At 45.9% G+C, this 240,466-nt stretch overlaps 4 protein-coding genes and 1 pseudogene across 8 annotated transcripts; 1 reads left to right on the top strand and 4 right to left on the bottom strand.

The window, feature by feature from the left end:
* Window positions 1-20,465: 20,465 nt before the first annotated feature.
* On the bottom strand, window positions 20,466-35,300 carry LOC122449557 (2-acylglycerol O-acyltransferase 2-like). The gene is made up of 6 exons (XM_043481271.1): window positions 35,138-35,300; window positions 27,155-27,333; window positions 24,109-24,313; window positions 23,625-23,799; window positions 22,799-22,998; window positions 20,466-21,425 (listed from the first exon to the last, which is right to left on the bottom strand). The coding sequence occupies exons 1-6, from the start codon at window positions 35,226-35,228 to the stop codon at window positions 21,271-21,273; spliced, it is 1,005 nt and encodes a 334-aa protein (XP_043337206.1). The 5' UTR covers window positions 35,229-35,300; the 3' UTR covers window positions 20,466-21,270.
* A 31,194-nt stretch (window positions 35,301-66,494) lies between these two features.
* On the bottom strand, window positions 66,495-80,576 carry MOGAT2 (monoacylglycerol O-acyltransferase 2). Of its 2 annotated transcripts, XM_043481270.1 has the most exons (6): window positions 80,442-80,559; window positions 75,325-75,503; window positions 70,374-70,578; window positions 69,883-70,057; window positions 69,046-69,245; window positions 66,495-67,626 (listed from the first exon to the last, which is right to left on the bottom strand). In XM_043481270.1, the coding sequence occupies exons 1-6, from the start codon at window positions 80,530-80,532 to the stop codon at window positions 67,472-67,474; spliced, it is 1,005 nt and encodes a 334-aa protein (XP_043337205.1). In that variant the 5' UTR covers window positions 80,533-80,559; the 3' UTR covers window positions 66,495-67,471. The 2 variants fall into 2 exon arrangements, with proteins under 2 accessions (XP_043337205.1, XP_043337204.1); XM_043481269.1 differs by lacking the exon at window positions 66,495-67,626 and having other exon boundaries at window positions 68,518-69,245; window positions 80,442-80,576.
* Window positions 80,577-112,609: 32,033 nt separating this feature from the next.
* MAP6 (microtubule associated protein 6) lies at window positions 112,610-192,676 on the top strand. 2 transcript variants are annotated; one of them, XM_043482475.1, is made up of 5 exons: window positions 112,610-114,111; window positions 170,411-170,624; window positions 173,308-173,507; window positions 191,050-191,645; window positions 191,858-192,676. In XM_043482475.1, exons 1-5 carry the CDS (start codon window positions 112,727-112,729, stop codon window positions 192,538-192,540), a joined length of 3,078 nt encoding a protein of 1,025 aa, XP_043338410.1. In that variant the 5' UTR covers window positions 112,610-112,726; the 3' UTR covers window positions 192,541-192,676. The 2 variants fall into 2 exon arrangements, with proteins under 2 accessions (XP_043338410.1, XP_043338409.1); XM_043482474.1 differs by lacking the exons at window positions 191,050-191,645; window positions 191,858-192,676 and having other exon boundaries at window positions 173,308-176,426.
* LOC122450244 lies at window positions 124,174-135,669 on the bottom strand (annotated as a pseudogene). Its single transcript, XR_006272087.1, has 3 exons — window positions 135,666-135,669; window positions 127,511-127,521; window positions 124,174-125,100 (listed from the first exon to the last, which is right to left on the bottom strand). The product of XR_006272087.1 is annotated as a 60S ribosomal protein L6-like (transcript).
* Window positions 192,677-207,297: 14,621 nt separating the features above from the next.
* SERPINH1 (serpin family H member 1) lies at window positions 207,298-217,618 on the bottom strand. 2 transcript variants are annotated; one of them, XM_043481455.1, is made up of 6 exons: window positions 217,463-217,571; window positions 215,903-215,946; window positions 212,862-213,517; window positions 211,328-211,426; window positions 210,973-211,205; window positions 207,298-208,316 (listed from the first exon to the last, which is right to left on the bottom strand). In XM_043481455.1, exons 3-6 carry the CDS (start codon window positions 213,481-213,483, stop codon window positions 208,014-208,016), a joined length of 1,257 nt encoding a protein of 418 aa, XP_043337390.1. In that variant the 5' UTR covers window positions 213,484-213,517; window positions 215,903-215,946; window positions 217,463-217,571; the 3' UTR covers window positions 207,298-208,013. The 2 variants fall into 2 exon arrangements, with proteins under 2 accessions (XP_043337390.1, XP_043337389.1); XM_043481454.1 differs by lacking the exon at window positions 215,903-215,946 and having other exon boundaries at window positions 217,463-217,618.
* Between the last annotated feature and the right edge of the window lie 22,848 nt (window positions 217,619-240,466).

Genomic DNA, 240,466 nt, shown 5'->3' with positions numbered 1-240,466 from the left:
TAGAGAAGAGCTAACACCTATCTTACTCAAACTCTTCCAGAAAATTGCAGAAGAAGGTAAACTTCCAAACTCATTCTATGAGGCCACCATCACCCTAATGACAAAACCAGACAAAAATGTCACAAAAAAAGAAAACTACAGGCCAATATCACTGATGAACATAAACACAAAAATCCTTAACAAAATTCTAGCAACAAAATCCAACAACATATTAAGATGATCATACATCATGACCAAGTGGGCTTTATCCCAGGAATGCAAGGATTCTTTAATATCCACAGATCAATCAATGTAATAAACCACATTAACAAATTAAAGATAAAAACTATATGATTACCTCAATAGATGCAGAGAAAGCCTTGACAAAATTCAACATCCATTTATGACAAAAACACTTCAGAAAGCAGGAATAGAAGGAACATACCTCAACATAATAAAAGGTATATATGACAAACCCACAGCAAATATTATCCTCAACAGTGAAAAATTGAAAGCATTTCCCCTAAAATCAGGAACAAGACAAGGGTGCCCACTCTCACCACTACTATTCAACATAGTTTTGGAAGTTTTGGCTGCAGCAATCAGAGCAGAAAAAGAAGTAAAAGGAATCCAGATAGGAAAAGAAGAAGTGAAACTCTCCCTGTTTGCAGATGACATGATCCTCTACATAGAAAACCCTAACGAATCTACCAGAAAATTACTAGAGCTAATCAATGAATATAGTAAAGTTGCAGGATATAAAATTAACACACAGAAATCCCTTGCATTCCTATACACTAACAATGAAAAAACAGAAAGAGAAATTAAGGGAACAATACCATTCACCATTGCAACGAAAAGAATAAGATACTTAGGAGTATATCTACCTAAAGAAACAAAAGACCTATACATAGAAAACTATAAAACACTGATGAAAGAAATCAAAGAGGACACAAACAGATGGAGAAACATACCGTGTTCATGGATTGGAAGAATCAATATTGTCAAAATGGCTATCCTACCCAAAGCAATCTATAGATTCAATGCAATCCCTATCAAGCTACCAAAGGTATTTTTCACAGAACTAAAACAAATAATTTCACAATTTGTATGGAAATACAAAAAACCTCAAATAGCCAAAGCAATCTTGAGAAAGAAGAACGGAACTGGAGGAATCACCTACCTGACTTCAGACTATACTACAAAGCCACAGTCATCAAGACAGTATGGTACTGGCACAAAGACAGAAATATAGATCAATGGAACAGAATAGAAAGCCCAGAGATAAATCCACGTACCTATGGACACCTTATCTTCAACAAAGGAGGCAAGAATATACAATGGAAAAAAGACAACCTCTTTAACAAGTGATGCTGGGAAAACTGGTCAACCACTTGTAAAAGAATGAAACTAGAACACTTTCTAACACCATACACAAAAATAAACTCAAAATGGATTAAAGATCTCAATGTAAGACCAGAAACTATAAAACTCCTAGAGGAAAATATAGGCAAAACACTCTCCGACATATATCACAGCAAGATCCTCTATGACCCACCTCCCAGAATATTGGAAATAAAAGCAAAAATAAACAAATGGGACCTAATGAAACTTAAAAACTTTTGCACAACAAAGGAAACTATTAGCAAGGTGAAAAGACAGCCCTCAGATTGGGAGAAAATAATAGCAAACAAAGCAACAGACAAAGGATTAATCTCAAAAATATCCAAGCAACGCCTTCAGCTCAATTCCATAAAGATAAATGACCCAACAAAAAATAAGCCAAAGATCTAAACAGACATTTCTCCAAAGAAGACATACAGATGGCTAACAAACACATGAAAAGACGCTCAACATCACTCATTATCAGAGAAATGCAAATCAAAACCACAATGAGGTACCATTACACGCCAGTCAGGATGGCTGCTATCCAAAAGTCTACAAGCAATAAATGCTGGAGGGGGTGTGGAGAAAAGGGAACTCTCTTACACTATTGGTGGGAATGCAAATTAGTACAGCCGCTATGGAGAACAGTGTGGAGATTCCTTAAAAAACTGGAAAAAGAACTGCCAGCAATCCCTCTCCTGGGCATACACACAGAGGAAACCAGATCTGAAAGAGACACGTGCACCCCAATGTTCATCACAGCACTGTTTATAATAGCCAGGACATGGAAGCAACCTAGATGCCCATCAGCAGACGAATGGATAAGAAAGCTGTGGTACATATACACAACAGAATATTACTCAGCCATTAAAAAGAATGCATTTGAATCAGTTCTAATGAGATGGATGAAACTGGAGCCCATTATACAGAGTGAAGTAAGCCAGAAAGATAAACACTAATACAGTATATTAACACATATATGTGGAATTTAGAAAGATGGTAACGATAACCCTATATACAAGACAGAAAAAGAGACACAGATGTATAGAACAGACTTTTGGACTCTATGAGAGAAGGCGAGGGTGGGATGATCTGAGAGAATAGCATGGAAACATGTATATTATCAAGTGTGAAACAGATCACCAGTTCAGGGTGGATGCACGAGACAAGTGTTTGGGGCTGGTGCACTTGGATGACCCAGAGGGATGGGATGGGGAGGGAAGTGGGAGGGGGGTTCAGGATGCGGAACACGTGTAAATCCATGGCTGATTCATGTCAATGTATGGCAAAAACCACTACAATGTTGTAAAGTAATTAGCCTCCAACTAATAAAAACAAAGGGAAAAAAAAGAAAAAGACCATTATAAAATAAAGATTTTAAGAAATCTAAATTTAGCTTAAAAAAAAAAAGAAAGTGAAAGAGAGTGAAAGAGTTGGCATAAAGCTCAACATTCAGAAAACTAAGATCATGGCATCTGATCCCATCACTTCTTGGCAAATAGATGGGGAAACAGCGGAAAAGGTGACAGGCTTTATTTTGGGGGCTCCAAAATTACTGCCCCTGTGCAGGCAACTCTGCAGCTAGGACCACCCCTCCTTCTTGAAGGTGCATCTAGCAGTCATTTTTCAGGGTCCTCCCTCAAGACAGGTTGGAAGAGCCATGGATGAGAGCTGAGACCAGTCTTTTATTGGCCACCTCCCAGCTATGTGAATTCAGACAACTACTTCCCTTCACAGAGCTCCTCATCCTACTGAGTATCAGGGGCTAAGGTGGGGGCCCCTACTGACCCATGTACAGCGCTCAGCAGTCCACCAGGGGTTCTGTGCCCTTCACCTCACAACCCCCTAACAAGTAAAGAACCAGGGAGCACCTTATGTCCCACACACCTGGGACAGTGTGGCTCCTGTGTGGTCTGAGGACCTGCCTTGTCCATGACCTGCCTGTTACTGGTTCCTGACAAGGTAAGTACAGAGTTGGAGAGTAACGCCTCAGAAGCCTTAAAGCAATGTGGCCGAGTAGTTCTATGTGTATGAAACTAATAATTAAAAACTGGATTTGAACTGTTTGTTTTCTTCATTTCTTTGGTAATTTATCTTGTATTTTACTAATGATGGCCTCTTTGGTAGCTCAGTGGTAAAGAATCTGCCTGCCAATGCAGGAGATGCAGGATCAACAATTGGGTCAGGAAGATTCCCTGGAGAAGGAAATGGCAAGTGAGTTCAGTATTTTTCTTGTGAAATCCCATAGACAGAGGAGCCTAGTGGGCTATGCTTCATGGGATCGCAAAGAGTTGGACAAGACTTACCACCAAAACAACAACAAAAGCAATTAAAAATAGATTAGTTCTTGGAAGGTTAGAAAAAAGATATAATACAAAAATCTCAACCTTTAACATAACATATTGAGGTAATATTTGCCACTAATCAAGTGACATGAAAGTAGCTCAGTAGTATCGACTCTTTGTGACCCCATGGACTATACAAGTCCATGGACTTCTCCAGGCAGGAATATGGGAGTGGGTAGCCTTTCCCTTCTCCAGGGGATCTTCCCAGCCCAGGGATTGAACCCAGGTCTCCCACATTGCAGGTGGATTCTTTACCAGCTGAGCCACAAGGGAGGCCCACTAATTGAGGGTAGCTACAATAAGAAAAAGTGGAGGCAATAAGTGTTGTGAGGGGACATGCAGCCATCAGGGGGGTCAGGTGGGTGGGGGCGTGTACCTAGCTGATGCCACTGGTGTTTTCAGTGTACAGTTCTGCCAAGATTGAGGACACAGTAGCCAAGGTGAGAGCAGGACACCTGGGCAGACAGGTTTCATAATGGGACCAGGATTCTCGAAAGGTCCTTGCCTCTGTTATGAACCTAATCTCTATGAGGAGGTCATTGTTAGTTACATTGAGATACTACATGAGTAGCATCCACCCAGAGCCAGCACGTAGTAGGTGCTCACTAGCAAGTTGCAGAGGCAGCTTACTCTGCCCTGCTGTGGGGTCACTAAGACAGATGCTCAGTCCATCCTGAGGCACCCACTGCCCTTCTATCTGGTCCATGACTCACTTCAACTCAAGCACCTCCAAGGCCTCCTCCCTACCTGGTGATGAATTCCTAACTCTTGGACCAGACAATAGTCTCCCCGACAGCAGGCAGGTAATTCTCAGGGACCCTGTCTGCACTGCCCACTCCCATCTCCATAGAAGTTTGCTGCACAAAGGCCTAAACCTTAGCCTCCTGTTTCCTAAACCTCACTTTGACCCTGACTCTTACCATGAAATCTCACCCATGTGTGCTCTGACCGCTCCCTCCTCTCTGCCTTTGCTCTCTCACAGCTCCCACCTCTCCCATCTCCTGACCCTAACAAAATCCATTCCACCTGAGAGGGTGAGGTTTGGCCAGCCCACGTGGTTGCTGACAGATCTGTGCTGACTGACCCCTTGTCAACTGTCACATCATTACCATCCAGGAGTGTCACCAGGTTAGACCCCAGCAGGCCTTTTTCCCCTGTGGGTAGTGAAGTCTGAGAACTTGTTCCAGGTCAACAGCAGCCTGCTTTTAGGAGGAGACTCCAGCTGTCCCCAACCTTGAGGGCCTCTGAGTCTCTCTACTATACCTGACAGCTCTTGTGCTCCTCAGGCTGTCTGAGTCAGCCTGTGTGTTGGTGGGAGATCTCACAAGGGCAAGTCCCTTCGGGCAGGCTGGGGACTCAGAGGGCTGTCAGGTAGCAGGCGCTGTGTAGTGTTGGACCCTTGCAGTGCAGCTCCTGGCTCTCTGTATCCATGGGGATGCCAACTGCTTAACAAACACTCCAGAGTCAGTGCTTAACACATCAAAGCATTTTTGTTCACATAAACTCCAGTCCAGATATGACTATTCAGGTTCTTCACTAGGCAGCCCTCCTCTGAATCAGGCCCTCTGCTTCCTCCTTGTGTGACTCCAAGGTTGCAGTGAATGAAGGGATCCCCCTCACCCTGGCACAGCCAGTCTCTCCACATCTCCCCCCCTTCCAGGGGCCCTAAGTCTGATGGTACCCTTGTTCTGCATCCAAGCCAGGCCTGGGCTCACAACCATGATTCCCACCTCTGAACTGTGCTCACCCTTTTGCCCCACCTGGGGCTCTGCTATGTGGGCTTCTCAGCCTTTGTCCTCCAGGCAGACTGCCTACTGCAGTACACACAACATTGGAGCTGCCTAGTCCAGTCTCTGAATTCTCTTGGGCTGTCACTGTTGTATCACCTGCAAGATGCCCCCAGTGTTTTCACTTCCAAGTCACACCCTCCTATTGAGTGTGACTTGGACTTAGGTCCTCACATCCAACTGACAGAATAATGCAGAATTGATGGTGAGTGACTGAGAAGTTTGGTGGTAGAAGATGTGTGACTCTCTCTCTCTCCTTCTCTCTCTCTGTCTCAGTCTCTCTCTCTTCTTTGTGACTGGCTTGCTCTGGAGAAGTCTGGTGAGTGGCAACTGCCAGGTTAATGGAAAAGCCCATAAGCAGGGCTCCAAAGCCTTCTGCCACAAGCTTGACCAAATTGAGGAGATAGAGCATCCTGGGAAAGAGATCAGCAGGTCCCAAGACACAGTCGGTGGGAGGCCAGGAACTTCTAGAAGAACTTCCCAACCATCCACAAAAGTGTCAACATAATAACTTCTTCCTGCCTTCACACACTCAGGCCTGCAGTGGTTCCTTACCCAACAGGGGAAATTGCAGTGGGCGGGAACTTCTCTTCTTGGCAAATCTGACCTTCCTTCATGGCCCAGCCCACCTGCCACCTCCTCCCTCTTCCCTGGTGGAAGCCATCATTCCCCCTCTCAACCCTCTTGCTCTTGAATCCCGCTTCTCTTGGGAAACTGTAGCACCCACCTGATCAGGTCAGAACAGGCCATCATGAGATGCCGGGCGTATATACAGCCTGACTTATAATTATATCTGCTGCCCAACATTCCTCATGGGACGTAGAGTGATGAATTATCTCATTATATCTTTTCCACTGAGAAGATGCTAGGTGCATATTGTGAGGCTTGCTTCTCTGGTAACAAAACTGAGGTTTGGAGGGAATGTGGCTTGCCCATAGTCACTAAAAAGGGTTGGGCCAGGCTTGGATGCATATTTACATTCTTGAGATGGCCTGCTTTTATATTTATTTGTGTGATTAGCTTCTGTTGAAAGAAAAGTTATTTTCCCACACTAGGTGTTGAGGTTCGCAGTACTTTGTCCTACCCTACCACCCTGTCTTCTCACTTATGATGTGTGTCACAGACCAGTAACCCAGAATTCTTCTCATCAGAGGCTTGTCCCCAACTGTCCTGCTTGCAGACACGTAGGGTATTTACTATTCATGCTCCTTCTCTGGCTGGTCTACCCTATGTCTATACATAGGTTCCCCCTTGTCTCCCACAGAACAGACCAGAGGTGATGAATTGGAGTTGACTGGTCAGGGAGGAAAAGGTAACATGCCATTCTCTGGCCCATCCGATCCACCATCTGGGAAGAGGACACAGAGCAGCAGGGCTGCAGGGTCAGGCTGGGATTAAATGGGAGGCTCCCCATTGGGGAGTAGGGTAAGGGAAGGGAAGAAGGCTGAATCAGAATACTTTCATTGATATATTGACATTTAGGGAGCTCCCTTTTGTGTAAAGCTCAGGGCTGAAGCTACAAAGAGGAGGAGGGACTGTTTCATGACGCTCTCGCCCATGTGACATCAAAGCTGGGGTCTGTCTACTGCCTGTTCAACAGACACCTCCAGGAAGTCATCTGGGCTCACAGTGTTGCAGAAACCAGTACTCAAGAAACCAAGCACAACACTCCAAGAGATGGAGAACTCAGGTTTATTATGCCGGCGGGCCCCGAGGAGTTAACACTCCAAGCTCTGAGTCCCAAACAAAGGGGTTACAGTTGTTAGGTAGTTAGAATAGGGAAAAGGAGTCCAGAATGGCGGTGGCTAAAAGACCTGGGAGGGAAAAGCCCACAAAAATAGAACAAAGGAAGATCCGAGGACCGGAGTGAGAACTTCAGGTAAAACAAACACCACTCCTGGCTGGCCCAATTTACATAGGACAAGCCTAGGGAGAGAGAAACATATAAAAAGAGAAGCCAAAGCTCTCTTCTCTCTCCTCTCTTCCATGCGATGGGGCGCTCTTCTCTTCGCATCTCTAGATCGACATGCCCTCACGCCTCGAAGATGGATTTTCCTGCTATTATCTAAATAAAATGGAGCTGTAACACTGACTTATTTAAGAGCTAAACACAGTCCATTCAAGACCTGAGAGTTATAACACGGTCTGTCCAAGACCCGAGAGCTGTGACCCGCCGAGGGGGACTTTAATGTCCATCACTCCAAATCTTTGTTGTGACGAGACAAAACCCGAGGAGCATACACTCGCCTGACACATTGTTTTATATGGAGACAGGCATGATTAAGTGGGTTTGTGGGTTTACAGGAACTGGGCGATTGCAAAGAGCAGGACAAGGGTGAGTGAGATTGAAAGGTTGTTGCTGCACCAGTAAACACGCCGGGATTCTTGGCCTCTGGAGGAGAATTCATTCATTGTGCAATAAAGTTTTATTAAAGTATAAAGGAGATAGAGAAAGCTTCTGACATAGACATCAGAAGGGGGCAGAAAGAATACCCACCTGGTAGTTTTTAGCTGGATGTTATATAGTTACTAGCAGTCTGTTAATGAAAGAAAGGAATGTCTTAAAACTCAGAGAATGGCATCAGGCCCCTCATCCATAAGATGTATTTTGGGATAATCTTGGCACCAGATGAGTCAGCCCAGGCCATAAAACGATTGACTTGAATCTTGTATAGAGGCAGATTATGATACAAATAATTTCATTTACATAGATTAGGGGGCCAATGTCTTAGTATAATATACTGGTTTGTCAAGTCAGTTCTGAGCCATTGCAGAACCAACTTGAAGACAGAGTTTGGGGTAAATGCATAGGACATTAACAGAGCTTAAGACAAACATTTCCATAGGAAAAATGCACTGGTTAGCTCAAGATTTGTAAAAAGTTAAGTTCAGGTGGAACCAGGTGTCATTATGGCAACACAGTATTTTAAAAGAAACCTTTTTAAACTTGTATAGAGAAGGGGAAAAAATACATCACTAGTTTGTTTCCTCCTGCCACTGACGAGAGAGAGAAAAAAATGTCTGACACTTGCAGCCTATTTCCTTCCTATGGAGACCCTTGGCCTTCCCGCCTGTTACCCTCTCAAGATAAGCTCCAGTTCCTAGTATTGTGAGTCCCCACTTTCTGAGACCTATGTGACCCAGACTTTGCAAGGAGCAAGCTGAGTTACAGAGGCAGACGGAGCAGGAGGTTATGTAAAATTTTAACTTTTCCTCTTCATTCCCTTGTCTTGATGCTTCTACCACTCATTGTAGAAAGCATCGTTTCATGTTTTGGTAGGACATTCAGAGTTCCCCATCATTTAGGGGCTATATGGAGCTATTACCATTTGTAACTTTATGGATTCAATCCAAGAGGTTATGAACTGGGTAATTGCATTGAGAATACAAGGGCCAAACAATGGTGTTGCAAAGAGTATGAAGAGAGGACCTGTTACAGGGAGAAGCCACAATGCCCAGCTCCAGATATTGTTCCAGTTACCCCAGGAATTAGCTAGTTTCTCTCTCCTTTTTATGATTTGTTCCCTTAGCTGTTGGGTCATGTCCCTGACTATTTCTGGTTGGTTTACATAAAAGCAGCATTCTTCATTCAAGAAGAGGCAGAGTCCTCCCTTTTCAGCTGTCAGTAGGTCTAGCCCTCTTCTATTCTGTAAAACCACCTCAGCCAGGGAGTCTAGTTGGTCCTGTAAGGCCACTAAAGATTTGGCCACTCTCTCAATGTCATCTATGAAGTCTTTGGGTAGTGTATGGTAAAAGGTGGCTGATGAAGCAATTCTTCCTATTTCCATACTTATCCCAGCCATGATTCCTAGGCCGACTAATAGGGGTATAACCTGGATGACTGTTTTTGGCTGCGTATGTGCTGCCAGAGGTACAGTGAGGGTCTAGTTGTTAGGGACAATATTCATCTGGGGAATGAGGAAAGCTAAGGTGCAGATACCCATCCAATTGACTGGTAGACATAAGTTAAGCTTCTGTCCCACAAACAAAGTAAAAGCCTCGATGAGGGCAGCACATGTTCTGTTTGTGGGAGGATGAGTGGGCCACTCACCTTTTAAAGTTTGATTACATTGGTCCCTGGGTAAATTGCCTACAGGTTCAGTTCCTCCATCATTTGTAAAGCATTCTGGAGTCTTTTGAGTTAATTCAATTGCTCTTAAGACTGGCCCTTGTAAGGATGGATTTATAGGAGTTCTCATGGCTGTTGAATTATTTAATGGTACTCGTGTAGCTAAATACTGTGGAGCTCCAAAGGATAAGCAAAGCCAGCAATCCCTGGCCAGCTGGGGGTTGGTGTCATTAAAAAGGTGATGAGTTGCTCTGAGAACCTAGTACAGATGAGGGCCTAAGAGGGGGTTAACTCTGTAACCTGGGTCATACTGCCAATAGGCAGAGCCTGATTTTTTAGGGCAAAGTTGGTCTGTGATTTTGTTTGTCTGCATTATTGTCCCTGTCCAGTACATTTTTCCATTTATTTGGCAGACAGACACCTGTTCTGGGTTGTAACATCTGCATGGCACTTAGGGGTAGATGGAGGCACAGGGGCATGTTGGCAATGCCATGGTGGCAGAATTCCGCCCAGGGTTTGGATCCTATGGTGGGGGAAAGGTAGCGGTAGTGGGAGGTGTAAATGGAAAACATTTTTGGCACCCAGGCCCCTGGATATACATCACATGGTTATGATGGCATTAGGTGATCAGCCTATAGGATTGGCTATCTATACATTGTTCTAGTTAATGGTTGCTACTGCTGCCTCTGCTGCTAAGTCACTTCAGTCGTGCCTGACTCTGTGCAACCCCATAGACGGCAGCCCACCAGGCTATTCAGTCCATGGGATTCTCCAGGCAATAATACTGAAGTAGGTTGCCATTTCCTTCTCCAATCCATGCATGCATGATAAGTCGCTTCAGTCATGTCCAACTCTGTACGACCCTATGGACAGCAGCCCACCAGGCCCCTCTGTTCATGGGATTCTCTAGACAAGAATATTGGAGGGGGTTGCCGTTTCCTCTCCTAGTTGATGGTTAAGTAAGCGATTTTTCCAAGGGTTGACGGTAATGTTGATAGGTGCATGGTGGATAAGGGACGGCACCACCTGTTACAACAAGGGACACCAAAAGGCTGCAAAGCAGCCTGCACATATCAGATATCTGAGCACTAGCAAAAAGTTTTCTCCTCATCTTTGGTTGTCATGGCTATAGCAACTGAGCCTATCATGAAGGAGGGTCCACTATACTGTGGAGCAATTTAGTTAGTAGGGAGAATTGATCATAGAGACATCTAATAAGAATAAGGCTTCCCACTACAGTGAGATAACAGACAGCTAACTGCAGCTTCTGACCCAAATCCCAGCCCTGGGGTGTGACAGAAGCTAGTCCTATAGCAAAGAGCACAGTAATAATACCAATCAGGGATAGAGTCCAGGGTTGACAGTGAAAATCCATTGATATTTTGATAGCCAGATCCTCAAGTTTCTGCTGTGCATTGATCAGCCAGCTACCAGAGTGTGGCTGGAACAAGACTGAAGAATCCTCAAGCATTCTGCTGTGTGATGACTAGTCAGCTTCCAGATCAACTAGAGCAGGGCTCAGTGTCCTTCATGGATGAGGGTTGTTGTTTCTGGAACCAGACCTTGAGTGGGTTTTGGGGGTCCCAAACTGTTTTCAAGTGTCCTCACAGGAAGCTGCTGCCTTCTTAACTCTGGTGTGGTGGATCCAAGGGATGACACCTATAACTTAAACAGCAGTAGGGGTTGCCAGGCCAACCGTGTGAGGGCCTGTCGAAACTGGCTGAAATGATTCCTTCTTTTAATCTTTAACCCATATCTCATCTCCTGGCTGATAGGAATGAACCCAATTGCCCAAAGGAATGGGTGTCCTTTTTAAAGTTTCCTGGTCGATATGGTGTAAGACTTCTCCAGGGCCTGGAGGTGTCGGGACATCTCCAGATCATCTAGTTTTGGTGGTCTCCCTTGAGATTTTCTACTACTGGGGGTGGTCTCCCATATAAGATCTCAAAGAGAGAATAGCCAGAAGACCTCGGGGTGCATTTACAGAGGGAGATGAGAGTCCACAGAATGATAAGGCGGCTTGTTCTAGCATTGTCTGGGTGGTGGCAGGGGGATATTCTTGGGTACTACTACTTGGAGAAACAAACTTCACAAGAAAATTAAAAGATATATGGCACAAAGATTAAGAGAAATAGGAAAATTGCTGGGGGGCTAGCCAGAACATTGGTTTGTGACATTAGTGTTTCTCTGGGTATGAGAAGAGGCAAGAATGTGGACTCATAAAAATCTTTACCTGAAAACATCTGACTATCTGAAGGCCTGTTTTTCTGGGGTTTTCCCAGAGCACAGAGTGCCTTATTTTTTGTCTCCATCCTGAACTCTTTTCAAGGGGGTGTTGAAGGTCAACATCTTGTAGTGGTCATGATTTAATCTTTGTAGAAGCAGCTGGCAATGGCCAACTTCCGGTCAGCACGGCCCCTTCATGGCCACATATTTGACCATGTTTGGGGGGTATTTCATGGTCATTGTGTCCCATGGTGTTGGGAAGACTCATTCCCAGGTCTAACAAAGATTCCATTGACAGGTTACTCAATGTGTTGTCACTAGACCAGACCTTGTAAGTAGAAAAATTCTCTGGACCATACCTGTCTTATTGGCCTCTTCATCCAAGAAAATATTTCCTCTTGTTGCTTCTTCCCATATCTAGAGTTACATTATTACAATGATTGATCTCATGTGGAACTCAGTTCAGTTCAGTTCAGTTCAGTCGCTCAGTCGTGTGTGACTCTTTGCGACCCCATGAACCACAGCACGCCAGGCCTCCCTGTCCACCACCAACTCCCGGAGTTTATTCAAACTCATGTGCATTGAGTCGGTGATGCCATCTAACCATCATATCCCCTGTTGTCCCCTTCTCCTCCTGCCTTCAATCTTTCCCAACATCAGGGTCTTTTCAAATGAGTCAGCTCTTCGCATCAGGTGGCCAAAGTATTGGAGTTTCAGCTCTAACATCAGTTCTTCCAATAAACACCCAGGACCGATTTCCCTTAGGATGGACTGGTTGGATCTCCTTGCAGTCCAAGGGACTCTCGAGAGTCTTCTCCAACACCACAGTTCAAAAGCATCAATTCTTCTGCACTCCCCCTCTTTATAGTCCAACTCTCACATCCATGCATGACCACTGTACAAACCATAGCCTTGACTAGATGGACCTTTGTTGAAAAGTAATGTCTCTGCTTTTTCGTATGCTATCTAGGTTGGTCATAATTTTCCTTCCAAGGAGTAAGTGTCTTTTAGTTTCATGGCTGCAATCACCATCTGCAGTGATTTTGGAGCCCCAAAAGATAAAGTCTGACACTGTTTCCACTGTTTCCCCATCTATTTGCCATTAAGTGATGGGACTGGATACCAAGATCTTAGTTTTCTGAATATTGAGCTTTAAGCCAACTTTTTCACTCTCCTGTTTCACTTTCATCAATAAGCTCTTTAGTTCTTCTTCACTTTCTGCCATAAGGATGGTGTCATCTGCATATCAGGTTATTGACATTTCTCCTGGCAATCTTGATCCCTTTCATCCAGTCCAGTGTTTCTCATGATGTACTCTGAGTATAAGTTAAATAAGCAGGGTGACAATATACAGCCTTGATGTGCTCCTTTCCCTATTTGGAACCAGTCTGTTGTTCCATGTCCAGTTCTAGCTATTGCTTACTGACCTGCATACAGATTTATCAAGAGGCAGGTCAGGTGTTCTGGTATTCCCATCTCTTTCAGAATTTTCCACAGCTTATTGTGATCCACACAGTCGAAGGCTTTAGCATAGTCAATAAACCAGAAATAGATGTTTTTCTGGAACTCTTTTGCTTTTTCGATGATCCAGTGGATGTTGGCAATTTGATTTCTGGTTCCTCTGCTTTTTCTAAAACCATCTTGAACATCTGGAAGTTCACAGTTCACATATTGTTGAAAGCTTGGAGAATTTTGAGCATTACTTTACTAGGGTGTGAGATGAGTGCAATTGTGTGGTAGTTTGGACATTCTTTGGCATTGGAATGAAAACTGACTTTTCCAGTTCTGTGGCCACTGTTGAGTTTTTCCAAATTTGCTGGCATATTCAGTGCAAAACTTTCTTAGCGTCAACTTTTAGGATTTTAAATAGCTCAACTCGAATTCCATCACCTCCACTAGCGTTGTTCATAGTGATGCTTCCTAAGGCCTACTTGACTCCACATTCTATAATATCTGGCTCCAGGTGAGTGATCACACCATCGTAATTTTCTGGGTTGTGTAAATCTTTTTTGTACAGCTCTTCTGTGTATTCTTGCCACCTCTTCTTAATTTTTTCTGCTTCTGTTAGGTCCATATCATTTTCTGTCCTTTACTGTGCCCATCTTTTGCATGAAATATTCCCTTGGTATCTCTAATTTTCTTGAAGAAATCTCTCAGTTCAGTTCAGTTGCTCAGTCATGTCTGACTCCTTGCAGCCCTATGAAGGGCAGCATGCCAGGCCTCCCTGTCCATCACAAACTCCTGGAGTTTACTCAAACTCAGGTCCATCGAGTTGGTGATGCCATTCAGCCATCTCATCCTCTGTCATCCCCTTCTCCTCCTGCCTCCAATCCCTCCCAGCATCATGGTCTTTTCCAATGAGCCAACTCTTCCCATGAGGTGGCCAAAGTATTGGAGTTTCAGCTTCAGCATCAGTCCTTCCAATGGACACCCAGGACTGATCTCCTTTAGGATGGACTGGTTGGATCTCCTTGCAGTCCAAGGGACTCTCAAGAGTCTTCTCCAACACCACAGTTTGAAAGCATCAATTCTTTGGCGCTCAGCTTTCTTCACAGTCCAACTCTCACATCCATACATGACCACTGGAAAAACCATAACCTCAACTAGACAGACTGTTGTTGGCAAAGTAATGTCTCTGCTTTTGAATATGCTGTCTAGGTTGGTCATAACTTTCCTTCCAAGGAGTAACTGTCTTTTAATTTCAAGGCTGCAATCACCATCTGCAGTGATTTTGGAGCCCCCAAAAATAAAGTCAGCCACTGTTTCCAATGTTTCCCCATCTATTTCCCATGAGGTGATGGGACCAGATGCCATGATCTTAGTTTTCTGAATGTTGAGCTTTAAGCCAACTTTTTACTCCCCTCTTTCACTTTCATCAAGAGGCTTTTTAGTTCCTCTTCACTTTCTGCCATAAGGGTGGTGTCATCTGCCTATCTGAGGTTATTGATATTTCTCCAGGCAATCTTGATTCCAGCTTGTGCTTCTTCCAGCCCAGCGTTTCTCATGATGTACTCTGCATATAAGCTAAATGCTTCAGAACAGAAGAAAAAGGCCTAGGAGTAGAGAGGCTATGGATCAGTTCTCTCAGGAAGAACACCATTCTCCCAAATACGCTTCAGTCCGTGTCTGATGAAATTGCTGCCCTTCTCAGTGATAGCTGTTTCATTAGAATGGGAAATCATGTGTTGAGATGATTACACCTGCACAGGTGTAAAGTGGCGATGGAGGCTTCGTGTTATGGTTGTCCTTCACTTAGCTGGTCATGGGCAATTGTCGGGGTTGAGGGAGCACTGTAGTGAGCCACTCCAGAACCTACTAAGATTACAGGAAAAGCAATTCTGGCAAGAACAGACTTCTCTGAAAGGTAGAAACTTAATTTGGGAGGACCTGGATTAGAATTCTGCTCTACCTGAATCTATCTATAGTTAAAGTACTTCTAAATTTTAAAAGAAGATATTTGAATGTTTCAGTCTGTCAGTGAATTATGTTTTCTCTTGGACTTAATAAACATACTCTTCCCACACATCGTGCCAAGAGTTGAGCATTAAAAAGTTTCTGTGAAAAAAAAAAATTCACTGTTAATTTGAATATCATTTTATGATAAGTTTGTGTTCTAGTTTTTGTCAATTTAAGTATCTCTTGCATGGGAAAGCTGCTTCCCATCCCCATATCCAGCCTCTTTGATTATCGCTGACACCAGCGTTCTCACTGGTCTAGTCTCTGTGTCCTTTCTCCCTGCCACAGTCTCAACAGCCAGGGACGGCTGGGTCTAAGGTTACATGATTGCACAAGCTACAGAGTACTAGTGTCAGGCTTTCCCAAAACAGCAGCACCAATTAACATCTCACGCAGAATATATCAGTGTCCCATGGATGCAGATCATCTCTCTTCTTTGGTAAATTCAGACATCTTATTTGCTGGTATTAGAGAGATATCAAGTTGGGGGTCTTGATTTCCATTTCACATCACAAATGGTGACCATGACTTTATTCATTGCATTTCCATTGTGTGAAAAGTTTGTGAAGATGGAAGACAGTGGAATTGGGCAGAGGGCAAAGGCAAACCAAAATGGCCCATCAAAGTGGTCCTGAACTGGGCTAATGAGGCCAAGGTTGACATCCAGCCTGGATCTGTTTTAGGATTAGTTGCCCTTGTGCAGGCAGCTCTACAGCTGGGACCACCCCTCCTTCCTTGAAGGTGCATCTAGGAGGGGTTTTCCAGAGTCCTCCCTCAAAGCAGATTGGAAGAGCCCTGATGAGAGCTGAGACCAGTCCTGCATTGGCCACTTTCCAGCTGTGTGACTTCAGAAAAGTCCTTCCCTTCCCAGAGCCCCTCATCCTACCAGGTATGAGGGGCTGAGACAACAGCCCCTACTGACCCATGTACAGTGCTCAGAAGTCCACCAGGGGTTTCTATGCCCCTCACCTCACAACCCTCTTACAGGCCAACAACCAGGCAGCAGCGTACATCCTGGGGCGGTGCAGCTCCTGTGTGGTCTGAGGACCTGCCTGTGTCCACCAGCTGCCTGTTACTGGTTACTGACAAGGTAAGTACAGAGTTGGAGAGGAACTGCTCAGAAAACTTAGAGCAATGTGGCACAGCAGTCCTATGTGTAATTAAACTAATAATTTAAAATGGGATTGAACTCATTTTCTTTGTTTTCTTCATTTCTGGGTAATTTATATTGCATTTTACAAATAGATGTGCTTCCTGATGGCTCAGGGGTAAAGATTCCACTGGCCAATGCAGAAGGCACAGGATTGATCCCTTGGTCGAGAAGATCCCTTGTAGAAGGAAATGGCAACCAAGTTCAGTATTTTGGCCTGGGGAATCCCATGGACAAAGGAGCCTGGTGGGCTACACTTCATGGGATTGCAAAGAGTTGGACATGACTTAGTGACTAAAAAACAGCAAGGAAAAGTCCATGGTGGGTTAGAAAAAAGAAATAATACAAAAATCTGGACCTGTACCACAACATATTGAGGTGATACGCCTACTAATCTAGGGCAACTCCAACAAGATCATCAGATATTTTTAACACTATTTGAGGGAGGTGGCCCTTTTGATCCTTCATCACTGATTTTTACTGATAAGACCAGGGTTTGATGATGCTTTGTTCTATTCCGGGCCCCTTTTAAAATAGCTGAGAGAAGGAATTTTCCTGCCCATCTATTTCTATCCATTCTCTCACTGGGGATATAACATGACTTATGTGGCACCTGTTCAACTTGTTGAAGAAGGAAACACTCAGGTTAGCTCTCTGGCAGACAGTGAGGGGAAGACATAAATCTAAGAAAGGTCCAAACCAAGTTGGTGATTGACACAAACCTTCTCAGGTCTTTAAATCCATTCCCAGGCATTTACAAACAGAAGGGATAAGGAAGAGCCGGCATTGGTTGTACCCTCATTTATGGATGAAGCTGTTATAGGTGAAGACGGGAGGGAAAGAGAGTTTTGCGGGGACATAGTGCAGGCGGTGTTGGGAGTCCGTGGCTACAGCTGGTGCCATTGCTGTTTTCAGTGAACAGCTCTCCCGAGTTTGAGGCCACAGTAGGCAAGGTGAGAGCAGGACGCCTGGACAGGCAGCTTTCACACTGGGACCAGGATTCTATATATGAACCGCATCTGTATGAGGAGGTCACTGTCAGTTACATTGAGATACTGTGTGTGTAGCCTCCACCCAGAGCCCAGCAAGTAGCAGGTTCTTAGATAGCGGCTCAGGGAGCTGACTCTGCCCTGCTGTGGGGTCACTAAGACAGATGCTCAGTCCAGCCTGAGGCATCCACTGCCCCTCCATCTGGTCCATGACCCGCTCCAGCTCAAGCACCTCCAAGGCCTCCTCCCTACTTGGGGTGGGGGGTGGTCAATTCCTAACCCCTGAACTGGACAGTAGCCCACCAGACAGAAGGCCAGGCATCCTCAGGGACCCTGTCTGCCCTCCTCCCTCTCTATCCTCTATCTCAATAGAACTTTGCTGCACAAAGGCCTAAACCTCAGTCTCTTGTTTCTTAAACCTCACCTTGACCCTGACCCTCACCAGGGAGTCTCACCTACATATGCTCTGTCCTCTCCTTCCTCTCTGCCTTGGCTCCCTCAGCAGCTCCCATGTTCCCATCTCTGCCTCCTCTGATCCCTAGCAAAGCCCAGTCCCCCTGTGAGGGTGAGGCTTGGCTGGACCACGTGGCTGCTGGCAGAGCTGTGCTGGCTGACCTCTGTCCCACGTCTTGTCACCATCCAGCAGTGTCAAAAGGTTAGACCCCAGTAGGCTCTTTATCTTTTATGAGAAATGATGTCTGAGAACTTGTTCCAGGTCAAAGGGCAGCCTGATTTCAGGAGGAGACTCTAGCTCTGTCCAATCTTGAGAGCCTCTGAGTCTACCTACCACACCTGACAGCTCTGTGCTCCTCGGGCTGTGTGAGTCAGCCTGTGTGTTAGTGGGAGATCTTCTCACAAGGGCAAGTCACTTTGGGCAGGCTGGGGCCCTGAGAGGGTGTCACGTAGCAGGTACTGTGTAGTATTGGAATGTTGCCGTGCAGCTCCTGGCTCTCTGTATTCATGGGAAGGTCAACTGCCTAACAAACAGCCCAGTATCAGTCCTTAACACATAAAAGGGCACTTCTGTTCACACAAAGTCCAGAGCGAATATTCCTATTCAGGAACATATCTAGGCAGCCCTCCTCTAAGATCATGCCTTCTGCTCCCTCTTTGTGTGGCTCCAAGGTTGTGGTAAATGAAGGGGATCCCTTTCCCTCTGGCTCTACCAGTCTCTTCTCACCCCTATCCCCCATCCAGTTGCCCCCAGTCTGATGGCACCTTGTACTGCATCCCAGTAAGGCCTGGGCTCACAGTCATGATTCCCATCTCTGACCTGGGCTCACACCTTTGCCCCACCTGGGGCCCTACTGTGTGGGCATCTCAGCCTGTGTCCTCCAGGTAGACTGCCTCCTGCAGCATCCACAGCACTGGGGTTGCCAAGTTCAGTCTCTGAGGGCTCATAGACTGTCACTGTGGTAGCACCTGCAAGATGCCTCCAGTGATCACCTCCAGGTGTCACATCCTCCTATTGAATGTGACTCAGACTTAGGGCCTTGCATCCAACTGATAGAATAAGGTAGAATTGATGGTGAGTGACTCAGGGGTTAGGTAGCAGAAGACATATGGCTCTCTCTCTCCATCTCTCTGTCTGTCTCTCTCTGTCTCTATCTCAGTCTCTCTCTTTCTTTCGTGACTGGCTTGCTCTGGAGAAGTCTGGTAAGTGGCAAAGGTCAGGCTAATGGACAACCCCACAAGCAGGGCTCTAAAGCCTTCTGCCAGAAGTTTCATGGGTGAACTTGGGAGTGGGTTGTCCAGCCCTACTAAAGGTTCTGAGACTATCCCCCTGCAGTAGAACAGGTCGGCTACCTCCTCATGAGTGAACTGAGCAGGAACCCTCAGTCGCTCCCAGCCCCCTTGGGACATAGTTGACCACTCATCCATTAATGCTCATGGCCCTTTCACCCTAAGTTGACCCACAACATGAGTAGCTGACAGTGATCAGGACAATGAGTTGGAAGGGAGAGATTCAGGATGGAGGGAGGGACAGAGCTGATGTGACAAAGAAGGTGATTACCTTGATTGACTAAATTGAGGAGACAGAGCATCCTGAGAAAGAGATGAGCAGGTCCTAGGACAAAGCAAGTGGGAGGGCAGGAACTCCTAGAAGGACCACCCAGCCACCCACAAAAGTGTGAACCTAATAAATCCTTGCTGCCTTCAGACACTAAGGTCTGCAGTGGTTCATTACCAGCAAAGGAAACCTGCAGGGGATGGGAACTTCTCTCCTTGGCAAACCTGGCCTTCCTGCATTGCCCCACCCACCTGCCACTACCTCCCTTTTCCTGGGTGGAAGCTATCACTCCCCTTCTCAATCCCACTGTTCTTGATTCCCCCCTTTCTTGGGACCCTATAGCACCCATGTCATCAGTCAGAGCAGGCCATCGTGAGAGGCTGGGCACATTTATGACCAAATGCTATTTATACCTACCTTGTGCCATTCCTCACAAGATGCAGAAGGGCTAATTATCACATTATATCTATTTCACTCCAAGATGCAAGGTGAATGTTGTGATACTTGTTTTTTCGATAGCAAAACTGAGGTATGGAGGGGGTGTGACTTGCTCAGAGCCACTGAAAAGGGTTGAGCCAGATTTAGACTCAAACTTACATTCTTGAAATGCCCCGCATTTATAATTATTGGTTGATTAGCTTCTGGAGGAAGAAAAGCTATTTTCCCGCAACAAGTGTGAGGGCTTACAGTACAGCCCCTATGTTGCCATCCTGTCCCTCACTCATGATGGGTGTCACAGACCCAGTGACCCAGAATTCTTCTCATAAGAGGCTTGTCCCCATCTGCCCTGCTTGCAGACACTGACCATTCACTCCTCATGTTCTTTCTCTGGCTGGTCTGCCCTGTGTCTGTACATAGCCTCCCCCTTGTCTCCCACAGAACAAGCCAGAGGTGGTAAGTTGGAGTTGACTGGTCAGGGAGGAAGAAGTAACATGCCATTCCCTGGCCCATCCGATCCACCATCTGGGAAGAGGACACAGAGCAGCAGGGCTGCAGGGCCAGGTTGAGATTAAATGGGAGGCTCCCAGTTGGGGAGTTGGGTAAAGGAAGAGAAGGCTGAAACAGAATTCTTTCATTGATGAATTGACATTTATGGAGCGTCCTTCTGTGTCAAAGTCAGGGCTGAGGTTACAAAGGAGGAGTAAGGGCTACATCATAGAGCTCTCAGTTCATGTGACATCAGAGCTGAGGTCAGAGATCACCTTAGTCCCTCAGAGAGACTGAGACTCAGAGGGAGGGTGAAGAGATCTGCCCTTGGTCATTCAGCCAGTGACAGAGCTGAAGTCCCCTTCCCCACCTCGTGGGCCCATCTGGCTGCCAGCTCGGGGCTCAGACGACTCAGAAACTCAAAGGTGCCAGGATGAGTCGGGGGGTTGTGGCTTCGTCCTCCTCTCCAGCTAAGTAAGGGAGGAGCTGGGACAGGCAGGATGCAGGATGAGGGAGGTTGTAGGAGGAAGGGCTGCAGCTGGGGGCTGCTTCTCTGCTGTCACTCAAGGCAGAGGAAGAGAAACCTGCTCACTGGAGCTGCTCTTGTCCTACCCGTTGAGTGACAGGACCACAGAGGGCAGAGTCACAGACATCATTCTCTCCAAGCATTTCTTCCACTTCTCAGGTGGGCAGATCGAGGAGAGGGTTCCTTGCAGAAGAGTCATAGCAGGAGAACAAATCACCAATGCCAGAGTCTGGTCTTCTCTGTCAGAAGCCAGCTATGACCCAGGGACAGGAATGGGGTGGAGTTGCAGGAGTCAGTGAAGGCTGTAGAGATGTGTTCAACGTACACCTCCAGGAAGCCTTCTGGGATCATAGCACCTCCCTCCATCCTTCCTAAAGCCAGCCCTGACCTTTGGGACAGCCCCTTCTCTGGGGAGGCGCTCAGTAGAACTCCAAGTGTTGGTCTCTGGGGACGTTGTACTTGAGCTTGTGGGCTTCAAAGAGGTTTTCCAGCTCCTGCATGTAGCGCTGGTGCAGCCTGTCCACCTCCTCCTGGGAGGGATGTGGCGTCTTCTGCACCTCGATGGGCTGCCCCACTGCAAGACACAGAGGTGAGTGGTGGCTCAGAGCCAGAACCACTGAAGGCACAGGGACCCCAGGGGTTCCCAATAGTATGGTCATCTGAGCAGGTAAGCACTCTTTCTCTCTCCCTTTCAATTCTATTTTGGATCATAGGTTCAAAGATGTTAAGGCAACTTCAGGATTCTGATATGTTAACAATACCACCAGCTGGCATTTGTATGTCATATCTCCTATATCATCCTACCAATCCTACGGTGATAGAACCTGCTATTATTCCTTTCAGGCAATGAGGTTCAGGAAGGTTAAGTAACTTGTTCAAGGTCACATAGCCAGGAACAATCAATGTCAGGTTGTACATAGCTCTGGGAATGTGCTCTTAGTCTCAGGAACAGGTGGATCTGGGAGTCTCACATGCCGTGATTGGAAGTGCCTGTATGGCTGGGAGGAGGTGGCCCACAGCCCAATCATCCTTTTTCCCCCTCTCCCTCCATGCTGGCCTGCAGTGCCCCTGTTCTAAGGAGGACATGGGAGGACATATCAACCTCCTCACTCTGGCTCTGCTTGGCTCAGAAAGCAGCGGTCATGTCTTATTCTCTTGAGAATGGTCTGGAGGCAGTAACACTATAAACATTCATGAGAATATTATCACACAATGCAGAGAAAGTTTGGTAGAGGGGGTTACCTGTACTCAACTAAGAAATGACTGGATAAGTGGAGATGAACACACCTTTGCCATTGGAACCTAGTTGGAGCTCAATAAGAAAGCGAATGAGATGATCAAATAGCTGAAAAGATGGTGCTAAGTCCACGCCAAGTCTATTTACAGAGAAATTCCTCAGACTCTCCTTTATAGCCTGCTAATTGCTACTTTACACATAATTCTAACAGGCTTGGAATGCCCTTCCCTAGTATTCACTTTCTCCAATAAGCCTTATAAGACCCTCTGGTCAAAATTAAACTCTCCTTCTCTGGAGTAATAAGAAGTCAAACACCCTGATCAAACCTCAACTTTGTTACAAAGGCCAGGATGATCTTTTGGAAGTGAGTTATCTTCTCCATGTCTCAAGTTGCAATCAATAAAATGGAGATGGGTGTCCCACTTCAAAAGTTGTGTGAAAACTGAGCTGCTGCATGTAAGATGCCAGTGCAGTGCCTGACACAAGCAGGGACTCAGTAATCAGTAGTGGCTACTGGTCTTCGTGCCCCTGTTACTCTCATTCTAGATGGCCTTCATCAGGGTTACTTGCCTGTGTCTCTGTTTAACACTCTAGAAAGTGTGCTCCACAAAGTCAAGTGTGTACTGGTCTATGCCCATATTCCCTTGCAGCACAAGCCCACCTTTTGCTCTGTAGCCCTTTCCCCCCTCTAAGCCTGGGTCTAGGCTCACCCACGGTGGTGATGGGCCGGCGGTAGGGCATAAGACCAAAGCTGTACTGGAAGACTCCACGGCCATAAAAGAGTGGGATAGAGCCTCCCATGATCTTCTGAAGTCCATCCTGGAACCAGCGCAACCAGGTGCCAGGAGAATTCTCAACCTGGTCATGTATGTCATTCTCCCCAAAGGAGAAGATCGGCACCAGATCTGCCCTAGAGGGAGACAGGAGAGAGGGCATGTGGAGGGGCAAGAGGCACAAGCTCATCACTTAGCCTCCTGTAGGGACCTAGTGATCGGGAACTGGAGGAGAAGACAAAGTCCTGGGACAAAAGTAGGAGGCCTCGGGTGTCTCCTAGACCTGCCACGGCCTTGCTTTGTGACTGTAAGCAGGACTTGGCCTGTCTCAGAGCCACTGTCTGGCAGTTGTAACATGATAGTGAATCCAGAATGCCGCAGATATAAAACAATTCCAAACTCTCTGGAAAAATTTCTTCCAGCCCAGCTAGCTTTGTATTCTTCATAGATGTTTAAAGATAGGAGAATCGTTCTAAGCTATGTCCCAAGCTCCATTGTCCCAGATTCCCTAGGTCTCAGATGTAATGCAAACTTTCAGCAATATAACTTTTGAGACTTAATCCCTTCACAAGATCTTCCTTCTAGAACATTCTCTGGGTATTTGTACATGAGACAGTACATGGATCACCAACACAGAATCTTCATTGTCAATGGATTGAGACTCTCCCTGCCAAAATAGGATCTGCATTTGCCTATGCAGTCTTCTCTCCAAACTACAATCCTTGCCAATCTCCAGTTGAACCCAGAGCCCTCTCCCTGATACCCGTGCATCAGGGCGAGCCTGATGAAGCCCTTGCGGTTCTGCAGCACCAGCTTGTAGGCTCCAGGCCTGGCCTCCAGTGACTCCTGGACGCCCCCAACAAGGATGGCCAGCAGGTTGCCACCTCCTTCCCTGCTCAGAATGTGAGAAACACTCTCCTTGTCTGCAGCAACCATCCCTGAAGGGAAGAAAAAGATGAAGTATGGTTTTAAGGGGGCCAGGATGGTGGGTGAGGATGTAGGTTGGGCCCCACTCCAGTTCCCAGCTGGGAGTTCTCTGAGGACTGGGTGGGACGGCGTCTTTCAGGTCTTCCCAACCCCCCCAAGCAGATTGCTAAGCATAGTGCTGTGGGAAGTGCTTCCTTGAGTCTAGTTTCCTTCTCCACTACACATTCACTTGCAAGAACAGTTGGCAGCCCTCCTTAAAATCCCTCCTCCATGCCAGCAGACCTCATCTACCTGGGCTACCCAGGGTTGGGAAGACTCACCGCCTATTATGATATAATCCCTGAAGACAGGGGCACAGAACCACAAGTTCAGCAGCATCAGATGTGAGCGGATCCCAGGGAACAGTGAGGAAAAACCAGTGCCTTCCGTGCATAGGTTGGTAAAAGCTCCAACAGCTGTGATCCCGTGGGGGTGGTAGCCAGCAAGGTAGTTCCTGGAGGGGTCGAGGTCGGCAGTCTTGACCAGCTGCAGGGACAGCAGCCTGGTAAATCGGGGCTGCACCTCGTGACCACCCTGTCTCCCTGATGACTTTCTGTGCTGACCTATGTCTCCCCGTGCCCAAGTGCTATCACACTCCCATGTGAGTGTCCTGAAATTAGAGATGGCCTATCTGAGGATCCTTGTTCTTGGTGCAGGCCTGGAGCAGAGGAGATGCTCTGGGAGACCATGGAATGAAGAGGGAGAGAGCGGACCCATGAATGGATGAGGCCAATGCCCCCTGCCAGGGAAGGAAGACCCCTGCCCAAGGCAGAGGTAGGACTCCTGGCAGAGTGATGGGGACACAAGCCCCTGTCCTATGTGAAGGGAGACCTAATCCCAGGCAGAGCCCACCCAAAATGAAGGAGCCATCACAGGAGGGACTGAGCATCTCTCCAAGGACTGTGGCATCTGGAGTTCTGTCCCAGGTTGGGGCGGACCCCTGAGTCCCTGTACTCAGTGTAAGAGACCCCAGAGCACAGGGGTGTGGGTGCCAGGAGGAGGGGCATGAAGTCTCTGGTGATGCCCACAGGTGTGAGTGGAGAGGGGCCAGGGAAGTGTCCGGCCAAGTCTGCAGCACTTCCTGACACCAGGTCACAGCCTGCCCACAGCACTGTACCCCTTGCTCAGGCCTTGGCCTGTGTAGATACTGCTGCTCTAGGATAATGAAATCTTCATGCAGAAACCCAGGTCCTGGACTGATCTTCAGCATGAGGTGAAGGCAGCTTGTCCTGGGAGAAACACTGCCTGATTCTCCACCATCACCTCTTTAGGAAGCCCATAGGGTGCATTTAGAAAGCTCCAGTGCTCAGGAGTAGTCTCCTAATTTCACTAGAAACTGTACCATTAGGCCCTAGCTCATTGAATCACAGTGCAAAGGCTTGTGATGTGAAGTAGACCCAGCAGAGATGTAAGGACAAGGAATGTTGCTTGCCTGCCTTCAAGCCAGCAGCCACTGTAGCTGCCACTGACAATGGGCCTTGAAAGGAATTCCGGATGGAGGAAAACAGGATACTGGTCACAGTGAGTGAGGATGCACATCACAGGAATAATTGCAGTGAGCCCAAACTTTCCCATCTTCCCTTACATAGAAAAGGACAAAAATTACTAACTTGAGACATCTGCTTTTTGTGACTGGCAAGTAATCTTTTGAAATTTGGCTACATAGGTTTTTGGGATTTTGTTTTTTCCAGCAAAATTTGTAAGTTCTGACTCCTCCCTTACCTTTTAGAACAGCTCCCCAGAGATTACTGAGAGGCTATCTCCTGACTACAGTCCTCAGTAAGGTCCCAGAACAAAACCCCTCACAACTTTTGAGTTGTGCATTTGTTTTCAGTAGACAACAGAGACTCCCTGGCCCCTCTACTTCCTGACCTCCTAAGATCCCTGCAGGGCCTGCTCTGTAAAGCTGTGTGGATGACTTGAAAGTTCTCCTGGGAGGTGACAAGAGTCCAGAATCTGCGCTCCACAGCAACCCCTGCAGGCCTCAGTCCAGGACAGAGAGGTCAAAGGGCATGTCATCTCTCCCTCTGCTGGCCACTCGGTGGTACTGCCTGCCCTCTGCAGGTGTTGATCCCACAGGACTGCAAGTGGCCTACAATCCTGAACCCTGTGCATGTGGAATTTCTGCAGTTCAGTTTCAGTTTCCCACAATGTCAACAGGGCCCTATTTGACTAGAGGAGGGACAGAACAGACATAGATAAGACTGGCACAGAGCAACTCAGCACCATTTTTCTGCCAGATGTACAAATGACAGCAGCTCCAGGTGTGAAAGGAGAGCCAGATGCTGTCCTGCTGTCCTTAGAAGGTCCCAGGATGACCTGATGTCTTATGGAATCCATACTACCCAATGACGTATGTGACAGCATCTCTAATTTACAAAGGAGAAATCAAGGCTCAGAGAGCGTGTGTAACTCACCCCAGGTCCTACAGCTGGCATGTTGCAGACCTGGTAGTAGAATCTATGATGTCCACCCTCAGAGGAGACACCACATACGTTCTTCTCTCCTGTGTCCAGAAAGGGCCACCTGTCCCTGCCTGGCTCCTCTCCGTGTCCTCACTGCCTTCCTCTTCCTGTCCCCACTAGACAATTAACCATCACAGCTGCTTACATCCAAGGGTTTAGTCTCTCTGGGATTCAGGAATGGAGCAAAAGGTCAGTTCACTCAAATTCAGGGTCCTCCATTACTAATGTCTGATTTGGGGGTAGAGTCACGTGTCTAAACTGGGCATGAAATACCCTCAGTAAGAGACTAAGAGACATGCAAAATACAAGGGATCAATTTTGTGTGGAAACTAGGATTCAGAATGGACAAAGCTCTATCCTAGGACACACAGCACACTGGAGTTCGGGCAGGATTCATCCTGAGTGCTCTCTGCTCTGCTTCTATCCTCAGAGCTAACCACACATTTTAAAAGCAGTAAATGAACTTGCTGTGTGTCCTTGATCACACCTTCCTCCTTCTCTGAGTGTGAGTCTCATCATCTGATAAAGTGTGGGCTAGATGCTGTCTTGATGCCTTGTATTTATAATTGAATCCTTCACCCCAAAACTTACACTCTAAAGGCTTTACACCTGTGTGCTAAGATACATATGTGTGCCTCACCAATTGCCCCACAGAGCCCTTCAAATCTCATTCATACATCAATCCTCATATTGGCTCCAGATCTCTACACATAAGAAAACAGTCAGACAGAAACTGACTCTTCTTGGGCCACATAGTGGTAAAAGCCTGTCTCCTGTCTCCAAGCCCAGTATTCTGCTCACTGCACACAGGGTCACATGGGGACTGTTGTCCTGACCACTCCCTAGCCAGCCCCATACTTACTGAGATGGGGAAATAGTCCTTCATGTACTTCCATACAACACAGCGCCTTAGTACATCAAAGTGCCTGCTCCCCTGCCAAGGCTTGGCTCGATCTAGGTACCACCAGACTGCATACAGAATACTGATGATCCAGAATCTTGTGAACAGGAGGCCTATGAAGACCACACTGCAGAGAATGGCTGGGAAGGGAAGCAGAAGCTTTAGTGGTCAGCAGTGTGAAGGGAAGAGCTCTCCCCATTTGCCCAGCACTAGCAGCACTCTTCTGTCCAGTCCTCAGCCCGGGAGGAAGACATCAGCTTCTCAAGCCTTCAAGGAAGAGGGAATACAAGCAACACTTTTAGTGTCACCCTGAGCCTGGATTTGAAACCAAGTAAGACTGAGTCCAAACTCACTTTTTCCCACAGCACCAGACACTTTTCTCACTTGGGTCTTCCCCCTCCACCTCCCTCTCTGTCTTATTCACCAATAGATGCCTGGTGGAAATGTGACAGAACTCTCTAGTATCCACTCTGTGAGACCCCAGAGACAATAGAGATTCTTTCTACCCCGTCCACTTCCTGTTTACCCCCAGCACATCTGTCCATAATCTTGTATTGCATAGATAGACCCTCGCTTCAGCTAAAGTCCTCCCATGACTTATCATAACTCTGAGGCTCAGCTCAAGCAGCTCAGCCTGATTTCGAGCTCCCCACTGGTGGCCTGTCTTGCTCTCTCTTGCTCCAGCCTCACTGCACCCCACGTTCCAGCTGCACTAAGCTGTTCAGTGTTGATACAACTCCTCGTGCTCTTTGGCTTTTGCTCAGCTCTTTTCTCCACTGCTATACCTTGTCCTACTGAAGGAGAGAGAGAAGAAGAGGGCCACCCATGCCTGGCCTGTCCATCAGGAGTGCAACAGGACTAGGAGCAGCACAGTGAGGAATTCATCCCAGACTTAGGATTTTCTGAGTTCCTTTCACAGGCTAATCCCAGCTTTAACTCAGGGCCAGGTGGTCTGTGGGGCTGTCTTTAATCTGATGCCAATGGACCTCATTCTTAGAAAATATTGTCTCTCTCCATTCCATTCCCTCTACTTGACACCATGCTCTCAAACTCTTTAAGAAGATCAACTTCCACTTGTATTCCAGTTGAAAGTAAGGTAGACTGGGCCTGTCATTCATGGCCGACTTCCAGGAGGCAAGACTTTTGATCCAGTCTGAATAGTAGTAAATGCATAAGCTGAGTAGGTCGGGGCTCACAGAGGCTCACTTTATTTAGAGCACCTACAATGTGTCAGATGCTGGTGATCCACCTGTGAACAACACACAGATATTCTCGCCGTTGGGCTGGGGACTTCAGTGTTGTGTCTGGGGCAGTTTGTATTGTTTATTCAATTTTTTATGGTAGTAAAACATAGATTAAGCATAATACTTATCATCAAAATAATTTTTTGTATTTCAGTATTTTTTTTTAATTTTTATTAGAGTATAGTTAATTCACAATGTGTTCATTTCAGGTGTACAAGAAAGTAAATGAGTTATATGTACACACATATCCACACTTTTTTAAAATTATTTTCCCATATAAACAATGCACTATGTGCTCTATAGAGGTTCTTATTAATTATCTATTTAATAGATCAGTTCAGTTCAGTTCACTTCAGTTGCTCAGTCATGTCCGACTCTTTGCGACCCCATGGACCACAGCATGCCAGGCCTCCCTGTCCATCACCAACTCCCAGAGTTTAGCAAAACTCATGTCCATTGAGTCCATGATGCCATTCAATCATCTCATCCTCTGTTGTCCCCTTCTCCTCCTGCCCTCAATCTTTCCCAGCATCAGGGTCTTCTCAAATGAGTCAGCCAAAGTATTGGAGTTTCAGCTTCAGCATCAGTCCTTCCAATGAATACCCAGGACTGATCTCCTTTAGAATGGACTGGTTGGATCTCCTTGCTGTCCAAGGGACTCTCAAGAGTCTTCTCCAACACCACAGTTTGAAAGCATCAATTCTTCAGGGCTCAGCTTTCTTTAGACTCTAACTCTCACATCCATACATGACCACTGGAAAAACCATAGCCTTGACTAGACAGACCTTTGTTGGCAAAGTAATGTCTCTGCTTTTAATATGCTGTCTAGCTTGGTCATAACTTTCCTTCCAAGAAGTAAGCATCTTTTAATTTCAAGGCTGCAATCACCATCTGCAGTGATTTTGGAGCCCCAAGAAAATAAAGTCAGCCTCTGTTTCCACTGTTTCCCCATCTATTTCCCTTGAAGTAATGGGACCAGATGCCATGATCTTAGTTTTCTGTATGTTGAGCTTTAAGCAAACTTTTTTACTCTCCTCTTTCACTTTCATCAAGAGGCTTTTTAGTTCCTCTTCACTTTCTGCCATAAGGGTGGTGTCATCTGCATATCTGAGGTTATTGATATTTCTCCCAGCAATCTTGATTCCAGCTTGTGCTTCTTCCAGCCCAGCATTTCTCATGATGTACTCTGCATATAAGTTAAATAAGCAGGGTGACAATATACAGCCTTCGCATTCTCCTTTTCCTATTTGGAACCAGTCTGTTGTTCCATGTCCAGTTCTAACTGTTGCTTCCTGACCTGCATACAAATTTCTCAAGAGGCAGGTCAGGTGGTCTTGTATGCCCATCTCTTTCAGAATTTTCCACAGTTTATTGTGATCCACCCAGTCAAAGGTTTTGGCATAGTCAAGAAAGAAGAAATAGATGTTTTTCTGGAACTCTCTTGCTTTTTCCATGATCCAGCGGATGTTGGAAATTTGATCTCTGGTTCCTCGGCCTTTTCTAAAACCAGCTTGAACATCTGAAAGTTCCCAGTTCACGTATTGCTAAAGCCTGGCTTGGAGAATTTTGAGCACTACTTTACTAGCGTGTGAGATGAGTGCAATTGTGAGGTAGTTTGAGCATTCTTTGGCATTGCCTTTCTTTGGGATTGGAATGAAAACGGACCTTTTCCAGTTCTGTGGCCACTGCTGAGTTTTCCAAATTTGCTGGCATATTGAGTGCAGCACTTTCACAGCACCATCTTTTAGGATTTGAAACAGCTCAACTGGAATTCCATCCCCTCCACTAGCTTTGTTTGTAGTGATGCTTTCTAAGGCCCACTTGACTTCACTTTCCAGGATGTCTGGCTCTAGGTGAGTGATCACACCATCATGATTATCTGGGTCATGAAGATCTTTTTTGTTCAGTTCTTCTGTGTATTCTTGCCACCTCTTCTTAATATCTTCTGCTTCTGTTAGGTCCATACCATTTCTGTCCTTTATTGTGCCCATCTTGGCAGGAAATGTTCCCTTGGTATCTCTAATTTTCTTGAAGAGATATCTAGTCTTGCCCATTCTATTATTTTCCTCTATTTTTTGCACTGATCACTGAGGAAAGCTTTCTTATCTCTCCTTGCAATTCTTTGGAACTTTGCATTCAAATGGGTATATCTTTCCTTTTCTCCTTTGCTTTTCACTTCCCTTCTTTTCACAGCTATTTGTAAAGACTCCTCAGGCAGCCATTTTTCTTGTTTGCATTTCTTTTTCTTGGGGATGGTCTTGATCTCTGTCTCTTGTACAATGTCACGGACCTCTGTCCATAGTTCATCAGGCACTCTGTCTAATAGATCTAATCTATCTATTTTGTAGATGGTAGTGTGTATATGTCAATCCAAATCCCCCAATATTTCTTTCCCTACTTGGTTCCCCTGGTAACCATAAGCTTGTTTTCTACATCCATGACTCTATTGATGATATATAAATAAATAAAATTATTTGTACCCTTTTAATTGATTCTGCATATAAGTGACATCATACAATATTTGTCTTTTCATTTTTGTTTTTTTTTTTTTCTTTTCAGTCTTTATTTCACTTGACCTATGCAAACACTTAACATTACAGAAAAGAGACACAGATGAATAGAACAGAATTTTGGACTCTATGGGAGAAGGCGAGTGTGGGATAATCTGAGAGAATAGCATCAAAACATGTATATTATCAAGTGTGAAACAGATCGCCAGTCCAGGTTGGCTGCATGAGACAAGTGCTCAGGGCTGGTGCACTGGGATGACCCAGAGAGACGGGATGGGGAGGGAGGGGGGAGGGGGGTTCAGGATGGGGAACACATGTAAATCCATGGCTGATTCATGTCAATGTATGGCAAAAACCACTACAATATTGTAAAGTAATTCGCCTCCAACTAATATTTGTCTTTTAGTATCTGACTTACTTCACTCAGTATAACAATCTCTAGGCCCATCCATGTTGCTGCAAGTGGCATTGTTTTGTTCTGTTTAATAGCTGAGTAATATTCCATTATCTATATGTTCTACATCTTCTTGATCCATTCTTCTGTCAATGGACATTTAGATCATTTTCATGTCTTAGTTATTGTAAATAGTGCTGCAATGAACATTGTGGTGCTTGGATCTTTTCAAATTGTGGTTTTCTTGACAAAGACACTATGGAGAACTATATGGAGATACCTTATGAAACCAAAGATAGAGCTACCATTAGACCCAGCATTCCCATTCCTGGGCATATACCTGAAATGTTTTTAGTGTATTGTTGATGACATTAATTCACTCATATTGTTGTGTAACAATCACTATCCTTCGTCTCTGGAAGTCTTTTCATCTTCCCAAACTGAACCTCTGTACCCATGAAATAAGAACTCCCATGTCTGGTCTAGAGAATAGAACCCAACTTGTTCACAGTGGCTCCCTACGGGGTAGGATTCACTTTTAGTATACATATTCTGTTTGGATGAGTTACAATAACATAAATTCATTTTTCACTCAGAAAAAAAAGATTTTAAAAATGCTTGTATTTCCACTTGACCAAAAGAACTCTCCTCACCCCGCAATATACCTCACCCTGGGCTCATATTTTAACTCCTGTCAGCGGGCAATGTCAAACTTGGGAGTATTTCCAGTCCCTGAGAATGGAAGATCCCTTCTTTCCCCTCATAATACCCAGAAGGAAAAATGTAAAACCACACTTTACCAAGAGGATAGGCAGGTTGGCTAAGGTCACACAGCAAGCTAGTAGGATGGGACCTGACATTCAGTTCTACAGTTTTGCTCCATCATGCTCCCAACATTCATTCATTCAACAGCTATCAACATCAACTCTTCAAGGAGCTGGAGACACAGATGAGAAGACCACCTGTTTGAAAGGAGCCTATCTTTCTGTGTGAGTGTGTGTGCATTAAAGAAAAAAAGAAAAACAAGTAACCAAGTAAACAAGTAACCAATGGAAAGTATTTGTTTCTTGGACTTGAAACCTTGATGACAGGTCCCTGTTGACTTTTCAGGCCACTTATTTGCCCCTCCCCCAAATGCCTGCTCTATGTCCAGCATGAGTCAGCAGTTCACTACATGTGCAGCATTTACTGGCGCACTGGAAACCCTTACTTTCCTGCTAGTCTGTGCATTCTGTCTGTGGACAACCTCTTAAGTATCTTTGAAAAGGGGCCCCATCTCTCTGCCCACTGCTATCCTCCATAGACCAAGGTAAGTAATCTTTTCAGAATTCAGAGCTGTAATTCAGAATGTGAGGTTCAAGAGGCAATTTGGAGGATACTGCATAGGTACAAAATCATTTCTAATACAAGCATTTAAACTGTAAAAACCATTCTTGGCTCTTGGGCTCTACAAAAATACAAGCACAATCAGGAGGCTGGATTTGGCCCTATTGACTATACTGAAACCTTTGACTGTGTGGATCACAACAAACTGTGGAAAATTCTTAAAGAGATGGGGATACCAGATCGCCTTACCTGCCTCCTGAAAAACCTGTATGCAGGTCAAGATGCAACAGTTAGAACCAAACAAGGAACAACGAACTGGTTCAATTAGGAAAGGAATATGTCAAGGCTGTATATTGTCCCCCTGCTTATTTAAATTATATGCAGAGTACATCAAGCCAAATGCGAGGCTGGATGAAACTCAAGCTGGAATCAAGACTGCCAGGAGAAATATCAATAACTTCAGATACACAGTTAATACCACTCCATGGCAAAAAGAAGAAAGTGAAAATCACTCAGCTGTGTCCAACTCTTTGTGAGTCCATGGACTGTAGCCTGCCAGTCTCCTCTGTCCATGGAATTCTCCAGGCCAGAATACTGAAGTGGGTAGCTGTTCCCTTCTCCAGCAGATCTTCCTGACCAAAGACTCAAACTGGGGTCTCCTACATTGCAGGTAGATTCTTTACCAGTTAAGCTACCAAGGAAGTCCATGGCAGAAAGCAAAGAAGAACAAAAGAGCCTCTTGATGAAGGTGAAAGAGAAGCATGAAAAAGCTGGCTTAAAACTCAACATTCAGAAAACTAAGATCATGGGACTTCCCTGGTGGTCCAATGGCTAAAATTCTGAGCTCCCAATGCAGGAGGCCAGGGTTCCATCCCTGGTCAGGGAACCAGATCCCACATGTCATAACTAAGACTCAGCAAAGCCAAATAAATAATCATTTAAAAAAAAAAAACAAAAAAAACTGAGATCATGGCATCTAGTCCCATCACTTCATGGCAAGCAGATGGGAGAAAAATGGAAATAGTGACAGACTATATTTTCTTGGACTCCAAAATCATTGCAGATGGTGACTGCAGTCATGAAATTAAAAGACAGTTGCTTCTTGGGAAAAAAAGCTATGACAAATCTAGATAGCATATTAAAAAGCAGAGACATCACTTTGCCAACATAAGTCCATCTAGTCAAAACTATGGTTTTTCCAGTAGTCATGTATGGATGTGAGAGTTGGACCATAAAGAAGGCTGAGTGCTGTGGTGCTGTAGAAGACTCCTGAGAATCCCTTGGACAGAAAGAAGATCCAACCAGTCCATCCTAAAGGAAACCAATCCTGAATATTCATTGGAAGGACTGATGCTGAAGTTGAAGCTCCAATACTTCGTCCACCTGATGCAAAGAGCTAACTCATTGAAAAAGACCCTGATGCTAGAAATGATTGAAGGTAGGAGAAGGGAGCAACAGAGCATGAGATGACTGGATGGCATCATTGACTCAATGGGCATGAGTTTGAGCCAACTCCAGGAGAGACTGAAGGACAGGAAAGCCTGGCATACTGCAGTCCATGGGGTCACAAAGAGCTGGACGTGAATGAGCAACTGAACAAAAACAAAAACAAGTGCTATAGATACTATTCTGAGCCTTATCTTTGAGCTTCTTTGCAGAGCCACCACTGAGCCACCACCAGGTAGAGGAAGTTTCTCGCCATCCCGTAGACCTCAAACCAAGGGAAGCCAGAAGGTTGGTGATGTTGGCTCCCAGTTACCTCACCACCAAGCAATCAGACAACTGTCTAGGGGCTGATCATGTGCTCAAGCAACTCTACCTCACCCAATCTCTAGAAGCCATTCCCTGAAATTCATGAGAGGGAGGGGGAGGAGGTCAAGTGTCTTGACTAAAACTATCTGGACTCTTTGCTTGGTCCCTGCAATAAATACTGCAGTTTCTTTCACCACAACCCAGTGTCAGCATAGGAGCTTTCCTGTGCTCAGGCAAGCTGGTACAAATTTGATTTGGTAACAACCGCTCCCTGTGATCTGTCTTCCACAGACATCTCAACACAGAAGATCCCTGAATTGCAGCCTGTCACACACAGATTGGACCATGTTACTTCTATATCTAAAGCCCACCTGGGCCTCCCCTTTGTCCCCAGATAAGGGATAAGTACAACCTCCTGCTCCTGGCACCAGTGGGCCCAGATACCTTTTCTCAGCTGCCCTCCCTCTAGCTCCAGGCCCAAGGCTACCTCACCTCCCTGTGCTGTTCCTGACACTCCCAGGACCCAGGATGGGCTGGGGGTTGGCACAGCTAGTCAGACACAGCTCCCAGAGCTCCCTCTAGGCAAGCTGAGCAAGATCTTCCTAATTTCCGGTGATCCCCAGGCACTGAGCTGGGGATTATTCCCCCATCAGTGCACAGTGTGTACCAGATGTGACAGGTGCCCTAGGTTGCCCATTTCCAACCCAGCTTGCCTTACCCATGAACACCAAACAGCTGACCCACTGCAGGACCACCAGTGTCTGCAGCCTGCATTCCCATGGCACACACAAGGGCGCAAACTCCACCATAATGGTTATTCTGCTGGCTCTGGAGTCTTCTCTGAGCTCTGCAACACCTGCTGGATTTCATTGTTGTCAGCAGTTACCTAAGCATTTATGGGGACTGGGGGTGGATATCTAGCCAGTCCTAAGATCTCATTGCACCTGCCCCAGCAAGAACCTGTTTCCTAGGAGAAATCTTTAAAGACATCTGGCCTGAGCCTAGCTGAATATGGAGGAAGAAAAGTACAGTTTACTCTTCAAGCAGAATATTATCTGCCAGATCATCTTTTCTCTAATCTTACCCATTATTTGGCAAGTGAAGCAGCAAGTATAGGGCAATCCTGTCCTCTTTTCACTTACGCAACTACTTGGCCTCAGTCTCCTTTCACCTGCCAGGTCAAGGGTTCCTCTTCACATATCTTCCCTTCACAGTTGCCATATAAATATCTCTTGGCCCCACCATCTCCTCCATCTCCTGCCCTATTCCTCAGCTCACTGCACAGCACAACTCAAGAAAGAGCCATCTGCATTAAACACCCTCCCCTCTCATTCTGCTCTCCCTCCTCCAGACTTCAGACATCACTCTTCCACGAAACTGCCCCTGACAAGTTCACCATTGGCCTCCATGCTGATGAATCCAGTGGTCAATTCTCAGCTCTTGTCTTGACCTCTCAGCAGCCTCAGACACAGTTGGTCCCTCCCTCCTCCTTGAAACCACTTGGCCTATGGGCACTACCCTCTCCTGGTTTGCCTCCTGCCCCTCTGGCTGCCCCTGGGTCTCCACAGTGGCTCTTATCCTTCACCAGGTTAAGTGTTTGAGAATCCTCCTGTCCCCTCAGTCTCTGGACCTTCCCTCTTCTCTCCACCCTCTCTCCTGCAGGGACTTCATCCAGGCTCATGGCCTTGGAATCTGTCTACAGGATGAAGACTTCCAAACTGCATCTCCTGCCTGACCTCCCCCGGGCTCCAGACTTGACTTTGTAGGTGGTACTTGACATTCTCTTGGCTAGTCTCCTCGGCACTTCCATCACAGCCTATCTAGAACTGAACTTGACCTCCCCTCACACACCCTTTCTACAGTCTCCACAAAGCAATAGAGTTGCCCAAAGTCATTACACATTACACTGGTGGTCAACTGGTTAGGACTCTGCACTTTAACTGCTCAGATCTGGGATTCCTCGTGTACTTCATTGTGCTTAACAGTGTTTTCTCAATGCTTAACAGAGATTGAACTTAAACTGAAGAAAGTAGGGAAAACCACTAGACCTAAATTTAGGTATGACCTAAATCAAATCCCTTATGACTATACAGTGGAAGTGAGAAATAGATTTAAGGGACTAGATCTGATCGACAGCATGCCTGATGAACTATGGACGGAGGTTCGTGACATTGTACAAGAGACAGAGATCAAGACCATCCCCATGGAAAAGAACAGCAAAAAGGCAAAATGGTTGTCTGAGGAGGCCTTATAAATAGCTATGAAAAGAAGAGAAGCAAAAAACAAAGGAGAAGGGAAAGATATTCCCATTTGAATGCAGAGTTCCAAAGACTAGCAAGGAGAGATATGAAAGCCTTCCTCAGCGATCAGTGCAAAAAATAGAGGAAAACAACAGAATGGGAAAGACTAGAGATCTCTTCAAGAAAATTAGAGGTACCAAGGGAACATTTCCTGCAAAGATGGGCACAATAAAGGACAGAAATGGTATGGACCTAACAGAAGCAGAAGATATTAAGAAGAGGTGGCAAGAATACACAGAAGAACTGAACAAAAAAGATCTTCATGACCCAGATAATCATGATGGTGTGATCACTCACCTAGAGCCAGACATCCTGGAATGTGAAGTCAAGTGGGCCTTAGAAAGCATCACTACAAACAAAGCTAGTGGAGGGGATGGAATTCCAGTTGAGCTGTTTCAAATCCTAAAAGATGGTGCTGTGAAAGTGCTGCACTCAATATGCCAGCAAATTTGGAAAACTCAGCAGTGGCCACAGGACTGGAAAAGGTCCGTTTTCATTCCAATCCCAAAGAAAGGCAATGCCAAAGAATGCTCAAACTACCTCACAATTGTACTCATCTCACACGCTAGTAAAGTAGTGCTCAAAATTCTCCAAGCCAGGCTTTAGCAATACGTGAATCAAGAACTTCCAGATGTTCAAACTGGCTTTAGGAAAGGCCGAGGAACCAGAGATCAAATTTCCAACATCCGCTGGATCATGGAAAAAGCAAGAGAGTTCCAGAAAAACATCTATTTCTTCTTTCTTGACTATGCCAAAACCTTTGACTGGGTGGATCACAATAAACTGTGGAAAATTCTGAAAGAGATGGGCATACCAGACCATCTGACCTGCCTCTTGAGAAATTTGTATGCAGGTCAGGAAGCAACAGTTAGAACTGGACATGGAACAACAGTCTGGTTCCAAATAGGAAAAGGAGAATGTGAAGGCTGTATATTGTCACCCTGCTTATTTAACTTATATGCAGAGTACATCATGAGAAATGCTGGGCTGGAAGAAGCACAAGCTGGAATCAAGATTGCTGGGAGAAATATCAATAACCTCAGATATGCAGATGACACCACCCTTATGGCAGAGAATGAAGAGGAACTAAAAAGCCTCTTGATGAAAGTGAAAGAGGAGAGTGAAAAAGTTGGCATAAAGCTCAACATTCAGAAAACTAAGATCATGGCATCTGGTCTCATCACTTCATGACAAATAGATGGGGAAACAGTGTCAGACTTTATTTTCTTGGGGCTCCAAAATCACTGCAGATGGTGACTGCAGCCATGAAATTAAAAGACACTTACCCCTTGAAAGAAAAGTTATGACCAAGCTAGACAGCATATTAAAAGCAGAGACATTACTTTGCCAACAATGGTCTGTCTAGTCAAGGCTATGGTTTTTCCAGTGGTCATGTATGGATGTGAGAGTTGGACTGTGAAGAAAGCTGAGCACCGAAGAATTGATGCTTTCAAACTGTGGTGTTGGAGAAGACTCTTGAGAGTCCCTTGGACAGCAAGGAGATCCAACCAGTCCATCCTAAAGGAGATCAGTCCTGGGTGTCCATTGGAAGGACTGACGCTGAAGCTGAAATTTCAGTACTTTGGCCACCTCATGGGAGGAGTTGGCTCATTGGAAAAGACCCTGATGCTGGGAGGGATTGGGGGCAGGAGGAGAAGGGGATGACAGAGAATGAGGTGGCTGGATGGCATTACCGACCCGATGGACATGAGTTTGAGTAGACTCAGGGAGTTGCTGATGGACAGGAGGCCTGGCATGCTGCGATTCATGGGGTCGCCTAAGAGTCAGACACAACTGAGTGACTGAGCTGACTGACTGAATGGGGCGGGACAACATGGCAGCCTCCATCCTTGGCTCTGTTTTGTGGATTATCCGGTAAGTTGTTCTTTCATCAGCTTCAGGCCAAGTTTGAAGTTACTATATGGGCTGGAAAACGTGCATCTTCAGAAAAGAAGAAAAAGGCCTGTAAGTAAAGAGGCTATAGAGCAATTCTCAGAAAGAATACCATTTTCCCAAATAAGCTTCAGTCAGTGGCTGATGAAGAAATTGCTGCCCTTTTCAGTAATAGCTGTCTCATTAGAATCAGGAATCATGTGTTGAAAGATCCCCTGCACAGATGTAAAGCTGGAGGCTTTGTGGAATGTTCATCTTTCACTTAGCTGGTCATGGGCAATTGTTGGGGTTGAGCAAGCACTGTGGTAATCCACTCCTGAACCTACTAAGCTTACAGGAAAAACAATTCTGTCAAGAACAGACTTTTCTGAAAGATAGAAACTTAATTTGGGAGGATCTGGATTAGAATTCTGCTCTACCTGATACTGTCTATAGTTAAAGTACTTTTAAATTTTAAATGAAGATATTTGGATGTTTGGATGTTTCATTCTGTCAGTGAATTATCTTTTCTCTTGGACTTAATAAATTAAACATACTGTTCCCATACACAGTGCAAAGAGTAGTGTAATTTAAAATGTCTCTGTGAAAAATAATGTTCACTATTCATTTGAATATCATTTTATATGTTCATGTTCTAGTCTTTTGTTGATTCAATAAATATTGATTAAATATCTGTTGCATGTGAATGCTGCTTTTCACTCCCACAGCCAACCTCTGATCAACTCCGACACCACTGTCCTCACTGGTCTCTGTCTCTGTGTCCTTTCTCTCTCCCACACTCTCAACAGTCGGAGGGACAGCTGGGTCTAAGGCTCCATGATTGCACAAGGTACAGAGTAGTGGTGTCAGACTTTCCCAAAATAGCAGCACCAATTTACATCTCACCCAGATTATATCAGTGTCCCATAGATACAGAGCCTCTCTCCTTCTTGGTAAATTCAGACGTCTTATTTCCTGTTGTGTAGAGAGGTATCAAGTTGGGGTCCTGATTTCCAATTCCTCATCATGAATGGACATGACTTTATTCGCTGCATTTCCTCTCTGTGAAAAGTTTATGAAGAAGGAAGGTAGTGGAATTGGGCAGAGAGAGAAGCTGAACCAAATGACCCATCAGAGTGGTCCTGAATTGGGCTAAAGTCGCCAAGGCAGATTGGAAGAGCCTCGGATGAGGGCTGAGACCAGTCCTGCTTGGCCACTTTCCAGCTGTGAGACCTCAGACAAGTCCTTCCCTTCCCAGAGCCCCTCATCCTACCAGATATCAGGGACTAAGACAACAGCCCATACTGACCAACGTACAGTTCTCAGCTGTTCACCAGGGGTTCTGTGTCCCTCACCCCACAATCTCCTTTCAGGCCAACAACCAGGCAGCACCATACTTCCTGGGGCAGTGTTGCTCCTGTGAGGTATGAGGACCTGCCTTGTCCACGAGCTGCCTGTTACTGGTTCCTGACAAGGTAAATACAGAGTTTAAGAGTGACTGCTCAGAAACCTTAGAGCAATGTGGCACAGTAGTTCTATGTGTATTGAAACTAAAAATTAAAATTAGATTTGAACTGTTTATCTTTGTTTTCTTGGGTAATTTATATTTTATTTTACAAGTAGATAAGTCCAAGGTAGCTTAGAAAAAAGAAAAAATGCAAAAACCTGATGTTTTAACCACAATTAATTGAGAAGCATAATCTAGGGCAATTCCAACAGTAACTTCTGACATTTTTAACATTTTTTGAGGCAGGAAGACTCTTTTGACCCTTCATCATTGACATTTACAGATAAGACCAGGGTTTGATGCTGTGGTTTTCTGTTCAGAACCTTTTTTGAAGCAGTTGAGGGAAGGAATCTTCCAACACATCTATTCTATCCATTCTCCCACTAAGGGTATAACTTGACCATCAGTTCAACTTGCTGAAGAAGGAAACACTCAGGTCAGCTTTCTGGCAGGGAGTGAGAGGAAGACACAGAATCTAAGAAAAATCCAAACCTAGTTCATGATTGACACAAACTCTCCCAAGTCTTTAAAACCACTTCCAGGCATTTATAAATGGAAGGGACAAGGAAGAACTGGCATTAATTAACCCCTCATTTATGGCTGAACCATTTACAGGTGAAGATGGGAGAGGATGTGAGTTGTATGGGCACAGAGTGGTATTGGGAGTCCATAGGCATAGCTGGTGCCTTTGATCTTCTCAATGTACAACTTGGCTGAGTTTGAGGCCACAGTAGACAAGGTGAGAGCAGGACACTTGGGCAGGCAGTTTTCATATTGGTACCAGGATTCTAGAAAGGCTTTTAACCTCTCTGATGTGAACCTCATTTGTATGAGGAGGTCACTGTTAGTTACAGAGATTCCACATGTGAATCATCCTTCCAGACAGCCCAGCACATGGTAGGTTCTGAGAAAGTGGTTCTTAGTGTATGTGTAGCATCCACCCAGAGTCCAGCAGGTAGTAGGTGCTCACTAGCAAGTTGCTCAGGCAGCTGACTCTGCCCTGCTGTAGGGTCACTAAGACAGATGCTCAGTCCAGCCTGAGGCATTCACTGCCTCTCTTATCTGGTCCATGACCCACTCCAGCTCAAGCACCTTCCAGAGCTCCTCCCTACCTGGGGGATCAATTCTGACCTCTGGACTGGACAGTAGTTCCCCAGACAGCAGGCCAGGAATCCTCAGGGATCCTGTCTTCCCTGCTCCCTCTCAATCTCAATAGAACTTTGCTGCACAAAGGCCTAAACCTCAGCCTTAGGTTCCTGAAAACTCACCTTGACCCTGACCCTCACCCAGAAATCTCTCCCACATGTGCTCTGACTGCTCCCTCCTCTCTGCCTTTGCTCACTCAGTAGCTCCTATGTTGCCATCTCTGCCACCTTCTGATCCCTAGCAAAACCGACTCCTCCTGAGAGGGTGATGCTGGGTCAGGCCAGGTGGCTGCTGGCAGAGCTCTGCTGACTGCCTCCTGTCCCACTTGTCACCATCAAGCAGTGTCACCAGGCTGGGCCCCAGCAGGTCCTTTGTCCCCTATAAGGAATGATGTCCGAGAACTTCTTCCAAGTCACAGAGTAGCCTGATATCAGGAGGGGACTCCGGCTCTGCCCAACCCTGAAAGCCTCTGAGACTCTCTGCCCTACCTGACAACTCCTATGCTCCTTGCAAAACCTTGCTTTTAGGTCTTAAAGTCCTGCTTCCCGCTGCTACTCGTGTTTCCAAGTCCATTCTTTGGGTTTGGGCTGGTGGGTCTTATTTTCCACAATTTTGGAGGCTCCTCCAGGTTCACTGTGCCAGCGTGGAGGTGGGACTTTGGTAGTAGGGAAGATGTGTCCCGCCCCACTATGGGTAGCCCGCTACATTGGAGCCCAGCTCTCTACAGAAGCCATAGAAAGACCTGAGACCTGTTTGGAGGACAGCAGAGCTACATGGGAAAGAGAAAGCCAGCACTAAGGCAACCAGGCAACTTCATGCACAAGCCAAGGTAGGGAAAATTGGACTACAAGTACTTCCTTGGTGGTTGAGCATTTTCAGTGATCAAGTGCGTGTGAGAGAGTTGTGTCTTAGACTCCAAGCGAGAAGGGAAACACAATCTGCAGTTTCTCTTGTGAGGGAGGTGACCAGAAGCGGACGAAGAGATTCTCAGGATATAAAAGAAACCTCCAGTGGGAGTGGTTGAGTGTACAGGAAAACTCAGACGCAGGGACCAGTCAAAAATGTTCTAGGTCTAGGGAACCCTGAAAAGGGAGGTAAGGATTCTCCTGTGACATTCCCCTGGATCATCCATTGGGAGGATGTTGAGGGTTCAAAAAAGACCACAAAAAAAAAAATTCTGGGCCCAAGGGTTACTCAGTTATAAAAGCCTGGGTGGTCTTGCTGAGTGGTTAGGTAAGAGGTAGATCAGGGGAGGGAGTGAGGCAACGGTGGGGGTGGGGGTGGGGGGTAGTGAGCCAGAATGCAGTGCCCCTGGGGCTTTCTCCTCCTGGCGCTCCTGTCCTGCTCATCTCTGTGGTGGCCACGGAGAGACAAGAAAGACAAAGTCTTAGAAAAGAGAAAAGAAAAACAAAGTCTTAAAAACAGAATGAGGGATGTCAGAAAGCCAACCTCTAACACTCCAGCCAGATTCATGTACAATACATAGGAGGCTCATACTTGCAAGTGCCTAGTTAATGGGGTTCTTTTGATATTTCAAAATTTATATTTTTACATGCACAAAAAAAAAAGGAAGGAAGGAACAATGCCTTTTTAAAAGTTTCTTATTCCAACTCTAGTTTACAATTTGTGAGTTTTATACTGTGATATCTGATTTATAGCTAAGTTTGAAAAACAAAGCTACAAAATCCCTTGTTGTATCTATTTAGATATATGTATGTCTCAGTATATGTCTTTGTCTTTGGATAATATTACTAATTGCAGAAACTAGTTTGTAAATGAGCACTAATATAACTGGCCTAAAGAAAAGTAAGTGCTTATAAATCAAACAATTCTAAATACAAGAGAAATTAACCTAAATGATTTTCAGGTTCACATGAACTGGAAAATATTCAGTATTAAACACCTGGTATTCGTGTGTATTTGTTGATTTAACTAATGTAAACATAAAACCATTTACCACAGATTGAGACTCGAACCCATGTGTTGGGACTTGAAGCCAGCCAAAATCCTGCTTGGGACTTGAACCCACATGGCTGGGACTTGAACCCAGCCAAAAGCCACAGTACCTGGTTTCAGGACCTAATGAAACTTGGGTCCTTGATATCTCATCACAGAAAGAATTCAGTGAGAGACCAAGTGATAGGTAAGAAGTAGATTTATTCAGATACAGAGAGAAGAACACTCCACAGACAGTGTGGGCCATGGCAGAGGGCGATTGTAGTGGCCGTGAAATGTGGCATGGTTAGTTTTTATAGGCTGGGTAATTTCATACGCTAATGAACGGGAGGACTAATCCAACTATTTTGGGGAAGGGGCAGAGATTCCCTGGATTTGGGCCACCACCCACTCCTTGGTCTTTTAACAGTGCCTGGGAACTGTCTTGGCACCTCTGGCTGTGTCATTTCACTTGCTGATTCAGGATCAAGGTCTAGTCTTATTTGCCATCTTGGCCCCATTTGATTCTAGTCAGTTTATTGAAAGGTCGAGACATGCCCCGGAAAAGTGCCGCAAGGCAAATTCCGGAGGCTGGCTAAACTTCCGGGAACCGACCCCCTGCAGCCTGGTCCAATCAGGTACCGACCCGGAGCCCTCGGACGCTGACTGCCCGCTGTAGCCCGCGCTTTCTTCCTTATATGAAAAGACCTGGCTTGGACGCCAGCCCTGGCTATAAAACCCCTCCCCACCCCTCATACCTCGCAGACTCCCTTTGTCTCCTCACTCACCCACCCCTGGGAGTTCTGCCAGAGAGCGACCGCTCAATAAAGGCCTTCACCAACGGTCCTTAGAGGCGGCTTTTTTCCTCCGGAGGCGTTTTTCTAACATTTATATTGTGTCCTTGGGCTATGTCATTCTTTCAAAAGTTGTCCCCTGCCCCTTTCCCTCCTGTTACAGACATGTCTAAGAGTCATTAACATTAAGGGGTAATATTTTCATTGTGCCAAGGTTAAATATTATTATATCTGTTACAAGTTTGTCAACAAGGAATGCAACTCAAGTGAAAAATAATTTTTAATGAAATAGGAACTTTTAGATAAGTTCTATTAAAAATAATTATAATTTAGGTGTGTCTGTCTAAAATAGTCCCTCCAGATTTGGGTAACTTAAATTTCTAGAGTTGGGCTAAACTAAGTGATAAAATTTATTAAATGGCTAGGTCATTTCCAAATGAAATAAGATTCTGAAACACTGATTACTGAAAACTAATTTCCTCTTACAGAGAAACTAAAAAGATTTTTGACTATTAATAAATAATATTCAGTGCCATCCTGAAATGTTTTCTGTAAGAAAACAAAAGCTTTTAGAAATTATCACTGGTACCTATGTTCACCAATCTATAGGATACTAATATAAACATACATTCTTGGTTGCTTAAGGAAAATAGGAAGTGTGTTTTCAGTAAAGAAGGTATGAGGAAAGGAACTGCATTTTATGAAAGGAAAAGAAAGCAGGGCTGACTTACAGGTGGCCATTTCAGGATGGGAGAACAAAGTATTGGGCACAGAAAGTGGTAAGAACTTTTGTGGAAAATGGACCCTGAGAAAAGCGTTTTGTGCATGGTTCAGTTCAGTTCAGTTCAGTTGCTCAGTCGTGTCCAACTCTGAGATCCCATGGACTGCAGCATGCCAGGCTTCCCTGTCCATCACCAACTCCTGGAGCATGGTTAGGATTGACTAAGTTTAAAATAAACTGAGTTTACTTTTAAATAAATTCAAAAGCAAGCTGGTGCAAAAATTTGGCTTTTCTCTCTGTTAAGAGAGACACCCTTTCTTCAGATGTTGAACTGCTTTGATGAGAGATTTAAGTTTCTTTATCTCTTTAATGATCTGTTCTGAAATTCTTTATAGTTTGGCTAAATGGATAGCTATTGTTTCACAATGAGCTATCATCCTACCTGACTGAGTGTTCTAAACCTTTTTGGTATTCGTTGACAAAACTTCCTAAATCATTTTAATGAAACACTTTTGACTTCTAGCTAATTTGGGGATGCTTCAGAGGTCCCCTGAAACATCTCAGAGAGATATTATACTAATTAGGTTCAATTGTATGCAGAATTATGTGGGAAGTATTATCAAGTGAGTAATTGTTGGTCCTCTAATGGACCGGAACCTGGTGGTCCGGAGTCCACGATGAGAGAGTGAAAGAAGGAAAGAGGCTAACATTCCCTGGGTTACGCAGCCAGCTTCCACGCTCCAGGGAATCAGCCAGAAATGGAGAGGGAGAGAGAGAGAGAGAAAGACACAGGGACCAAAGCTCTGATGGAGCAAAGGTGTTTTAATCAACATGGCGTGGGCATATATACTGTCTTACAAGGTAGTTATTCTCAGCAAAGATAAAGATTAAAATTCCAGACTTACAAAACACAAGGCGATCCCTATTAACAAGAGAAGAGGATACTTATCACCATAATGAGAAATGCCTGGATTCCTCAGTCCCTCTCCTCTTAATTTCTGAATATTCAGGAATTAATAAGGGCCAGAGGGTTCCTGACAGATCCAAAACAGCACACAGGAAGCCTCTTGTTAAATGCTTCCTGACAAGTAATAACTTATATTGTATGGTAAATCTTACTAATATAGGTATCCTAGAAACTATATGGAGTTCCTAAGATTCTGATGTGTCCGAGTAAAATGTTATCAGTCATATTTCTAGTTACTTCTTAAAATATTGTCATAGCACTAACCAAATTTCACAAAAAATGTTTACTCCTCAATTATAGAAAGGCATGTGTGCTCAGTCATGTCTGACTCTGCAACTTCATGGACTGTAGTCAGCCAGGCTTCTCTGTCTATGAAATTTTCCAGGCAAGAATACTGGAGTGGGTTACCATTTCCTTCTCTAGGGAATCTCCCCAACCCAGGAATCGAACCCACATCTCTTCTGTTTCCTGTATCATTAGGCAGATTCTTTACCAGCTGAGTCACTGGGGAAGACTTTTGGATAAATACCAGTTTCTGAACTGAAGCTGAAGCTCCAATACTTTGGCCACCTGATGCGAAGAACTGATTCATTAGAAAAGACCTTGATGCTGGGAAAGATTGAAGGCAGGAGGAGAAGGGGACAACAGAGGATGAGACGGTTTTATGGTATCACTGACTTGATGGACATGATTTTTGAGCAAGCTCTAGGAGTTGCTGATGGACAGGGAAGCCTGGCGTGCTGCAGTCCATGGGGTTGCAAAGGGTCAGACACAACTGAGTGACTGAACTGAATGGGAAATCTATTGACTTCACAAAAGTTAACAAAAGGACTGAAAGAACTGGCAAATATGCTTATAACTTTTATGGTTTCTATCTGAAAAATTATAAGTTTGAATCTGTGTTTTCCAGGAGTAGGGGAAACCTTCCCCTAAAACTAATTATGATAGTAATTGAGTAAAATTATACTTTGTAAACAAATTGAAACATTTATCTTTTCTCTCTCTCTGACCCCTCCAGAGATTGGAAACTTTTAGGTTTAGGAATTCACTTACATCTGTTAGGCAAAATCTGTGATAAGCCTTTGACATGACTTTCTTATTCCTGAAAGGTTTTAGTTTAAAAGTTCAGTCTGAGACTCTATAAAAGTTTCAGTAAAGCAAAAAATGTTTAAGGTCAATTATGGTTATATAAACCATCAGGCCACTTTTATTGAGACCAGACCTATTTCTCAAGCAAGTCTTAATTTGGTTATTTTGGTAAAAATTGTTAGGGTTCACAAGGGGCTCATAGTATATAGTTAAAATAAGGCCCATTGTGGTGACCTGACAAACAATGGATGAAGTCACAGTGGCCACATTGCCCTAGGGGGCATCCTGTTTTTCCTCAAGGCAATATCCTGTTTTTCTTTTTTTTTTCATTTATTTTTATTTGTTGGAGGCTAATTACTTTACAATATTGTAGTAGTTTTTGTCATACATTGACATGAATCAGCCATGGATTTACATGTATTCCCCATCCCAATCCCCCCTCCCACCTTCCTCTCCACCCGATTCCTCTGGGTCTTCCCAGTGCACCAGCCCTGAACACTTGTCTCATGCATCCAGCCTGGGCTGGTGATCTGTTTCACCCTAGATAATATACATGTTTCGATGCTGTTCTCTCGAAACATCCCACCCTCGCCTTCTCCCACAGAGTCCAAAATTCTGTTCTGTACATCTGTGTCTCTTTTTCTGTTTTGCATATAGGGTTATCGTTACCATCTTTCTAAATTCCATATATATGCGTTAGTATACTGTATTGGTCTTTATCTTTCTGGCTTACTTCACCTCTGTATAATGGGCTCCAGTTTCATCCATCTCATTAGAACTGATTCAAATAATTCTTTTTAATGGCTGAGTAATATTCCATGGTAAATGAAGCAACAAAGGATTAATCTCAAAAATATACAAGCAACTCCTGCAGCTCAATTCCAGAAAAATAAATGACCCAATCAAAAAATGGGCCAAAGAACTAAACAGACATTTCTCCAAAGAAGACATACAGATGGCTAACAAACACATGAAAAGATGCTCAACATCACTCATTATCAGAGAAATGCAAATCAAAACCACAATGAGGTACCATTACACGCCAGTCAGGATGGCTGCTATCCAAAAGTCTACAAGCAATAAATGCTGGAGAGGGTGTGGAGAAAAGGGAACCCTCTTACACTGTTGGTGGGAATGCAAACTAGTACAGCCACTATGGAGAACAGTGTGGAGATTTCTTAAAAAACTGGAAATAGAACTGCCATATGACCCAGCAATCCCACTCCGGCATACACACTGAGGAAACCAGATCTGAAAGAGACACGTGCACCCCAATGTTCATCACAGCACTGTTTATAATAGCCAGGACATGGAAGCAACCTAGATGCCCATCAGCAGATGAATGGATAAGGAAGCTGTGGTACACTATACACAATGGAATATTACTCAGCCATTAAAAAGAATGCATTTGAATCAGTTCTAATGAAGATGAAACTGGAGCCCATTATACAGATGAAGTAAGCCAGAAAGATAAAGACCAATACAGTATACTAAACTATATTATGAATTTAAAAGATGCAAACAATAACCCTATATGCAAAACAGAAAAAGAGACACAGATGTACAGAACAGACTTTGGACTCTGTGGGAGAAGGCGAGGGTGGGATGTTCTGAAGAATAGCATTGAAACAGTATACTATCAAGGGTGAAACAGATCACCAGCCCAGGTCAGATGCATGAGACAAGTGCTCAGGGCTGGCTCACTGGGAAGACTCAGAGGGATGGGATGGGGAGGGAGGTGGGAGGGGGTACTGGGATGGGGAACACATAAATCCATGACTGATTCATGTCAATGTATGACAAAAACCACTACAATATTGTAAAGTAATTAGCCTCCAACTAATAAAAATAAATGAAAAAAAAAGGAAAAAAATTAAATGCATGAGATAAAAATGTAAAAAAAAAAAAAAAAAAAGAATCTGCCTGCCAATGCAGGAGATGCGGGTTTGATCCCTGGCTGGGGAAGATACCCTGAAGGAGGAAATGGCAACTCACTCCAGTATTCTTGCCGGGAAAATCCCACGGACAGAGGAACCTGGCGCGCTACAGTCCATGGGGCTGCAAAGAGTCAGAGATGACTGAGTGCTTGATCACCCAAAATATATTTAACATAATACTTATGATCAAAATAATTTTTTAAATTTCTTAATTTTTTAAAATTTTCATTAGAGTATAATTCATTTCAGTATTGTGTTAGTTTGGGGTGTTCAACAAAGTAAATCAATTATATATACACATACATACTCTCTTTTTTTAACTCTTTTCTCATGTAGACCATCACAGAGTCTTGAGTACATCCCTATCTTTGTAGCAGACTCTTATTAGTTATCTGTTTTATATATAGTAGCGTGCCTATGTCAATCTTAATCTCCCAGTTTATCTCTCCCCCTTTACCCACTTGTAGTCATGAATTTGTTTTCTACATCTGTGACTCTTAAGTTCTGTTTTAGATAAGCTAATTTGTACCCTTTTTTTCTATTCTGCATATAAGCAATATTATATAATTTTTGTCTTGATGTATCTGACTTACTTCACTCAAGTGTAACGATCTCTAGGTCCGTCCAGGTTGCTGCAAATGGCATTGTTTTTCATTTTTTAAGGTTGATTGCTATTCTGCTGTATATATGTACTGCATCTTCTTTATCCAGTCCTCTGTTTATGGACATTTAGGTTGCCTTCATGTCCTAGCCATTGTAAACAGTGCCGTAATAAGCATTGCGGTGCACATATATTTTCAAATTATTCTTTTCTTGACAGAGGCACTATGGAGAGCAGTATGGATGTACCTCATAAAACTAAAAATAGAGCTACCATGGGACGCAGCATACCCACTCCTGGGCATATACCCAAAGTGACTTTTTAAGTGTACTGTTCAGCAGCATTAAATTCATTCATGTTGTTGTCTAATAATCATCATTGTTCATCTCCAGAACTCTCTCATCTTCACAGACTGAACTTCTACACCCATGAAACAAAATTCCCATGTCCATGTCTAGAGAATAAAACCAAGTTGTTAATAGTGGCTCCCTGGAGAGTAAGATTTGGGGAAATTTTCTACTTCTAGAACAGAATTTGTTTGGAACTATTATAATAGCATATATTCATTTTTCAGTGAGAAAAAAAAAAGCTTAGGAAAATTGGGGCATTTCCACTTGACCAGAAAGAACACCCCCAACCTCAACCTCTTCCTCACTCTCAGGTCACCCATTAACTCCTGTCAGCTGGCCAGATCCTAACTTGGAAGTATTTTCAGTCTGTGAGAAAGGAAAACCCCTTCATTCCCCTCATAATACCAAAGAAAAAATGCAAAACCCCACTTTACCGAGATCCAGAAAGGGTGTGCAGTTTGGCTAAGCTCACAGAGCAAGCCAGTAGGATAGAACCTGGCATTCAATTCTACTAGTATGTCTCCCAATATTCATTCAATCAAAAAAAAGGTTAATGGACACCAACTCTTCTAGGAGTTGGAGATGCAGTTGACAACAAGACCAAGTATTTGAAAGAAGCTTTAAATCCTGTGTGAGTATTTGAGCTACAGGAGAGGGGGTTACAACAACAGAATAAACAAGTAACTCACTAGAAAGTATTTGTTTCTGGGCCCTGAGTCCTTGGTGACAGGTCCCTGTTGACCTTTCCGGCCACTTCTTTGCCATCCTCTCCAAATGCCTGCTCTATGTCTAACGTGAACCAGCTTTCACTACATGTGCAGCATTTACTGGTCCACTGGGAGCCCTTACTTTCAGGCCAGCTTGTACATTCTTGCCTGTGGACCATCTCCTAAGTATCCTTAGAAAGGGTCCCCTTCTCTCTACCCACTACCAGCCTCCCTAGACCTAGGAAAGTCTTATTTCCTTAAAAAGCCAAATTGTAAATAATCAGACTTGTGACTCTTTGGGGGCAAGTTGGAGAATATTATATAGGCAATAAATCATTTAAAATACAAGCTTTTAAAATGTAAAAACCATTTTTGGCTCATAAGGTATACAACTACAAAAAAATGAGGGGGTTGGGTTATGTGGTTTATGTGGTGATGGGTTTATGTGGTGATCCCATTTGTAGATTATGACCTTGTAATTGAGCAGGATCTCTGAGACCTTCCTGGGGAAAACCGTTCACATCCTCAGCCTGCCTCTTATTTCTAGAAACACTTCCACCTCGTAGTTGGGCTTCCCTGGTGGCTCAGATGGTAAAGTGTCTGCCTGCAATGCGGGAGACTGAGTGACTTCACTTCACTTCACCTCCTAACCTTCGTCAAAGAATAAATTATTCAGGGAAACAATAAATACAGAAACAAAGTAAAGTGAAGTTGCTCAGTCGTGTCTGACTCATTGCAACCCCATGGACTGTGGCCTACAAGACTCCTCTGTCCATGGAATTTTCCAGGCAAGAGTACTGGAGTGGGTTGCCATTTCCTTTCCAGAGGATCTTCCCAAACCAGGGATAGAATCTGGGTCTCCCACATTGCAGGCAGACGCTTTACCATCTAAGCCACCAGGGAAGCCCAACAGAGACAAAGGATAACAGTCAAGCAAGACAAAATAATAATCATTTAGCCATTCAACAGTGTTAAGAACCTTTAGTTCATCCCCAAGGGCTAGAGATAATATTCTGAGCCTTATCTTTGAGCTTTTTGCAGATACTGAGCCTCCACCAGGTAGAAGAATTTGCTTACCAGCCGGTAGATCTCAGAACAAGCGGAACCAGAGGTTGGTGATGTTGGCTCCCAGATATCACACCAAGATGACTGGTGTTGATCATGCACCCAGCAACTCTACCTCACCCAGTCTCTAACACCATACCCTGAAAATTATGGGGGACTCAATTATAGTTTGAGTCTTAGCTGCCTGGACTCCTTGCTTGGCCCCTGCAATAAATGCTACACTTTCTTTCACCATAACCCACTGTCAGTATATGGGCTTTACTGTGCTTCCACAAGCAGACCCAAATTTGATTTGGCAACAACTGCTTCCTGTCATCTATCTCCCCAGACAGCCCAACACTGTAGATTCCTGGATTGCAGCCTGTCGCATCCAGGTTGGACCATGTCACTCCGGTACCTAAGCCCTCCTGGGGCTCCCCTTTGCCCTCAGGATAAGGGAGAAGGTATAATTTCTTGCTCCTGACCCCAGTAGGCTCACATCCCATTTCTCAGCTGCCCTCGCTGTAGCTCCAGGCCCAGAAATACTCACCTCCCTGTGCTGTTTCTGACACTCCCAGGTCCTGGGCTGGGCTGGAAGTAGGCACAGCTAGTCTGACACATCTCTGCTGGTGAATCTCCCCCAAGGCCAAGTGAGAAAGATGTCCCCCATCCCAGGTGATCCCCAGGCAATGAGATCAGCAGCCCCTTTATATCTGTGCCTTTCTCCTAAAAATGCACCATGTACATCTGAAGTGGCTGCTGCCCATGGTTGTCCATTCCCATCCCAGCTCACCTTACCCAAGATCAAGAAAGAGAGAATCCACTGCAGGGCCCCCAAAGTCTGAAACCTGTGCTCCCATGACACCAACAAGGGTGCAAATTCTACTATCCTGGTTCCTCTTCTGACTCTGGAGGCTTCTCTGAGCTCTGAGACACCTTCTGGTTTTTGTTTCAGCCAGAGGTTGTCTAAGCATTTGTGAGGGGTGTAGGTAGGTGTCCAGACCAGCCCTAAGGTCTCACTATGCCTGATCCAGCAAGGACTGACTTCTTAGGAGAAACCTTTGAAACTACCTACCCTGAACTGAGTTGAATAGGAAGGAAGATAATTACAGCTCACTCCTCTGGCAATACTTTATTTGCTAGACCACCTTTGCTCAAATCTTGCCCCTTACTTGGCAAGTGAAGCACCAACTATAGGATAATCCTGTCCTTTTCCCACCCACCCAACTACTTGGCTGCAATAACTGTTTCCTTTCACCTGCCAGGTTCCTTTTCACAAATGTACAGTACCAGTTTCTACCTAAATACCTCTCAGCCCCACCATTTCTTTCGCCTCTTGACCTATTCTGCACCTCACCTGCAGAGCACAACTGCAAGAGCCGTCTGCTTTCCGCATCCTTCCCTCTCATCCTGTCCTCCCTCTTCTAGACTTCAAACACCACTGTTTCTGGGAACTGCCTTTGACAAGTTCACCAGTGGCCTCCACGCTGCTGAATCCAGTGGTCAATTCTCAGCTCTCATCTTGACCTCTCAGCAGCCTCAGACACAGTTGGTCTGTGGACACCACAATCTCCTTGTTTCCCTCTTGACCCTTTGGCCACCCTTGGGTCTCCATGGTAGCTCTTATCCTTCACCAGGCTAAGTGTTTGGGGTCCCTCCTGCCCCCTCAGTCCCTGGACCCTCTCTCTTCTCCCCACCCTCTCTCCAGCAGAGACCTTGTCCAGGCTCATGGCCTCGGAGTCTGTCTATAGGATGAACGCTTCCAAACTGCATCTCCAGCTTAACATCCCCCTGGGTGGAGACTTGACTGTGTAGGTGGGCACTTGACACCTCCCTGATAGTCTGCTCAGAACCTCCATCACAGCCTGTCTAAGACTGAATTTGACTTCCCCTCACCTGCTGCAGCCAGTGCAGCAGGTGGGGATCGAAAGTGGTCGACGCGCAGTTTGGGAAAAAGAAACTAGAGGAAGAACTAAAGTTTTAAAGATGGGACCAGGGGACTCAAGACCTCTTGGATCTATAGCCCTGTTCCTCGGAGCCACATCACTTTTATTTAGTGTCTTGACTAGCAGAAAGTATCTTGTACTGAGATGAAGTCAGAGCCTCCTGTAACCCCGGTCACATCTCCCATTTTACTGATTACTTTAAACTATCTTTGTTATTTTCTTGTACAAAGGCCATCACCTGGCTGGAGGTCATAGACCCACATATGCCTTGGGAAAACATCTTAGTGTGTGCACAAGCAGCGTTCTGAACTTGCGCTGACCCAGTGTTCCAAGGTCCACATTACGTTTTTCCTTAGCTTAGCAGGATATGCCGACCCCAACTAATCAATCTGATGTACTTTTATTTGGGTTATTCTTTATTGCTACATTTTGCTTTTATTCTTTTCCCATGGTGATTTTCTCATGGCATAGCCAGAGCAACGGGTAGCTGACTATTAATCCCTGCATATCTCCCTTTTTGTTTTTGTAGCAGAAGATATGTTGATCTCGCAACTGCTTTCTTCATTAGTTCTCAGAGGGCTTTTTGTGTGCATCTGAGGACTAAAGAGAAGATTATAGTGAAACAGCAAAACATAGCTAGTGTTTCAATGAGACTACCTCTGATACCTTGGATCCACTCGAGAGGACTCAGTGAGTTAAGGCCTTCTGCTATTCCTTGAAGTGTACCTGTATCTGGTGATAGTCTAAGAGAAGCATACTAGTTGCCAATGATTCTTGTTTGTAGCTTTTTAATATCTAGAGTAAGGTTGTCAGGCGTATGGCCCTGCAAGTGCCGTCTAACATTTTTCCAGGTGTGTTTAGATTGATTATATTTCTGGGGAGTTACACAGAAAGTAGTAATGTTCCAGTCACACTTTAAATGTATTTTAAATGTAATTTAAGATTTTGTGTTTCTTCTTCTAAGAGTATCATTGCATTTTCTAAATCCACCAACTGGTTGCTAATCTCATCTATATGAGTTTGGGCTCTCCAGTATACTCTGAGATTTTTGTGTATGTCTGGAAACAGTCTTTTTTACCTTGATGAGGCTGTTCAGAACTCAATATACCCAATTTCTGGAGGGATGAGGCGGGAGAAAAGAAAAATGTTTTAATTTTACCCACAGGTGTAAATCACTAAATTGTTTTAAGCCATCAGTGACTTGAGTTTCTTTTATATCTGAAAACAAAGATTAGAAGCCAGTAATATGTCAGACAAAAAGTCATGAAAATTGCATTATATTTAGCAGTCTGTTTAATCTCATGTACCAATTCCTTTGTTCTGTGGTCCTTGTCTGATGACAAAGGACATCAGTGAAAGTGATAGTCTCCAAGAAGCTCATGAAATTTTTGCCAGTGTCTGTATCTGTCCAGCAAAGTGGGTGGCCTGACCACTGGAGATCGCAGAAAATGCATTTTAACCATATTTTCCATTGTGAGATATTAACCCTGCAGCCTATCAAATAAAAGTGAGGTTTGTCAGGGAACCAGGAAAAGCCAAGCGGCCGTCTTGGACTTCCCATAGCCTTGACAGTTTAGTTTATAGCCGTTGTTTATCCATTTTAAATTTTCTGATGAGGGGTTAATTTTGTAGATGCAGAATGAGCTTTGTCTGTGTGTGCCATAGTTTCCATAGATCATTGTGAAATAACACAATGTTATCAACGTAACAGAAGATTTCAAAAGCAAGTACGAATCACTTAAAGACAAATTTACATAGTCTGTTATCAAAAGCCATATTTCAAGAAAACTTTGTTCTTTAACAGGAAGAGAAAACCAAATTCCAGATGGGTACCAGCTTATATTCACTGTGAAACAATAATTATTTACTTAGTCAAAGTAACAATAAGACTTTAAAGGCAGTTTAATGTCTTAAGAAATTTGTATCATGCACAAAACTCTTTTTTCACTTGTCATAAATTTTTTTAACCTTTTTTGTAGTCATCACCTCATTTATCTATTTAAAGGATATTTCAGGATGGCACCAAATATATTTATTAACAGTCCAAGATCTCTTTAGTTTCTCTGTTAGTGTTCAATAATTAATGTTTCAAAATCTTACTTTATTTGGAAATGACCTAGCTATTTAATAAATGTTATCATTTAGTCTAGTACAACTCTAGAAATTTAAGTTACCCCAATCCTCAGAGATAGATAGTTCTAAAATATAACTATTTTTAATAGAGTTTATCTGAAAGTTTTTATCTCATTTACATATATTTATATATATATATATATATATATATATATAAAGAGTTACTATCTTTGTTGACAAATTTAGTTTACCTTAAACCTAGGCACAATAAAAGTATTAAACAGTGTTGATGACTTAAGACATGTCTTAATTAGATTAGCAAACAAACATTAGTTAGATATTTAATATTAAATATTTCTCAGTTCATGTGAACCTGAATTTAAATAGAGCTCATTTATAAATTAACCTCATATTATCCAAAAACAGAGACACACACTGAGACGCAGAGAAGTTTAGACAGATAGACAGACAGAGATTTCATAGTTTTCCACTTGAAATTTAACATGTCTCTTTGTCTCTTCTTTTTTTTTCTATTGGTTTGAGTTCTACCGATTTGTTCATGGCTGGAGTCCCAGATAGAGTGGGCTGTGTATCCCAAGGACATGATAAGAGTTAACTTCAGGTTTTTTCCTGGCCTGTTTTTGTTTCTCAGGCAGAATTGAAGCTCCAAATAAGTATTTTAACAAGTCAACTTTTTCTTAATTGCACATATAAGAAGAAACTGTTTTCCAATTTCAAAACAGATTTTATTTTAACCTGTTTTCTCCAGAGTCTAAAGAATATCATGGCCATTCAGTGTCAAAAATGTCATCTCTTTTTTTTTGTAGTCATAGTTTTATAGCTAAAAATTAAAACCAGGGAAGGTTCAAATTGGCTCTGATGACAGGGGTAGCCTGACTGATAAGATGTTGCCCCAGCAGGGATTGTCTCTCTGGGGAGGTGAGAAGTAAAGAAAGCCTGTCCTTTAACCTCTATTTCCTCCCAAGCTCTTATGTAGTATTGCTTCACCTGTTCTATACCCTGATCTTCCATAAGCACTTGATCTTGAGTTCTCCTCCAATTTCCACTGCCTATCAATTGATCTAAAGAGATGGGGATCTGCCTGGCTTGGTCATGAGCCACCATAATGAAATGGGAGCCCTCAGTTGTCCTTGCACTATTCCCAAGGTAAAAGGAGAATTTACTCCATAATTCTGAACAGCATGCTTAAGTTCCTTTAGTATTTTGAAGAGAATCTGTTTGTGTACAGCCTCATACACCCCATTAGGATTATTAGGATCTGTCCCAGGAGCTATCCATTCATGTATTATCTCTGGAAATGCCATAGTCATAGAGTCCAAGTCACCCTCCTGTCGGATCCAATAAATACCTTTCTGGAGGGGTGACAGGGTGACAGGGTGAACTGCTGTCTGTTTCAAGGAAGGAAAAGCTTGAGCCTCTCCAGTGGTTAAGCCAGGAGAGGGAGGAAGAGGAGGCAAAGGAAATTCATCTTCCCCAAACAAAGGTGCAGAAGGAACTGCAGCTTTAAGAGCCTCCTGAGTTTTTTTGTTCTACCCACTTGGGCTCTGCATATTTAGGTCCTCCCTCTGATGGGGTTTCACACCCATCTTTACTCCCTTCTGAGCTTTCAGGGGTCTGAAGAGTTCCCCAAATGGATTTCATCAGTGTCCAAGTTGACCAGATAGATACAACCAAGGGCACTCCCTTACAAAGAGGTTTCTCTAATTCACTACCTATCTTCTCCCATGTTCCTAAATCTAAAGAGAAGCGAACCATGAACAATATTCCTCAATGGTTTATAAAAGCTCCAATAGCTGGCCCTCACTTGTTTTTGTTCCCCTTGCTTTCAAAAGCTGCCTTAAGAGGCATATGTACAGCCGGTATTCTTCCGAGCTTTTTTAATTTCGCATGCTTAACCCTGGTTTCAATGCCTGAGAGAGTATTACTTACCACAAGGGGGAATTTTTGGAGGCCTCACCTACTCTTCTTCAGACCGTGTGCCAATGTTTCAACTTTGGCTTCACTCTCAGTGATCCTTCACTTTCGAGCCCCATGTTGGGCACCACTTGCTGCAGCCAGCGAAGCAGGTAGGGATCAAAAGAGGTCGACACACAGTTTATGAAAAAGAAACTAGAGACAGAAATAAAGTTTTAAAGATGGGACCAGGGAACTCAAGACCTCTTGGATCAAGAGTACTGTTCCTCAAAGCCACATCACTTTTATTTAGTGTCTTGACTAGCAGAAAATAACTGTTGTGATACAATGAAGTCAGCCTCCTGGGTCCCCGGTCACGTCTCCCATTTTACTGATTACTTTAAACTGTCTTTGTTATTTTCTTGTACAAAGGCCATCACCTGGCTGGAGGTCATAGACCCACATATGCCTTGGGAAAACATCTTAGTGTGTGCACAAGCAGCGTTCTGAACTTGCGCTGACCCGGTGTTCCAAGGTCCACATTATGTTTTTCCTTAGCTTAGCAGGATATGCCGACCCCAACTAATCAACCTGATGTACTTTTATTTGGGTTATTCTTTATTGCTACATTTTGCTTTTATTCTTTTCCCATGTTGATTTTCTCATGGCTTAGCCAGATGAACAGGCAGCTGTTAACCCCTGCACTCACCTGCCCATGCTACAGTCTCAACATAGCCTCAGTTCACTTCAATTGCTCAGTCGTGTCTGACTCTTTGCAACCCCATGGACTGTAGCACACCAGGCCTCCCTGTCCATCACCAACTCCCAGAGTTTATTCAAACTCATGTCCATTGAGTCGGTGATACCATCCAACCATCTCATCCTCTGTCATCCCCTTCTCCTCCTGCCCCCAATCCTTCCCAGCATTAGGGTCTTTTCCAATGAGTCAACTCTTCACATGAGGTGGCCAAAGTATTGGAGTTTCAGCTTCAACATCAGTCCTAACAATGAACACCCAGGACTGATCTCCTTTAGGATGGACTGGTTGGATCTCCTTGCAGTCCAAGGGACTCTCAAGAGTCTTCTCTAACATCACAGTTCAAAAGCATCAATTTTTTGGCACTCAGCTTTCTTTAGAGTCCAACTCTCATGTCCATACATGACTACTGGAAAAACCAGAGCTTTGACTAGACAGACCTTTGTTGGCAAAGTAACATCTCTGCTTTTTAATATGCTATCTATGTTGGTCATAACTTTCCTTCCAAGGAGTAAGCGTCTTTTAATTTCATGGCTGCAATCACCATCTGCAGTGATTTTGGAGCCCTCCAAAATAAAGCCTGTCACTGTTTCAATTGTTTCCCCATCTATTTGCTATGAAGTGATGGGGCTGGATGCCATGATCTTAGTTTTCTGAATGTTGAGCTTTAAGCCAACTTTTTCACTATCCTCTTTCATGTTCATCAAGAAGTTCTTTAGTTCTTCTTCACTTTCAGCCATAACGGTGGTGTCATCTGCATATCTGAGGTTATTGATATTTCTCCCAGAAATCTTGATTCCAGCTTGTGCTTCATCCAGCCCAGCATTTCTCATGATGTACTCTGCATATAAGTTAAATAAGCAGGGTGACAATACACAGCCTTGACGTACTCCTTTCCCTATTTGGAACTAGTCTGTTGTTCCATGTCCATTTCTAACTGTTGCTTCCTGACCTGCATACAAATTTCTCAAGAGGCAGGTCAGGTGGTCTGGTATGCCCATCTCCTTCAGAATTTTCCACAGTTTATTGTGATCCACACAGTCAAGGGCTTTGGCATAGTCAAGAAAGAAGAAATAGATGTTTTTCTGGAACTCTTGCTTTTTCGATGATCCAGTGGATGTTAGCAATTTGATCTCTGGTTCCTCTGCTTTTTCTAAAACCAGATCGAACATTTGGAAGTTCCCAGTTCACGTATTGCTGAAGCCTGGCTTGGAGAATTTTGAGCATTACTTTACTACAGCGTTGAGATGAGTGCAACTGTGCAGTAGTTTGAGCATTCTTCAGCATTGCCTTTTTTTGGGACTGGGTTGAAAACTGACCTTTTCCAGTCCTCTAGCCTGTAGTCCTGCTGAGTTTTCCAAATTTTCTGGCATATTGAGTGCAGCACTCTCACAGCATCATCTTTTAGGATTTGAAATAGCTCAGCTGGAATTCCATCACCTCCACTAGCTTTGTTCGTAGTGATGCTTCCTAAGAAGCTTGACTTCACATTCCAGGATGTCTGGTTCTAGGTGAGTGATGACACCATCGTGATTATCTGGGTCATGAAGATCTTTTCTGTACAGTTCTTCTGTGTATTCTTCCCACCTCTTCTTAATATCTTCTGCTTCTGTTAGGTCCATACCATTTCTGTCCTTTATTGAGCCCATCTTTGCATAAAATGTTCTCTTGGTATCCTTAATTTTCTTGAAGAGATCTCTAGTCTTTCCCATTCTATTGTTTCCCTCTATTTCTTTGCACGGATCATTGAGGAAGGCTTTCTTATCTCTCCTTGCTATTCTTTGGGACTCTGCATTCAGATGGGTATATCTTTCCTTTTCTCCTTTGCTTTTCACTTCTCTTCTCTTCACAGCTATTTTTAAGGCCTCCTTAGACACCCATTTTGCTGGTTTGCATTTCTTTTTCTTGGGTGGTCTTGATCCCTGTCTCCTGTACAATGTCACGAACCTCTGTCCATAGTTCATCGGGCACTCTAACAGATCTAGTCCCTTAAATCTATTTCTCACTTCCACTGTATAGTCATAAGGGATTTGATTTAGGTCATACCTGAATGGTCTAGTGGTTTTCCCTACTTTCTTCAATTTAAGTCTGAATTTGGCAATAAGGAGTTCATGATCTGAGCCACAGTCAGCTCCTGGTCTTGTTTTTGCTGACTGTATAGAGCTTCTTCATCTTTGGCTGCAAAGAATATAATCAATCTGATTTCAGTGTTGACAATCTGATTATGTCCATGTGTAGAATCTTCTCTTGTGTTGTTGGAAGAGGGTGTGTGCTATGACCAGTACGTTCTCTTGACAAAACTCTATTAGCCTTTGCCCTGCTTCATTCCGTACTCAAAAGTCAAATTTGCCTGTTACTCCAGGTGTTTCTTGACTTCCTACTTTTGCATTCCAGTCCCCTATAATGAAAAGGACATCTTTTTCGGGTGTTCTAAAAGGTCTTGTAGGTCTTCATAGAACCATTCAACTTCAGCTTATTCAGCATTACTGGTCGGGGCATAGACTTGGATTACTGTGATATTGAATGGTTTGCCTTGAAAACGAACAGAGATCATTCTGTCATTTTTGAGATTGCATCCAAGTACTGCATTTTTGACTCTTTTGTTGACTATGATGGCTACTCCATTTCTTCTAAGGGATTCTTGCCACAGTAGTAGATATAATGATCATCTGAGTTTAATTCACCCATTCCAGTCCATTTTAGTTCACTGATTCCTAGAATGTCGACGTTCACTCTTGCCATCTCATTTGACCAATTCCAATTTGCCTTGATTCACGGACCTAACATTCCAGGTTCCTATGCAATATTGCTCTTTATAGCATCAGACCTTGCTTCTATCACCAGTTACAACCACAATTGTGTGGTGTTTTTGCTTTGGCTCCATCTCTTCTTTCTTTCTGGAGTTATTTCTCCACTGATCTCCAGTAGCATATTGGGCACCTACCAACCTGGGGAGTTCATCTTTTAGTGTCTTATCTTTTTGCCTTCTCATATTGTTCATGGGGTTCTCAAGACAAGAATACTGAAATGGTTTGCCATTCCTTTCTCCAGTGGACCACATTTTGTCAGAGCTTTCCAAAGTAGTTACACAGGGAATTCCTTGGGGTTCACAGGTTAGGACTTCCACTGTTGAGTGCCTGGGCTGCTCAGATACTTCATTGTGTTTACCATGGTTTCCTAATGCCTAAAGGTGGTGAAGCACATTTAAAAATGTTTACTGTGCGGACTTCCTTGGTGGTCCAGTGTTTAAGAACCCACCTTGTAATGCACTGGACATGATTTTGATCCCTGGTCAAGGAACTAAGATTCCAAATGTGCAGGGCAACTAAGCCCACATGCCATATCTACTGAGCCCTCATGATCTAGAGCCTGTGATCCACAAAAGAGAATTCCTCCTGCAACAAAGACTGGCATGCCAAAAAAAAAAAAAAAAGTTTGATGGCCATTTGAATATTATTTTATTACTGGTTATTTTGTAGATTTTAATGACTTGCATGTGAAAGCTTGTTTTCACCCCTACAGCCAGCCTCTTTCATCGACTCTGACGTCAGTCTTCTCACTGGCCTCTGTCTCTGTGCCCTTCCTCCCTCCCATAGACTCAACAGCCAGAGGGACTGCAGGGTCAAAGGGTATGTGACTGCACGAGCTGGGGAGGAATAGTGCCAGGTTTTTTCCAAAATAACAGCACCAGTTTACATCTCACCTAGATTATACCAGTGTCCCATGGATGCAGATCCTCTCTCCTTGTTGGTAAATTCAGACACCTTATTTCCTGGTGAGTAGAGAGATATCCAGTTGGGGTCTTGATTTCCATTTCCTTATCATGAATGGTGAACATGACTACTTGTTACATTTCCTCTGTGTGAAAACTTTATGAGGAAGGAAGACAGTGGAATTGGGCAGCGGGCAATGGTGAACCAAAATGGCCCATCAGAGTGATCCTGAATTGGGCTAAAGTGGCTGAGGCTGACATCCCATCTGGATCTGTCTTAGGATCAGTTGCCCTTGTGCAGGCAGCTCTGTAGCTCAGACCACCCCTCCTTCCTTGAAGGTGCATCTGGGAGACATTTTCCAGGGTCCACCCTCAAGGCAGATTGGAAGAGCCCTGGGTGAGAGCTGAGACCAGTCCTGCATTGGCCACTTTCCAGCTGTGTGACTTCAGGCAAGTCCTTCCCTTCCCGGAGCCCCTCATCCTACCAGGTATTAGGGGCTAAGATGATGGCCCCTAGTGACCTGTGTACAGTGCTCAGCAGTCCACCAGGGGTTCTGTGCCCCTCACCTCACAACAACCTTGCATGCATGTGTGCTAAGTAGCTTCAGTCATGTACAACTCTTTGCAACCTATAGTCCAACCTATGGACTATAGCCTGCCAGGCTCCTCTGTCCATGGGATTCTCCAGGCAAGAGTACTGGAATGGGTTGCCATGCTCTCCTCCAGGGGATCTTCCCAACCCGGAGATCAAACCCACATCTCTTACATCTCCTGCATTGGCAGGCGTGTTCTTTACCACTAGCGCCACTGGGAAGTCCCCCCCACTCCTTTACAGGCCAACAACCAGGCAGCACCATATGTCCTGGGGCAGTGTGGCTCTTGTGTGGTCTGAGGACCTGCCTTGTCCACAAACTGCCTGTTACTGGTTCCTGAAGTAACTGCTCAGAAACCTTAGAGCAATGTAACAGAGTAGTTCTATGTGTATTGAAACTAATAATTAATTATTGGATTTGTACTATTTGATTTCTTGCTTCATTTTAAAAATAATTTATATCACATTTACAAATAGAAAAGTCCATGACAGATTAGAAAAGAAGGAAAAACACAAAAACCTGGTCCTTTACCACAACATATTGAGAAACACTAATCTAGGGCAACTCCAATAACTTCAGACATATTTAACATTTTTTGAGGGAGGTGGCCCCTTTTGATCCTCAACCTTGACATTTACAGATAAGTCCAGAGTTCAATGCTGTTTCTATTCTATTCAAGGTCTCTTTTTTTTTTAAATTTATTTATTTTTAATTGAAGAATAATTGTTTTACAATATTGTATTGATTTCTACCAAACATCAACATAAATCAGCCATAGGTTTAAATCTGCTGGGGAAAGGAATCTTCCTGCTCATTTCTATCTGTTTTCAGTCACGTAACTTGACAGACATGGCACCTGCTCAACTCATTAAAAAGCAGACACTCAGGTCAGCTCTCTGGCAGAGAGTGAGAGGAAGACATGGATTCTAATAAAAGCCCAAACCTAGTTCATGATAGACACAAACCCTCTCAGGTCTTTAAAGCCACTTTCAGGCATTTATAAACAGAAGCGATGAGGAAGAGCTGGCATTGATTGGACCCTCTTTGGTTCTAAGTGAAGATGGGAGGGGATGTGGGCTGTGTGGGTCCACACAGCACCGGTGGTGTTGGGAGTCCGCGGCTACAACTGCTGCCACTGGTGTCTTCAATGTAAAATTTGGCCAAGTTTGAGGCCACAGTAGGCAAGGTGAGAGCAGGACACCTGTTGCAAGCAGGTTTCATATTGGGGCCAGGATTCTAGAAAGGTCTCAAACCTCTGATATGAACCTCATCTGTATGAGGAAGTCACTGTCAGTTACATTGAGATACTGCATGTATAGCATCCACTCAGAGCCCAGCACAAAGTAGGTAATCACTGAGCAGTTTGCTCAGGGAGCTGACTCTGTCCTGCTGTGGGGTCACCAAGACAGATGCCCAGTCCAACCCTGAGGCATCCACTGCCCTTCTATCTGGCCCATGACCTGCTCCAGCTCAAGCACCTTCCAGGGCTCCTCCCAACCTGAGATGAATTCCTGACCCCTGAACTGGACAGTAGTTCCTCCAGACAGCAGGCCAGGTATCCTATCTGCCCTGCTCCCTCTCTATTTCAATAGAACTTCACTGCACAAAGGCCTAAACCTCAGCCTCCTGTTCCCTAAACCTCACCTTGACCCTGACCCTCACCAGGAAGTCTTGCCCACATGTGCTCTGCCCTCTCCTCCTCTCTGCCTTGGCTCCCTCAGCAGCTCCCATGTTCCCACCTCTGCCTCCTCCTGATCTCTAGCAAAGCCCAGTCCTCCTGAGAGGGTGAGGTTGGGTCAGGCCAGGTGGTTACTGATAGATCTGTGCTGGCTGACCTTTGTCCCAATTGTTGTCACCATCCAGCAGTGTCACCAGGCAGGGCCCCAACAGGCCATTTGTTTCCTGTGAGTAATGATGTCTGAGAACAAAGGGCAGCCTGATTTCAGGAGGACACTCCTGCAGACCTCTGAGCCTCTTTACCACAGTTAGAGAGCCTATGCTCCTACCTCTACCTATGATCCTCGGGCTGTCTGAGTTGGCCTGTGTGTTGGTGGAAGATCTTCCCATAAGGGCAAGGACACTCAGGCAGGTTAGGATGATCATGGGGTGTCAGGGAGCAGGTGCTATATAGTATTGGACCCTTGCTGTGAAGCTCCTGGATCTCTGTATCCTTGGGGAGGCCGACTGCTTAACAAACACCTCAGTGTCAGTGTTGAACACATGAAAGGATACTTCTGTCCACACAAAGTCCAGTGTGGATGCTCCTAATAGGGTACCTCTGTAGGCAGCCTTCCTCTCAGATCAGGCTCTCCGCTCTTAACTTGTTTGATTGAGGTCTTCAATGTGTGGCCTCCAAGGCTGTAGTGAAAGAGGGGTATCTCCTTCCCTCTGGCCCAACCAGTCTGTCCCCATTCCCTATCCAGGTGCCCTGAGTCTGATGGCACCTTGTACTGCATCCCAGCCAGGCCTGAACTCACAGTCATGATTCCCACCTCTGACCTGGGCTCACACCTTTGCCCCACCTGGGGCCCTGCTGTGTGGGCATCTCAGCCTGTGTCCTCCAGGCAGACAGCCTCCTGCAACCCCACAGTGTTGAGGTTGCCCAGTCCATTCTCTGAGGGCTCGTTGGCTGTCACTGTGGTAGCACCTGCAAGATGCCTGCAATGACTTCACCTCCAGGTGTCACACCCTCCTATGGAGGAGAGTGGACTGGGCTTAGGGCCTCACGTCAAACAAATAGAATAAGGCAGGTTTGATGGTGAGTGACTCAGGGTCTAGGTACTAGAAGGCAGTACTGCTTCTCTCTCTCTGTCTTGGGCTCCCTCTCAGTCTCTCTCTCCTTGGTGACTGGCTTACTCTGGAGAATCCTGGTGTCAGTTAGCAGCGTGATGGAGAGGCCCACATGCAGGGCTCTGAAGCCTTCTGCCAGCAGCCACTTGGGAGAGCTTGGGAGTGATTCCCCACTCCAGGCTTTGAAACTGTACCTGCTGGAGCAGGTCGGCTGCCTCCTCCTGAGTGAACTGAGCGGGAACCCCTAGGTGCTTCCAGCTCTCTGGTGACAAACTTGACCTATCATCAGTCATGGATCTTTCACACCAAACTTCCCTACAAGAGGGATAACTAACTGAATCAGGCAGTGGATTGGGAGAGCAGGGTTTTAGTTTGAAGGTGGTGGGTGTGCAGGGCTTGACCAAGGAGGTGACCTTTGGATGATCAAATTGAGGAGACAGAGCATCCTGGTCCCAAGAGATCAGCAGGTACCAAGACACAGCAGGTGGGAGCTGAAAGAGGGAGAAGAACCACCCAGCCATCCACAGAGATGTGGACTTAATAAATCCTTACTGCCTTCAGCCACTAAGGTCTGAAGTGGTTCAATACCAGCAGTAGAAAACTGCAGTGGGCAGGTACTTCTCTCCTGGAAAATCTAGCCCTTCCTTAATGGCCCTGCTTACCTGCCACTTCCTCCCTCTTCCCTTGATGGAAACCATCACTTCCCCTCTCAACCCCACTGCACTTGATTCCCCCCTCTCTTGGGACCCTATAGCTCCCACCTCCTAGGGTCAGAACAGGCCATCAAGAGATGCTGAGTACATTTATGGCCTGCCTGCTAATTACTCCTACTCCCCAGCACTCCTCACAGGATGTGGAATGGTTAACCATCTCATATTATCTACTCCACTCACAAACCCAAGTTAGGTACTGTAATTCTTATTTCCCTGATAACAAACCTGAGGTTGAAAGGGGATGGGTCTTGCTCAGGGTCACTGAACCTAAATTTACATCCACAGAATTTCTCCCCACTCCCCCCACCCCCAACACCCCATTTGTACTTATTGCTGTGATTAGCTTCTGGAGGGAAAAGAACTTGCTTTCCCACTTCAGATGCGGGCGTTCATAGTACTGGTCCTACCCTACCATCCTGTCCAATCACTCATGACACATATCCCAGAGCCAGTGACTCAGAATTTTCCTTATCAGAGGCTTGTCCCCTACTGCCCTGCTTGCAGACACTGACCATTCACTCCTCATGTTACTTCTCTGGCTGGTCTGCCCTGTGTCTGTACATAGCCTTCCCCTTGTCTCCCACAGAACAGGCCAGAGGTGGTAAGTTGGAGCTGACTGGTCAGGGAGGAAGAAGTAACATGCCATTCTCTGGCCCTTCCGATCCACCATCTGGGAAGAGGACACAGAGCAGCAGGGCTGCAGGGCCAGGTTGGGACAAAAATGGGAGGCTTTGACCCGTGTTCCCAGTTGGGGAGTAGGGTAAGGGAAGAGAAGAAGGCTGAAACAGAATTCTGTCATTGATGAGTTGACATTTATGGAGCTCCCTTCTGTGTCAAAGTCAGGGCTGAAGTTACAAAGGAGGAGTCACAGCTGACTCATGGAGCTCTCAGTCAATGTGACATCACAGCTGGGGTCAGAGGTTATCTTAGTCCTTGGGGGAAACTGAAACTCAGAGGGAGGGTGAAGAGGTCTGCCATGGTCATTTAGCCAGTGATAAAGCCACAGTCTCCTTCCCCACTTCCCGGCCTCTCTGGCTGCTGCTCTGGGGCTCAGAGGATCCAGAAATTCAAAGGTGCCAGGATAAGTCAGGGGGTTGTGGCCTCGCCCTCCTCTTCATCTCAGGGCGGGAGGAGCTGGGACAGGCAGGATGCTGGATGAGGGAGCTTGTAGGAGAAAGGGCTGCAGCTGGGGGCTGCTTCTGTGCTGTCACTCAAGGCAGAGGAAGAGCAACCTGCTCACTGGAGCTGCTCTTGTCCTGCCCATTGAGTGATAGGACCACAGAGGACAGAGACACCACACATCATCCTCTCCCATTTCTCAGGTGGGCAGAATGAAGGAGAGGGCCCACTACAGAAGAGTCAGTGCAGGAGAGCAAATCACCTATGCCAGAGTCTGGTCTCCTCTGCCATGGAGCCAGCTGTGACCCAAGGCCTGGCACAGGGTGGAGATGCAGGAGTCAGTGAAGGCTCTGGAGATGTGTTCAACAGACACCTCCAGGAAGCCTTCTGGGATCACAGAATCTTCCTCCATCCTCCCTAATGCCAGCACTGCCCTTTGAAGGAGCCCCTCCTCTGGGGAGGCACTCAACAGATCTCCAAGTGTTGGTCTCTGGGGACGTTGTACTTGAGCTTGTGGGCTTCAAAGAGGTTTTCCAGCTCCTGCATGTAGCGCTGGTGCAGCCTGTCCACCTCCTCCTGGGAGGGATGTGGCGTCTTCTGCACCTCGATGGGCTTCCCCACTGCAAGACACAGAGGTGAGTGGTGGCCAAGAGCAGGAAACACTGAAGGCTCAGGGACCCTCAGGGTTCCCACCACAATGATCATCTGAGCAGGTAAGCACTCTTTCTCCTTCCCTTTCAATTCTATTTTGGGTCATAGAGTCTAAGATGTTAGGGCAACTCCAAGATTCTGATATATTACCAATATCACCAGCTGGTGTTTTAATGCATTATCTCTTAGGTCATCCTAACAATCCTAAGAAGATAGAACTTGCTAGCATTTCTATTTGACAGCTGAGGCATTGAGACTCCGGGAGGTTGAGTAAATTGGTCAGGGTCACCTATGAAGAACCAGTGACTGGTTATAAGCCCTGAGGATGTGCTCTTAGCCTCATGGACATGTGGATCTGGGAGTCTCAGATGCCATGAGTGGAAGTGTCTGTATGTCTGGGAAGAGGTGGCCCACAGCCCAAGTGCCTTCTACCTCCTCTCCCTCCATGATGTCCTACAGTGCCCCCCATTCTAGGGAGGACATGGGAGGATCTATCAACCTCCTTCCTCAAGTTCTGCCAGGCTCAGAAAGCAGCTGTCCTGTCTTCTTCTCTTGAAAAATGGTTCTGGAGGCATCAGTTGTGAATTATATTCATGAAAATATTACCAGACAACCCAGGGAAAGTCATGGTGTAGAGGGTTGGCCAAGTCTGTACTCAACTAAGAAATGACTGGGTGAGTGGAGATGAAAAGACCTCACTTTACAAGCTTTGCCATTGAAACCTAGTTGGAATCCAAGACGAAAGCAAATGAGACAATCAAATAGCTGAAAAGATGGTGCTAAGTCCATGCACTAAGGCCCATGCCCATTAATTACAGGGAAATCCCTCAGGCTCTCCTTCACAGCCTGCTGATTGCTACTTTACACACAATACTATCAGACCTGGAATACCCTTCCCTGGTATCCACTTTTCCAATAAGCCTTACAAGATCCTCCTGTCAGAATTAAACCCTCCTCTCTGGCATCATAAAAAATCAAATAGACCCTGATCAAACCTCAACTTTGTATCAAGGACAGGGTGATCTTTTGGAAGTGATTTACCTTCTCTGAGTCTCAGTTTGTCACTAGTAAAATGGTGATAATAATCACTGCCTACAAGGTTGTTGGGAAAACTAAGCTGCTGCATGTAAGTAGTCAGTGCAGTACCTGACACATAGCAGGTGCCCGGTAATCAGTAGTGGCGACTGTTTTTTTTTGTCTTGGTTAGATTTCCCACCCCAGACTTCCTTTCATCAGGGTTATCTGCCTGTGTGTCTGTTTCACGCTCTGGAACGTGAACTCCATGAAAGTCAATGATGTCTTCGGCTCATGTCTAGTCCCCTTTGCAACACCAGCCTGAGCCCCTTGCTGTGTAGCCCTGTCCTCTCCCAGCCCAAGTCTAGGCTCACCCACGGTGGTGATGGGTCGGCGGTAGGGCATAAGACCAAAGCTGTCCTGGAAGACTCCACAGCCATAGAAGAGTGGGATGGAGACTCTTATGATCTTCTGAAGTCGGTCCTGGAACCAGCGCACCCAGGAGCCAGGGGAGTTCTCAACCTGCTTGAATATGTCATTCTCCCCAAAGGAGAAGATAGGTACCAGAGCTGCCCTAGAGGAGACAGGAGAGAGAGAGTGTGGAGGGGCAAGAAGGCACAAGCTGGTCCACTAGCCTCCTGAAGGGAGCTAGTGAGCAGGAACTGGAGCAGAGCACAGAGCCCTGGGACAAAAGTAGGAGGCCTCGGTGTCCTCCAGACCTGCCACGGCCTTGCTTTGTGATTTTAGGCAGGTCATGGCTCCTCTCTGGACCATGGCTTCCCAGTTGCACCATGACAAGAGAACAGAATGCTTCAGAGAGCCCTTCCAGGTATAAAACAGGCAAACTTCCTGGAAAAATTTCTTCTTCCCCAGTTAACTTGTATTCTTCATAGATGCTTCAAGGTAAGAGAACAGCTCTAAGCTATGCCCCAAACACCATTCTCCTAAAAGCCCTAGACTCAGATGTAATGCAAGTTTTCAGTAAATATGACCCTTGACCTTATTCCCTTTAATCACCAAATCTCCCTTCTAGAATCTTCTCTGGCTATTTGGGAATGAAACATTACATCAATCACCAACACAGAATCTTCACTGTCGATGGATTGTAACTCTCCTTGCCAAAATAGGATGTGTATTCATCTGTGCTGTCTTCCCACCAAAGCACAATCCTTGCCAATCCCCAGTTGAACCCAGAGCCCTCTCCCCAATACCCATGTGTCAGGGCGAGCCTGATGAAGCCCTTGCGGTTCCGCAGCACCAGCTTGCAGCCTCCAGGTCTGGCATCCAGTGCCTCCTGGACGCCCCCAACAATGATGGCCATGAGGTTGCCACCTTCTTTCCTGCTCAGAATGTGAGCAGCGCTCTCCTTGTCTACTGGGACCAGCCCTGGGGAGAGAGAAAGGTGGTTAGGTATGGGGTGAAGGGGCAGGGACCGTGGGCAGAGATGTGGGCTGGGCTCCACTCCAGTTCCCAATCGTGAGTTCCCTGAGGACTGGGACTGAGCCCTTCAGGTCTTCCCAACCCCCAACTGAGTGTATCACTAAGCACAGAGCTGTGGGAAGTGCTTCCTTGAATCTAGCTTCCTTCTCCACCACACATTCACTTGGAAGAAGTATAGAACTGTTGACAGCCCTCTGTAAAATCCCTCCTCCATGCCTGCAGCCCTCACCCAGCTGGGTTACCCAGGGTTGGGAAAACTCACCCCCTGACATGATGTATTCCCTGAAGAAAGGAGTCCAGAACCACAAGTTCAGCATCATCAGATGTGGGCGGATGCCAGGGAACAGTGAGGAAAAACCGGTGCTCTCTGTGCACAGGTTGGTAAAAGCTCCAGTGGCCAGAACCCCATGGGGGTGGAAACCAGCGAGGTAGTTCCGGGAGGGGTCCAGATAGGCAGTCTTGACCAGCTGCAGGGACAGCAACCTGCTGAATCGGAGCTGCACCTCATACCCTCCCCCATTCTGCCAGCACCAGTGTGACCATGGGTAACTTGCTCCTCCTCTCTGAGCCTCCAGTTCTTAGGAAGATGGAGATATGCATGTGACTGCACCCAGGGAGATCCTGTTGCCATCTATGTCTCAGACTTGCTGTGAGCTTCAGACAAATTGTCTCCCTCTCCAGCTTTCAATGTGTTAAATGTGGACATTTGACCCTGTCCTGCCTACCTTCTGCTGAGAATCTCAGGCCCCTGAGTTCCCTGGAATTACCAAGACTACGGGACAGGATAATCATACTTTGGCATAGTTCATACACCATCAAGGGCCACACAGGGCTGCCACTCAAGCAGTCCTGTTCTAACAAAATTCCCTATGAGAAAACTCAGCACTTAGGACCTGGGAGTGAGAATTTGCTAGCTATATCAGGGTGGTTGAAAGAGTGTGCAGAGCTGGAGGCTGGCCTTAGTCCTGTTTACCCCTCTGTACAATTCAAGTGTCTCCCTGATGCCTCTCTGTTCCCCCTGTGTCAGACCTTCATTACCATCTATCCACCTCTTCCCCTGGCTGTTGGCAGCTCTTCCCAGGTCTGGTCGGTCCTGCAGCACAGAGGGTGCACCAGAAACCACCAGACATTGTAGAAGGAGAGGGAGAGCAGAGCTGTTCATCACTAGCAGCTTCCAGGCAAAGTGGGGTGAAGACAGAGGGGGCAGAACTGAGTTAGCAGATGTTGCTCCTGGACTTCACTGGTGGTCCAGTGGTTAAGAATCTGCCTGCCAATGCAGGGGACATGCGTTCGATTCCTGGTCCGGGAAGATTCCACATGCTGTGGTGCAACTAAGCCTATGTGCCACGACTACTGAGCCCACAAGCCACAACCACTGAAGCCCGTGTGCCTAGAGCTCATGCCGCACAAGAGAAGTCGCCGCAGTGAGAGACCCACGCACCGCGATGAAGAGTAATCCCTGCTATCCGCAGCAAGAGAAACCCCACACACAGCAACAAAGACTCAGCACAACCAAAAATAAAATAATTTTTTAAAAAATGCTGCTCCCACCAGTTACTGGACAGGCTTCAATGTGCAAAGATAACTGCCCGTGATTCTGTGTGTGACCAAGCCCTTTCCCACTCTGCCAGGAACTGTAGGGTCCACCCCTTACAGAGCCCTGTGCTCTGGGAGGCACAGCCTTTAGAGTCGGAGGCCCTGAGGCCCCTGACCCAAGCCCTAAGCCCCTGGCAGGAAGCTCCCTGACAAGACTACCCAGGCCTTGTAATTTGCACTTCCAGGCACGGGCAGTCTGTTCCACTTAGGCTCAGCTTTGGCACCGTGAAAGATCATCTAGTTAACAAGCTGAAATTTTTGAGCATTGGCTCTGAGGATTCTTGTTACCTTCAGGGCCCAGAGGCCTGGCTGCCCATCTCAGAGCAGCCTGGAGGGACCCAAGAGATAGCACTGGAGGCGGACCCAAGGGACAGCATTGGAAGTCTGAGCCTGTCTGCCCTACCCAGCGGAACAGTCCCAGCTTGTCCTGTCCTTGACCTGACTGGATCTCTGCAAACTCCCTCTGATCACTGTAGTGATCAACCTCTCCCTCTGGTTACCCTTGACGCTTTGCAGAAAGTCTGAGGGGACCTTAGGTAGAGTCACCATTCCTTCACAGAAAAAGGCAAACTTCTTTCACTCATACAGAAGGAATTTATTGAATGTGAAAATAAGGACAAGCAGAGATATTCTGGTTATTCTCATTGGGAAAGGTGTTTCCTTAGGAATCCATCTCAGTATGTTTCTTTAAAAACATACCTGACTCCCCACACTGAAGTACTTGTTTATGAATTCTCTTTCTCAGCTAGTAGGAAAATAATTTTGTTACAACCCCCTTAAAGGCAATGAGGCAATATCTATTGGTATTAAAGTGGAAAAATGTAACTGACCTTTTAAGCCAGCAATTCCACTGTCGAGGAATTTAGCTACAGAATTTCTCACACTTATGCAAAATGGCATCTGAACAAGATTATTAACCGAAGCTTTTTTTTTTTTCTTTTGGTAATACCAAAACTTGGCATCCAGTCAAATGTCCATCAACAGGGCCTGTTTAGACAAATTATGAAACACTTCCTTGTGGGCCACTGTGTAGCCATAGGGACATACAATGCAATTCTTCCTGTCCTGATAGGGGAAGGTGGCCACGATCACTCACCAGGTGGAAAAGCAAAGGGCAAGACCATATAAGCAGGATGTCACCAGCTGTGACGGGGGAACAGCAAATGGAGACAGGTCCTCCTGGGGGAATATGCCTGATTCTCCATTAGCTCTTCAAGAAGTCCAGATGTTGCACTTAGAAAGATCCAATGCTCAGAAATATAATAGTTTCCCAACTTTGCTTGACATTCCACCAACAGACCCTAGCTCATAAAATCAGTAAGAGCTGAAGGCAGCCCAGAAACACAAGCTCATTTGACACCGATACAGAGGCTTAGAAATGGGGGGGTGGGGGAGCTCCAGTCGAGTTCAGACTCCTTACCTGGGACCCCCTACCTCCTAGCCACCGTAAGATCCCTTTCGGCCCTGTGCTGTAGAAGTATGTGGAAGAGTTGGAGGGTCTCCTGGGAAGTGCGGGGATCCAGAATCTGGGCCATAGCCCCACCCCTTCAGGCTCCCAGGCCCGGACAAGCAAGTTAAAGCGCTCATCATCCAGCCCTCTGCTGGCCACTAGGTGGTATTGCTTGCCTTCTGTAGGTTGTGGTGCCAAAGGCTTGAAGTAGGCAAGAATCCTGAACACTGTGTAGGTAGAATTTCTCAAAGTGTCCAGTGTCCCACCATTGTCGGTAGTGTCATGGTTGAGAAATCTTCTCTGGGGGAGAAGCAGGAGGATGGTGAATAATACAGGCCCAGAATCATTTTCTGCAACTGGCAGAAACTCCAGGTGCAAAGAGAGTCAGATATGTCTTTGGAGGCCCCAGGAGAGCAGGAAGACAGCCCACTGGAGAGCTTTCAGTTGAAGACTTCATTCCTGTGGAATAGCCTGTACTGGTCTCCCTTACAGGTGTGTGCTAAGTCGCTTCCGTCATGTCCGACTCTTTGCAACCCCATGGACTGGAGCCCACCAGGCTCCTCTATACATGGGGTTCTTCAGGCAAAAATACTGAAGTGAGTTGCTATGCCCTCCTACAGGGATCTTTCTGACTCAAGGATCGAACCCCCCAAAAGAAAGGATCGAACCCACATCTTTTGCATCTCCTGCATTGGCAGGCAAGTTCTTTACCACTAGCGCCACCTGGGAAGCCCACTGGTCTCCCTTATCTTATTCCTAAAAACCTCTCCAACTTCATCCCCAGTGTACCTTCAGCTTTAGTCACACTACTGCTCAGAAACCATGCCCTGGCCGCTTCTGGGCCTGCACTTGCACTGTTCCCTTTGCAGGCCACCTTTCCTTCCCTGCTGGACTTGGGATTCAGCTCATAGTGTGGAGTGAGACCACAGGGACAGAATCCACAAAGAGAGCCAGAAAGCTCTACTTGAGGCCAGAAACTGCTTATGGCTTTTCCTTGGCTTGCTGGCTGATGTCACAACATTTCCCCATGGAAACTCTGACCTTCCTGGCACAGAAGAGCAAGCCCTGGTCTAGGAAGAAGAGAGGGAGAGATGGGAATTCAGAATCTCAAAGTTAAGAGATTCTGGGGTGAGGATGAGGGGCTCTGCCTGTGGCAGGCCCATGGCTCCTCTAGGGCCCCAGCAAACCCTACCAGCTTCTGCTGACAAGGTCCTGGGAAGGCACCCTGCAGAGGAAGCAGATATGGGGTCTGGGAAGACCACCCCCCAACCTGGTCCCTTCAGGTTGGCTCAGCACAGTCCACCTACTCTCCTGTTTCCAGAGGAGGGCCACCTGTCCCTGCTTGTACCTCTCTGTGTCCCTATCACCTTCCCCATTCTATCTGGTCAATAAATCATCCTCGCCCAGCTGCTTACATCCAAGACTTTAGTCTGTCTGGGATTCAGAAAAGGAGTCATAGGTCAGTTCATTCAAATCAAGGATCCTGTTCCACTCAAGTCTGAACTTTGGGTCCAGGGTCAAGTGTCCAAATGGCCATCAGGTGCCCTGAGTCAGAAAGTCAGAGATTCAAAAGCACTCAGGTGTCAGGAATTGGTGTGATCACTGGATACATTTGTAAATATATCCAGGATCCATTCAGAATGTGGCAAGTCCTTGTCCAAGGATGCATAATGTACCAGAGTGAGAGGCAGGTTAGAGAATCTAGAACAAGTTCCTTGTCCTCTCCCCTGTCCCTCTAAACTGACAATGGACAAACTTTAAACCAGTAGAAGAACTTTGTATGTGACCTTGATCACATCCTGTCCCTTTCTAGGGGTTAGTCTCTTCATCTTAGGAAGTGTGGGGCTAGATGATCTCTTAGAACCTTAGGTTTATTACCTGCACCCCTGAGCATGGCTGCTGAGGGCTTTACATCTGTAAGATACATAATGTGTGCCACAATATATGGCTCGCAGAGTTCCTTCAAATCCTGTTCATTCATCCATCTTCACAGTGGCCCTACATCCCGGCCAGACAGAAGCTGACTCCTCCCCAGGCCACAGAGTGGTGGAAGCCCAGCTCCTGCCTCCCAGCCTAGTATTTTGCTCACTGCACAGAGGATCACACTTCCCCATGGATACGTGAGGCACTATAGTCCTGGCCACACTCCAGCCTCCCCATTACTCACCGAGATGGGGAAATAGTCCTTCATGTACCTCCATATGACGCAGCGCCTTAAGGCCTCAATGCGCCTGCCCCCCTGCCACGGCTTGGATAGATCCAGGTACCACCAGACTGCATACAGGACACTGAAGATCCAGAATCTTGTGAACAGGAGGCCTATGAAGACAGCAATGCAGATCTGGGCTGGGAACAGAAGCAAGAAGATAAGTGGTCAAAGGAATGAAGGAACAAGCTCTCCTCCTACAACTAGCAGCACTGTCCTGTCCAGCCCTCATCCCAGGAGGAAGGGGTGAGACTCTCTTGACTTCAAGGAGGAAAGAATGCAGCCTGTCCAGTGTCACACTGGGAGCCTGGCTTTGAAGCCAGGTAGACCCAACTCCAAACTAAGTTTTCCCCACTGTACCAGGCTGCTTATTTGTTCCAGTTTTACCCCTCCACCCCCATCTCTGTCCAGTTAAGTAGTCTGTATTCACTGGGTGCTCAATAAATGCCTGGGAGAGAAGTGACTAGATTAACACTTTCTAGTGTACACCCTTCAGGACCCCAAAGAAAAAGGAGACACGCTTTCTGCCCAGCCTTCTCTCTGTCCCCTCTCTGCCCACCTGTCTATTTATAATCCTGCCAGATTCCCCCCTCTAATTAAAGTCCTTCCATGACTTTCTCATAACTTTAAAAACAGCCCATGTAGCTCAGCCTGGCCTTCAGATTCTGCATAGCTGGCTGATCCCCATCTTGCTCCAGCCGCATTCACCCATATGGACCCAATACTCTGGCCACTTGAAATGGTTCAGTATATCTCCATGGAGAGATGGAGTTCCGTCAACCTCTTAGCTTTTGATCATGCTGTTTCCTGTGACTACCACGCCCTTTGCTGCTGAAGGAGGGAGGAAGGAAGAGGCCAGCCTGTGGCTGGCCCATGGGTCAAGGATGCAGCATGGCTATGACCTGGTCAAGTGAGGAAATACCTTCTTACCTACAATTCCCAGTCCGTTGCTGCAGGCTAATCTTGGCTTCATCTCAGGGTCAGGATGTCTGAGGGGCTGACCCTAACCTAATGCCAATGGAGCATCATTCTCAGAGAATATTTCTCCCACCCCATCCCATTCCTTCTACTCAATACCATGCACTCACACTCTTAAAATTGTCAGCTTCCAGTTGTACTGAACGTGAAAGCAGAGTAGACTGGGTCTGTCGTTCCTGGCTGGCTTCCAGGAAGAGGGGACATTTGACCCAATCTGAACAGTAGTAAAATTCATAAACCAGAGAAAATAGGCTGGAGCTCACAGAACACTGAACACCTATAATATGCCAGGCATTGGTGGTTCAGTCATGAACAACAGACAGAAATTCCTGCCTTCATGGAGCTGACTTTCCACAGTGTTGTGTTTAGGGCACTTTGTTTTATTTATTAAATTTCTATGGTAAAAAATATATAACTTATACTTTGTCATCAGAACCATTTTTAAGTGTACAGCTCAGTGACACTACATTCATTCACATTGACCGTCATGATTATCCATTTTTAGAACTCCTCATTTTCCCAAACTGAACCTTTGTACCCATTAAACAAAAACTCCCATGTCTCCCTCCCTCAGCCCCTGCCAATCACCATTCTCTTTTCTATCTCTGTGAATTCGATTGGTCTACGAACCTCACAAAAGAGGAATCAGAAAGTATTTGCGTGTATGTGTGTGACTGTCTTTATCTCACTTAGCACAATGTCCTCAAGATTCATCCTTGTTGTTACATGTTCCAGAAATCCCTTCCTTTTAATGACTGAATAATATTCCATTGTGTTATTTGCAACATTTTCCATCCTTTCATCCATCAGTGGACCAATGGACATCTAGGTTGCTTCTACACTCCTTGTAGGTTGATCACTAGGGACTTCCAGTCTACATGGGTTGCTCCCACTTTCAGAAAACCACCTCTAGGGACTTCCAGTCTACATGGGTTGCTCCCTAGAGGTGGTTTTCTGATAGTGGGAGCAACCCATGTAGACTTTTGATTTTTCCCCAAGGTAGAGAGTCCTAACTGACATTCTTTATAATTTTTTTCACATTAAATATTTGCATTAAAAAAACCAAACTTAAAAATCTAAGTCAACCGCCAAACCATCCTTGTTTCCTGGCATCTGCCTCCTCCCTCCAGATCTGCAAGCATCCTTCCTTCCTCTATGCATGAACATCTACCAGCGTGGACATGTTCTTTTTTGTGAAAATGGTGGCATTTTATTCCCATTCTTCTACAACTTTCCCATTCAAGATTTTTATTAAAAAATATTTAAGGCAAACAAAAAAGTGATCGACCCACAAGGAGTGTAGAAGCAACCTACATGGCCATCGGTCCACTGATGGATGAAAGGATGGAAAATGTTGCAAATAACACAATGGAATATTATTCAGTCATTAAAAGGAAGGGATTTCTGGAACATGTAACAACAAGGATGAATCTTGAGGACATTGTGCTAAGTGAGATAAAGACAGTCACACACATACACGCAAATACTTTCTGATTCCTCTTTTGTGAGGTTTGTAGACCAATCAAATTCATAGAGATTGAAAAGAGAATGATGACTAGCAAGGGCTAGGGGAGGGAGACATGGGAGTTTTTGTTTAATGGGTACAGAGGTTCAGTTTGGGAAAATGAAAAGAGTTCTAAAAATGGATAATCATGACGGTCAATGTGAATGAATGTAGTGTCACTGAGCTGTACACTTAAAAATGGTTCAGATGACAAAGTGTAAGTTATATATATTTTACACCACACCTTCCAATGCAAGGGGAGTGTGAGTTTAATCTCTGGTCAGGGAGCTAAGATTCCACATGCCTCAGGGGCTAAAAATCCAAAAAACTTAAAATGGAAGCAATATTGTAACAAATTCAATAAAGACTTTAAATTGTCAACATTAAAAAAAAAAGAAAAAACTTCAGAGAACTGCTTACAGAGAATAAAACTGAGTTGTTAATAGTGGCTCCCTGGAGGGAATTCCCTGGCAGTCCAGTGGTTAGGACTCTGTGCTTTTACTGCTGCTTTCATATAAGCCGTGCCGCTAGACTACAAAAAAAAAAAATTATATATATATATATATGTATACATATGTATATAGTGGATTTGGGGAAGTCTTTCACTTGTAGGATACACATTCTGTTTGGATGTGTTACAACAGCACATGCTGGTTTTTGCAACTAACGTAGCATGTTAAGGTTGGGAAAAACCCACTCAAGAGGCCCTTGCACTTAGAAAGAACTTCCCACCATCCTCATCACCCTTAACTCCTGTCAGCAGGCAAAACCAAACTTGGGGATCTTTTCAGTCACTAAGGGAGACCTCTACCTTCCCCTCATAACACCAAGAAGGAAAAAGGTAAAACCCCACTTTATAGAGGCCCAGAGAGGGTATGCAAATTGGCTGAGCCCACACAGCAAGTTAGTCAGATGGGACAAGACATTCATCAACAAATGTTCATGGACACCAACTCTTCTAGGAGCTGGAGATTCAGCTGAGAACAAGACCAACTGCTTGAGAGGAGCTTACCTTCCTGTGTGAGTGTGTGAGCTACAGAGGAGAGGAAACAGAGTAAACAAGTAACCCACTGGAAAGCATTTGTTTCTGGGCCCTGAGTCCTTGGTGACACGTCCTTGTTGACCTTTCTGGCTGCTTCTTTGTCTGTCCCCCCAAATGCCTGCTCTATGTCCAGTGTGAACTGGCTGTTCACCGTATGTCCAGCATTTATTGGCCCACTGGAAGCCCTTACTTTTCCTGCCAGCCTATAAACCCTGCTCTGTGGACCCATCTCCTGAGTGTCTTTGGAAGGGGTCCCTTCTTTCCACCCACTGGAAGCCTCCCTAGATCTAGGTAAGTAATCTTTATTAAGAGCCAGATTGAAAGTATTTTGTATACTTTGTGGCTCTATGGGGCAACTTGGAGGATATTACATAGGCCCATAATCATTTAAATTATGTAAGAATTTAATCTGTAAAAACTATTCTTGGGCTGTACAAGTGCAAAAAATCAGTGGGCTGGATTTGACCCATGCCACATAATCTGGGGACCCCTGATATAGCTTGGACATCTAAGGCACTCAGTTTCCCCCTATATATACTCCCTGCCATCAGTCTACCCCCCATACTCCAAACACAGCAGATCCATAGGCTTCAAGCACTGGGACCTGTACTGCACAGACTGAACCTTGTCCCTTCCATTTGTAAAGCATTCCTGGGGCTCCCCTTTTTCCCCAGGATAAGGGACAAGGTACAAGCTCCTGCTCCCAGTGCCAGCTGGCCCAGATCTCTCTTCTCAACTGTCCTCCTTCTAGCTCCAGGCCGAGGGCTACTCGACCTCCCTGTGCTCTTCCTGATGTTCCCAGGTCCTGGGCTGAGTTGGGGGTGGATGAGGGCAGACAGACACACTCGTGCTGGCAAAACTCCACCAAGGCAGGTGAGCAAGATGTCCCTCATCCTCCTACCCCCACTCCCGCCCAGTGATCCTCAATCATCAGCCTACCTGGTTCTGGGCCCCCAGAATCCTTCATCCAGGAGCCAAGGGACTTGTCCCCTGCCCTGGGGTAGCCCTCCCCTCCCTGCTCCACACCTCCTCTCCCACACCTCAGCCCTGTCTCCTCCCTTTGCTTCCTTCCCTTTCGTCCTTTGGCAGCACAGGAGCCCAGACCTACAGCCTTGCACATTTAAGGCATTCAGCTTCCCTGCTCATATGTGTAATGGGGGTAACTAGGGACATTTAAAATGTTTCAACAACCTTTAGAGCACAGACACAAGTCAGTCATCAAGGATGCCAGCGGTAGAGAACTGGGTTTCTTGCTTTCCTGGGGATAAACGCTTTAGCTGCAAAATTTTAGGGAAGTTCTGAGGGAGGACATGGGGTAATACATAAGGTACATGCATGCGTGTGTGTATGCATGTTTGTTTGTGAGTGTGTGAAATGGCTATTGACCATTTCAGAGCCTGTACAGAGTATGTCCATATTTTAGCCCCAGTCTAGTAGGGTCTGTCCACAGGCTGAACACTAGCCCTGGGGGTAGCCGTACCTAACTAGTATGGTGCCAGCAGATGAGATGGAGAATCCTATGGTCTCCTGTTCCCCCAGCCCAGCCCTCCTTACCCAGGACCGCAAAGGAGAAAATCCACTGCAGAACCACAAAGGTCTGCACTCTGCGCTCCCACGGCACGGACAAGGGTGCGAACTTCACCATGCTGTCTCCTTGGTTGATTCCACACGTTTCTCTGAGCTCTGCTGTGGTCTGAGGCACCTACTGGTTTTTGTTGCTGCCAGAGGTTGAGTAAGCATTAGTGGTCTGGGAGGAGGGTGCCACACCCCATTCGGCCCAGCCTAATGCCTCCCTGCCCTCACCTTGGCAGGAGTCTATTTCCTAGGAGAAACCTTTGAACCCACCTGCCCTGGAGTCAGTTAAAGGAAGGAGGAAGGGAAGGACATTCGCCTCCTCAGGCAATACCTTATCTGCCAGATAGCTTTCTCTTTTTGCTTGAATCTTGCCCTCCACTTGACAGGTCAAGCACTAAGTATAGGGCAGTTCTGTCCTCCACATCTACCCAGTGACTTGGCTGCAGTAGCTGTCTCCCCTCTTCTGCCATGTCCACTGTTCCCCTCCACAAATATACAGTAACAGCTCCTGTCCTGTGGAACTGCCCTTGGCAAGTTCACCAGTGGCCTCCACACTGCTGAATCCAATGGTCAATTCTCAGCCCTCATCTTGACCTCTCAGCAGCCTCAGACACAGTTGGTCCCTCCCTCCTCCTTGAAACCACTTGGCCTGTGGACACCACACTCACCTGGTTTCCCCCCTGCTCCTCTGGCTGTCCCTGGGTCTCCATGGTGGCTCTTATTCCTCACCAGGCTAAGTGTTTGAGGGCCCTCCTGTCCCCTCTGTCCCTGGATCCTCCCTCCTCTCTCCCGCAGAGACTTCACCCAGGCTCATGGCCTTGGAGTCTGTCTACAGGACTAACACTTCCAAACAGCATCTCCAGCCTGACTTCCCCCTGGGCTCCAGACTTGACTATGTAGGTGCGTTCTTGATATCCTCCCTGGTAGTCTGCTCAGCATCTCCTTCACAGCCTGTCTAAGACGGAACTTGATCTTCCCTCTCCCACCCAGGCCAGCTTTTCCTCTGCTCTTTGACATCTCAGGAAAGGGGACTCCAGTGACCTGGTTATACAGATCAAAACCTTAGCGTCACTCTAGACACTTTCTGTCCCTCTCCATTCACCTCTCTCAGTCGGTTCTCCTAAATCTCTTCCTTTAAATGTGCACTTTGAACTGAAATGTATCAAACATACAGGAAAAGACACAAGTCCTAAGTATAGGAGTGATGCATTGTCCCAGAGTGAACATACTGGTGTGATGTCCACTCTGATGGACAAATAGGACCTGACCAGCACCTGTGTCCTTGCCTGTCACTCCTCTCTTCCCCAAACCTCATACCAGCCTCATCTGCTCTGAAATTTATAAGTGAGTCTCACAGAAAATATTCTTTTGAGACTGGTTCTTTGGCTCAAGATTATATTTCAAGTATATTTATTATATTTATATTTCAAGTATATGTAGTATATTTCATGCTACATGTTTGTAGTATGTTTTTTCTCATTGCTACATAAGACTTTACTGGGTGAATATACCACAATTCTTCTGCTGGGGGACATGTAAGGTATTGTCTGAGTCTGGCTATTGTGAACGGTACTGCTCTGAGCATTCTTTTCTTTTTTTTCCAATTTTTTTTTTTTGAGAAAAGATTGACATACATCATTGTGTTTAAGATATACAGCATGATGGCTTGATTTAGCTACATTGTGAATGATTACAATAGATCTTTTTAACATCCATTGTCTCACATAGTACAATAAAAGGAAAGGGGAAAAAAAATCTCCTTTTGATGATAATTTTGATCTACCATCTTCACAGCTCTTTTACGTATCACACAGCAGGAGAGGTGTTCTGTACCTGGCTTGTAGTGCACATTTATATACATTTGTGTTGAGTATGTGCCTGGAAATAGGACAGCTGGGTCTTTTTGTATAAAGTCACATATTTCCCAAAGTGATTGTATAAATTTATACCCGCAAGCTTCACATGAGAATTCCAGTTGCTTCACATCCTCCTCAACATTTAATCCGTTGTAGTGAAGACGTGGGGACACTTTGTTGCGCTCACAGTGGCTTCCTCTGTGCCTAATGAGGTTGCCTAATGAGGCTGAGCATGTTTTAAAATGTTCACTGGCCCTTTGAATACCATTTTATCACAGGTTCACCCACGAGTCTTCTGTTGATTTAAATTTCTCTTGCATGGGAAAGCTACACCCACAGCCAGCCTCTTTGATCACCTCTGATACCAGGGTTCTCACTGGTCTCTGTCTCTGCGTCCTTTCTCCCTCTCGACAGGCAGAGGGACTGCAGGATCAAAGGGTATGTGACTGCACGAACTGGGGAGGAGTAGTGCCAGGCTTTCCCCAAAACAGCCTCACCAGTTTACACCCTCGCCAGGAATGTATGTGAGATCATGTGGATGCTGGCCTCACGGTGCGGTCAGACTTATTATTGTTTGCTAGTGTTGGGTTGCTGGCCAGCTAGGATTGGGATATTGGCATTTCCTGAATACGCATGTTGCACATGGCTTTAGTCATAGGAATTTCCTTTTCTTTGAAAAGCTCATTCTTAATTTTCATCCATTCCTCTGCAGTGTTTTTTGTGCTTTTATGTTTTTTTTAATGATAGAAACTAAATAAATGGAACGATTTATTTCATCCTCATGATTAAAGGCATTACAGGGCAGGGTGAGTAAACAAGGGAAATAAAGCTAACTCTTTTCTCCTCATCCCCCCATTCAACCAGATGCAGCATTTTGGCATTTTTATTATATACAGGGTGACTTAATTCATTGACTTAAGTTAAAAACTGGCAGCAGCAAATCTTTGTAACTTAGGATCTTCCTCCATAGTCTCTCCAAGGATTTGAATTGTTGAACTACACCATGAGCTCTGAAATGGTGTTCACCACAGCATTCATGAAGCTTTCACATCTTAATATGAGATCTGACAACCCTTGTTAAGGTTGTTCAGTTGCTAAGTCTCGTCCAACTCTTTGCAAACCCATGGACTGCAGCACACTGGGCTTCCCTGTCCTTCACTATCTCCTGGAGTTTGCTCAAATCTGTGTCCATTGAGTGGTGATGCTATCTAACTATCTCATCCTCTGACCACCTTTTTTCCTCTTGCCTTCAATCTTTCCTAGCATCAAGGTCTTTTCCAATGAATCACTGTTTTCACATTTTCTCTATCTACCATGAAGTGATGGGACCATGAAGTGACTTGCCATGAAGTCATAGTAACAAGATGGCAAAATAAAAGGATGTGTGCTCATCTTCTCCTGTGTGTCAACTACAAATTGGCACCTGCCAAGAGCATTTGCTAGCTACTGAACAACAACAACAAAAGCATTTGCCATCTGGGTCTGCAGAGATTGAACCCTATGCTGCTGCAGCTGCTGACCTTCAACATCCACTGAGGGGAGTTCAGGGTGGAGAGTGAGGCACTCTGTGCTCTAGGGAAACTGATGGGGTAGATCTTTAGATCATTGGGTATTTTCAGGAACTGATTTCATGATTCCAATCCTTGCATCTCTTCATATTTAGAAAACCACTCAATCCCTTCATGGTGAACATCAGCTCCTCATGACTAGCAGAAAACCTTTTGTAAAGTAAGCATTGGATTGCATTGAACTCCCTCTTTACCAAAATCTTATATATTGATCTTCCCCCCTCCTTTGAAGCAGTCTCTCAGAGCTATCTGAAATGCTGTCCCCCAGACTGTAGTCCTCATTTTGCCCCAAGTGAAACTTAACAACTTACAACTCTCACATTGTGCATCCTTTTGGTTAACATGTGAGAACACCCAGAATGCAACTAGTTGCTGAACAACCATTGACAGGAGGTTGGAACCCACCAAAATAAGATACCCCACGTCCCAGGACCAAGGAGAAGCTGCAATGAGACAGTAGGAGGGACACAATCATGTCAAAATCAAATCCCATACCCACTGAGTGGGCAGCCCATAAGCTGGAGAACAATACCAAAAAAGCTCTTACACTGTTGCAAAAGTTCTAGGCCCCCATCAGACTTTCCAATCTGGGGATCCCACAAAGGGACTGGAATCCCCAGGAAATCTGACTTTGAAGGACAGTGGGATCTGACTGCAGAACTTCCACAGGACTGGGGGAAACAGAGACTCTTGAAGGGTACCAACAAATCCTTGTGTGTTCCAGGACCCAGGGGAAAGGAGCAGTGACCCCACAAGAGGCGGAGTCAGACCTGCCTGTGAGTGTTAGAGGATCTCCTATGGAGGCATGGGTCAGCAGTGGCCTGCTGCTGGGATGGGGCACTGGCAAACAGCAGTCCTGGGAAGCACATGTTGGCGTAAGTCCTTTAAAGGTCACCTTTAGCCCTACCATAGAGCCTGTAGACTCCAGGACTGGGCAGCCTCAGGCCAAAAAACTAATGGGGAGGAAGCACAGCCCCACCCATCAGCAGAAAATAGAATTAAAGATTTACTGAGCATGGCCCTGCCCATCAGAGCAAGACCCAGTTTCCCCCACAGCTAGTCCCTCCTATCCGGAAGCCTGCACAAGCCTCTTCTCATCAAGAAGAGAGTAGACAGAAAAAGCAAGAACCACAATTCCACAGTCTCCAGAAAGAAAACCACAATCACAGAAAGCTAACCAAAATGAACACTTGGATCACAGTCTTGTGTAACTCAATGAAGCTATGAGCCACACCATGCAGAGCCACCCAAGATAGATGGTTCATGGTGGAGAGTTCTGACCAAACATGGTCCACTGGAGAAGGGAATGGCAAACCACTTTAGTATTCTTGCCTTGAGAACCCCATGAACAGTATGAAAAGGCAAAAATATGTGACACTGGAAGATGAGCCCCCACCCCACCCCTGGCCAGTAGGTGTCCAATATGCTACTGAGGAAGAGTGGAGAAATAGCTCCAGAAAGAATAAAAGAGGCTGGGCCAAAGTAGAAATGATGCTCAGCTGTGGATATGTCTGGTGGTGACAGTAAAGTCTGATGCTGTAAAGAATAATATTGCATAGGAACCTGGAATGTTAGGTCAAGGTAAATCAAGGTAAATTCGATGTGGTCAAGCAGAAGATGGCAAGGATAAACATATTTTAGGAATCAATGAACTAAAATGGATGGGAATGGGCAAATTTAATCCAGATTGCAACCACAATCCCAAATAATCCCATTATTCAGAACACTGCATTCCTGCTGAGATGCCAAAACCAGAAATCTCAAAGCAAAGAGTGATGGCTCATCATCTTTTACAGCTGAGAAAAAAATATTAAGGAGGAAAGGAAACTCCTCCCTCTTAAATTTGTCAAATCAATGCTATCTTCAGTTTTAATTGATGTGATCCAGAGTACTCAATTTCCTGATTTGAGGAGTCCACTTTCAAGGTCAAGAAGAGCTTTCAGGCTTCTCTTTGCCATGGCCCATGAACTCTCCAGTCCTTCAACAGGAATCTCCTTCTCCTTTATGCTTTCTGAACACACTGCTGGTAGTGCTTGAAGAGGTCAACAGACAGGTCTCTGGAGCCATCCCCCTTGAGGAGCATCTCGGCAAAGCTGCAATGGAAGCACTGTACTTGTGCCTCCCCTGCACTGTTCATGGCATCAGATGTTTCTTGTGTTTTTTACCTAAATTTGAAGTTTTTAATACATTCATGATACTAACCTTTGTTGGTTACACATGCTGTGAATCTCTTCTCCCAATTTTTCGCTTGTGTTTTAAGATGTCACTGGATGAACAAACCTTTTACATTTTAATATATTCCTATTTATCAGACTTTTATTAAATAGTCATTGCTTGGTCTGATTCAGAAAATTTTTCTTGCCTATATTTACCATTAAGAATTTAAAGTTTGTTTTTCATATGTAAGTCCTTTCCGGATGCTTACGTAGTATGAGTATGAGTTAGGTTCCAATTGTATCTTTAACATATGAGAACCATTCTGGGCAGTCCCTTTTGTTGAACATCTCTCTCTTCCCCAATGATGTAATGTGCCACCTCTGTCATACAACAGATTTCTACACATATGTGGCCTGTGTCAGGACTCTTATTCACTTTTATTGGTCTATTTGTCTATATCTGCTGGTGCCACACCATCTTAACTATTTATTTAGTTCTTATATCTGGGAGGGCAAGCCTGCTTGCTCTTCTATCTTAAAAGTGTCCAGGCTATAATTCACTCCTACTCTTCCATATACATTTTTAAATCATCTCAACAGTTTTCAAAAATTCTCTCTTGGATGTTGGAATTCATAAAATGTTGAATCACAGTTCATTTTGAGGAAACACACGTGAATAAAAATGAAAGAAAAAATAAATTAATTCACAAGTCATGATATCTGGGCTTCCCAGGTGGCTCAGTGGTAAAGAATCCGCCTACCAACACAGGAGACCTGGGTTTGATCCATGGGTCGGGAAGATCCCCCAGAGGAGGTAACGGCAATCCACTCCAGTATTCTTGCCTAGAAAATCCCATGGACAGAGGGGCCTCGTGGGCCACAGTCCGTGGGGTCACAAAGAGTCAGACATAACTTAGGGGACACACGTCACAATATCCAGCAAAAGAACAACAAAGAAACCACAGGAAGAAAATAATAATGATAAAGGTAGAAATGAATGAGAGGTTTGGAAAAAAAACAGCTCTAATGAATAAATAAAATTTTTAGTTTTCTAAAGAAGAACGAAAGAAACAAACAAACTACTAGCTAACGTAATCAAGAATAAAAGGGCCAAATCACAGATACACAAAGTAAGAAAGAAAGGACAGTGGAGATATAATTGAAATAGAAGAAATTTTAAAAATCAAAAGAAGGAGTTCCCTAGTGTCCTAATGCTTAGGATTCAATGCTGTCACTGCCATGACCCAAGTTCAATCCCTGGTCAGGGAATTGAGATCTCACAAGCTGTGTCAAGTGCCAAAAAATAAAAAAAAGAAAATCAATAAAAATCAAAAGAAACTACTTTGCAAACTTTAATGCAAAAACATTTGCATGTTTAGATACAACTGACTGTTTCCTAAGGAAATACAATTTACCAAATAAGCCAATTAATGATAGAAAACTTAAGCAGATGAATTTCCAAAGAAGAAACAGAGAACATTACCAAGGAATTTCCCCCTCCTACACAGACACACAAAAAAATCAGCTCCAGAAAGTTTCAGAGAAGTTAGCCAAATCTGGAAAGATAGAGACCTCTGATGTACCATCAACTGCAATGCTTTTAAAATGAAGAAAAACTTCCAATTTCTTTCTTCTGTAACAAGTATTACATTGATATTTAAACTCAATATTGTAGAAAACAGCATGAAAAAGAGAACTATAGACTGAATTACTTATGAATATTAAAGCAAACTATTTGAATAAAATGGGTTTCCCAGGTGGCTCAGTGGTAAAGAATCTGCCTGCCAATTCAAGAGATGCAGGAGACAAGGGTTTGATCCCTGGGTTGGGAAGATCCCCTGGAGAAGGAAATGGTAACCAACTCCCGTATTCTTGCCTGGAAAATAGAAATATTACACTCAAAAATATTAGGAAACAATCCAACGTCATGTCACCATATACCATGAACAGGTAGGATTAGGGAAACCATTAATATAGTACATCAGATTAACAGATTTAGGAAGATAATCATATGCTTATTTCCATAGATGTTCAAAAAGCTTCTGATCAAAACTCACCACACAGTGAAATTTATGAGTGATTTCTTAATATGTTAAAATATATACACTTTGTTCCTAAAGCTAGAATCTAACAACACAGAAACACTAAAGGTATTTCCGTAAGATCAGCAATAAACCAAAGAGGCGCTCAACACTGTACTGGAGGCATTAGGAAAAAAGTAAGAGAAGTTAGTAAGAGGCCTAAGAATGGAGGAGAAAAGGAGTCAATCTATCCCTTGCAGGTGGTATGATTATGTATCTGGAAAGCCTGCAAAGTATTTTGCATTTGTCTTCATTATCATTTCTGGTGTTGTTCATTTCTTGCTATAAGTCCAGGTTTTTTTTCTGGTATCATATATCTTCTGCCTGAAAAACTTCCTTTAATGTTTCTTACAGCACAAGACAACTGGGAATTAATTCTCTTGGCTTTTGTTTGTCCAAAAGCATCTGTATTTTTGCCTAAATTTTTGAAAGATATTTTCACTGGTATAGCTTTTTGAGTTGACCATATTTTTTCATTCAGGTCTTTAAAGATGCAATTCTTGTCTTTGTTCCTCTGAATGTAATGTATCTTTTTCTCTGACTGCCTTCAACGTTTTCACTTTACCTTTGGTTTCCAGCAATTTTAACATAATGCATCTAGATTAAAAAAAGAAAATCTTGTTGAGAGTTTCTGTGTTCTTGGATCTATGATTTCATCTCTTTCATTATTTTTGGAATATTTTCAACCTACCTCTTTGAATACTTCTGCTCTATTATCTCTTCTTCTGGGGTTTCAGCTACATGGGTGTTAGACTGTTCAATATTGTATTGCAACTCTTTAGAGCTCTGTTGTTTGTTTTTACTCCTTTTTCTCTTTGTGTTTCAGTCTAGGTAATTTTTATTGACCTATCATCAATATCTGTAATCATTTCTTCGGATATCTTGCGTCTACTGATGAGCACAGAGCTCTTCATCTCTTTTTTGTTTGTTTGTTTAAATAATTTTAGTATTTCCATTTGACTCTTTCTTATTATTTCCAATTTTCTGTTCATTTTAACACTAGGTCCTCAGTACAGCCATCTGCCTATCTTTGAGATATGTGCTTCCTTGTTCCTGCATTCTTCTATGTTTCTTATTATCTACTACCTCCCTTCTGGGTCTCCTGGGTTTTCTGCATAGATCCTGCCAGGCAACCCTCTCCATCCTGCCATTCCCCCAGGCTCCAGTGGTAGCTCCTCCCCTTGCCCTTTCAAGCCTGTAAGAGGCAAGACCTCCCTGATCTGGCTACAAAGTAGACACTCAAATATTTATTGGATCAATTAATTAAAGTATCTGGAACATAAGGTGTTGAGAGAACGCAACATGATAAGCATGGAATTAGGAATTCAATTATAACTCATTGGTAAAAGACCTTGACTTCCTCTGAGCTCCCAGAAAGCAGGCTGAACTGCCCAACTAGAAATAACCAAATGGACCTGAGTCCAAAGTCAAGTGCAGGAGGTGAGTACTGTGCAGAAGACTTTATCAGCTGCTGGGTGCTGGGCCCCCATGCCTGTGGGCAAGGTCCTGTCTGCTCTGCCATCCAGGTGGCCTCCTAACTTTAGCAAAAGAAGAAGAAAACCCTCCTTGACAGTTCACCCTAAGAGCCCAGGATTTCTGTCTTTGCTGCTGGCTTTATACTGGGGACTAAAGGAAGATAGTGATCCCTACTCTGATTCTCATTTTACAGGTGATCTTGAGGAAGCACCCACCCTTTCTGGACCTGTTTCTACCTCTATAGAACAGATGAGGTTAGAGCTATAAGGGAAAGTACTCAGATTAAGGGCCTACAGGACTATGAGTTGTTCTTTGTATTAATACTTTTTAAAGAGCCAACACTTTTTAGGTCCACTAAGAAACAGGCGATCTATGTGCATTATTCCATTCAGTTCTCAAAGCAACCCTATGAGGTAGGTGCTACTGGTATCACTAATTTACACACATATAAACTGGCATCTCACATTATTCTCACCTCTCCAACATAAATGCTGGTCCCATCACAGCTCTGAGAGGTGCAGTGATCTATCTAAGGTCTCTCAATTCACAGAAGACAGGAGTTGGGCTCGGTTTGGGTCTTCCTGACTCCAGAGCCTTCTTTCCCCTTCTTCACACTCTCCATTCCATGCTTATGACTGGTTTCCTTTCTTGAACAGTCCATAAAATCTTCAAAGCTCAGTAATCCTGTGTCCCCAGTATGAGAGACAGACCGAGAGGATAGAAACGTTTTGATTAAAAAACTGAAAAAAGGGAGAAGGCCTGCACATCCAGCTGAGCGGCCAAAGCGGCGTACACTACCCCGCTGCTCCAAGGCGGGCGGCTGGCTGGCTGGTCCGCTCCGCACCCACCCGCACTTCTTTAAGGAGAAGATGATTCTGCTGTCTAACCCTGGCCCTATTCCCACTTTTGTTGCCCCACCTCTTGCCCCCATCCCTATCCCCGCCCCTCTCCCAGGCCAGCGGCCTGATTGAGGGCCAGGGACTGAGCGCTGCGCTCCTGCCCAGCCTTTGGTGCTACTGGGTCCACCCGCAGGTTGTAACCACCACGTGGAATCCTGTGGTCCGTCCACCCTTTTCCAGTATCTGTGGTCCACTTGCCTCTCACATCCCACCTTCACTTCGAGCTGTTTGAGAAAGCAGCCCTTCAGGGCTCCTTCCTCAGCCCGTCTGTCCAACCAGCCTGTATTCCTAAAACTTCTGGATTAGAACATCATCTTAAGTGGAATCATCTTCTCCTTAAAGAAATGATGCTCCTAAGGCCCAAATTAAATGATCAAATTCTCAAGGTTCTAATAAGTCTTCAAACAGGATTGTTAGTAATTAACAACTAGACAATAAAAGGCAGAAACAACACAGAAGATTTGGGAGCTGTCCAAATTCTATCTGGACTCTTGTGGTTTTTAAGACTCTCGGGTACTTCTGAAATTAAAACAAACAGAAAAGGAGAAAGCAAGTAAAGAGGAAGCGAGGAGAGTTTGGGGTGGAAGGAAAAGAGCCAGCCAGTACCAGCCCTGGGGAGGCGCTCCCTCTGGTGGCGATTCTTCGTAGTTGCAGGCAGGATGGACTTCCTTTGTAGCCCAGGGCTGGCGAGGGTTGGAGAGGAGCCTGAGTAATAGAATAGGCAGAGCTGTTGAGGGGAACTTGCTCACAGAGATATAAGCTTTTTGTTTATTTGTTTTTGTTTGTTTTTATTGAAATATTGTTGATTTACAATATTGTGTTAGTTTCCGGTATACAGTGCAAACTAATTCAGTATACACAGGTATATATACTCTTTTCCAGATTCTTTTCCATTATAGGTTATTACAAAATATTGACTACAGTTCCCTGTGCTATACAGTAAGACCTTGCTGTTTATCTGTTTTATTTATAATAGTGTGTATATGTCACTCCCAAGCTCCTAATTTATCCCTGCCCCTGTTTTCCCCTTTGGTAACCATAAATTTGCTTTCTATATCTGTGAGTCTATTTCTGTTTTACAAATAAGTTCATTTGTATCTTTTTTAAGATTCCACATGTGATATCATATGATACTTGTCTTTCTCTGTCTAACTTACTTCATTTAGTATGATAATCTCTAGGTCCATCCATGTTGCTGCAAATGGCATTATTTCACTCTTTTTATGGCTGAGTGTAATATTCTATTGTGTATAAATAAATAAATAAATATATATATATATATAATATATATACACACACATATACCACAACTTCTTTATCCACTCATCTGCTAATGTACACTTAGGTTACTTCCATTCTTGGCTGTTGTGAATAGTACTGCTATGAATACTGGGATGCATGTATCTTTTCAAATTAGAGTTTTCATCTTTTTAGAATACACACCCAAGAGTGGGATTCCTGGATCATATAATAACTCTATTTTTTGGTTTTTAAGGAACCTCAATACTGTTCTCCATAGTGGCTACACCATTTTACATTCTAACAGTATGGGAGGGTTCTCTTTTCTCCACACCATCTCCAGCATTTATTTGCAGACTTTCTGATGATGGCCATTCTGACTGGTGTGAGGTGATACCTCATGGTTTTGATTTGCATTTCTCTAATAATTAGAGATATTCAGCATCTTTTTGTGTGTCTGTTGGTCATTTGGATGTCTTCTTTGGAGAATTGTCTATGTAGGTCTTCTGCCCATGTTTTGATTGGGTTGTTTGTGTTTTTTATATTGAGCTGTATGAACTATTTATATATTTTGGAAATTAAGCTCTTATCAATTACCTCATTGCAAATATTGCCCCCCTATTCTGTAGGATGTCTTTTCATTTTGTTTATGGTTTTCTTTGCTATGCAAAGGCTTATAAGCTTGATTAGGTCCCATTAGTTTGTTTTTGCTTTTATTTCTGTTGCCTTGGGAGATTGACCTAGGAAAACATTGCTACAGTTTACATTGGAGAATGTTTTGCCTATGTTCTCTTCTAGGAGTTTTATGGTGTCTTGTCTTATATTTAAGTCTTTAAGCCATTTTGAGCTTATTTTCATGTATGATATGAGGGAGTGTTCTAACTTCATTGATTAACACACAGCTGTCCATCTTTCCCACCACTGTTTGCTGAAGAGATTGCCTTTTTCACCCTTGTATATTCTTGGCTCCTTTGTCAAAGAGTAATTAACCACACATGTGTGGGTTTCTTTCTGGGTTCTCTAATCTGTTCCATGATCCATGTCTGCTTTTGTGCCAATACCATGCTGTTTTGATTACTGTAGCTTTGTAGTGTTGTCTGAAGTTAAGACCACCATTTTGAACCCACCTATGTCCTGGTCATCTTCTTTCCTTCACACACTCTCCCTGGGTGATATTGCTCATGACATGGTTTTATTACCCATCCATGTGTGATGACTTCCACGTTTATAAATACATGCTTTACCTGTCCTCCAAACTGTCAACTTAATATCTGTACTTGACTATTTCAAAAGCATCTCATGGCTAACATGTTCAAGGATGTACTCTTGGTTCTCTTTTTCACTCTCACTCCCAATATTCCTTAACCTCTTCCAGTCTTCTCCTTCACAGAAAATGTCACCATCTATCCAGTAGTTTGAGGCAGAAATCCAGGAGACATTCTAAATTCCTCCCTTACTAACACTCCCTTTACCCTCAACCAATCAGTAACATCTGTCATTTCTAGATCCAGAATACATCTTGAATGCCTCCATGTCTTCCCATCTCCCTTCTCCTTCACCTGCAGGGACTACCACAACAGCCTCTGTACTCAGGGTCCTACTTCTCTTACTGACTTATTCACTCGACAGATAGTTGTCAAATGAGCACATCCCATTTGTCAAGCACCACTCTGGATACTGGGAACACAGCAGGAGCAAGACTTATCCACTGGCTTCTTGTCGTGTGTTCTTCGGTGTTATCATTGTGTTATAACTGTTTTTTTTTTTTAAATTATGCAACTTGCTTGCTTAACAGTTACACAATGATTTCCAAACTCTTCATCTTGGCCCACAAGCACAGGAGTGATCTGGCCTCTCTGGTAGTTTCTCCTGCCAACCTTCTCCTCTTCTCCACCCGTGTTCATATGCTTTAGCCACACTGCCCTCCTTTCATCCTTCCAGTTCCTTATCTATGTCACACTCCCTCCCACCTCAGGGCCTTTGCTCAAGCTGTCCTCTCTGCCTGGAGTGTTCTTGCCCCAACATTTTGATTGCTGTTTCCTTCTTCTTCAGGTCTTGATGTAAATGACACCTTTGAACACCATGTTATTCCTTCTCCTTCCATCCTGGACATTTCTTCCATAGTCTTCATCTCCCTGGGTGGTATTAAAATCAATCATTTTTACTTTTATCTACTACATAGACTGTAAACCCCTGTAGGGCAATAATCATGATTATATAATTCACCAGTCTATATCCAGCAGCTAGAAGGTACATTTATTAAATTAAAAAATGTAGGACTGAGACTTTCTCCTTCTCACTTTCACCTGTCCCAGAGCAGAAGGAAGCACCTCCCCCTCTGTGGCATTTTTCCCTTCAGGCTAAACACCCCACACAGTAGCCTGCTCTATGCAGCACTGTCTAAACTATGTTCAATGAAGTCTTGCTATCACAGAAAAGTTTCATGATGAGTTACATTTGGAGAGTTACAGCACATAGCATGCCGAGGTCCTGTTATAAAGAGCTTGTTTAGCTCTGATCAATTCCTCTGTTCCCCACCTACCTTGTTTGCCTAAATATTGCAGCACAACTTAATCAGAAACTCGGCAATTTCTGAGCTCAAGGACAATGGCCAGATTCCATACAGAATCGCTGCAGAGTCAGCCTGGAGTAGAAGCTGAAAGCTTGGACCTTGGACCAGACAGGCTTCCAGGGCCTGAGTGTGCTCTCCATACCCTGGGGATGATGAATGTACTGGGCACCTGTGGTAGGCTGAGTAATGATCCCCAAAGATGACCACATCCTAACCCCCGGAGACATGAATGCTATGTTACATAGCAGAAGAGACACTGCATACATGATTAAAGAAGTTTGCTGTTATCCTGGATCATGTATTATTCGTGGGCCCGATACAATCACAACTGTCCTCAGAAGAAAGATGCAGGTGGGTGAGAATCATGGGAGAAGGCGGTGTGATGATGGAAGCAGAGGCTGGAGTGATGAACCTTAAATATGAAGGAAAGGGCTACAAGCCAAAGAACACAGAAGCTGAAAAAAGCAAGATAACAGCTTCTTGCATCAGTGCCTCCAGGAGGAGTCAGCCTTGCTAATGCCCTGACTTTAGCCTAGTGAGACTGATTTCAGACTTCTGACTTCTAGAAGTGTAAAAGAATAGCTTTGTATTATTTTATGAGGGAGGGATGATATAGGAGAATGGCACTGAAACATGTAAATTATCATATGTGAAATGAATCGCCAGTCCAGTTTCGATCATGATACAGGATGCTCGGGGCTGGTGCACTGGGACGACCCAGAGGGATGGGATGCGGAGGGAGGTGGGAGGGGGGTTCAGGATGGGGAACACATGTACACCCATGGTGGATTCAAGTCAACATATGGCAAAACCAATACAATGTTGTAAAGTAAAATAAATAAATTAATTTTTTAAAAAAAGATCTGGAAATACATATACTATAGTATTAACAAAATAAATAAATAGATAAATTTGTAGTAATTGTGTTGGGAAGCTAATGTAGCACCTTGAAGAGGTTCAGTAAGTCTTAATTTGGAAATTTTTCCTTTTCTCTTGCAATCCCAAATGACCATGGCAAAACCCTTAGCCCGTAATCTGTGCACCATGAGCTAGCCTGCTCTTTTCTCTCCCCAGAGGGACTTGCTCTCATAGGTAGCCAGCCCAACCTCCCGGGCCCAATTCAACACCTCCTCCACCACACGGTCTGCTATGACCCCACCACACCCACCAGATAGAGCAGAGTCCACAGCATTGACAGTGGGGAGCCCTGTCCACCTCGCAGCACAGTTGCCCTCATTCATATCTCATTATCTACCAGACTCTGAACATCAGAGGAGGTTTCATGGATAGACTGAATGAATGGTGTTATAAGGTGAAAGCCCAAGGTTCTAGAAGAGGGCTTTGCTCTCTGGTTCCACAGTGAAATAAACATGCTCTGTCTATCCTGAGTGGATGCCCTCATCTGTGTCCTCACCTTGGGCTCACCTTGTGAAGCCAGTACATCACTTTGCATCCTGGACGGTTTCCTTTGGACATCCCACAACCCCTCAAGCCTACTGGGTTTGCATAATGCAAACTGACACCATCATGTAACAAACATTGCTCTGCTGTATCCCCTGATGCCATCAGGTCATCAGCACCACCATGTACCCCTCCCCCCCCACTCCCAGTCCGGGCCTCTTCCTTCTCTCACTTCCCATATCTAATTTACAAAGTCCTGCCATTTCTACCATATGTTCGTCTCTCAAATCCATCTTCGTCTCTCCATCTCCATGCCCCTTTCTGGAGGCCAGACCATCATCACTTTTTCACTGGACCCTGCTACAGCCTCCTCCTTGGTTTTTCTCCTCCAACCAGCCCCTTCTCCACACAGCAGCAGCCAGAAAGAGCTGCTAAAACCCGCATCTGAGCGTTTTGCTCTCCTCGCCCAGACAGAGCAGATGACAGATGGATGTTTCAGTCTCCTATGTGTAGCCAATCAGCCGCCTTGCTCCTTGTCCTTCTCCAGTGTTTCCTAGGAGACCACAACTGCTGACGGCAGATGGCCCCCAGCTACGTCCCTGTCTACTGAATTATGATACCCAGTTCTGCAAGGAAATCAGCAGCAGCTTCCTCTGTGGCCACCATTGTGACTCAAAGGGACCCAGCCCTGCAAGGCCAGCAGAGGCCTCCTAAGGCCTTCATAGGCTGGCAAGCATAATAAACTTGTTGTGCCAACCGTTATAACTGGTTCCTGCATCAAATACCATTTTCCACAATAAAAGTTTTGAAAAGGATTTTTATAATTCTGAGTTTTGTGAAGAGTAAACTATTCATTTTGTTTTGTAACTTAACTTCATTCTAACTAAGTTAAGAATTAGTTTGGGATGCCTGTGACTAGTTGGCATCATACTGCATTTTTAGACATTTGAATGTTTATTAATTTTGATATTGCTGTCTATCTGCTCATGTTTTAGAGTCAATATAATTTTCTTCTTGGGGCTTAACTATTTGTGTAAGATCTTGGAAAGTTTATGGGCCCCAAGCCATGAGGCCATGAGGCTATTAAAATGTCTCTGGGTTTTTGCAGAGGCCTGGCTCCCCCAAGAGCTTAGGGCCCCAGAGCCAGGTGATTCCTGGCATGCACTGTGCCTGGGGATAAGGAAAGGGGGGAAGAGGCTTGGGGTAGGGGGCGATCCTGGAAATTCTGAACATGCCCTCCCACCTTCATCTTGCACCTTCCTGCTTCCCACGCCCTCCCCACATGTGGCTGGCTCAGACCTAGCTCTCTAGAACTTTGGCTCCTCCAGGAACTTAGGCCCTGAGCTAAGTGAAGAGAGATCAGAGATGTTGGCTGCCCCATATCTCAATCTCTTTTCTGATACTCCATTTATAAGACCCCCATGTCCCCAGCATTTCAGCCTCACAGAGCTGTATAATGGAAAGAGTGGAGACTTTGGAGTCAGAAAGGCCTGGACTCACATGCTGGCTAGGCCTTGAATTAGTTCGATAATTTGGGGCAAGTCATTTCCCTTCTCTGAGACCTGATTTCCTCATTTTTCAAGATGAATTGGATAATGCTAACTCATGGCTATGGTAAGGATCAAACATGAAGCCGCTGGCACAGTGCTTGGCAGTCTGTAGGCGCGTAGTAAAGAGTAGAATCTTTCACTCCAGCCATTTCTGAACCCACAGTCTCACCAGTCAATGAATGTCATTCTCATGTGCTGGTTTCCTGCCCTTTTTAGGTGATCATTGCCACTAAGTTGCCTGTGAGAATGCCAAGCCTATGTGAGGAAGAAAATGAGAGGTCTGTTTGCCACATAGCTGATAGGTACTGGGCATAGTGGTGGATGCTTTAAGCAGGTGATACTATCACCCTTCAAGGGCTGCTATACAGAAATAGTTATCTTTTTCCAACAGGCTCTGCTCCCTCTTCCCCACCCTCAGTATCCCTGGTGCTCCACCACTCTGCAGAGGTGCAGAAGGCAAAATGTGGGTCCTCTTGGTGAAGTTATAAGCCATAGTCTCCTGTACTCATCAAGAGAAAATTGATTATAACTAAAACTGGTTCCCCTGACCATTGAACTCAACCCTACTATTTAAGCCCAGCAGGAAGGCATATCGTTTAAAATAGAAAAAAATATAATCACTTAATTTCAGTGCTCATCATAAAAGATTTTGAGTCAGCAAACCAACTTAATGGACTGTAGCTAATGCATTTTCCTTACAGAAAGCAGATGGCCTGTGTCCAGCTTCCATCAGAATTACAGTCATCCTGCAAAAGATGGCAGCACAAACTTCACCCAGCCTTCTGTTGTGCACCAAAACTTCTTGCAGCTTTCTCCTAACAAGGGGCAATGCCTCCAGAAATCCAAGTCAAAGACTGCTCAACAAGCAAGAGGTAAGCTCTCTAAATTGTCTTCCAGTTACCATCACCACTATCTTCATCTGCATCACCACTACCATTATTACCACCACCCCATCATTACCATCACCATCATCATCATCACCACCACCACTGCTTCAGCAACATCACTGCCACCATTACCACTATCACTGCCACCATTACTACCATTACCATTACCACTGCCATCACCATCAGCCAACTACCATCATCAATACCACCACTGTCACCACTGTCACTATCAGCCAACCACCATCATCCCTACCACCACCATTACCACCACCATCACCATTATCCAACCATCATCATGAGCATCTACCATGTATCAGGCAGGATATACCACACAACATTGCTATGAGGTTAGCACTGTTATCCCTATTTTCCAGAGAGAAAACTGAAGCTCAGAGAAGATAAATCATTTCTCCAATCTTACCCAGCTGATAAGGGCTAGGATTCGAAGTGTGGTTACTCTAAAGCCCAGATTTGTTTGTTTTACTGTGATACAATGTCTATCCTGTTTCTCCTTTTATCACCATGAACTGCCTCTCCCTTTGCTTGTCAGCTCTCGTAAGCTCCTCCTCTCCAGTGCTCCCTCATTTCTGGCATACCCTCAAGATTAAATTATGTATTTTATCCGTATGTTTTTGACTACACTCTGTATTATGCTCTTGTAGCTACCTCATAGCAGTGCTTAATACAGTATGTTATTACTTATGTCTGCTATTCTCCCATCTGTTTCAGACTTCTACTCTTTGAGGATGGAGACTGTCTACTGGTCAGTGTAACCCAGGTGCCCAGGGCTTGGCTCATGGTTAGCTCATAGTTTATTCAAAAGTTTGTAGACTGAATCCATGAATGAATATATCCATGTATGGACAGATGAATGAAGAGACAGATGGGTTAATGGATGAGTGGAGAGATGATTAAGTGCATTAACAGATGGTTAAGGGTAACTCTCAAGTCAGCATTTCAGTTTAGCCAATTCTTCCATCTCCAGATGCCTATTAGGACTTTCCACTTGGCTCTTTTGCTGTCATCTCAACCTCTACAAACCTGAGCGCTACCCTAGGTGATTTCTTATCTCTTTTCTGACAATGGTGCTCCTTTCACCGGTCCTCTGTTTAGTTCATTCAGTCAGCAGTGTTTTTTGCTCATTTGTTTGGCTACCTGCTGTGTGCCAGACAGAGTTGTAGACAATGGAGACAGAGTCCCTAAGACAGACAACTTTCCAAGGGACTCAAGGGAGTTCCCAGTCCACAGTAGGGTGGAAGGTGATGTAGCAAACAGTCAGCAAGTAAAAAGTTAGCAAGATGATAACAGAGCATAATGAGTGATACCTTAAGGAAATAAAGAGAATGACGAGATAGAAAGAAAGGACCTCAGAGCAGATAAGATGGTGGGGAGGGGGGCTTGTTTGATATGTGATATTAAGTAAGACCTGAAGGATGAGAATAAGCCATTGAATATAAGAGCAAAAAGAAGAACATTCCAGGCAGAGAAACCAGCAAATGAAAGGGCTGTAGGACTGCAAAGAGACTGGTGTGTTTCAGGTTCAAAAAGGGGGCCAGTGAGGCTGGAGTACTGTGAACAGCAGGTGAATGTATGAGAGGAGGCTGTTAACAGACCTGAGCCAGGGCCTGCAGGGCCTGGAAGGCTATGGTTAAGAGTCAAATTTTATTCTAAGGAAATTGGCAAGTCATTGAAGAGCCTCAAATTGGAGAATTACATGATCCATCTCGCAGGTGGCAAGGAGCTGCCCCCAAAAACCCCAGGTGCAGATGATTTATGGGTGAGTTATCTTAAGTCCTTAGGAAAGGGATAACTCCAGTTCCATTTACACTGTTAGAGTGCACAGAAAAGGAAACTATCCAAATGCTTTTTGTAAAGTCATCATAACACTGTTGGCCACTGTGACCAAAAAACCTCAGCAAAAAGAAAACAATCCAAGCTTGTTTATAAGTATTAATACACAAAAATCCTCAAAATTTTAGTAAATAGAATTCTGAAGCACTTGAAAAGAATAACACCACCCACAAATTAGTGTTATACCAAAAAGGCAAGAATGGTTTAATTTTAGTAATTAAATTATAATTAAATATGTTGACAGATAAAAGTGGAAGAGACATGATTATCTCTGAAGAAACTGAAGACATTTGATCAATTCACCATATATTCTCAATTTTATTTAATTCTTAGTAAAATTGGAGTAGGTAGATGAATTATAAATATCATATGCCAAAAATCAACGTCATTCCTAATGGTGAGATACTGGAAACATTTCCATTGAAGTTGAGAATAATAATTCTAGGGGTACATTAGGAACAATTGGAAAAGAGAAAGAAGTGAGAGGTGTAAACAAGAAGGAAGGAGGCATCACTGTCATTTTTGTGAACAATAAGTTCAAGCTCATCTAGAAACTATTGAACTAATGAGAGAGCTTAGCATGACTCCTGAATAGAGAGCAATACGTGCAGAAATTCAATTATCTTGTTCATAAGTACAGTGAAAGATACAGTTTTTAAATATGTCATTTCAAAGAAGCACATGAAAATATGTTCAGCATCACTAGCTGCTAGGGAAATGCAAATTAAAATAATGAGATACCACTACACACTCACTGGAATGGCTAAAGTGAAAAAGGTTGATAGCACCAAGTACTGATAGAATTGGATCTCTCATCCATTACTAATGGGAATGTAAAATGGTACAGCCACTCTGGAAACACATGGGGGTTTATAAAACGTTAAACATACACTTAACATACAACTTGTAAATGCACTCCTGAGCACTTATCCAATAGAAATGAAAACATGTTCGCAGAAAAACTTGTACAGGTATGTTTATAGCAGTTCTATTTGTAATCTCCACAAACTGAAAGAAAACTCAAATGTCCTTCTGTAAGAGAATGGTTAAACCAAAGGAATAATGTTCAGCAATAAAAAGGAACAAACTAGTGAAATATACAACAACTCTGGTAGATCTTCAGGGAACTCTGCTGAGTGAAAAAGAAAAGCAATCTCAATACTCCCAAACTTCAAAAATTTAGAGATGGACAACAGACAAGTAGTTGCCACATCTCCTCTGGACATTTTCCACCAGGAAAATCAGGGACAGATGTGACTATGAAGAGTTAACAAGAAAGAGATAGATCCTCTGTGGTGATAGAACAGTCCTGTAACTTGATTGTGGTTGTGTTTATATAAATCTATACATGTGATAAAATGTCATAGACTATGCACAAAGACATACTTAACCAAATGAGTGCTTGCAAAAACTGGTAAAATCCAGGTGAGGTCTGTAGTCTATTTAATTGTACGGTGTTAATGTCAGTTTCTTTCTGGTACTGTACTATAGTTATTTGAGATGTTACCATCAGGAGATGATAGGTGATGGGTACAGGGGCCTATCTGCAGTATTTCTGCACTTTCTTCAAGAAGCCTTCTGCTAACACCTCATTGGATAGAATCAAGTCATGTAACCGCTTCTGGCTCTAAGGAAGTCAGAAAGACAAGGAAGTACAGTGTTGATGGAAACTGAAATAACATGGAACATGGTAAGTAAGGAAGAACAGGAGGTTGCCACAAGCACATCATGCACAAAAGATACATAAAAATATAAAAACAAAAATCTTAAAGACAATAAAGGAGAATATCTTTAACATCAGAGTAACTAAGAGTTCTTTTTAAAAAATATTTGTTTATTTGACTGCAGCAGGTCTTAGCTATAGCATGCAAGATCTTCATTGCTTCATGCAGGTCCTTTCACTCTGCATGCAGGCTCAGTATTGCAGCACGTGGTCTCTCTAGTTGTGCCACAAGGGCTTAGTTGCCCCACAGCATGTGAGATACTAGTTCCCTGATCAGGGATTGAACCCAAGTGCCCTGCATTGCAAGGCAGGTTCTTAACCTCAGGACAATCAGGGAAGTCCTGCTAAGAGTTCTTAAAGATGCAAAAATTACAACCCACAAAGTTTGATAAACTTTGATTTCATTGATACATTTGATTGTGTTAAAATTTAAACCTCTGTATGCCAAACTATACTATAAACAAGATTAAAGGATAAGCCACACACTGAAAGAAGATATTTTCAATGCATACAAGTCATAGTAATTAATATTGCAAGATATATAAAGACCTCAAAATAATTCATTAAAGTTAACCTAGTAGACAAACAGGTAATGCACAGAAACTCCAACAGGCAGTAAGCACATGAAAAGATGCCTAACATTCCTAGTATTTGAATTTAAACACCCATAATACAACATTTCATATCCCTCAGACTGGCAAAAGTTAAAAAAGTCTGGTAATACCAAATATTGGTGACCATACTGAGAAACTAGGAACTCTCACATCACAGGTGGGAGTGTAAATTGGTAAAATCACTTTGGAGAACAAATCGTTCCTTCCGTATTAAAAGAAACATATAGTATATGACTTAGAAATTTTACTTCTGGATTGTCAACCCTGGAGAATTGCTCTCATATAGGCAATGTGATAGCTTATGGCATTTGGTGCTGAGTTCATCGTCTCCAAAGGAGAAGATTTAACTGCGGGACCAAAGAAGCAGTCTCAGTCAGCGTAGCAAAGATTTTTATTTAAAGTGAAAGGACAGAGAAAACTTCTGACAAAGACATCAGAAGGGGGTACAAAGAGTACCTGCCTCATTAGTTTAAGCAAGGCATTATATACTTTTCAATTGGCTGCTGAAAATAGATAAAAAAGAACACTTCAAGTCTGTACAAGGCTGTAAAAGTTTCACCAAATCCCTTCTCCCACAACATATATCCCCAAATACCACTGACCCAAGATTCGTCAAGAACAGGTTCCTGGCAGAATGTTTCTGGGCAAGATATATTGTTTCTTAGTAAGCAGTGATATGAGAAAACATGTTCCCAGGCAAAATGTGTTACAATTAGAATCATTAACATAGAGACTAAGAAAATCATACCCATAATTAAGATATATTACTGCTGTGTGTTCATTAGGTCCAGCTCTAAAGAAAAGCTAGTTCTCTCAGGCAAGATACATCATTGCACAGGCTTAAGGAAAGTATGAGCAAGATATATTGTTGCCTGTGCAGCCTACCCTGACTAAAGCAAAAGAATGTGAAAGGGCCTTGGACTGCCTATCAACCTGCCTAAGCTTTAACTCAAATGGAGACAGACATAAGGAAAAATATGCTGTACCAGTTGTAACAACTAAAAAATGGCAACATCCTAACTGTTCAGCAGTGGAAGTTTAGATTTTTTTAAGTGGTTTATCACGCAACAGACTACTAGACAGCAGTTGAAATGGCCTAACTAAATCAAGCTATATCAGTGGGGCTGAAGGAGAAGGCACACTGAAAAGCTTCATTAAGTGTGATACCACTCAGGAAAAAATACCAAATTTATTGTACGTACACGTGTATGTAATACATGTACAAAAACATGCATCTATACCATCTTCTTTTGGAGGTAATTTCAGAGAAAAGAAGATAGGGAGGGTGTTCACCATGGACCTTAATATATATCTGTATCATTTTATTTAAGGGGAGCTGCAGAGTCATATCAAGTGGCTCCCACTGTGAAAATATGGAACAATTTGAGCATCAAAATAAAAAGTGAGAGTAATAAAAATTATGTCCATTGGAAAAAAATTCATGCTGGTATAAACAATGATGTCAACTAATAAATGTAGAAGGAATGGTGGAGGTGGAAAATCACTCTTTGGCAAACAGCATAATAACTGTTTCAGGCAAGAGCCATCAATAGTTGTCAAAATAGTGGATGAAAGTTTGATGGGTAACAGGAGATCTATAGCATATCAAAGTATCTGGCTTTTAGTGTAATATTTGCAAAGGATAAGTGAAAGAATTAGGAATATTTTATCCCGAAGTGAAGTGAAGTGAAAGTTGCATCCAACACTTTGCAATCCCATGGACTATCCAATCCATGGCATTCTCTGGGCCAGAATACTGGAGTGGGTAGCCTTTCCCTTCTCCAGGGGATCTTCCCAACCCAAGGATTGAACGCAAGTCTCCCGCATTGCAGGCTGATTCTTTACCAGCTGAGCCACAGAGGAAGCCAAAGAATACTGGAGTGGGTAGCCTATCTCTTCTTCAGAGAATCTTCCCGGCCCAGGAATCAAACCAGGGTCTTCTGCATTGCACACGGATTCTTTACCAACTGAGCTATCAGGGAAGCCACTGTATAGTCTACGGGGTCGCAAAGAGTCGGACATGGCTGAGTGACTTTCTCTTTACCCTGAGAAGAGAAGATCGGGGATATAATAGTTGTTTTTGAATATGACTTTAAAATGCTGTTGTGGGTGGTCTAAACAAAAGATAGAAACTGCAAGAATTCCTATTTTAGCTCAATGAAGAAGTTTTTAAGCCTGCAACAAGTAAATAAAGGGTTTTAAAGAATATTCAGTTATTCCCACACCGTAGCAATTTTAGCATTCATTTTTCTAGGGTTCTAGGATTGTATTGTTCTATTAATTATGAGATTCTAGGACTCATAAATATTTTATGACTCTATCCTTTTTAAATTCTGATTCTAAGATACAAAGATTTCACTATTTTGGTATCATTCCTGTGTCATGACACTGTCACAAGAATGAAAAGATAAGTCACAGACGTGGAGAAAATATTGACAAAAAGTGCATCTGAAAAAGGACTATTATCCAAAATGCACAAAAACTCTTGACACTTAGCAATAAGAAAACGAACAACCTGATTAAAAAGGCGAACTGAGCAGATGCCTCCCCAGAGCAGCTGTATAGATGGCAAATCAGCATATAGAAAGGTGCTCCACATCGTATCTCATTAGGGAAATGCAAATTAAGACAATGAGATACCACTGCACAACTGTTAAGAAGGCCATAATCCAGAACACTGATATCCCAAATGCTGGCAAGGATGTGGAGCTATAGGAGTTCTCATTCATTCCTGGTGGGAATGTAAAATGTCTTCCACAGGGAGACAAGCACTTTCCACAAACCTAAATATACTTTTCTACTACACAGTAACCATGCTGTATTTACTCAAATGAATTGAAAATGTATATTCATTCAAAAACATGCACATAAATATTGATAGAAGTTTTATTCATACTTGCTAAGCTTTGGAAGCAACCATAATATTCTTCAGTAGATGAATGACTAAATGAACTACGGTATGTCCAAACAATGAAATATTCTTTAGTGCTAATAAGAAATGAAATAGCAAGCTATGAAGACATGAATGAACCTTAAATACCTATTACTCAGTGAAAAAAAGCCAATCTGAAAAGGTTACATGCTGAATGAGTCCATCTGTATAATATTCTGGAAAAGGCAAGACTATGGAGACAGTAAGGAAGCCCTGGTGGCTCAGATGATAAGAATCTGCCTGCAATGCAGGAGACAGTTTCAATCCCTAGGTCAGGAAGATCCCCTGGAAAAGGAAATGGTAACTCACTCCAGTATTCTTGCCTGAGGAATTCCATGGACAGAGGAGCCCGGCGGGCTATAGTCCATGGGGTCGCAAAGAGTCAGACACAACTGAGCGACTAACACACTACTACATGGAGACAGTAAAAAGTTCATTGATGGCCAGGAGCAAGGGGGAAGGGAAGGATGAGTCTGCAAAACACAGAGGATTTTTAAGGCAGTGGAATTATTCTGTAGGATGCTATGGTGGTGGTTACATGTCAAACATGTCAAACATTTGTCAAAATCCCTGGGGTGTAAAACACTAAGAGTGAACCCTAATGTAGACTGTGAATTCTGAATGATGATTGTGTCAGTGTGGGTTCACTGAGCATAATGAATATACTGCTCTGGGCAGGGTGTTGGTAGCTGGGGAGACTGTATGAGCTTGGGGACTGACTAGAGTACATGAAAATTCAGTGTATTGTATGCTCAATTTTGCTGTGAACCTAAAACAGCTCTAAGAAATAAATATATTTTAAATAAATGTATACATAAGTATATAAAGTTCATTTAAAATTTTTTAAATTACCCTTACACTTAGCACTTTAAATAGCAATCAATATATATTACCTCATATAATTTCTGTGGGTCAAGACTTTAGGAATGACTAGCCAGGTAATTCTGCATCAGGGTCTTATGTGAAGATACAGTCACGATGTCAGCCAGCGCTGCTATCATTTGAAGGTTTGACTGGAGCTGGAGGATCCACTTCCATTTTGGGTCACTCACATGGCTGAGAGCAGGAGGGCTCAGTTCCTCATCATTAGGAGCTGAGCTTGCCTGGATATCCTCCCAATATGGTGGCTGACTTCCCCAGGGTGGGTGATCCAAGGGACATCAAGGTGAAGCCACAATGTCTTTTCTGACCTGGCTTTGAAACTCACACACCATCGTTTTCACAGTATCCTATTGGTTGCATGGGTCAGCTCTGGGCAGTGTGGTAGAGGACTACACAGAGCTATGCCTTCCAGAGGGTCAAGGTTATTGTGGGCCGTCTTGGAGGCTCTTACCACACAAGGCTTATAAATTTATCAGCAGACAGTAATTTTTAGTGTTTGCCAAAGAGTCTTTAAATCTCTGCTGTATCTACAATTGTCCCTCCTACTATCCTGAAATTGCTGCTGTGCGATTTTTGTTTCTGGATCAATCTGTCAGAGACTTGTCTATTTTAAAGAAGCTGCTTTTAGATTTTTCTTTTTTTAAAGTCTCTAGTATATGATTATTTTATATGTATTATCTATCTTATTACTTTATTTTTTCCCCTTCTACGTCCTTTAGGTTTGCTCTGGACTATCTCTAATTTTTTAAGTCTAATCACTAGAGTATTCTTTATCTTTCTTTGTTTCTAAAGTATGTATTTAGGTTATAAATTTCCTGTTAATATTGTTTTTAGCTGCATCCCATAAACTTTGATGGATAATGGTTTCATTTTCTTTCAGCACTGAATATTTTCTAGTATCCATTATAATTTCTTTTTAAACCCACGGATTATTTAGAAGTATTTTTGTTATTTAATTTCTAAACATGTGGAAGTACCTCCTCCACATGTTTAGAAATGTTTTTTTATCTTTGTACCATCATCAGGAAAAGTGATTTGAGTGAATCTTTGGTACTTGTTTATGTTAGTTTTGCAGCCTACTGTATGGTCAATTTATATATACATATAATGTAAATTTGAAAAATGTGTTTTCTCTAATTGTTGAACACAGGAATCATCAGATCAAGCTTATTAACTGTTAAATCTTCTGCATTCTGAATGTTTTATGTTGTTACCAATTACTTAGTTGTTAATTTTTAATCTTTTTTTTTTATAATTATGGAGCTGTGCGTTTTTTTCTTAAAATTCTACCCAGTTTTGGGACTTCCCTGGTGGTACAGTAGATAAGAATTCACCTGCCAATGCAAACACTGGTTCAATCTCTGATCTGGGGCGATTCCACGTGCCTCAGACCAACTAAGCAAAGTGACACAACTTCTGAGCCCAAGTATAGAGTTCACAAGCTGCAGCTACCGAAGCCTGTGAGCCCAGAGCCCGGGCTCTGCAACAAGAGAAGTCTGTCCACCACAATGAGTAGCCCCAGCTGGCTGAAGCTAGATGAAAGTCCTTGTGCAGTAATGAAGACCCAGCACAGCCTAAATAAATAAATAATAAATTCTACCAAGTTTTGCTGTATATATTTTGAAGGGTATATTGTTAGATACAAACTAGGTCATATATTTCTGGTGAATTGTTTCCTCTATTTTTATATGATGACCATTCATTTTTATCCCCAATAATGCTTTTTGTTTTAAGATCATTTTGTCTGATGTTAATATAATGGTATCATCTTTCTTTTGATTAGTATTTACCTACTACATCTTTTTCTGTCACCTTCTGTTCACCTTTATGTGTCATTGTTCCAAATGTGTTTCCTACATACAATGTGTAGTTGCATTTTGCTTTGTTTTGTGTTTTTCTCCAATCTGACATTCTCAGTCTTTTAACTGGAAAGTTTTGTTGGTTTTTTGTTGTTTTAATTTTTGTTTGTTTGTTTTGGCTGAGTGGGTCTTTGTTACTGTGTGCAGGCTTTCTCTAGTCGTAGTGAGCGGGGGCTGCTCTCTAGTAGTGACTTTTGTTGCAAAGCATGGGCTCTAAGGCACTGTGGACTTAGTTGCCCTGAGGCATGTGGAATCTTCCTGCACCAGGGATCAAACCCATGTCCTCTGCATTGGCAAGTGGATTCTTTTTTTTTCTTTTAATACCTATTTTTATTTATTTATTTGTCTGCCCCAGGTCTTAGTTTCAGCACATGGGATTTTTAGTTGCTATGTGTGAGATCTAGTTCCCTGACCAGTGATTGAACCCAGGCCCCCTGCATTGAGAGCTTGGAGTCTTAACCACTGGACCACAAGGGAAGCCCCAGCAAGTTGATTCTTAACCAGTGGACTGCCAGGGAAGTCGTTATGGAAAGTTTTGATCATGTGCATTTACTTTGGTCACTGATATACTTGGAAATATTCCCACCACCTTATATTCTATTTTCTAGATATTTTCTTTGCTTAGTTTTGCCCTTTTGCAGGCCTTAATAAAGTTTTCTATATCTTCTTTTCTTTCCTTCCATGTGCATTTTTAAGTTAATAAATATTTTGGGTTAATAAATGAATCGATATCTCTCTTCCTCACAAACAAATAAGGACTTTGGAATACTTTAACTCTGATCACCCTTTCCCATCTTACATGTATCTTAGTTTCACACTGTTTTCATGTACCTCATATTAATTCAAGCATGACCAGATCCATGTGCACAAATGACTAAAAAGCTAAACAGAGACCCCAGAGCAGTGGTTCAGACAAAAGAAAATGCATTTCTTACTCACGTGACAGTGCAGAAGCAGGCAGGTGGCCCAAGGTTGCTGAGAGAGCTCAGTTCTAGGAGATCACCCAAGACAAGTTTCCTCTATTTTGTTCTCTATCCTCCCAGACCCAGGACTAAACCCTGGCACCAGAACTTTCTTATCCCTTAATGCCCAGGTAATAATTTACATCTACCATGTCCACATTCTATGCTATGGGAAGGAGAAAGATGAAGTTGAACCCAAACAATTACCTTAAGGAAGTGGCCTGGAAGTACACACAATTGCTCTTTGCTGTAGGTAAGTTGGAAAATGTCTCTGGTTGGGTAAACAAGAGCCCAACTAAAACATGGAGGTTTCTGCTACTAGAAGGAATATAAGGAGAGAATGAGTGCAGGGGAAAAATTGCAGTTTTTCATTGACATCATCAGAATCCTGCATCCTCTTCTGGTTTGCTTCAGCCTTAGGCAGGCAGCCTCCCCCGGTGATAGCAAAGATGGTCACTAACAACTGTAGCTTCATGGTCTCCCATGTAACAATTCAGTGGAAAAGAGAGTGGCTTTTTATGGGTGGTTTCAGCTAATGTCTAGGATTTCCTCCAGCTGGTCTAATATGGATCATGTGTCAGTCACTATAGTCACTTTGGCCAGAATGATGCAGGGACTAGTAAATGGGTGTGGGTCACAGAGTCAGCTCTGGAAAGTGGACTAAGTAAGGTTAACCCCACCCAAATCATATGGACTGAAATTAGAAATGAGGCATATCCAAAGTCAACCAATGAGGTATTGTTATCATCAGAATTGATGCTAAGCAATCTATGTAACAGATAACCATTAGACTTGATTATCCCATTGGGCCATTAGATGGTTCCAGGAGATTATACAATTGAATGTGTTTTAAAAATCTAAATGAATGTATGTGGAAGGTGATACTGATAATGAAGTTGCCTGAAGTGAGAAGTGAAAGTCGCTTAGTTGTGTCTGACTCTTTGTGACATCATGGACTGTAGCCCACCAGGCTCCTCTGTCCATGGAATTTTCCAGGCAAGAACACTGGAGTGGATTGCCATTCCCTTCTCCAGGGTATCTTCCCAACCCAGGGATCGAACCTTGGTCTCCTGCATTCCAGGCAGATTCTTTACTGTCTGAGTCACCAGGGGAGCCCCTTAAAGAAGTTGCCTGGAGCACTCTTATTAATGCTTACACCTTGACTAGGAGAGTTCCTGTTCAGTCATCGTTAGTCATTCATTCAGCACCTTGTGAATGAACCTCTGTTATGCTGACCATACTATTTGCTAATTATTTATGTATCAGTCTCCCAGTCCTTCCATAATACACCCCTGTAATCGAGGGCTTCCCTAGAGCTAGAACCCATCTGTGTTCCATAGGGCCCAAAGCACAGAGTGGGCATCTAAATTAAGGAAGGGTAAAATCTCAGTGACTCTTAATGACTTCCAACTCTGATTGCTAGTCCATCTTTTTATCTTTGGAAATTGTTACTGGAAAGACATAAGCCAAATCCCAGGGAGTTCCAGAACTGGGGAGAGGAAGGGCAAGACCAGATTATTTTGTTTATAGAAATGTATCTCCTAATGAATGGAAAACAGTGCCAGGCATCATTTTATTTGTGGAACTCAAATCAAGTTACCAATAGGCAAAGACCCACACAGGAGGAAGTTCAGCATTTAATTGACTAGTCAGAGCTGTCTTCTCATTGTGTTTGATTCTAAGGTTTAAAAAGAGCTATATTTTGAAATCAATTCCCAATCTAAACATATAAATTACTTTTCCCCCCATAGATATCAATGCCCCCCTGACTTAACTGATGCTGAAAACTCTGGCTGTATTGGAGAGAAACAGAGCTATAGGCCAGTGAATGTAGCTAGGAGTCAGAAGTGGAAGATAGTGCAAGGAGATACCCAAAGGAGACACTTGGAAGAACAAGAAGTCTTGCTGGAGAAGGTATCCAAGAGGCTGGCCTGCTTGGGAAGCTCCACCTCTGGGCTTCCCCGGGTGGGTTCTGTGAATACTAATAGCTACCATTTATTGAACCATTGCTATATTCCAGATGTTGTGGCAAGGGTTTTTAGTGATCATTTTAATTCTCAGAGCAACCTTATGAGTTGAGAACTGGCACCCTCATTCATGGATGAAATTAAAGGTCAGAAACTTGCAGTAATGTGCCCACGGCAATGAGCTAAGGCATGCAAAAGCCAGGATTTGAATCCTCTGGGATCTGATTTGACTCCAAGCTTTGAGTCTTTAACTATCTTCACAAAACCACTATGAGGTAGCTATAATTTCCTCCAGGTAAGGAGACTGCAGTCCAGGGATGACTCAACTTTTGTCCAAGTGACACAGGTAGTAAGTGTCTGAGCAAAAGCAGGAACATCTGACTCCAAAATTTTTCTGCCTCCCAGATAGAAGAAGAGCAAAGGCCAGGGGTCAGGAACATGGCAGAAAGCCACTGCATGTCAGGCCCCACCCTTTCCCAGGATACTATCTGGCTGTTTCCCACCCACCCCAACCTCCCCACTTAGGCCCCTTTTGAGAATTTTCTTCTCACTTCATCTCTTCCGGTGTGGTCCCTGGGCTGAACAGGAACTCGGTAGTTCTTAGGACATTCTAAGACATCCCTCTCTGCAAAGGGTCCCCCAGAAAGAGAACAGCTAATGTACCATCAGCCTGCAGTTTCCTGACTCCACATATGAGCAAAGCCTGTGCATAAGACTGACAAGTGCTTAGGTCAGAAGCCAGCCAAAGGGGTTCAAATCCGGCCATAGATTTTGGCCAATAACAGGAGCTCCTTTTAAAAAAAAACAAAAAACATATATTCTGGGACAGACATCTCACTAGGGGTTTCCTCTGTATTTTTAAATTGAATCTCCCCCCTTCCCCCATGTTTAACCCTTATTTCACAAAAGAGGAGCCTGAGGCTCCCAGTTCCGAAGCAACCAGAATAAAGACTGCAAGTCATAAGGAGCCTGGGACTTGAACCCACCTAGGCCCCGGATTCCATGGTTGCCTAGGAGCTGAAGAGGGAGGAGCTGCCAGATCAGAGGGAGGGGAAAGAGAGAAGGCGAGCTCCCAGCAGCGCTCGCTGACGACAGCAGGTGATTTTTTTCCCCGCAGCGCTCTTTCTCTCAGCATCTTTCCTGGATTTTTCCCCCCTCTGCTGAACGGAGAAAAGGGTGGGGCCGCTTCCCTGCTGCAGAGACGGCGGCGGCGGCTGCAGCATCCTTGGGAGCGGCGGCGGCGGCAGCAATGCTCGGTCTCCTCGAGTGGTGATTGCCTCCGAACCCTGCTAGGTGGCTAGCTGAGACTGGACGCCGGCGGGAAGGAGAAGAGAGAGCTTTGTCCGCGACCCTGCAACCGCACTGCCCGTCCCTTCCTCTGCGCCATGGCTTAAGCCTGCAGCCACCTCGCCTTGCGTCGCCTCGCTTGGCCGGGGTCTGCGCGCCGCCGCAGCCGCAGGGAGGGGCGCGTCCCAGACGCCCTCGCCCGGCGACCCGGGTCGCCGTGTCTCCCGCTGCGGTGCCCGCAGCAGAACGCGCTCCCGAGACCTGTGCTGCGGCTCCAGGAGGCGTTTATAGCAAGGTATCGAAGGACTTTACCGGCTTTTTTCTCAGTGATAGCTCTGCCAGCCCGACCTTCCCGGGTGCTCTCTAGACAGGAGGGCGCGGTAGCTCAGGCCACCAAGGAAAACAAGGTGGGAACCAGACTGGCCGGTCGAGGGGACTGAGGAAGATTAGGGACTTGCTTTAGAATCCAGCAAGAAGGAGGGCGAGCTCTGCAGCGAGCACCATGGCGTGGCCGTGCATCACGCGAGCCTGCTGCATCGCCCGCTTCTGGAACCAGCTGGACAAGGCGGATATCGCCGTGCCGCTGGTTTTCACCAAGTACTCGGAGGCCACCGAGCACCCGGGTGCCCCGCCGTCGCACCAGCAGCCGGCGCCCGCGCCCCTCTCGGCGCGCACGGTCGCCATAGAAACACAGCCGGCCCAGGGCGACGGGGATGCGGTTGCCCGGGCAACAGGGCTGGCGCCTGGGCCTAGCGGAGAACGAGAGGCTGGGGCCTCCTCCGGCCGGAGCGGACCGGGCCCAACCTCTGGCTCCGGCTCCACCTCCAGCGCGGGTCCCGCGGACTCGGTGATGCGGCAGGACTACCGCGCCTGGAAGGTTCAGCGGCCTGAGCCGAGCTGCCGGCCGCGTAGCGAATACCAGCCTTCGGACGCGCCCTTTGAGCGCGAGACCCAGTACCAGAAGGACTTCCGCGCCTGGCCGCTGCCGCGCCGCGGGGACCACCCGTGGATTCCCAAGCCCGTGCAGATCGCCACTTCTTCCCAGGCGGCAGTGCCTGCGCTCCGTGCCCCCCAGCGCCGACCGCAGAGCCAGGAGCGCTGGCCTGTGCAAGCCGCCGAGGCCTCGGAGCAGGAGACGGCCCCTGGCGGAGCAGGTGTCCTTGCGGCTGGAAAAGCGTCCGGTGCAGATGAGCGCGACACTCGCAAGAAACCTGGGCCCGCCTGGATGGTGCGGCGCGCCGAGGTGTCGCAGAGCCAGGAGCGCTGGCTGGTACAGGCCGCCGAGGCCCCGGAGCAGGAGGCGGCCCCTAGCGGAGCAGGTGTCCTTGCGGCTGGAAAAGCGTCCGGTGCAGATGAGCGCGACACTCGCAAGAAACCCGGGCCAGCCTGGATGGTGCGGCGCGCCGAGGTGCCTCAGAGCCAGGAGCACTGGCTGGGGCAGGCCGCTGAAGCCCCGGAGCAGGAGGCGGCCCCTAGTGGAACAGGTGTCCTTGCGGCTGGAAAAGCGTCCGGTGCAGATGAGCGCGACACTCGCAAGAAACCCGGGCCCGCCTGGATGGTGCGGCGCGCCGAGGTGTCGCAGAGCCAGGAGCGCTGGCTGGTGCAGGCTGCCGAGGCCCCGGAGCAGGAGGCGGCCCCTGGCGGAGCAGGTGTCCTTGCGGCTGGAAAAGCGTCCGGTGCAGATGAGCGCGACACTCGCAAGAAGCCCGGGCCGGCCTGGATGGTGCGGCGCGCCGAGGGGCTGGGGCAGGAGCAGACGCCGCTGCCCGCGGCTCAGGACCAGGTCCAGGCCACTGGCCCCGAGGCGGGCAGAGGGCGTGCGGCGGCCGACGCGCTCAACAGGCAAATCCGCGAGGAGGTGGCGAGTGCAGTGAGCAGCTCCTACAGGTGAGACGCGGTCCACAGTTCAGGCCTCGGGACTGGTCATCCTTATCCTCTCCCATAGATTCTCCGCATCGCAGGCATCCCTGGCAGCCTCCCCTTCCCATTCCAGAACACACCCCCTCCTTCCCCCCACTCCTGGCCGACTGCTCTTTGACTCTTTTGTGAAAGCTGTTATCCATCCCATCTTGCTGAAGTCTTTCACTAACCACTTCAGCCATCTTTTCCCCATCCCCGCCCCACCCCAAGTCCCTGCTTGCCCAACAGAGACCGTTGCAGTCTCTTCACAGGCTTTGAGTTCATTCTGCCCCACCCAAGCCACCGGCTTCATTAGCCTGGGTGCTGCCCTTTGCTGGTTCAGCTGACGCCAAAGAGTCTTGGTGCCTTGCTGCAGGGCAGATCCTCCCCCAAAACAGAGTGATCTCTACCCCTTCTCCACCTCCCTAGCCTAGTTCACCCAGCCCTTCCTTCTTCCCTCCTCCATCTCAGTCCTTGGCAGACACCCAAGCACCACACCCTTTTCAAGATTCCCTGCCAGACGCTTATAGAGCACCCTCCTCCTTCAGTCCCCTAGGTTTTGAAAGCAGATTGCTTATGCTTCTATTTGTGACACATTGGGCAAGTTTCTTAACCTTTCTTGGCCTCTGGTTCTTATCTGTAAAATGTGATGGATAACAGATTCTTCTCTTAGATTGTCTGCTCATATACTGATTTAATATTAAATACTCAACTTATTTTTGAGCACCTATTATATGCTGAACACTGTGCTAGACATTTTGAAGATTAAATGAGATGATTCAGAAGAATTATGCCTGGCACATGGTAGGTAATTAGTACATCTCGGTTCCTTTCTGACCTTCTCATTATTTTGATTTCCATGTCCAAGACATTTCCAGCCTTCTCACTTATTCCTTTCTTGTTCGCCAGATGTGGTTGTCATCCTGTTACCATCAAGAACCCCCCTCTTCAGCATATTTAAATTCCCTTTAAATGAATGCCTTCAAACCTGAGCATATTCATTCACTCTCTTTCTTTCTAGAATTCTCCCTCTGCTGCAGCCTCAGCTCTTCTAGTCTGCTTTCTCACCCTTTCTCCATTTAACATATATTTCTGAATGCTTAGCTTTCAGTCCTGCCCTTATGCTTCAAACCAAAACAATTAGCTAACAGATTACTGTTGACTTTGTATACATGGCATTGGGCTTGGGGTCGCCAGGGAAGTAGATGTTCATGATGAGTGATTGAGCTAGAAGTGTGCAAATGTGACTTATGGGGTCCTTCATGAATGCCACAGCCAGCAACCTCCTTCCTGCAGAAGGGTGTGGACAGGAGGACTGCAGAGTTAGTGTCTTTTGCCAAGACCTTATATGTAGCCTCATCACACTGATGTCCCTCTCCAGTAAATATGACAGACATTCCCTCTTATGCTGAGGAAAGAACAGCATTCATAGACAAGGTCTTTTGTTAAGACCCCGCCCAGGTTTTGCCTCTGGAAAGCATTTCACAGTTAAAAGGGCAGCTTATCAATTGGCCCCTATTCCTTCCTCTTGAATTCTACCTCTCACCTGGCATTTCTCTCTTCGTTTACCAGTATCATGATCATACTGGTCACCCAAGAGTACACCACTTCCTTTTATAGCTCTGGGTCAGGCAAGGACACAGATCTTTTCCCTTGGCTCTAGCTATGAGAAAGTGGAATGTTCACAAAATCTTTATGCTGTTACCAAGGAGGATCTAAAAGAAAAGAATGGAAATGAATAAGCAAGGGGAATACAAAAGCAAAGTCAAGATACAGTTTTGTGACTCTGCCATGGCTTTCTTGTTTATAAGGCTCTACTTTGTTCCCTAAGAACCCTAAGGCTGGCCTAACATCAGTTTTCTGGACTGACCTCTTCATCATCTTACTCCCAAACTACCACCCTGAGGCAGGTGGAAACTTACCACCTACCAGACAGAATCAACCTCTCCTCACCTCAATACTGGAGTAGGAAACAGAAACCCACTCCAGTATTCTTGCCTGGAAAGTTCCATGGACAGAGTAGCCTGGCAGGCTATAATCCATGGGATCGCAAAGAGTGGGACGTGACTGAGCAATGAGCATGAGCACCTCAGTATAGTCAATACCAATCAAGAGAGATCCAGACTCTCAAATTTCATTTGATGATCTTACTCAGTTTATGTTTCCAGGTTGGTAGGACTTGCTTTGTCCATCAGCGATTGGCCAGACAGTCAAGGTATAAACCACCCTTCATAGGATGGTGGGGGGAGGCTCAAGAGGAAAGGGATATATGTATACTTATAGCTGATTCACATTGTTATACAGAAGAAGCCAAATCAACATTGTAAAGCAATTATCCTCCAATTAAAGATAAATTTTTTAAAAAATCACCCTTCAGGCAATTAACTCCAAATATTTTGGGATGTGCCTTTGTTCTGTATAGCCTCTTCCTCCTAAACAATACCTTAACTGTTCAGTAAGCATGTGATACTGCGAGTTAGAATTACACACATCCTGCAAGTGATTGGATTGAGTAGGGGAACTATGCTCTTGCAACTGTTAAGAATGGTTTTTCATAGCTATCAGAATTTCATCAACCTGTCCAGAAAAATCTCTGCGTACCTCAAATTTTTTTTTCTAATTTGAGTCTTCTATAACATTTAATTATGCATATGACTTTGGGGTCAGTAGTTCCATTTTGCTGTGTAATCAGAAGGGTTTGGAAGCATTAAGAGAATAAGTGTTGCTAAGAGACATCAATTTCTCTAATGGACAATTTAAGTGCATGACAAATTTGATGTGAAATTTAATATTATTTTTGTTCCAGAAGAAAAATTAACTAATAATAGGGAAATGCACTTTGAGTAAAAAGCAGATATGAAGAAATAAGATAATTAATTAAATATACAATAAAGGAAAAAAATGCCTGGAAATTATAGGTTTATCTGTAAACTTGATTTTTTTCCTCCTTATTCTCTCACATCCTTTTCCTTGCCAGGATTTTGAGTATCTCTTGAATTTAAGTATGCTGTGTGTCTTACATCACCTTAGAAGCCAAACTGGGCTCCATTTTACCAATAATTTGATTGACAAATCCATTTCTTCTGTCGCTCTACATAAATAATGGTAGTTTATACCATAGTGACCGGTTCATCTTATGGACTTTACAAATGACATCAGTCATATAACATCAATGTGAGTAGTTTGCTTAACTAGAGAAAGGATACACAATCCATCAGCTTAATATATTGGTATGTAATATGAAATATATATTCATCCAGAGTCATATATCAGCACGTGCTATTTGGTTTTCCCCTGCAATATACAATCAGTGAGTGAAAGAAAGAAAGAAAGTGAAGCTGCTCAGTTGTGTCCGACTCTTTGCAACCCCATAGTCTGTAGCCTACCAGGCTCCTCCGTCCATGGGATTTTCCAGGCAGGAGTACTGGAGTGGGTTGCCACTTCCGTCTCCAGAGGATCTTCCTGACCCAGGGATCAAACCCGGGTCTACCTGCATTGTAGGCAGGTGCTTTACCATCTGAGCCACCAGGGAAGCCTTAGTTAACATCAAATATCCTTTGATGCTATGGTTTTGAGAAAGTGTCCCTGTTCAACCGTTCTAATTCTTAGCTTATCCAGACTAGCCAGGTATTTTTGCATTCAAGTGGTATCTGAGGTATCTTTAAAATTATTTGTAATCATGAAATTGATTTTCACTACTTTCATATTACATAAATGATATTATAAAAATTGAGAAACATGTCTTTATTATCATTTTAATGTTAAGGATGATTTCACTGGGCAGCTATCTGTGACTTTAGACCTAGAATTCTCAATCAGAAAATAGATAAGTCACAGGAGGGGATTAAAATTCCTCTCTCAGCCAACCCCATTGTCCCAGCCATTAGTTAAGAGTGATAGATTGAGTAGGAGGTGCTCCCCATAGAAATGTTAATAAGCAACTTTTCCTGGAAGAAATCAGCTGGGGTACCAGGAAGTAGAATTAATAAACCAGAGGCAAAATAGTACTTGAAAAATGAGAGGGGTAACAAGGAAATCAGAAAGAAAAGGAGTCTTTACTATCCCTACAGTTTTCCATAAAGGTTACAGAAAGGTCCATCTGACATGGCTATGCTATTCAGAACTGCCCTGGGCTTCCCAGGTGGCTCAGTGGTAAAGAATCCGCCTGCAATTCAGGAGATGCATGTTCGATCCCTGGGTCGGGAAGATCCCCTGCAGAAGTACGCAGCAACTCACTCCAGTATTCTTGCCTAGGAAATCCCAGAGACAGAGGATCCTGGTGGGCTACAGTCCATGGGGTTGTAAAAGAGTTGGACACAACTAAGCAACTAAGCAGCAACAATACAGAACTGCCCTATACCTACAGGCAACTAACTGCCTGTTTCTCTAAATCCCAGCAACTCTTCAAGGCCAATCTCAGATACTAGCTTTCAACAATGCCTTCCGGGTCCTGCCACGAGGGACTGATTTTTCTCTCATTTCCTTTTCGTATTCTGTGCACTTCTCATTGTCTGCTTGATTGGAGGATACTCTTGTCTCTATCTGCCTCCCCTACCAGATAGGAACACTTAAAGAGAAGGGCTGTATTTTGTTCATCTCTGTATCTCTCACAGCTTAACATTGTGCCTAACGACCATATTGTTTTGTTGGATCTAATGAACTTTTTAGAGTTTGGTGAAGAATTTATTCACTTACAGATTGATTCATTTCACTCTGTTTCATTCAACTGAATTAATTTTGGAAAATGACCACCAAGCCCCTGCTATGTATCAGACAGGAATCTCAGGACACCAAAAGGTGATAACCCTTATGTAAAGAAATTGTGTTTTCCTTCATCAAAATAAAGTGGGATTCCTACTCGGTTAGCACTAGAAGAAATGTTCAAATGGGGAAGGGCAGCAAACCTTACAGACCTGATTCTAGGTGCACTTTAACCAGGGCAGTGGTGGTCCTCGACCTGAGCTGTACAATGGAATCACTGGTGAACTTTAAAAATGCTGTTGCAAAAAATAAATAAATAAAAAATTTTAAAAAAATAAAATAAAAATGCTGTTGCAAGGGCTTCCCTGGCAGTCCAGTGGTTAAAACTCTGTGCTTCCGCTGTAGGGGAGGCGGGGTGAGGGTTCGATCCCTGGTTGGCAACTAAGGTCCCTCATGCCCTACAGCACAGCCCAAAAAAAAAAAACTGTTACATAACTGCCTTGCCAGATATTCTGATTTAATGGGTCTGGGGTATGACCTGTGCATGTGAGTCTTTTAAAACTGCCCCCAGATAATTCTCATGTGCAATTCAGGTTACACCCTCTTCCCTTAAGGCAGAGTTTCTCAAAATTTAGTTCACAAGAGAATCATCTGGAGACCTTCCTAAAATGTGGATTCCTGGCCTCATCCTCAGACACGCTGATTCAGCAGGTTTAAAATGGAGCCTAAGAATCTATATTTTAACAAGCACTCTAGGTAATTTTTTAAATATTTACTTATTTGGCTGTGTGGGGTCTTAGCTGCGGCATGCAGGATCTTCATTGCAGTGCACAGGCATGTAGGATTTTAATTCTCTGCCCAGGGATCGAACCCACATCTCCTGCATTACAAGGTGGATTCTTAACCATTGGATCACCAGGCGAGTCCTGTACTCTAGCTAATTTTGATGCAAGTGAACTTCAGGCTTTACTTGGGAAAACACTGCTTGGGGAGATTTGCTATCTGTAAGGTAGTGTGTTTTCCCATACACAAATATGGTATTGTTTGCCATTTATTTGTCTTTATGTCCTTCACTTACATTTTGTAATTTTCTCTGCAAAAGTCACGCATGTACACACATACAGCTTCCCTGGTGGCTTAGTAGTAAAGAATCCACCTGCCAAGCAGTAGACTCAGATTTGATCCCTGGATCGGAAAGATCCCCTAGAGAAGGAAATGGCAACCCACTCCAGTATTCTTGCGGGGGAAATCCCATGGACAGAGGAGCCTGGCGGGCTACAGTCCCTGGGGTCACAAAAAAGTCAAACACAACTTAGCCACTAAACAACATACACACATACAAAATAGTTTTTAAGTTTTATTTTTCTATATTTAAGCCCCTAATAACATAATTGGATTTAACTTTATGTATGGAATGAAGTAGGGATCTAATTTTCCTTTTCTCATATGGAAAGCCATTTATTCCAATACATTTTTTAAAAGTTTATTTCTGCATTAATATCCCCACTGATTATCTCTTTATCACATAAGGTTGCATATGCTTGAGTATTTCTGAGATCTCTCTTCTAGTCCATTCATCTGAGCTAATACCATACTATCCTTTTTTTCTGAGCTATTTAAAGTTAGCTTTCTTGCTTTCAACATATATCTTATTACATTTTCTAATTTGTTGTTGTTACTCATATGTATTAATTTTTATATGTTCATATTATATTCAGCAACTTTTTACCACTCTCTAATTTTGTTTTTAGATTCTCTTGGGCCATCTGTGGAGATAATGTATGCTTTTAGTAAATGCCAATTTATCATCTTCATTCTGATATTCGTGTATTTTTGTGTGTTTGTATATTGCTACATTGGTGGGGATATCCAGTATAATTTTGATGGTAGGTGATAACGGGCATGTTTGTCTTGAGACAAGTGGGAATGCTCCTGAAGTTTTTTCCTTAAGTATGAGGTTTGCTCTGTGTCATTAGGAGACAGCATCATATCAGGTTAAGAAATTTGTCTTTATACTAATTTCTAGAGGTTTCTAAAACTATGGATTTGTATTGAATCTTATTAAATGGTTTTTGGGGCCATCAACCGAGAAAGTCATATGGTTTTCATTTTTGGTCTGTTTATAGATTTTTCTGATGTTGTGCCATCTTTTCATTCCTAGGATAAATCTTACTTAGATAAAAATGTATTTTATGATGCTGAATTCTTTAGCTACTTTTTATTTGAAATGTTTGCACATATATTCCGGAGAAGGTGATGGCACCCCACTCCAGTACTCTTGCCTGGAAAATCCCATGGACAGAGGAGCCTGGTAGGCTGCAGTCGATGGGGTCACTAAGAGTCGGACATGACTGAGCAACTTCACTTTCACTCTTCACTTTCACGCACTGGAGAAGGAAATGGCAACCCACTCCAGTGTTCTTGCCTGGAGAATCTCAGGGACAGGGGAGCCTGATGGGCTGCCGTCTATGGGGTCACACAGAGTCGGACACGACTGAAGTGACTTAGCAGCAGCAGCAGCAGCACATATCAGTTCAGTTCACTTCAGTTCAGTTGCTCAGTCATGTCTGACTCTTTGCAACCCCATGAACCGCAGCACGCCAGGCCTCCCTGTCCATCACCAACTCCCAGAGTTCACCCAAACCCATGTCCTTCGAGTCAGTGATGCCATCCAACCGTCTCATCCTCTGTCGTCCCCTTCTCCTCCTGCCCTCAATCTTTCCCAGCATCAGGGTCTTTTCAAATGAGTCAGCTCTTCGCAGCACATATATTCATAGGTAAAATTAGTCTAAAACTTTTTCCTTTTTTATATCACTCTGGTGCAATATTGGGATCGTGGTTATATCTACACGATTAGATAGGCAGATTTTTCTCCTTTTCAGTTATTGGAACAACACTTATAACAAGTGTTCCTCCTTAAATAGCTGATAAGAATCTTCTGTAAAGTTCTCTGTACTCATCTCTTTTTTCGTGAATAGACTATTTTTTTTACTATCAATTTGATGTCTTTAATAGTGACTCATTTATTCAGCTTTTGTATTTCTTCTTGAGCCAATTTTAGTAATTTATATTTTTCAAGGTAATGTGATCACTTTTTAATAATTTTTAAATTTATTGACATGAGTCCTCATAGCATTATCTTGTGGATTTTATATTCAGTTCTACTTATCTGCAGTTAAATCCTCTTCCACACTTAATTGGTACCTTCTCTCTTTTTTCATAGTCATTTTATTAAAGTTTGTTTAGTTATTTTTAGAGTCACATTTTGGTTTTGTTAATCATCTCCCTTTTTAGTAAGCTTTCCTCTTATTTTTACTATTCCTTTACTTTTTATGCTGTGAGAGGTCATACTAGGAACAGTTTTATATCCCTGGCTAAGGAGTTAGGATTTTCTTTTTTAAATAAATGAGTCACTGAAAGAATCTAGGCTCAGGAACTACATGATAGTTGAATATGATTTAAAGTTTATAAATGTCCCACTGGCTGGTGACCTGGGGAGGTGAGAGAAAGGGTGTCCAGTAAGAGGCTATTGGAGTAATCCAGAGAGAATGATAAAGCCTGGACTATGGCTTTGGGATTTGAAATTTAAAGCATAGTACATATAGTTACTGAAAAACAGGTCTCAATGATCAACTGAGATGCAAGAAGAGGATAAATTCAAAATAAATTTTTCTGGTTTGCATAACTAGTAACGGTCCTAGTCATTGGAACAGACTTTTATTCAGACTTCTATGATCAATGTAGAGAAGAAAAAGTCAGGAGTGGAAGTTGAGCTTATTTTTAGAATTTGAATTATCTATGAGATATCTGACAAGAAGTTTCAAAGGGCAGCTGAATAAATGGATCTGAAGTGTAGCAAGAGTTCAGGGCTGTGATTTGAAACATCCTGTGGAAATGATTAAAGACATGGGAGGAGGTGAAATCAACCCTGGAGAGGAAGTAGAATTAGCCAGCAGAGAATGGAGCCCTGAGGGACACATGCATTGAGGGTACTGACAGCAGGAGGAATAACCATGAAAAAGACAAACGATTGATCAGAAGGGAGGGAAGAAAAGTAGGAGAGAAATTAATCATGGAAACTACATTGGGTACCTATCTCAGCAAAACCTTATGCCACCCTGGAAAATACTGAGGAATTACTGTGTGCAAAGCATTTTTCTGGATCACTGATTGACCTTGCACAGTTAGATATAATGTTACCAAGACTAACCCACAAAGACCAGAGGAGAGAAGATACGCACACTAATAGTTGGTTGCTCTCCTAGAAAAAAATAAAAAGAGGCATCTAATGCATTTATGAGCTTTCAAAAAAGCAGCCAAGGCAGTGACAGTTCTAAACCTATAATCACAAAGAACCACTCAGTGTCCCAGATATATAACTCAAATAATCCAACAGTGTCCTCTAAAACTAAAGAGAGCCATCTCTGTGATCAATGCAGCTTTGGTTTTTCAGATTGTCAGTTGTAGACACATAGACAAGTGAGCTTCTAATTCTCTGCCAAATGAAGAAAACTGAAAATGGACCTTGACCAGCAAACTAAAAATTCTCTTGATGTTCACTAAAAATGCTAGTTTTCACCATTAGAAATAATAATAATCATCAAGTGCCTCCCATGTGCCTGGCAGGCTGCTAGGAACTTTGTTATACCTCAATAAAAAATAAGAAACAAATTACACACTAAGTGTATGGAAACACAAATGTGATGCTCAGGAGAAAAGGCATAACAGAAAAGAAATATCTGGATATCAAGCTGTCAGTGAGGATCAAGCATGTGGGGGTCAGAGTGGTTGGGAAGAAAGGGGGTGAGACGAAGAACGTGCTGCAGCCAGAGCCCAGCCACCCCGACATCTCAGGGATGAGCAGAAGAAGAGTCAGTCAAGGAAGGAGCGTACATGTCTGTGCTGTTCTCATCTGAGACTGAGAGCATGGGCCCACTATAGTCCCGCAAAAGCTACCCGCACGTGTATAGCATAGTAGTGATCTTGTCCGTCCTTCTGATCCCATCACAGTCCATTGTCGGTGTGTATTTCTTTTCAAACTGAATGAAGAGGCTTTGTAGGAATGAGCCTGATATAATTCTTTCAATGGGAAAATAGGGCCCAAGCCCCAAACCACAAAACCCACCCTGAGTGCCTTTCACTGTGTTGTTGCCTGTGGTCACTGTCTATTTCCTGCAGTGACTTCAAAAAGCTGGCCCATGTTGTAGAATATCTTAAAGTGGCCCTTAAGAATTGTTCCTCATTAAACCATAGTAGGAGAAAGCAAAAAAGCAGATTGTTCAAGACATAACCGAGTCTCAACCTCATTTACTGAGCACACAATGCCATACTGATTTAACATACCTTTTATTTTTTTTGAAATGGACAAGTTATTTAATTAGGTTCTTTGCAAGAAGTTCAGAATACTACTTTGTGAGGATAAATTCCATTTGTGAGAGCAAACACAGAGCGGAGGAAGCCCTGGGGCTGAGGGACAGCTTTGACTCTTCGCAGAATTTATGAGTCCACAGCTTTCTGATCAGCCTTGCACTGCTCTGTGATCTCGTCTTTCTCTCTCTCTGTCGAAGATCTCACCCTCCTGGTGTCTGGGCTTATGCAGCTTCTTCTTGAAGTAAGTGTCAGTGAGATGTTCTGGGATTTTCACACCACTGATATCGATTTTGGTGGAGGTGGCAATGATAAGTTTCTGGCGTGTTCTACGCAGAGGAACTCAATTGAGGGATCGAGGCCCAGTCATAAGTAGCAAGCCACTGCCCAGCTGCTTCAGGAAAATGACCCTTTTGCCTCTGTGGCACCCCGTGAGGATGATGAGAACCGTCCCAGGAGTGACGCTGGCGCGCAGCTTCCTCACGTGCTTACTGAAGGGTTTCTTGCCGTGACTCAACAGTTTCCGAGGCACATCTTCAGTAGGGTAATATCTAGGCATTTTGTGAAGTTTGACCACTTGGATACCACCATTCTTGTCGCCACCAACTGATTTTGTGACGGTAGAAAGAACCCGAACTTTCTTTTTCTTTTCGACCTTGGATTTAGCTGCTGAATACTTTCTCTTGTACAGGGCCTTTCTGGAGTACATGGCTGATCGGGAATATCTGCCAATTCCTCTGACCAGGACAGGGTTTCGGCTGCAGTGGGGCTTACCCTTCTTAACTTTCTTCACCATTTTCACCTTTTTAGCCTTGTTGCCAGCATCAGCCTTCTTGGCTTCAGGTTTTTTCTCCTTAGTATCTGGCTTCTCAGCCTTTTCACCCGCCATCTTGCAAGATGGGAAAGAGCTTAGCATACCTTTTAATTTAGATTTTATCATGACCTCTTAAGGTAAACCTTTCTCTCTTAAAAGATGAAGGATAGAGTCAGGATGGTCTGGGGGCTAAGGTCACTGACCACCAGTCAGTGGCTGAGCTGGTTCAGGAGCCTGGCTCTCCTCGTTCCAGCCTCCAGCTGTATCTTTCTTGTGCAGCCCAAGCAGCCCTCTGCCTTGTTCCTACAATTCGACATGCCATTCCTGGGAGGGCAGCCGTCTGTCCCCCAGTTTCCACTCTCCTAAGCCCGTACTCTCTTCCTTCACCATCTTCTGCAGTGGCAGAAGGACGAGTGGTTTCACTCCTCCTTGTCCTGGGCTCCCCGGATCCTCTTCCCTTCCAGGGCAAGGTCTTAGCAGCTTAGCCTCCTGTCAAGGCTTCCCAGGCTCTGATAAATCTGGAGCAGTCAGCACTTTTTCCCTCTGCTCACTTCGCACACCTGATGCTTTTTCCTGCAGATTCTCAGTTCTGGTTGAACATTAAAATCTCAGGGACCCCAGGGAGTGATATAGCCAGATCACCGGCTGAGCTGACTTGACAAGCTCCACACATAACCATTGCTGGATTTTGCTCACAATTTTCCATCCCATCCACCTTCCATCTTCTTTCTAAATCCTTCTATCCTTCAGGGCTTTTAGTTCATGGTGAAAGAGGCTTATACTATAAAAGCAGGGAATTAGGTTGGATTTATTTGATCATAATATCATCATTATAATAATACAGTGGGCTTAATATCATTTTTATTCCAAGTTCAATCTTAAGAGCATGCAAGGGCTGGGGCTATGGGTTATGAGGATTCAAGGTGCAGAGCACATGGAAATGTATGCCCACTCCCCTCCACCACCCTGTATAGGAGCTTGCGGTCTTATGTGGAAGGCAACATGCATGCAAGTATCTAAAGTACCAGGCAGGGCCTGCTGAGGTTTAATCAGGATCCGAGTTCTCAAGGTCTGAAATTAGGGCTGGTTAATTCTGTTGGAGGATTCATGGAAGGATGATTGTATGAGTCCTGGGTGATGTCCTGGAGCCCTGTAAAGCAGCGATCCCCAAACTTTTTGGCACCAGGGACCAGTGTCATGGAAGATAATTTTTCTACAGACCAGGGAGCAGGGATGCTTTGGGGATGATTCAAGCTCATTACATTTATTGTGCACTTTATTTCTAATCTAACACCACTGCTGATCTGACAGGAGGTACCGTGTGACCCAGGGCCTGGAGATCCTGCTGTAAAGGATTTGGTGACCAGTAAAACTAGGATTTGTGTCATCTCTCTCTAACTAAAATCAATGACCTTGAGAAACCCTTTATATTTCTCGTCAATAAAGTGAAGTGAAAGTGTGAGTCACTCAGTCATGTTTGACTATTTGCGACCCCATGGACTATAGACCTCGGGCCTCCCTGTCCATAGAATTCTCCAGGCAAGAATACTGGAGTGGGTAGCCATTCCCTTCTCCAGGGGATCTTCCAGACCCAGGGATCGAACCCAGGTCTCCTGCATTGCAAGTAGATTCTTTACCGTCTGAGCCACCAGGAAAGCCATCAATAAAATGGAGATAATTATGCAGTAGTGACCTCACAGAGTCATGATGAAGGTGAAGGGAGATAATGTTTTTACGAGTGTATGCCCATCAGTAAGTGCTGCCCACTTTTGTAGTTATCATTGAGAGAATGAAACAGAGCAGGTCACCAATAAGACTTTCACTGATTCATTTATTTAACATCTACCACATCTGGTATTAAGCACTATGCTAGAACCTGGGGCTATAGAAATAAATTACACACACACAAAAAAAAGAAGAAATAAATTACACAGAATCTGTCCTACAAGGGTTCCTGGTCTAAAGTGAAACATAATAAGAAAATTATAGTAATGATATTAAGTGCAATAATAGAAATAAGCACAAGGCAAAACCAGAAACACAGAAAGCTAATGAAACCAATTTCATGGACCACAGCCTTGTCTAACTTAATGAAACTATGAGCCATGCCATGTAGGGCCACCCAAGATGGATAGGTCATAGTGGAGAGTTCTGACCAAACATGGTCCACTAGAAAAGGGAATGGCAAGCCACTTCAGTATTCTTGCCTTAAGAACCCCATGAACAGTAAGAAAAGGCAAAAAGCTACAACACTGAAAGATGAACTCCTTAGGTCGGCAGGTGCCCAGTATGCTACTGGAGAAAAGTGGAGAAGTAAGAACTGACTTATTGGGGAATACCCTGATGCTGGGAAAGATCGAAGGCAAGAGGAGAAGGGGAAGACAGAGGATGAGATGGTTGGATGGCATCACCGACTTGATGGACATAGGTTTGAATAAACTCTGGGCATTGGTCATGGACAGGGAGACCTGGCGTGCTACAGTCCTTGGGGTCACAAAGAGTTGGACACGACTGAACTGAACCAAACTGAGAGGAAACGGGGATCTGACTCAGTCTGAATTAGGGACCACTTCCTGAGTAAGTGGACCTGTGCAGTGTGTCAAGAGCAGAGTTAGTTTCACCAGGAAAGCAAAAAATAGGAACTATATAGTCCTCCCTAGACGTTTTTCCCAACGAGATAAGAAAGGCCTTTTAAGACTACAATACTTAATAGGAATTCCAGCTCCTCCCAGGTGTCTAGCTTTATATGGAGATTTGCGTTCAAATCCTGCTTACCATTTATTAACTGCATGTCTTTGGTCAAGTTACTTAACCTATCGTCTCTGATTTTGTTTCCTGGTTGGTGCAGTAGAATCAATAATACCTATCTTGCAAGGTTTTCAAATGAGTTAATGTTTCATGAAATCTGTGACTCCTTCACTTGTCATATTTACCATTGCACTCCCAGCACCAAGCTTAATGCATGGTTTTTAGGAGATGCTAAATAGATTTTAATTGAACAAATGCATGTATGATGTATGTTCGGCACTTAGCACAGTGCTTAGCCCATAGTAAGCACTAAATAAATGGCAACTCTCTTCCTCATCACTCTCAGTAGGTGTGAGAACCACTTGGCTAATATAAAGAGGTAATTTTGCCCTTCTGTGTGCACACATTCTGAATTTCTGGGAACAGAACCATGAAATACTCAGATAAAAGATTTTCTGTGTTTTTAGTCTGATATGAAGGATCAGGGAAAACCTCAGGATGGAGGGTATCACCTAAGCTGAACTTGGAGGGCTCAGTCAGATTTCGGTAGAAACACACTGTCAGGTGGGCCCCACACTGCAGGCAGAAGGGACAGCGGGAGAAGGGACAGCAGGAGCAGGTGGAGCAAGGACTGCATTTGGGGACCCACAGCTATTCAGATGTCCAAGTGTGAGGGATGATACGGCAGGTGGCAAGTCCGAGAAGGTCTAGACCAGTGATCAGCATCTGTTCTGTAGAGGGAAAAATAGTCATTGTTTTAGGCTTTGCTGGCCCTTATATAACCAGAAATAATAAATTTCCAGAAAGTTTCATTGATGAAATTAAAAGTATAATAATAATAGGTCTACTAATGAGAAGATTGGATTCTTTAGGGGGTAACATCTGCTGAAAATGGATCCAAAATTAGTGTTCTTTTTCTTCATATTGATTGCAAATATTTATCTTCAGAAACCATTCCTAGCTCCTGGCTGAACAAAAGCAGCTTGAGGGCTGGATTTGATTCATGCATCATGGTTTGCCAATCTCTGATCTATATCACTGAGGACGGAACACTGTGCTACCAAGGTTCAGGCTCTGAATTTAAGTAGCAAATCACCTCCTGAACAGAGTGCCTGAGAATACTTGGTTTGACCATGCCTGATTTAGCACATCGCCTTTTCTTCCCAAGTGACATAGTCCCTCTCTTGTTTCCTTACAACTGAAAAGCAACAGGACACTGATGTATGTGAGAGTCTCTTTGTCTTCATATATAATGGGTAACCAGCCCATCTCTCATAGCAACAAGGATACAAGGTACGGGCGTCGCCATTGTGAAATATGTTAGTCTCTGGCTGCTATGATCATGTTTGGAGTTCCCCAGGAATGGAACAGGTGTTTGTTTTTTGTTTTAAACAGACAAGGGAAAAGTGGTGTTAAAAAGTGCATTGAGACTTAACCCACTTGCCTAGGACTAAGCACCTAAGTAAAGTATAGAAGAAAGCTCTCTCATAAGAGTTTTATCTGACTCCTCAAAGAAGCCCCTGATCCAGCATCCCTCCAGAGTTAGCCTAAGACTGGCTGAAGAATTGGAGACTTGGTGATTCTAGCTGCAAAGAATCTAATCTAATACCATCCTCTGGGGAGACTTTTTTAGCACATCCTAGTAGTCCTACTTCAAACAACATTTATAAGAAGGTGATATTTTATAAGTGCTACCTTAATCTCTATCTAGATGGAGGGATTTTGGTAGAGAGTATTACTTTATGAATGAACGGATTCAATTCATATTCAATTCATTCATTCAGTTTAATTCAATTCCTATTTATTGAGTACTTCTATGTATAAGATACTGAGCTTGGCTCTGGGGAAATGATTGTGAAGTCCGCAGTTCAGAACATCCTAATTTACTCAATGTCTGTTCCTACTTCAATAGCAGGGAGATAGATGAGGAGGAAGAAGATGGTGATGATGATGATGGAAAAGGAGGAAAAAGCAGAAGATCTTGCATTGGCAGAAGCATGAATGCTTTTAACCAGAAAGGTGTTTAGTACTGGGGGCAAAAGAAGAGAGGCGAGCTCTGAGGAAATTAGTGAGGAATATAGGGGAAATTAATAGTCACTTATACTGATCTAGTAGCCACAGTGCAATAGATCAACCAAATGTCTTGGCATCAGATAAAACTCAGTTCAAATTCCAGCCTTCCTGTTTACCATTTATGTAACCTTGGTGAAGTTATTTCAAGTCTCGGAACTTCAATTTCCTCCTCCAGAAAATGGGCAATATTATGCATCATAGGTTGTGTGGATATGGATGTATTCTGTAAACCATTAGGTCTTGCAATTGTAAAATGTTAATACTCAGAAAGAGCATGGAATCCAAATGCACAGCAGCCTAGAGGCCAGGAGCACAGTCACTCAGGGATTCGGCTCTACACTTAAGTTGCTGGACTAGTGCTATGAGCAAGACAGGTGCGATTCACCATGGGTAAGCAGTACAATAGATACAGTGTTAAACATGCATTCCCATAACTAATATTAAACACAGCTGTGAGGAATTCTAGGCAGGGGAAGTACAAGATGTTAACAGAGCACTTAATGAGAGCTGACAGGCCTCGCCTAGACCAGGAGTTGGAGCTGTCATCTGAGGAAGCAGCATTTGAGCCGAGCCCGGAAGGATGAAGGTGAGCCTTGATGACTGCCTCCTGGGTGACCCTGAGCAAGCCTCTCCTCCACTGACTTCATTCTCCTCACCTGTCACTAGAGGGCTGGCCCAGTCCCCCCCACTAGTCCTTCCAGTGCTGAAGGACCAAACTCAAAGACCCCCATGCATGATGCCAAAGCGTCCTTGTCATTGGCTTGCAGTGGACAACCCTGTGTCGAGGAGAGAGCATGACCGTGATGGGAAAACTCAGTGACATTGAAGAGGGAGTTCGTGGCTCGGGATTTGGTTTCATTCATTGGATACTGCTCTCATTCCCTTCCAAATAGCTGATGCCATCTTGTCCGAGAAATCTTCAAAGCACTTTTTATTTCTTTTTTAGAACTTTAAAAAATACTCCACAAAGAATAGTATAACACCCGTATTGCTGCTACCCAGAATTGTAAAAATTATTTTATTATATTTACTTTCATTCATTTTTGTGTTAAAACATCTTTTAGCCCACCTGGTCCAGACCCATTCTGCCCTGCCCTCCGACCCCCAGGAGGTCACCACCATCAACCTTGGTGTGCACACCTCTTTATCCATAAACTATGTAAGACATTGCTTTATGCGTGTATGTGTGTGTTTTCTTAAATGACCTCCAATGCTATGTATCATTTTGTGACTTTATTTTTTCACTCAACATTATATATCTTGAAAGAAATACAAATATGCATATCTAAACATCCACTTTTATACAGTTCCTTCTTTTTAACGGCTGTATAATCTGCCAGCAAATGAATATATCACATGTTATTATTTATCTTTATTTACATTTTGGTTTTCCTAATCTTTAATTATCACAAATAATGCTGCAATGAATTTTCTTGTATATGTCTCTCTCTGAATATATTTAAGAGCTAAATATGAAACTATTGAATCTTGGGTTATACGACTTTTACTAGATACTGGAAATTTGCTGGACTAATTTTTATTTCAACTAACAGTGTATAAAAGTACCCCTTTTTCTTCTAATGTCAGAATTTAAAGTTTAAATTTTTGCCAATTTCATAGTGTGGAAATGGTATGTTGTTTAATTCATATCTCCCTAATTTTCAGTGAAATTAAGATGCTTTTCATGTGTTTATTGGCAATGTGCATTCCTCTCCTGTGGACTGGATATTCATTGTGGCTTTTGTATTATGAGGAGGTTATCTTTTTTCTGTTCATCTACATTGATTCTGATTATTAATCCTTTTTTTTCCTGTGGCTTTTCTTTTACTTTTATTTATAGTGTCTTTTGTCACACAGAAAATTTTCATTTTAATGTATTTACTGTATTTAGTCCTTGCCTTTATGGTTTATGTTTTTATTCCTAATTGGAGAAATACTTCACTATCCTAAAGAGAGAGACACATTATTTTATGTTTTCTCCTGACAATTTCAAGGTTTATTTTTACACATTGAGGTCTGTGATATTTACACCTGGAATTAGTTTCTCTGTTTAGTGTGAGATAAGGACACATTTTCATGTTCTTCTCTGTAGAAGACCAGTGACCCAAATCCACTTGTTTGAAGGGTCATTTTCCCCCAATTTAAAAAGTTCACTCTATCTCATAGCAAGTTGCCTCATGAACTTACATTTTTGCTTAAGTGTTATTGTTTTCCTGAGTTTGAAGATGCATTACTTCTTCCATTCTGTGAATTTCTTGACCTGTATCTCTGAATAATGCTTCTCTCCATTTTCTCTGGTCTCTCCCCTAGAACTTACATACACTGTTTCTTCTCATATATCCTCTTTGTCTTTCAAAATTCTTCATATTTTCATATATCTTATCTCTTTGTGCTTAATTCTGGATAATGTCCTCAATATGTCACTAATTTTCACACATAAGATTTTACTTCATTCCCTGAGTTTTTGTTTCTATAGTATTTCATTTATAGAAGTTCTATTTGATTTTTTCCAAATATGCTGTTCTTTCTTTCATAGTTCCCTACTGTCTTATTATGATTTTTCTTCTTTGTTTCTTTCAACATTTATTAAATAGTCTCTTTCAGGTCTTAATGTTATTTCAAGTTCTTAGGATACTAATCATTATAGCAAACCATTTCTCACATGGTTTTAAAGTTTTTATTGTGGGTTGTAAAAGTGGCCCCCTAGAGCACTTATGCACAATTAGAGATTCCACCCCCATGCTTAGTGTATTGATGGACTGTGACACCCCTACCTGGACCCTTAGCAGAAAGGGGCTTCCTTGTTACTACTGTAGGTCAGCGATGCCCTTACACAGCAGGGGCACCTTTGTGGCCCTGTTCCATGCAGGAGTTTCAGTTCCCACTGCCTAGATTCCAGAGGCCAGGTATTCTTACCATTAGAGCCAATACTGGGGTCCAAGGTCCCCCTTGGCCATAGTGAAGTCACTTCTCAGGCTTATTGCTCTGATGTGGAGGTGCCTTTGTTTTTGGAATCTGAGGTTTCTCATTTATTTCTTTTGGGCTCATCTCTAATGTAAAAAGATCTTTATTATATTTTATTATAATTTATCCTGATTTCTATGTGTTTTAATGGGGAGAGAAGAACTTAGCTTACTCAACCAAATTTCCATTCTTGGATTTTTCTATGTAAATGATCATATTATTTGCAATTAATGACAATATTTTCTCTGCCTTTATAACCTCTCTCCTTCTAATTTATTCAGTTTTGTCTTAATTCACTGTCTTGGAACACCAGTACAACATTGCAAAGTTTCTCCATAGACTAGTATAGCAGAGAAGGAGGTATAATATAGTGGCTCACTTTGGTATCTAGCAAATCTGGATTGAATTCAAGCTCTGTGACCTAATACTTCTGGTTTTGTACAGATTGCTTACTTATTTAAACCTGGCTTTCTCATTTATAAACTGGGATGATAGTATTTACTTTGAAGAATTATTTTTAGAATTAAATTAGTTACTATTGGTAAACCACTTGGGTTCGTCCCTGACCCATAATACAAGTATCATAAATATTAATTATCAGCAGTAATGTTGGATTGGCCAAAAAGTTCATTCTGGTTTTTCTATAACAGCGTACAGAAAAACCTAAGTGAACTTTTTGGCCAACCCAATAGTAGCTTACTATAAATTATAACTAGTCTTCCCAAATCAATTGTAGAGGTTTGTTGTCTGAGGCCCAGAGAGGTTAAACACTTTCCTAGTGTCTCCTAGCTAATAACGGGAAGCATACGTTATAGCCCTGAATAGGTCCTCTGAGACTGTATCTTCCCCTCCCTAGATCATGCTCCCCCTGACTGGAGCAGTAGTTTATACGCTGTTGCAGAATCAGGTCCTGGGCAGAGAACTTGGCAGGCCATCAGTGGGAACCTGGAGGACAAAGGTCCTGATACTTTGCTCAGCACTTCCAGAACAAACTTGGAGAAAAGCTCAGGGCTAGGCAGGATTCTTGAGAAGGACCTCAGAGAAAGAAATAAGCCTATAGCCTTTGACCTCTAAGAATAAGAATTCCTGTTTTCCAGTGTGTTGAAAGCATTATCTATAATATAGAGAACCAGAAGCTTCATAGGAGAGGAGCTGCTTTGCAAATCGTCCATCTATACGTACACCTATTCATCCCTGGATGCCTAAAGCCAGATGACCAGGGTTCTAATTCCTGCTCCTTAGAGCAGGCTCTAATTCCTGCTCCTTAACCTTGGCCATGCCTTCTGACTTCACTAAACCTCACATTCTTCATCTATAAAATGAGAGTAAATCATAACAGCACCTACCTTATTGGGGTGGGGATCAAATGCATTAATGCATGTAAAGCACTTAGAGAAGCACCTGGCACATAATATGTGCAGGAAATGTCAGCTTTTATTATTATTACTTGTTTCTGCATATAGTCAAGGGCCTGCTCTGAGTTTCATCTCTGGGACCGCCAGGAAGGATGTATGAGATGTGTGGAAATTGGTGTTGTTGTTCAGTCACTCAGTCATGTCCAGCTCTTCGCCACCCCATGGACTGTAGCCCACCAGGTTCTCTGTCCATAGGATTTCCCAGGCAAGAATACTGCAGTGAGTTGCCATTTCTTTCTCCAGGTGGAAATTGCTGCAAGTGTACAGAATTAGCTGGTTCTACCAACTGTGAATTTCAAGAAAGACATGATAGATGAAGTCAGATCTGCCTTCAACACCTATCAATGTCCTCCTTTGTGCCAAGAACCTTGTTAATTAGTAGGGTTATAAGATAGAAAGTTCTAGTCTCTGCTATCAAGGAGTCTGCATTCTGGATGAAGAAGAAACTGTGTTTATAGATGACAAACTCATAGTTATTTTTTAAAAAGGCAAAATTGAGCTGCTGTAAGAAAACAAAGGAGGAACATCTTCAGTTTTGTGCTGAACAACCAGCTCCTTAAGACAAAACTACAATATAGCTTATTGACGTAAAGGATGTGAACACACACACTTGACAAATAATAAAACACATAATATTATTTACTGTAAATTTCAAACACCTATAACTTCAGTATGACTTTATATTTCTAACACATCCACCATCAGTTTTTACAATTCCACCACCAGCAAAGAGATCACAAACCAGACTGACTATGTGCTTCATCACTATTTGCCTCTGCAAAGATATTGATGTTAAGACACACGAGTGTGGTTCTGACTAATGTTAGCCACTGCTTTTGTTTATATTTAAGAGGAGGTGAAAAGGAAGCAATGAAGATGCAAAGACGTGTCAGAACTTCACTCTTTAGTCAATACTGTGAGCTTCTTTGCTCAGATAATAGTTTTGAATGCTGGAAAAATAATTCCTTAATTTTTTGTGCTGTTCACAATGGAACAGCCTCAGATATAGCACATTTTTAAGTTTAATCTGCTTTATAAACATTTACCCTGTCACTTGCTTAAGTCTGAACAGTCAGCCAAACAAGAAAGCATGTGCTGATTTGTATTAATGGCATTTGCTGATTTCCATGGTGTCAACATCCCAGCACATCCCACCGTGGCAATAACTGCCCACCTGACATCACCTCCCACAGGGTGGTCAGGAGCACACCAGTATGTAACCTTTTCATCCAATGCATGCAATAGATCTAAATCACTCCCAAAGCACAGATAACAGTAACATATGGTAAAATAGTTAGAAAGTGGTACGTTTTGAGCATTCACTACCTTTATTTTTTTTTCCATTTATTTTTATTAGTTGGAGGCTAATTACTTTACAATATTGTAGTGGTTTTTGCCATACATTGACATGAGTCAGCCATGGATTTACATGTGTTCCCCATCCCGATCCCCCCTCCCACCTCCCTCTCCATCCCATCCCTCTGGGTCTTCCCAGTGCACCAGCCTGAGCACTTGTCTCATGCATCCAACCTGGGCTGGTGATCTCTTTCACCCTTGATAATATACATGTTTCAATGCTATTCTCTCAGATCATCCCACCCTTGCCTTCTCCCACAGAGTCTAAAAGTCTGTTCTGTACATCTGTGTCTCTTTTTCTGTTTTGCATATAGGGTTATCATTACCATCTTTTAAAATTCCATATATATGCGTTAGTATACTGTATTGGTCTTTATCTTTCTGGCTTACTTCACTCTGTATAATGGGCTCCAGTTTCATCCATCTCATTAGAACTGATTCAAATGCATTCTTTTTAATGGCTGAGTAATATTCCATTGTGTATATGTACCACAGCTTCTTTATCCATTCATCTGCTGATGGGCATCTAGGTTGCTTCCATGTCCTGGCTATTATAAACAGTGCTGTGATGAACATTGGGGTACATGGGTCTCTTTCAGATCTGGTTTCCTTGGTGTGTATGCCCAGGAGTGGAATTGCTGAGTCATATGGCAGTTCTATTTCCAGTTTTTTAAGGAATCTCCACACTGTTCTCCATAGTGGCTGTAACTTATTTAATCACATGTCTGTATTATGTATTTACATTTCTATAAATGCTGTACTTAACAACTGGCTCAGAACATCCAGCAGTTGACTCTCTCAAGGTAGTATGAGCTGGCTGCAGCACATCACTGACCTTTGAAACAGACATGGAAATCAGAGAAAGCTTCTGAAGGACTGGTGTTTGAGCAGGGTTCTGAGGGTTGAGTAGAAGTCTACTGGGTAAAGTAGAGGGCGGCATCTCAGGCAGAGGGAACAGAGTGAGGGAAAATACATCCCCAGGCTTCTGAGGAACAGGGTGGGAAGTAGGAGAAGAGCAGAGAAGACGGGCAGAGTTTGTAATTCTTGAAGGGTCTTGTGAACCCCTTATCCCCGAATTCTAGGGAACCGTGGATGGATATTAAAGAGGAGAGTGAGTGACTGGATTTGCATTCTCAAGAGACCTGTCTGGGAGCTGTGTGGTGAGAGGTTTGGAGAGACCAAGGCTGGAAGCAGAGTATGCCATGGTGCTGGGGTGCAGTCAGTAAGGTGCCAGGTTAGGGAGGTCACATGGTGAGGCAAGTGCACCCAGACAGCATGGGCAAAGGCTTGAGGTGTGAGAAACCAAACACAGGAAGCAGGGATGGTATGGGAAGCCAGGGCATAGACTTCCTGCTGGAGAATAGCAGAGATGTGGCTGGAAATCCGGGCACTGTTAACACAGTGTCAAGGAGCCTTGTGCCAGTGGATATGTTGGAGATAGTTCTGTGCTTGGACTCCACTGGCCGGGAGTGGGGTCAGTGTTCTGCACTCACTCCAAACCACACTACTGAATAATTGCTAAATCCTATGGTTTGAGATCTCCCTGGTGGCTCAGCTGGTAAAGAATCTGCCTGCAATGCCAGAGACCAGGGTTCAGTCCCTGGGTCAGGAAGATCCCCTGGAAATGGCAACCTACTCCAGTATTCTTGCCTGGGAGATCCCATAGACAAAGGAACCTGGCAGGCTGTAGTCCATGGGGTCACAGACTGGGCTGTTGGTAGCTAAGTCCTGCATGAACCAGCCTCTGGGAGACTGACCGTTTAGGTTTTTGTTACTCAAAGTGTGTTCCAATGACCTGCAGCATCAGCCTCATCTGGGAGCTAATCAGAAATGCAGAATCTCAGGGACCGCCTTGGGTATCCTGAGTCAGACTGCATTTTAACAGACCCCATGGGTACTCTAAAGTCTGGGCATCCCTGAGCTAGGACAGGCTTTCTCTCAGGTGGTCCAGACCAACTGCGTTGGAATCACCTGGCCCCCTGTGCAGAATCCTGGGTCCAATGCCTGATCTCCTGAGTCTGCATTTTTAAGTTTGGACCCAGGAACTTGAAATTTCAGTATGTTTCTGAGATTATTCATAGGCACATCAGCAATCACATTAATGACAAAAAGACTTGGTCCAAACAATCATGTTTGAATTGGGTCAGAAAAACTGAACTCAGACTGTTTCAGTAAGGTATTTCCTTCCCTTCGTATGCAAAGTGCTTCATAGGTCAATGGCTGGCAGTGGGTTGGTACTCAAAAAACGTTAGCATTGTTGTTGTAGCATTTGTGATATTTGAAATGTCATGAGTTCTTTGTCAAGGCCAAAACCGAGCAAGATCTAGGAAAAACGTTTCTGTGTGTGTGTGTGTGTGTCTATGTTCAGTGTGTTGGGAGGAGGGGAAAAGGAAGCTGCAGAGTGCTGGGCAACTCCCATGTCCCCCAGCCTGTGCCTCACCCAGAGCCAGCAACCATCTGCTCTGAGCAGCCGCCTGTCTGAGAGTCGAGGGTATCCATGGGAACCAGTGTGGAGGTTGCCAGGAGGGCTTCGGGGCCACCAGCCAGAGGGGAGAGTGGAAATGAAGTGGAACCAAAAGTGACAGACTCATGTGTGTTCAATGGAGTGGGAGGCCATCCGCTGTGAGAGCAAGGTGGAGGCATGAGTACATAGCCCAGCGTCTGGCCCCGGGAGGAAAGCTCCAGACAGCAGTGTGACTCACGCAGCTGCGCCCAGAAGGATCTCTTGAGGCTGTTTAAATGTTAGCATTTCTCTCCCTCTCTCTTCCTCCCTCCCTCTTTCCTGTTCTCTCTCCCTCCTTACTTTAATAGCTTTTTTTTTTTTTAAGAACAACTTAGCAGAAAAGTTAAACATGAAATTTCTAATCACCTCATATCCCACCACTCAATAATTGGCTGCTTTAATTTTGGTGTGTGTTTATCTTTTTCTCTATGCGTATTTTTGTAAGGTTGAAATCATGCATTTTCAGTTCGGTATTCTATTTTCTAAAAGGTTCTTTTGAGTCAGGCATTTAGCTTTGAGGGGAAAAAAAAACCATTGGAATTGTAATGAGATGCCCCCCCCCCCCCCGCCTCCGCCCCGCTTGCATCAAAGATCTGCCTGGTTGAAAATGAATGGTTGAGGGCAAAATGACAAAGTGATCTGAAGTGGATATTCCTAAGTGATGGCTCATTGTGCCATCTGAGCCAGCGGCATCCATTTCAGTCATCTCACCAGTTTTTGAATTGAGCATTTCTCATGCATTTAAGCTACTTTGGTGAAGCCTGTGTGTAAAGAAAAGCAACTTCTAAAGGAAGAAGAGAAAGGAGATTGTTTTGCTGAGATATTTCTAGGAATAGCATTGACATTGAATTGATGTACTGGACATAAAACGTGACATAGTGAGTAAGAACTGTATATCTAGATCATTTCTCCAGATTTTCCTGATACAACCAACCAAGCCCAATCATTCCTGTTACCCCAAGAGTACTTATGCCACATAGCAGGTGCAGCATCCTCAAATGACCAGTCATATTTGAGGAAAAGTGACTTCACACACACTGAAATGTGCAAAGTACTGGTGAGACCAAGATCCCATTTCAAACAGACTATTTCTCAGATTAGTTCATTGTCGACACCAACTCTTTTCTGATGGGTTCACTCAGTTGTGTATGACCTTGAACAAGACACTCCACAGAGGTGATAACAGAAGAGCTGTAATAAGGGCTACTGGTGATGAGTGAGGAGAGAGTAAGCAAATGGGACTCAATAAGGGCTATTCTAGTAGCCTCAAATTTTCCTGAGGCATTAAACTCCTGGTTGTTTTTTTTTTAAAGAATTTATATTTATTTATTTATGGCCAACTCTTTGCAACCTCGTGGATTGTAGCCTACCAGGCTCCTCCATCCATGGGAGTTTCCAGGCAAGAATACTGGAGTGGGTTGCCATTTCCTTCTCCAGGAGATCTTCCCGACCCAGGGATTGAACCCGGGTCTACTGCATTGGAGGAAGACACTTTACCATCTGCGCCACCCTGGAAGTCTATTTATTTATGGCTGTGCTGGGCCTTCGGTGCACTGCGTGAGCTTCTCATCGCAGTGGCTTCTCTTGTCGAGGAGCATGGGTTCTAGGCACGGGGGATTTCAGTAGCTACACATGTGTGCTTAGTAGTTGCAGCACACAGACTTAGTTGCCCCATGGCATTTGAGATCCTCCCAAACCAGGGATTGAACCCATGTGCCCTACATTAGCAGGCAGATTCTTTACCACTGGACCACCAGGGAAGCCCCAAGTTCAGTTTTAGACAGGCCAGTCCAATGAGCACTGGACCAGTCCAGTGACTGAGCACTGCTCCAGAGCACTCTTCTCTCACCAAGCAACCTTCAGCTCCATCTTTTTGTTTGGCCTGCTCACATATTTCACATCCTTTTCACAGGAATACTCCCAGCTTAGTCCGTTTGAGCCTCTATATAAATAGCTGAGTGTATTTGATTGGATGTGCTTCTGCCCTTTTAAATATTTCTGTCCTTTTACAAGTTTATTAATGAGTCAAAACTGTTTTCCTGGCAAACTGGAAAGCAGGAAATGTGTCTTTTTCCACTTGGTGTCAGTAAATACTGTCCTTGAATGACTGAAGGGAGCCTGTGATCCTGTTACCAAACCAGGTTCATTTTCCCCTACACTCAGCAAGTCAAAACACTGAGACGTCAAAGTTTGCTGCCAAGAGAAGGTTTATTCACAAGGCAGCCAAGCGAAGAGGCAGGAGAACAAGTCTCAGATCTGCCTCCCAAAGGCAAGGGGCTCAGGGTATTTAGAAGGTAAAGAATAAAGAAGCAAGGTGGTCTGAGGCTCGGGAAAAGGTGATTGGGAAAAGGTGTGACAACTGTTGTTCTGCGCAGCGAGACTGCGCGTTCAAAAGGGCAGTGAATGGAGGATGGACACTCACACCTGCCCAGCTGAATGGTCAGTGGTCCCATCCAGCCTTCATCAGCTCAGCTCGAAAAAGACACAGCCAACTCCATGTTCCTGGACAGCAGCTCAGGGCCAACATCATATTGTTTAGATGAAGCGCTGCTTGGAGGATGTGCAGGTCTTAAAGAGACTTTGATTAATGAAGGCAGGTGAAGTAGATTTGACCCATAGTTTCAATAACTCAACCACCATATGACCATATGCTGTTTCGCTGTACTCTTCTGCTTAAAAAAAAAAAAACAGTTTCAGGGCAACTTCAAATTTTACTTAAAATTCAAATCCCCCAAAGTGAACAAAGTCACAGATAGAAGGCTTCTTGATTAAATTTTAGAATCAATTCAACAAATATATTCGAACACCCATAGTGAACAAGACACTGAGTTAATCCAATAGCTGTTCAGAGAGAGACAGTTTGCCCTTAGGTTGCTTCTGGTTTACTCTGGGAGGCTGCTAGAAAGTATAGGCTTTATTATTACTCAGGTGTGATAAGCCAACACATCAGGAGAGGACTGCCATTACACATCAGGAAAAGACAGTTTGTTCTCAAGAGGAAGGGCAGGCCGCTCAGGCTCTGCAGGGCTCCTTAGGGGAGGCACCAGGGCTGGTCAGGAGGCAGAAGGAAAACCTTGGCAGAGGGCTTTGTTGCAGGTTTCACAGAAAGGAATGGGTGAGGCAGAGTAAGCAGGCTGAGCAGGGTCAGGATTGACTAGTTTGAACAAGTCCAGTGGGCTCTGGGGCATAGAGGCTGTCCACAGTTGTCTGGGGTGGTTAGAACAAGAGGGTGGGGGCCCAAGAATGAAAGCCCAATAAAGGAGGTGATGGGGGTGGGCACTGGATTTGGGTGGTTTGCATGTGAAAAGTCTGTTTGCTCTCTAGGAATGGCTAGCCCTGCAGTAGGGGTGGGAACAGTCTCCCCAAGGTCAGTAAGGCCCCAGAGGCCAAAACACCAGATTAAAACACATGCTTACTGCAGAGACAAGGCAGATGCCTATTCTAGCACTGTACAAGGAGAAAAACTGTAGGTAGTAAAGAAAAAAAAGAAAGCACGCTTGGAGTATTAAGAGGAAAGGATTGTTTCAAGAATACTTGTCCTGACAGCGGCTAATGGAATAAATGGCTTTCCAGATTCCCTGGCTGTCCAGTGGTTAGACTCTGTACTTCCACTGCAGGGGGCATAGGTTTGATCCCTGGTCCCTAGGGGAAGGGGGGAGAGGGGAGGAGGGGGGCGGGGGAACTAGGGTCCCTCATGCCATGCGGCACAGCTGGGAAAAAAAAAGAAAAAATGGCTTTTCAGCAAGACAGGGCAAAGGGAGGGAGCCCTAGCCACTCACTGGCAAGTTGCCCACCTTGGGCAAATCATTTAAACCCTCTGACCAAAGTTTATTCTGTTTATATCTTGTGTATATCTGCATCTATTCAGCTTATATCAAAGTTATTATGTAGAACAAATGAATACCTCAGTGTTTCTCTCCCTGTGACAGTACATAGATTTGTGTCAGAACCGCATGGAAGGTCTGTTTAAAATGCAGCTTCCTGGGACCCAGAATCAAACTCTGAGGGTGGAGCCCAGGATCTGCATGTTATAAATCCACTCACTTCCACCCTAGCTGAACCTCAGGGACACTGAAGTTGGAGATCAGCCTAAGGAAAGTAAGCTAGGTGCATAGAATCTACGGGGTAAAATACATACGTAAAGAGATTTTAGATACTTATCCCAACCGTTACCCTTGCTAACCTTCAGTATCTTCTACATGTCAGCTCTTAAAACAAGAAAGGTGCTTGGGCTGTCTGCCTCACACGGCATCTGCTGAGCTCCGTATTAAACACAGGACAGCAGAGATGCCGCCCCGGCCCCGCCTCCTCCACCCCAGCTGTCTGTAGCTAACTGCTGGGGGAGCTGATGTTACAGATTCTCTGATGGCTCCAGGAAGGACACAGCCAAGGAGCCAAGTCCCCTCAGATGGCCAGTAGGCTCCACACACGGCTTGGCCTCCAGCGTAGCTGTTTGGTCTTTCAAATTCCATGTTTACCCACAGAGTTTGTATCTTTAGCTCAGATTTTTAAAAATAAGATCTGACAGACTAACTCAAAGTGATTTGGGCACTTTCAAGGGAAAATATGTAAGAATTATGAATAATGTTGGGTCTTCTGGCCTTGCCTAACTGGGGTCTTGGCAGCTGGAGCTATAGGAACTGGTGGTCACTGGGAGGGTCAAGGAGATGAAGGCTTAGTGAGCAGTGTTGCCTGGCCTTGACAGTGCTGTGTTAATCTTCCTAGAAGGCCTCCGAGGTGTGTTTCCCCACCACATTGTTGTGTCTCTAATTCAGCAAGGCTCGTGTAGGTTTCACAGAAGGAAGGGGTAAGGCGGCATTCCAGGCAGCTGTTGGATTATGGGGGCTTTCCCGGCCAGTCTGCCTCAAGAAGATGCTGGATCCCCGGTTCTTGTTGTTGTTCAGTCGCTGAGTCGTGTACCACTCTTTCCGACCCCATGGACTGATGCACGCCAGCCTTCTCTGTTCTTCACCATCTCCTGGAATTTGCTCAAACTCATCTCCACTGAGTTGGTAATGCTATCCAACCATCTCATCCTCTGTCACCTCCTTCTCCTCCTGCCGTCAGTCTTTCCCAGCATCAGGGTCTTTTGCAATGAGTCGGCGCTTCCCATCAGGTGGCCAAAGTATTAGAGCTTCAGCTTCAACATCAGTTCTTCCAATGAATATTCAGGGTTGATTTCCTTTAGGATTGACTGGCTTGATCTCCTTGCTGCCTAGGGGACTCTCAAGAATCTATTCCAGCACCACAGTTCAAAAGCATGAGTTCTTCTGCACTCAGCCTTCTTTATGGTCCAATTTTCACATCCGTATTTGACTACTGGAAAAACCATAGCTTTGACTATACAGACCTTTGTCAGCAAAGTGATGTCTCTGCTTTTTAATATTCTGTCTAGGTTTGTCATAGCTGATTCCCAGGGCTGAGGCTAAAAGGCATGATTCTAACTAATTACTTTATAAAACCATGGATGTAGCTCTTGGTTTATGAACTGAAAAACTTTCAGTTACTGCCTTTCATGGAGACCATTCTTACCGAATCTCTGATGGAACAACCCAGACCCTGGCTGCTGCTGCTGTTCTGCATTTTCCTTGCACTCCACTAGTAATCATGCAGTAATTATCATGTTGGTAATTACATCATTAGTAATTTGGTGTGAGAAAGCTCTGCGAAAGAATAATAAATGGGGCGTGTCTTTATAGCGAAGAAATTACAAATGACAAATGCAGTTTTCACAGCCCTTGAAGCCTCACTAGAAGAAAAGGGAGAATTTTTTCCTGCATGATATTTTGAAAAGTGTTGGCATAACTCTTAATCAACACGTCTAAGTTTTCCTTGTGGTCGGAAGAGCCCATTCCTAACTGAGCCCTCTAAAAGTTCTAGAAACGAAGAGCAACAGCAACAATGATGAACAGCCTCACATGCCCCACTGCCCCCCATCCTGACCATGATAGGGGCAGGGGAGGGGTGGAATGTAGGGGAAGGCCTCATAAAACTGGAAAAGGCACACCCAGTAAGAGAGCTAGCATCCGGGTCATTGGTCCCCGGTGCCAGCACCTCAAAGTCCTTTCACTGAAACCAGGTCAGAAGCCCCTGGAGGCCAAGTCTTTGTTCTGCCCAGACCTCCCCAGCCTGACTCTTGGCCTGAAGAATGGAGGGATGAGAAGGGGCTGCTCAGCACAGTTGGTCTGGCTCCCCACCATCTGGCCATTGACTGCCATACACCCCATTGTTCCCTTCCCTCAGGACACAGACCACACAGGTCTTTATGAATTTATTTTTACCATTTTAGCCATGAAAACCCTATGTTCCCCATCTTTGGTGCATTCTTAAGCGTCAAGATGGAACTCTTTGACATTTCTGCCCCCTTTCCCATAAAGCAAAATAAATTTTCTCCTGTATTTGCCCTTAGCACTGTTCACATAGATGCTATATAAGATGACTCATTCATTCAGCACCCATCTCCACTCAGAGTCTCATCTGCCTGGCCTGGGGATGGGGACACAGCTACTGCAGCCCACTCACCCTGTGATCTCTCATGGAGACTATTGACATAGCCTCTCGCCGGCCTCCCTGATTCCTCCTTGCATAAGTAGTGTCTATTCTTCACCTCCTAAAATGACCACTGAATCCTGGTGCTCAGCACCAGATGAGGTCTTTTCAAATCCTGCAGTGACACCCAACTCTCACAGAATAAAACCAGATCCCTCACTCACATGTGCAAGGCCCACCCGATCTGCCTGTTCTTTCCTGCTCCTGTCTCCCACTGCCCCCTCCCTGCCACCTTACTCCAGTCCATGGACGCTGGCCTTGGTTCCTCACACAGCTCTTGCCTCAGCATCTCAGTATCCTGTCTGGAGTAATCTTCCCCGCTCATTCACAAGGGTCACTTCGTCAGGTCTCTGCCAAGTGTCCCTTCATCAGAGAGGCTGTCCTGGACACTTGCTAGCACAGCACACACAGACACAGGCATCTGTGACTCTGTCACTTTTATCAGTCTTATTAGAACTCTCCACCATTTATTATACACCTGCTTGTTGATCTATTGCCCATCTCCCCTCACCATAATGTATGTCACTCTGTCCAAGGCAGCAGGGACTTGATCTGTTCTGGCCTCTTTGTATCCCAATCTCCCGTCCACAGAATCTAGGTTAATACACATCAAATAAATGAATGAGTTAATTACTGAGCATCACTCAGCCATCCCTCAGTACTTACTGATGGAAAATCCTGTTTGCTCAGTGTATCTGCCAAAAGAGAGAGATTTAATTTCAAGTCATGGGAGGATTAACCTAAAGAACAATAGGCAGGTGGATCTGTTGAAAGGATCATTTGCCTTCACATATCCTGCGGGATGGGGATTTATTAGCAAACGCCAGGGAACTTGGAGGACACAGTGGGATGGTTTCTAATGCCCTCTAAATGATGACTCAAATGAAATATTTATGTAACCTACATTGCAACCTGTTTGTTAGCTTTTGTGCAAGTATTATTTCTTGTTTTTAACAGCATATATTAGCAATTTAAAAATAATCAGTCTATTCTGAAACTATCACTACATTGTTAATCAGCTATCAGTTCAGTTCAGTTCAGTCCCTCAGTCGTGTCTGACTCTTTGTGACCCCATGAATCACAGCCCACCAGGCCTCCCGGTCCATCACCAACTCCCAGAGTTTACTCAAACTCATGTCCATCGAGTTGGTGATGCCATCCAGCCATCTCATCCTCTGTTGTCCTCTTCTCCTCCGCCCCCAATCCCTCCCAGCATCAGCTATACTCCAATGTATAATAAAAAGTTAATTAATAATAATAATAAGTCTATTCTGGTGCAAAAAAAAAACAAAAAACAAAAACCTGGACTAGGAGTTGAGAGGCTTGAATGCTGGTTCCATCTCTGCCACTAGTTTTTATGTGACTCCATGGAGTTACTACCCCTCTCACCACTTCATTTTCCCAATCTGTATAACTAATATATTGGGTTGAATCATCTCCACAATCTACCAGCTCTAAAATCCCACCACATTTCCACAGTATTAACTCTCCTGGTAGGTTCTAGTTTCTGGACCTTTTCTTGGTCCAAAAGATCCCTACTGTTTACCTGAAAATTTGTTATGTATACCCCTGAGGTCATTCTGTCCTTTTTGAATAGTAGACAGTTAAAAAACGTTGTAGATTGTAGATTGGTAAAAACAAACAAAACCAGAAATGATGGTAACTGACGTATGTTTACTCTGTGAGAAAAGAAGAAAGAAGAGGGATAAATATGTTGACTTACATCCAAGAATTGGGGAAGAAGATCAAGTTCACGGAGCTGGCTTTACTTGTTACTGTCTGTTTTTGAGAAGCATTTCTTTACACACTTTTGCACACAAAAATTACAGAGAATTACACATTGAATCTTCCCTCTGGCAAATTATAATCCCAGATGGCTGGATATGGAAAGATCCAGGGGAAAAAACGTAAAGGAGATCTTGCCCACATGACTTGGTATCCTTGGGCAAATGCCCAGAGATGGCATAAGTGAGAACACAGAGAAGCCTGTCCGGATTCTGTCTGCCACTCACTTTCTAGGTGACCTTGGGTAAAGTACCCCCTATACCTCATTTTCCCTGAAGAATATAGTTAATAGAGTTGAAGGTTGAATTAAATAAAAGATTCAATGAGGTAAAGTAACTTGCCTTCAAGGTCACAGAACTAATCTTTGAACCCCAAAGCTCTAGTAGGAAGTGGGTATAAAAAGAATCAAAAAGAGACTCATAATTTTAGAGTATCTGTTGATTAACTGATTTAAAGTAAAAATGGCTATACGATTCCTGCAGAAGTAATTTCACCATTCCTAGACATTTACTCACTCACACACTTGGTGTCCATTGCAGCAAAATACGACAGAAATGTCTCAGCAGGTAGTATTTGCTGGATGGAACTGTATGATTCCATCTAAGTAGCATAATTGGATACTCAGTGCCTGTCTCCTGGGATGGCAGAAATGATCACTTTTCATTGATCTCCTTTTAGATCTGACCTTGGTATTCCTTCCTGTCTCCCCCTAAATATATCAAAGCACCATGATTTAAGTGTTTTCTCCTTCAATTGAGTTCCACTGCTCTCATGCTGAGGTTTGTGTTCAGAAGCAAGCCTGTGATCTTCTAGTCACCAGCCTTTTAATCTGCCTCTTTTTTGCCCCTTTTCATGTTTGAGTTTTCTTAGCTCAGAGAGCCACCCAACTGCTAGCCATTGTCAGAGCTGTGAAAGTGCATCTGTGCTGTGTCCTGACAGCCCTGTTTTAAATGTTCCCATCTGGGGGAGGGGCAGGAAAGGGGGTTAGCAAAGGGCAAAAGTCAGGTGAGAAAATACTGTTGCTAAATTTCGTTAAATCATCACAGTATGAGAGCAAGGTAGATGATACTACCACTGTTTTACAGATGAGGAAACTGAGGCTTAGAAAAGGCAGGGGTCTTTCTTGGGTACACAGCTAGTGAATGGCATGTTTGGGATTCAGATCCAAGCTCTTTCTGATAGGCCAGGCTTTGCTATTGTTGAGAATGAATGGAGATTGTGAAAGAGTGACCCCAAATACCTGGATATGGTCTACAAGGCTCTAACAATTAGCTTTCTACCCAAGTGCAACCCTCTTTGAGGTCATTCAGGTTATACTTAAACTAGTCATACTGGCTCCGGCATGTGCCTTGAGCCTGGGCTGTGTCAGGCCCTTCCCAGACACTGTTTCTTTACTCATTCCTTTCCATCCACACAATCATGGTAACCTTCAAGTGATGTTTCTCAGAATGAAAACTGTACTAGACCAGCTGTATTAGAATACAGTTGACCAACTCTGTATTAGATCTCTGACCAACTGCATCAGAATCATCCCAAGGAGCCTGGTAAAATACAGATTCCAAGACTTTACCCCAAGGGAAGAAGCAGTGGAATTTTCACTAATAACAGAGTCACTGGTGATGTTTGCCACCCACAGTTGGAGGACAGTTGTTCTTAAAAGATAATAAATTCTCGTAATTAATGCAACACTGAAAATCACTACCTTTTTTGAAGCCTTTCTAAGCTAAGCATTCTGTATTTGAAGTGCAGTTATGGATTCTTCTAGTGAACAGGGAATGAGTTTAAGAAAAATAAAAGGAGGAAGCTGGAACTCAGTGCAGGCTGAGTCAAGTGAATATTTCTGGGCAGCCAGAGGAATTTGAGGGAATTTATTTTTAGGGCTGATTGTAGGTCACAACTATAAAAATTCAAGTTCTGGTATAAATAGTTGGGAAAGTGGCCTCCATTCTGGACTTTTGTAATATTCTATGATATAGCAAGTAGCCTCTTCCATGTTTAGGGAAAATATTTGTAATAAGTTTTATCAGATAAGACACAAAATTATAGAAACAGATTTGTTTTCTAAATATCCTTTTTTAAGTTAAAAAAAGTTTTCATAGAGGTGTAATAGTATATGTAGGCTTCCATGGTGGCTCAGTGGTAGAGTCCACCTGCCCCTGCCAATTCAGGAGAGCCGGATTTGATCCCTGGGTCGGAAAGATCCCCTGGAGAAGGAAATGGCAATCTACTCCAGTATTCTTGCCTGGGAAATCCTATGAACAGAGGAGACTGGCGGGGCTACAGTCCATTGGGTTGCAAAAGAGTCAGACATAACTTAGCAACTAAATAGCAACAATATTAATATTATATGTACAATGTTATATGTTTCAGGTGTACAATGTAGTGAGACTCAATTTTTTAAAGACTACTCCATTCATAGTTATTGTAAAATATTGGCTGTATCTCTTGTGCTGTACATTATACCCTTGTAGCTTATTTCCACTATACATAGTAGCTTGTGCCTTTTAATCCCCTGCTCCTGATTTGCCCCTCCCTCTCCCCACTAGTTTTTCCTCTGTATCTCAGTATCCTCTAATGAATATCAATTCTGTGCTGAGTGCAATGAGTTTCCCAAAAATAAATCGATACATACACTAGTGAATTCTACCAAATATTCAAGAAGAATTAATACCAATCCTCCACAAACTCATCCAAAAAATAGTAGAGGAAGGAGCACTTCACAACTCATTCTATAAAGCCAGTGTTCCCTGATACCAAAATCAGGCAAAGGCATGAGATTCACCGAGGAAGGTGGGAGGTGTGAGCCCGAGTCACCTGCTCATTCTCTGACTCTGGCAAGCGGATTTCAGGGAGAAGCTGAGACAGAAGCATCAGTAGCAATGAAGACAATGACAGTGACTGTGCTGGTGATTATCATCACAGCAGAGTGTGCACACATGCACACAGACGTAGACCGAAATCCAGCCCTATGTTTTTGTCAAGCATTTTTCTAAGGTAGATCCTGGTCTTTCCCTTTCTCTAGAAAGTTCCTTTCTGTGAATAATTATAATGTATTAACAGAAGATATTAAAATAAAATGTCTATCTTATGAGCAAGAATCAGAATTCTTGCTCCTATGCCAGCCAAACTTACTCTCCCTGACATCTCTTCTCCCTTCTCAGCCGTCACTCCCCTCCTACCTGCTCCTGGCCCTGTAATTAGAGCTTGCTCCATAGAACACCAGCACACCCCTGCCAGTAAGAGCTAAGCCTTGTTTCCCAACTTGATTTCAGATCCAGATCCAGCCTCTTTCATTGTTTCATTTAGTTATGGCTCCTGCCGTTTGTGGTAGTCCTTTGACTGTCAGTCAAGCGATGGCATCTTCAGAATGCACTGTTTCCTTTCCAATCCCTTTGACTTCCTTTGAGTCACTTAGTATTTGGACCAACACCTTTTTACAATTTTTTAAAATTTTGTATTGGGGTACAGCTGATTGACAAGGTTGTGATAGTTCCAGGTAAACAGAGAAGGGACTTAGCCATATACATACATGTATCCATTCTCCTCCAAACTCCCCTACCATCCAGGCTGCCACATAACTGAGCATAGTTCCATGTGCTACACAGCATGGACCAAAGCCTTTTATCCTTTGTAGTGAAGTTTTTATTAGTGAGAGCAAAATTTATGCAGAATAAATGTACTGGTGATTCAGAATGTCAAAGAAGCACCCATCCCAATTTTCCTCAGCTCAGTTTGACCTGACAGCATCTGGAGAAAAGATACAGGAGAAAAATCCCAGTGTGGAGTCCCTGTGAATCTGGGTCACTCTGCCAGCTCTGTGACTTTAGACTTTTCTTTTCTGAGCCTCGCGTTCGAATGTGTGAAATAGGAAATAGTAACCTCTATCTTGAAGGATTGGTTTGAGATTAAACTAGATCAAGTATGTGAATCAACTATGAAAGCTTCCAGCACACAGTAGGTTTTCACTAATTGTAACTTGTAAGATAGGACAGAATAGTAAGATGACTTTATTTTTGCCTCCACTCTCCCTTTAAATTTATTCTGTGGGATAAGTTTTTTCCCCACCCTGCCACGAAATTTTGGGCAAGTCCCATCACTTGTACAGCAGATTTCAGTGAATGAAAAGCTCTCCAGTCAATAAGCAGTCCAGTCCCACCTTGTAGTCAAAATGTCGTCTATTTCAAGTTAAGACTCCCCCCACCCCCCTGCAGCTCTGCCTGCTGCAGAACAAATGTCTGTGTTGGGGCTTGTACCCCCACTCTGCCCTGCCCGTCCTCCTCCCCTCCTGCAGCATTTAACCTGCTGGGGGTTGGTATTGAGAGAGTAAGAGCCAAGAGAGGGAACCAGGAGGGTTCTAGTCTGAACTGGCACGGCCGTGGTGATCGGTGCTCCCTGGATCAGCAGGTGTGCGGGGTGGGCTCTCTTGTGGGCACTGTGTGCGGTTCTCTTGAGGCCCCCACTTATCATGACAGATCTCAGCCTAGAAGTCCCTTGAAAAATTACCTCCAGCAACTCCTCTTATTGCCATCCAAGGTCACAATACTTAACACCCTCAGCGCCTGTTTCCTCATCTGTGAAATGAGAAAGATAATAATAGTGCTAGCTTCGTAAGTCCTCCATGAGGATTAAAGGAGAGCACACACACAATGGACTTTCTACAGTCCCTGGCACCGAGAAGTTTCTCTGTAATGTGAGCTACCTTCACTGCCATCACCGTCATTGTGATTAATCTCTAAGCAAATCAGTGTCCAAGTGGGAAGATCACTCATTTTCATTTTCCTTTTGTTGCCAACCCTCCCTCCTTTTACTGCTTGGCCAGAGCACGCGCACACACACACTGATGCATATGAACACGCAGGGGACATACGGCATGGCTGCTTGCACAGAGTAGTGGCTATTTGGGGGTGTCTCAGTCCCTGACCCCCTTTGATGTTGGCTGTCCTGCAACAGCACCCTAGGTGCCCTCTCCCCCACCACCCCTAATTCATGTGTCTCTTACACTGTCCCTCACAGCGCCCTAATTAAGTGGTGGCCCATGTGGAGCCATCTGCTGCTAGATTATCAACCATCTTTCTCCCAGAGTCCCTGGGACTCTGCTAATGGCCCCAGCGTTTCCTGAAGCAGAAAGACATTCTTATCCCATTGTTAGGAAATCACATGCAGGAGCCTCTGTGTTAAATGATTATAAGCGTGAAGATGGTTTTAGAATCTCATGCAGTGATGCTCTGCATACTTTTCCTTCTGCTTTTAGTTGTTTCTTTTTAGGTTCTGCATAGTCTGATTTCACTCCAAAAAAAGAAAAGACTTTGTCCATCACCCCCTAAGAACAGTAAGAGCCCTGCTCTGGTCTCCCCTGTGTTTGTCGATTACAGCACCTCCCACACCACAGGTCTCAAGGCTGCTTATCTTTCTCCTCTGCCCTCACAGACGGGGAGTGCCTTAGCCTCTCTCCGCGGTACCTGGCCCCCGGGCTCTCTGAGGCCTTAGACAGTCACTTTACTCTTCTGAGCTTGCTGTCCTCACCCTTAAAATGGAAAGGAATCATGTCCATCTGGAAAGCTAGTTCTGAGGATTAAATGATTAAATAATGAGTGCAAAGCTCCTGGCACACCGCAGGCCCTCAACAGAGAAGAACCATCTTATAACTGCTGAAGGTACTCAGTGAGGAATTCAATGATTTGTTACCAGAGCTGACACTAAGTTTGTAATTCTATCATCATTTACTAAAACATACATGAATGTGCAATCTTCAGTCTCTCCATCTCCCCCATCTCTAATTGCCCCCAAGTCACCCAACCAAAGTACCTCCCAGCCACATCATCACATCACTCCCCTGCTCTGAAGTCTCCGGTGTCTTCTGCTGCCTCTCCTTTGTTGCTCCACAGCCCCTTGTGGAAGCCTCTGAGAGTCTCAGAGTGGCTGTCCAGGTCTGCTCCTCTGTGATTCTCCTGCAGTTGTGTTCACTTGACAAGCCTTTTCTGAATGTCTTCTCTGTGCCTGGCCCTGGACTTGCTCTGGGAACGCAACTCCTTCCCTCAAGAACCTCCAATGAGAGAAAGATGCCAGCTTGTCAAGAGACAAAGACAGCAGAGAGGATGTGCTCTGGGGCTGAGGTGGGGATTTACGTGAGAGTGGGACTTCCCAGATGACACTAGTGGTAAAGAACCTGCCTGCCAATGCAGAAGACGTAAGAGACACAGGTTTGATCCCCAGGTCGGGAAGATCCCCTGGAGGAGGGCATGGCAACCCACTCCAGTATTCTTGCCTGGAGAATCCCATGGACAGAAGAGCTGATGGGCTACAGTCCACGGGGTTACAAAGAGTCGGATATGACTTAGCATGCAGGCAGTGCGTATTTCTGTGAAGCACATGGCTCACTGTTGGTCGACACATTCCTTCTCTTCTCTCCCCCTCAGCCACCCCTCTGATGACCTGCCCAGTGTGTTAGATAAAGAAGGCAGGTCACTGATCTGAAAGAATTTACCTATGAAATATTAATTGCTTCCCCCAAAGACTAGGTGTTCTGAAGGGCTGTGTTTGCCCAGCTGAAAGCTCGTGACCTTCCCAGCTAGAACCTGCCATTCCAGGCTGCTTCAGGGGATGTTTTTGAGATGGCTCCAAGTATGGGCTGTGTTCCTGAGTTTATGGATGGGATCTTCTTCCTCTCAACAGCCCTGGAGAGCTCAAAGAGGGAAAGAAATTTCCATGCTGCTTCCAGAAATGTCAGTGCCTCCCCTTCTCTATAAACCCCCACTCACCTTCTGAATCCCCTCAGATTCCTTGGGGTGGGAGGCCTCCAACTCTGGAGCACTTGCCCTCCTCAGGCCCGGCCGTTTGCCTGTGCTTTCCAGTATTGGTGGGGCTCCTGCCCTTTGGGACAGAAAGTTCCTGTAAGTCAAGTTCATACTTCATGGTACTCATTGATGCTTCACAGGTGCCTATTGAACAGAAGAGCTAGCAGAGGTTCAGAGGTGTGAAACAGGACTTGAAATATTGTTTGGGTACCTGCTATGTGTGATGTGCCGGGTTCAATCCTGTTTGCTCAATCGAGATGTGGCCAGGGGTCAGGCAGGATCTAGTCACAGCCCAACATTTGCCCATGTCAGAAACACAGACCTTTTCCTAACAGCCCCTGTGTTATACAGGCTCGTGTCTAACCTCTTTAGGGGCCTGTATTTGAATTACATCTTGACATAGCAGTTTTTCCAGCCAAAAAAGGGGAAGAATAATATATCCCAGGTAAGGACAGCCATGTACAACATACAAAGTAATGGGAGTGTTTCAGGTTTCACAGGGCAGCCTATGGTGTTGAAACGTGGAATTGCACAGACCTGGGCTCAGATCCGGCCCTGACTGACGGACATAGCCCAAGTAAGTTCTTGCCTCCAGCCATAAGGACTACACAGAAGGTTGAAGAGTGAACAAGTAAATTCCTCCCACCCTGGAACAGAGAGGAAGACAGACACAGTGCAGCCCTAGCTCTTCTCTGGCGCCCTAGCAACCGGCCTCTAAAGGCGTCTGCCACATCAAGTCACTGCAACGCCGGCCTCTGACCCAGGCAAGCGACAAACAAGACTACACTCTACATGGTAGCTTCAGGAAGAGATTCTGGACCCCAGTTTTGAAGAAGCCCCTCCAGACTGTGTGGCCTGACCATGGGCTTACATTCTCTCAGCCTCTGATGCCTCTGAGGATGGTCTCTTGCTTCCTCAGACTTGCAGATTGCTGAAAGACTTCCTGGAAGTAAACTTACAACAGAAAGAAAAAGAATGGTATTGAAGCCATAAAAGGTTAGTCTGCCTGGGTAAATGAAGTCCTTTATTCACTCACCAGACCACCCACCCATTTCCTGCCATGCTACCCGCTTCCTGCTGCACCTCAGGGCCCCCCTGACCTCAGACAAGCGAAGCATGGGCAGTTGAAGGCAGAATTTAAGCAATATCACTTCCAGTGAATCATTAGCAGCAAGAAACAAACTGGCATTAAATGCTCAAAAAGTGGCATCATGGGGATCATCTGTTTAATATGTTATGCTCAATATTACTTAATAATTTCTGGAGCCACGCTCCAGCACTGTCAGACTGAGAATGTATTCCTATTTCCCAACAGAGGAATGGTCTGCAGCCTTCACACATGTTGATAACCAAGTGTGTTATGATACATGAAAAAAAAAAAAAAAACTTTCTTGTCCAGTTATTTCTTTAAGGAAAGTTCCTAAAAATGGAATTGTGAGATCAAAGGATAGCAATTTTAAAACGCCATTCACTAAATTCACAAATTGAACAAGCATGCAGTGATCACATGTGATATTCCAGACCCTCTGCTGGGCCCCAGGGTTACAGAGACGCCCTGTTGTGCTGGACCAGGCTACACTTTCCCCACATCCTTGCCAATAGTGAGTACTGTGATGCTCTGTCTATTTTGGCAGTCTATGTAAAAATAGTAGTATATTCCCAATGGCTTAAGATTTAAAGGTGAAAAATAAATACATAAATGCACAAAGGAAAAGGTATGAATATTTATGTGATTTTGACATAGAGGACTTTTAAAGCATAACCTCAAGAGTAAAAGGATAAAGGAAAAAATTGATAGATTAGGCCATGTGGATATTTAAAGCTTATATATGGATGTAGCCACAAGCAAGGAAGCCGCCCTGACTGTTGTCCTTTCTCAGGCCTTATGTACACAGCTTTCCAGTGATGCTCAGGAGACTGCTGTAGAACACACTGGGGTCTCTCAGCATGGACTCATCCAAACACCCTGAGGCCCCAAGCAGCAGGGCTCTAGTCCCAACAGGAGGCCGTGGCAGGCCACTGGGATTTCCATAGACATGGATAGAGCCATAGAGATGTAGGCAAAAGACAAACTGGGAAACACAGTGGCAGGGAAACGTTATATCTCATTTTTATCTGTAACACTTACAGAGATTCTTACCAATTAATGGGAAAAAGAAAAATGGACAACGACATGTTACTTTTACAATCAAAAAAGTAAAGACAAGGGACTTCCCTGGCTGTCCAATGATTAAGATGCCATGCTTCCACTGCAGAGTCACATGTGCAACCCCTGATCAGGGAACTAAGATCCCACATGCTGCATGACAAAAAAAAAAAAAAAAAAAAGCAAAGACAAGAGTACATGTCTGCTTGTTCAGCAACACTGGTTGAGTGCATGATGAAATGTTCTGGCCTCCAAACCAAGCACCTGGGTCACAGAGAGGGCTTTGAAGTCCCTATTGTCCTCCCAGGCCTCCCAAACGGGCTTGGAAACAGCCAAGAGCAGGCTGTGAGCAATCAGACACAGAAGCTGGTACAGAGAAGTCCCAGGGCACCAAAGGAGGCAGGGATCAGCTCTACAAGATGAGGGGGCACATCAGGGAAGAGGATGATCCAGCTGGATGTTTTAACAGCTTTATTGAAGTATGGTTTACATGACAAATAATTTACCCCTTCCAAGAGTCCAGTTTGATGAGATTTGGTGAGTTTATGCATTGGGGCAACCAGACAGTGTTAGAATATCACCACCCTCCTGCTATTTTACAGTCAATCCTTCCTCCCACTCCCAGGTCTAGCCAACCGTTGATCATTCTGTTTCTACAGTTTGCCTTTTCTAGGAATTTTATATAAACAAAATCAAATAATGCATTGTATCTTCTGTCTGGCCATTTCATTTAGCATGATATTTTTTGAGATTTCATTTATATTGGTTCATTCCTTATTGTTGCTGAGTATTATTCCCTTGTGTGGATTTACCATTTTCTTTATTCATTTATTAGTTGTTAAATATTTATGTGGGTTGTTTCCAGCTTTTTTGGCTACCATGAATAATACTGTTGTTAACACTTCTGTTGTTTGCAGTGTATTTCTCTTTGGTACTTAGGAATAGAATTGCTAGGTCATATGGTGTGTGGCTTCCCTGGTAGCTCAGCAGTTAAGAATCTGCTTACAATGCAGGAGCCACAAGAGATGCGAGTTTGATGCCTGGGTCAGGAGGATACCATGGAGGAGGGCATGGCAACCCACTCCAGTATTCTTGCCTGGGAAATCCCATGGACAGAGGAGCCTGGCAGGCTACACCCCATAGGATTGCAAAGAGTTGGACACGACTGAAGTGAATGAGCACAATGGTGTGTGGCTAACTTACAAACAAATTTTTTCCCAAAATAGCTGTATCATTTTACATTCCCATCAGCAATGTATAAAAGATCCAGTTGCTCCTCATTCTTGCCAAAATTTAGTGTTGTCAGTGATCTTTATTTTAGCCATTCTAGTGAGTGTGTAGTGGTATTTCACTGTGGCTTTAATTTTATTTCCCTATAAATTGTGGTGTTGACCAAATTTTCGTGTACTTATTTGCCATTTGTATGTCTTCTTTAGTAAAGTGTCTATCAGTAGGTTTCCCATTTTAAAATTGGGTTGTCTGTCTTTTTATTATTGAGTTTTAAGAGATCTTTATATATTCTAGATACAGGTTTTTTTTTTTTTTAATCAGGTACTTCTTTTGCAATATTTTCTCTCGGACTCTGATTTGTCTTTTCCTTGCCTTAATGGTGTCTTTTGAAGAGTAAAAATGTTTAATTTTGATGAACTGAATTTATCATTTTTATATTTTATTGTTTTTTGGCTTTTGTGTCATATCTAAGAAATCTTGGCCTACTCCAAGGTCACAAGATTTTCTTCCACGTTTTCATTATGAAGTCATATCATTTTAGAGTTTACCTTTAGTTTAGGTCTGTGGCATCCTAGAAATTGATCTAGAATTTCATCTAGCTCCATTTTAATTAATTTTTGTATGTAGTATAAGGCAATGATTGAGCTTAAGTTTCTTTCCATAAGGACACCCAGTTTTCCTGGAACCATTTGTTGAAAAGACTATCCTCTCCACCACTGATTTATCTTAGCACTTTTGTCAAAAACAAATTTATAAGTAGTGGTATGATGATAAATGTTTAGCCCTGGGGAAAAGAAAGGGCTTAATTTGTAGTGTTGGCCAATTTCCTAGTATGAATATATTCACATAGCTAATTTCAAACTACCAAAAATTTAATAATTAGCTCACCAAATTTCTGAAAATTTGACAGTCAGCTCTGTGAGTTAAGATAGGTAGACTTCAACACACTACTGTTTACAAAGATCGATTTCTGAACTCTCTATTTTGTTCATGCATCTATGTGTCCATCTTTATGCCAGTAGCACCCTTGATTACTGTAGCTTCACAATAAGTTTTAAAATAAGGAAATAGAAATACTCACTTTGTTTCTCTTTCTCAAAAAAGTTATATAAATTCTAGGTCTCCAGTATTTCTATATCGATTTTAAAATCAGCTTGTCATTTTCTACAAAAAGTCTTGCTGGGATCTTAATAAGATTTGCTTTGAATTTATAGATCAATTTCTAGAATGCCATCTTAGGATTATTGAATCTTCCAATTTAAGAACATTGTGTAGGTCTTCATTTGTTTGCTGCTGCTGCTGCTAAGTCGCTTCAGTCGTGTCCGACTCTGTGCAACCCCATAGACGGCAGCCCACCAGGCTCCCCCGTCCCTGGGATTCTCCAGGCAAGAACACTGGAGTGGGGTGCCATTTCCTTCTCCAATGCAGGAAAGTGAAAAGTGAAAGTGAAGTCGCTCAGTCGTGTCCGACTCTTCTCGACCCCATGAACTGCAGTCCACCAGGCTCCTCTGTCCATGGGATTTTCCAGGCAAGAATACTGGAGTGGGGTGCCATCGCCTTCATTTGTTTAGGTCTTCAAATTTTCTCAGCAATATTATGTAGTGTTCAGTATTCAGGCATTGTTGAATTTGTTCCAGAGTATTTTATTCTTTCTGATGCTGTTGTGAATGGATTTTTAAATTTTTTGTTTTCTTACTGTCTGTGACTAGTCTGTAGGAAGATAGTTAATTTTTGTATATTGAATGTGTATCCAGTAACCCTGCTAAACTCATTCATTTGTTCTAGAACTTTTTGTGGTTTCCTGAGGATTTTCTAAATGCAAGTCAATGTTACATGCAAATAATGATAGTTTTACTTCTTTTCTAATCTGTATCCCTTTAATTTCATCTTCTTTATTATATACTGGCTACTGACTCCACTGTAATGTTGAATAAAAATAATGACAGTGGACAACCTTATCTTACTCTAGATCTTAGGGGGAAAGCATTAAGTCTTTTACCATTGAGCATGATGGTAGTTGTAGTATTTCTGTAGATGTCCTCTATTAGGCTGAGGAAATTTCCTTCTATTCCTACTTTACAGAGTTTTTTTTTAATCATTAAAAGGTGTTAGACTTTATCTAGTGTTTTCTCTGTATCTATTAAAAATGATCATGTGATTTCTGTTCTTTATTCTATGAAAATGACGTATTACATAATTTTTTTTTTCATAATTTATTTTTTGTATGTTAAACCTAACTTGCATTCCTGGGATAAACCTCACTTGTTAATGCTGCTTTAACTGTTTGTTTGTTTTTTATATATTGCTGGGTTTTATTTGATAATTTTTTTAATAATCTTTTGTTAAGAGTTTTAATATCTATATTCAAGAGTAATGTTAGCCTATAGTTTTCTTACAATGTGTTTCACTGGGTTGGTATCAGGGTAATACCTGATTTTACCCATCTTAAAATGAGTTGGGAAGTATTCTCTCTTCCTCCATTTTTAAAAAAGATTGTTAGGATGGGTATTTATTTTTTCCTTAATGTTTGATAGAATTCAACAATATGAATTTTAATTCTAATGTTTGATAGAAAAATCACCAGGCATTTGGATTTTCTTTGTGGAAAGGTTTAAAATTACCAATTCAGTTTCTTTACTTGAAATACATTTATTTAGATTTTCTGTTTCTTTTTGAGTCAGCTTTTGTGATTTGCATCTTTTTCAGAACTTGTCCATTCCATCTATATTGTCAAGTTTATTGACATAAAGTTGTTCTTAGTATTTCCTTATAAGGGAGCTAAACTTTAAAGAGTAAATGAGCGTAGATCTCAAAAAGTCATAAAATGATATCTTCAGCATCAGCTTTGATTATTGAAAAAGATTTACAAATCCCTCCTATACACAGAACAAAGAATGAGGAAACATACTTATCAAGCACTTCAGTAGGTGTATCATACAAGGTGTATCAACCACTTTTTATAGATCATCTCATGGGAGTGTTCTCCCAGAATTCTAGGTTTACCCAGAAGGAGGCAGCACTCCTTCCCCACTTTTGGGACAACTCTAAGGGTTCCCATTTCCTGTCCTAGGAACCATCTTTCTGCTAGTAATAGACACGGGTCTTTGGGGACACAACCATCCAGAAGAGAGCAGCCTCAACCAGATAACTGTGATCTTGCAGCACAACTACCCCTGCATTTCTGCAACCAATAAACCAAGATAATAATGCAAACATGGGAGTAAGGGGATCGAGGAGGGAGTTAACTGTAATTTTCTCACAACCTCTCATCTAGCTCTTACTCTTTTCTGCGTGAGGCATATTTGTGTGTGTACTTACCTTCACCACCAATCTTTCTCACTCTGCCAACTGTAAGTTTCTTATTTTGCACCCTTTTTCTTCCCTACAGTTCCTAGCATAGATACTGCAATCTGAATTTGTATAGAAACAAATGTCTGACTCCTAGTTTGAGCAGTTTTCACTTTTATCTATCTGTATTCTAAATTACGGGCTTCCCTGGTAGCTCAGTGGTAAGGAATTCACCTGCCAATGCAGGAGACGTGAGTTTGATCCCTGGGTTGGGAAGATCCCCTGGAGAAGGAAATGGCAACCCATTCTAGTATTCTTGCCTGGGAGATCCTGTGGGCAGAGAAGATTGGCGGTCTACAGTCCATGGATCGCAAAAGAGTCAGACACGACTCAGCGACTAAACAACTCATAACTATATACATTTTGTGCACGTGTCTTTCTTTCTGTGAGGCACTGTTTCCCAGGTGCACAGGGGCCTGTGAGCCCCACTCAGCCCGTGACAGACTGAGATGGCAGTGACCTGCAGAATGAGCCATTTACCTATTGAGGGGGCCCACATCCCGACACTTGTCTTTGCCAACTGATGTCCATGGCAGATATCTCCATGTAAGAGAAAGGAGGATTCTTTTCCTTTCATTCTCTGTTCATGTTAGATTAGCTTCCAACTTTACATACTGACAATTTTTTTTTTTTTTGCCCAATGTGTGCTTTCCTTATTTTAGAAAACCATCGAAAAAAAAAAAAAAAGAAAACCATTGTACACAGTGCGCATGTGCATACCAGATCTTAATGGGTAAGAAGAGCAATCTTAGATGATTAGAATGTTGGCATTCTCCATAAGAGTCCCTTTGCTTCCTTTCACCCAAAAGAAACTGAAAGATGCATGAAGCACATAAACCTGCATAGATCATGACACTCCTCTCTTGACCCAGACATCTCTGGCTGGAAGAAGCGATCATCCATTCCCCTCTGGAAGAAGAGAACTTCTAAGCCTCCTGCCACCCTCTAGGCTCAGGGATATTCATTTCTTTTTCATCTATAAATCCTGTGTCCTTTAGCCAACTCCTGACAATAGCTTGGCAACCGACATCACTCTCTGACTGCCTCTGTCAGAGTTCAAGAAGGAGCCCGCTTCCCTTCTAGAACACTTTAATATAACAAGTGTAGACGTGATTTTTGAACAAAGACAGTGTTTCCATGACAACGCAAATCACTGATGTGCATCCACAGGAAGATTTTAAACCATTAAGATTGTGAAGTGTGGTTTTCTTTCCTCATAAAGCAGTCGAGGAATGTTGTTGAGAATTCTGTTGTCAAGAGAATGGGGAAAGCATTCTCTTTCCCAAGGACTTAGGACACATAATAAATAAATCGGAGCTTATGGGCAGAGAAGTAGAATTTATATTTGATTGTAGTTGGCAATAATCTATTATTCTGCCTTCACTTCTGCTAAGAAGTGGTTTATACCAATTAATGCACGTAGATATTCTTCACAGCTGTAAAATTGTCCTTCTATAATTCTCTTCCATTTTTTCTTGTAAACATCAGGCTTTTCCACAGGAGAAATGAAGGGCTAGCCTCTATTCTCTTCTTTTACAATGTCTCCCCAAGGCCAAATCCTCCCCGCATCCCCCAGACGCTTTCCCTCCCCCTTCCTCTTTTGGGACCTGGCTTCATCAATCACCCAGCTCCCGCCTGTCTTCCGTCTCTCCCTCTGTAATTGCTCTTTCAATATCTCCCCTTCAATCACTGGAGGAAAATGTGCTTAAGTGGGACAAGGCCTTAAGAAGTGAACATCTGCTTATAGTGGACCCTCAGTATTGGAGATTCAGTTAATCAGGCATTGGTTGAATGCCACTTTGTTTGAGTTTAACATGAAATGCATTCAGAATGAATCATTTGAAACGAAATGAAATCGCTACTGGGAGCTTCTGTCCACATTTTGTGCATTTCGGGCACTGGAACGTTGACTGCAGTGGTCAGAAGCAAACAATAGCCTTGACGGATGTTTGATGTCTGTGTAATTGTTTAGACCTCCCCACTGACTGCAAGGTCAGTGAGGCAGAGGCAGCATCTGGCTTTCACAGTTTCCAGCTCCGTGACTGGAATGGAGAAGATGTGCCATCATTTTTCTTGAACACGTGACTCTGTAATGAAAACCAAATACATTAGTATATAATTATCCACCACAGATTTGATAATTCTGATGTTCAGGTCTTCTGCAACTAACAATTCTCATTTAAACCCTCATCAATCCTGTGAAACAGGCCTTGTCCAGGAGTTTCCAGATGAGCTCACTGAGCTCCAGAGCAGATGAGGGGCTGATGGAGAGTTAGTGCCCAGATGGCACCCCGGTTTATTTCATTCTAGAGCCTATGCTCTTGCCACGGAACCACCATCTCTGTTCTCCTCTAGTTTCTATGCTTGTTCCCACCTCCCTGACCTCCCTTCCTGTGTTTCCCTGAGCCCTGCATGTGCTGTGTGCACTGAGGCATCATTTTCTCCCGTGAGTGCCTGAGTTTCTCTGTTTCTGCTTGTGACCATGCCCCGAGGCATGTTATTTCTTAACCAACTTTGCTGCATCGGAGGCTTTACTACCTCTAGTGAAGGCTGCAAAATGTTCTCCTTCAGGTTCTTACAACCCAAGCAATGAGGGAACCCTGGGTTCGATCCCTGGGTTGGGAAGATCCCCTGGAGAAGGGACTGGCAACCCACTCCAATATTCTTGCCTGGAGAATTCAACGGACAGAGGAGTCTGGTAGGCTACAGTCCATAGGGTTGCGAAGAGTCGGACATGACTGAACGACTGATACTAACACTAAGGGAAGAGTGTTGAGGAATTTGTAGACATACTGTGAGAAGTGGTATACAGGCCATGAGATGCTTGTGTAGCAACTTTATCTCCCCTTCCCGGCTGGGGCAGCCCGGGGACTTCGTGTTTAGCTGTTCACAGGGGTGAGGTGGAGGTGGCATTCTGAATCCCTTTCCAGGGCACAGTGAGGGTTATACAGGGCACAGTGAGGGTTACACACAGAGGCGGAAAGACAGTCCTGACCTTCAGCGGGGGCACAGTCTGGGAGGGAAGGAAGATGCCTCCACAGGGAGCCTAGGACAAGCTGGAGCAAAATGAGTGCTACCAAGAAGAGGTGAAGGTCAGAGGAGGCAGGCTGGATTCAGCAGTGATCTCTCTAGGGAACTCCCTAGAGAGGAGCGCACTGGAGCCTGGCACGGAAGGTCACGCAATGCTTCAGCAACTGGAGGTGTGGAGGGAATAGCGTGCCAGAAAGGGGAACAGCATGGCAGAAGAGCACAGTCTGTGTCTGGGGATGTGGGGCCATGGAGTCCTCCCAGGCAGTGATGCTCCCCTTGGCACAGGGTCCCTGTGAGGATTGCATAGGACAGTGCAGTCTAAGGGCATTACAAGGTGCCTGGCATGCAGAAAACGCTCACTCAGTGATGGAGTGGATGAAGATAAAGGAAGCTGGAAGGGTCACCTCAGGCCACATCACAGGGCCCTGCATATCATCCTGAGAAATCACGACACGTGGCAACCAGAAGGGCCCTCGGCTGGGAACTTTGTCCTTCAGGACCCTGGGAACAGCTAAGGTGTTTCCAGATGGGAGCAGTGTGCCCACAGCTGAGCTGGAGTCAGGTTTACCCTGCAGCATGTCTCCTGTGGGTCAGAATGAGGAGACAGGGACCAGGATTCTGATGCTAGGTCCAAGGAGAGAGAAGAGGTGCTGAGGCCCCAGATGAGGTGGGCAGAGGGGCTGGATAAGAGAAGGTAAAGGTAGGGTGTCTGCTGACCCCTTTAAAAACTTCACCTGGTTAGCACGATCTAAAAGCCCTGCTTCAGCAGTCACTCTAACATGACCGGGCTGTGATTTAAAAGTCCTGAAGGAGCAGATCAGGAAAATCTTGTCCACTGAGTCCTCCTGAGACAGCACGCCCTGGGCCTGCTCTGCCATCCCCTGCTAGGGCCTGGGGACCAGCCCAGGCTTTCTCCATAGGTTTTCCCAGCACACAGGGCTGTCATCGGGGTCCTTTAAGGAGTCCTTAAGCCCAGATCTGAACACAGTAGTGCAGCCACTTCTCTCTGCAGCTGACCCACCACAGAGAGACATCACAGTCCCAAACCCTCTCTGCCCCTTCAGGATTATTAGGACATCAGTCAGGCACTGACCCTCCAGTGATGGGGTCCATCTGGGGGTCTGCTGTGGAGGGCACAGGGGGCCCTTGGCAACATGGTTGGATCATCCTGTCCCCGTGGCTTCCTTACATCCCAGTACAGGAAAAGCTGTGGATGAGGAACAACTCCAGGAGGCCAGGATGGCAGTCTGCAGATGGCAGGGGGGGATCCTCCCAGTTCATCCAGAGCCTTGCTGCGGTGTGCACCAGACGGGCTGAAGGGCAGTGCTTTCTTGTGTTTACTGCCAGGAGCCAAGTCACCAGGAGCTGGAGGTGGGTTACACACCCATCCCCAAGTGCAGGGAAGAGGACATAACAAGGCCTTGGAGTCAGGCAGACTGCAGTCCAGTAACTGCCTCACCACGTACCAGCTTCTACTGACTTGGCGTCCCTTCCCTTTGCTGCGTGCTGAGTTCCTCATACACAGCATGGGGTGAGTAACAGTGACCACTCAGGGTGTTCAAAGGCTAAAGCAGGATTAGATTTTTAAACAGCTCAGCCTTTTAACAAGTAGGTGTTGGGCAAGTGTTTGTTAAGTTTTCTTCTCCTTACCTGCCTTGAGTCTCGGGTGCTCCCGCTGCCCCCAGTCAGCCCCTTTCCCACCAGGGCAGCTTCACTCAGCAGGGATGCTGGGTGCCTCCTGTCCATCTAGGGAGGATGGAGTCCATGCTGGGTGACTTTGCATGTTCACCCTAGAAAGGGAAACTCTTCCTGACAAGGGCTTAAGACCTGCAGTTCGTGGGTTTTAGGGGAGGTGGTTTAAGCAATAATCTGCCTGCAATGCAGGAGACCCAGGTTCGATCCCTGGGTTGGGAAGATCCCCTGGAGAAGGAAATGGCAACCCACTCCAGTATTCTTGCCTGGGAAATCCCATGGACAGAGGAGCCTGGCAGGATACGATCCATGGGATGGTAAAGAGTCAGACACAACTGAGCAGCTAACGCTTTAAGCAATAATAGAAGCCCCACATGTGAGCAGCCTTCACAAGTCTCTGCAGTAAAACAGAACACTTGATTTTCTTTGATCCTCCAAATATTCCTTGGATGTTTTGCTGTGCTGTGCAGGGCAGCAGGGAAACACAGGTAACAGAGCTTGGTACCTGGTGGAAAGGGCCTCTGGTGAGGGAAGGAGCCACGCTGGTGAGGCCATCATCATTTCAGCATGATGGACACTGGATAGAAGTCTCCGATGTTCTCTTGTCTCCAAGGAGCAAGCACTGCCCCATTTGGGTGGGCAGGAGGGGCTCAGAGGAGGGTCAGGAGCTGACCAGAAAGGAACTCCACTAACAGCTGTTACTAGTAAATGCCTACTGAATGCCAAGCCCTTCAGTCTTATGAAGAATGTAGGAAAGACGTGGAGTATGGCTCTGAATGATGACCCAGGGTGAGGGAAGGGCCCTGAGGGAGGTGGGGACTGGGGTCCTCACCCAGCCAGGCCCCTAACCTGCCTACAGTCTGCCACAGGAAAAGTTAAAGAATATTGCTCTACAGCCATGCAAATGAGACTGGACTTGAAGGAGAGTTCTGTTCTGAATTTTCTCTTAAGTATCTTATCCCCCAAGAGAAACAAATGGAATCATGAAAGAATTAAAGGATCATGAGACTGCTAGGCAACCACAGAGTCAGACAGTACAGTAGAGGGCCCAGGAGCCAGGAACTGGGAGACTTTGGACTGAGAAATCCAGGAGGGGTTCCTGGAAGAGGAGAGCCCTGAACTGGGCCTTGAAGAATAAAACTGGGACAGTCCACGAGGAGGGGATACTGTCAGTGGAGGAATAGGAAAAGTGAGTCACCTCGCTCAGTAGTGTTCAGCGGCTCCCCAGGCCTCGAACGAGCATCCCGACGTGGCATTCCAGGCTCTATACAGCCTGCTCCCAGCTCCTGCCCACCCAATCACCTCACCGTCCCTCCAAGAGTCTCACTCACCTGCTCCCTGAGCGCTTCACCTGCCTCTGATCCTGTCCCACATACCTCACTGCTGCCCGATTCCCCCCACCCACTTCTCCATCTGCATCTTTCAGTGCCCCCTTCCCCACCTAACCCCCAGAACAGAGCATCTTTTCCCCTCTTTCCTTCTGGACTCTGTCCAGTTTGCTTCATTCTGGCTTTTCTTGAGATCCCACATGGACAAACCCTGACTCACTAAACTGTAGAGACCACTACCTTGGCTTTCTCCTCTCTGCGGGCCATACCATGGCTGGAGTTTGGCAAATGCCAAACAAGTGAATGAGTGAATGAACAAGTGGAAATCTAGTTGCACAGAAAGGGGAATTGATGGTTACAGGGGACCATGAAACTCATGGCAAGAGACACTAGATGTGACTGATCTGGGAATGTGACCCGCACTGCTCTGGGTGGAGCATCTGAGGGCCAGAGGAGCACAGGTATTCTCTGTCCAGTCTGTGTCATATAAAGCCTCCAGGGCGTTGCAGACAGCAGGCCCAACCCTACTCAGGCAGGAGCCTCGGGCACACTGCAGCTCCAGCACATTGTCCAAGTGCAGTGGGAAGGAGGTGGGCTCTGGGGCCCGACTGACCTGGGCTGAGAATCAGCTCTGCTATTTGCCAGCTGTGTGGCCTTATGCAAGTCACTTAACCTCTCTGAGCCTTGGTGACCCCCTTTCATAAAAGGGAAAATAATACTACCTCCTTTCAAAGTCATTGTAAGGATTATAGAAAATATACAAAAACAATCTTCCAGCTTATAAGAGGTAACTAATGAATGGTACGTAATTCTTCTTTTATGACATATAATTAGTTGTTCCATGTGGCTGGGGAAGGCTTTGTAGAGGGTTCAAAGAAAGTCCTAGGTAATAAAATTTGGGTTTAAACCTATCAGCCTGTCATAACTGCGGTGAACTTAGTATGAGACTCATTAACACATCCCACATAGAGATGATGTACCAAAGTTGTTCAAGACCAGGGTTACCGAGCTGTCCCCTCAAGGACACGTCCCATTGATAATGCTCACAGTGAGACCTTTGCCAGCCACTGCAGAAAGAAAGCTGAGAAGGCCAGCCCAGGAGAGATGACCCAGAAACAGTGCTTAGGGCCAGTGTATACCTACTTCAGCCCTCATTCTGTAGCAAGCAGGCAGGGGTGGGAGCAGAGAACCCAGGTTTCTGCCATCATATTTTGGGAGCCAGGTTCTTATTGCTTTGGCTACCAAGAGACCTGGGCCAAGTATCAGGGCTTTGGAACTGAGGGTGGGAAGAAGGAGGGAGGGCCTGGCACCTCAGGCAGGTAATAGTGATCAGAGACCCAGCTACAACCTGAGCCAGAGCTGGGCTTGTGGGGACAGAATGGCTCAGAAGTCAGGTTGTGGTAATGGGTTGAGTCTACAGAGGTGTAGGGAAGAGGAGAGGATCAAAAAGCTCTCTAGAAGCTAAGTAGGTGCTGCCGTTAACAAAATCAGGAGGGTCTCAGCCCTCCTCCTAAACCCCCTCTCTTCCAAGATTCCCTGGCTCATGGGTAACATCCCCCCCGCCCCATCCCACAAACCCCCAAATCTCTCTCTGAGTCTGGCCTCCCCCAGCTCAGCGGAGTTCAAGTCCTGCCCATCCCCTCAGCGCTGTGTTCCAAGCACCCCCCCTCCCCAATTCAGGCCTCTGCTTTCCTCCCAGCTCACTGCACAGCCCTCTTGGCCTCCAGCCCCACCCCTCCGCTCTGTCCCCATTCACACTGCTTCCAAAGTTCTCTTCCCCAAAAGGAATCTGGCCACATGCACCTTGAACTTATTTGGCAACTCCCTGTTACAGTCCAGACTATCCCCTCGGCAAGACTGGCAGGAACGTCATGACCTACCCAGCCTCTCATGCCCCCACCAGGTTTCAGCCCTGTCACCCCAGCTTCCCACACATCCTCCTGGGGGGCCGTGCCTCTTTGTGTGCTCCTCATCCTACCTGGAACCCACCCCTTCTCTCCGTCAGCTCCCTGCCAACCTCTGTGGTTTCCTCTGGAACCTGTCCTTCAATTCCCAACCTGGCCCAGGAGCTCCTCCCCTGTGCTCCCAGCCCCTTCTCCTATACGGAGCCTCACTTATTGTCCTCCCACCCCTCCCACTCCCACACCTTGAGCTCAGCATCCTAAGCAAACCTAAGCACTCAGTAAATGTTTAATGAATGAATGAATGGTGGGTGGGTGAGTGAGATGGAGCAGTGAGGGAATCCAAGAAGAGAAGACCACGTGGCCGGGGAGACAAGTTGATTTGGTTCTAGGGACGCTGAGTTTGAGTTGGTAGGGGCATCTAGGTGGAGGTTCCAGCCGCACTGGAAAGGTGAGCCTGAAGCTTGGGGAAGGTCTCTTAAGAAACTGTGGTCTCTCTGTTTACACGTGAGCCTGTGCCCCTCAGGAGCTCAAATGACCAGGGTATAGCTCGGTGTTGCCAAACCAGCTTTATCAACACAGAGAGCCTCAGAGTCCGAAGGACATTATAAAGACATATCTGGTCAGTCTTTTTTTTTTTTTTTGACAAATGAGGAAACTAAGACTCAGGGAGGGGAGAAACCTGCTCAGCAGCTACCTAGAGGTAGAGCCAGGGCTAGAATTCGTGCGTCTCCATCACAGTCTGAGCGCTCTCTCTACTGTGCCCTGGGGCCTCTTGTCGGTGGCACTCATGTCTGAGCCCCGGAGGAGGGAGTTACCATGAGGATGAGAGACGGCACTGGAGAACCTGACTTGACAGAGAGTCACGCGCTGGCTCTTCCTCTCCCACAGCTTCTCACAGCCCAATGAAGGGAAACCTGATAAAAAGCTCAGAGCCACAGAGCTTAGATGCTCAATGTCTTGCACTCAACAAACAGGACAGACCCGGTGGCCTCCATCAGCAGCAATATTAATTTTACCCTGTTTTCAACATTGTCACCATCTCCTCCTGTAACAGATCAGGAACCAGGAGAGAGAGTGCTATGAGCAAGCAGCCTGACAAACTGTGAAAAGCAGCAGATGGGGATCACGTAGAGTAAGAGCCAGCCGCCATTTACACCAACCCCACCAAGACTCTCCTATACGTCATATATCCCAACACAAGTCCTCATGGTGACATCCAGTTGTGTTCAGTACATGTCGCTTATGATCTGCAGGCATTTAGACATTTCATAAGGATTTTCATCTAAAGTGATTGAGATTGTTAAATTTCAGGCAGCACACAAAAAGCAAGCCCTCTGCTATCACAGGGAGGAATAAACTTTAAGGATTCGGGGTTACAAAATGTCTTCATCACAACAAAGGAAGGAAGAGAACTGGCATTTTTTGTTTGACCACAACCAACCGGGCACACCGTCCATGTAACAGTCACGACTCTCTCACCTCACACACAGCAGCATTGGGTCATATGTGCTGAACTCATAAATGACTGATGATTGAGTCTTCAGCCCCATTTTCAGTTCAATTCAGTCACTCAGTCATGTCAAACTCTTTGCGACCCCATGGACTGCAGCACGCCAGGTTTCCCTGTCCATCACAAACTCCTGGAGCTTGCTCAAACTCATGTCCATCGAGTTTGGACACCATCCAACCCTCTCATCCTCTGTCAACCCCTTCTCCTCCTGCCTTCAATCTTTCCCAGCATCAGGGTCTTTTCCAGTGAGTCAGTTCTTCACATCAGGTGGCCAAAGTATTGGAGTTTCAGCTTCAGCATCAGTCCTTCCAATGAATATTCAGGACTGATCTCCTTTAGGATGGACTGGTTGGATCTCCTTGCAGTCCAAGGAACTCTCAAAAGTCTCCAACATCACATTTCAAAAGCATCAATTCTTCGATGCTCAACTTTCTTTACCATCCAACTCTCACATCCCTACATGATTACTGGAAAAACCATAGCTTTAACTAGGCAGACCTTTGTTGGCAAAATAATGTCTCTGCTTTTTAATATGCTGCCTAGGTTTGTCACAGTTTTTCTTCCAAGGATCAAGTGTCTTTTAATTTCATGGCTGCAGTCACCATCTGCAGTGATTTTGGAGCCCAAGAAAATAGTCTGTCACGGTTTCCATTGTTTCCCCATCTATTTGCCATGAAGTGATGGGACTGGATGCCATGATCTTAGTTTTTGATCTTTTTTTTTTCTCAGCCTCATTTTAGATATTGTGAAAAGGAGGTCCAGAGATTAGGACTGCTTGGCCATGGTCACGCAGTGGGAGCTGGGAGCCTGCACTCTCTCTCTGAGGTACTACTGCTGTTGCCACAATCTACCTCGACTGGGCCAGAAGGAATGCTTACATTTATGCAGGAGAGAGAGTTCACTCGTCAGCCACACATCAGTCAGAACGACAGGCACTAACAGAGAGCTTGCTGTGCTTGCAGCTCTGAGAGAAGGCCCTGCTGCTAGGTAGAGGATGTACCGAATCACTTAGCTTTTCTTTGATTTGCAGGAATGAATTCAGAGCATGGACGGACATCAAGCCTGTGAAACCGATAAAAGCCAAGCCTCAGTACAAGCCCCCAGATGATAAGATGGCTCATGAGACCAGCTACAGTGCCCAGTTCAAAGGGGAGGCCAATAAGCCAACCCCAGCTGACAATAAGGTCATTGATCGCAGAAGAATACGCAGCCTCTATAGCGAACCCTTCAAGGAACCTCCAAAGGTGAGACAGATCTGGGGACCCACCAGCAGTCTGGCATGGAGGGGTTAATGGTAGCAGAGATGGGGGCGGGGATACTGCCAACTCTGGTCCTTAAAGCTTCCTTAAAGTCCCTTCTTTCCTTCTTAGCACACAGAGATAGAATGGCTTCTTACCGGGAAAGTGAAAGTTGCTCAGTCCTATCCAACTCTTTGCAACCCCATGAACTATACAGTCCGTGGAATTTCCAGGCCAGAATACTGAAGTGGGTAGCTGTTCCCTTCTCCAGGGGATCTTCCCAACCCAGGGATCAAACCCAGGTCTCCCACATTGCAGGCGGATTCTTTACCAGCTGAGCCACAAGGGAAGCCCAACCTTTGCTAAATCGAAAGGGAATTTCTAAAGGAACATTACCTAAAACAGGGATTTCCAGGTGGGTCAGTGGTAAATTCCAGAGACTGCCAATTCAGGAGATTCAAGAGACAAGGGTTTGATGCGTGGGCTGGGAAGATCCCCTGGAGTAGGAAATGGCAATCCACTCCAGTATCCTTGCCTGGAGAGTCCCATGGACAGAGGAACCTGCTGGGCTACCGTCCATGGGGTCGTAAAGAGTAGGACACAACTGAGCAACTGATCACACGTTACCTAGAATGAAAACAGTTTAAAAACTTTTAGATTTCCAGAGAATTAGCTTCTGATTTTGAGAAACTGAGAAAGAAATGGTAGAAAATCTCACCTGAGCCCTAAACCCCCTTGTCTTAAAATAACTGCTTTTGCCCCTAAAGCACTGGCCCAGACGTGGGGGCATCCTCGCCTGACTTCTTTCCCACCCAGCCCCTTCCCCATTCTCTGCTCCAATCACTGGACAGTTTCTCACCTCCCGAGTCCCTGAAAATCACCTGCTCTTTCTTATCCTTTCCCTCCATCCAGCAGCAATCCTTAGTCTGTCAGAACACACCTGTCACATCAGCTGCAAGAAGTGTTCCAAGTAATTTGTTACTACGATGAACAGTTTGTGAATGATCTTCATTTCTAAGTAAGAAACAGTGGATTCAGGTGTTTTCCTATGAAGACAATTGTTGTTGTTCAGTCACTAAGTCATGTCTGACCCTTTGTGACCCCATGGTCTATAGCACACCAGGTTTCCCTGTCCATCACCATCTCCCAGAGTTTTGCTCAAACTCATGTCCATTGAGTCAGTGATGCCGTCCAACAATGCTTTGCTTTATTTGTATACCAATGTGCAATCATGAGAGGGGGAAAATCCTGTTGGATATTCTGCTGTTGAGGCTGGAATCACACATGCCATAACTTATTCTATGATATCAAGCCACATGGAATCATGAAAACATCAGCTGTCCTTTCTATAATAGCAGAAAAAGTCTGAGAACCTATGTAGCCTTTGCTCTGCTTTGCCCTAAAGTCTTACAGTCCAGCGGAGTTTCCTCTTTGATCCAGGACTGGTTTACAGGTAAGGGAATTACCCAACCCAGTTTGCCTGGACTACTCCAGTTATAACATTAATGGTTCCATATTCCATAAAAGCTCTCAGGCCTAGGCAAGCCAGGATGATCTTATTTATAGGTTGACAGTGACTGAGAGCCCCTGAACCTCACTGAGTGGATGACCCAGCTGGTGAGGCCCAGCATCATCTCTGTCCCCCTTCTACAGGTGAAGTGGGACCAAGATATAGGGTTGGCTCTGGACAAAAGAAGACTTGAGTGGAGGAAGGAGGGAAGATTGGGGAAAGGAAATCCAGAGATGGATGGGAGGAGGGTAACATATTGAGGGACCATATCCAGTGGCCCAGAATTCTTGAGAAAGAAAAGCCACTGCCGTCTTCTAGGAATGCGGGGGCAGAACTAGCAGAGAAAGCTTGGGGAGAATGAAATGGGCTTGAACAGCAGCTCTGGAGAAGACCATCTGGGGAGCCAGCCAGGGAGGAGGAGGGGACGCTGGGCAGTGCTGAAGGCCTCGCTGGGCGAGACTGCCCACCCAGGCCTCTCAGTGAGGACGTCTGTCCACAGGAGCTCAGAAACAGGGAAGATTGGCTGCTGCTGTGAATGGAAAGTGAAAGTGAAAGTGAAGTCACTCAGTTGTGTCCAACTCTTTGCTGTGAATGGAAGATACCCAGAATCTTGATGTCTTCCATCAACAAAGGTTGATTTCTTATTACCATGTGTCCACCGTGGGTGGGCTACAGCTCTCCGCGTCCACACCCTTTCAGGCTGAAACTCCCGGTGAGGAGCGGCCTCTCTGTGGCAGAGGAAACTAGTACAATGGGAAGCGTGGGCCGACTCCTGGCCTTCTGTCTGGAGGGGGACTCGTCACCTCGGCTCACATTTCATTGACTACAGCCACTCCTGTGCCTGCCTGAGTTGAGCAGGATAGTGAGATACAATCTCCCCACCGGGAGGGGCAGCAGCCCAGAAATACAGTCCAGCGCCTGGGGGACCTGGGGGCCAGAGCCGGCATCAGGAGCCAGAGTGGCTAGCAAGAAGGCGGCTAGAACGGGGGACCAGGAGCTCCAGGTGAGAGATGCCAGGTGACCAGGCGTCAGCAAAGGGGCTTTACATGCCATGCTTCTCAGAGTCCTGTGCTTTCATGAAGGTTATCCTTTCACTAATCATATCTTCTCTCTAAATTCTCCCTCCAAATCCCACCCCCTCTGTGTTTCTGTTTGCGGTCTGTCTGTCTCTCCGTGCAGGTGGAGAAACCTAGTCTCCAGAGTTCCAAACCAAAAAAGACCTCAGTGAGCCATAAGCCCCCGAGGAAGGCCAAAGACAAGCAGGGGGCGTCAGGCCGGGCATCCAAGAAGAAGAGCGCGGAGGGTGCGCGCACCGCCCCACCCGCCGCCGACAAGGAGCAGAGCGCAGAGATGAACAATAAGCTGGCTGAGGCTAAAGAGTAATGCACTGCACTTCTCTTTCTTCTTCCCTTCTTTTTCCTTTTTCCTTTTTTTTTTTTTTTTCCTTTCACTAATCAACAAAAAAGGCCACAAAATTGATTAGAGGCTTCCCGTCTGCCTGGGTCCTGAGTGTTCTAGGAGCTCTTTGGTTTCTCTGAGCAGGGGGATCCTATTTCAGAGACCAGGCAAGTTGCCTCCTGTCCAGATCTAGACCAGGGCCACGCCACGGGGCCCCTGGACCCGTCAGCGGCTGACTTGCAGGGCAGTGCCTCCCTCCCAGCAGGGGCAGGCACGCCTGGTGAGGCAGGCAGGAGGACACTGGAGGAACAGTCCTGATGCTTCGACATGAATATGGGGCATCCTCCTCCTGTTCCTCCCCAGCGTCTGCGCTGGTGATCAATTTTGAACTTAGGTAAAGGTGTTCTTTTCCAAAATTCGCAGAGTTATGTGCTATAGAAGCTATAGAAGCTTGACCTGGGCTTCAGCAATTGACAAGATTTGTGGAAATATTTAAAAAAAAAAAAAAAGGTTTTTTGGCCTTAATCTCAATAAAATGAGTTGTGTTTGTTAACTAATTTTTTCATAGACTCTTTTGCTTGAAACAGGTGACTACGTTTAGTTTCCTATCAGTGGGCTTCTAACTGTATGCTGAGTAAGAGATGTGCCACTGATGACCAAAACGAGGCCAGGGCAAAATAGTTAGGTGTCATAGGTACACTCCAGACATCATAGGAAGGTGACAGAAATGAGACTGTTTTCCTGTTAACCCCCAACCTATCCAGTGCTGCTGATTTTGCAAAGTGACTGGTTACGGGGGACTGGAGGAAGGAAGTTCAAGGTGTAACGACAGTGTATTTAGAATGTGGCTTTCTTGCTTCTGAAGAACACACAGCAGGAAGCAGACATAGCGGCTACTGTGACAATGATTGCGGTCCCTGCCTGGACTGTTCTTGCTCTGTTTCTTGGAGAGGACGGAACGTGCTGAACTTCAGGTTCTGGGAGATTTCTGTGACTTAGCCTAAGACGAGGAGCGTTCCCTGCTCAGTGATTAGCAAGCTTTTTTTTTTTTTTTTACCTCATTCCTGAAGAAAAGCAGCTCTCCCTGTATTGTGTGTCTTGTGTCTGTGTGGCCAAAGCAGCCAGGGCTGGCACTGCCACCCCAGCTGTGCTTGAGTTGTGTTGTGGGCATTAGTCAGGGAGTCGTGGAAAGGCCCCATATACCTGCCAGAACAATTACGTTTGCAAACCCCATGGCGTGTACGTTCCTCGGTACCCTTTATTTTTCATGTATGCAGGGTGCTTCCTGTTGCCAGCATTCTGAAATTGCTGGGCTGTTGTGTGACACCAGCCTCTTCAGGAGTACTTTTCTTTTGTCCTGAAAGTGGTGAAGAGTGAAGTCCTCACAGTTCCCTACCTCAGAAGTCCGTTTAGGTCCTTCAGGTTGGAGGAAATAGAGCCTCCACAAGCTCTCTCATATTCTGACTGTTCAAGCAGCAAAATCCCCATTTACACCATTTTATTTGTCCCCTTCAGGCTTATCAATATGTCTCTTGTAAATTAATTGAGCCTTCACTATGCAGGCCCTATTTCCTAAGAGGACAGGACCTACAGAAACAAAGCACTGGGCCAGGCAGGCCTTTCTGCCATCTTCCAAAAGGCAGTTCCATGGAAGTTCCAGAGAACTTCCAGAGAAGGAACTGTGAGGATGAAGTACTGAGGAAGGTAGAAGATGTGAGTGAGTGTCAGTGTTTGTGAATCACAGATTTGGATGCCTCGATGGAAGGGGCTAGAGGAGATCTGAGTACTGATTCAGGTATTTGCTAGCTGGTCTAAACAATGTCAGAGAGCTCCATCAACATGACCTTAACTTTGTCCAGGAAATTCGCCACGTACATTTGTTCTCTTGAGATATCTGGTATTCATCAAACGTGTTGATGTTAGCCACAGTTTGAATTTCTCCATAGAATAGTTATCTGGTTTTCTTTGCGGATCAAGTAAACAAAACTTTACATCACACAAGGGACCATTCCCTCAACATTCGATTGTTGAAGGCCAGTGTGCCTGACAGGGGGCCAGCCATAATGGGTAGTGTGTATAAATCTGGCTCCACCACAGCACCACCAGGGTGCATAGGACTTATCTCTGTGTCTGACCCAAGCTTGTGTTGTCCAAACTGTAGTGTTTCCTGCCCCCTTGCAGCCCCAGGCACCGAGCTTCCTCCCTGCCCCACCTGAGGCTTTCCATGACCTGTAGGGTGTCTCTTCACGTCTTTAGTCTCCCCATCTTTTTAGCGCCTCCCACTGAGAAAATCCATTGGTAGTTCACTTTGACTCTTGAATGTGTCACTTCACTAGCAAGAAACCTCCTTGATTTCTGCTGTTTACAAATAAAACTCAGTCAGTCTTGTTCTGCATCCCAAACATGCTGACTGAAACTGATTTCAGCCTCACAAGCAGTGTTTCGGCCTTGCCTTTCTGAAGGCGGCCAAGCTTCAAACACCTGTTCGGCCTGTTTTTGTACACTTCCCTGTGGTTCCCTGAACCCCCCTGACGAAAGAGCGAGGACTGGAGCCTCCCTACCATCTGCTTCACTCGCCCGCAAACCCGATCCCTGCAGCTGTGCATCGGGTCCTTAATGCTGTTCCTTTTCTGCCGGTGCTCCCATGATGCCTTTGCTCTCAAGGCAGACCGGAAGCGTCTAATTATGATTTTGTGGCCTGGATTTTGTTGCGTACCACAGATTGTCTATGTATGTGTAGCGCACACCTTTCTTGGTGCTATTTCATTCCTGCTGTTAGTAAGAAAATGACAAAAATATTCATGTATAGCCAATTGATTGTGCCGTGCTTGTGGTCTGTGCTTGCTCAGAAACAAACAAACAAACAGTTTTTCCAATTATAAATAAATGCTAAAGACGAACACCACTTTCTTGATCTTATTTCCTTGGTAAGGCCCAGCTGAGTAGGTGAAGGAACCACCTTTTGCCATTTGAGCTGCTCTCCCCGAGAGGAGCTGTGCCCTGCAGTTTCTCTGGGGGTCCTCCATAACACAGCTTGACTCTTTTAGATACTTGCCTCTCAGATACTAATTGCAAGCAGTCAGAGCTAAGTGTTGGGAAAGGCGACGATGGACCAGGAGACCCAGTGGCCAACAAGGTAGTGTAACAATTTGATCCCCTGTTGCTGGGGGTGAGCGGCCAGCACTGCCTTGCCAGGCTGGGAGGCTGGCCCCTGACCCCCATCCTCTTCCTGTCAACCCACAGGACTGTCTGTTTTGGTTTTTCTCCTCCCAAGGGATGGCAGAGATGCCTTCCCTTACTCATTTAATCTGGTCATTGTGGAGGCTCCACCCCCTGGGGGCTAGCTCACTGTGTGGGTTATGGGGTGACAGTCTTGGCATGTACCTAACTCGGGAGTGTGGAAACTGCCATAAGAGGGTCCAAATAATGTAACAACAGACCAGGTAGTGGGGAGCTCAGATGGAGGTCAGGATTCTTCCCATTGGGAATGGAGAATCAGAAAGCTTCATGATGAGTGGAGGGACCTTGGAAAGAGGGTGGGATGTGGGTGTGTGGGGCATGCAGGGACTGGCCTACAGATGGGAAAGCAGAAGTATGGGCACCCCAGAGCCAGGGCCAGTGGTGCCCACCTTGATATCCTTCTGCTGAAACGGGAGATGAAAGATTCTGTACTTCGGGATCCCACTTCCTTTTTCCAGTGCATGTTGATTGAATACCTATCATGTGCTGGGCACTGTGCCCCGAGCAGAGAACCAGGATGGCTCAGACCCCCCACCTCCAATCACAGTCAGACACGAAGGAGGAATCTGTTCTAGCAGATTCCGTGTGTCAGTGGATGGGGAGGTGGTGACCGAGTGAATAGAGCCAGGGCTGGCCAGAAGCAGAGGTGTGGGGGCCCCACACCAGATGAGCTCAGTCCCGGGGAGTGGTTCATTCGGGGAGGGTCAGGGCAGTGTGTACATCCTGATGCCATGGTGGGGGGTTGGGGTCACTAACCAGGGTCTCCATCCACACCCCCAGCTAGTACCCCACCTGTGCATGCTCCTACCATTACGCTGCTCACCCTCACTCTCACACCGGGCACCAGCCACAAGTCCTCTGTTGCTCTAGGCTCAGAGCTCTAGGCTGGGACTCATTCTGTTGCTGGTTCTCAAAATCTGGACTTTGGGAAGGAGCTGTGGTCGGAATAATCAAGGGTCACGTATATGGGGGAAAAAAAAATATTATATATTTGTTTTCCAGATGAACAGAAAACATTCCACCCACCTGCCTGCTTTTGTATGAGGCAGAAATGCAAAATACTGTTCAAAATAAAACACACATAGCAGGATGCTATTTAACTCTCTTTTGATCAGTTAAGAATTTTTTGATCAAAACTAGTGCTTGAGAGAGGTGAAAAGGCAGAAGAGGTAGAAACAGAGGCAGAGAGAGAAGAAGACGCACTGAGATTAACCCAGGAGAAGGTGAGACGCACTTGGAATCAGAGAAAAGAGCAAGGATGAGCAGTGAAGAAGCAGGAAGCTGGGAACCACCCAGTGGTCAGGCTCGCCCAGAGCCTCGGCCTCGCTTCCTCCATGCTCTCTGATGCTGCCCAAGCCCAAGAGGCAAGTCCTCACCCATTACTATCACCACCTCTCTGAAATAGAAAACAAAGTTAAAACCAGCCTCTTATTTTGAAATAGGTCCCCAATGCTATGAATACATTAGCTGTAAGTGTAGTTTAATCCTTCCTTAGAGTTTGTGTGTTCTTAGTGAAGTTCTTCCCTCATTTTTTTCCCACTATGGTTTAATAATGCACAGCCTGCCTCCTGTGGACTCACAGGGACTGTCCAGTCTGCTTTCACAAAGGCTGTGAACCCCCTCCGTGTGTCATGGTGGTTTCAAAGCTCTCTCCCTGCTAAAATGCCTTAAGGCGGTTTACATTTTCAGGACCTCAGATATAGAAAGTTTCTTTCAGGACATGGGCCATGGACTATCTACAGTTAAGGGGAGACCCTTCCGCAGCCCCAGCTGAGGACAACAGGGCAGGAATAGCGGCAGGCTTGATGGTGGTGACAGCCAAGCTGAGATAGGAGAGGCAGCAGTTTCAAAGGCATGGAACCAACCCTCCTCAGCCTCCCCTCATGCAGAACCGGGCATGTGATCCAAAGCTCTCCATCCCACTGCCATTAATGCATCAATCCTCACGACACTAGACCATCCCAGAATAGCTCTAATAACAGAACTGCCATCATCAAGTATTTTCTTCCTCAGCATGTGAATACAGGTTAACAGTGGCAGTGCCCTTAGGCCTTTACCAGATTCATGGATGGAAGTCGGTGCCAGCTAGGCAAGTCTGTGACATTCACTAAACTCTCTGAGCTTTGGTGTCCTCCTCTGAAAATGGGGACACTAATACCCACCTTAGGGGGGAGGAGTGAGGATGAAATGACTTGATGGCTCTAGGGAACCCAAAGTGGACACAACGTAGGGCTCATTTCAGGCCCCTCCACCTTCCCTGTACAGCACTGGAGAGGTCTGTTTTCTTCATCTCTTCATCTTTCTGATAATCTCTGACAATATATGAAGTGGATGGAGGCAAACACTGATTAAGAGGAACTCTTTTATATTTTAGTATATGTGCTGCCGAAGCGAGCACTGGAACTCTTTCATAAAACTCCAGCTACTGAATTACCTTGAGTCCACAAACCTTAACAGTAACATTCTAAGAATTTATATTTACTGATTGCTTGCAAAGCATTCCTTTCCGTGTGGTCCCACTGACCCTTCCGGATGTAGTGGAGCAGGTATTTACACCAGGTGACAGACAGGACAAGGCAGCTCAGAGGGAAGGGTGTCTGCCTGCGTCACAGCCTGGACTGCTTCTCCCCTTCACCCAAGGTGGGGCGGGCACCCTGAAGGGAGACAGGCTTCAGATAAGTTGGATTCCTAACTAAGCTATACCCTCCCTCCCTCAAGGGGCCCTGTCTGTTCTGGCATCTGCAGGCTCACCTAGGATCCCCTTTAAAACTTGGGAACTAGATACAAATGAGGGGAAGTAAGAGTTGGGTCAGGTCTTCACACACAACTGGCTCAAACATCCTGAATGAATTGACCAATTGTCTCTGCTAAATATATAGGTATTCTCCTTAGGGTGCTAAAATAACTGACCGGGTGACTAAAATGCATGGTTATTGAATACAGAATGTTCCAACAGTTTTCATTCGTAAAAAATACACTTGGTACTAGAGATACCAAGATAAAACTGGTGTCCAAACCTGACATTGGAGGGCTTTGCTCAGAGACCATCACCTCATGCTTTTTATTTCAAACAGTGGAACGGAGCTTAACTCTCTGTCCCTTGTCCTCATATAAGTGGCCCTCAGTCGCTGGTTTATTTGGTATTGTCTATATCTATCTCAATCCAGACATCTTATCTGGGGCCCAGAGAGCTTCAGATACTGAGATACACAAATTGCTGTCACTGGTACTGGTTTAAGCTGCCAGAAGGATCTATAGGACATGCAATTCTGACCATGTCACATCCTGCTTTAAACCGTCTGTGGGCTCCTCTCGGCCTGCAGAAGCTTGTGTCTGCTCAGCGCACCATGCTGCTTCTCACCTCCATGCTTTACCCACGCCGCCCCACCTGCCCAGATTGCCCTTCTCCTGCTTCTCCACCCAGCTAACTCATCCTTCAAGACTCCGCTCAGGGGACAGCTCCAGGAAGGCTTTCCCGCACCTCCCAGGCTGGGTAAGATGCTCCCTGTGTGTTCTTCATCATGGAACTTAGCACATGTACTGTGTCTGCTCATCTGTGTATGTGTTCCCCCACGAGAGTGTGCTCCCGCAGGGCAAGGACTCAGTTCTTCTGCTCATCTTTGTAGTCCTAGTTTCCGGCCCATTGTCTCCTGCAGATGATGTCTTCTAAAGTGCTTGTTGAATGAAGAGTGAGCAAATGAATGAATGATGATATTCACCATCTGCCTCCATACCCACCACAATGCCTCCACAAGGCTTTATTCTGCCCAGTTACTGGCTCTGCTTACATGACGGGGGTGGTTTTGAGAAAGGTCATGGCAACAGGAGAGCCCAGAGGCATCAATGGCTGGTTTTAAAAAGGCCAGCCTCCAGGCCAGCCCCCTCTGTGCTTTATATGGATGCTTTTCCTAAACAGTCCTGACTTTATAAACATAGACTTAAGGCTACAGGGTAATCTTAAGAGGCTGGCTGAGCCCATCCCTTGCAGAGCTCCTAATTCTGAGACGGCAGAGGCATCCCTCGAGGGGCATGTCCTAGACATAAGGGCTGGGAATTAGAGCCGACAGTGCTCAGTCGCTTCAGCCATGTCCAACTCTTTGCGACCCCATGGACTACAGCCTGCCAGGCTCCTCCGTCCATGGAATACTGGGGTGGGTTGCCATTTCCTTCTCCAAACACCAACAGTCCTGGTTCTAAATCCAAGCTCTATCAGTTACTAGCTGTGTGACCTTAGCTGAGTTTCTTACTTTCTTTCAGCCTCAAAGAGGATAACAAGCTTTCAGGTATCCATCTATGTGACTCCCAAGATTCCAAAAGTAGGAGTTTGGCCAGCAAGGGATATAGTGTGATCCAAATCTGTTTGGTTCCAGTGTGGGATAGCTGGTGGTAACAGAAAATCCTGTTTGTGATTCAGGGGACTATTATGAGAGGGCCTCATGGGGTTGCATGCGAAGGCCCTGTGAACTTCCAGAAGGCCTCTGGAACACCCTTGTCATAGTTGATTTTTGGGGTAACTTGCTGACCACCACTCTCCATTACTTACCACCTTTCACCCCAACAGACTGGTGGTAGCTGGAGCTACACACGGCAAATCCGCTCTCTCTGCCATGCAACTGCTTGAGATAAAGCCCCTCCAGCACTGGCTCTTGCTGCCCTCTCCCCTCCCCAGCCCTGCCCCAGCCCGTCCTCCCTGAGCACCCTATCAATCAATCTGGTACAGACTCCATTTCTGCAATTACATGGTCATTTTCACTGATTCACTCTGGACACACCAAACCAATTTTTGATCAATGGCTCAAGAGCCTCTCCTTTGCTTTAGATGGGATGGGGAGAAGGACAAAGATAGATTTGCACGTTCCCAGCTAGACAAGAACTGAGCCATTACTGTCTGGCTGCCTTAGTCCAGCACTTCACATTTTTAAAAGGGTCTTTAGCAGGATTATCAGATTCATGATAGCTCATTAAGACAGTCAACTATGCTCTTGACTTAGCCTTCCTGGTGTTAAGACAACCAAGGAAGCTTTTAAAATATCTACTATACAACTTGGAATTTAGTTAGTTCTTAGCAGGTTATATCTAGAAAAGGTATTTAACAGTAAAAAGGAAAAAGCAGGGACTTACCTGGAGGTCCAGTGGTTAAGACGCCAAACTTCCACTGCAGGGGTCACGGGTTTGATCCCTGGTCAGGGAAATAAGAACCCAGATGCCACACACAGAGTGGCCAAAAATAAAGTTAAAAAAGAGAGAGAAAAAGAAGGAAAGAAAAGAAGGAGGGAAGGAAGGGAGGGAGGGAGGAAGAAAGAAAGGAAATTTAAAAAGAAACAGGGATATATCTGTCTACAGGGGACTCGGTTAGTGTTAGTTGGTGTTAGTCACTCAGCCATGTCCAACTCTTTGTGATCCCATGGACTGTAGCCCGATAGGCTCTCTGTCCATGGAATTCTCCAGGCAAGAATACTGGAGTAGATTGCCATTTCCTTCTCCAGGAGATCTTCCTAACCCAGGGATCGAACCCAAGTCTCCTGCTTTGCAGGTGGATTCTTTACTATCAGAGCCATCAGGGAAGCCATCAGGGGACCTGGGAGTGGTGGAGAAAAATCCAAACTAGGAGTCTGCTCCAGCTGTCTAGTGCCACTTTGTAAAAGGCAGAGGTGGCACAGCCTAGGGGAAGGGAAGGAGCATGTGTTTGACCTTACACACTTGTTCCCATTTAATCCTCACAATAGGGCTACAGAGTCTGCTGTAGGCACCATCCCCATTTACAGATTAAAAAAAAACAAACTGAGACTCAGTGATTAGATAACAAAGTCACACAACTTGTACGTGGTGAGCCAGGATTTGGAACCAGGTTTGGGTGACTGAAACCCATTCCTTGTCCAGCACTTGGGACCATCTCTAGGATTCCTACTGTAAAGAATTCCTGCAAGAGCAACCTCATCCTGTCCCTTCCTTGCTCCAAAGCCTTCAGTGACCCTAAGGACTCAAATCATCTTTGGAAAATGAGTCAGATGAGGGTCACAGATGCTGACTTTGCCCAGACAGTTACTACCCACTACCCACCCCTCCACCCCCTCACCTCCCGCCCAGAATTAAGCCTTGTGGTGGCAGCCTTTTCTCTAGCCATGGTCCTAGTTGCTCTTCCTGTGCTGATAAGTCACAAATAGATGGACTCTGTGTAGCCCCAGGCTGATCCACTGACTGGCAGCCATACAGGTAGGGCTTACAGGTGTGGGTGCAGATGGGCATTCTTAGACCAGGATGCACCAGCTTTCTGAGACTAGCTTCTTTGCCAGGGTCTGCTGAACACCTGGAGGTAAATCAAGGAGGTCCTTGTGCAGTAGATGCAGGAAGGGCCGAGGCAAAGGGGAGCTGGGTGTTGGAGTCCCACAGGGGCAACTCTCAGGAGATGCAGTTGGGAGCTCAGAGCTGGGGACCTGTAGAGGTCAGTGACTCTAGCCTTCTGGACCATACAGAGCCAATTGGAGTTATGTCAAGCCAGACCTAGTTCAGACATCTGCAGACAAATTTGGGATCTCTGTGGTTGAAGTCACATCCCTAAGGGATTTTGTTGCAGAAAGGAAAGAGCTTGACTGCAAGTCTGTCATCCTCAGTTAAGGTCTTGGCATTAACAGGCTCATTATGTGACTTTCTGGAGCCCTGCTTCTGCCTTTGGAAAACAGGGACACAAGTGAATCCCATCTGCCTGGGTGACGGGCTGCTGTGAGAATACAATGTGCCACCTTGAATATGAAGTCCTCTTAGAAAACCATTAAGAGAGGTTGCAGTTTAGGAGAACAAAAAAGGTGCTAAGGCAGTTAGAAATAGGAAAGCATGTGTGTATCATGTAAATACAGTTGCTAGAATTTTATCCTGTGTGATTTTTTTTTTTTTTTTAATCTTCCCATTTGGGGAGGAGTCCTCCTATGGTGCTAGCCCGATGCTACGGCACTCTAGCTAAATGTTGTGGAAGGATTGTTTAGTCGCTCAGTCGTGTCCGACTGTTTGCAACCCCATGGACTGTGGCCTACCAGGCTCCTCTGTCTATGGAACTCTCCAGGCAAGAATACTGGAGTGGATTGCCATTCCCTTCTCCAGGGGATCTTCCCAACCCGGGATCGAACCTGGGTCTCCTGCATTGCAGGCAGATTCTTTACTACTAAACTGCCAGGGAAGCCTTCTGGAAGGATGGAGGGAGTAACAAGGAGGGGAGGAGAGGGGATGGGGAAGGAGCGAGGGAAGGAGGGAAAGAGAGAGGAAAGAGAACGAAGCAGATGTGGTCTCTGCCCTACCGAGCCCCCGTCTGGAGAGGCAGCTTCAAAACTGTTGACAGCTGACCTGATGGGGGCTGCTGTGTCCAGGTGAGGGCGTGGGAACAGAGCGCGGATGTGGGGACACAGGAGAAGGGGTATTTGACCCTTGATGGTAGAGGGTCAGGGTGATTTCACTCAGGAAGTGACCCTGAAACTGAACCATTAGTTGCTGAGGAGGATGGTGCTGGGCGGCAGCATTGCTGTGCCTGAAAGACAGCAGCAGGGGCTGTATCCATGGAGGTATAGGTGCTGGGGCAGAGGAGGGGTGTGCTGCTTGGAGACCCAGTGGGGACATCCCTTTCAGTTCTGGGGTCACACTTTCCAAAGGAAGGGAGCCAACCGAGATGTGTAGTGAGGCGAGCAGGCGGAACAGTGAGGGCTCCGAGCTGTGGTGGGGCACATGTTGCCCGGAGAAGTCAGGGGTATGGACACGATTGCTGTCCTTTCAACTATCCTCACATATCAGTCCTGGGTCAGCCAACAGGGCATTCTCTGGAAGGGTGACCCCAGAGTACAGGATCCGGAGCAGGGCAGGGATGGGAGGGAGTGGAGCTGACAGAAATCCAGGCTTCTGCTCAGGGTCCTGGCCACAGAGGGTGGGCTGCCTCATGCAGGTGTGTGCGCTACCCCCCAGACCTGAGCAGCTCAGGCAGTGGCTGGGGCCGGCTGGTGGGAAGACAGCAGCACAAGTTCAGGAGACCCCATGACCCTCAGATCTGTCCTTCCAGCCTGGGCACCTTCGAATCGCTTCTGCGGAGTTGTGCTTTCTGGGACCAGAGAGGGAGGACTTGCCCAAGGCAGTGATGTCTTTGCACTGCAGGAACTTAGGCCTCTCTGGTTGGAGAGACATGGGCAGATGAGGGCTTGGGGCCAAGGCTGGTGGTCCTGGTACACTGGGAGCTTTACAGGGTTTGTGGTGCGGTCCCCACAGCGGGGCTCCCGCCTCCCTCACGCCCGCCTGTGTCCCCCGGCACATGGCCTAACCCAGAGCACGGGCTCGGCAGACTTGGTCCAATGTATGGATAAAAGAGAAAAAACATCAAATATCGATAGAATAAAGAGAAACAGCTCTACGCCAGCTATCCATTACTCCCACAAATATCTGCCAGGTGCTAGGAGTCAGACACTAGATACTCATGATGCAGAGATGAATAAAACACAGCCTATGAGCTGGGGGGGAGAAGCAGGTAATTACCAAACACCATGATAATTGCTAAAATAGAGGCCGTGGAGCCTCATGGGAGACAGGGGCGGGGCAAGAGTTCTTGTTTTGAGAAAGCCTTGTCTCCCGCAATTCTTTATAAGAATAACAAGCTTTTCAAAGGCAGTTTCCTTGACACTCTCCCTCGAGTAGCTGCATCTCTTATAATGTGTTGGGCTCTGTGTCTGGGAAACGTGCACATCTGTACAGGGCCCTTGGAGACAGACAGAAGGAGACAAAGCTGTGAAATCACTTGGCCCACTGTCCCCCCTCCTCTTCCTGCAGGGCCCATGAGGACAGACAGCCTGGCCCCTCTCAGTCTCTCCTGCCAATCCTTACTTCCTTCACGTGAGCTTGCTCCATCCCTTCCACCCACCCAGTGAATTTTTTTTTCTTTTTTTTTTCCCACCCAGTGAATTTTGAGAGGCCTCTGTTAAGTCCTAGACCCACTATTTCTTAGCTGTGTGGCTGTGGAGAGTTGCTTGCCTACTCTGGGCCTGGTTTCCCGTCTGTAGAATAAGACATTGGACCAGATCACCAAGTTCCTTTTTGGAACTAATGTTTGTGAGATATCTCCTGTATTCCAGGGGTCATGCCATGAGGGTTCCCATAGATGAAGGGAGAAGTCTCCCATTTTATAGATTAAAGAAACTGAAACTGGCAGCCTGGATGTCCATGACTACATTCACGGCTAGGATGGACTTGAGTCAGCCTTTGAACCCAGCTCCTCTGGCCTCAAGTCCAGTCAGTGTACTTTCTCCTCCAGCAGGCTGCTCTTTACTGAACAAGAGTTTCTTTCTCAGAGCTTTTCCAAGCTGTGGAAGCAGGGGTTTCAAGCACAGGGTCCACAGGCCCCTGATTTCTGAACAAGGCCCTACACCAGGAGCATGGCCTCAACTGGGGCCTGCTGTGACGGTGCATCAGGAGACAATCTGGGAAGTAAAAAAAAATCATAGGTGGATTATGAGATTAGAATTGTGTGCAAAGGCAAGAATCAGTGGGAGGGAAGAAAGCCCTTTCTCCAGATAGTCTCAGGCAGGGTTTGATAATCCTACTTCCAGACGCTAATAAAGCTTGGCTTCAAGGTCAGTGTGTGTATACACAGGAGGCACTGCCTGTCACCATGGAAATAGGAAAACAGGCCGAAAATTAAGTTTCTAAGACTTTGGTTTTCTCATATAACCTAGGAATATTACATTTTGCAAATAGAACAGAGCTTGGCACAGAAAAGCCTCTCATTTATTCATTGATTGGACAAGTCAGAGATTTCCCTGAGTCAGGTACTGTTTTAGGTACAATGATTTACAAAATGGACATGGTCCTGCCCTTTGAACACTTCAATCTAGAAGGGGAAACATTAATGGAAAAGAATGCAAGTAATTATCTGTGATAAGGGATAGGAAAGAAAAAGTCAGGGACAAAGAGAGCCTGTGCAGTGGCCTGGTCACATCTGCTTCCCTGGAGGATGAGCAGGATTAGCAAGGAAGAGGGAGCAAGAGAATGTCCCAGGAGGAGACAGCAACATATGCAAAGTTGTGAATGAAAGGAGCAGGGCATGCTGGAAGGCTAGGACACAGATGGCTGGAAGGCGATGGGAGCAGGCTGGTCCGCAAGGGAGGGCCGTGGAACAGAGTAAAACTTCTTTATTCTCAGTGCAAGGAGAAGCCTTGAAGACATCTCAGCCGGAGGGAAAGACTTCCTTTGGGCTTGTTTCTTTTTTTTTTTTTTTCGGCTGCACTGCGTCTTAGCTGCAGCATTCGGGATCTTTAGTTGCAGCATGTAGGATCTAGTTCCCTGACCAGGGATTGAACCCTGGCCCCCTGCATTGACAAGGCAGAGTCTTAACCACTGGGCCACCAGGGAAGTCCCAAGGATTTGCTCTTTTTTTTTTTTTCTTTTTCTGTATGAAGACTATGTTGGAGGAAACGCCAGAGATACCAGTTAGTGGGCTGTGACAGTGGTCCACAGAGATGATGGCATAGCTTGGGGGGAAGGTAGGGAGGGAAAGAAATGTGAATATTTAGGAGATACATGTTAGGAGCTAGAAAAGATGGTTCCACATGGATTGGGTGAAGGCTTTGAAGGAGCAGAAGGTATTTAGGATGACTCAGAATTTCTGGCTGGGGCCATGGGATAGATGATGAACCAGGTTTCAGCAACAGTAATTTGTAATTCTGTTTGACCTTTTTTTGTTCCAGGTACTGTGCTGGGCACTGGGGCTGCAGGCCAGGTGGATGGTCCCTGCCTTCAGGGAGCACACAATCAAATGGGGCAGGGGGGGAACTTGCAGTCAGGGTATCTATGAATGCAGGGAGAGACTGTAAAATGGTGCTGCAGGGAGATACAGGCAAAACTAATTGAGCATTCAGGAAGACCTTGTGAGGAGGTGGGAATCCAAGCCGAGCCCTCAGGGATAGACAGAGGAAAGTGGGTGAAAGAGGGCAATCCAGGCAGCAGAAACAAAGAAACAAACATTGAAAGTATGTCAAGTTGCAAGGGTGGCCAGAGGACAGTGCAAGAGGGTGAGACTGCAAGACTGTCCACCACCTTCCTACCTTCCTCCAGGGCTGCCAGGAGGCTCCAGTGAGCTAAAATAATGCGCCTGTGAGCATCTGGTAAACTTTTACACAGTTACTGTGGTTATGGACTTACTTATGTGAGGCACCAAAGTGAAAGTGAAAGTCACTCAGTCGTGTCCAACTATTTGTGACCCCATGGACTGTAGCCTGCCAGGCTCCTCTGTCCATGGAATTCTCCAGGCCAGAATACTGGAGTGGGTAGCTGTTCCCTTCTCCAGGGGATCTTCCTAACCCAGGGATCAAACCCAGGTATCCTGCAATGCAGGAGCCACCAGGAAAGCCCAGCTGAGACATCAGGGAAGCCCATAAGGCACCAAAGCTCTCTACAACTGTCACCAATTATGATTTCAGATCCAAACAGGATCATCTGCTCCTCCGTCATAATGCTCTCTGGCATTTGTATTGTCATCCCCAGTTTACAGATGAGGAAACAGGTCTGTTGTGGTTGAGTAATTGCCCAAGATCTGGCAGGAACTAAGCAGCATAGAAGCCAAGGAAAAGCCAGCAGGTCATTTTAATTTCTGAGAGAGTATACAGGCTAGGAGGCTGGAGGAGCCTGTCCTCTATGCTGTCTTGAGAAGATGTGCAGCTGGCTCGAGGCACCAGACACAGACTCAATTGTGCAGGCTGGACCAGGCCCCTAGGCAGCTGGCCTGTGGGCTGAACATGGCCCACCACCAGTCACCAACCACACGCTGGCTTCCAGCTTGGGTATGCGGCTCTGTCTCATTCACACAGAGGACACTGTGAGTGGTGGGGCATTTTACAGATGGGGAGACTGGCAGGCCACCATGGAACCAAGTGATGGCCAGTCAGTGTCAATGAGAGTTTTATGTTGCACTTGAGGGTGGTTTTGTTCACAGGAAGACCAACCAAGACTGCTTTGGTTTTAAAAAGAAATGTTTAATTTATAAAAGTAACAAACTTAAAAATCTAGTAAAATGGAACAAACCCTTTTAAGGAGGATTTTATAACTTAATTCAATTCCTCTAAATTTTTTAAATTATTAGTAAGTTTTTTAAAAAACTAAGCTTAAAAATATGTTTACTATTGATTTGTAATAAAAGTTCATCATTGTTTATAAAACTTATAAAATTGTCATATCTTTGAACTTAAAACTACAACTCTAAATTAATTATTCCATTATACATTTTATATTGGAATCACAAAACTAGTCTAAATATAATATGCCAAATATATTATATATATTATAATAATATATATTATATTAGATACAATATGCAAATTATTTTAAACAGCATGAATACTTTCAAACTAAATCTACACAGATTTTTTCCTAAATTTAACACCCCCCAAAGGTAATATTATTTATCATTTCTAATTCTAAATCTTTCCATGATTAAAGACACTTACTAAGAAAACAAGTTTCCTAACCAAATCAATATAGAGGTGTATATCAGAGCAATTTCGGGGTTAGCTCACAGCTGGCTGAGAATGCTCACTAAGCAGAAAAGTGAGGCAGGGCATGGGAACCAGTGCCACAAACATCCAGGGAAAGGTACTTTGCACTCCATGCTGTGGGTCTGGCCCTGTTTTAAATCTCCATGCCAGCAGAGGACACTGGCCCCATATCCTGCCAGTGGGATAGGTTTTGCAACCCAAGCCCCGAGATCAAGTTAAGCTTTAGTCACCTCTTTTGTCTCATGTCTCAGCTTCATCACCCCATTTGGGATGACTCCATCCAGGTAGTTCACTTCCAGAAAGGATGATCTAATCATTTTCCTGCTGGATTCTACTCTGAATTAGGTTTTTATTTTTCCTTTCTGGCCAACCACCAAGTATTAGAGGTATTTTAATGCCATTCTTAGATTTTGCCTGCTCCTCATAGCCTTGCTCCCTCCATAAACACTAAGGTCCTGCTAATGGTAGCCAGCTGTGTCCATGTGACCAGGGCAGCTGGTCTCTGCGTTGTTCTGAACTAGGGAGCCACCCCGGCCCCTCTCTTCCACTGTGATGCTCAGAGACATCCAGAGGGACAGGATGGACAAGCTGCCTGTGGCACTCTGTACTCTGTTGAGAAATGTCAGTTCCTAGGAGGCTCAAGATGCTAAATATGGTAAGAAGCTTCTGGACTGGGATGACATGTCAGAATAAAAATAGTCCAAAGATGTGTAACTTTACTTCTAAGTAGACAGAAAAATAATAGCAATATTACACAGAACATGGTACAAGGTGCTCTATGTATATAATTTCTAATCATCATAAATTTCTGAGTAGATATCATTTTACCCAATGATATAGACGACACAATTGACGCCCAGAGAGGCAAAACCAGAATGAGCTAAGAAAGTGTACAACTGGAAGTCTTACAAGACCCGCTTTAAACGACAGGAACTGTTACAATACTGAAGTGGTTTTAAGTGTAAAGACTTGATTGGCCCAGGGAGAGTAAAGGGAGCCAGAGTGGGGACAGAGCAAGGGGAGCAGGGCCTCTTCACTGCCTGAATGGGGAGTCCCAGCCAGTCACCACCAATATGGTGCAGGTGACAATGCAGTGCATGGTCTATAAGATAGTTTAAAAGCTATAATAAAACTCATTAAAACTTGGTCTGTTTTTTACAGTCACCCCAGCCAGCTGTTCTAAACAATGTGATAAAACACTTTTTACCCTTTTCGGGGAGGTGGGGAAGAGAGACCTTCCCACTGCCCTCTTTCTCTCATATGTGCCTTGGGACCCCTTGCCGCTCCCCACTGAGCACTTAACAAGGGGGCTGGGGAAAGGGAGGAGTCTGGGAAGCCCTGAGAACAGAAGCACTCTAGCCTGTAGGGTCACCTGAGTGGATAGCAAAGGTGGGCCCCCAGGATGGACCCCACCTATTCCGGAGGAAGGAAGAGAGGCCTGGGGGGAATGTGGGGTGGACAGGCTGCTAGGATGCCCACTGGAAGACTCTTGAGTCCCAGTACAGTACTGCCAGTGTCACCTGGGGGCTGCCCTCCATGACACCTGCAGGTTATAATCAATTGGCAAGCACACTGAATGACCAACTCCCAAGCCTGCCCCTCACCCTACCCCACATTCTATACTAAGGATCTGGAGATCAGATTCTCCTCCTGACTTCCCAGCAAGTGCTGCCCTGCCGAGGCTCCACTAGGCAAGACTTAACTCTGTGCTCTGCCCTATCCCTGGTCCAAGCGCTGGCCCTCACAGTGACCACCTCTCTCTCCTCTGCAGGAGCCAGGTCGAACCCACCAGGGATTCACCTAAGAATCAAGGTCCTGTAGCCACAGAGCCAGACAAGGATCAAGGTCCAGTGGGCCCAGGGCCTCTGAAAGATCAAGGTCCTGGGATCCAAGAGCCTTCAAAGGGCCAAGGCCCCATAGCCCCAGAGCCTCTGAAGGATCAAGCTCCTGTGGTCCCAGGGTCTCTGAAGGATCTCGGTCCCATAGTCCCTGCATCACTTAAGGATCAAGATCACATGGTCCCTGAGCCTTTAAAGAAAGAAGGTTCTGTGATCCCAGCACCAGTCAAGGACCAAGATTCCTTGGACCCCATGCCTCTAAAGAATCAAAGTCCTATGGTTCCAGCAAGAGTTGAAGATGAAGGTTCTGTGGTACCAGAGCTTCTGAAGGATCAAGGCCCCACGGCCTCTGCACCTGTCAAGGACCAAGGCCCCATGGTCCCAGCACCTGTCAAGGACCAAGGCCCCATGGTCCCTGAGCCCGTGGACCAAGGTCCCATGGTCCCAGCACCTGTCAAGGACCAAGGTCCCATGGTCCCTGAGCCTGTGGATCAAGGCCCAATGGTCCCAGCACCTGTCAAGGACCAAGGTCCCATGTCCAAGCACCTGTCTAAGGACCAAGGGTCCATGGTCCCTGGCCGTGGATTCAAGGCCCAATGGTCCCAAGCTCCCCCCAAAAAAAGAACCCTGTTTCCCAAGGGACCAAGGTCCATGGTCCCCTGAGCCTTGGATCAAGGACCCATGGTCCCAGCACTGTCAAGCGACCAAGGGCCCCCATGGTCCCTGAGCCTGTGGATCAAGGTCCCATGGTCCCAGCACCTGTCAAGGACCAAGGCCCCATGGTCCCAGCACCTGTCAAGGACCAAGGCCCCATGGTCCCAGCACCTGTCAAGGACCAAGGCCCCATGGTCCCTGAGCCTGTGGATCAAGGTCCCATCATCCCAGCACCTGTCAAGGACCAAGGCCCCATGGTCCCTGAGCCTATGGATCAAGGTCCCATCGTCCCAGCACCTGTCAAGGACCAAGGCCCCATGGTCCCAGCACCTGTCAAGGACCAAGGTCCTATGGTCCCAGAGCAACTGAAGGATCCAAGTGCCCTGGTCATAGAACCTATGAAGAAGGAAGGTTCTGTGCTATCTGAGTCTGTAGAGAAACAAGGGTTATTGGTCCCACAGCCAGTCAAAGATCAAGGGAGAGGGGTCTCAGAACTTCTGAAGGATCATGATTCTGTGATTGCAGCGCCTGTCAAGGATCAAGGCCCCGTGGTCCTGGAGCCTGTCAAGAGTCAAGTTCCTATAATCCCGGTGCCTCTGAAAGATCAAGATCCTCAGGTGCCACCACCAGCAAAGGACCAAGGTCCTGTGGTTCCTAAGCCTCTGAAGACTCAAGGTCTCAGGAGCCCTCAGCTGCCCACAGTCTCACCACCACCCCCAGTCATGATCCCAACTGTCCCCCATGCAGAATATGTTGATGGTTCCCCTTGACACTCACCCCTTGACATGCCAAAGAAGGAGCTGGAGGTGAAAGTGCTCCCTCTCAGGGGCAGCAAAGACACTTATTTAATCTGCATGAAACACGTATTGTATAGTCTTGCTGGAATCTAATAAAACTGGTCCCTCTGGCTCACCAGTGTCTCTCTGGCTTCATTTGAGTGTGTGTGTGTATGTGTACCATGCATACTGGAGAGCAGGCAAGCAGGGCTCTGCATTTATTCATTTGGGCGATCTGAGAAATCCCCCACTCCTGTGAGTTGTCAGCATTCAATGGGAGTGGGTGGGAGATGCTAGGATCCTGACAACCGGACCCCATTGTGAGGGTGTAGGCAGGACACACTTGTCTTTCCCCTTTATTCTCACACTCTGACCACATTTCACTTGTGACACCACAGGTAGAGGGTAGGACTTCTGCACATCAGGCAATTATCTACCACTAGCTGGGGATTCTATATTTAACTCAATTCTGATACTATCTACCTAGAGACAGCATTAGCTTCCACAGGTTAAGATCTCCATCCTACAAGACTGCCTCCTTGTCTCCCCAACTTCAGATGCCAATTGCAAGTCTCAGGCTATCCCTTGTACTTCTAACTGACTTGCTTTAATCAGGTTCCCACAACTCCCTGCTTGGGTTCAATAATTTGCTAGAATGGCTCACAGAACTCAGGGAAACATTTGTGTTTACTGGTTTATCCTAAAAGGATAAATAACACACCAAGGTGGAGAAAAGAATAGGGTGATGTATAGAGGAAGGGACATGCAACCTCCATGCCCTGGCCAGGCACACCACCCTCCCGGTACCTCCAGCAACCTGGAAGATTTTCAAACCTCAAACTTTGGGGATTTTTATGAAGACTTCATCATACTGGCATAATCGAACATTAATTCCATCTCCAGCCCCTCTCCCCTTCCCAGCAGATGGAAGGCGGGGCTGAAAATTCCAAGCTTCTAATTGTGACTGGGTGTTTCTGGTGACCAGCTTCCATCCCGAAGCTATCCAGGAGACCACCAAGAGTCTCCTCATTAAAACAAAAGACATTCCTGGACTTCCCTGGTGGTCCAGTAGTTAAGAATCTGCCTGACAAAACAGGGGATGTAGGTTCGATCCCTGGTTTGGGAAAATTCCACATGCCAAGCGGCAACTAAGCCTGTACGCCACAACTACTGAGCCCATGCTCTAGAGTCCATGTTCCGCAACAAGAAAAGCCACTGCAATAAGACACCCACATACCACAACTAGAGAATAGCCCTCACTTGCCACAACTAGGGAAAGCTCGTGCACAACAATGGAGACCCAGTGCCATCAATAAATAAACAAATTTAAATTTTTTTTAATAAAATAAAACAAAAGACACCTATCACCTAGGAAATTCCAAGAGTTTTAAGAGCTCTGTGCTAGGAACTGGGGGCAGAGACCAACACATATATTTTCTATTATTTCACAGGTCAAGTACCATGAAAGCCTAGGTACCAAACAGGGGTCAAACCACAGCAGGCTGAGCCCTGGATTGTTCAGAGCAGAAGCCTACAGAGGAAAATGGAAGCAGGGGCCCAGCTGACCCAGGTTAATTCTGGATGACAATCGTTTGCCAAGGGTCCTGAAGATCATCCAGAGGTCATGCTTCTTGAGAAAACTAGGCCTCCGATCAGAAGAGTACCAGGACACTCATGAAGCAGAACCTAGCATCTGCTAGTCCTCACTCAGTATCCAGGACAGCTCAGCCAGGACTTCTCAAACAGTGCAGTTTGACTTGGCCTTAGCACCCACTTTGTGCCTCGCTCCGTGCTGCGCATGAGGTCACAGTGGTAAAGAAATCCCGCTTAGGACGATAAAAGGTGGTGTCAGATGAGGCCCTAGGTCAACTAAAGGCCTGACTTTGAGAGGAGAGTGAAGGAAAAATCTCTAGCTTCTCAGAGAAAGTAGCCATGAAGTACAGACAGCAGCAGTAGGAAGGGATATCGTGGATGTGGCCAGGGCGGGGGTGGGTGGGCAGGGTTGGCCCTCCCTGGAAGTCCTTGAATGAAAGAAGCCTGATTTGCATGAGGGATTGACCAAGGAGTGTAGCAGGCCTCTGGGGCAGACAACTGAGAGCAGGCAGGGGTGACCAGTTTTCTGAAGCCCAGGACCTCAGGGGGAAGTCAGGTGGCAGGGAGTCAGTCCTGTAGGCTGTGAATGTATCACCGGAAAAAAGGCTGGGGGGCTGCTGGAGGCTAAAACTCAGCCTTGCCCATAGATGCTTCCTGCTAGAATCCCACTGGGGTAAATTACAGTAGCCTCCCCTTTAAAACCCAAAGCCCTGGGACTTCCCTGGTCGTCAAGTGGTTAATAATCTGCTTTCTAATGCAGGGGATATGGGTTTGACCCCTGGTCAGGGAACTAAGATCCCATATGGCACAGGGCAACAAAGCCAGTGCCTTCTAGAGCCTGCATGCCATAATGAAAGATCCTACCTGCCATAACAAAGACCCGATGCAGCCAAATAAATGAATATTTTTAAAATAAATAAAAAGGAACCAAAGTCCTCAGGGGCCTGGGACCCTTGGGGAAGCCGCAACTGTCGCCCCCACCAAAGCTGGCTCCCAAGGAACACTCCTAGCCCTTTAAGACTTTTGAGACCCATTATAGACATTAACCCCTTTAAAGGTCTCTTCTTTTTTTTCTTTTTGGTTGCATCCTACAGCTTGTGGGATCTTAGTGTCATGATCCAACCCACATCCCCATGCATTGAGTCTTAACCACTGGACCACCAGGGAAATCCCAAAGGGCTCTTATTCAAAGGAGCGCAGGTTGGTTCTTACAGAGAAATCACAGGAAGTACTGATGATTTCCTAATGGTCCAATTTTCTAAGCAACTGGCCCCAAGCCTGTCTCCTCACTCTATTCCTAATAGCACCAGGGTTTTCTGCCCCCACTAGCCACTTCTATAAACACACACATACACACCGATTATGAAGCTTCTTCCTGGCCTATCACAAGTTTGCTGCTATGTGAATTATAATAGGGCCCTGCCAACAAGAAAAGGGCACACTGAGGCTAAAGCAGTATTGTGTATCCGCACCGCCACCCCCTCCTTTCAGCTCTCCCTCTGACCCACACACCCCGTTCCAAGCCACACACATTTCCGTGGGCCAGGCAGATGGTGCTGTCTCAGAGAGGGCAACATCTCACCCAGGGAAGATGTCCAGAAAGCCATGGGCTACCAGGGCTCCCCCTCTGAAGTGAGAGCTGCCTGGAGTCTGGATGTCAGCCCCCCATGGGCCCCCGCTAAGTTTCCTCAGGGATAGTGTCAGAATGGAAAGAGAAGTGGACCCAGCCTGAGGCTCTGGTGACTTGTTAAAGGCAGGAAGAGAAAGGCACAAAGGAAGCTGAGGAAGCGCTCGTCCAAAGCTGTGTGGAGAAACCAGGGCCTGTGGTGCCAGGAGTGATTCAATACGGAGAATGATGCCCAGCGTCAAAAGCTGAGGGAGGGAGTGCAACTCAGTCGAAAGGTGAGGGACAGGAAGCTGTGGGATTTGGCAGCTTCCACTTAGGAGCAGGTCGACCTCCAGTCCAGCGCCAGCCACCTGTTTCCTCATCTGTAGAACGGTCCCGATGATAAGAAGAAATCCTGAGGCAGAAAACCTCCAGCCCAGGGTTGAGCTGCAGGCCGCCGCCTCACCTGCATCACGCCCAGCTCTCCACTGCATTAGAAGAAGGCCTAGTGAGAGAGGTTGTCGGCTCAAGGCCCCCGTTCTGGGCTGGGGCGGGGAGAGGCGGGAAATTAACTAGAGGCTCTTAGCTCTTCTCAGATGCAGACTTCCTCCTTGACCTCGTTCTTCCCAGGGGCAGCCATTTCCCAGCCCCTCCCCTGCACGCACCGTCCCCACCCCTCTCTCTCCCTCCCCTCCGCTGCCTGGCGAATCCAGACTAAGGACCCGGACTGGCCGCAGCCAGCAACCCCGCCCACATAGATGCGGCTGTCTGAGAAAGGGCGGCGCCGCTGCTTTGGAAGCCTGCAAGGATCCGCGACTGAGCCCGAAGATGCTCAGTCTCCGCCCAAGAGTCTCGAACCTGGCTCCAGGCACCGAATTTAGGGATCGGACGTGGACCCAGGGCTGCAAACCCTAAGCTCGCACCCCCAGCCCCAGTTCCAGTTGCCAGAACTTCGGGGCGCGGGTCTGGCCCTTGATAAGACAAGGCCAGGGAGAAGGCTGGCTAGGGAATCCTGGGGACCCGCGGACGCGCGCCACCCGAAGGCGGGTCCGGGGGGCCCTTTAGGAACTGGGCTGAGGCCTCGCTGGGGCCCCTGGTGGCTGATCTGAGGAAAGACTGAGATTTAACTCCTCTCACGCTGTGATCCCCGCCCTCAACACCTGGGGGTGCGAGGGCGGGTACCGCCCGGGCACATTTTTGGCATTTTCGGGTAGCAAGAAGACGGCGCCTGCGGATTCGGGGCAGATCACAGGCCCGAGTCCTATTGCAGCAGCACCTTCCACAGTCTTTGTCGCGGCGAGGATGGACATCTAGAGGAAGGGGATGGGGAATGCACCCCAGTCTCAGTCCGAAACCTGGGGGGTAAATTGCATCCATTTCCAGCCTCTGCTTCCAGTCTGCCACTAAGACCTATGCCCTCTGCCAGCTAAATAAATAATGAATCTGCCCTCTTTTTTCTATCTCTATGGCCACCCCCTCTTACCTCACACATACCACAGTTTGTAATTCTGTATGTGAATTACCTGATGGCACTCAGGATGTAAGAAACGAGGAATTTTCTTATTTTGACAAATCAAATTAAATCTAGTTGAGGCTCCTCCTCTCCCTGCCAGGGTAGGCAGGAGCTCTAATCTCAGTCACTTTCCTGAAGCCTCCCCCTGTCCGTAGGCCATCCTGAGAAGACACATGATGGTTGTCATGGTGGCGGCCCCAACCCAGCTAGAGGGGCACTGGGGACCCCATGCCCCCTGAGCCATGCTTGGCTGGGGAGCTCCCTAAGCCTGCCCAGGTTGTGTGGTGTTAACATCGTTCGCCAGACATTCCTGCCACCACCCACATCTAAGCCCATCCCTTAGTGGCCCCATAATCCAGACACCCAGCTCCCCGCCCTTTCTAAACACCCCTGTTCCCAAGACAGGCCATTGTCAAAACCTACACTTTTACCCCCTGTCCATCCAGGCTCATGCAGTTTAACATCCTCCATGGACTTAGAACTAATTCTTGGGGGGCAAGGGCTGCGCCATTGTGTATTCTCACTTGCAACATATGAACATTCCAGTTTCTCCTCATTCTTGTCAACACTTGTTATTGTCAATCTTTTTTATTATAACAGTGATTTCTTTGCCTATTCCAGAATCTTCCAGTCTTTCTTATACACCCAATAGATATGTGTGTTGAGCAGATGAATAGGAAAACAGGAAATGGCAGGTTTAAGCAGAAGGATGAACTCAGGCTGGTACATGTTGAGTGGGACAAGCTTTTGAGACAAGGAGAGGTATCTCAGGGACTTCTGGATATTGTAGTCTCAGTCTGGGACAGGAGTCTGAGATGAAGGCAGAGATGGGGATCTCATTAAAATGTGGGCTTCGCTAGCCCTGGGAAGTTATGTGAGGCCATGAGAAAGGCTGCGTTTACGCAGGGGGAGTGTGGAAAGTGAGGGAAAGGTCCAAGACAGAGTTTGGGGAAGCACCAACATTTCAGGGATAGGAGAGGAAGGAGGCTCTGAGCAGAGCATGCCACAGAGCAGCAGCAAGGTCAGAGGAGAACTAGAAAAGATTCACCTTGGAGAAAGCATCAAGGGAGAACAAGTCAACAGGATCAGAGACATGAGTGCTTCCCTATGAGACAGATTACTGAAAACATCCATTGAACAAAATGGGTAAACTGTCAACACTGCTGAAGTTGAAACTGTCAATACTATTGAAGTTTTGTGATGGATACCTGGAAGTTCATTACACTATCCTCTCAACTTCCATGCACATTTGAAATTGTCCATATTTCCAAAGTGATTTTTTAAATTATCCATTGAACTAACAATAAGGAAATTACTGGTGAACTTGGCAATTGCATAGTCTCTGGAGGGAGAAGAAACCCAATTCCAGTAACAGGATTTTCTCATACCTGACTCAGGACTCACTGGTATTCCAGTAAGCAATCACTGGGCACATACACCCCAAGTATTCTTGGGAAAAGAGAAGATTCTGTGTGACAGTCAGTAATTTTTCATAGCTGTTGGTACCTCCACACAGGGACTTTTTTCTCAGCAGGCCCAGCAGCCAGCCAGGAGCTCTTCCTCAAAAGGAGGAAAATTGTTTACCAAAGAGTGCCTGGCTTTGCTCCTGACTCCTAGACACTCCATTGCGGCTCTTTTCTCGGGGTTTGCCACAAGCTGACTTCATCCCCATCTGCTGCAAACACATGAATCACTTTGCATTGGCTGAGTCATCAAGGCTATGAGAAAGAGCTGCCTGCCCTTCAGCCTGGACACCTTTTTGGACTTCTTTTGCTCTGGGCTCCACTTGAAGCTGGCAGCCTTACTGGTTACTCTGTAAATGAATCAGAGCAGCACTCCAAAATGTGACATACATTGCCACCAAAATACATGGAAACCCAGCAGGTATGCTTCTTTCTTACTACTACTAGGAAGCAGAAAGCACAGCAAGTTCCTTTTACTTTGCAGGATGTGATAATTAATGTCATATGTTAACTCTACTGGGCCACTGGGTGCCAAGATATTTGGTCAAACATTATTCCAGGTGTGTTTGTAAGGAATGAGATTAACATTAGACTTATAGATGGAATAAAGCAGATTGCCCTTCCCAGTATGGGTGGATCTCATCTAATCTGTTGAAATAGAACAAAGGACTGAGTAAGGCAGCATTTGCTCTCTGCCCGGCTATCTTCAAGCTGGGAACATCGGTCTTCTCCTACCTTCAGACTGTAACTAACCATCACCTCTCCTGCTTTTCAGGCCTTCAAACTTGAACTGAAACTATACCACTAGGACTCCTAGCTCTCCAGCTTACAGACAGAAGATCATGGGACTTCCCAGCTTCAATAATCCAGTGAGCCAATTCCTTATAACACATCTCTTTGTATCTCTCTATCTCTATATACACATATTGATAGTTGTATCTTCTATTCATTTTGTTTCTCTGAAGAACCCCAACTAGTATCTCTTTCCTAGCATGATCCAGAGCACTGAACACCCAGAAACTTCACTCAGGTGGCAGGCCCCTAATGGGATTCATCTCCCATTATCAGCACATTTTTTAATCTTGAAGTACCTGCTACTTTAACTCTCTGAATCCTAGGAACATGATGTCATCAATGTAATAGACATTCTGTGTCTGTATTATGGAAGGATGATCAGGTTACATTGTAACAGAGAATCAGAGACTTGAGGAGTTTCAAGACAAGATGAGAAAGCTGTATTGCTGCCCCTGCCAAGAAAAATAAAGCTGCTTCTGGTATTTTCTATAGAGGAAGAGAAAAAAAAAATTCTTTTTCAAATAAATAGTCTCATATTAAGCTACAAAAATATGTATATTTGCTTCCATAAAAAGACTACACCCATTCATTCTTTAAAAAAAAAAAAAAGACTGCACCTAAAATGGGAGCTGCTGGAATCATTATTTGGAATCATCTGAGTAAACTTATGGTAATTCCCTGTTCATCCTCCAAGACCTATGCCTTCTGCACAGACTGAAGAAGTAAGTTAAGCAAGATGCTATAGAAGCCAGCTTGCATTTCTCAAGTCTTTGATGAGGGCACAAATTTCTGTAATTTTCCTGGATTTGCACCATTACTTTGGGTTATTGATCAGTAAGAAGAAAAAGTTCTGGAAGCTTCCACTTGGCCCTTTCTACCATAATGGCCCTTATCACAGGTCTACAGGTGCATGTATGCTCTAAATTTCACTTATACTCCCTGAAACTAAAAATGCAATTGCAGGATGAGTCCAGGCACCATGCTTGGACTTAAGTCAAAATGCCAGTTGTCACCTGACACATGTGAACCTCTACACAGTGGTTTTCTGTGTTCTTAGGAATTAGCATTAGATAGACTCAAGTTCTGCTAATCCCTGAAAGGTCTGTGTATTTTCCTTTCACAGAGCACAGTTCTCTGGCAAATGGTCTAGGACCCTTTGTGGAAGGTAGGCTAAAAGGAAGATTTACAGTAGGTATCTGGGGTTCTATTGAAGGACTCACTCTGAGGGTACTGGTCTCTCTTCCTTTCAAGGGGCTTGGCTGTTCTCTTTCATAATGGATCAAATCAGATTTTTGCTAGCAGGACTGGAGGGTTTTGTTTGTGGTTTTGCTTTGTTGTTTCTGTTACACAGATTGAGGAGGACTTAGAGGCTGCCTGTCTATTCCCTTTGGTCTTATTTGGCCCTTAAATGGTTAGTCTTTGCTAAAGACATTTGCGGGTTAGATCTTTCTGAGTATCACTTGGCATCTGCTATCCCAGGTGGCCAAGTGCTGCTGTGTGTGCTCTGCTCCCCTGGGATCCCATCATTTCCACTAAAATTATGGAGTCCGTTTCTGTGACAGTGTCTTTCACTAGCATCCCTAGCCTGCAGAGAAAAGTACTACATCATGTTCAAAGATTCTCCCCTCACTGACGTGTTTCTCCATGCCTTGGTGAAGGAAATTTCCTCCAGGCTGTCTAAGAGGAAGTTGGGACTGTGGAACTTGGCTTGGGGGTGGTATATGAGTGGGTCACACAGGGTAAATCCACATCAACATTGCTTCCTCCCTCAGCACTGGATTCCTTCCTCTATGTTAAAGCAAAGAATTCTGGCATTTCAATATCAAGCATAGACCTCAGCTGAATCCAGGTTTCTGTCAACCAACTAAGCAAATAATGAAAACCACTCCTAGGTGCTCAAACTAGCACACTGACTCTGGAATCTGAGGTAAACATACATTGATAGTCCATCCCAGTGGAAATTATGTTCCTCCGTCCAAGGACTAGCGCCCACAGACAATATCCCCACAAACATTATGCAGACTTTTGGGTGATATATTAATGAATTAGCAAAACCTTGCAATTCTTCTGATGTGGATGCTACTTCTTCCCTGATCTGACTCTGGAACTAGTCCCCTGAGGCAGGAAAGCATCTAAATCCAGTTATGGTACTAGAGACAATGGGGCTGGGACATGAAGAGGGTTGGCCACCCCTTGGGGAGTAGGTTGAAATCATGCCCATGATATTTTGGAGCTCCTTTCATCCAGAGGTAGAGTCTCTTCCTCACGCCTTGAATCCTGGCTGGCTTGGTGACTTGCTTTGACCAACAGAATGAGATGGAAGCAACATGATTGGAGCTGCAGAGCTCAGGCCTCAGAGGCTTAGCTCCTGCCTTCATCATCTGAGAATCCTGAGGCCACCACCATGCCAGGAAGATGGAGATGCAGGAGCACATGAGAGAGAAGCTCAGCGCCCCGCCATTCCGGCTGAGCCCAGCATCTAGTGGATGCAGTCACCAGAGCCAACCCAGACCAGACCAGTGGAATAACCACCCAGCCAACCCACAGAACTGTGAAAAAGAACGAATTGTCATTTTAAGCCACTAAGTGTGGAGTGGTTTGTTTTTCTGCAATAAACAACTAAAACACTTTGCAGGGTAACTTCCAAGACAAGGTCATTTCAAGGTCTTCAGGGAAGGCAGCTTGTGCAGCATGGGGATTTAGTGGAGCTAGGGGTGTTCTAAGTCATTCAAATCCTCCCATATGGCCTCTAATTCCCATCCTGAGATCAGTGCCCTAAATTTCACCCGAGATCTAGCAGTGACATGAATGCAACTGACAAACTGACAATGTAATTTGTTGACTGCAGCATCAAAGTTCCGTCTTGGTTAAGTTATATAATATAGCTTAGCACTCCCCTCCTGTTCTCCGGCCTCTTCTCCCCTCCCCTGCTGAGTTTGTCATCTCTGGCTTATACCAAGACTAGGTTAATGGAGAAATGACATGGGAAAAAAAGAAAAGTCTGACCACTTCTCAGTAGGTGTATTTGAAGTGTCAAAACACTTGCTAATTCTTGCTGAAACAGCGGGTGGGTCAGCTCGTGCCTGAACACGTGGACTGTACGCTCCCCTTAGAAATGAGACACTGGAGATAGGCATGTGGAGGAGCTGAACAGACATTATCCATGACAGAAAGGAAAGACAAAAGGTGACAGCAAGTGGTAGTGAAGGTCCAAATACCGCCCCCCACCCCCAAGAGCATCTTGAGGGAATGTTCAGTGTGTGCTGCCCAGAGACGCTTCTATAGGGCCCTGGGAGCGCGGAGATGGCCAGACTTCTGACAGGGCCCAGGGCCCCTCCAGGGAGTCAGTAACCTTTGAGACAGGCTTTGAAGGATGAGTAGGGCATCCATGGGCAGAGGTGAGGGAGGCATGATGCCAGCAGAAGAGGCCGCAGGAGCAAAAGGAGAGGGAGGGAAGTCCAGGGGAGGCTTAAGTCAAGCTCTGGGGAGAGGAGGGAAGTTGGAGGAGTGGGAGAGGCAAAACCAGCTGATCTGCTCCTGCAAAAACATTCACTGATAAAGTGAAAAAAAATAAACCATTCACTGACCTCAGGGCCTCCCCATCAGCCCCTCCTTCCAGCCTCTCTAAGCAGTTCAGCCTAGAGCCTGGCAGCCAGGCCATCCTCCATCTCACCACTCCCCTGCCCCCACTGTGTCTCAAGCTCCCACGGCCCTTCCAGTGGCCACATCTCTGTTCATGCCGGGCCTCTTCCTCCCTTTCCTACCCACCTCTAGCACCTCTTCTCAGGGGAGTCTCCACTGACTGCTTCAGCTCAGCCTAATCCCCAGGTTGTATGGCATAATAGAAATAATCAGGCATCAGGGGACTTCCTTGGTGGTCCAGGGGTAAAGAACCTGCCTTCCAAAGTGGGGGACGGGGGTTTGACCCCTGGTCGGGGAACTAAGATCCCACATGCCGCAGGGCAACTAAGCCTGTATGCTACAATTAGAGAGAAGCTCTTGAGCTGCACCTAAAGATCTTGCATGCCCAACTAAGACCCAATGTAGCCAAATAAATAAATAATTTTAATTAAAAAAAAAAGAATCAGGCTTTAAAGTTATAGAGATCTGAGTTCAAATCCCATTTCTGCAGTATGATCTTGAGTTACTTACCTTCTCTTTTTAATAGTTAATATTTCTCAGCCACATATTGCCAAAGTACCATGGGTTACTGGGCAAATTCATTCTCATTTCATTATCACCACAACTCTATGAGGTATGTACTGTTATCATTCCCATCTTATTAGTGAGGAAACTGAAACTCACAGAAGTTAAGCAACTGGTCCAAGGTCACACAGCTAGGAGTGGCAGACCTGGGTTTCTGGTCTGTTCTGCCAGGCTCCAATGTCTCTGCCACTAAGCACCAAAGGACCCACTGAATCACTTCCTTTGAATGAGCATTTATTAGGCACCTCCTATGTGCCAGGGGTGTGCTGGGTCTGGAGATGTGGCAGGGCACAGGCAGACAAGGGCCCACTTTCAATTAGGTTTTAGCTGGAATCTGTTTCCTCCTCCATAAGATGCAGGATAATGAGCCCCAGGTACATAAACTGGAGTAAAGATTATATAGGATCCCATTGGTTACTTTCTCCCTCCTATAAACCAGAGGACCTCGTGTGTATTGACCACCTCTCTCCTCCACAGCCAGCAGACCTGCACTCCCATACTTGCCAGGATCTGTCATTGACCTGCTAGGTGGCCTTGGGCAGGTCACGTTATTCTCTAAGCCCCAGTTTTCTCATCTACAACTTGGGGCTACCAAGGTAGTAGTAATAGCCACCCCTGATGGAGGCTCTAAGAATTAAATGAGATTTTACACAGAATTGCTGGGCACACAGTTGGTGCTCAATAGAAAGTTAATCCCCATCTCCTCACACCTGCACTCAAACCCAGGACCCACACAGTGAAGCAGGGTCATCATTTCTCTGAGACTTAACAAGCATCATGGTGGATATAGCAAAGAGGTCCTTTCAGTGGCCTCAAGGTGGCAAGAAAGCTCCACACTGGGCTGTGATGAGCCATCAGGGGCACTGACAAGGCTGATCCAACCCAGCCCAACCCTGACCTATCTACCCACCTCCGCCACCTGCCCTGCCACCCCTCACTGTGAAGTGGGAGCATGGACCCCTCACCACCCTCCCACCTGTGCCCAGACGGAGGCAGGTGGCCTCAGGGCCCCCTTGGTGTCATCTGGGCAGCCCCACACTCAGCTCTGGCTTCCTTCACTGTCCCATGCCCACCTGCTGGGGGTGCTGTTGCAGGCTGAGCTTTGGGTCCAGGAGTCCTGAGTTCTAGTCCAGTCTCCCCATTTCTGAGCTATACCTGAGGGATTAGGAAGACTTCCCACCTAATTGGGCTATTATGGGGATTAAGTGGGATAACGTATAGAGACTGTGAGGTTAGACACCTTTATTATTAAAATCTGGCCAGTTCCTCTCCAACCCTTCCCATGTGGCATGGAGGAAGAACTCTTCACTGACTAGGAACATTTCCCAGGCCCACTGGCTGGGGAACCTCGGGTGGATCACTTAATCTCTCTCAGCCTTGGTTATCTCATCTGTAAAATGGGAACAATCCCTACCTAGCCAAGGTGTCAGGAGGCTGGGATAAAACCTTAAGTGACTGACATGGTGTTTGGCACATAGTAGAAGCAAAATACAGAGGTAGGATCAGCTGGTATCATTAAAATCATTATTCTGATCAAGAAATGCCTACTTACCCTTCAAGGCCTACTTACACCATGTCACTTCCTCCTGGAAATCTCTCTTGATCTCCCCATGGCAATCATGGCTTCTTCCTCTGGATTCCCAAAGCCCTGGTGCCCTTCTAACACAGATCTTTCACTTACTAACGCATGTTTTGAGTGTCTTATGTGTGTGTGAGACACTGAATTTGGGTGCAGGACATAAATAAGATAAACAAGACATGGTCCCTATTCTCATAAGCTTCCATTCTAGTAGTGGGGACAGACCATGAATAGGTAGAAAATTTAGGAGCACTGAGTCAGTAAAACAAGAAAACAAAGTAACATAGACTTTACTTTATTGGGCTCAAAATCACTGCAGATGGTAACTCCAGCCATGAAATGAAAAGATGCTTGCTCCTTGGGAGAAAAGCTATGACAAATCTAGACAGCATATTAAAACACAAAGACATTACTTTACCGATAAAGGTCCATTTAGTCAAAGCTATGGTTTTTCCAGTAGTCATGTATGGATGTGAGAGTTGGACCCTAAAGAAGCCGGAGCACTGAAGAATTGATGCTTTTGAACTGCGGTGTTAGAGAAGACTCTTGAGAGTCCCTTGGACTGCAAGGAGATCAAACCAGTCCATCCTAAAGGGAATTAACCCTGAATATTCATCAGAGGGACGGATGCTGAAGCTGAAGCTCCAATACTTTGGCCACCTGATGTGAAGAACTGACTCATTTGAAAAGACCCCGATGCTGGGCAAGATTGAGGGCAGAAGAAGGCGACAACAGAGGAAGAGATAGTTGGATGCCATCACCGACTCAATGGACGAGTTTGAGCAAGCTCCAGGAGATGGTGAAGGACAGGGAAGCCTGGCGTGCCACAGTCCATAGGGTCGCAAAGAGTTGGACACAACTGAGTGATTGAACAACAACTGACTAACAATTGGAGCTGCTTATATACTGAGGTTACAGAATGCTTTGTGGAGTAGACATTTAGACTGATTTCTGGATGACCGCCCCCCCCCCCCAAAAAAAAAGCAGTCTCACAAAGATCTAGAAGAATCATTTTCCAGAAGGAACAACTAGTGCAAAGGCCCTGACGCAGGAGAATAAGCGTGGCATGTTTGGAACACCGTGAGTACTGAGCGTGCTTGTCACTATCTCTACGTCTCCACTTCTAGATGAAACCTTCTGAGGGCAGAGATCTGATTTACTGAGTCCACAACACAGAACAGCCCTGGAGCTCCGAATAGCCGTGGCATTGTGGTAATAATGAGAATGAATCGGCTGGCCCTTCTGTAGCCCATTCACTTCTTGGAGGACTCCACCTAGGTTGCCCAGTCAGGCAGGGACTCCATTTTGAGACCAATACCACCCAGGGCAGAGTTGTTGGCAAAAGGAAGCCGGAGAGGTGCCCAGAGAGAGGTAGTAAACTGCCCAACGGCACACAGCCAGCAAGCAGCAGAGATGGGCCATGAATCCAGTTTCCTCTGTTCCTCTGCCTCGCTGCCCATTGGTCTTCTGTCCTGTGCATCCCACTTGCCCTGTCCTTCCCTAAGCCATGATGCCAAGAGCCCCAAGGCTCACAAGAGGTAACCAATGTGAAGAGTGTTTCGGGACTCTCCTTGGCTCCTGCTCCAAACCCAAGTACACAGCAAGGACCCCACAAGCTCCTTCAAAAGATCCTGCCCAGCCAGGCAGCCTGAGCTTGTGCCCTCTGGCCCTGCATGTGGATGAGGTCAGATTGAAAGGAAAGCCTCGGGGGCTGAAGACTGGGATCCTGAAGCCAGCAGGACAGCAAAGCCCTGGGCTCCAGGACCAGTGCTGTCATTCCAGCCCTGCAGCCTCCACCTCTCCAGGGCAGCCAGAGCCACAATCCCCAGTCAGCACACAGTGGGCCTGCCACACAGTATTATCTCCAGTTATCTGCCAGGATCTGGGGGCCTGACAAGGACTATTAGTAGCAAACAGAGCTTAACAGAAGGAGCCCTTGTCCCCAGGGAAGAATGACATGGTAACCTCTGATCCAGTCATCCATGATCCAACAAAATTTCACTGGAAAAGTTTTATTGAAAAAAAAAAAACCACAATTGTACAAATAAGTTCTTGGTTGACAGCAACAAAGGCTCATTTCCCCACTTTCCTCCCCATTTTTGAAAATCTATAAAAGGAAAAAAAACAATGTTCATCCCCATGATGCCTGAACAAAGTCTGCCCAAACCCACCCCCCTCCATGAGCTATTTCTCAACCCCTTCTCTGGGGTCAGACTCACTGTGGGAGTACCTGTCCCAGGGGCTGCAGCACCTAGTTTTATAGATGAGGGAAGTTAGGAGAAGATGGGGAGAGAGCTGGGAAGGGGGCTGAGGTGGTGGTCATATCAGGAAGAGGGCCCCCACTCCATGAGGGCTTGGCTGAACCCCCAGCTCGATTCCATCTCACAGATGAGAAAGCACTGGGCTATAAATATGAACACTGACTGAGGCAGGCTGGATCCCAGGACTGAGAGCGGGGCTCGATGACTACCGCCCAGCTCCCAGGGGACACGGGGTCTCTGGGCTCAGCACCCTGACACCTGGGGGACCGTGTCCAAGCAGAGTGAATCCAGGCCGGGAAGGACTGCTCAGACACACAGGAAGCCCCCTGTTTTCCCACCCCCACCCCACAGATTATCCAAGGTCGATACCTCAGCTCCCCCACCCCCATAGCACCCATGTGTCTCAGGAGCCTCCCGCTGCCCCCTGCCATCCCACACCCACCCTGGGGCCCTACAACTCGTCTCGCATCTTGTCGCCCTTGGGCCGGACCAGGCGCCCGATGAACAGCAGGGAGCCGCTCTGGGTGTCTCGAACCAGGAAGATGAAGGGGTGGTCGGCGTAGAAGAGCTTGGGGCTGCGCAGCTCCTCACGCCCGTAGATGTCCTGGTCGAAAGGGTTGCCATCCGTGTCCCACTCGAAGGCAGTGGCGTGGAACACGCTGGCCAGGTACAGGTCCTTCTTGCCCGACATGCGAGACAGGTCTGCCTTGTTCTTGTCGATGGCCTCGGTCAGACCCAGCCCAGCCAAGTGTTTCTGTAGAACCAGGTGGATGATAGTGAGGCCATGGTAGGCAGAGTTCCTAGACCCTTACCCTCCACCCACACCACCCACTGTTTCTCCTCTCCTCTGGGAAAAAGTTACCATTCCCTGGCCACCTTCCATGTGCCAGACATGGTGTGGAAACTGCAAACCACTTTCCTAATTCATGACAGCCCTGCAAGAGCTTCCAGTCACCATTTCACAGATGAGGAAACCAAGACTCAGGGGGGAAAGGCAGAATATATGCCTGGCCCCGCCCAGCAATCTTAACACGTGGTATGAATGGTAGACAGCCAGCATCGGCCTCCTCTGCGGGCTTATATAAAATGCACATTTCCTGATCCAGCCCAGAGCCTCTGAATCACAGTGTCTGCAGGTGGACCAGGAACCTTTCTTAACCAACTCTCCAGGCAATTCTTGACACACTAACATTTGAAAAAGACTGACCTAAGGACAGCTCTGACCACATCACTCTGGGGCTTAAATCCTTTCCAGAGTGATATAAAGGCTGGGATTTGCTTCAAGATAATCTGATGGGGGAGGAATGGGTGTGATGGTTGATGTTGGGTGATGGATACATGAGGGTTCCTTACATTAATCTATTTTTAATATATTTTAATATATTTCCATAGTATTTCAAAAATTAACACACACACACACACACACTCTCTCTCTCTCCAAGGCTCTGCACAGCCCCTGGAAGCCAAGGACAAGCTCTTTCCTGGGAACTGTGCTTGCATCACAGTTTCACCCCCTAGCATGTACCACTCTGCTCTCCATTAAACAGCTCCCCTGAAACTGCCTCCTCAACAGCTTCTCTGTGTCTACCCTGTCTCTGTAGGGCCCTTTAGATACCACGTCTTCTGGGGAGCCTTCCCGGCCCCACAAGACTGGAGCCACACACCCCTGGCCTCCCTCTATCAGTGTGTGGTCCTGTCTGTCTCTCCCACCTGGCTCAGTGGTCCCTCAAGACAGGGCCCATGTTCAGGGCTCACCCCGCTCTTAGTGCAGAAGAGGCAGTGGTAAAGAACTGTTGGCTGAGTGAACAGCACCCCTCAGGGCCCAAGCTTCTGGAGGACAGTGCACTTCCCCAGCATGGCCAAACCAGCCTGAGACCTAGGGGCCTGAGAGTCCGGGTGTCCTGAGACAGGCATTCGAGGCCCAGCTATTCTAGTCCCCATGACTTTGCACAAATAACTCACTTGGAAATTTCCACCTCAATCTACTGTAGGGTAGTAGATAACATGTCCACCCACAGTGCCAGAAAAACACGGGAGAAAGAAGGAGAGTCAGGTGATGGCAACTGCAGAACAGGCTGGGGGAGCGTCAGGACAAGCCCAGGAGGGAGACGGGTGTGGCTTCTCTCTGGAAACCTCGCACTGTCTACCACACAGACTACACAAGTTCCACCGTCTCCAGCTTGGAGTCTAAGCCCCATTTCATCTCAAGCGTTCTCCTTCACACTCCCTCAGCTGCAAGTCTTAATCAATTCTGCAGGCAAGGGATCTCCTACAGAACCATTTCTGGAACCCAAGGGAGGAATGAGATGAAATTTTTCCCTTTTGAACAAAGGAAAAAAAATCTCTCCCGAGTTTTCACCTGAGAACCAACTGTAGCCCCAGCACTTACTAGCCAGGGTAACCTTAGCAAGTCACTGCTTCTCTCTGAGCTTCGGCCCATCACCCAGGGTGGTCATGAGGGGGAAATGATGCTGAGCAGGCTGGTTAAGTTTCCAGCCAAGTGACTCAGAGCTGAAAGCTATTATTAGTCTTACTAGTGCAAGGGGAACAATCCTCCAGCTTGAATAGTGTATCCAGGCATACCCTAGAGATATTACGGGTTCGGTTCCAGACCACCACAATAAAGTGAAAATTGCAATAAAGTGAGTCACACAAATTTTTTGCTTTCCCGATGCATATAAACGTTATGTTTACACTATACCGTAGCCTATTAAGTCTGTAACAACATTATCTCTTAAAACAATGTGTGTACCTTAATTAAAATTTTTTATTCCTAAAAATGCTAACCATCATCTGAGTCTTTAGGGAGCTGTAATCTTTTGCTGGTGGAGGGTTTAAAATATTGCTAGAATTACCAAAATGGGACCCAGAGACATGAGGTGAGCAAACGTTGTTGGAAAAGTGGCGCCAGACTTGCTTGATGTAGGGTTACCATAAATCTTCAAAAATTGGTTAAAAAAAAATTGCAATAAAGCAAAGCATGATAAAATGAGGTATGCCTGTACCTTGTGCCGAGAGGCAGCGCAGCATAAGATTAAGGACATGGCTTGGTGTTAAACTTTTCTGAGTTTTGTATGACTCTGGATAAGTTATTTAACTTTTCTGAGCCTCACTTTCCTCATCTGTAAGATAAGGCTGATCATCCTATCTAATACAGTGTTGAGGGTTAAGAATTTCATACAGACACAGTGCTTAGGAAGTATGCCTGGCATACAGCAGGTGCTCAATTATACTTAGGTATTGATGTTGTCACCATCTTCCCAAAGGCAGGGAACATGCCCACCTCCCTCAGCACAGGCCAGTACTGCCTAGACCCCCAGAGGGGCTCAGGACAGACCTGCTGAGCTGGCGAGAGACCCCCCCCCCAAAACTCTAAGCCCTGCAGGCCCCTGAGTTGGGCTTCCCCTCACCTGCAGGTCGTGGGTCACCTCAACCACTCCCTTGGGCAGAGAGATGGCCACAGCCTTCTTCTGCATCTTGCCCATCCAGACCTTCAGCTGCTCTTTGGTCAGCAGCTTTTCCAGGCGCTCAAGGGGCTCCACGTGGTGGGGCATGATGATGATGAGGCTGGACAGCTTGTGCGCCAGCGGCATCTCCACCATCTGCAGCTTCTCCTTCTCGTCATCATAGTAGTTGTACAGACCTGGGAGAAAAGCAAAAAGGGTACTGGGCATGCTGTGGGGGGAGGGCGGGCCAGGCCCTAAGCACCCTCGGGCCCCCACATTGCCCACCCGCCCGTCCCACCCTACTCTGCAAGGCACCTACCTGTCCGGTGCATCATGGTGACACCCACGGTATAGGAACGGGTCACCATGAAGCCTCGGTTGTCCACCATCTTGTGGTGGAATCTCTCGTCCCAGTGCGCTGTAGCAGGAAGTAGAACACAAGATCAGAAATAGATGCACTGCTTCCCTTACCCTGTTAAGACACTCTCCCAACTGAATATCCTGGAAGATTTACTCCTGCCACAGGCCTCCGTTCCAGTCTTTGGGGCTCGGCTGCAGCCCACCTCCCCGCTGAGCACCCAGTCCCCTAGAGTACATGTTCCTGCTTTAGGAACGGGGACATGCTGCCTGAAGACATGGCTCTCTACATACAGTCAGGGCCTAGCAGTTTCCACATGACAGGAAATACAATCAAAAGGAGGACCCTCAGTTCAACCACTGCCATGTCCACCTCTGCCCTGACCCCTGCCAGGCATTTGGGCAACATGTGCTGAGCTAGACTCCCCACACCCCCTGCCAGCTGAGGTTTGTGCCCGAAGCAGAGAATGCCCCAAGACTGCCTTTAATTCTTGTCTGCAAGTCCTGTCCCCATGACCAAAAAACATTACCCCAAAAACCTTGCGTATGTGACAGTGGCCTGAGTCCTGACCTACGTCACATCCAGACCTGTGTTCAAATTCAGTCTCAGTCACCAGCAGGCTGCAGGACCTTTCACCGCTCCTATCTCGATCCCCTCGTTTGTCAAACAGGGGCACCTCATCCTCACAGTAGCCTGTGACAGTACAGTGCTATCCATATAGGTACTCAGAAGTACACATTAAGCCCGAATCAAATCTTCAATTCAAGATGCACCTGGACATGGGTTCTCTCCTCCTAGCTGAGCCTGTTTTCTCACCTATGAAATGGAGGTAATACCTCCTACCCTCAAAGTTGCTTTGAGCATTAGGCATGATCACAGGTGTGGAGCCAGCTCATTACTGAGGCAGAAATGATTACTGCATTTAATTCCAACACAACCAATGTGGAGTCCTTCGGCTGGGCTTGGATCTGTGTCCCATTCCTTTAGACACAACACTGTGCTGTGCTTAGTCACTCAATCGTGTCCGACTCTGCGACCCCATGGACTGTAGCCTGCCAGGCTCCTGTGTCCACCAGGATTCTCCACTGGAGTGGGTCGCCATGCCCTCCTCCAGAGGATCTTCCTGACCTAGAGATCGAATCCAGGTCTCTTGCATTGTTCTTTACCATCTGAACCACCACAAAAGCCCAAGAATACTGGAATGGGTAGCCTATCCCTTCTCCAGGGGATCTTCCTGACCCAGTAACCTAAAGGAGGTCTCCTGCACTGCAAATTCTTTACCAGCTGGGCTACCAGGGAAGCCCCAGACACAACACTACACCTCGCTAAACTTAGTTTGTCATGTATAAAGAGTTCTGTAACTGACTCCCTCCATGTCCACGGGTTGTTAGTTGTTAATGAGGACTGGTGCTTGGCACAGAAATACTGATAGATCAGACTCGCCGGGGGCGGGGCCTCGGGGAGAGGAAACCCCGCCCCACCCTGCCGGACTCACGCTTGAAGAACATGGCATTGACCAGCAGCGCGCCATCGGTGCGCTCCACGTCCTTGGTGACCTCGGGCAGCTTGCCGTCGGTGGTCTGCGCTGCCCACTCGTTGATGGACTGCAGGGCGCTGCGCTTGTCGCGGAAGTTGATCTTGGAGTGCTCACAGTTGTAGTGCTGCTTGCTGCTACGCACGAAGTCCTCTGCGAAGCTCACGGAGCTGGGCCCGTACAGGCGGCTGCCCAGCTTCCAGGTGACGTTGCGCGCCGTGCTGTTGCTGAGCGACCGCAGCAGCTCGCCCAGACCCGCGTGCACCTCATCGTCGCGCAGCTGCTCGGCGCTCAGCACCGCCTTGGCCTGCGACGCCGTGGCCGCCTTGCCGCCCAGCGACACTAGCCCCAGGGACGAGGCCACCACCACGGGTGACAGCAGGATGTTCTCCACCGCCTGGTCCTTGGCCATGGCCTGGTATAGGCTGAAGGCCAGGCCGGCGCTGCGCTCAGCCAGCGTGGCCGCCTTGGGGCTCAGCTTCTCCGCGGTGCCCGGAGCTGCTGCAGCCGCAGGTTTCTTCACCTCAGCGGCCAGGGCCCTGGCCAGGAGGCAGATGGTGCTGATGAGCAGGAGGGCATGCATGGCTGGGAGGTGGGTTGTGAGCACCGAGGAGGACCTATGAGGGTGGCAGAGAGAGGGCACCCCTGAAGCCCCAGTTGTTCTTCCCCTGCACCAATCCCCACCCTTCTGGCTGCGGCCAAGTCCCCTGGAGATGGGAGCAGGAGGGTCCAGAGCTCTGGGGAGCCCAGACCTAACTCCAGATTGCCCAAATTGGGGCTCTCCATCTGCCCACTCTCTCAGAGGCCTTCTTTGACTCCTCATCTAAAGCAAGCAAATAGCTACCGCAGCCCTATTTATTTCTTACACTGAACTTAACATTTACACTCATGTGTCTTTACATATTGTTTCCATCACAGACCTGGAGGTCTGCGTCCTCCAGGAGGGCAGGAAACACTGGCTTCCCTTTATAGTCCCCTGTGCCCAGCACACAACAGGCCTAAGCTATTCCTGAATGAACAGAAACCAGGGCCGCTTGGCCAAACCTGGGCTCTTCAGTTTGCTGAAGGTTAGCTCAAATCTCTTACAACCCTGGGGCCCTTTTCCAGTGGGTAGGGGGAAGTGGCAGACGAGCTGAGGGTCCATATGAATCTCAGGGGCCTGGACAGAGGATGTCAGGTGGGAAATGCAGTGTTCCTCCCCCATGCCTTCCCTTCTGCGCTGGGATGTTAATGAGTCACCGGAAGGTTCACTGATTAAATAAGAGAGCCCAGATGCTCTACTCCGTTGCCCCAAGGGTGACCTTCAGTCTGAAAGTGTGCATGTGTGTGTGTGTTCACCCCTCACTGAGTCTCGGGCTCCCATTTTCCAAGTTCTAAGGGTCTTGGTCTCCAAGACCTCTGTCTTGGCAGGACGTGCCTGCCCACCACCCCTCGAGCGGATGGGAAATCCCCAGGACAAAAGCAGGAGGGGGATAGGAGGTGGAGTAGGTTTCCTGAGAGGAAGGATATTAAGGGACAGGGCACATTACAACTCAAAGGAACATTGACACCCCCTCCCGTTCACCAGAGGCTGGTGGCCAGATGTGTATGCAGTCTCCCAGAAAGCAGGGGCCACCTCAGGTTCCATTCTGCCCTCCCATTCCCACCCGGCAGGATCGCCACACATGCCCATCTACACTGTGGCTTCAGGACTGCCATCCTCACACCACAGCTGTCCCAGTGTCTCCTACGACAAGCCCCCTCCCCTCTCTGGGGCCTTCCATCAGGACAGTCTCTCCACATGGACTTATTTCCACACTCGCCCCGCTTTGAGGTGACTTCCGCCTCTCCTTCAGGCAGCACGAAGCAAGACGAGATGACAGAGCAAAGAAAAGGACTGGAAGGAACTGTGCTAGAAGCTGGGATCCCACTGCACTGGCAGATCCCAACTCGCGGTCCTCAAGGTGGGAAACTCAGAATCCTGGGGAACGACCCTCAGTATTCGGGAAGGAGGGAAGGCCACCGAGACCCACAACTGCCTGGGAGAAGGTACCAAAGAGAACTGTAGCCTAAAGTAGGGATTGCAGAGGTAAGATAGTTTTACCCTAAAGAACATCTCTGGGGCCAGGTCACCTTCCTCCCACCAGGCCTGGAGCCTCAAAGGCAGAGGGCCTATATAATTATTGTACAAATAAGGACACTTGGACACTTAAGAGAGTAAAGTGGGAATACTACTAATTATTATGCCAGGACAACAGGCATACGGTCATCCTATTCAAAGGCCGCCTTTAGTCCAAACAGCGGATGCCAGAGCTTGGACCTCTGCAGAGGTCACCAGCATCCCCCGGAGAGATAATCTAGGAGCCCAGTTCACAGTCCTGCCACGTGGCAGGCACTATCTTGACAGCCCCCACCCCCAGCCCCAGCCAACCAGAACCTCAAAGGGCTGGGAGGGGCTTTTCAAGAAAGCTCCAAATGACTAGTTTGGGATTCCTCAGGCAGCCACATAGCTGCGCTCCTGTTCCTACTGCCGGCTCCGGGTGACGTGGCAGGCTGGAAACTGAATTATCTCCACCCGCCTGCAGAGGGGGGCTTCCAGCCCGAGAAGCCGGAGGCCTGGGTTCAGGTCCCGGGGCGGGGGGGTGCCAAGGAGCCTTTCTGGCCCTAGCTTCGAACCCCGCAACATCAGACTCTGCAGGGAGACTCTGCAGGGAGACGTGTAGCGAGGGTGAAGGGCTGTTAACCCAGTGGCAGGAATGGAGGAAGGCAAGTCACTGCAAGCAAGCCAGCCTCCCACAGCCCAGCCCCTGTTGCCACAGAAAAATCCCAGCCCTGAGGCCAAGGTTAGATGATTTATGGTCCCACGAAGAAAAATATACAATCACAGAACCAAGGCCTGTGCCCACAGCTAGCCGGAAGGAGACTGGATTCCAGGTTTTTTAAGTAGAGGGAAGGGAAGCAGATTGGGGGAGGGGTGGGAGTACCAGAAAGGGTCTCAAACACTTGAGGAGGTCTAAAAGTACCTTGAAACTGCCTCAGGGGGAGGTCAAGGCCTGCCTTTTTCATTCTGAAAGAAAGCAGAAGAGTGAGGAGGACGGGGTAGGGCAGAGCTGGGTGGTGGTTGAGGACTGGCCTGGAAGGCCCAGCCCCGCTTAAGGGACCCCCATCTACTCTGCCCCTGGCAGAAGGAAGCCACAACCAACTCCAGATCTACAACCTCAGAGGTCATCCACATCACTGCACAGTGGGAGAAACTAAGGCCAGAGAGAGACAGGGAGCCACCTCCATGCTTCAAGGATCTGCGGGGTCGGGCTTCCTAGCACAGGGCTCCCTCCTCCCAGAAGCTCCCACAGAGCCCCTCCAGAGGGCTGGATTCAGTGTCCGGTTACAGCCAGTTTTAAAAAATAACATTTCTGCTGGGAATCCCAGTGCCCAGAGACAAAAGGAGGGGACCAGGAGGCCTCAGGAAGGGGGGATGGGCAGATGAACTGTCTGAGGGCACGAGGGTGTGGTCCCAGCCAGCAACTTCCAGGGAACCAAAGCCCCTAGATTTTCCTGCGGCCTCCATCCGGGCCCTGCAGACCAGGGGGACCAGCAGGAAACCCTGGAAGAGGCGGGGCCAGGCTTTCTGGCCATGCTGGAAGCCGGTTTCATTCTTCTCCCTCCACTCCAGTCACCTCAGGAATGTCCCTAAGCTGGGGGCAGGGAACCCCGGCCTCTGAAGTAACCTTAACGCTGCAGTGACGCCAGGAACCAGGTGGCGGCGGACAGGATTAGAGCGGGCGACCAAAAGCCTTCCAGGGAGCCCCCTCCACCCCGGCCGCCCTCCCTTCTCTGGGGGGATGCAGACCTGGTCACCTCCTCAGCCTCTTTTTGGAGGGAGGTGGGGGAGACTGGTGCTGGCCAAGTCCCTCTTTTTCTTTTAGTTGCCATCACCTACGCATACTGGCTGCTGATCAGCAATGGAGCCGCGGTGGGTGACTCCTCCCAAACCGTGGGGACCCCAAAAGCCAAGACAGCCCCCAGGAAAAGGCAAGGTTGTTTCACCTCCTCTCCCCGCTACCCTTCCTCAGAAGGCTCAGATGCCCCCCGTCAAGCCTGTGAGGAGGCTGGTCCACTGGCCCTTGGGCCTCAACCCACAACTGGAAGCATGGGGACATGCAAACCAGCCTGGCCTCCCTGTTCTTGCTGGAAGGGACTGCAGACCGGATCCTCCCTCCTTGCCCTGCAGAGAGAGGAGCCTCAGCATCGTGGCCCCCAGCCTCCCTGTTACCTCCTGGCCACCACCACTCCAGCCCCACACTTCTGGGGAACCCTGCACTTTCCCCGGGCCCTCTGAGTGTCCGGACTGCCCATCCCGGCTCCATCTCTGCGGTGGCCCTCAGGCTTTCTCGGCCGTCACCAGCTAGTCTCCGTCTCCAACTCTCCAGCTGCCCCCAAAAATTCCAGGGACTCCAGTCTGCGGGCTCAGTCTGTGGCTCTCGTTGGCCCCTAAACCCTCGCCCGGGCGCCTCTCCCCTCTCATTCCCTTGAGCCCCCCTAAAAAACTCCCTCCGCTCCCCCCGGCCGCCCCCGCCCCTCACCTGGCCGGGCTGGGCTGGCGCCGGGACCGCAGTCACAGTGTCACACTGGAGCCGCGAACGGATTCCACTCTCCGCCGCGCCCCCGCGCTCCAGATCTATATATGGCGTTCCCCCACCCCACCTCCCGCCCGTCCCGAGAAACTTCTGGAAAGTTGGAAAAGCTTCCGGAGGGCGCCCCTGCCTCGCCAAAAAAAGCCAAAGACCTCCCCCAAACCACCCCGGCTTCCGCCCCCTCCTTCTGCAGGCAGTCACCCGGCCCCTGGGTCCTACTGCCCTGCTTATCGGACGCGATCGCAGCGCCCGGGAGCTCCGTGCTGGGCGCCCCGGGGCACGCACGACTGCGGAGCGAGCGGGCATCGTTCACTCAGTTGAGACTCTTGAGTTCGGACCGCTTAGATGAAGGGGACACGGGGCTCCCTAGTAGGAGTTCGGATCGCTTAGACACGGGGCTTCAGGGTCCTACTCCCTGGAGAGGAGCCGCCACACCCCAAGGCTCTTTGCACAAGCCGGCTTATCCCTGATCTCACACCGTCCAGCTCCCCTATCCCGACAGCGGATCTGCCTTCAGGTGCATCCACTCCTCCATTCTCGAACTGAAATTGGGCCCGCCTACAAGCCACCTTCTCTCCTTCCTCTCAGGGGAGGTGGTCAGAGGTTGGGAGGCAGCACCCGTCTCCATCTGCAGTTTATCCTGAACACCTTGGAGCTCAAGCTCAGTGACCACCTTGACGGGAAGAGTGGCAGCCAGTTCCTGTACCTGACCTTCCCCCAGGAAGGTCTTGGGGACACCTCGGGAACACCAGGTCTGGCTGGGCCTGGAGGGGTGCACAGGGAGAATACCCTGGCTGACCTTTAAGTAATATGCTGTGTGACCCTGAGGAAGTTACTTTCCTTTCTGGGCCTCAGTTCCTTTGTGAAATGTCATCCCTTGCCTCCTTTCCTTGCCTGTCTCCGTCTCTCTCTCCTTGGTCATCCCTACCCCCTCCCTATCTGAATCCCCTCCCACAGGTCTCACTATCAGCTCCTCTCCCCCACCCTCCCACAACTGATAGCCTCTAGAGCTCTGAGCTAAGCTGGGGTATTCATTTCTGTTCCAGGTGCAGAAGACCCAGCCAAGAACAGGGCAAAGTCCCTGCCCTTGGGATATTCATCTTGGGATGAATATTCTTAGGAGGGTCCGTGCATGCGCGCTAAGTCACTTCAATTGTGTCCCACTCTATGTGACCCCATGGACTGTAGCCTGCCAGGCTCCTCTGTCCTTGGGGGTTCTCCAGGAAAGAATACTGGAGAATGCCCTCCTCCAGGGGATCTTCCCAACCCAGGGATCGAACCCACATCTCTTACGCCTCCTACATTGGCAGGCAGGTTCTTTATCACTAGCGCCACCTGGGAAGCCCTCTTAGGAGGGTATACGTATCTTAGTAGGGAACTTGAGAAGGCAGATTATTTAGGACATCCCCGCCCTAAATCTTTAACAGGGAAATCATAGACAACCCTATGGGCCCAGTATGGAGAGGAAGGGACAGAATAGAGACAGTTCGCTCACTCATTCATTCAGTCGGTCAACAAACTGTGCTGAGTATCCTCCTTCTTCCAGGTGCATCTCTGGATCTTGGGGAGTAAACGAAGCCCAGCACCCAGCAGATGAATCATTCAGGTCTCTAGCAGCAGAGGTGATTGGAGGGCCTTTTCTGGTCACCCCAGCCAGGTGGTGGTGGTAACTAATTTATCAGTCTGACTTAGGCTGCTGATGTTCACAGTCTGATTACAAGGACTGTGGGAAATCTTAGATCCCAAGAGCTTTAGTCTCTTCAAATCAAAGTTAAAGAATCAGAGATTACTAGAACCTTAAGGTGGTAATCACAGAATATGATATTCCTGTGGAATCTTTGAATTCATCTAAGGAATCCTAAAATGTTAAATCTCACAGTCAGGGACTTCCCTGGTGGTCCAGTGATTAAGAACCCACCTTGTGATGCAGGGAACAAGGATTCGATCCCCGTTCAGGAAACTGAGATCCATCATTCCTCGCGGCAACTATTGAGCCCACCCGCCACAACTAGAGTCCTTGTGCCACAAGAAAGATTGTGCATAACTCAGTGACGGTCCCACGTGCTGCAACTAAGACCCAATGCAGCCAAATGAATTTAAAGAATTTTTAAAGATTCACAGTCAAGGAATCTTAGAATAAAAATATTAAGGACTCTGGACTATGAGGCATCTTAGAGGTCATGGGTTCCTGTCTGCAGCCCCAGGCAGAAGTCCTCTCTGAACCTCAAAAGGCAAGAATCCCAAAAAGGCAAGCACCCAGGCTCCTCCAAGAACAGGGAGCTCACCTCCCTCGTAGGCAGCCCAGTGTCCTTTTCTTAGGACAGGTCTAATCATTGACAAACTCTCTTAGCCTCAGGGTGGTGTCCATATCTTTGACCTGGCTGTCCGGGTTTTCATGTACTTCCCCCTGCCTCGTCTGTGTATTGCTTTTAAGGAGAAGTCCTAGCTATTCGAGGAAACTGAGGAAACCACCTGGGTCCCAGGCTCGTCCACCCTCTACCCCACCCCCATCCCACCCTCAGTTTGGACTTCGGGTGGTAATTGACCAGTCAGCTAGTGAAGTGAAAGTCAAAGCCGACTCTTTGCGCCCCCGAGGACTATACAGTCCATGGAATTCTCCAGGCCGGAATACTGGAGTGGGTAGCCTTTCCCTTCTCCAGGGGATCTTCCCAATCCAGGGATCAAACCCAGGTCTCCCACATTGCAGGCAGATTCTTTACCAGCTGAGCCATAAGGGAAGCCTAGCCAGTCAGCTAAGGGTCTATCAAAGCTGATAGAAAGGAGATGTTTGCCTTGATTTCCAGCAGGTCCAGATGTCCGAATCCCACAGAGATTATCTTTGCTCTACACCTTTCCTCGAAACTCTTTGCTCTTTGAGGCCTCACCAGAACTCTGGGAGGAAGCTGAGTGCTACAACTCTCAGGGACTGAACTAGGGGGCATGCTGTTAGATAAGCCCAGTACCTTAGAAGGTCAGAGTAGAAAGGACCAATGCCCTCCATATACAGATAGGGAAGCTGAGGCCTGGGGAGGGCACTGGAGACCCTCTCCCAGTCTTATTAGACTTTACCTTAGCTCAGACTAGGTCAGAAGCTTCCTCTATGGCATTCTGCTGCATTATCTCTGTGTCGTCACCCTATAATGTCCCTGAATGTCATTGGTGATTTTGGATGGGCAGAGACTTCTCCCTCTGAGTCCCCAGTACCCAGCACAGAGTATGCCCAGAAAAGGCACACGATGAACCATGGCCAGTGAGTGAGTGATGGGAAGTGTCTGCCTGAGTAGCTGGACTCCAATCACAGCCTCCCTGCAACCTCCCTGAAGAAAGAAAGGCAACGGCTCCTTTAAATTTCCAACATCAGCAAAAAAGTTTCAAGAGCCTTTGCCACAGTATTCTTAGCTCTGAGCCCAGCCCTGGCCTTGCTGACTGCAGCCCTTCCCCCACACTCCCAGTCTGCACTTTCTGGAAAAAGCACTCTTCCGAAGGAGGAAAGATTCTGAAATGCGGAGAAACTCTTGAGCATTTCAGCTGTGTGTTCCTCCTGTGTCCCCGCTCCCAGCAGGAGCCCACCTACCCCACCCCACCCTCGACAGGGTCTCAGATGGAAATCCTAGGTACCAAGCAGTGTAGTCAGGAGGAAGTAGAAAACCATAGAATGCAACTTCATCCACATTGTACAGAGAGGAAAAAGAAAACTGGGCCCCAGAGAGGGCCAGCAATTTGCCCAAGGTCACACAGCAATTCAGAGGTGGATCTAGACCAGAGCCCACACCCTGGGCCTCAGCCCTCCTTCTCCCACACAATCTCTAGCTGGGTCTTCCAGGTAGGCAGGCCCAGTTCCACCAGGTATTGCAGAAACAGCTGTCTTTAGCCCCAGTGGCTAGATCCAGGCAGTCCTCACCCTATAGAATTCTAGGACAGAAACTAACATGTTAAGTGCCCAGTCCGTTCGTATTATCATATTTAATACTCTCAGGTTAAGTTGAATGGCTCCATTTTAAACACAAGGAAACTGAGGCTAAGTTCAAGCCCTTATAGCAAATTGCACTTAGAACTGGGATTTGAATTGTTTGTCCATGGTAGATGGGCTGTGGGGGCAGGGAAAGGATAAGGAGGTGACTTTCATGGGGTACTTTGAATACTGTGGCCAGGCACCCTAAACAGTATCTCACTTTTAATTCTAGGGTGTTAATTCAAAGGAAGTGTCATCCTTTTCTTCTTTTTACAGAGGATCAGACTGTGGCCAAGAAAGGCTGGGATGACCAGCCTCTGGTGGGCCCTCTCCCTGGGAAACCAGGGCTGCCACCGGCAGTTCTCTGAGATGTTGTCCAGAAGCCAAGAATGTGCTCGCAGTCCCAAGCATGAGTCAGGGAAATGCAATTTCTGCAAGCTCTGATGCTCTCTCGTGGAGTGTGGGGGCCTTCTGACCCAAAGGGCTGTCCTGTGAGCTGCCACGTTGGAGGGTGGGAGGCCTGTGAGGGGTGGGCCGACACTTGATTCCTCCCTCCTCCTCCCGGAGCAAGCCCCACCCCGACCCTCCTACAGTCCTCCTGGTGCCAAGGCAGCCTCAATGCCTTCACCTACAGGCTTGACACCCTGACAGGATGCCCAGGAGATGTGCCCACTGACACATGACACTGCAGACACACATGTGTCCACCTGCCCGCTGCAGCCCCTTCATGCAATCCACAGGTGCACATGTCTGCCTAACTCTTTAGCAACATAAATGCACTCACGTGGCACACATGCTTGATAGGAACCTGTACACAGGCTCAGGCTCAAGGGGAGGAGGGGAGGATACAGACCAGAGCCAGGATCTTTCACCCTTTATTAGCTGTGAAGCCTTGGGGTAGTCACTTTCCCTCTCTGCGCTTCAGTTCTCAGTTGTAAAATGAGAGAGTGTGACTTCTCCTTGCCACCCCACCTCCTGCCAGTTGACATTCCCTCCTCCCTTCACCCCAAAACCTGAAGACATTTCTTGAGCATCTACCATGTGTGGGGTGTCCAAAACCTGACAAGGCAGGGGTACAGTTCCACCTGGGAAGTAGAATGAGCCAGGTGCAGAACACGGGGATAGGCCCCCTGATGCCAGCCCAGGGCTTTGTCCATTGCACCTGCTCAGAACCCTTCTGTGGCTCCTAGTGGTCGCCTTGGACAAGCCCCTGATGCTAGGAACAATTGAGGGCAGGAGGAGAAGGGGGTGACAGAGGATGAGATGGTTGGATGATGTCACTGACTCAATGGACATGAGTTTGAACAAACTCGGGGAGATAGTGAAGGACAGGGAAGCCTGGTGTGCTGCAGTCCATGGGGTGACAAAAAGTCAGACATGACTCAGCAGCTGAACAAGTGGCCCCAGGAGAAAGCCCAAGCCCCTTTGTGGCCCTTTGTGGCAAGCCAGTTTGCAAGTACAGGTGCTTGGTGCTCCTGCTGAGAGACTCTGCCTTCTTAGGGCCAGAGCAAGGGAGGATGCTATTAAGAAAGCTCAGCTTTGGGACTGGGAGCTCCCTTCCTTCGGCCAGGCTCCCTTTCCCAGGCCTCCTCTGGCAACCTATGGAAATGGCTCCAGCTACCTGGCTGGAAAGCTGGTAGCATGGTCAGATGGCTATTGCATGCCTTCTTGCCTTTTCCCTTCCCCTGTTGCCTCTCTACACACCTACTCACCCAGGGCCCAGATCGTCTTTTCTCCCCCAGGTAATGCTGGCAGCTGTAATAACAGGGATGCCCAGATCAGCTGTAGGGCTGCCCTCCCTGTCTCAGGGTCTCTGACGCTTAGAAGCTCTGACCACCCCACTCCCACCCCTAATCTGCTTCAGTCCAGTGCAGCCATCCTGGCATTATGGGATATGAGAAGCCCTGGCTTGGGGGTCAGGAGATCTGGGATCCTGGCCCAGCTCTGCTGTGTTTTAGCTGTGTGCCCGTGGTCTAGCCCCCACCTCTGACAAATAGGGATGATGAACTGGAGGATGATGAGAAGCACAAATGAAACAAGTTGGAGAGCACTTTGAGGCACGACGTTAGGATCTCTGCTCTCCTCTTCATCACCTGGTCAAATCCTTCCTAACTTTGGTCTTCCCTGGTGGTCCAGCGGCCAAGACTCCATGCTCCCAATGCAGGGGGCCTGGGTTCAATCCAGGGTCAGGGAACTAGATCCCACATGCTGCAGCTAGGGCCCAGAGCAGCCAAATAATTAAAAAATAAATAAAATGTAAAAATCCTTCCTAACTTTAAGAAGCCACCTTGGACCATTCTGGCTCTGTCTGCTGAGTACCATCCTGTCATTTCCACTCACACCTGGCCTTGCACAGGCACAAGAGGGTAGCGAAGCGCTGGAATGGGGCATTTCAGGGCAGACAGAGGCCGAGGTGGCAGCCCAGCAAAGGAGGAAGAACCCAGCCTGGAAGTCAGGAAGCCCGGGTGCCACCTCTCAGCCAGTGACCTTGGAAAGCCACTTGCACCTCTCTGTGCCTTTGTTTCCTCACCTGTAACAGGAAGAAATGAGCAGGATCTGGAAGGATTTGAGGGATTTCATTTTAAACAGGAAGAAGATTTCCTCCGGCTGTTGGCAGGAGAAGAAATGGGCACAGTCTTTCCAGAAGGCAGTTTGCACTGGGAGCTTTAAGCAGTGAACTGAATAACTCCCCGCAGCACTGTGTGTAATTGCAAAACTTGGAAACAACCTAACTCTCCATCAGTAGGAGGTGGGAAGACCAGGAGAAACAAAAAGTGAGGAGGTTCTTTACGTCTTAATGTTGATTCCGATCTCAGAGCTGAGGTGAAGGGGGGTGTTACTTAGATCCATACAGACAGTCCCGGCAGTTGGGTAGAAACTGGAAACATTCCTTGATGGCCGGGGAAGGACTGGATGTGAGAGGGAGAGGGGGAGGGGTAATGGCTATCTGCCATTCTGAGGCTACATGAATGCATTTCCTATTCACACAAGTTAAAGTTTTATTCTTTAAAAAAATTTTTATTTAAAAAATAAAAACTATATTGAAGCATAGCTGATTTACAACGGCATGTTAGGTTTAGGTGTACAGCACAGTGATTCAGTGAGATGTATGCATAGATGCAGGTTTCCCTCGTGGTTCAGATGATGAAGAATCCACCTGCAATGCAAGAGCCCCTGGGTTGGGAAGATCTCCTGGAGAAGGGAATGGCTACTACTCCAGTATTCTTGCCTGGAGAATTCCATGGGCAGAGTAGCCTTGCAGGGACTACAGTCCATGCAATCACAGAGTCAGACATTACTGAGCGACTGAACACACACACACACATGTATGAAATATATATTCTTTTTCAGATTTTTTCCCTCATAGATTATTGCAAAATATTGAGTACAGTTCCCTGTGCTACACAGTAGGTCCTTGTTGGCTATCTATTTTATAATATATATATAGTAGTGTATATGTGTTCATCCCAACCTCCTAATTTATCCCCTGCCCTTTCCCCTTTGGAAACCATAAATTTGTTTTCTATGTCTGTGGGTCTATTTCTGTCTTGTTAATAAGTTTATTTGTATCTTTTTTATTTGTTCTTTGGGGAGAAAAAATCAATTTTTAGGAATATATTATAAGGAAATTATTTTTAAAAAACGCGAGTGTAGATACATGTACAAGAATGTTCATTATGGCCTTATTTGTGTGTGCTAAGTTATGTCTGACTCTTTGCGACCCCGTGGACTGTAGCCTTCCAGGTTCCTCTGTCCATGGAATTCTCCAGGCAAGAATACTGGAGTGGGTTGCCATGCCCTCCTCCAGGGGATCTTCCCAATCCAAGGATCGAACCACCCGTGTCTCCTGCATCTCCTGCACTGCAGGCAGATTCTTTACCCACTGAGCCATCTGGGAAGCTTTGGCCTCATTTGTAAGTGAGAGACCAGAATTAGAGACAATGTCAGTAAGGGAGGAAGACTGGCAGCCATAATAAAGGTGGAAGCCATGTTAATCCTTAAGCAGAAGAAGAGAGCTTAATGGACTGGTGGATAAAAAATGGAGCAGCTTATAAAACAGCATGTTTATGAAAATTCTATATGCAGAGGCACAGAACTGTGAAAGGGTGTTCACCAAAATTTCACCAAAAAGTCAACTTCTGTTACTAGGTAATTTCCATCTGATTTTTCAACCATTTCTACTCTTTGGAGCTTTTGTCTCAATAAAAGTGAAAGTCGCTCAGTCCTGTCTGACTCTTTGCAATCCCATGAACTGTAGTCCATGGAATTCTCCAGGCCTGAATACTGGAGTGTGTAGCCGTTCCCTTCTCCAGGGGATCTTCCCAACCCAGGGATTGAACCCAGGTCTCCCACATTGCAGGCGGATTCTTTATGAGCTGAGCCACCAGGGAAGCACATTTCTCAATGAATGTGTATTTAAAAAGTAGAGAGAGAGATGCATAATATTCATTTAAAAAGGCCAGAAGGAAATACTCTTAAATGACTTAATACTGTTTATCTTTGGAGATAGAAATACATTTTATATCTGTTTTCAATTCTCTGCTTCTCTGATTTTTTTCAATAGCATATATTACTTTTATAATCAGTTTTTAGCTATCAGTAAATAGGGGGTTTCCCTGATGGCTCAGTGGTAAAGTAGCTGCCTGCCAATGCAGGAGACATGGGTTTAATCCCTGAATTGGGAAGATCCCCTGGAGGAGGAAATGGCAATCCCCTCCAGTATTCTTGCCTGGGAAGTCCCATGGACAGAGAAGCCTGGTGGGCTACAGTCCATGGGGTCGCGAAGAACTGGACATAACTTAACGACTAAACAACAATAACAAAGTAAATAGAAAAGCAACATTCAGTGGGAGATCAAGCCAGGTCTGAAGCCATGTCTGAGTAGGGGCTGTGGAGGGGCCTGGGGCTCAGCCCCCTCGTTGCAGCTCTGCGGAAGCTGGGAGGCTGGGGCTGGAGCCCATCTGGCCAGCCAGGCATTTTCTACCCCCACAGGCTTTTGGCCTCAGGCTAAAATAAGCTGAACTGTAACAGGCTTTCATGGCATGCAGCCAGAGCAGGCAAAAGAGTCCTGACAAAGGTAACCATGTATGGGGACAGGAGTGTGTGCTAAGTCACTTTAGTCGCGTCTGATTTTGTGTGACCCTGTGGATTGTAGCCCCCCAGGCTCCTCTGTCTGTGGGATTCTCCAGGCAAGAAAACTGGACTAGGTTGTCATGCTGTCCTCCAGGGGATCTTCCCAACCCAGGGATCAAACTCATCTTTTATGTCTCCTGCATTAGCAGGCTGGTTCTTTACCACTAATGCCACCTGGGACAGAAGTGCAAAGCTGCAGAAAATGGCCAGGCCAGTCTCACAGGAGCTTGGGAGCCCCCCCACTGGAAGGGAATTTAGTAGGACAGTGACAAGGTCATATTGGCGTGTTTAAAGGAATTCTGTATCTGGTGAGTGGAGAGGGACAGAGGGAGGCCAGAGAGGAAAATGTCACAATAACCCAGCACAAGACACTGGTGCCTCCTTGGAACTTTGCTCCATGTTATGTGGCATCTTGGATGGGAAGGGAGTTTGAGGGAGAATGGATACCTGTATATGTATGGCTGAGTCCCTTCGCTGTTCGCCTAAAACTATCACAACACTGTTAATTGCCAATATCTCAAAAATTAAAAGAAAAATAAATAAAATAAAAAATTAAAAGAAAAAGAAGATGCTGATGCCTGGATCCGGGGAGGGGCCATGGGGCTAAGAGCGTCCAGCAGTGGACTGGGGCATGGCGGGCCAGTGAGAAGGAGGAAGGGGGATTCCCAGGGGTCTGGCCTGGGTCAGCAGGTCCTCTCTGAGATGGAGACTCTAGGGGGAAGGCGATGAACTCCGTGGTCTGCAGACTGGGGGCGCCCAGGAGGCCACAGCATTGGTGAGTCTGGCACTGAGGAGAGGAAGTCAGGCTGGAGAGGACAGTTGGGATTCAGGGCACAGGAGAGTGATGGATGCTGTGGGATGGCCAGTGTCGGGGAGGGCAGGCACAGAAGGGGAGAAGAACAGAGGCTGGGGAGAAACAGGCCCTGCCAGGCAGAGTGGGGAATTCCTGCCACCTCCAGGAGGGAGAATCAAGGAGGAGTTAGCAGGGCCTGGGTATACAGGAAGGAAGGCCATGCTGGATGCACTAGAGCCACGATGCCCTCCATCCCCTCCTCCCTCACAGAGAAAGCCGAGGGAGGACCAGACCATGTGGTGATTCCATGGCGGGTGGGGTGGGTCGGAGCCGGGCTCTGTACACTCGGCTGGACCCCATTGGCTGGCAGGTAGGAGCCGGGGCGGGACAGGACCAGCTGATGCAACGTGGGCCTATCGTTGCAGGCCCTGCCGAGGGGATGCAGCTGTGCTGGCCGTTGCCCAGAGGTTCCAGCGGGGAGGGGGTAGGCGGCTCTCAGGGCAGGCTGGAGCTCTCTGTTCTGGGTCTGCTCTAACTCAGGAGGGAAATACGCCTTTCATGGAAGCACCAAGAGCCCTGGGCTTTCTGCCGGTGCCTGAGGTGGGGGAGGGGCCCCAGAGGATGCTGCGGCTCAGTTGTCCTTCTCGGGCTGCACGTTCTCAAGGCCAGATGGAGAGATGGGAGCCCAGGCTGGGCGAGCATCAGGCCCCGGGATTTCAGTCTGTGCTAAGCCTCTGATGCTGTGTGTGACTTTGGGCAAGTCCCTGATCCCTCTGAGCCTCAGCTTCCCCATCTCTTTTGCCAGGACAGAAAGTCGTGGAAAAGAACTCAAGGCTTGGGAGCTGGAGCGGGGATGGGGGTCACCAGGGGCACAGCTGACCAGTCTGGGCACTCAAACTTGGAACAGGAGAAAGGGAATTATCATTTATTGATGCCCGCTTTGTGCAGGGAGCCACTTCTCTGTGGCTCAGATGGTAAAGAATCTGCCTGCAATGCAGGAGACCTGGGTTTGATCCCTGGGTTGGGAACATCCCTAGAGAAGGAAATGGCAACCCACTCCAGTATTCCTGCCTGGAGAATTCATGGACAGAGGAGCCTGGTGGGTTCTCTGGGGTCCATGGGGTCACAAAGAATCAGACAGACTGAGTAACTAACACTTTCACTTTCACTTTGTACAGGGAGCTCTGTGCATTCTCTGTTGACTCCCATAATCCCTGCTATGAGGCAGGCATTTTAACTCCCAATTTGCAGATCAAGAAACTGAGCCTCCAAAAGTCCAGGAATGACAGAGCCTGGATTTGAGCCAGGGTTCCCTGCTTGGGGTCCGGGGTTTTGTCCGCTGTAGCTAACTGGGGAGTCTCAGACTAGCATCACTGACACCCATCAGAGATGTCCCAGGCTGCTACATGCCTCCTCTTTGTTAACCCTGCCCAGGCCCCAGGGTCAGGCCCACAAAGAAGGGGGATTTGGACAAGTGGCGGCCAGGTGTCATGGGGTCCCAGGATACAGTTGGCGATCTAAAGCAGGGGTCCCCAACCTTTTTGGCACTAGGGACCAATTTCATGGAAAACAATTTTTCCGCAGACCAGGAGTGGGGGGATGGTTTCAGGATGTTTCAAATGCATGACATTTCTTGTGCACTTTATTTTCTAATGTAATGCTGCCGCTGATCTCAGGAGGTACCGGTCCGTGGCCCAGAGGTTGGGGACCCCTGATCTAAAGGGATCAGCATAGGCTTGAAGTTCAGGGACACATGGGCAGCTCCCTCAAACTCCCTGACTCAGAGGCCCTGCCCTGGAAGACAGGCAGGAATGGGGCTGAGTGTCAGAAAGGGTCTCAGCTGTAAATCTAGGCAAGCTTGGTCTCAGGAACAGGACAGGAAGCCTGGTTATAGGAGCAAAACCGTGACTCCCTGAGGCCAGGCGCCACCCAGAAGGTCATTGTGGCTTGTACAGAGAACGATGGGTCAGTGACAGGCCACAGGCAGGGGGCATCACAGAACAGAGATGAGGTTGCCCCGATACCAAAGTCTCAACAGTGGGCACGCACTGCCTTCCTCCATGTCAACAGCGCTGGCCCATACCCACCTCCTGCCAGAGTTCTGCCCTGCCACCCGAAATGGGGCTGGGTCTCCCACAGTGTCTCGGGGGAGGGGGGTGGGGGACCAGCAGACCCAGTGCCCACACAGCTGGCTCTGCCACCCCTGAGCATTTGCAGGGGGGTTTACTAAGGTCCTTCTCAAGACAGAAGGGCTTGACAAAGGTATCCTGTTGACATAGAATCCCAGACTCCTCAGCCACTCATTTTCACTGAAAACCAATTGCTCCGGAGCAGCTCTTCTGAGCCAGGCCCTGTGCTGGGAACACGGAAACAAATCAAATCTGCTCCCCATCCTTAAGCAACAGAGCCCACATGGGGTGATCTGGGCTGTGACACAGGGGAGAAGGCAGAGGGCTGCCAGAGGCCATGCAGGGACGGGAAAGCAGGAAGACTTCCTGGAGGAGGCAGCCTGGGGTGAAGAAGGAGCTCACATCAAGCAGAGGAAGCTTGGGGAGGGTGAAAAAAGGGAGGTGCTCTCCCCAGGTGCACAATCAATGGGAACACCAAAAGCCACAGGAATGAAGATAAGTAATATTTTCAAGCAATATTTTTAAAAGTCAATGTTAAAAAATATATAATGAACAAAATATCAGCATTTTAATAAAGACAGGATCAGGGCCAACTTCATGGACATACAACCTGTGCAGTGTGACAGAGCCCCGACTTGGTTGCCATTTTGAAATTCAGAATAAATTTTGAAGGAGGGGCCCCACACACCATGTAGCCAATCCTGGATAAGAAGAATAAAACAATACTGTGTCAAGTCATGTTGGAACCTGAAAAGAAAAAAACAAAACTATTTATTTAAAATGTTGATATTTCATTCATCATGGATTTTTTAATTATTAATTTTGATTTTTTTTAAATGTTGCATGAAAAGATTATTTTTTAATTTTATTGAGGTTTGGGGTGTCCCTTTTAATTTGCAGCCAGGGTGAATGCCTCACTCACCTTGCCCTGGTCCAGCCTTGAGAGCAGGTGAGGTGGAAAGGGCATCAGACAACTAGAAAGAGAGCCTGTGGGGCCTGGGTCCGGGCGGGGGGAACCCTTGGGGGACAGGCAGCCTCAGGCACCTCTCAGATCCCACGATCCCTTGCCAGAGATGCACCTAGGTGTCTTCCCACTGTCAAATCACTGTTCAGAGCCTCCATGCCCCCATCTGCAAAGTGAGAACAATGGTTCCTTTCAGCAGCCTGTCTTCCAGGTTGAGGGACAAACAAAAAAAAGAAAAAGGTGCTGAGTTTGAAACTGGAGAGCCCTGTCCACTAGAAAGTTCATGCACGAGTTCTGTGTTAGGGACCCCTCCAGCTCCCACGGACATGCGGGGATCAGGTCTCCCACCCTCCATACCTCTCCTTCCATCCTCCAACCTCCCAAGACCCCTTCTGCCTTTTCATAGCCTCCCCCGCCAGTCATAGCTTCTCCCCACCCTTGCCTTCAATGTGCACAGGAGGGAGAGAGCATATCAAGCCTGCTATTTTTTTGGAGGGGGTGCTGCATCGGGTCTTTTTTGCAGTATGTGGATTTAGTTCCCTGACCCGGGACTGAACCTGGGCCCCCCTGTATTGGGGGTGTGGAACCTTAGCCATTGGACCACCAGGAAAGTCCCTTAAGCCTTTTATTTTATTTATTCCTTCTTTCATGCAGCCAATATTCATAAGGACTCAGGGTGCAAGGACAAAGGAGGGAACAAAAAGGACTTTGCTCTCAGGGAGACTCGCCTGCGGCTGGAGGAGACAGGCTATACACTAAGAAACAGATCTGATCATTCCAGATAAAGGTAAATGCTATGAAGAAACCAAAGCGAGTGGTTGCAAGCAGGGAGCTGAGTACTATACCTCAGGGCCTGAATGATGAGAAACTGTACTGGTTTCCTATTGCTGCTGCAACAAATTACCATAAACATAGTGACTTAAAACAGTAAAGGTATATCTTCTTATAGTTTTGGATGTCAGGACACTGGGATGGATCCGCAGGGCTGCGTTGCTTCTGGAAGCTCTGGAGCAAGTCTGCTTCTTGTCTTTTCCAGTTTCTAAGAAGCTGCTTGCACTCCTTGACCCAAAGCACCTTCCTCCATGCTCAACGCCAGGAGTGTATCATCTTCACAACTGCCCCTTTCTCTGATCTCTGCTTCTGTCATCACATCTCTGTCTCTGACCCCTGTCCCCTTCTCGCTCATTATAAGGACCTTTGTAGTTACACAGGGCCACCAGGTAATCTCTCTATCTCAAGACCCATCATTTAATCACATCTGCCAAGTACCCTTCACCGTGGCAGCTATAACATATGCAGGGATCAGGACCCAGACATTTTTGGGAGTCACTCTCCTGCCTACCAATGAAGTCAAACCCCTGAAAGCCTTCGAGTGGAGGAGAGCATCCCTAGCAGAGGGAACTACATGTGCAAGGGCCCCAATGCTAGAACAAATTAGGCATGTCCTCAGAATAGCAAGAAGGCCAACCTTCTAGAGAGCAGTGCTCCAGGTAGCCTGATTTTAATTCACTTCATCCGTGAGGCCCAGTCTCACCCTTAGAGATGAATGTGGTGTGTTCCAGGAATCCTGAGCAGCACTAAATCCTCTCGGCGCTAAAGGTCATCTCCTCTCTCCCCCTGCTTCTTGCTGGCTGACCCTTCACATTCTTAGCACAAGAGCCTTGGGTGTTTGAGGAAGGTGCCAACCCCGTGCCCACCTGGAGCTGGGGGTTAGACTGTCTTTGGTGGAGGAGTGGGCCCAGCCCCCGCTACCTGCATATAATCCTGCTCTTTCTTCCCTGCTGAAGGCCAGGATTGTGTGGCCGAGGGCAGGAGGGGGCAGGAAAGGCTGGACTTCGAGTGGTGGCAGCCGCCTTCAATGGCCATATTGTTAGCTCTGGGCTGCAGAGGGGAGGGCACCAGAGTCTGGCTGAATGAGGCATCTATGCTCATGAGGTCAGGATGCCCAGGTCAGAGGCTCTCCTAGGAGATGCCTCCAACCCCAACTTCTGCCCAGACCCTGCCATATGGCTTCCTGATTCCTCAGGGACCACGGCTATCACCAGCTGGCTAACTGTGCCGTGCGCTGTTGGTTGGTGGCCTTTCCTGTTAGATTGTAAGCTCTCTGAGAAGTCCAGCAAGTCCCAGCACCCAGCCCAGGGTTTGGATCAGAGGAGTTGTCCCATAAATACATGGAATGAATGAATGAATGAGACTGTTATCATTCTTGCTTTGTCTGATCACCTCTTCCTGGACCATTACAGCAGCCTCTTCACTTGCTTCCCTGTCTCTGATCTTTCTTCCTGCACACCATTGCCAGAGGGTCAACAGTGAAGGTCTAACATACCATCAGTTGAAATCCTCCTGAGGCTCCCTGAGACCCTCAGGGTCCAACTAATCCCCCACCAGCCTGGCCAAATGTTCACATTCAACTTTCTTCCACACCTCTGTACTTGTTCTTGAGAACACCTGATTTACCCCAGCCTGAATGGCCTTACATTTGTGGATTCCTGTATGCAGAATGCCCTTACTCCTTTTCTCCCCTCCTGGGTGACCCCTACTCATGGTTCAGGCCTGACTTCCCCCGGCCTTCTCTATGTTCCCACAGGACCTTTGTGGTTACATAGGGCCACCAGGCAATCTATCTCAAGACCCATCAGTTAATCACATCTGCCAAGTGCCCTTTACCATGGCAGTTAAAACATATGCTGGACCCAGACATCTTTGGGAGTCATTCTTCCTCCTGCCAACGAAGTCAAACTTCCGAAAGCCTTAGAGTGCAGGAGAGCATTCCAAGCAGAAGGAACTACATGTGCAAGGGCCCCAAGGCTAGAACAAATTAGGCATGTTCTCAGAACAGCAAGAACCCACTACTCTGTGCTCTCAGCATCCTCTGCACCAATTATAATTGCCAGTTAACACCTCTTTCTTCCTAACCAGACCCTGAGCTTTTCAAGAGCAGACACTGAGCCTGACCAATATTTTCATCACAGCCAGGGCCCTGGACTTGGTCGCGCACAGAGCAAATGCTCAGCAGAGGTCTAAGCTCAATTCCAAGACAGTGAGTGCCTTTTGCCCCCTCTGGTGGTCATTTTGGGTCACTGCACTTTTCTGGAGACCATTCATGGGCTTCAGTAGAGAAATGGACGCCTGAACTGCGATTCTCGGAATGCATCCCCAGGACCAACAACCTCCGCATCACCTTGGACCTTGTTAAAAATGAAATTGCTGGGCTTCACCCCAGGCCTCTGTGAGTCAAAAACTCTCGGGTAGAGCCTAGCAATCTGTTTTAACAAGCTTTCCGGGTAATTATGATGGAGGCTGAAGGGTGATGTTCCTTCTCCTAGGAGCCCCAAGTAATGGAGGAGACACCAGGATGCACCAGGTAGAGTAGCCAGCTAAAGAACAAGACTCCTAGTTAAAGCTGAATTTCAGATGAACAATGAACTAATATGAATATGTCTGGGGCAATATTTGCAATCTTTATCTTGAAGTTCTTAAAAATTTTTGGACATGGAGCCCCACATTTTCATTTTGCACAGGTATTTAGTCCTAGGAAGGACCCAGAACTCAAAGGTGGGAGGGGTCAGACCACCAGCAGCTGAACTGTACCTCTAAGTTTTCCCAGCTCCCCCATCTTTCATACTCCCCATTGCTTCCTTCCCAGAGGAATCAAACCTTCATTCCTTCTCTTCAGATTTCCAGGAACTGTCTCCTCATTGTCTGGCTCCTTCATTCCCACCCTTTCTATTCCACCTTCCACAGAGCAAAATGAAGTTCCCAAAGTGCCTGCCCATGTCATCTTCAAAGGGTTTCCCAGGTGGCTCAGTGGTAAAGAATCCATCTGCCAATGCAGGAGATACAGGAGATGTGGGTTCGATCCCTGGGTCGGGAAGATTCCTGGAGTAGGAAATGGCAACCCACTTCAGTATTCTTGCCTGAAAAATTTCATGGACAGAGGAGCCTGGCAGTTCAGTCCATGGGATCGCAGAGTCAGACACGACTGAGTGACTGAGGATGCACACACATCATCCTCAAAACTTTCCTCTGGGTGTCTCCCATAAATCATTCTGGCTTCAACAAGAGAGTTTGTTTCTCTGTCCTATAAAAGTCTGGAAATAGATGGTTCAAGGGTGGCATGCAGGCACTGCTCTGCTACATTCTCAGGATTTCAGGCTCCTTAACTCATGGCTCCTCCAACCCTAGGGTATGGCCCGTGTCTTTAAAGACCCAGATGGTGGCTAGGGCCCCAGCCATCACATCTATGAAAGCTGTAGACACAGAGATGGTATTTAAAGTCTTGCAATTGGATGAGCTTGATAAGGAAAGGGTTCCACTGGAGAAGAGAAGAGAAGCCCCAAAACTGAGCTCCGGGACTCCCGTATCTAAGGAAGAGGAGAAACCAGCAGCAACTCCCCAGTCTCCGGACTTCTCTCAGCCCCCAGACTTGTAAACCCAGCTGTTTGCCTAACATCTCCACTTGGATGTCTAAGAGACATCTGCGAATTCATATATCCAAACTTGAATTCTGATCTGTCCCCCACATCTACTCCTGTTGTCACCTTCTTCAGTGTCAGATCCTGGCAACACCATCCATGGAGGTATTCAGTCAAAAACCTGGGGTTACAGTTGACTCTTTGCTTTCTCTCACTATCTACATTCTATTCACTAGGAAATCCTGTGGTTCTACCTCCCAGGGACAACCCAGCCTCTGATTACCTCACTGCCCTGCTGTTGCCCTGATCCTCTCATCTGATGCCACATTCCTCTCCCTCTGCTTCTACCCTCTGCCCCTTGGTCTATTTAACTCATAAGGCACATGATGACACCCTCTGCTTAGAAATCTGCAGTCCTTTTTTCATTTCAATTGGAGTAAAAGTCAAATTCCTCACCTTGGACTCTAGATGCTTCGTGATCTAATGTCAGTGACTTTGCATGTCATCATTCACATCTCTCCACCCCCCCGTCACTGCCCCCACCCCAGCCCTGTTGGCCTCCTGGCTTGAATAGACCGGGTATATCCCACCTCGGGGGTCTCTGGACCCGCCCTCTGCTTCAGGTTTTTACTCAAATGTCACCGTCCCTGACTACTCTGTTTAAAATGGTTACCCCCTCACCAATACTTCCTACTCTCCTCTGTCTATGCTGTTCTTTCTTTTGTCCAAAGCATGTATTCTATCTAATATATACCTTTCTTTCTTTTTTAATTATTGTCTAGGTCCCTGTACTGAAAAGTAAATTTCATGAAAGCAGAGATATTTGCTGCTGTATTAGAATATTAGAACTGGGTTTCCCTGGTCGTCCAGAGGTTAAGAATTCATGCCTAACCACTCAGTCATCTTCTATTCTTTGCGACCCTTTGGACTGTAGCCCACCAGGCTACTCATGGGATTCTCCAGGCAAGAATACTAGAGTGGGTTGCCATGCCCTCCTCTAGGGGATATTCCTGACTCAGGACTAGAATCCAGGTCTCCTGTGTCTCCTGCATCGAAAGCGGATTCTTTACCCACTGAGCCACGGGGGAAGCCCAATCACTCAATATAAATGAACTTAAAGAATGAAGAAAGGGAGGGAGCAGTGAATAAGTGAAGAAGTTACTCTCCCTGCGCAGGAGGTTTGGGCTGCCCAAGTGGACAGTAAGACAGGGGTCATGACGACCGACCTCCACTGTGTGGACCATAATGTACCCAGCCCTGAGCCAGGAGCTGGATGTGGCCTAGTAGAGGCAGACACCTACGCTGACGTCCACAGACGTGGCTGGCAAATGAGAGGATGGAGGGAAACCCAGGGGCCTGTGGGAGCACAGAGGCGCTTGCACCAGGCGGCGACTCCCGAGCCCTGTCTGAAGCTACACCCTGCCAGTCTCCCGCACCAACACTTGAAGTCCAGTTTGACTTGGAGGCAGCAGTGAGACTGAAGGGCATGGATGTAAAGGCAGAACTACCTCGGTTTGCATGTTGGTTGGCCAGCTGGGTGACTTGGGGAAAATCATGTGCCCTCACCACATCTCCGTTTTCTCATATGTAAAATGTGGCCGCTACTGGCCTAGAGCGTCTGCGCTCTTCCCAACTTCAAGCATCAGTCAAGTCTTGGAGGTGTACTGCTCAGCTCTCCCTTTAAGAGAGAGCTTGCAAGACTTCCCTGGCGGTCCAGTGGCTAAGACTCTGCACTCCCAATGCAGGGTGCCCAGTTTCGATCCCTGGTCAGAGAACTAGATCCCACATGCCACAACTAAAGATGCCACATGTCACAACTAAGACTCAGCACAGACAAAATAAATAAATTTAAAAATTTTTTTTTTAAATTTTTTTAAGAGAGAGAGCTTGTAGGGTAGGGTGTTCTTAGCAACAGCCTCCTGCTGCAGCCCCTTTGGGATCTACAGCAGTGGTTGTGATGAGCTCACATCCTTCCTGGGCAATTCCCGCCAGTGACTGGGTAGGAAAACAAGGGCCTGGCCATTTCTGACCAATGGGGTGCTTCCTCTAACAGGTAATTTGTGCTCTGGTCTTCCCACCAGGCTGGCAAGACTCTCTCAGAGCTGCCCTGAAGCCCGAGGCTCTTCCTACCTAATTCTTCCTTCCCTCTCTCCATTCACAGACCACAGGCCTACCTCACAGTCTGAGGAAGGCTCCTTAGAGGAGGAAAAGCTAGAGCTAGGTCTTCCAGGTTGGCCAGGGAAGAAGGCATTTCACGTAGAGGGTTCAGCAGGTGCCCAGGAACGGGGGGGGCCAAAGGAGAGTTTTAATCAAGGGACTGGTGTGGTCAGATCTGAGTTAGGAGTGGGAGGTGGGGTGGAGTGAGCAAGAGAAGAGGTAGGAAGAACAGTGAGGAGGCTGAGATGACGGAACCCAGCCTTAGGGGTTGTGATTACTGGAGGCACAGGGTCAAGGAATGGTTGGAAAGATGTTTAGGGACTTCCCTGGTGGTCTAGTGGCTAAAACTCTGCACTCCTAATGCAGGGGCTTGGGACTGATTCCTGGTCAGGGAACTAGATCCACCTACTGCAACTAAGACCCAGTGCAGCCAAATAAATAACTAAAAAGAAAGATGTTTAGGTATTTAAGAGACAAACTCCAGAGTGGGAAGGATGGGAACTCCAATAGCTCTAGAGTCCCCCTTTCTGAGTTCCATGAATGACTGGCTTTGGGGATCTGGCCTGGGCAAGCAGGTGGATTCTGAGGCTTGTTACAGAGATGGGAAAAGGAATGTGCTTAATGTCACTGAACTGTGCACTTTAAAATGGTTAAAATGTAAATTTTATGTTATGTCTATTTTACCACAATGTATTTTTTTAAAGAGTAAAATTCTTGGACCAACACCTAGTGCATAATACATGCTCCAGAGCAGACCCTTCTTGAAGTAGGGGAATGGTCTTAAGATCCAAACTCTTTTCATAATGATCCTAAAGTGTCAGTTGTCTTTTCACTGGGATGACATTTCACAGATGAGGCAAAAGCAATGGTGGTAAAAACTGCTGGCATCTCAGCACAAATCAGAGAAGTGGCTCCACATTCTATTAGTAGTCATTCAAACTCTCTGCCATCACACCCTCCCAGCAAATCCCTGCCAGTGTCACTCAAGAAAGTCTTTGATGGAGACTTCTCTGGTGGTCCACTGAGAAAGAATCTGCCTGCCAATGCAGGGGATGTGGGTTCAGTCCCTGATCTGGGAAGGTGACACATGATTCAGGGCAACTAAGCTGGTGAGCCCGGAGAAGGCAATGGCACCCCACTCCAGTACTCTTGCCTGGAAAATCCCATGGACGGAGGAACCTGGTAGGCTGCAGTCCATGGGGTGGCAAAAAGTCAGACACTGAGCGACTTCACTTTCACTTTTCACTTTTATGCATTGGAGAAGGAAATGGCAACCCACTCCAGTGTTCTTGCCTGGAGAATCCCAGGGATGGGGTCGCACAGAGTCGGACACGACTGAAGTGACCTAGCAGCAGCAAGCTGGTGAGCCACAACTACTAAAGCCCGTGTGCTCTAGAGTTCGTACTCCACAACAAGATAAGCCACCACGATGAGAATAAGCAAATAAAATGTATAAAAAGAAAGTCTTTGTTGGGAATTCTCTGGTGGTTGAGTGGTTAAGAGTCTGTGCTGTCACTGCTGAGGGTCTGGGTTCCATCCCTGATTAGGGAACTAAGATGCTCCGAAGCATGGACCAAAAAAAAAAAGTCATTGATGAAGCAATAAAATGTATTTAACTCACTATATATTGACTCTTAAATGCACATCTTTTAAGTATCATGTGTGACGAAATGGTAAAGCACTTCTTCTGTAGATCCAAGCACAATGGTTTTCTCCAGAAAAAGCATTTGTGCAGTTTGAATTGTGAGCTAAACTAGCCACTTTTTTCATGGGACACCATTTTTCCTAAAAAGAAATACTGACATAAATTATGGTTATGCAAACTTGAGTATTTGGAGGACATTTTTCTCAAAAATGAATAAAATCTGTCTGCCATTTCAAGGTAAACTGACAGTATTTGTTGCTAATAATAAAACTCAAGCTTTCAAATAAAAATTAGAATTTTGGAAAGCTTGTGTTCACTAACCATGAGCTTTACATTTTCCAAAAATTTAAATTTTCTGGTGAGGTTGGTGGTTATAATAATGAATTTGATGTTTAATATTATATTTGGAAATTTATCAGTATTTGAAATATCTGCATGACTTGGTAAACTATTTTTTCCCCAAATGCCCATTGCATGCTTTTACAAAATCACTCATGGTAAAAGCTATATGCAAAAGAGACCAATGGATTTTAATGTAACTGAGTAAGAAAATCTCATTGATATGGTTTCAGATTTTAATAGTAACTGAACTTCAAGAAATACATCAAGTTTAACTTAGTATCATGTAATAGCCACAATTATTTGAAAAGGCCATTAAAATATTCCTTCCCTTTCTAACTCATATCAGTTTGAGCCTGTATTTTCTTTGTAAACTTCAACAAAAACAATATATTGCATGACTGAATGCAGAAGCAGGTATGAGAATCCTACGTCTTCTATTAGACCATCCAGTAACATTTTTTGTAAATATATAAAGCAATGTCACTAATTTTTTGTTTTGGAAAATGTAGTTTTTTTTTCATTAAAATGTGTTTACATTTACTACGATTGTTATTATTATTTTAAATTAATCACAAGTATTTTAAATGTCTCAGTCTAAATTTATAATACTGTAAATATTGATACAAGCCATATAAATAAAGTTCAGTGGGAACTTTAGGGTGTGAAAAATGGTCCTGAGACCAAAAAGTTTGAGAACCAGAGCACTAGTGTTCAGTTCAGTTCAGTCGTGTTACTAGTGACAATGGTGTTAGTGGTTAGGATTATTGTTCTGCACCAACAAGGATCATACAGCAGGGGGCAGCAGAGGCAGCCAAATGAGGGTACCCTTTTTGCCTTTGTTTAGTGAGAGGTATTATGTGCCCATTTGTTGGGTATCATTCATAAAGGAGATCAGTCCTGAATATTCATTGGAAGGACTGATGCTGAAGCTGAAACTCCAATACTTTGGCCATCGGATGCAAAGTACTGACTCATTGGAAAAGACCCTGATGCTGGGAAAGATTGAAGGTGGGAGGAGAAGAGGATGACAGAGGATGAGACAGTTGGATGGCATCACTGACTCGATGGACTTGAGTTTGAGTAAACTCCAGGATTTGGTGATGGACGGGGAAGCCTGGCGTGCTGCAGTCCATGGGGTTGCAAAGAGTTGGACACGACTGAGTGACTGAACTGAACTCATACCCTGTACTAGAGATGCAAAAGTAAATCTCACAAGGAGTTCATAGTCCAGTGGGTAAGAGACCCTGGCAATTGGTGGTGGTGGAGCCAACCCAGACACCCCCCACTTGAGAGCATCAGGAGGTGCGGGTAAAAGTGAGCTTGGCATGATCATGGATATTCTCATCTGCTGGTGGCACGGCCTGGTGGAAGGGAGAGAGCCCATAGGATCTGGGGTCAGAGAGGGCCCTGAAGTTCCTTGCCC

The sequence above is a fragment of the Cervus canadensis genome, chromosome 11 (assembly GCF_019320065.1).
Source record: "Cervus canadensis isolate Bull #8, Minnesota chromosome 11, ASM1932006v1, whole genome shotgun sequence".
In the NCBI taxonomy this organism is placed as follows: Eukaryota; Metazoa; Chordata; class Mammalia; order Artiodactyla; family Cervidae; genus Cervus; species Cervus canadensis.
This window is presented reverse-complemented; position numbering and strand designations above follow the sequence as displayed.

Excerpts from the sequence above, each read along its gene's own strand:
- LOC122449557 (XM_043481271.1), bottom strand. The coding sequence starts at position 35,228 with ATGGTGGAGTTTGCGCCCTTGTGTGTGCCATGGGAATGCAGGCTGCAG. Across the intron at positions 24,314-27,154 it reads AGGACTATTTCCCCATCTCA|CTGGTCAAGACTGCCGACCT; the intron begins GTAAGTATGGGG and ends CTGTCCCTGCAG. Across the intron at positions 21,426-22,798 it reads CCGGCCCATCACCACCGTGG|TGGGGCAGCCCATCGAGGTG; the intron begins GTGAGCCTAGAC and ends TGTGTCTTGCAG.
- SERPINH1 (XM_043481454.1), bottom strand. The coding sequence starts at position 213,483 with ATGCATGCCCTCCTGCTCATCAGCACCATCTGCCTCCTGGCCAGGGCC. Across the intron at positions 211,427-212,861 it reads CAATGCCATGTTCTTCAAGC|CGCACTGGGACGAGAGATTC; the intron begins GTGAGTCCGGCA and ends TTCCTGCTACAG. Across the intron at positions 211,206-211,327 it reads CACCATGATGCACCGGACAG|GTCTGTACAACTACTATGAT; the intron begins GTAGGTGCCTTG and ends CTTTTCTCCCAG.
- MOGAT2 (XM_043481269.1), bottom strand. The coding sequence starts at position 80,532 with ATGGTGAAGTTCGCACCCTTGTCCGTGCCGTGGGAGCGCAGAGTGCAG. Across the intron at positions 75,504-80,441 it reads TTTCTCCTTTGCGGTCCTGG|CCCAGATCTGCATTGCTGTC; the intron begins GTAAGGAGGGCT and ends TTCTGTTCCCAG. Across the intron at positions 70,058-70,373 it reads GGAATACATCATGTCAGGGG|GGCTGGTCCCAGTAGACAAG; the intron begins GTGAGTTTTCCC and ends CTCTCTCCCCAG.
- MAP6 (XM_043482475.1), top strand. The coding sequence starts at position 112,727 with ATGGCGTGGCCGTGCATCACGCGAGCCTGCTGCATCGCCCGCTTCTGG. Across the intron at positions 170,625-173,307 it reads CCTTCAAGGAACCTCCAAAG|GTGGAGAAACCTAGTCTCCA; the intron begins GTGAGACAGATC and ends CTCTCCGTGCAG. Across the intron at positions 173,508-191,049 it reads AAGCTGGCTGAGGCTAAAGA|GAGCCAGGTCGAACCCACCA; the intron begins GTAATGCACTGC and ends TCTCCTCTGCAG.